The sequence below is a fragment of the Primulina eburnea genome, chromosome 12 (assembly GCF_022965805.1).
Source record: "Primulina eburnea isolate SZY01 chromosome 12, ASM2296580v1, whole genome shotgun sequence".
NCBI lineage: Eukaryota > Viridiplantae > Streptophyta > Magnoliopsida > Lamiales > Gesneriaceae > Primulina > Primulina eburnea.
Genome location: NC_133112.1, coordinates 2,189,083 through 2,407,791, shown reverse-complemented (window position 1 = coordinate 2,407,791; position 218,709 = coordinate 2,189,083). Strand labels below are relative to the sequence as shown.

Genomic DNA, 218,709 nt, shown 5'->3' with positions numbered 1-218,709 from the left:
AATTAAAATCTTTGTAGATATTTTTTAAATAATAAAAAAATATACATTGGAAGAATCGATTCTCGTCACGAAATTTTTACTGCTAGGGAAAGTTATATATGGATTATGACGTCACTAGGAGTGAAGTCAGCACTACTGCGTCATTTCATACTGGCCTAGCGTGACATCACGGGAGCTGCTACGCGGAGCATCTTATTGGTGCCACCTATCATTTGGTTTTATTAACTAATTTTTTCAACATTTAAGATGTTTTTCTAAATTTTATTTCACATTATTATAAGTGACTTTAAAAATTATTTTTAAAAAGTAAATAACCTAATCATTAGAGTAACATCTTTATTCAAGTAAATCTTTTGTGAGATGATCCTACATATTTATTTCTGTGAGACGGATCAATATGATTCATGTATCACAAAATTGATCTATGAGATCTTATTATATGAGTTTTGTGTCTTCATTTTTAGTGACATAATTAGTTATGCATGCATGGTGCTTAGGGATGTCAATGAAAACCCAGACCCACAATGGACACGTCTCATCTAGACGGGTTTGGACATATTAAATAGGTCATGGAGTGGGTCTCGGGTTTAGTTTTTCAGACTCGTATGGGTATGGGGCGGGTCATGGGTCCTATAATACCCGCCACATCCCGCCACATACCCGCCCCATATATGTGGATATAAATATTCTAAGATTTAGTTTTATTAATTTTTATTTTTTTAGTATCTCACCTCAAAGTCAACCATAGACATGTCTGATTCTGTTTCGGGTTGAGCTTTAGTTTATTATCCAAATAGGTAGACCAATTATAAATAAAGCCCTACTGTCTCTGCACCACCATAACTATACGCTAATGCTAGTGGTTCAAGCCTCAAGGTATCTCTCAAAGAAGATTAATGTTTTCATTTAAAAAAAATTCCGGTCTCACGGGTCTCATGGGTCTAACCCGCCCCATTTCGTATTCGGGGTGGGACGGGTCCAAAGAATATTTAACCGGAGTAGGGTAGGTAATGGGTCGAAATCTTAATATATGTTGACATCCCTAATGGTGCTCACTAATTTGTGGATCCTATTTAATATATGTTGACAACTACTTATTCATATATTTACAATTTTATGTAGAGATCCACATCAATAATTCAAAAATAAAAACACAAATAAGCTATAGAAGACAGGCAGGCAGTTAAAAAAATGTCACTCAATAAACATGTATTCCCAATTCAAGCTGGTCTTTTGCTGTCTCCCACTATTTGTAACTTACATGAAATTGTCATTTTCTAAAATAAAAGTTCATCTTTTTGGAGCCCTTTACTAACATTGGTGAAAAAGGCAATAAAATCAGCACTTTTACTAATTTATCTTGTTGTTTAGATTAATGAGTAGGTCTCTTGTGAGACGGTCTCACGAATCTTTATCTGTGAGACGGGTCAACCCTACCGATATTCACAATAAAAAGTAATATTCTTAGCATAAAAAGTAATAATTTTTCATGCATAACCCAAATAAGAGATCCGTCTCACAAAATACGATCCGTGAAACCGTCTCACACAAGTTTTTGTCTTGATTTAAATAGCGTTTGATAGAACTTAAAAATATATATAAAAAAAACATCTTATAAGTTTTTTCATAATTTGTTTTATAAAAAAAAGTTGCAAGGTAACTTATAAGTTGTCAAACTGCTTTTAAAAAAGTTGGGATACCTGTTTTTTTTTCCTAAAAATATCTTAATTTAATATATCAATTTTGCAAAATATCCTTATCTATCTTTTGAATCTCCACTTTATCATCATTTATTAAATCTTAAGTACTTTATAACTTTACTTTTATTGAATTTAAAATAAGATTAAGTTTTATCTTTTTATTATGATATAAAAAAACTAAAGTGTCAACATTTTATTGAGTAAATTATTAACTAATTTTTTTTAATCAACATTTTACTCATGCATATTAAAAATAAAATTAAATATTTTTTCCAAAAAAATCAATTTTTTTAAATATAAATAAAAAATATATTTATTTTTTAATGTAAAATTATAAAACTATTTTCATATATATATATATATATATATATATATATATATATATATATAATTACTTTCACTAACTCATAATATTATAATTTTTTGAGTAATTTTGACAATAAAATATTTTATAATATCAAACATAATAACACATTTAAATCGTTTAAAATAATTTAATTCAATCTTATTTTTAAAATAAGAACACATCACTTATAAGTTGTTTTCAAGAGCTCATAAGCTCTTACTATAAGATATAAGAACTTAGAAGTTGTTTTAAATAAATTTAGTCAAATGTCATAACCATCTATATTTTAGTCTAATGTCCTATATCGTAATTGTGGAAATGATTGGATTGGATAAAAATCAAACTTTTTTACCCAAAAAAATCAAAACTTTAACAAGAAATAAGAAAGAAAAAACACATTTATTTTTAAATCGCGGTTTATCCATGCTCCGCTTTTCTATCCTAACCAATTATCTCTAGATATATATGTAAACGAACCAAACCGTTCGTGAGCTATTCGAAGCTCGATTCGATAAAAGCTCGTTTGAGCTCGTTTAATGAGGTTCGTTAAGATAAACAAACCAAACTCAAGCTTTACAGTATTCGGCTCGTTAGCTCGTGAACATGTTCGTGGGTAAGTTCATGAGTAATCTTTTAGATGAAAAAATAATAGTTTTGATATTTGATTTATTGATTTTTGCATATTATTTATGAAATATATAGAAAAATCTATTAAATTTATTTATTATAATAAATTTACAAATTTTAATCAGAATAATATATTTTTCTGTAAATATATAATTTACTTTTTAATTAATTTAATGAAAATTTAAATGTATAATTCATATTTATTAAGCTTGTTTAGGCTCGATAAAGATTTGAATAAGCTCGTGACCCATGCATATATTCGTTAAATAAAACTCGAGCTCGACTCGATTATAAACGAACCAAGCTTAAACATTCAAGAGTTCGGCTCGGTTCGACTCGATTACATCCTTATCTCTAGATAAGCTAAATTCTATTTCCTATACTACTTGTCGACCATTTGGCCACTCCGAATTTTTGGTGGGACCATGGAGCATCTCTCTTTTAGATTATGTGACAGGTTCTATTTATTTTTTTAAAAAAAATTATGTATGATTATATTTTTTGTTTTATCAATGAAATTTTTCTAATATTGATCTTATTAAGTATTTTTAATTTTGTAATTTAATTTTTTTTATTTTTTGTCTTGTTACAGTGATTTTTCAATTTTAGTCTCGTAATCCATGTGTTTTTTTGCAAGTTTAATCTTGTAACTTATAGTTTTCAGTTTTTGTCTTTTTTTTTACGGACACAAAATATGGATTCGGTATATAAGAACAAAAAATGAAATAAAAAACTTACAAGGTACAAAACTATAAATGAACATTCATCATATAATGAGCAAAAATGAAAAAGAAATGAAAATTATATCACTAAAAATACAAATTCGTTGTTAACAAAACAAAAAATGGGAGATATTAGTACAAGAAGCCGATGATAGGTGTATATTATTTTTGTCGGCTTCTCACTCTACTTTACAAGAAGAGTCTAATTCATGAAGTTGATAATAAAATCCATGGTCACTCCAAAAGTTGTTGATAAAAATTAAAATCTATGGTTCTGACAAAAAAGGCCTTACTCCTGACCAAAGGAATATGATCCCCATACTTTTTTTTATTCATTTTTATAATATTACGTGACAAAATAAGTAATTTGACAATTTTTAAAATATGTGTAAATATATATGATACATGGTACTTAAGTGTGATGATCCTTTCTTAAACAATTTTTAATTTTTAATTGAAAAGATCCGAGCTAGCAAATAAGAACTCATTCCACGTCGAGTAACAAATCAAATACTGATATTTATGAAATATAAGGAAAAGAAATTATATAACAGTAAACAATTATCATCGTGAACAAAAACAATGACAATAAGATACTTGAGTAATGGCATTTAAATACGAGTTAAATCGAAAGTTTAAAAAAAAAATCCAAATTCATAACCATAACTTGAATTATTTATATATAAGATGCAATGAAATTTTCAAGAATTTGGAAACACAGCAGTACTCTTCTCCTTGCTGCCAGCTCCATTATTTTTCTCCAAATCATGCAAGGTTCTGTTCTTCTTCTGCTGTTGCTGTTGCTGCTGCTGTCTGCTCTGTTTTGAAAAACGAAAATATAGACTCAAGCATCATCTTCTTCACCGAAGTCCTCTTCACCGGAAAGACGCTCCCTTTCTTGGGTCTAAATCTGGGTACGCCAGCTCCGGCGATTTGCTCCTCCTCCGCCACCATTCTGCCGGTCTTTTGTTTTTATGGTAAAGGATAGTTAAACTGGTTGTACTATGTGCGCTATGGGTTCACTGAAATAAATAAAGCAGGGAAACTTGGGAGTTGGGGATCGAGAGGATTACACTTGTCGTTCGATTACGAGTCAACTCCTTCTTTATTTGTAATTATAAACTTTGTCTGTATTGGGTCATGAATAAAGAATAATGCTTGAGAAATAAGACGGTAAATGTCATGATTTAGGGATAATAATATAGTTGTGTGCACATGTTTTCCACTAATCGGAATATATTAAGATTTCATTGTACTGTATTTTTAATTAAAATTACTAATGATTTTCTCTCTGGTGTAGACTGCCGTGTTGCCATACAGATATGTATGAGCTGTTGCAAGCTGCGAAAAGGGTCACTGTGTGTGTATCTTTGTCGCCCGCCCGGGTGTGAACGAGGAATGACTAGTGTGAACTGAATCATGTTTTCGTGGCCAGGCAAATTAAGTAATACTTTTTTTAGTGGATTTTTTTATATTTTACAAAAACTTGTGTAAGATGGTCTTATATGTCGTATTTTGTGAGACAAATATCTTATTTGGGTTATCCATGAAAAAATATTTATGCTAAGATTATTACTTTTTATTGTGAATATCGGTAGGATTGACCCATCTCACAGATAAAAATTCTTGAGACCGTCTCAAAAGAGACATACTCTTTATATTTTATCGCATTTTAAATGACTGTGAACGTTAACGTACATTGAATTCATTAATTTATCAAGAGTTTTTATTTTGTTGCTACTAAAATTAATTTCTAAAATGAGTGGATTTTTTTTATGGTTGCTATTAACTATTTAATATTTCTATTTTATCAAATCTTTTCTTTTCTTTTCATATAAATACATCGCTTTATTTTTTATGTTTCTATTTAAATTAACAAGTTGTTTATAAGAGTCTCTCAACCAGGTGATTGCTTTTAATGTTTCATTTTCTTTTTATTTTCTAAATTTTATGCACAAATATTTATTTAATTACAAGTTATATTTACCAATTCATTGTGTATTGCTATGATTAGAACTTAATGGAGCATATATGATGGTATAGGGTTGCAACCCCAACAATAAATTTAAATAATTATTATTAATTAAAATTGTTTTGTGTTTGATGTAATTATTTAGTTAATGGGAATACATTTGATTTATAGAAACGATTTATGGAATGTGAAATAACATTCATATCGGATTCGCTAATTGTAAGAATTGCCTACGCTACGTAAAACTATAGAAACGTGGTGTTTGAATTGTTTTACTGTTTAAAAGATTTAATTAACGTTGCACCTTTGTCACTGGTTATAAATTTTGGTATAACGACAAATATATGGTCCTACAATTGGTATATATTGGAGCCAAATACATGAGTTCGATTCTCATATATTACAAGAAGTGCAACTATTAGGAGTTAGATTGTTAGAGAACAATAATTGTCCATGCGAAATTGTTAGAGTGCAATAATTGTCCATGATGGATACGTCGATTGAACCATGATGATTGGGTTATTATACCGCTTAAAATATTTGAGTTCCACTGTTACCATCTGTTATAACTTTTGGTATGATAAATGTTTAGTCATGCAATTAGTATAAGAGTCAAGGCTTGGGGTTCGATTATCATTGATTGCAAAGAATGCAATTGTTGAGAGGAAGATTGTTGGGTGTAATAATTGTCACTGCTGGATAGAGCAATCAAGACATGACACTTGAGCTACGGTACAATTTTAAAAGAATTTAGTTAATGTTTAAGCACTATAACCACAATCAATAACTTTTGGTAAATCGACACAAGTTATGTCCTACGAAATTCCCAACAAATTCATTTCTCATTGAATTTTAATCAACATTTTAGATATTAATTCTCATTCGTTAGCATTGAATTGTTTTATTTGCACGTTTATTTGAGCATAGTAGTGTTAAAACAATCAAATGCATTTGCGTCGCTAAATGTTCAATAACTGAAAATAATAATTGTTAAATACAGTCTTCAGTGAAACGATACTCGTACTCACGTACACTATATTATAACTTGACATCGTGCACTTGCGATTATTTTGAGCATTTAAAACATATTTTTATTGAGGATTCCACATTGCAAGTTTTGCTCGATCAAGTTTTTACATCTCTCATATCCAATCGAATCCTAACAGTTCTTTGAACACATAGTTTGACAAATCTTGAAGTAAACATATAACAAGGAATTATGCTCGAACGCACTTTCGAAAAAAAACTGAAGAGATTCGCAAACAAATTATAATATAGCAAAAACTCAATTACGAAAGAATATATGCATAATAAAAGCGCACTTACAAATGACAAGTGCAAATTATAGCATAGAAAAAACTCATTTACCTTAGAACTGGAAGAAAATGTGAAAAATCCAGAAACTATAGAAGAACCATACAACCGACATTTCGAGAACGCAACAACACATCTACTGAAAAATCAGCTGCCTTGTAAAATTCCTTGCGTCTTATTGAACCGTTGGTTCGGGCTTAAAATTTTACAGTACGTTCAAAAATACATCAAATAAATTATGAACTGTGGAGATTGGGTTTGGAAGTTGTTTTAACCTGTTAATGGACGAAAAATCGCACGTATGCTGTTCCCATTTAGAAATCTGAGCAGTTTTCTTGCGAAAGCTATAAACGAATAACTAACCGTCGAATTTCGCCGAAATTTGGATATGTTATTAGATACTTATGGAAGAATATTTTGAACAGTAGAGATCGGATTCCGAGTACCAGAGCGAGAGAAACGAATTTCTGATTTTGAACAGAATTTTGATGACTGTAGCAGATCGTGTATATCTCTTTGTTTAAAATTTTGAATTAAATCTTGAATTTAGGATATATTATTATCTCTTATTTATCTCATTGTCCTTATCCAAATTATATATATACATACATACATACATATATATATAATATTTAATTATCTCACACTACCTATATAATATTGATGATAAAAAAAAAACTTGATAACTTTACAAGAATTTCGAGTACAAAAATAATATACCGAGTTTGAAATTCATGAGTTTTACAGTATCCTTTTATGTTTTATGGGTATGACTTTATGACAATTAGGGTTTTTAGAAAACTCCTTATAAAAATTTAGGTTTCCTCATTGAATTCAGTTCAGTTAGGCTCTGTAACTATCAGTTGAATCAGCACTCTTATTCAATCACCAAAACTTAAAATGTTTCAATAATTTTCTCATTTTTTATGTTTGACAAAATTATGCCAAAAATGGGAAAATTGTTAGAAAATTTTAAGTTTTGGTGATTAAATAAGGTTGTTGATTCAACTGATAATTACATAGCCTAACCGAATTCGTTTATTCTCAACAATATATACAACTAAACTATCAAACTGACTATAAATGCATTGTTCTTTATGTATTAGCTTCTAAAGTCTAAACTGACCAGAATATTTGTCGGTAGACTTCTTCTGAACATCGGTAAATCTAGGTTGGCTGGAACCAATTGACATCTTCTCCTCATTACCAATCAATTCATACACTTAATTCCTAGTGCAACAAAAATAATATATAAATCTCTATCATTACATCAAAATAATTCCTAATACACTTAATTCCTGATGCAACATAAATAAATAATTTAAGCAATAGATATAAAATTGCTTTAATTAATTAAGCAAGCTTCCTACAAATGACTCCCTCCACCTAATTCACACAATATCACCTATTTGTGTTAAGCAAAGTGAGTAGTCATTTGTATCGACAGTGAAATTGGATTTGTTTATGTTGTCTTACCGGTAATATCTCAACTCTTGACCAAAAGATCATATTTTTTCTTTTCACGTGATGCAATAAGTGGACCAATTAATCCTATTGGTTTTGAAAATTTTCTTACCAAATCAAACCACAGGGTTCGGTTTAGTCTGGTTCAACTTCGTTTGGATAATAATTTTTTTTTAATTTTTTCGAATAATATTTTTGGCTATTTTAACATAAATTAAAATTTTAAACTAACAATTATAAATAGATAAATATTAATAAAATACATATATTAAATTGTTTAAATTACAATTATAAATTCTTAAAATGAAGTAGACCAACTTTAAAAAAAAGAAATTTGTCATCATCCGCTATCACACTTCAAAAAGGAGAGAGTAACTTCATAAGACTCCGGGTTATGGATTATCCGAGAAACTAAATGGATAGTCTAAATCAGAGTCAATATGTTGGGCACTCTCCTCATCAGCCGGGCGTTTATTCTCTTCCCGAGCAGTTAAGAGCCCGGGCTATTATGCAAGCTCCCGAGTACTTTCTACTCGGGTTACTTTGAGAAGCGCACCACACTAAAGTGTATCGGTATGAGCTATCTAATATGTCAGAATAGTATGTTGGCGTGTTGTAGAAGTCATCAGAATGTATGAGCAGCCGCCTTACCATACTTAACAAGGTGACACCGAAAACAAGGTAGATGAGATTTACTACTATAAATAGCAGGTATACTTCTCATTTACTGATTCTGAGATTTTGAGCTATCAAGCACTCACATATATTCTCACATATATCGCTTGTGTTCATCGTCTTCAACCTGATAACTTAAGCATCGGAGTGGTCACGCCGGACACCCATCCGACGCTCATTCACGAGTTCTTTTTCTTGTTTGCACGTCTTATCTTAAGCCATTATCCTTACTCATATTTCCTAAACACAAAATTATCTTCATCATGCTACTTATATTATACCAGATTTACCTGGATATCATCATAGAGAGATTTATCTTGTAACCTCGATCTACATTTTGTACAACAATAGTTACCAAAACTTGAATACTATATTACCAGCCAATTTCCATGAAGGAGCCAACGAGAATTTCTCCACGTAAGAACTTCGTATGATTTTCCGATGGCTAAATACTAAAATGGAAAAAAAAGTGATAATCCAAAATTTCTCGATTAAATAAAATAGTCGAATGGAATTTTCTATCTACCCACTACTTCATGTACAAATTAATGAAAATGAACGCCAAAATTAAAATTTGGTTTGAGCTACAATTAATAAATTAATGTTATAAATTAGAATCTAGTCCAACTAATTAGTTAAAAAAAGGTATTATTATACATTGCTATCCAATTACTAAATTTCATCAAAAAAATTAAACAACACAAATTTGATTTGTTCATTTTTTATTTACCTTTGGTAATTCTCAATTAATAAGGCAATTGAAATATAGTGGTACTACAGACTTGAAGAATAAAGAAGCCAAATAAACATAAAAACGTCAAATGTTGGTCCTCCTAAAATTTAGGATTTATGTTTCCAGCCAATTTCCACGAAAGGCTACCTAGGGAATTTTTTCCCACGCGAACTTTAATTTCCTACGATTTTCTGATGTCTAAATCAAGCTAACCCATCCTTGATAAAGCCATTGGCTGCGACACATACGCGTTTTTTGAAGGGTCCCAGGATTTGAAGGCGAAGCAGACAAGTGCAGGATGCGTATCCATGTGTGATAGCATGAATAGTGTAGTGGATGGGACATGCTCAGGCATTGGCCGCTGCCAGACTTCAATTCTTCAAGGTGTGAAGGATTTTTCGGTGGATGTTCGAAGTTTTAGAAATCATTCGAAGGCCAGGAATTTCAATCCATGTGGCTATGCATTTGTTGCCGAAGCCGAGGATTTTGAGTTCTCGTCATTAGACCTAAAGAATACGAGGAACAGAACCATTTATGCAGTCCACTTTACTTGACTTGTACTTTATGGCATGCCTAGAAGAGTTTAGAACTTAAGATGAAGTGATGGTGCAAAAAAGATAGGAAAAATATATGATCATAACTCTGTATGATTTACCAAGAGTGCCTAAAATTTTCAAACAGGTTTGCTGATACCTGGAGTCAGAAGTTTTTGGATATTTCGGAGACGCAAGATAAAGAAACTCGCCAAACTAAGACGCAATGTATTTGAAAGCAACGGTGGCTTGATGCTAGAGTCTCTGCTTAGCAGACAGAGGACAGTTACGCTTAGAGTTTTTACAGCAGATGAGCTAGAAAATGTTATAGATAATTATACTGAGAGTAGAATCCTCAGCAGAAGTGTTTTTGGAACCGTATATATGGGGGGATTGGAGAAAACAAGCTTGTAACAAAAACGAATTATCATGTACGGGAAGAAGAGACGAAGGTTTTCTTTCATCGGGAAACTAGTCTCTTTTTTCCCAGATAAACCACAAGAATGTGGCGAAGCTGATCGATCGGCTGTTGTCTAGAGACACAAGTGACACTTTTTGTCCATGAATTCATATCTGTTAACACCTTTTCAGATTACATTATAGATGATGATCTCGCATCCTCTCTTTCATGGGATTTTCGTCTGAGAATAGCTGCTGAAACTGCTGGAGTCCTTGCATATTTGCATTCAGAAGCCGGATAGCCAATTATTCATGGAAATCTCAGCAGCCTCACCATATCATTCGAGAATGGATCAACTGTATTTTCTTCACCAATTTCTGTGATAGTTCTGCGGTTCTATATTGGATGGGTGCAAGTGGCCATTTGGACCCGGAGTATTTATATTCTGGTCAGTGGATAGTAAAGAGCGATGTTTACCGTTTTAGATTTGTCCAGGCAGAGCTTATTGACGGGAAAGAGGTCAATAAATATTTTTAGAGTGAATGAATATGTTGTCTCTTCATTCGAAGGAGATGGCCTTGGCATCTATTGTAAGCGGGAGGAGCTCCAAAACTCTACAATTGTCAGCCAAAAATCAACTCAAATGATCATTGCTCGTAGGCTATTGAGTCGAAATAAGAGCTTATAATCATTTGTCTTACTAATTAATGTTCATAGTCAGAGGATTTTATTGATTTAAAAATATTGAATCCCTTCCCTTCTAACAAACAATTAGTAGGTAGCCAACGTTTTCCATATATGTATGTGTATGCATTTCTTAGAATGATCCAAATGTTGCATCTTCTCTGTATCGTCACAACCAACAATTTCAGGTACTTGATGGTTGGTGGATGCGGATACCTTTTTTTGACAGAAAAATGTGAGTCTATTTCGTTAGTCAAGTTTGGTTGGTGAAAGGAAATTTATTCATTTTTATTCACATGGAGGATTGCATTTATAAATTGATCTCACTGCTCAATTGTCATTCATCTCATTAGAAATTTTCTATATTTGGGTCATTTATGAAAAAATATTATTTTTTACGCTAAAAGTATTACTTTTTATTGTGAATATCGGTAGAGTTAAACCGTCTCACATATAAAGATTCGTGAGACCGTCTAACAAGAGATCTACTCTTTTCCTATGTTAAGATATAATTATTCGTACGTGATCCACGATTTTAAATATATATTCATTGTTTAGATAACTAACACAAAGTATACTCAAAATCATCTTCCTAATTATTTACATTAAAATTATTCTAACACAATAAATTTCAAATCCTTGAAATATTGATATCATTTGAAATATATCGTGATTTAACAACGAAAATAAATTCGAAATCTTGTATTTGAAATGAATCAATCCAAATACAACGTTATGGTAGGTTGAACTAAACCATAAAATAGGGTTTTTGGATTGATAATTTTATCACCCGCCAAAACGACAATCAGTCCACCCCTCTCCGTCTAATTATGGATGAGTATATCTTTCATAAGACGGTCTCACAAACTTTTATTCGTGAGGCAGATCAATCATGTCATATTTACAATAAAAATTAATATATTTGATATAAAAAGTAATATTTTTTCGTATGTGACCCATATACAATATACGTTTCACAAAATTGACCCGTGAAATCATCTCACAAAAGTTTTTATGATTATGGATTATGGATCAGTCCTTCCCGCTGTTCCTTTTTGATAGTGCAAGTGACCAGATTAATTGATGGATCCAACAACAGTTCAGCAAGTTGACCCAAATTTCATTAGGGCCGTAAATTACGTTCACAAGAGGCACAATTCCGATTACTATTTCACACAATTCCATTTTTTAATTTTATAGGAACCCAAACGGTTCATGAGCCAGAAGTTTCGGTTCTGTTCCTCGATTTTGATTTTAGCTTTGAAATCTAATTGAAACTGAAAATAGATATTCAATTTTGATTTTAGACAAGAAAACAGTTTTAATCTCAGTTCGTGGTTGAGGAACAATTAATGTAACGTTGCCGAGATGATTACAGGCTGCACTTTTCTTTGTTTGAAAATAAAATGTATTAAATAAACAATAGGATTCCAGGATATGAATAGGACAAATATCCTTTATTAATGTCAACAACACAAGATAATATAAACTCGACTTTTATCAACAAAAAATCTAAAACGAGACCACCATTTTATTACCCGAAAATATATAATTTTTTTTTTATTTTAGTAACAAAAAATTTATAAATTTTATTGTTCAATAAATAAATATATTTTAATGTTACAAATTAAATCCTACACGGTAATTAATGCTTTATTTAGGTTGAAACAGCAGGAGTACGAATCTTACAAAGTCCACAATGTTTATTAATCTCAACCGGCTTCGGCATAAATACATTTAATCTGATAATAAATAATAATTAGTATGAAAATTAACAAAATAATAACAGGACTTGATTATATATATAACGGCCTTAACCATCTCTGACTAACCTATGGTAATTTTAAAATTTAATTTTGTCAAATGTCATAACAATGCATCCCCCGAATCATACATTAAACAAAGTTTCATACTTTATTATTAAAATTTAAAACTCTATCTTATACCATAATATCACATCAGCAACATATCAAGATTATTTTATTACTCTACGGAGTAATTCTCTTTATATTTCAACGTCATTATTACATAAAGCTCTTCAAATTTCATATTATAGAAAGAAAAACTTTATTAGAAAGATATTAAAACTTTATTTATTAATTTTAAGGAATATAATGTCACAATTAAGTTTCTGAAATTTTTGGTACATAATCGTAAAGGTGTGCGAGAATTTAGGGCTAGAAATCTGAAGAAGTTTCGGAGGCAGCATGAATCGTAACATTACAATTCCAATCATATGCCCACGTTATATTCCTTACATTAAACATATCAAATTACAAATATTAATATTATCATTAATAAATGCATCTGATCTACATTGCGATGAATAGAGTAAGCTAGTAGAATATGGAAACCTTTGTACTAATTTATGCTCGATAACTGTGCACCTCTTGTTATATTATAATAATAATAATAATAATAATAATTCAAATTTTCTATTTTTTGTCATCGATCACAACTTTATAATATACTCGGAGATAAATAGTTTGTCTATAAAGAATATTGATGATCTTCGAGTTGATCTGTTTTGCTCGAACAACTTGGTTCAAGTCGTCCTGATGAAGAAACTCTATCAGATCGAAATAGTTGGAGAACTCGATTTGTTTGTTCAATAAATCTAGAAACAATTTAGGTTGATCATCACGTTTGTAGTCTTGTTTAGTTCAATTTAATGATATGCATTAATATAAGATAAGTTTAGTTTATGATCATCAAACCTTAGATATAAATTTTATATTAATACTTAAACAGGTATTTTTTGAATCTAAATCCATATTTTAATATATCTTAATTCATAAAATTCATTTGATTACAATTTACGAACGTATATAACTTATACAAGACGTGTTTAAAATATAAAATATAAATAAATTGTAAAAGTGATATGTGGTAGATCCCTTAGTATTTCCGAGCAAATCAGACAGACCATTCAAGCTTGCATTTCTAAAATATTTCCGAGCACTTATGAGATTTTGATACTTACTAATTGCTCATTAACCCTCGCTCCAGAGAATACTAATTCATATCATTAAGAATCTTCAAAGATTTCTATCAAACTACTTTACAGTTTCTTCTCAAGATCGTTTGAGAAGTTATCCGACCGTTTGAATCGAATGATTCATCATCTTATTTCTATATTTGTTGTTAGACTATATGTCTCAACCGTTGTAAGAAGTTACTAGGAGGTTCAATTTAGGCAATTGATAAGTCTTAAGGTTGAAACGGGTTGTTACAAGTTTTGCCCTACAAGTGGAAGAAGAGATGATTTAGGGGCTTGAGTATCCGAACATCCATAAACATCACTTGTGTTATTTCTTTACTGCATATATTTATCTTATTTAAATTTGTCTTATTTGACTATAAATCAGTCATAAGATTTATCAGACTGTTTCCGCACAATTTGTGATCCGACCATTTTTAAGAAGTTGAAAAAATCAAATCTTAATATTTAACACCATCAAGATCAATCACACTATTTGATAGAGTTTAGAATTTTTTTTAAAAGAATTTATTCAACCTTCTAAACTCTAATCCGATCTCAATAATATGTTATTAGTTGTAATTAAACTATCGACCTTTATAAAAGCATTGTTTAATGTAGGAATGAGAATTTATCCCATATTTACCACAAAATCCTTATGAATTTAGTTAAATATCGACACAGAAAGACAACGCTACAATTACTACAACAATAATTCTTTTTTCAAATGTTGAGGTAGAATTTCACTTTATATTCGGGATAGTGCATCCAATTATTTACTCGCTATTTAAGTTTGACTTATATTACAAATAGAAAATAGAAAATAACATTTCATTTTGAAATTATTTTGGGAATATATAGTTTAACATATCGTTTTGTTTAAGATTTAGCTACATTTTGATCTAGCAAGTTGATAGATTCTGATAAAAAAAATCAAAATAAAAAAATAATTATTTACATGACTAAAAATAAAAATAAAAAAAACATAATAAAAAAATATAAATTACAATATTAAAAATACAAATTCATCATATACAAGATTAAAAGTTGGAAAAATGTAAAAAAAAAAAAGCATATACGAGAAATAAAACAACTATATAATCAAGATATGCTTAGGGGTCACAATCTACGGTGTCAAAAACTTCAAGCATCGGCAATATTAAATTAGATAATACTATTGAATTGAATTAATATAAATTAAATTTATTTAAAAAAAATCCGCACAAGAGTGAAGCATCTTCTGAGCTCAGACGTGATTGAAGTTTATTACCACCTCCCATTTCAAAAACAGAGTAAAAAATTCTGGTCTTACATTAAAAAAAAACATCGATTTCATTACATTTTTCTCCCGTAAAGATTCTTCAACCAAAAGTACGCATATATATGCATGTACAGTACAATCGGTGGGGCGGCTAGATTCTTGGAAGAGACAGAAATGAAGCGGAGGAGAGAAGCGGAGATGGCGTCATCGGAGATAAGGTCCGCCATTGAGGAATTGTCCCTCATGTCGGTCAACCTAAAAAATGACGGCGGCATCGCCTCCTCCTCCGGCAGCGATCAACTTCCACCTGCGGTTCATCGAATTCCCATAAAGCCCTTTCTTTCTCTCTGCAACTTGCTCATTCAAGTTCTTGGTTACACTCTTTTTCGATTATTCCCCTCTCACACCAAAACACACACACACGTGCCTTGGCACATATGCTTCGTTTTTTCAGAACAATTTCACATTTCGCGAGTCCTTAATTTTATTGTGGGTGAAGATTTTTTATGACTGGTGACTTTTACTTGAAAAGGGACACTTTTTAAATTTTGGTGATTCTCACTGAAAAAATTTGCTTCTTTTTGTGGTGTGATATCAATCATGATCGTATTCTTGCAGATAAGATAGGGCCAACAATGGCGGTATTGAGACAAGACATACACCAAAATATAGAGGTAAACAATTTTATTTAAGACAGAAAATGAGCATATGGATAAATCTGTCATTTTCACAATGTGTGAAGAACACACGCATGCATCCCCATCAACTGTCTACATCGGATGCTCCTCTACGGCTAATTAACCATTCATTTTGACTTTACCACAGGATGAGTATTGGCGCCTGGTGTATGGTCATTTTTGCCCCTATACATGATGTCATTCTGTATGTTCTGATTTTTACTTCATTGTTTTGACTTTTCCATACATATTTGTATAGAGATTAGAGAAGTTTCATGTCTCTGATCCTTCAAAGTATTGGGATGTGGTTGAGATTTTAAAGAAAGAGGTCAATGAAGGCAAGGCAAAACAAGGCCCTACATGCAGTAAAGCCTTCGTTTGGCTCACTAGGTTAATTGTTTTCCCTCGTCACAGCCAACTAAAAAAAAGCCCATATTATCTTCTTTTTTTCTTTGAAGTTATTCGATATTCAATTTCACTTTTTTCTCTTTTATATTTGCACCATGCAGGTCTCTTGATTTCACTTTATGTTTGCTAGAATTACTTGTGAAAGATTTTGAGAGAAATATGGAGCAAGCCGTGGAAGAGTCTTATAACACAACTTTAAAGCCATGGCATGGTTGGATTTCTTCCGCTGCTTGTAAGGTAACTTCCCATTATCACATCCAGGGAATGTTACAGAAGATAACTTCTCTGTCACGACCAGACCAACTTTTCGTTTGCCTTAATATCAAGATTCTATGGTTCATGTGATCGGATCGAAACATAATACATGTCGGATAAATTTGAAAATATAAGTACTTGAGATTTGCAATTCATTGCTTATCAATAATCCAAATGCAACCTGTAGATTAATTTCGCAAAATTTATTGGCAGGTAGCTCTTAAACTGGTGCCCGATGGCCCAAACTTAGTTAACATTCTTAAAAGTACCAAAGATGAAGATTTGGATACGCTTAAAGAGCAACTGCAGAGGATGATTGAATTGCTTGCCCCTGTATTGAACCAAAACCATGATATTCTGGTGAGTTTGGTGAGTATAATTAAGATAGGGAGAATCGTTAACTCATATCGAATATTTATTTTGCAGAAAACATATGGACTGGATAAGTTGAAATCTACATGAAGGAGATATCCAGGAAAAAAATTAAAATGTAGAATCTGCACAGAAAATATACGTGTAATGCATGACCTTCGATATTTGATTACTGACTACAATTGCTTTTTTTGTTTCTAAAAAAGAACAGATTGTACAGTGAAAATATGTAATAAAATTATGTTGTTTCGTGTCATCTCAAAACCACACCTAGTTTTAGGTCAATAACTCCCATTACTGTCGACACGGATTAACTTCTAGTTTCCTTTTCTTTTAATATTAGTCAGTCATGTTTATTTTATTTTATTTTATGATCAAATATAGTTTTATATCAATGAATTGGCTCCACCAGGAGTTAAAGACATGTCTGGCTTTTTCCTGCAAAATCTTTGAAAATTTAAGCAAAATCTTTGAAAATTTAAGGGAACTGTTCAAAGATTAAAGATGCTCTATTAATTAATTTAACCCAAAAGCTAGCCCAGATATAGTTAAAATCCGAGACCGGGATATGAATCCAGCCCAGATTTTAAAACATCGGGCCTTTTTTGCAATCCGGTTTTATGTATAGTATTTCAGTCGTGGCAGATGCATGAATCATGATCCGTAAAAAATAATAAAAAAAAACGAAATAATTTTTTAATTTTATAATAAATGATCCGTAATAAAAAAATTGAAATAACTATTTAATTTTATAATAAAAGGTGTAAATTTTTGAAATTGAAATAAACCGCAGATGGAAATGAAGAAATTGTTATTATATTATAGTAAATCATGTAGTTAGGTTGATAAGTTGAACGTGTTTTTAGATAAATCGAAAATTATAGCATATAGTTAGTATATGACTGTATTTGTATTTCATATAATGGTAAATATTAGATAAAATATTAAATTATGTTTTAATTTTTATAATCCATGAATATGAAAAATAAATGGATAATAATGAATTATTATTATAAATAATTTCAAAAATAATAATTAATCGTTACTCCCTTTAAAATAGGAGTGGAAGCATTATCAATTTATTTATTTCATTATGTTGGATAATTTTGAAAAATACTATTCTACTTTAATTCAAATTCTTTATCTAAATTAAAATTTATATGAGTAATTAGTAATAATTAATTAAATTAATATTTATTTACTGGAGTGCGATTCTGATTTGTCTACCAGAGCCTGTTTCCTCTGGTCTTTAGTCCTACCCGAAGCGATTTGTTCGATACCGTTGACAATTTTCTCTTGATTTCTAATATTTCCGATTATGACATTCAACCCGAATTGAAGTTTAGAGGTAATCTAAGTTCCTCGTAATTTTTTTGGACATTCTTCAAATTTCCATGCTTTCGTGTTCTTTTGCTGAATTTTTTATCTGGGCTCGCTTCTGATTGACTGTTTTCGGTTGAGAATGATATTTTTAGTTTTGATTACCTTTTCTCGATTATCCCTCCAGCTTGTTCGTGATTGATGTCATTTTTTGAGTGGGGATGATTTAAATTTCCGCATGATGTTGAGATTCAATGGTCTGTTTCTCGGATATCTATGCCTTTTTCTGTTATTATTGTGTTAGATTTCTGTAATCTATGAAGACACATTTTTCATTTTCGTCTAGTAATAGTCCCAAGTCGTTCAAGACCTATCCAAGGGGTGATTTTGACTTAGAGTCTGGGATTGGTAAAAAATCAAGAAGGCACAAAAACAATCCTTTGAGAATGCTAAAAGCAGTTGGGAATAAGATTCGACACTATTTCAAGCTTCACCCCACTATGCTCTTCTTGATTTTCTTGTCGATTGGGATGACAACCCTTATTATATTATCTATGCATGAGGGCCGGTTTAGAATGATGTTTAGTTACGGCAAATTCAATGAGAATGTGGAGAGTTATCCCTTTCATAACTTTAGAAATCTTGTAATGGTAGCTGGCCATTCGGTTTATACGAGTAGTAGTTGTGAGAACGTTGATAAGGAGGATGCTTGGTATTTGGAATCATATCAGAGGCATCCAGGTCAAGCTGCTACCTTTATAAAACATATACAAAATGGAGTGGAAATCACGGGCAATGATGATGCAGCATTGCTCTTGTTCAGCGGGGGTGAGACTCGGAAGAATGCTGGACCAAGGAGTGAAGCTCAGAGTTACTGGGTTGCCGCGGAGTCCAAAGGATGGTTTGGTGAGATTTTGCAGTTGTGCTTCCCTTATTTTATTGATGATTTAACATGTTTTGAAGCTTTTGAAATGATAAAACCTTTGAAATATGATGCATTCTGTGCTAAAAGGCTTAAAGCAAAAGAGTCAAAAGGTTGAGCATAATGTATGACATTAAAATTTTAGATAATGTGAACCATGAAATCTGTCATGTACATAAATGGAAAGTGAGAGAAGTTAATTTTATTTTAGACCTAGTCATACTCTAATATGTTTCCAATTTGTTGTTGGCATACTGTATGTATTTTTCTATGTTATATAAACAATGGTGTCGTTAATTTTAGACTTCTATGAAGCCATTCACTTCGAAATCTTTTGCCTTGTTGTGATATGTTGCTTGAAGTACACAGAGCATCAGTTACCTCATTGTTGAACAGGAGTTTGTTTCTTTTATCATGAGTTATTTTGGGATGCCTTGTGAATTTGAGTGGTCATAGGCGTGTTTGGATGGGTATATGAAGCAGAAGAGTCCAAGTAACATACTTTGTTTCGATAAATTATACATGCATCTTGTATTCAAGTTATTTTCTCTAAAAGAACGTGCAGCTGCGTACATGCAATGTGTCAGATTTTCACTTAGAAGTTTCCTTTTAAAAGTGGCAGAGACTAGGCTGACCCAATTGAATTTTTGAACTCAAGGAAGTAAAACTTTTTCTTTTTAATGAAATTTGAAATTGTTTTGAGATTATTTTTCATCACTTAAGTTTAGCTCCAAAGATTTGGCTGTTGCACTGATCAGGTGCTTTCACAGATGTATCCCAAAGTTTTATTTTGTTAATCATCCGCGTAGCCAAGCATGCTATTCTCAATACTCAACCATTTGTTTTACATTTTTCCCCGAGATAGAAATTGGTAAAAAAAAATTGAAATGGAGTAAGGACTACTTATAATTTACTCGTTGGTCAAAGACATCTAATTTGTGAACTTGGCAAATTCTTTATACCATAGGTGTTATATTAAGTTGACATTTCTTTTGTGAATAAATATGGTTTGATGTCAATTATATGCAGATCATGCGTGAAATTGACTATTCTATGTGGTAAATTCTGCAGGCAAGCAACATGAAGTGAAAGGGAGAGCACTTACTGAAGAACATGCAAGGGACAGCTTTGAAAATCTTTTATTTAGTGTTTGTCGGTTTCGGGAGCTTACTGGCACGTATCCTCATAATATAACCGTAAGAACACAATATTATTTGCATTTTCGGTTCTCTACGAAGCCTGAAGATTGAATTTTGTTAAGCAATGATGATTACTCATAAAAGCTTGATGTTTGGAGTGATACATAGCAATGGCTTATATATTATAGCAATGGCTTATATATTCGTATTTTTGGTTTTTGAATCGATGCGTAGGTTGTAGGCTATGATTTTAAGGAGGAAAGGTTTGTTCATCTTCACCGTTCAGCAATTGGGTTTCCCGAATCGAGGTTCCTGTATTCGGGCACACCATCTACTCAAAATTCGAGGGAAGCAGCATTAGAAGGTGAAGCATTGGTAAGATCTCAATTTCAAGAAGATCCTTATGGTTGTTCAGGAATTTTGCGTCGGAAAAAACTTGGCCGTGACCCCTTTCATCGGTCTATCCCATATCCTAATGGGTGTCCAGAAATTGCTGGGCTGTTCAGATATTGTGGGACTGCTCCATATCCGGGCTCTCTCCCTTGGAGTCTATAAAATTTTTCACTGCTTGTTTATCTTCCTTTTTATCTATAAGCAATTTGATACCCAGGCTTATGTTTCTTGCTTGCCTGCGATTATCATAGACAATTACGCCGTTTGAACACGAAAGTGGTCGGTGGGCTTGTCTCTAAAGGGCTAATTTCTTATTTTTTGACAAATTTTACAAGTCCTTGTTGTATTCTTGAAATTTTCATTAATTTTGGCCATAGTCTGCAAGCGTTTCCCTCAGTTTTCTTAAAAGCACGCGTGTAACAGTATGTTTTTTTTCCCCACAAAAGTCGACAGTAGAAAAATATGCGTAAGGATAAAAAATTAAGGTTGGTAATATATTATCCAATCTATAGAACTTATTCGTCCCAAAGCCTTGACACAAATACACTGGTGCACTAGAGATCACCAAAATACTTTTTCTTGATTAATTAAGCCATGAAAGGGCAGCCTGAAGCAGAGGGAGTTTTGTTTGCTGATTCATCATATGTTTTGCCCTTCATTAAACCTGACAGTAATTCTCCACGGTCACAGAAGATCTCAATCTTCACAATCTTGGAGTTTTCATCCAACTGTTACTCCAACAAAATATCTCAAACGTTAGGGAAGAAAATCATAATCACGTACTATTGTGCTATCGATTGAAAATGGTAAATTTACAAATGCACTTTTCCATATTGTGTAGTCTATTTTTCAAGAAATGTGATTACCTCAAAAACCCCAGTTCCAAATAACTCAACTAATTCTCCAGTAGGTTCGTGCCCTTTGAAAGGACCCTCCATGTAACCCCAGTGCCTGAACTTGTAGCATATCACCGGAGGTCCCGAATAAACTTGAAGTATCTCAAGAGCGAATCCACGAGGAAATGTGGTCTTGAATGCCGTCTGGGATGAATCATATGTTTCTTGATCGGGGTCGTAAAACCTCAACGATGGTGGCAATGAAGTTTGTAGGAACACATTGTAGCCTCCACCAATCTTTTTAGCTTCTTCAACAGTAAAAAATCTTTTGCCTGTCACAGTAATATTTATTCGTTACGATGACTTAATATGTGTGTATATCATAGAGTAGATGTTTATGTGATAATGGGTTATTCCAAGAACCGGCCTACCATTGATACCGATTAAGAACTTCTGAGGGTCGAGTGTTTTGTAATCACGGGGATCGGCCTTGTTCACCCGTTCCATTTCCCATGTTTTCACAAGATTTTGAACCTGTTCCTCAAGTGATCCCACGGCCCATATCTTTCATGCAAAAATCACTTCAAAGTTTTTCTTTCTTAAAACGAACAAAAGACACTTGATTGTTTGAAAACACACCTTAGTCCTGCCTTCTTCGAAGAGCTTGTTGACGACTTCGTAGTCAGGAGGACCCGCTTTCCAATTTGTTGTCCTTAAATCCTCTTCAGTCAAGTAGGATCTGTATTTGTCTCCTCCGTTAACACTAACTTCCGCCATTTCTAATTTTCAACTAGAGTTTAGGAATCTTAGAGGAGAAAGACTCCCGCTGTGTGGTTTTTATCATACGATAATAATATTAAAAAATAAAAATTCAAATCTAAATGGCCCACGTTGAATAATTTTCAATCCCAGCTGCCTGCAGGAGCAAATTATAAAAATAAAAATCTAAATGGCCCAGCGTTGAATAATTTTCCATTCCAGCCGCCCAGAGTTGAATAATTTTCCATTCCAGATGCCTGCAAAAACCAATCTGCATCGTTCAATGATTTTCTTTTCAAATAATTATTTTGGTTTTCGGAGCATATTTTTATCCCGAATTACCCCCTCGACAAAACTTTAGTGCCTCTTAACGCAAATCTGTACATTTGGTTTTTTTGGAGTTTAGTTACATTTTATATAAAATCATAAACACTGATATTGAAAATTTGTGGGAATATTTTGTTATAGTTTGTTATTATTATTTAGATGATGTGTGCTTTTTCAAAAAGTAATAATGCAATTATATTCACTATAATAATAAATTGGAGAAATAATATGTATTTGTTAAATTTTAAAAATTTGACAATATATTATAATTATGTTTATATTATAAATTTAGCAAAATATATTTTTATTAAATGAAAAAAAATATTTTTTTTTCTATGTTGAGTAAAATATTTTTATAAAAATCAATTAATTTCACAAAATAGGACACACAAGAATCTTAAACTTCATGAATACTATATATATAAATATATATGCCCGTGTATCAAGTTCTAAAAACATTTCTTTTGGTACATTGTACATAGTATCATTTACTTGCCGCCTGTCTCTCCAACGGTAGGATACTCGATAATAATGTTCCAAATAATTTAGGACACAAAATTAAGGTTTCTATGTCACTGGCCTTTGACGTAAGCAGTGTTCTAAGAAGTGGCAAGCAGTATTCGGGTGATCACCTATTGTGTGACAACTAGGGTTGAAGAGGGTTGCGGGTGATCATCGATGCGATGAGGTTGCACAGATAATAAACAGCTTTTAATTTGACAGACTTGTAGGAGACTAGAGCATGAATAAACTAATATTATCTCAGGATGAGTTGAATTTCAAAACTGTTCAGGTATGAGACTGTGTAATTGAGAATGACTTAAAAGATTTGTTATGAACTATTCACATCAAGAATGTGTCTATTTTTTTTGGAAACTAATCATATAAGAACTCCAAAGTTAAGTGTACTTAACTTGAGACAACTATGAGATGTCTTGGTACAATGAAGATAATCGTCGAATCTGAGACATTAAACATTTTCTAGCGCCTAGGCGGTTTTTATTTTGTTTGCCTAAATATTTAATTTTCTTGTTCATCCCCATATTTCTCCAATAATTCATTATCAAATTCTAACTCAAAATTAACGATTACAAATTGATTGTAAAATGTGCCAACAATCTTTTCTAAAAAAATTGCATATTACATTAAGCAACCACCTAAACAGATTGAAAAATTGGAGCGGTGATCGACCGGTCAGCTAGATGCCGCCTAGGCGAGGCTTCTTAAAACATTGGAAAAGTGGTACCAAGTGTGTCAAATAGTAATCCACCTTAATTTGTTATAAAATAATAATGTTATTGATATTGCGAGACTGTATTATCCAATCCATTGAATTTATTATATTCATATAATTATGCAAATAATCAAACACAAATTAACATGCGAATGCACGAAATTAAACCAAAATGCTTCTTCTTGATCAAGCCATAAAGGGGCAGCCGGAGGCAGAGGGAGCTTGGCTTGCTGATCCATCAGATGTCTTGCCCTTCATTAGAGCTGACAGTAATTCTCCACGGTCACAGAAGAACTCAACCTTCACAACCTTGGAGTTTTCATCCAACTGTTTCAAAAATTGCAACCAAATATTACGTAAATAATTATAGTAAAAAAATATCATATAATATATAAATATTGAGCTTCGTAAAACAATTTATATATTGTGTCGCACATTCTCTTATAATCGATTTATCAAGAAATGTAATTACCTCAAAAACCGCAGTTCCAAAGAACTCAACCAATTCGCCAGTAGGTTCATACCCTTTGAAAGGACCCTCCATGTAACCCCAGTGCCTGAACTTGTAGCATACCACCGGAGGTCCCGAATAAACTTGAAGTATCTCAAGAGCGAATCCACGAGGAAACACGGCCTTGAATGTCGTCTGGGACGAATCATACGTCTCTTTATCCGGGTCGTAAAACCTCAACGATGGTGGCAAAGAGGTGTGTAAGAACATATTGTAACTTCCTCCAACCTTGACAATATCTTGGAGCGTAAAATACTTTTTGCCTGTCACGTAAATTTCACTTCAGATGATCATTACCTAAAACACCTGTTACATTGATCAACGTACCGTTGATGCCGACAACGAATTTCTGAGGGTCGAGCGTTTTGTATTCATTGGGATCGGCCTTGTGCACCAGTTCCATTTCCCATGTCTTCACCAAATTTTGAATCTTCTCCTCGAGTGATCCCACGGGCCATATCTTTCCATTCAATTAATAATTAAAAAAACAATTCATTCATTGAGTCAATCTTGACCAATATCATGTATTATTATTATTATTATTATATAGAAGTAAAAATAACCATCATATATAAATTTTAAAAACAGTTTTTCCAAAAACCAAAAATTACACAACACACGAACTATCTATCATACACATATATTAATCAGCATAACTTACATTAGTTCTGCCCTCTTCGAAGAGCTTGTTAACGACATCGTAGTTAGGAGGACCTGCTTGCCATTTTGTCGTTTTCAGTTCCTCTGGAGTCAAGTAGGATCTGTATTTGTCTCCTCCAACGTTTGCCATATTATGCTCAATATATTATGCCAACTGCCACAAGTTAGGAACTAATTGTTGAGGATGGCTTTCCTGTGCGGTCTTTATATAATTGTTGGAGTCAAGTAGGATCTGTATATTTCCCTGTGCGGTCTTTATATAAGGATGATGGCTTTCCTGATAATTAAAAATTTTAAAAAACGACCTTTGAATTATTATGAATGACAGGTCCCAAGTGGGCATTATTCAATGACTGCGCAGCCACCAAACGTTGAATCTCGTTCGTTTCTCAAAAAGCATCGAACCTGGGTCATAAAAAGACACGAGTAGTACCACACGCTCTTTTTATAACCTTACTTTTCTTTTTTCTATATATTATTTCTCGAGATCAGTTTTGAAAATAGAACGATGGAAATGATTCTTTACGAGTAATATGTACTATTGGCGGGCGGCCCGGAGCGCCAATAGTACATAACCTGGTGATAAAGCCACCAGGAGTACAGATTCTGTTTTAGCAGCTTGAGCTTATTTTATTCATGTTAAAATTCACAATTATTACGAGGGTCCATGATTTTTTACCTTTGTTTTTCTATATAATATGAATAAAATTATTATTATTTTTATTTATAATTCTCGAAATTTTGAAAATAAAATGATGGAAATTATTCTTGAACAAGGTCTAATACTATTGGCCGAAGTGCTAGTCTAGTTAGGATTTTTAATAGGAATAGTTTCGTCTCGGACAAGGAGCCGCAAATAGAGAAAAATAATCAATAGCTCAAATGGTAAAACCTATTGGATAAGGGAAAACCTATGACTAGGATAAAAGGATTTTTTTAAAAAATAAAAAAATATTTCAAAAATAATTCAAAGCACGGATGCTCCCTTATATTATTATTATTATTAATTTATTATTATTATTATTATTATTTACTATTATAATTTTTAATAATTAATTTAATTCGAATAAAATAAAAAATATAAGTATTTATAATATATGTTAATTATTAAATATTTTGTATTATTTGGTTGGGTGATTGAAAAATTAGAGATATGAGAGGATTGCATGGAGAAAATTAAAGAGGTATGAGAGGATTTAATGAAGAAAATTAAGGAGAATAAAAATAGTAGTTTTTCACCAATACATCAATAAAATGTTTAACTTTAGCATATAATATCGATAAAACTTACGCTGTATTATAATATTTTCATTCTTTTATTAAATTTACATTATTTATTTTTTATTTAAACTAATACTAATAACTGAATTTCAATCACAACATAAAACTAGAACAATATGAAAGTATATTTATAAATATATTATTATTATTATTATTATTATTATTAATTCGAATGAAAAATATAAAAATATAAATATTTATAATATATGATAATTATTAAATATTTTGTATTATTTGGTTTGGTGATTGAAAAATTAGAGATATGATAGGAGTGAAGGGAGAAAATTAAAGAGAATAAAAATAGTATTATTTCATCAATACACCAATAAGAGGTTTAATTTTAGCATATAGTATCGATAAAACTTACGTTGAATTATAATATTTTCATTATATTCCTAATTTTACATTGGTTATTTTATATTTAAGCTATTATTATTAATTAAATTTCAATCACAACATAAAAATACAATACTAATCACAACATAAATATACAATATTAATATATTATATAAGTGATTATTAATGCTTGCTTCCTTGCTTCCTTCACTGTTGGCTTCTTCATTTTTATAGATTGATTTATTTAATAAATCTATTAATAATAATAAATCTAGGTTTTTTTTATAAATTAATTTATTTTTTGATTGTATTTAGATTAGTATTTTTTAAATGGAACAATAATTTAAAAATAAAATATCCGAAAATCCAATGAAGGGAATAAAAATCTAAAATTAAAATAACATGAAATTCATGAATTTGAAATGATATGCGCCATGTAATCACTTGAAATTGCTTCGAAATGTATATAAAACTGCAAGGAAGGAGATAGTGAAATTTAAAACATATAATTAAAATATAAGTTATTTTATGCTAAATCGAGAGTGTTTTGTTTTGCCTCATATTTCAATATCATTAAATAATGTGAGTCTTTTATATTTTTATGAAAGTTACATATATGTTAATGATATAAAGACTTAATTTTCTCTCTTCAATCCTCTCATATCTCTAATTTTTCAATCATCTAACCAAATAATACAAAATATTTTAATAATTAATATATATTATAAATTTTTATATTTTATATTTATTTAAATTAAAGTAAATAATAATAATAATAATAATAATAATAATAATAATGAGCATTTGCGCTTTGTAAGCATGGATTAAAGTAATTTTACACAAAAAAAATTATTTTGAATTATTTTTGAAATATTTTTTTATTTTTTAAATTAATTATAAAAAAACCCATAAAAGGGGCAAAGTATTGGTAAGGATATAAAGAATAAAACTATATTTAGCTGGTTTAAATAAGAAAAAAATTGTAAATTTGATCTTATGACTTGCTAGTTTTTTCATTTTCATTTTTGTTGTCGTTCAAATTTTAAAATTTTCAAACTTCGAATTGCTCAAGCTCGAATATATTTTTTTCGAGCCGAATTCAAGCCTTAATTTTTTAGCATTTGCATCTCGATTTTGTCCACTAATTTTTTTTTTTTCAATTTTAATCATTTTTCATTTGAGTATTGACATGAAGCCGAGTTTTGATGACGTATCACAAAAAATACCGACGTGTCCGATGCCACACGTCAACATTCAAGTAAAAAAAGATGTAGATTAGTGGATTAAGACTACGAATTGACCGATAACATGTCAAAAATGAAAATCACGCAAAAAAATAAAAATAGGGAAATTCTTACTTTTGTTTTTAATTAGGCTATTTGTTTCTCCAAAAATCAGGTACTTCTAGAACAAAAATTCTACCATTTTTTTTTTGGTAAACGAAAAAATAAAAAATGATATACTATTTCCATTTTCCCACATGTCAAAAGATAATAATTTTAACGATTGTCTTAGGTAGTGTTTGTAAAAGTTTATTTTAAGTATTTCCTAGTTTCTACGTACAATTTCCAAATATTTCATTTGTTGGAAACTTGAAAACACTTAAAATAAATTCTCACAAACACTATCTTGATCATTCATCAAACACAAGTGGAATGTTATATCTACAACAGCAAAGCCAAAATCTAGCTAGCTTGTTAGGCACATGATTATGATCGGTAGCAACCTCTTCCAACCCACCCAAGTTCATTCGAGGTTCCAAGTCCGCTCCTACAGCCAGATGCATATATCACACCACAGAAACAAGAGATATAACGAAAACCTATTAAAAATACTTCACCGTACCACACACCTCAGTACATATGATGTAGTCTCGTATGCTTGTTTTCATGTCATGTGGCAATGATCCCTTGAAGGCTCCAAATGATAAAAGATTAACTTGAATGTCAAAAACTTAGCCAAAGGTGTCTTAGCCATAGGTTTGATTGGTGCCAACTTATTCTTTTTCACTGAATAGAACTGCACAAGGCAGTGAAGGGCCCAACTGTGGCTGAAATTCAGAACCACCAGATAAGGATACCCGCGAATCGATCGCGTAGAATTTCCTATTACAAGGAAGGAATGATAGTTTTTTCTCTATGAAAGTAAAACAGAATGTTTTAAATCAAATACTCAACGTGTTAGATTGACAATAGCTCACGCTGGAGTAATCAAGTTGCTTAGATAAACCTGAAATAGAACAGAAAATGAATAGAATATATTGTCGAGTGTGCTCGAAAGAAGGATAACTTAGGCATATGCCTACTCAAATTAACTTCCCTTCGGCCCATAAACCCCAAGAGCTTCACAAATCATTGTAAAGCATGTAAATAGCTTCCCCAAACAGACACTCGATCTAGCCAATTAATGACAAAAAGAAACAACCAAACACCGGAATGCTCTGAAAACATAGTATATACATATTGAGCAATGCCAATACTTCGCAGCCTGACAGAAGTCGGGGCGAAGCTGCCATTCACTTTAGAAACAATTCAATGGAAAGGATGCTGGCATCATAGTCTGGACTTAATTTTCTCGAACAGAAATGCCACATGCAGGGGTATAAATTTTTTTGATGCAAACGAAGTACTAGCTGGAATAAACTTGAAAAACTAACAAAGATAAGTGAAATGGTCGAGTCAAGTGAAGTGGTAATTAGATGATCTGCAAGCATATTTGCTTAGCAAGTCTAATGTGTATGTCAATTGGTAAACAATTCTAAGCGGATAACTAAATATCATTTTCTTTTAATATAAAAGTGCGTAAATCAAGTAGACATAAAATTTATTAATATTAGAGTTTTCCAAGCATGACAATACATATTTCTTGTTACAGATGGATATATATAGTGTTAGATGTGTTTAATTTATTGAGATCATTCACAAGCAAGAGATCTGAGTCTAGTTTTTGTTTGTAATCCACGAATATTAGTTTGATTTAGAAATTTCTGTTTTATATTTATATATGTTCCATTTTGGTTTCTGCATGCTTATTTCCATATCTGATTGAAGCATAAGTGTTATTAAAGATATTTTGAGAAATTAGAATTATGAAACCTTGACTTATATTAATATATCGTTTCCTCGTGCAAAATAATTTTAAGTAACATAAAAGCTGACTAGCTAGTGACATCATTTTATATTTGTTACTATCTCACAGTATGTTAATTTATTTTATTTCGTTTTATTATCCTTATATCTGTGGGACTCACGTGCGATAATTTGAGACAATAATATAAAGATAAAAATATAAAACTTGACATCGAAATTTACGTGAAAAAACCTCTAAAAATTATTATGGTAAAAACTACGGGAAGTATGAAAAGAATTCGGTTATAATATTTTTATGGTGTACAAGCACTCACCGTGTTTCCAAAAAGAACGCATATTCTTTTAGTACATGAGAACAAACAACTCAAAAATATTATAGAACTAAGTACTCAAATACTATAAGATGAGAGAAAGAACTCGATAAAGAGATGATTTTAAATGAAGAGAAATATCTCTATCTCGTCTTCCATTCTAAATGCTTCCATTGTCATTTGACATACAAAGTTACCGAATCTCAATAATGATGACATCCAAACACCACCATAAATACATTTAATACATTTATTATGTTACCGTCTATTTCTTTGTCAACAATAGCATCTTCGGCGAAAATTCTTCATCACACGGCCTGATCATAAATGTGCGTGTGTATGATTAACTTCCTATATACGCTAACTTCAAACTAATTAACAGATCAAGACCATATAGGGCGACGACTCAGAAACCAACCATTTTTACGAATAAATCGCCAAGTTATTTCTCCATCATTTCGTGCACTATATTTTATTCATGACGGAGACAATTAATAATACAATTAAGTCGCAGCATTAATTATACTCTCTCAAATTATTTCTCACCACATAATTAATTAACATGTCCAATTTTGTTTATTTACTATTTGCACTCCTATATATGTTATAGTATTATATGATTTTTGGAAATGGTATATATTCGGTATTTTTTCTTTTATTTTCAGCATGATCTAGATTGAGAAAATAAATATTTCGCTAATTTATTGAGAATTAAATGGAGTGCATGCTTGGTTTTAATTCTTATTATTATAAAATAGAATTTATTACATAACAATAAATTATTCCGATGATTGTGGGGGCAAACAAAAATAAAAATAAAAATAAAAATAAAAATAGATAGTAGTATATATATTTCCCTTATTATAAAGTAGATTTTAGAAATAGAAACAATCATATATACTTACCCCTAGGTAGCTTCTAGATATTTAAGGATCCAAACACCTGATTTCCATCATGAAATTAAAATACATTTAAAAAAAAATTAGAAACATATGGATCACAATACTTCCTTAAATTTTTTTAATTTCACTTTAATTTTTTACAGTGCTCAATATATACTTTACATGATACCAGCACTCTAGTTGTCTGAATTTCTTAGGATCCATCAAGCAAGAAAGATGAGTCACATCTCGCAAGGTGATAGATTATCCCAATTGATCAGAGATTATTTTGAATCCGGTGGATCAACAGTAACAGATCCTGTCTTTTATCTTCCTTCCCAAAGTTCTCAATTTGATGATGATCTGCCAACTTATTATTATTCCAGTTTGCAAGTCAGTATCTATCTATAATCTATCTATCTACATACACACACATACATGAATTTTCATTGTTCTTTTTGTTCATATACACATGTAATATAAGCATGTTTGTGTGTTCTTAGGAAATATTGGAAGATCACACAGAAGCAGAAATTGAGATTTATACAAAAGTTTTGATGTACCTGAGAGATGTGGATGAATTAGGTTTGAAGAACATCAACAATCTCAGAAAATGGATTGTTTACAGATTGGAAATGGATAATTATGAAGCCCATCTTTGTCAGACTTCTTGGTCTACTCCTTTTGATTGTCCTTCAGGTTCAATATTTTCTCTCTACTTGTATATCTACACATAATTCCTCTTCAAAAGGGCTGGTTAATTAAAAATTATTTTTTTAGAAGGGAGAATGGCTTTGTTACAATTATTGGTCAACCCGAAACTTTTTCACAAACTCAAGACTTTGATGTAGGTAAACAAACATGGGAAAATCAAATTTCCAGTAAAGGGTTTTAGCTGGGTTTTGCTGACTTTGGGTATCGGTATCTAATGATATTGATCAAATTTCAAGATCATTAACTTTCACTCACCGCATTATTATATATCATTCACGGAAAGATTCACATAAAAATATTCTTTTAAAAAAACCTGAAAAATAAATTTTCAGAAGCACCTCTGAATTGAAATATATATATAGAAAACCAAGTCTCGATCTCTATCTATATTTTTTTAAAAAATTCGTTCCAGCAAAATTTTAGAATTAAATCAGACGCTATATATATCGTCTGACTAATTTGCTGTATATTTGCAGTCTCTTATTACTTTCCTGGTAACTACGAATATGTTGAAGTGGTGATGATAGACAAAGATGGTGGCAGTGAGCGAGAAGTCAGATTAATAGTGGACTTAGATTTCAGGACGGAGTTCACATTGGCGAGGCCAACACCAAATTATGAACAACTCAGAGATGCCCTTCCTTTGATATTTGTGGGAATTGAAGAAAAAATAGACAAGTTGGTTTCTTTGGTTTGCTCAGCCGCCAAACAGTCTCTCACGGAGAGAGGATTACACATCCCCCCATGGAGAAAAGAAAGCCACATGAAGTCCAAGTGGCTTTCCACAAATCGCAAAAGGGTTTCTTCTGCAGAATTCACGAGTTGCCTCTCTACATACAATATGACTCAAAATGGCAATGCATGTGTTCTTGATTTTGTTCAAGTTGATCTGCAACTTGAAACCCAAAGCTCTTAAGGATTTTACTTTTACATATGACGATCGGAAATACAAGAACGTCGCCACGGTTACAAGAACTGAGAGTTTTATATTAATGTTTTTTTATGATATATACAAAAAAATTGACTTACCCAGATTCGGTCTGGTGAGCAAAAATTATTCTGTATTGCTTGGTTGACGCAAAGCGATATGTATATATATGTTCTTGGCTCTTAATTTATTGGTTGATAACAGTGATTTGGCTAAATTTTCCAAATCTTCAGGTATTCTCTCATGTATTGTTTTACTTACAATTATGACCGGTTCAAGTTTTTTATATTAATTTATGATAAAAACTTGTGTGAGACGGTCTCACGAGTGGAATTGTGAGACGGATATCTTATTTGGGTCATACATGAAAAAATATTATTTTTTATGCTGAGAGTATTACTTTTTAGGGTGAATATGAGTATGGTTGATACATCTCACATATTAATATGCGTGAGACGGTCTCACACGAGACCCACTCTTTATTTATTGGCGGTGTCTCTTCGCGTCTACGAAGCTTCAAGTTTCAATTGGATATTTTAGGCAGGAAAGATTGTGATCTCAGATCTGTACATGTGTATTAACAGCATGAGAGGGTTAACATCAACCAATTACCCTACCATTGGTGTGATTTTTATTTTTTATTTTGGTCAAAATGTATAATGTTAATTTTATATGATTTGCTTTAAAAATAATTTTAATAACTCAAAATGTTAAATTGCGATTCATTAACACATACATATATGGTTGTGTGACACGAGCCTCGATCAATTGGAATATTTTCAATTAAAGAAATATAATTAAAGAGGTTACTACGAAATATTGTTGAAAAATTATTCTAAAACGCGGAAAAATGTACGATATAATTATCAAGAATTGTCCACTTGCAAGCTGGGGCTGAAGGGGCGGGGTGTTGCTTGAGATAGCTCATAGAAAGTTTTTGAGTGTGAACACATATCATCGCTATTTCTTAATATTATTTAACAAAACTGCACTCTAGTATATTTCGCCCTATGTGATTGTGACATGTTATCAAATTTCAGTCTCGATTCTATCTCTCCGTTATTTTTGCAATTTTAATCATTTTTCCGACGTGACACATATGTGGTGTCTGTGTGGCTCCAACATGACGTTCATATGTGCAGTGTCACATCACTCACACTTCTGATGAAAAATAATTAAATTATCGAAAATTAGAATATAAGACTAAGATTAGAAAACATATATGACCAAAATTTCAAGCTGGGGAAATATACAAGATTAATATTGCAGCTTTATCTTAACCAAGGTAGAATCCTAAATAAAATAGAATTATATAAAAATCTACTATTAGTTGTAAATAACTACTAGATCCCTAAAAGATAAAATAAAGAAATGTCTCTCGATGAATCAATAGCCATTTTTCTACTCAAGTCTAAAAGTTTGATCTAAATTACGAGTTTTCAAACATTTTTCTCATGAAAATACAAGAAAAAAATCTTGGTCTTGTAAAATAAATTCTTATTGAAAAATCTTAATAATTTTTTTTATTCATGGTATGTAACTTGAATTCTTGGCCTAAGTTGAAAAAAAAAAAATCAATTTACAGTAAACCAAATGGTCAAACAGGAACGAGTGACCTGAATTCGTTCGTAAATTAAACACTCACTGAGCTTCGATTTCTAGTCATGCAAAATATTTTCAAAGTCGAATTTTCCCGAATTGATTTGAGTTGGTAAGAGAGAAAGACAAGACTCACGAGACTTTCCCCATCTGAGCCCAAAATCGAACATAATCAATCAATTTTCTTATTTAATGTTTCGATTTGGCCTTATCCTTGGGACACCTACGAACTAACTACCAATATTATTATACCTTATCCACCATCTTTTTTGTCTTATTACATTATAATAATAATAATAATAATAATAATAACTATTATTATTATTATATAATTAATTATACCGTGTTTAGACTATGGAAGTTCATTAAATTATAAATTAATTATGAGATAGGATGTTACGCAACGCAAGCCACACACACACACACACACACACACACACACACACACTTATATATATATATATATATATATATATATATATATATATATATATATATATATATATATATATATATATATATATATATATATATAAGTGTCTGTTCAATTCGTTTGGTAGGGAATTTGGGGGCCATCATAATGGTACCTTTTCTATTTCCAAATTTTTTATTAATCTGAATCTTGAACTGAGATGTGCAGCAAATTTTATTTGAAAAGAACATTTATGGATTAATATTTCTCAAACAGCTACCAGGATACTATGGGGATGTATACTTGCATCTCTTTTGTTAATGATAAATGTGATAATATTTCATACATACACATACATATACATAACAACTACCGGGTGTGAAAGTATTATCAAACTACATTAATTAATTGATCGAAATAGTTAAATTCCTAATTTGTTTTGACACATTCAATAAATAAACTCAGTAGAACAAAGCCAACTAAACTGTAAAGATTGTGTATGTATATTTTATTTAAGAGATTTAGTATTTTCAATGTTTATATTAGAGCTAAAAATGAATTTGAACAATGAAAGGGTAAGAAAATCACAATAACGCAGCCATTGAAGTATTTTGTGTTATACAAAATGAATGCTGAAACAGAAACATATACAAAAACCAACGAGCTAGTACAGCGAACTAAACAGTAGCACAATGCATAAAATAAAGCAAACCGATGCCTGTATGTAATATGGTGTCCTTAAAACAGATTCGTCCCCTCCGGTGTGCTTCGAGGATGAACTTAGACGTCTGTTTCCCAGGATACAACGGAACAACCAGCAGTACCTCTAGTCCAACATTTTGCGAATTGTAAAATACAGCCGGCAAGGTTGGTACAGTGATTTTTAAGCCCATCTAGGGACGCTTGACATTAGAATGGCATCGTCCAACAAATAGTTGGACACGAAACAAGCTCCTATCACAGGAAAACCTTCTTGTACAAATAAAAACCAGATACCGTGCAAATTACAAGCACCTTGATATGGTTTCACCGAAGAATATCGACCTCGAACCGGGTAATTTTGTCTAATAAACTTGATTTTAGCTGGACCTCTGCCGAGCTAAGCGATATCTCGATCAACCAAAAACAAAATAGTAGATGTCATCATCAATTTATGTAACAGGCGTGTGGGGTTTCGATACAATTAAGAATTTCACTGTCAGTAGCTGGAGTATGTGTGATCTTGAGTATGTTAATTGTACGCGTCTTACAAAAGTTGAGGGGCGAAGGTAAATAAATTTCAAGCTACACCAGTGCTGCTTCGAGCAATTCTTTGAGCTTCTTCAAGATCCTTCAGAAACCTATATTTTTTACCACAGAAAAATTTAAGGACAACTTCCGTGTTTTTATAAACGAACTTTTCGTGCAAGTATGGTGTGCAGGCTATATAAAATAAAATTTCGAGCATAATTTGTAAGAGGTGGATACAAGCTGAATTTAATTGAGAGGGTCATCAAGGTTATTTATTTAGTTATTATATTAATGATACCTTTTCGAATTGAGAACTGCAGTACCACCAAGAATGAAACGAATCCCAGAATTTGTGGAATTCAATAACGCAACAGAGCGTGCCTCCTCGTAAGTAGTCCCACCAACAATGAAAATTACCACCTCTTGTGGCCTGAAAAAAGATAATGCTGTAGAGATTCAGGATACAGTAACTAACCATATACATGTCAATGGGCTTCAGGAACGCAGCTTCATACAAATAACATTATTAAAATCCCACCTGGCTTGCTGGAAATGATTTCCAACATAGGGGTAATCTACATCTCTCAAACGCCCTTTGACAAAGTTCTCCATTGTCTGGAATAGCAGAGGCTGATGCTGAGTATACACGTTCTCCACCCCCTGAACAAGCATGCAAATTTATATTCAGTATGTTCAAACACCTTTTTAATTGAAGTGAGATAGAGAGATTTCTAGACCAACTTTGATGCCACGGGCCATGTTGAGGGCATAATTTAGAAGATCTCGGTTTCCAAAAAGATCCCCAGTTCTCTTATCAACTCCAGCTTGCTTGAGCAGGAATTGCACAAGCTGTCAACCAAACAGAGAAGGGTGAGCAATTTTTTAGAACAATTGACCGGAAAGAAACATATATTTTCCTGCCTAACCGAGCCCCTGGGAGATTCAGGCTCCACGTGCTATGTCATACCAAGATAACACGAGCATTCAAATGTAAAACAAGAAATAACCCAAGAACTAGTATCCAAAATATCTTTAATTCGTAAAAGTTAAAACCATATAAAAAAAAGCAACAATTTTGCATAGAAAAATATCGGAAGGTTTAACTGACAAAAAACCCAGTAGGTTCATAACATGAAGGATGATACAAAACACCTGCTGAAGATCAAACCCATGCAACTGTGAAAAGCCCATGTTGGTGAAGTTTATGTAATGAAACCACTCCAATCCCACCAAAAAAGAGAAAAACATGATATACGAGTAGGCAATTGTAAAGGATATGGAGGCAAGACATTATGGCATTTCCACTCACTCACTGCAGCAAACGAAAGTTGAGAGTAAATATTGTATGAGACGTACCCCAGGCTTATACTTTGAAGACCGTGATGCCAATTTATTGAATAACTGCATTAGTTGGACGGGACTATCCCTCTCATATCTTAAAGCATACAGCATGACAAGGCGTAAACGGTCAATGTCAGAGACACTTCCATTATTTAAAAGATTGGTGATAGCCTGCACAGAGAAACACACAGAAGAAGACAAGAGTCCAGTAATTGAGAAGACTCAACTCGGTATTTGAGTGCTTAGCGATTGACCCATCAATAAAGCCCAATTTGTTTTTGACAGAAAGTTCGATCTTTCGAAGAACTATGTGTCGACCTTTCAAGATTCCGATCGACGTACGTCTCCGTGCAAAAGTTCATCTGATACCATATTACGGAAGAAGTCAAGAAGTCGAGTGCGGAACATTTCATTCATTGAACATTGAATAGAAGAATGAAAAACCAAATCAAAATTGTTAACTGTACATTGAGATCTATTTATATGTACTTATCTTGTTAACCATAACCCAACTTCCTAACAACTTTTCGTTGACTGCTAACTAGCTTATTATAACTTAATGAGAGTATATCTAATACTATCTGAATTGTATTCTGCTCTTTCCTTTCTGTGGGGTTTTAATTGATTCTACGTGTTTATGTTGTTAAACTTTTTGAGAGCTTGTAGGCAGGAGATGGAGCTGGAGGAAGTGTGATATCATTAGGTGGGACTGGCTGGGATAAAAAAGCTTTAGAAATTGCTGAAGAAGTTGCCATGTCATTTGATGGAGAACGGGATCGGAACGGCCGGAACTGGAACGCTGCCTACCTTGACGGAGTTCCGGTGTTTGGAGGTATATGATGTGGGTCGGCGTTCCATGCATGAAGAACGGGGATTTAACGGGAAAACGGGACGGGCTAGGGTTGGAACGGAACCGGAACGCAATTCGCGACGGTTTTGTTACGAACGGTCGCTAATAACGACGGTTTTATGTATGTAGCGACGGTTTTGTATCGGCGACGGATTTAATATAACCGTCGCTATGTTGCGCGACGGGTAAAATTAAACCGTCGCTAATTTAAATCGGCGACGGTTTTATGAAACACCGGCGCTAAATTTAGCGACAGTGTTTCATAAAACCGTCGCAAATTCGAATGCCGATTTAATAATCACGTATCTTTGCTTTCTAGTACAAATAATGCAACTATAGGTCCTATTGCATGTCGTATCTTTGCTTTGTAGTGCAAATAATACAATTTTGAGCACATGCATTGTTTGGATAAAACCGTCGCCAAATTAAATTTCTTATTTACATCAAATAATCTATTTAAATGATATTTATTTTAATTTTTATATTTCTAAATATTTTCGAAAATTTTTAATTTTTATATATTTATAATAATTTTTTTAAATACCCGTTCCGCGACCGTTCGGCGAAATTTCATTGTAACTGGAACGGTAGCATCCGTTCCGATCTCCGCAACCGCGACTGCGAACCATGGGTATCTATGCATTTAGGTCTCTGTTAAATGCGAGTATCCAAGTTCGAATCAAGAGCTCACAAATATGGAATAGAATATGTCTCTTCTGATTATTTAGGATTCATTTTATTTAGTCTTGGCGGATGAAATAAATTAGATAGTGCATGGTTAATTAATCAAGAACAAATTCTCTCCTTTGGTGCCAGCCTTGGTTGAGGATCCATGACGAATTTTTGCCTTACCTGTTCATCATATTCTTGTTTTGGTAGCCGTTTCGAGGTTATTGTGATATTGTTTCATCACCAGGTTTTTCAGTAGGTGAGGAGCATGTTTGTGACTGGACTGTCTAGCCGCTGCACGAATGGAAATTTGACTTTTGGTTTCAATGAAGTTACTAATACCATCTCTGCCTTGGGAAATCATACGTAAATTATATGTAAAATAAAATACTATCAGGTTAGTCATCATGAACTATGCTTTGAAATCAACATCCGGAAGTCATCCTCTTACCTATTTATGTCTGATCCCCGGGCTAATCTTGTCTTATTTCAATCTGCACTGTCCTTTGTATCTTAATCCTAGTCTTCTTGTGGTAATTGCATATCCACCAATCTCCGGTTTGTAGCACGGTTCTCAAGTATCTTGCGAGTGGGAAATTTGAAATGATCACTCAGGTATAAGTTGTTACTCGAGGAATGTTCTGTGTAATTATACAACAGCTGAAAGTTCTCTCTCTTCAGCCATACGTGACAGCTCAAGAGGATATATATATATATATATATATATATATATATATATATATATATATATAGATATATATATATTGTGTAGTTTCTGTTTGAAAGCAAAGCACGATAATTTAAAACTATATGTTCGAATTGACCATGTGGCTTTCAATTATAATGCACACTAATGTACTTTTTAAGGCTACTACTTAATAATAAGCAGACCACAACCTTTTGGCCACCAGTTTCTTGTCCCATCTCCTGCCTTTTTTTTTTCTTGTCATTCCCTTTTAGGCGCCTGATCTTTTAAATTGTTTATAGTTTGTCACGAGATTCTTCATCCTATTTGAATATTAAATTTCATTATTTTTTTTTAAAAAAATTATGTATATTATATTTACAATTACAAAGTAAAGTAATGTCTTATTTAATTGATGATATAACTACCGGGCACATGTTGAATTTTGTATAGAGGGAAACACTTTGTTTTTTCTTAAATTGGAAAAGATTATCTGCCCATCTTGAAAAAGTGAAAAAAGAGGTTGTAATTTGAAATTGTTCGTACCAAAGAGATCATTCAGTTACGACTGACCTATTGCTAATAATAAAAAAAAGACAGGTGTTGCATAATCAAAGATGGAACCCATGAAGAATGACAGACTATCGTTTCCAATATACATTGGACAGCCTAAAATTAAGACTTGCATTCTTTTGAAGTTTGTGAGAACTCTAATTTAGAGTAAAAGTTAATGAAAACTAGATATATCCAAACCAAACAAGAGGAGAATATGACCAAATATCACATCAAAATTAGTAAACGAAGGGACCCCAAATTTTGGAAGTATAAGGTAAGGGTATCGGGTGATGCTTCTCGTTTCTTGTCAGAAAGGGACCACATTACAGCCAATAATTTCAAATACAGATAAAAAAATTTGATACATATATATGAGACTGATTAGTCTCGTTAAATCATGATTCAACATAAATTATACATCTTGAAATCAAGCTAGATCTTTTTATTCTTCCTTAGCTTTTAGTAAGACTGCTTTAATGGACGCAGAGCTTCTCATAAAAATACAAAACCGTAGACCCTTACTTTAGAAGAGGCTTAAAACTTAAGTGTAGGCCAAGTCCATGTATTTATGTTAACTAATTAGTGTAATTGGTTATTAGTTGGTATTATCGAATTAATTATGATGAATTATTCTATGAATTGATTATACTTTGTTGAACAATGATGAATACTACCGTATATCTTTTCATCCCTGCATATCTTCTTGTCACTTTTTCACTTTGTCATGCAAATCCCTCATCATTACACACCACTGTCTTACAGCCTACTTTAATGCTCTGAAATTTAGCTTCATACCAAGCAAAATTTTGGAAATTTCTTGTATACAAATGAAATCCTCCTACTACTAATGCCTTCTTGATTACTTAGATTTCTTGTCAAATATATCAAGATTTATCTTGGTAGATCCCAAGCGGGCTTGAGTTTGTTACATGATGATTTAGATAGATCGAATGGAATTCTAGAACTTCATTAATGTCACGAAAGTGGGAGTTAAGAATTTCGTACATCGTTGTTAAAGCTTTCATGAGAGTGGACCCCATCGATGGTAGCTTGATCGACACCCACTGCCACTTCTGATGCGGCTTTCCAACGTCTCTCAGATAATTCACAATCTCTTTCTATAACAAACTCGGGATACAAAAAGATAAGAATAAAAAAGCAGATAAAGCTAAATATCCTTCGCACAAGAAGTAGAAGCTGCGGGGTTTCAAATTCTTCCTTATTTCACTCGTTGGTTGTGTGGCCATATATAGAAAATCCATTCATTTGAAGATATTAAGGCCAAAGTTTGAGCTTTTTTGAAAAGCAATCCCAGAACTCACGTGCTCTTTCATAATAGAAGTCATTTTTTTATACCTGTACAATATATTTTATGCACGAAGGCCTTTCCAAGAAGATACAGACATATATGTGGGTGGATTAGTTTTTCTTCCTGAACAAGGGCGGCCTTCAAAGTCGGAACCTTTAGCGAAAAGGGTTGTTCTTGTTGAGTTTTTTGGAGATGGGATTGCCGTTGAAGTACATTCCGGCGGAGTTGGCGGTGGCGGTGGTAGTTGTGGGATTGGTGTTTGGTGGTTGTATTGGCTTTCCGGAGGAGGATCTGGTTGGGAAATTGCCCGGTCAACCGGTGGTGAAGTTTAGGCAGTATGCAGGGTATGTAGATGTGGATATGAAGAAAGGAAGGAGTTTGTTTTACTACTTCGTGGAAGCTGAAGAGGATCCTGATCACAAACCTCTCACCCTTTGGCTTAATGGAGGTAAATCTTTTCCTTTTTTTTTTCCTGTTCTTGGTTTAGTAAATATAGTTTTCTTGATTTGAGGAAAATGTGTACAAAGTGAAATTGCCATTTTGGTATCTGCAAATCAAATTAAAAAAATTAAAATTTTACAAATAATTTTGCTAAAAAAAGGGTTGACTCGCCTCGTTTTCTGAATTTAGATTTAGATTCAAATTAAAAAAATTAGCAAGACACGAGCAAGATTCTTATTGTGATATTCAAAATTCGAATATTTTTTTCTCCAAACAAGAAATGGATTTGTAAATACCATTTTTAAATTTTAAACCAAACACCAAATGGAATTTCAAATACTTGAATTTCCAAATCCAATTCCAAATCCAATTCCAAATCCCACAAATCCTCTCAAATCCTGGTTGCCAAACATACTGTTAGGTGGTGTAAAATAGGTTATTTCACTGTTTTGGATTTATGACATGGAGTACATGCTAAGTAAAAATATGTCTTCTCTTAATTAGGACTGCCCGTTAAGGATTCCATTTGAGAAAATTTTGAAGAGTTCCCTCTTTCATTCAAGAACTGGTTTTATTATTTTCATTTAAACTTGAAGCCTTGAAAAGTGTCTTCTTTTTGTGTTGAAGTATGTGCGAAGTAGTTCTTGTGACAGTGTAGAACTTTGTGTTATTATCCGATATCTTGCATGTCTGTTATGTTCAGGCCCGGGTTGCTCATCCATGGGCGGCGGTGCTTTCACAGAACTGGGGCCTTTCTTTCCTAGAGGCGATGGTCGAAGTCTCCGAATAAACTCGAAGTCATGAACAAAGGTATAATTGAAGTTTTTTTTCCTTTTTGGTCTCAAATGTTGAAATCAATCAATCCATTTGCTTAAAAAATTTACTTATTCTGTTTGTAGCGTCGAATCTCCTTTTTGTCGAGTCTCCCTGCCGGTGTTGGATGGTCATACTCGAATACAAGCTCAGACTACACTACTGGTGATGCGTCCACAGGTAAAGCAGCAATTGATGCTAAACTTTTCCATTCTTTCTGATAACATATCTGGTGTGGTTTATACGACAGTTGGTAAGTTATAAGCATCGGACATCTGCCTACGTGTTCTACCTGCACGGTCATATTCAGTGGGCAGTTCAAAGAATTCAGGAGGAGGAGTAAGGGAGCAAGAAGATGGGTGATTGAATAGATGATAATTTGTGAAATTTCAATTTCTTTAAAAAATGTATGCATGGAAATTTAAAGCCTCGGTGGGGTGATCCATTGCTGGATCATCCCCGAGCATTGAGTTCCTTAAGCATGTGTACGTTTACTAGGTACTAAGTGAGCAGAATTTTGAGTTTACTGAGACAACTGAAGTCCCGTTTCTTGTTCTATGGCAGCATATGATATGCACATGTTCATGATGGGATGGTACAAGAAGTTTCCAACATTCAAAACCCGAGATTTATTCCTGACCGGAGAAAGTTATGCAGGTAAGAAAATTACAATTCATGAATCAGTAGTGCGGTCATAAATGTTAATCATTTCAAGATAATTTAGAACCATGGGTACATAGTGAACTTCTGCTTAAATATTATATATGTTCTGAAGTTGTCCCTCTACTCTTTTATTTTAGAATATATCTTATTTGTCTATACAGGGCATTACATTCCTCAATTAGCGGTCTTGCTTCTGGACCATAACAAACATTCTACAGAGCAAAAGTTCAACATTAAAGGGATAGCAGTAATATTTTAAACTTATTCTATCATCTTGTTCTCTGTTCTTTTCGCAAGTGTTTGGCTTTACAGATGAAATCTGTGATTTGATCAGATTGGCAATCCACTGCTTAAACTTGATCGTGATGTCCCAGCCACGTATGAGTTCTTTTGGTCGCACGGGATGATTTCTGATGAAATAGGCCTTGCCATCATGAACGACTGTGAGTTTGAGGATTACACTTTTGCTACTCCACACAATGTCTCCAAATCCTGCGACAATGCCATAACCGAAGCAAATAAAATCGTTGGTGATTATATAAATAATTACGATGTTATTCTTGATGTATGCTATCCATCCATAGTCCAGCAAGAGCTAAGACTCCGAAAGATGGTACATTTCTTCCATACTCTAGCTGAATTTCCATTCATGGAAAGAAATAAAATATGTGATGAATAAGACATCATGTGTCATGGCAGGCTACAAAGATTAGCCTTGGAGTAGATGTGTGCATGACCTACGAAAGGCGATTTTACTTTAACCTTCCAGAGGTTCAGAAGGCTCTACATGCTAATCGGACCAATCTACCGTATGCATGGTCTATGTGCAGCAGGTAAATCTGCTGATGCCTGACACTTATATTCTTTACAGTAACTATAAATGATTCTTTTTTTAATCGAACTTTATTGGCAGTGTTCTTAACTATACTGAGACAGATGGAAACATTGACATTCTGCCTTTGCTAAAGAGGATCATTCAGAACCATATTCCCGTTTGGATTTTCAGGTAAACGCTTCAGTCATGAAACATGAAGTAAATGTTTTTCCTCGTGTTTCATATATAAAAAGACTAAAAACTTGTTATTGCAAAATGCCAGTGGAGATCAAGATTCAGTAGTCCCATTACTTGGTTCCCGGACACTTGTACGCGAGCTTGCCCACGATCTACGGTTCAAGGTTACAGTCCCGTATGGAGCTTGGTTCCATAACAAACAGGTACTTGTTGGATGTACACATTACCTCGTGTTTTATGCTATTAATAAAAGATCTGTATACAGCTTGAAAGTAAAGTAAGAAGCTTTTTTTCTGGTTCACCACAGAAGATTTCATATAGTCAAAAAAGAAAGAGATGTTCAGTGCCTAATTTATTCTCTAGCACACTCAGCCATTAACACCTTATCCTTTTGTGATTTATTATTAGGTGGGAGGTTGGGCTACTGAGTATGGAAACTTGCTAACTTTTGCTACAGTTAGAGGTGCAGCACACATGGTACCCTATGCACAGCCTTCAAGAGCTCTGCATCTGTTTAGTTCGTTTGTTCGGGGACGTAGATTGCCTAACACTACGCGTCCTTCCATTGATGGCTGAGGAACCGGTTGACTTGTGTTTGAGTTGATTTACAGTTTACTGTTGTAACATTTTGAAAACTGATTGGAAATCTCACAGGGATTGAGTTGATATTGGAGGAATGAAACATAAATTTACTGGTATCATAACTTTATGTCATGGGGTCTTTTGAGTGAGTGGAGCTCCAGTATAAAGGTAAAAATATTACATAAATGTACTAGGATTAAATAATTTCCAAAAAAAAATACAAGGAATTTCGTTAAGAGCGAGGAAATGTAACTAAAATTGACTGGGTCAAAATGGGGACGTACCTTGATCTAACAAAGACATACAATATCAATCAATCTATGAACAACACATGAAAAAGATTGCATTGACAATTCCCCTGCGCTTTCGATCCGATTAATTAATTTGTCGGCACATAATTTTTAGATGATTTTCAACTATCGTGATTTTTATTTCCCTTCTCTCTATTATCAAATTTTAATATGTTAAATCAATTAAGTTTTGGTCAGTTTAGAAAAAAAAAACTAAATGACTATTCTTAAAATAGACACACTGAAAACTACACAAAAGAACTGATTCTCGAGGTTTACTGAATTGGAGTTTGCCTATGTCAAAGACCTACTGAAATTGCGAGGGAAACTGATTTATGAAGTCATCTGGTCATCACGTTGAAATCATCTAGCCTCCTCGTACAAACATTTTTTGAAAATTATCAATCTACTATGTGTTTTATCGGATAAAATTTTCCGTACTGGTACAATTTTCGATTACCTGTAGAATGTAAGAAATCCGCGAGCACTACCTACAATGTACTATTGTCAGAAAAGATAGTGAAGTAGAAAACGACATGACCAACAACTACCTTCATTTGGAATGGTAATCAGATTACATTTTGTCGACTGTTGGATCGAAGCTTGTATATAGAGAAAGTAAACAGTCTGTCTAGCTCACTCACTCACTCACTCACTCCATCTTAAAAACCAATTAGTTATTCTCAAGCCATAAACTTTCAAAAGCACACACTTAAAATTTTATACAAGATCTTCAAGAATCATTTCTGGGTAGTGATTTCAATTCTGAAATACTTGTATTTTGACAGTAAGAATCTTACTGATAATTTGTGTTAAGTTTGTGATAAACTAAGAGTTTCAGTAAGTTTTCTTGAAATTGACAATTGCAAATTGTTGTTATTGTCAAAGTATTTTAGTGAAATTCATATATGATAAAGAAGAGATGATGTTAGAGTTATTCAAGTTTCCAAACATCCAGAAATAATCAGTTGCATTTACATTTTAATTACTCTACTTTTAGTCTTCCATTTCGTAACCAAACTGATTCTTACTTGAGCCATTTTTACGTTCAAATCATGTCAGTGAGTTTATTTTCGAGTAATATCCAACTTATAGCTTTTCGATACGAGACTAACATAACCATAAGTAATATCCAACTGATAGTTTAACAAGAATTCTATTTCAGTGTTGTTAACCCAACCAAAATATTTTTAAGAAATAGTTGAGATTGATTTATTTATCTCCTTTTTAAATCAATCTCCAACTCTAGCGTAACCATATCACATCTCAATTGAATGCCTCCCCATAAATTCATTAACTCGATCAATGTGCAGTGCAAAGGTCGGTTTAATATTTGTCTATTGCCGATTTTGATGTTGGTATTGTATGCTGTTAAATTTCAATCTAATTATTATGTTATCTTTGAACTTTGTTTACAAAAAAATTGGCCTTTTTTGAGGTGGTTTTAAATGCTAATGTGATGCTAACGTGATGCTCAAATGTACAATGCATATTGGTAACCAATTGATCGAATTATATATAATTAAAAATAGAATGAAATGATTCGGTTGTTATATTTTTTCGATTATTGCAAATATGCATATATCTTTAGGACCAAAAGATCATAAACAAATTCGCATCAAAATTAGGGGTGATTTATAAAAATCCTAATGCATCCGAATTTGACGATTGTCGGAAGGTGGGAAGCTAAAGGATATAATATTTAGACTCCTTTTATCTTAGCTGGATAAGTTGCTAAAAGAATTCCCGACGGTGCTCCATTACAACTCTTCACGCAAAAATCATTTCCTATAACTTGCGAAAACCTAAACAGCGACTTTACGCGTTTTCTGACGTACTAATGCATGGTATAATTTCACGGCTCTTTCTTGACTCAATGAGATTACGGAGATATGTTTCGATTTGGGCATGATCTGGTACATTCAATGCGAATTAAATTAACGCAAAAAAAATTATGCGAGACGGTCTCACGAGTTGTATTTTGTGAGACAGATCTTTTATTTGGATCATCAATTAAAAAATATTATTTTTTACACCAAGAATTTTTTATGAGATCGTCTACCTACTCTTAAGTTAAAAGTTAGGGGTACTTTTTATTTTTTGTTCTATTTAAGTGCACTTTTAATCCTTACCCTTTGTAAATCTTATTATCGATCACCACTGTCACCAGCTTGTTCAAGAAATCAGCTTATCTTTTCTTGAAAATATTAACAATAGGATGAGTAAAGATAAGGCCCTGCATTTGGTGTTTGGAGTTTTTGGTTTGTTTTCCAAATTTCTGATCGTTTATATTATTTCTAAGCTATCCTTTCTTTAATTTAACCAATTATGTTTTACCACAGGGAATGCTACTGGATTGTTTCTCTTCCTGTCACCCGTGTAAGAAAGTTAATTACTTGGATTTGGAGAGTAAATAATGTTTTAATCCTAATATTCCTCAGTTGCTACATTAATTTTTTAATGTTTTTGAGGTAAACAAAAGGTTTTGATAAAAATATGCATGATAGAGTGACATTTAAGAGGATCGTCACGAAAAGATCAACCGAGCAATTCTCCGGCATTCCTTATGTCATGACTTTACTCAACTGCTTACTCTCAACTTGGTAAAATAAATATGTTTCTTTATTCGATTTTTAGTTTCTGTTTATCTATATATACATAAATCAAAATTCTGGCTACACTAATCATGCACGTATATATGCATGCAGGTATGGGCTTCCTTTCATATCAAAAAACAACTTCTTAGTGTCTGCGATCAACGGCACTGGAGCCGCGATAGAGTCGATATATGTGTTGATATTCCTTGTATTTGCGCCCAAGAAGGAGAAGGCCAAGATTTTAGGGCTGTTGTGCTGTGTTCTCTCTGTGTTCTCAGTTGTCGCTTTGGTTTCGGTCTTCGCCATTCACGACGCCAAAAAAAGGAAGAATCTATGTGGTTTTGCTGCCACCATTTTCTCCATAATAATGTATGCTTCACCTTTATCCGTCATCAGGGGCGGAGCCAAGAATCCGATTATATCCGGGCTAGAATATTAACCTCTAAAATTTTTTAATATTTTAAATTGATCTACCCGGGCTAATATTAAATTTATCCAAAATTATTAAAAAAATTACATATAAATTTTTAAAGCCCGGGTGAACAAATGAGTGCCTCCGCCCCTGTCCGTCATGGTAAGAATTAATAAGATATATCAATCTTTAATCAACTAGCAAATTGTGGCTAAATTAAATAATCATTTTACTTTATATATGTAAATTCTTTTATTCTTAATATTTTATTTCTAAAGAATCGAATTCTTAATAAGATTAGGGACTAATTAAGATTAAGATACTGATTTTGTTTTATTTAATTTGTGCAGAGGATGGTGTTAAAAACCAAGAGCGTGGAGTATATGCCCTTCCTCTTGTCGCTCTTCGTTTTCCTTTGCGGCACTTCTTGGTTTATCTACGGACTTATTGGAAAGGACGTTTTTTCTATTTGTGAGTTGTTTGTTTCCTTTTTATTAGCCCTAACCCATGCCTTTCTTGTATCCAAATTTTGTTAGATAATCTAAGCATGTCAAAATATAAATAACAAACATAGATTCAATTTGGCCAATATTATCCGAGGATTTTGCTTTGAAAATACTTTATTAAACCCAATTTTTAAGTATTTTGTTTTTAAAAAAATTGGAATTTTTTTCAACAAAAAAAATGTTTTTTTTAGCTTCAGAGAACTTTTTACTTTACATGGTGGACCGAGATATCCATACAGCCAATTTAAGATGGAAGGCCCAGTTCAATAAATCAAAAGCTAGCTGAATATAAATAATTGGAGATTAATTAGTTAACGATATTTATTTATCAATGACAAATTAATTGCAGGTGCCAAATGGATTTGGGTGCTTATTAGGAACGATGCAGCTGATTTTGTATGCAATTTACCGCAATACCGAATTAGGTGAAAAAAGCGAGATAATTACCATCCAAGCATAAGCAATCAAATAATTATTCTTAATTTTAATTTAAATTTAAATTCCGCGCGTGTAAGCGTAATTAAATCAAACAACAGTGTTTAAAATATATTGGTTATTTTTTCCCCATTTTCTTGTTTCTTTTTGAATGTTTCTACCAGGATAATTTTGTGAAACAGATCTCCGACTCGGCTCAACTCATGAAAAAAATATTATTTTTATGTCAAAAAGGTCGACCACTCTCACATGAGACCGTCTCACAAAAATCTACGTACATGGAAAGAATTACCAATAATAAGTAGTCTTTTTAATTTTCATATGTTTTACTTTATAGATTAGACATTAATGTTTATAGATATATATAAAAATTATTAATTATTAACCAAAAATTCATAAATTATCTTTGTTATTTTAAAAAAAGGGTCATAAAAAATGAAATAAGAATCGACAGAAACAAATAATCACAATCAAAGGCCCCATAACCTTAAATGAAACACAACATGCAAATCCGAATCGCCGATGCAATTAATAACCCTGCGTATTAAGTTACCTTAGCCCAACGCAATTTCTTTCTTCTCCCACATCTGTCATTTAGTTTACAGAACTCTTTCAAAAAATATGCAAACTTCAACAATATTATTATTTGTATTTTACATAAATCATGCACAAAACAATAATTTTTCATTCTATTTATTAATAAAAAAATATTTCGAATCTTGAAATTAATAACTAGAATCAGTGCTATATAAGTACGTAGCTAATGAATTATGACAACGTCAAAAACGCCAATTTTTAGGAGTGAATTTGAAACCAGTCGAGTAGCCCTTGTCTTGAGGGCAATGTAACATTCAAAACCCTAGCTAATTGATTGCTATGCATATTCCCAGTTTCTTTGTTTGATTAAATATTTTGATCGCGATTGTACAAAAGTAATTATTTTATGCGCATCCGTTGTACGTACGACATGTTCGGATGCGTTGATAACAAAATATTTAAACAAATCTGATACTCACGGGAAATTTAGGGTCCAATTCCAGCAAGTGTCACTAGTCCAGACGCAGATTCTGAAATTACCCTGAGCCTGAAATCACAAATAGGATCGTGAGGAGGAGGCCAGGAGGGTGTCCTGGCGTAGCCCCTCTGACGCTCAAGTCAGTGACTGAGGATATATGGGGAGAACAGCTAAGGGTGCTGCTGAAAACAATATATTGAATGCATAATCATACGCTCAAACCTGATATTTATAGGAGAATATCTGGACTTGTCATGGGCCATTCACCTGTGGGCCTTAAAGATGGGCCGAGAGTTTGGACCAGATGTTGATGGGTTCATCCCTGGGATATCAAAATCACACAGCGAGATCAAACATTACGATCACCTTAGATCTAACGATTATCAAAATATATATAAAAGAATTAAGACACCGGGATTTACATTGTAAGCAACGTCTTCGAGTAAGTTGAACTCAACCAAATGACTACTTTTGTCGATATATTACGTACGTGCATGCACTTAAGATATATGCATCAAACGAACATGATTTCATTAGAATGGAAGGTCGGCAGAACTTGAGAAATATAGTGAAATTTAATGGTATATTATGTTAAGATTGAAATTTGGACCTAACTCAACCCCAAAAGCTATATCAAAAGGGGAGGATTGTCCAATCCCATATATACCACTCAAATGTTATTTATCCAACCGATGTGGAACAATTAATATATTATTTGAGGTGAATGATGAGTATTAATGAATATCTTACCGAGAGATGGTGCATGAATATTATAGATGTCCCGAGACGAGTTGTGGATGTGATTGAAGGGTATATATACGAGAGAGAAAAAAAAAAAAGTAGAGATATTATTCTTTGTGTGAAATCAGTGAGAAGCTTACGTGCCGCTATGTCTTCATGCAACGTCGTTGACTTATCATACCCTCTTTGTCTTTTCTATTCATTAATATCCATGCACAGTTCATCGCTATATTTAACTCTAGATGCCTTAGAATCGTGTATATCATGGGGAGGTTTTACATGATTCTCGAACTCTGTTAAATTTAGAATTTTAGTGGAAAATAAGAATTTTGAGTCCTATCATGACTCGGTTTTGCTTCCAACTCGTCTGAAAACAGAATAGTTGTCTCTTTTCAAAGGAATAAGAGTGATAGATAATGCGTGTCATCGTCTTTTTGAGGAGACTGTCATCTATTTCGACCAGTTTCCCGAGGCGTTGGAAATCCAGACCGGCTCAGAGAATACTTGCGCTTTTGGCGCTCTTCGTTTCGCCAACAACGAAGTCATCCTTGATAATTTCCCATTCCTTTCCGGCCAAGCCACCTCTTGCTAATTTATTACCGGCATGATTAAATCTTAGATTCAAATAATATGGTAAAATAAATTGTATTAGGAAGGCGATTTTGAGTCTATTTTCCTGGGTAAAAATGAATATGAATGATTTTCACTGATTGCGTATAATGATGGACCCCGACCGATCTAACAATCTTTAATTTGGACTTAAGTCAAATTTTTTTAAAAAAATTCATTTCTATTGTAATTAAATAATAAGATCAAACATATCGAAAATGATCGGTAAAAAAAATTATCTTACATTTTTGAAGCTAAAAATATGAATTCAGTCTGCACAATCATGTTCTTCGGTAATTTGTTTTTCAATTGATCACAATGTCAATCAATTCAATCTTTCTTGTGACATGATTGATTGAAATTTTTTTTATTAAACTTTAACTTTGAGAAACTTCGTTCTGCACTTGCTATATAAACGACATCTATTTTCTTATGGTAATTCACTACATCAATTATAAATTTGGTTTCTCTTGTTAATGAGTACTACTCCAAGAGTACTAACTTCAAAAATAAATCATACTCATTAATATAGAAAAAAATTATGAATCAGAGAATATGTTTTATATTGTGTTAATCTACAGTAATATATATTAAATTTAAGGAATAAATAATTTTTTTTATATGTAATAAAAAATATACAAATAATAAATTTATATTGAGTCAATTTTCACTACTATATAATAAGAATTTTTTTTCAAATTACAAATAAAAAAACGTGTTTATCATACTGCCATATTGAAACAATATATATATATATATATATATATATATATATATATATATATATATATATATATATATATATATATATATATATATATATATATATATATATATATTCTTTAGTGATTAGGAATAATTTGATGTTTGTATCTTGAACCTTATCAAGTTGGTTTATTTTATTTTGGTAAAGTAATTTATAAGATGCTAGTAGAATATTGAAATTTTATATTTTTTCTTTAAAAACTGTGTACGACCTATTTTGATCGAATTTGAAAGTTCATATAGTCGAGTATTGGATGCCGCTACACTTATTTGTTTACTTTTTTTTAGAATGTTTCCTTTTAATATTATAACAATATCAGCTGTTTAATTTTTCAAAAAAGAAAAAAAACAGTTTTAAATAAATAAATATATATAAAAATATATATGTATATATATTAACAAATTTATAGATAACTTTCATGACTTGGTGTAGCAAAAAATGTGTATGGCTGCTACAAAAAAACGAAAAAATGAGAATTTTATATTATATATTTAAAATTCATTTTTTCAAAAAATTTCATTTAAAATGTAGGAAAAGCTAGATATAGTTGCTCACATTCACGAACTTTTAATTTTACCGGCCTGCAAACTGAATTTTTTCAGCTGCACGAATATCGTCACGAGTTCTTACGTACCTAGCCACCAGAGAGTTTAAATATATGACAGATTCTTTGATTCCGTTCCAGGAAACCAAAAATAAAAAATAAAAATAAATACAAAAATATATTAAATGATGATATAAATTGATCTTCCAATATATTAAATTTAAAATTAAAAAAGGCTTGCTGTAATTTTTTTTGTTTTTTCAAAAAATCATTATGCATGAAATTCAAGTTCTTTCACGCTATGTTGCTTTCTTACCCGTTTTGGTGTATATATATGTGTGTGCCTCTTCACTAGTTATCTCAATATATGAAGCTCAAACACGCACACGCATCATCCTTGAAACTGAAAGATATCTTTTTTTTCATTCTCCCGTGGTATTTGGGGCGTTTCTTGATCAGGGATTTTCGGTAGACAGCTCTTTGTTGAGTTTTGTGTTTCAAGAACACGAGGAAGATATGGAGAATACTCTGCATTTCGTCGTTGGAATATTCGGTGGGTTTTTTCGCCGTGCTCCGAAGAATCTTTTCTTGGGTTGTATTTTTTTTATTATATCTCTGTCTTCTAATTTTATTGTTTTCCTGTCATATTACAGGGAATGCTTTCGCTCTGTTTCTTTTCTTGGCACCATTGTGAGCATCCCCCCCAGAATTAATTATCTGTTTTTGTGTGTGCCTTACGAGCTAACGTATTTCACGCTTAATATCACGCATCAAAATTTAAATATTTTGTTCTTATGGCTCGCCTTGGCTGGCTGGATTTTTTCACTCTGTAGTTAAGAGTATTTCTACCTCAAGATTCAGAAAATATCACTTCTATATCATCTTACTACGGTATTTTTTAATGGTTATTATTATATGATGATATCTGATAGGATTACCTTCAAAAGGATAGTAAAGAAAAGGTCTACTGAGCAGTTTTCTGGAGTTCCCTATGTCATGACCTTACTCAACTGCTTGCTTTCTGCTTGGTGAGCTTCTTGAAATTTGTTCAATTAACAAGAAGTTTGCGGGTGTTTTTTCATATAATGATATTTTCCACCAAACGTATTTTTCTGAATATTCGAGGCCAAGTTAGAAATTTAGTGGAATGGGTGATTTATTGTGTTTTCAGCAATAAAATTAGAAAATATTTAATATAATTTGACAGGGCAGCGCCCACTTTAGATGATTTGGCTCTTTTTCATGAATGAACTTATCTAGGTATGGTCTCCCCTTTGTGTCACCTAACAACATGCTAGTTTCAACGATAAATGGCACCGGTGCTGCCATTGAATTGGTTTACGTGCTGATCTTTCTCATATTTGCACCAAAGAAAGAAAAGGGCAAGATCCTGGGATTGCTCACTCTTGTCCTCGCCATCTTTGCAATTGTCGCGTTTGTTTCTCTATTCGCTCTCCATGGCAAAGGCAGAAAGTTTTTCTGTGGAGTCGCGGCTACGGTCTTTTCGATCATAATGTATGGTTCACCTTTGACAATCATAGTAAGTTTCCATTGCCTTGTTTTTGTAAAATCGTTGTATTTTGTTGATGGTGTCTGAAATTATTTGGTTTCTAATAATTTTTGCCTTTTGTTTTGTGTATGTAGAGGTTGGTGATCAAGACTAAAAGTGTGGAATTCATGCCCTTCTTCTTATCATTATTTGTGTTCTTGTGTGGTACATCCTGGTTTGTCTTTGGCCTCCTTGGAAAGGATCCCTTTGTTGCTGTAAGTATATGATATTGAAGTGCTAAAATTATGAGTGGCTGTACACAACTGATCATGTGAAAACAATATTTCCAGATTCCAAATGGATTTGGCTGTGGATTAGGTGCAGTGCAACTGATACTATATGCCATATACCGCAAAAACAAAGGCCAGACCCAGAAAGGTGAGGCTTATGAATCCCAGGAGATGGAGAAAAGCATCTCCAAGCTCCATCAGGAGAAGCCATCAAACACACATTTATCACAGGATGAACAAGTCTAATTCTCGGTCCCTGGATCGAAACGAGTCGTCCGATTCTGAGCTTGTTCCTTCTGTAGAAATGTTTCTTTTTCCAACTAATATTGCAACCGGAATGGCTTTTGTTGTAATTTCCAAATAACGTAGGCCGAGTGTATTGGTTTTATGTTCGATTATTGAAATCTCGTTTCTCAACCTCCGTTTCCAATCATCCATGACATTTATAATTTGGTTCTTTAGTTTCCAGTTTTTCTTTCCAGTCACCTAGTTTGAAATACACATAACTTCCCACATGGAGGTCACCAATTAGATACCTGAATGAAGGGATTTCATTTCACCACATTAGGTACGTTACCGCGACAGGTCGACAGCTATCCTACAAATACTGCTACGTTGCGATAGAGGCCTCCGAAGGTCGGAATAAGCGGAAGGACGGGCGATATGGACTATTGCCACCCCTTGAACAAAAAACAGATTAAATTTTCATCTACAATTTCTCATAAAAATCAAGTTTCACCGCTCTTGGTTTGTTTTGTCACTAGTTATTATCACGCCGGAAATGGAGAGAAATTTGTTTTGTCACTCTGATTACACATGTAGCCATATTTGGGATATGCTAAAGTCTGGCATCCAAATCTGATAACGACACTACAACCGGTTCCAAAGGCGAGCCACATGCATATCCTAATACTGATCAAGCTAGACAATTCCACTCTGACTTGCTTTCTAACACAGTAGCTTTAACTCGACAATTACATATACCCATTGCTGTCCCGGGAATCTGGTGGATGGCCACATGATTGATACATTTTAAAGAAGGGAGACTCACATTTTTGCAGAAAAGAACACATGAAATCTGTTGTTTCTTTTATTTGCTTTTTTTTTTTTTTTTTTTTTTTTTTTTTTATATCGTTTTATGTCGTTTCTTTTCATCCCCAACTTTGTGACAACCCAAAATTTTGGGAATGCAATTTTTAGATATAGACATGTATAGAATTTATTTTCGAGTTATGTTATTATTATAAAAATAATAAATTCGAAAATATTAAATAATATATGGTATTGGAAATTTCAAGCAAATAAATACATGAAATTCAAAATTAATTACAAATTAGGTACTAGTTTCGGAATAAGACTGGATGTATATCAATCAAATTTGGAAGGAAATACTGCATACAATGCAGTTTTCTCAACAAGAAAGCTAGCAAATTTTCAGTATTGTCCAAATACATTATGAATCTGTACAAGAAAGCAGTATATATTCAACCATATATTCAACCATCCAGCCCAATATCAAATTTCAGAATTTGGTAATATAATATGTATGGAAGGAGCATCTCGGTAATTATGGAATAATTATCTCGAAATTATGTAAGAAATATTAACTCGATTATGATAAGATTTTCACATCGCCCCTATAAATACAACCCTATTCTATTCAACATTTCACATCAGTCATACCATCAAAATTTTCGAAATTCTCTCTAAACTCTCCTTAGAATTTTCGAAGTTTAGCTCTCCAAAATTTTGTCCAAGCACTGCACCGATGGAAATAAATTTTCGAACGTGGACATATTTTTGATGACTGCAGCAGCACTTGAGATAAGATTTTCGAAAATATTCAGAGCAAAACTCAAAAGTTTGAGTGTAATATGATGTGTAAACTTCGAATAGAAGTTTCTCTTATTTATAGATGAGTAACTGTTGTACAGATCATGTATTATCTTCTCGTTAAAACTTTTTAAATTAAATTTTGAATATAGAAAAAATTATATATCTTATTTATCTCATTATCCTTATCCAAATATACATACATATATTCATTATCATTATCCTATATCTTTATTTTGTATTTTATTTCCTAAATTTTGAAATTATATACCCAAAATTTTTAAATACACATATATGTAATTGTATAAATCCAATATTTCTTTATTTAAATACTTGGGTCTTGACCTGTTTATATATCCCAAAAATCAAAATATATGCATATTATCTTCTTAAACTTGAACACTTGGATATTTGTACACAAAGATTTAATTATCAAATACCACTTTAGATAATCTAGATAAATTTTAAATACAATTTTTGATATTCTAATACAAAATTTCGAGTACATAAATAATGCATCGAGTTCAAAATTTGCGGATTTTACACTTGGTGCCAAAAAATTTGATAATCTAAACGTTTCATGTCACGCCCCGAGATCGGAGTTAGTCGATATCAGCGTTGTTTAGCAATCACACAATCGAAAACAACAAGTCTCGTAGTACAATATAAACCAAAACCAGTTTATATCATAAATTCTAAAAAAAAACATTGTCTTTACAACCAAACAACTCAGAACAATAGAAATAATGCGGAAGCGTTACAACTTAAATAAAATTTAAACTTAAACTGATATTCTCGAAAATACCAGCCTCAAAACTGGTCCGAATCTTCTTCTTCAATTTGTTTTTTAGGCTTATCTGGGAAGAAATAGTAAGAGGTGAGTGATATGGTTCTCACTCAGCAAGTGAGAGCCATTCGAGTGGGAGTCATTCGAGCACATACATAACAATATACATAAATTTTAAAAACACATACCATGCATAACGTGATTCATATCGACACATTTTTTACCTAGGCACTGAGATTCCTCTTCTGTCTATGGTTTACCGATATCAGTCCCTAATTTTTAATCCTCTAAGGAGGTGAGACCATATAACAGTAGAGGTGTTCATCGGTTGGTTCGGTTCGACTTTCATTTTTTATTTCGATTTTCAATTTTACAAATATATAATCCGATATCCGAACCATTTTTCCTCAATTCGGTTCGTTTTTCTACCAAAATAGTTCGGTTATTTCTATTTTGATACAATTATTTAAATTAATAAGATAAATATATTGTAAAATATAATATGTTATCTTTTTACATTATTTCTTAGTAAAACATTTAAATATAAAGTCTAAATGAATTATATAAACAACTATCAACTAAATTTTATTCAAAATAATTGATCCACTGATATGATCATTTCAAAAAATATATAATAAAAATAAAATTATTAATTTAATGAAATTTTGGTTTTTTTGCCGGTTTGGTTTTGATATATATAATTTGAAATCGAACTAAATAAATTTCGGTTTTAACATTTATATCTGAATTATAAAATTTGGTTTTCAGTTTGATTCAGTGTTCGGTTTTTTCAGTTTGGGTTTTCGATTTTTTCGGTTTTATCCGAAGTTTGAACACCTCTATATAACAGTTACAATCCCACCGTATAAAAGCCATAAATATATCATATTGGGATTCTCACTCGTATCCACTCGAATCCTCACAGTGCCTACACAAAACCATATGATTATTGTATCAAGAAAGGTGTAGAAGAAGAATTACACTCGACCGAATTTTCAAAAAAAAAATAATAACAGAAATACATAAAAGAATTCACAATCTTAAAATAAAATCCACTTAGTATTTTTGAAGAAAACGAGAAGGTTCGAACCACACTCAACTTGGATTGCTTCTTGTTCCTTGCTCGGGCGGCACTTCGACTCACGTTCTAGCCAAGAGTTCCAGAATCACCTACTAATCAAAAACTAAGCATGCAATTAACCTAATTAACAATAATCAGAGATAACAGCGGAAATAGTCAACAAAAATACCGATTATACAACTCAATCGAAGTCTAGAATAACTTCAAAATAAAATACCCAATACAACCATATCGAAACAAAACAATACCGATAAACTAAACCAACCAGCTACTCAACGTCCTCCTCCTGCTCCTCCTGAGCTGTCCAACCTGAAGCCTGCCCCGTGGGAATGGGGTGTCCAAGAATAAACAAAACCGAGGACGTGAGCGATAAGAACGCCCAGTACAAAAGTATGAGTATACAGACCTATATGAAATGCACATGCTATGATCATGATACCGGGGTAGTCAAGAAACAGGAGTCACAAAAGGATCTCAACAATGCTCAGTCTAGAGGCGCCAAGTGGATAGTGCCGCGCGGTACACCTCTGGGTCACTGCATCCACTACAAGACAGACGTGGACCTAAAAATGTCCCGGACCACCGAAGCCCTCCCGACCCGTCGGCCACTGTGTACTCTCGGTGTCCATGCGTCCACAAGACAGGGCTGAGCGGCCCCAAGATATAGCTTATCTCGAAAGAGATACAGCTCAACAGTAAAGGCTATCTCGAAGGAGGTACGGCTCAACATGAAATGCAACGTGCAGTAATAAACGTGACATAATAGCATGCATCATATGACATATATCAATGCACCATATAATCATGCAACACATATAAGAATGTATACTCAACCAGGATATCTCGGATAGTACTTTCGTACCTCTATCACAGCAAGCCTAGCCTTACGCAACACCGCTAATCAGGTCTAGCACAAGCCTACGCATCAAAAGCATACTCAATCAATACTACCATGCTCGACTAGCAAAACCAGTACTCCCTAGTACTACCAAAGGTTTAGGGTTTACCTTCGTCCGTCGACAGCCCTTTGATGTCGATTGCCTTGAAACTCAGGCGCCGCTACGCTACTACTCCTGGCAGCTCTTGGCTATCGCTCGACCAACAACTAACCCTAGAAACCTTCCAAATCTCTCACTAAAGACTCAATCTCAAGAAATGGCAATACCAAAATGAGGAATTCGAGCACTATTTATAGGCCATGTTCGGATCCTCCGAACAACACTTCGGAACGTCCGAACGCTACGTGTCCATTGGCTCTTGACAGCTCATGATCGGATCCTCCGATCATACACTTCGGACCGTCCGAACATGCACGTGTCCAGCTGCTCTTAACACCTCATGATCGGATCCACCGAACCTACACTTCGGAACGTCCGAACTCCCACGTGTCGATCAACTCTTGACACCTAATGATCGGATCCACCGAACTCACTTCGGACCTTCCGACCTCTTCGGTGCTTCCGAACCATCTTCGGTCCGTCCGATCATGACTCGGTCAAAATTACACATTAAACCTTCTTAATCACCATTACTCCGTTAATTACCCAATTTGGAATTCGGGCTACTACATTCTCCCCCCCTTAAAAAGATTTCGTCCTCGAAATCAAGGCAAGAGAATGAACAAAACGAAAATAACAACATCATTACCCTCAAAATCTAAGGGACAACCCATCACTAGACGCTTGGCTAAACCGAATGACCCATCGGAGTAGAAATGGAAAGAATGACGTCTATGATCGTCCTGGTCACCCCAACGACCTACACTTCCCTGACTACTCTCATCACCAAAGTGGTCAGCCATTGCTACAACATAGAATGGGGAAACTAGTAAATTGGTCAACGGAAATCCCAAAACAGAATCTATATCCCAAAATCGTACGCATGCTCTGATACCATAAATGTAGTGACCCGTTCCAGAATCACCTACTAATCAAAAACTAAGCATGCAATTAACCTAATTAACAATAATCAGAGATAACCTCAGTCTTTCAAGAAATCTGGTTCTTCTTCTTCTGGATCTGGATCAAGGTCTAGCGGTGTTGTTCGCTTTGGTGAGAAGAAGGAGTCTTGTGCGCATTGTGGGAAGAACCATCCATCGGAGCAATGCCGATTAGCAGCAGGAGCTTGTTTTCAGTGCGGAGAGATGGGTCATATCAAGAAGAATTGTCCTCAGTTGCGAGGTGGAGCAGGATCTGGTTCTGGATCCCAGACGACTGTTCAGCAGAGGAGACAGGGTCAGGCAGTGGGTAGTTCGAATCTTCGACCTGGTGCCCAAGGTCAGGTTTTTGCGCTGAACCAGGATCAGCCTGGGATGTAATTGTTATACAGTTGTAATGACGAATATTTGCAGTGTATTACAATGGTGTTTTATTCTCTTGCCTAGATTTCGAGGACGAAATCGTTTTAAGGGGGGGAGAATGTAGTAGCCCGAATTCCAAATTGGGTAATTAACGGAGTATTGGTGATTAAGAAGGTTTAATGTGTAATTTTGACCGAGTCATGATTGGACGGACCGAAGATGGTTCGGAAGCACCGAAGAGTTCGGAAGGTCCGAAGTGGGTTCGATGGATCCGATCATGAGGTGTCAAGAGCAGCTGGACACGTGCATGTTCGGACGGTCCGAAGTGTATGATCGGAGGATCCGATCATGAGCTGTCAAGAGCTGATGGACACGTAAGAGTTCGGACGTTCCGAAGAGGGTTCGGACGATCCGAACATGGCCTATAAATAGTGGTCGGATTTCCTCATTTTGACTCGCCAATTCAGAGAATTCCATAGCATTTCAGTCGTTTCTGACAGGTTCTAGTCTTGTTCCGAGATTTGGGCACTAGCGGGGAGCTGCTGGTCTTGTAGCAGAGCTGTGCTCTAGTTGGGAGCTAGCGGCATCAGCGGGCTAGCGACGGACGAAGGTTTGGAATTTTATCAGTATTTATCTCAGGATTATCTAGTTAGGTCTGGTAGATAAGTTTAGTGATGGTTTTCACTTGATGAATAGGCTTGGATTAGACCTGTTGTATGGTTGTTCCAGTGGATTAGGATTGCTGTGATAGAGGTACGAAAGTACTATCCGAGATATCCTGGTTGAGTATACATTCTTATATGTGTTGCATGATTATGTGGTGCATTGATATATGTCATATGATGCATGCTATTATGTCACGTTTATTACTGCACGTTGCATTTCATGTTGAGCCGTATTCTCCTTCGAGATAGCCTTTACTGTTGAGCTGTATCTCTTTCGAGATAAGCTATATCTTGGGACCGCTCAGCCCTGTCTTGTGGACGCATGGACACCGAGAGTACACAGTGGCCGACGGGTCGGGAGGGCTTCGGTGGTCCGGGACATTTTAGGTCCACGTCTGTCTTGTAGTGGATGCAGTGACCCAGAGGTGTACCGCGCGGCACTATCCACTTGGCGCCTCTAGACTGAGCATTTTGAGATCCTTTGTGATTCCTGTTTCTTGACTACCCTGGTATCATATCATAGCATGTGCATTTCATATAGGTTTGTATACTCATACTTTTGTACTGGGCGTTCTTATCGCTCACGTCCTCGGTTTTGTTTATTCTTGGACACCCCATTTCCACGGGGCAGGCCTCAGGTTGGACAGCTCAGGAGGAGCAGGAGGAGGACGTGAGTATCTGGTTGGTTTAGTTTATCGGTTTTTTGTTGACTATTTCCGCTGTTATCTCTGATTATTGTTAATTAAGTTAGTTGCATGCTTAGTTTTTTTGATTAGTAGGTGATTCTGGAACGGGTCACTACATTCACGTTCTAGCCTAACTCTTGGATGATTTAAGATGATTTTGGCGTATAAATCTAGTAGAAATTCGAATTATACAAACCTACTCATATATGTGATCTCACCACCATCTTTTTCCTTAATTCTTGATCCCAAATATGCATGATTATTTACTATTTGAATTTAGCAATATCCATGCATTAATTTCTCTAAACCTTGTATGATATTTTCCAATCTTGCAATATTTCAAACCCAAATTTTCGAAAATATACATGCCTGAGTGCATATACTAATACCACTTCAATTCAATTTTGTGTTTCCAAAAGTATTGCAACATATTCTCATTTAAAATATTTATACTTTATGAAAAATATTTACTAAATTTCGAGTTAGATAAATATGCCAAATAAACACTAGTCTAAGTTCTGAAGAACATATATATCATGCCGCTTTGCGAACAGAAAAATCGTAAGGTTTGGAGATTGCGGAGTCTTCCCATTGCAAGTTGCGAGTTGCATTGGACTATCAAAACATGGGAAAATAAGAACTAAAAAGAAATTAAGGGTTTGTTTTTTTATGATTTGAAAGTAAGATTATATTTCATCTAAGTTCATGTAGGCAGGCACGAGAATTGTCGTCCAATGAAGAATTTTATTTTTTTTTATGTATAATTAAAAAAATTAGTCCTAAAACAACTTATAAGATGTAAGAGCTTATAAGTTGTTTTAAATAAGTTTAGTCAAATACTCTCTTAATATTCAAGCTAATTAGATTGTCACAAAACTCATGTGAGACGATCTTACAGATCAATTTTGTTAGACAAATATTCTATTTAAGTCATCCATGAAACAAATATTACTTTTTATTGTAAATATGGACATAGTTGACTCGTCTTACGAATAAAGATCCGAAAAACCATTTTACAATAGACATGTTCCTAGATTATAATCGCAAAACTTATTATATGAGCACATGCTCTATCTATACTATATGATAACGGATCTACTTAATCTTTTGGTATATATGATAATTTACGTATCAGTACTCCAATTAAATTATAGGAAACTCTATAATAGTAAATCCCATTCACCAAGTTTTTTTTTCAAATGTATATTTCCCTCGTAAGATTCCATGAAGATGAGAATTCGGAACTCTCGTCAACCTCTTATTCTCAAGCATTGGGAATTTACCAACTTTGGTTTTTTTATATGTGTATTATATTTTCGATAAATATAATACACAACAATGTTTTCTTCCTTAAATATGATAAGAAGGTTTCTTGGTAGCTTCGTATAAGTACCACCAATGGGAATATATATATTATATTTGTGAAGCCCGGAACTAAAGAGGCCGAAGAGTGATTAATGTTGGAAAAATGGTTTATGTGTCCATTTAGAGTTGATAAATAATTCGAACAAGTTGTGAATAAATATTGTACTAAAATTATTTTCTCGATTATCAATTAGGATTCATTAGAAATTAATTGTCCTAATGGATGTGTGAGCGCCAGCCACCTCACTTCAGTCATGAAATTGTACAAATGGTGCTTTCTTTAAAGATTGCACCATTTCATGATTGCAAAGAAGTGTCTTTTCATCACGACTTTTCAACAACTATAATTAGACTTCAGTCGTTTGCATTAAAAAGATACCGATTTTCTTCTTTAATTTTTTTTTTCTCGCTAATTTAATTTTATGTACGAACTTTTAAACTTTAGCGTTTAAAATCTAAATTTACAATATTAAACTCGTGAGTTTGGATTTTCTAAACTTATATGCTTAAATTCGAATTTTAGAATTTAAAAAATTGAGAGTTTCCTTCTAGTTTCGAATTTATAAAACAATTGCGCTTAAATCTAAATTTGCAAGATTTAAACTCTTGAATTTGGATTTTTAAGTTAAATGCTTAGAATTTGAACTTGAAAAGTTTATATACCATAGTGATTGGGTTCGTAGCATTTCAAGGTTCTTATAATTTTAAAATTTGTAGTGCTACTATTTTAAATTTTATAGTCGTTGTATATTGGGAAACGACTTGCTAACAACCGTGAGCAACGGGGCGAGAGAATGTCAGTTTCAAGAAAAATAATCAAACTTTTTACTCGACAAATTTTTTATACCCATTTTGTTTACCCGTTTATAGCTCATGTTTTCCCAAGACAATTAAACACTAAAATTTACTCAACAATCGTCGTGCCAAGAGGTTGTGTAGGTGAAGGAGCACATGAATGAACAATTCTCACAACAGAATGAAAGATATTCCAAGATTGTGTAGCTATGAAATTGTGCAGTTGAGGATCGAGCGATTGGAAAGATGTGATAGATACTACTAATTATCAACATGTATATTTTTTGGAGCCAATATATAACTTAAAAAACCCCAAAGTTAAGTGTATTTGACTTGTGCCAATTCAGGATGGGTGACATGGGAAGTTTCTCATGGTATGTGTGTGAATGATGACATAAATACGTTGGAAAGACCTGTATTATTACAATGGAGACAATCTTCGAATCTAGGCGTTACTATATTTCTCAGGTGTTGTCGGATATTTCTTCTTTTGCGATCAATATATTAACGAAGTAAAAGATTAGCATATATGATATCTCACAAGGAATGAAACGGTTAGGGCAGCAAAAGATTTTATCAATTTTTCATGATAATTTTCTAATCAATAATGTTTTCGAAAGTTATACTAAACAAACACATCCACTTGTCTATAGTCATATCTTCACAAGAAACAGATAAACTGTCACGATCCTTAATCTCGTATACTTTACCTTATTTGAGAATTAGAGGTTTTGAATATATTGCTAAGTTGAGAAAGAAAGGCAAATATTTCTCAGATATTATGCCAACAAATTACTGTACTTTATCATTTGAATTTAAACAGATTAATTATCAAATATAGTTGCAAGGATTAATAAATTGGGGTTGGTATTAACTAAATTTCAGCAAGAAATTTCTGATCCTCGCATATAATTCGGACGGTACACTTCATTTCGGATATTTATATATATTTTTTTATTTATATGGTGGGCCATCATTTGTAAAGGAATATTGGCTGCTGAAGAATCGTTTCTATGCAAATCCCGAGTTTAAATCCCTACAAACACGCTCTTTTAACATAGTGCACACACATGCATGCATGAGCAGCCACTCTCAAAGAATTTACTTGAAAAAAGATACATAAGAGAATGTGTTTTTTTTTTCTTTTGAACTTTTTCCCCCCAATATTAATGGGTGAAACGTAACAATATCAAACGAAATTTGAAAATAATTGCATTTAAATGGGCCAAAATAAAATCCACGTTCGCCTTCCTCAAGATCATGTGCTATTATACGTACTACATACAGGGGAGTAGCCAGAATTTCAAAATAAAGAGGCTAGAAAATAAAAAAAAAATTAATCTAGAAATCAATACAACATTTTTCACATGACATAAAGATTAAGTGCAATATACGATTTTCACAATATAATCATCAAATCAGAATAAATATTTTTCAAACGTTATATGATAGAGTACGCTTATTTTTTTAAAAAAACTTACGCGAAAGAGGGTAACTTAAATAAACACTACTTTTGTCGCAACATTCGATTTTTCAAAATATCAAATTTATCAATTATGTAATCTATATCAATGTCATGAGCAATCTCTCTTTGAATATACAAAACCATTGCATTGTTTAAATATTTTTGCTTCATTTTGTTGTGAAGTTGTTTCTTGAGAAGTTTCATCCCTGAAAATAATCGCTCAATTGTAGCAGTGGAAACTGGAAGAGTCAAGACCAAACGAATCAGTCTATCAATAATGAAATAAATCATCGACTTCTTTGTTTCAACTAGCTAGTAGTCGGCATAATTTAGAAAGAGAATCAACATCTTTAAGCATTGGATCCTCAAATACATCAAGCTCGTAATGATCCAATTGAGTCTTCAAATGTTTCATGTCATCTTTGAAAAAATCATTGGAATAAAATTTATCAATCAAAGAATAAATAGCACTTTTCAGAGAATGATTTAAAGCCATCACTGAGATTCAAGGCTTCACAGAGAGTGAGAAGCTCTATTGAGATGGAAATTCCAATTTCCAGGCACTCCTGAAGCTGTGAGAGATGAGATTTTTTTTTATATCGTTTTTTTTTTTTACTTTTCTCTTTTTTTCTTTTCATTTTATTTTTGTAGTGCATGAGTTTAAGGAAATAATTGGACTACACTATATATCTATATATAAAAAAAATTGATATCAATTTTGTGAATCAAATATTCTATTTATGTCACCCCTAAAAAAATTTAATTTTTATGTCAAAAAATATTACTTTTTATTATAAATATAGACATAGTTAATCCATCTAACGAATAAAGATCCGTGAGATCGTTTCACATTAACATACCTACTCATTATATAAGGACATGTCACCAAACATTAATTAAGATTTGACACTGATATTGCAACCACCATGGAGCAATGTTATATGCTTGACAATTGGTGACGTTAATAGATAAACTGCATCTTATACATTATCTTATCAATTTGAACCAAATCAAGGACTATCGATCAAGAGCTAGGCAATCAATTTCGTGGGTTATGGAATAATCATTCAGTTAAGAAATCAATTTTTAAATATCTCTCAACGTGTGTACTTCACTTTCCCATATACTTCGCCGGTCGCCCATTCTACACACAAGAAGAAATTACTAAAATACTGTAATAATTTGGTTCTATATATCGGTTTGCTGACAGTTTTTACAGTTCAGAAATCACTCTAAGGTAAGAAAATCGTTACCACCACGAAAAGATATTAAACATGCTAAAATAATGTGAAAAATGTTAACTAATTATTGCAGTAAATAATTTTTAGCACTAACCCTCTTTTAAAAAATAAAATTAAAAAATCTTTTATTAAATATTACCAAAAAAAATTACAAGCTTTTAACTAATTTCTCATCATTATATCGATGTTGAGTTCTTAAGCTTTAAAAGCCTTACAATTATATATCAAGGCAAATTCGCTTATATATCTATGAAATCTCAATTTTGCTGCTGTCCACTCTAATGTTCATGATATTTTTCCTCCCATTTTCCTTCTTAGATCTTTCACTTGCCTACTTTTTCGAATTCGAGGTAAATACTTAATTTTTCTCATTTGATTTTCGATTTTTTTGGGTTATTTTTTCTTCTTCTGCTCTTTCTCATGTATTGTGTAAAATGGAATCCATACTTTTCTGACTTCTCATAATCTTATTATGAAATGAATCAGCTATATTAGTTGAGTGTATGCGTTTCGCATAATTCTTTCTTTTTTTTTTTCGTTCACGCGTTTCAGTTAGATATATTTATTTATCAATTATCGCTTTGGTTCTTGAATTTCCAAAGGTTCATTTTAATTAATTTAAATATTATCATAGTTATAAAAAAATGGAAAAAATTTAAAATTGGACATATAAGTTACCTTTGTTTTCTAATTTTTCAAATTTTAGTTTTCCTGCAATAAATTAGTATTTTTTTCCCATTTACAGAAAAATGTTTCATTTCTCAGCATTTTTAATTAAATGCTATATACTTTGAAAAGCACAAATTCAAAAGGCCACATATACCAAGATGAATACATCAAAATGTTAAGATTTGGACTTTCACCTAACTCAACCTCAAAAGTTAGCTCAAGAGGGGAGGATTCTTCTGTCCATATATGTATTTCCCAGATATTTTATCCAACTGATATGAAAGGAGTTGCATATATGGACTTGGACAATCCTCTTCTCTTTAGCTAGCTTTTAGGGTTGAGATAGGTCAAAGTCTCAATCTTAATATGGTAGCGGAGCCATGTTCCTTCATTATGTGTTGTTCTGCCTATAGGTAGGCCACCCGTTCTGCCTATAGTTGGCTCATTTGTCAACCCCACGCTCCAAATGTTCATTCTTGGTCGTGAGAGGAGTGTGTTAGTTGTTCCACATCAGTTGGATAATATATATACCTAGGAGTTGCATATATGGATTTGGACAATCCTCCTCTCTTGAGCTAACTTTTGGGGCTAAATTAGGTTCAAGTTCTAATTTTATCACAAAACCTCTCGTCTAAGGTAACATATAATCTAGATTTTCTTTTAACCCAAACTAACAATTTTTAACCAAAGATGTGGACATCAATGAAAGAAAGAGTCTCTCAACATGGAGAAAAGTCCATTTTGTGGTGCAAAAATAATTAAGCAAACAAGTTACTGCAAGCATATATCCACACCTCTAAATGAAACACCAATCCATTTTGTGTTTTCAATACTGCGCTTGTGTAGTCGTGATCTCTCAATATATAAATTTTTTACTCCTGTTTTTTTCAGTAAATCTTTGAGAAATTCATGTGGTAGATTGACATCTAAGGATATATATGGATGAAGCTTGCCGTGGTTCGAGCAATGATACAAGGAGTACTTTTCCTCGGGGGCACTGGAGACCTGCAGAAGACGATAAACTCCGGCAACTTGTTCTTCAATACGGTCCCCAACACTGGAATTCCATTGCTGAAAAGCTTCAAGGAAGATCAGGTACATATATATATATATATAAACCAATTAAGGGTTAATTTCATGTGTTTAGGGTATAATCCCTTCTTTAGAGATAATGTGTTAGGTCATTATTGAGCCACTAATAAAAACGACGATTAATTCTAGACAACGATTCTTGAATTATATGTGGAGGTGAGGAGTGAGGAGTGAGGATTAGGGTGGCTAGCTTTCTTCATGAGAACTTAATTTCAAATACAATTTTTTGCATCCCATTTGTTTTTTCATTTTTTGTTTACTAATCTTCTCCGGTATTTAAAATTTCGTGGCCCTTAACAAGTATCTTTATCTGCCTTTGATGGAAAAACAAAGAATCTATGAAGATATTACGAGAGGCGATTCGACATCAAGAATTATAACACCGGATTGAGCTCACCAATCATGCACCATATGTTCTATATACGACATACACGTACATATATGTATATGTATATGTATATGATAATTATTAACAAACTAGAAACCAATTTGTTATATATTATTTTCGTGATCCAATTTTCTTAACTAGTAATCACTTTTCTTTTCATGACCCCGAAAATTTTGTATATTTATCAATTATTCATATATATTCACACACACACACACACACACACAAAAGAAGCTGCGTCTTATTATCATGTCTTTTGTTTCGAGAATTTAATTATGATCCATTATATATATGATATGCAGGGAAGAGTTGCAGATTAAGATGGTTTAATCAGCTGGATCCAAGAATAAACAGTAGGCCGTTTTCAGAAGACGAAGAAGAAAGATTGCTAGCAGCTCACAGATTACATGGCAATAAATGGGCACTTATTTCCAGGCTTTTCCCAGGTAGAACTGATAATGCAGTGAAGAATCATTGGCATGTGATCATGGCTAGAAAGCAAAGAGAAAATTCCAGGATTTCAAGCAAGAAAAATAGATTTCAAGATCCTAATCCTCCAACAAATTACACCAAACCCTCCTATAATTATGTTTTTCGACCAAAGAATTCAGGAATCCAAGAGGGTTCTGGCAAGAGAATCAGCTTCGAGAATGGTGGGATTTCCCAACTACGCGGCCAATCATCCTCGAGTTTGCCTCTTTCGTGGCCTATTAATTATAATTTATTTTCTTATTATAACTCTCTGGATTCATTGGCAAGAAAAGGCCAATTACTCAGTTCTACATCACAAAGCTCAAATCATGGGAACAATTTCTCGAGATTTGGTGCTTATGGGAATTTAGCAGCATTTGGTGCCTTAAACAGTTATAGGGTTCTCTCAGTACATACCAGAGAAAATTCAGATCATTTACATAAAATGAGATCGAACACGAAGCAGCAGATTGAAGATCAGATATCCGTCAAAAAGAAGAATGTTCCCTTCATAGATTTTCTTGGTGTGGGCGGATCTCTTCTTGACTAGCAGCATTATCCAAGTTTTTTCTCCAGGTTAAGTTACATATAACATGATATGTTGATTGAGGAAGATCATGGACGCGATATCCCAATTAGAGTTCGTTATGTAGCTATGCATTTTATATTTTGTGCATTACATGTTAATATATTTTGTAGCATCTAAGGTTTAATTTAGATTATATGTGAGTGATAAATTTCAATTTTCTATATAAATATAGCTAGGTTACAATAATCCAAGATAAAGATTACATGGGGAAGTATTTTTTTGTAAGTTAGTCTATTTTGGGTTTCGGTATTTAAATTTGGTCTTAGTACAATAATTTTGTCTTTTTTTATTTTTATATATTTCGTTGGAGTTCTGACGCGACGTTGTAAATTGTTGATGTGACGCCAAATATTGTTAATGTGTAAATACCCTATTTTAGCACTTCAACGAAATAGGACTTGAAACAAAAAGCTTAAAGCTTGTTGGGTATAATAATTATCCATGTTTGGTAGAGTGATCGAACCGTGGTGATTGAGCTGCTGTGTGGTTTAAAAGATTTGAGTTGCACCATTACTACTAGCTGTAGCTTTTGGTAAAGCGGCAAGCGCTCAGGTCCTACAATTGGTATCAGAGCCAATGTCACGGATTCGATTCTCATTGATTGCAAGGATTTCAATTATTGAGAAAGAGATTGTTGGGTGCAATAATTGTCCCTATTTGGTAGAGAGATCGAACCGTTGTGTGGTTTAAAAGATTTGAGTTGCACCATTACCACTAGCTATAGTTTTTGGTAAAGCGGTTCCTACAAAGCTGATGCAATAAGACCCAATTTTGACGAAGAAGGGAAGGAAATCCAAAACAAGAAAAGTTAAATATTATTATTTGGGTACAAATGTTGAGTGTGAAAGATGTTATGTAACACAAGGTTTGATCATATTTCGATATAATTTTGATGGATTTGACAAGCTTTCCTTTTTGCATCAAGTTCTGCAACGCTTGTTTCGTTGGAATTAGCTAGAGAAATGTGAACACATTGATATAATATTGCTGGATTGCATGTAGACAATCGGTTAACTTAAGAAGAAAATAGGTTTAAATATGATATTATATAAGTTATTTTTTTTACATAAAAAGAAAGGGATAAGGAGATTAAGATGACCCTTCTAAAAAATTGACCTAAATTGGGTTTAAAAAAAATTTGCTTAATACAATAATTGACTTTTTCCGAACATTTAATTCGATGTTTTCTTAAGTAACGATACATAGTCACACTAGAAATTAGCTTAGTTAAGTCTTTTTTTTTTCCGCGAGCTTTCATTTAATTTTTAATAAAAGTTTAATTTTTACACATTCCTCACTTTAAAATATTTGATGTTTACCATGAATTTTTACAAGTTGCTTCAAGAGTAAAAAAAAAAAAAATGGTCAGGGAAGATAATATTACAATTGAGTTTCGAACTTGATACATCGTCTTAAACTTGAGACATCGATGTCAGATGAACTATAAATCATCAGTTGATCAAATTTTTGTTGACGCCTTTTGTTTATGATCATTTTCTTAAACAAATATCCTCAGTTATTATTGTAGAAAAATTAAATAACAACGGAGGGTTTCTTAGATTTCTAATGAAAGACCCATCCTATATAGGAATCAAGCAAGTCTATGTATGCTACTCCTATTTTTATTCCGTGAAAATAAAACTCGTCTTAGCTAGGAATTTCTTTCTGACTGGGCCATTTATATTTATTTGGGCTTGAATGACATTTGTACGTGGGCCTATTAGGAGTGAGAGGTCATATATGTTGGACCAAAATTCAGATCAAATTTGTGTATCACCTATTTTCTTGGGTTTAAACAAAAAGTTTGTTTTTTTTTTTTTTGGGAAACGTACGTCGAAGTTAAATTTATTTATTTATTTATTTTTATTTTTGAATAAATCACCCAATTTTTTGGCATGGGAAAGGGAACTACCCAATTTGCAGTTGAGGTCGAATTTTAAATTTTCCAAATAATAATTGAACATATATTTTGTCATTTTTTTCGAGCTATCTCTTATTCTAATTGTACATGTAAATATACGTTGGTAAATAAATACACGTTTCAATTATTGCTAACAGAGAGCCACGACAATATATAGAAGCCGGCCTTTTGGAAATATATTCGAGGGCCCCGTATTTCAGCTAATAATTTTTTATTTTTAAAAAAACTCGAAAAAATAAAAATATTTAAAAATGATGAATTTGTGTCAACTGCATGCCTCTTTTTTTTTTTTTTTAAAGAATGCTTTATACAAATGTTCTTATCACAATTCACAGATATTGCCCGCGGTTAACAATGTAATAAATTATTCACAAAAACTTCTATACGAAATACTAATGAACTAGATTAGTTTGACGAATCTTCGACCCGATCATACTCATGAAAATGTATATTTTTCATTGTAAATATGTATCAGATTAACCAAACTCACATATTTGCGTGGGCTGAATGTTCAAAGAAATTGCAAGAAAAATGATAATTCCTATGGGCTTTCTACGTGTCTTCGAGGAAATTACCGAGAAAATTCATTTGCGACCAAATGATACTTGGATGTAACCTCGAAACAACATCATTAATATTTTCAAATAATTTGCAATTTCAGCATGACTTTAACTTAAACATTACTTTAACTTGAACATTTTAATTTTCAATTCCATTCCAAATAATTAATTTTACAAAGTATCTATTTTATTAAATTATATTCCATTTCATTGCGTCAGCATAAATATTTAAGACCTAAGCTATTTCGCTGAACGATTATCGTATTCGTATCTAACATTAAAATCTAAAATAGATCTGATTTTCCACATTTATATATTGTCACGCCCGAGCCCAGGCCCGCGCCTGCGTGACTGCACAATGGGCCCCTATAGCAACTACTTCGTATTCGTCCTCGCTTTACGAAAATGATTAACCCAAGTTGCTATAGAAGCCCATTGTAAGCCATTATAAACTCATTTTAAATCTTGATTTTTTTCGATGTGGGACAAGGGTATCACAATCACCCCTCCTTCAGAACGCGACGTCCTCGTCGCGGCCTGACCCCTCGATCCACCAGCACCGAGAATCTAGAGATGGCTCCTACAGGTTCAAGAGGTGGCTCCCGTCATGTAGCACTTTGCCCCGCAGGTTCAAGAGGTGGCTCTCATGCACGTAGCACTTTGCCCCGCATAGCACTTATTTCCCGGTGTTCCATGCCGGTGACCGGCTCTGATACCATTCTGTCACGCCCCGAGCCCAGGCCCGCGCTTGCGTGACTGCACAATGGGCCCCTATAGCAACTACTTCGTATTCGTTCTCGCTTTACGAAAATGATTAACCTAAGTTGCTATAGAAGTCCATTGTAAGCCATTATAAACTCATTTTAAATCTTGATTTTTTTCGATGTGGGACAAGGATATCACATATATCATTAGTTGAAGAACACAATATCATCAATATTAAAAGTAGAAAAGGAAAGGTTATTTTAATGTCATTCTTACATAGAAAGATATGCAATTTCTTGGTAAGCGCTTATATTAAATTACACAAAAAACAACACCACATACAACAAATATATAACGAAAAACAAATTTAGATGACATTATCAAGAAAAAGTCATTCAAGAATAATTAAAGTCCAACAACTCTCGTTTATCCCCATTCTATCGCCTCTTCCACACAAAGTTTCTGTCAAAAAATTACAGAAAAAAAAAACCAAAAATTTGTCATATGATGGATTTAGAACAAGAAGAGATGCAATTTCTTGGAGTGTTTGGAATATATCTTGAAGCCTACAAACTGATTTTTAGATGGAGGAAGATTTTCAGCCAAATAACTCTCACTTTAATCCTCCCACTTGCCTTAATCTTCTTAGCTAACGAAGAAGTATCCACGACACTCTATTGGAAGATCCGATTCAATGAATTCCGACTGCACCATACTGAAGCCGGCACGCCAAAGTATGACAAGATTTCCGACCTAGTATCATCCGAATGGGTTACATATATCCTCTTGAAGTGTCTTTACCTCGTTTTTTGGCTTGTTTTCTCCCTTCTTTCAACTTCTGCTGTGGTTTATACCGTCGCTTGTGCGTATACATCGCGTGAAATAACGTACAGGAAAGTCATGAGTGTTGTCCCAAAGGTCTGGAAGAGAGTAATGGTCACTTCTCTGTGTGCTTTCCTCGTTGCCTTATGTTACACCGTTGCTTATGTACAGGGACTCGGCCAGGCGATTTTGTTGCTCATATTGATGCTTTATGCAATAGGTTTTGTTTACATGACTATAATCTGGCATCTGGCAACCGTCGTTTCCGTGTTGGAGGCTTCGTACGGATTTAAGGCCATGATCAGGAGTAATGATTTGATCAAAGGGAAGATGTTTGTAGCCATCGTGATTTTCTTCATGCTGAATCTGTCTTTGCTTATAATTTACTGGGTTTTCAGAGCCTTTGTCGTGTTTGGATTTTGGAGAGCTTCCGGGACCATGCGGATCATTGGGTATGGGGCTCTATGTTTGTTGTTGTTATTTAATTTGATTTTGTTTGGTCTAGTTCTGCAAACCATCGTTTATTTTGTATGCAAATCGTATCACCATGAGAATATCGATAAGTCGGCTCTTTCTGATCATTTGGAGGCTTATTTGGGAGAATATGAGCCATTGAAGGCACAAGACGTTCAACTTGAGGAGTATCATGTGTGAATTGCCATGTTTCCTTCATTTTTCCCAAGAGGAATTCGTGGGTCAAAATTTGATAGGGAGATGCATATGAATATGATGATGTAATATATATATATATATATATATATATATATATATATATATATATATATATAAATAATCTTGTTTGTATAATATTTATTATGTCCTCTGATTTGAATTTGGCACCTCATGTTTGGGAATTCAAATATTTCTTCGCTATGTATCTTTGATTGTTTGTTTTGCAACTTTGGACTTAATAGATTTTATAAATATAATGATATTGAATAAAACCAAATCTATGTTTCGAATGACAATATCCATGGAATAAATAATTTGTAAATCAATTTTATTGGAACCATTGAACAATTAAATTTTTTAACACATCCCACCTGACTTGTCCCAAAAGTTCGAGTCAACCGACATATCCATATACTTATCATTTAATTTCCAATAACAAATTTGACCGAAATGGAGTATGTAAAAACAAACAAAAATTACAATTTTGATCACGTAACTTGTATATTTTTTTAATTTTTGATTATGTTATCAATCATTTCATAATTTTAGTTATGTAACTTATACATTAATTTTAAAATTTTAGTAATTTTTCACCGAAAACGATTGCATAGCTCCGAGATATGTTATGTGGAATCAGAAAATATTGACATTGCACCTGCCATTATTGACACTACTCTTGTGAAAAATGACTAACAATAAAAGAAAAAAAATGTCAGTTTAAAGACTAAAAATATGAATTGATCGATATATAATATAAACAAAAATGTAAATTATGAAAGTTGCTTAACCAAAAATATAGCTTTTTCGTCCATAAAAATTGACCCAATTAATGTAGCAAATTCGCGGGGGGTTCCAATTTAGCACCATTGTGAACAAGTCAAGTAATCAAAATGATGTGGATTTTTCTAGAACGTGGAAAACATTTACTTAATTTATTTCATCCTTCAAGTTGGAAGGTCAATTTTTATATATAAGAATATTCAAAGTCAATAATATATTGTAGTTGCGTGTCGGCTAACGAATTCCTTATATATATGTATATATGTATATATATGCATATGAAATATACAACTTATATCTGAAGAAAATCTAGTTATTAAACTATATTAACGCCTCCGGAGATTAATCTTGTTCGAAAAAATTCCATACTTGGATAAAATCAAGAAGTATAATATTCGAAACGTCATTCTTGAAGATAAAATGTTGATGACGACAAGTTCATTAATTTCTCAGAGTGTCATAATCCCTGTCGAATCCTCGTACAAACCGAAGATCGGATTGCTGCAGTATTCATCTTCAAATTTCTCTATCCGGAGAGATCGGACCCTTTTTCTGGGTGAAAAGACCTTGATCAGTACCAGACGAGTTCGGAAGAATGACAAGGTTTTCAGAAATGTTGCTGTATATGGTGCTATTCAGCCAGGACTTCCGCCTCCTTCCGAGCCTTCATTCCAACTACTGTAAGTTAATTTACATTAATTTGATTCTTGGGTCGATCGTTTAAAATTTATGCTAAATATGGATGTTTCTTTAACCAGGAACTGGGTTGTGGGAGTATTAACAATGCTTCTACCAATTTTCACACACAAATTGAGCTCACTTCTCAGAATCAAAAGTAAATTATATGTTCCCTGATTTCATTTTCAGTTTCTGGTTTAATTTTCTTTATAATAATATATATTTAACGGACCTGTTTGATTTTGCCTGATGCTCTCAGAAGAAGTTGAAACGGCGGTGGAGACAATAGAAGAAATAGTAGAGGTGGTGGAAAAGGTGGCGGAGGGAGTGGAGACAGTGGCGGAGGATATCGCCGATCATATGCCCGAAGGCGGGTCGCTCAGAAAAGCCGTGGATTTTGTTGAAAATGTGGCTGAAACAGTTGGTAAGGACGCACATTTGGTCGAAGAGTTAATTCACAAGGTACGTACAAATTACAACATCGATCTTTTACATAGTTTTTATTTTATAATGCTTTATGTTCTCAATTCTATTTCCACCGTATAATTTTTCTAAATAACCTTGGTGATGTAGGTAGAGGAAGCGGAGGAAAAAGTAGAGGAATGCGTTGAATCCTTGGTTGAAGAAGCCCGAGAGCATCGTAAGCAAGAACATAGAGCCCATGAGAATCTTCAACAAACAAGAGATCAAGATGTATTGCAGAAGATTTAAAGCTACACACACACACACACAAATTTCAATGTATAAAATTAATTGGATTGGATTGGGTTGGATATGACAAATATTGTAAAACACAATAATTAATTCTTTGATTTATATATACATATATCGTCTTTTACAATTTATCTGTTCAGTTTTCTGTTTAGATAGATGTAGAAGTTCGTAACAGTACTTCATTCATTTTGAATTTGTTCGATTTGGTCACGTCAATATAGTTAGTTAATCAAGAAAATAAACGCAAAGAACATTTCTCAAAAGGGAAATAAATATTGACATGTTTTTAAGATGTTACTTTATCGTTCACGCTGGCCGCCAGTAATCCAAAGATTTTCTTAATCCTCGTACGTTAAAAAAGAGGAGGAAGACGTTAGTTAATATGTAGGCTTACTCCAATTTTTAATTAAAATTAACGAGTGGTGGCCTGACTTTTCTACGGCGGCTAAATAACCATTTCCCCATATTCTCCAACCAGGATTGGATGAGTTAGGCAAGTTGCAATCAAGGGGGAAAAATAATAATAATAATAATAATAATAATAATAATAATAATAATAATAATAATAATAATAATAATAATAATAATAATAATAATAATAATAATAATAATAATACTAATAATAATAATAATAAAGAGCTCCAAATTATTAATTATGTTTTTTTGTCCCAATTATTAATTATGTTTCAATCTTATACTTTTTGCATCTTTCTAACCAAATGATATATACATATATACATATCTGTTTGTGTGTGTGTGTTGAATAAAGTTTCGAAGGTAGATATTTCCATGTTTATATATATTCACTCTCAAAAATATTTTCATTTATTATTAGTAAAATAATAAAACCAAATAGCTTTTTTTTTAAGATAATTTCTAATTTAGTGCGATTTTGGTTATATGTTGTCAAATTTTAATTTTAGTTCGTTATTTTTGTTTTCTTAATCTTTTTTTCATAATGTTGATGACGTGTGTACTGTCATATTACCATTTCCGATAAAAATGAACTAAAATTACCAAAAATCAAAAAATATATGTGTAAAATTGAAATTTGATAGACAGGGAAAAATGCACTCATATCTAATAATTTTCTTGACCTTTAACTCAATTTATATGGCTTTTAATTTTTTTGATTAACAGATAGTAATAAATTTCATTTGTAATACACTACAAATTGAAATACTAGAGGAGGCTAAAACTTAAATTTGAATGCGAGGGCCTGAGGCAATGCTAGACTCCTGATATTCAAGGCATTAGGCATTAAACAAATAATTAGGTAAATAATTCTTTCCTAGTAATCAGATAATATTAGATTTCCACCTCAAGCCATAACTTAATTCGACAAGGAATAAAATAGCAAATTGCGTGATTTTTCCACGCATTTGGCCTCATCTAATTACGTACATTGTTTATCACGTATCTTATCTATTATATCAAAAAAAAAAAAAAATCAAAAAACATTAACACAAAGTCAATATAATTTGCTCGGAAAGTAAGAGGAATCTTTCGAAAAATGATTTCTTGTTTTACTTTTCTTTCCTACCTGCAGTTCTTGTTCAAAATGATGATGCGTGTCTATATATATATATATATATATATATATATATATATATATATATATAGCAATCAACACGTTTATTAAAAAAAAAACTCATTTTTTTGGCTCTCCAAGAAAGTTCCGACCAAAAACCTAGTCCCTTACCTATATATACCCACCAATTTACCCTTCTGTTATTGACCCTTCCTTGCTCATCCTTTAGAGAGAATTTTGTTCAATTTTAATTATTTATTTATTGGTTCAATTTTCTTTTTATTGATTAGACCCTTAATTGCCCAAAGCATTGTTGCATCGAGTTATGCCTACAACAAGATTTGTCATGTCGATTTCAAGATTTTGTTCGACATTCCATACTTCTAAACTTCTTTGTTCCCTTTGTAATTTATATGAACGTCAAACAATTTCTGGAACACCAAGTTTGGGATATCGGTATCTAAGCAACTACACGAGGTCGCAAAAGTATGATAGAAGGTACATTGTTTTAAGTAGTTAAAACAACATTGTTTTTTTTTTACATATCGGAATGTTAATGTTTGTGCGCATAATGTCTGCAATATAAGATGTCACTTTAATATTCTTACGACGAATAACAGACTTGTCAAATTGGGTCAGACCCGTCAGACCGGCCCGCCCCTATATAAAAAATTGAGTTGGTTGGGTTGATAAAAATTAGCATCTCGTTTGAGGGCCAAATTAGGGTAGAATTTTATATTTAGTAAGGAATGAGATTCTCCGTTCATTTGATGTCCTCTTCCTATTCCTAATTGCCTTTAGTTAATTGTATTAATACTAAACTTAACAATATACAGAACTTTAATAGAAGAAATTGACCAACAGCCACTTGCTAATGTAAGGAATCATACTTGAATCAAAACTTATATCCATCCTATTACACGTTTTTTTAAAACTAAAAAAATAATATATTAGCATCATCAACTAAAGTAGCAGAATTTTATATTAATATCATTTTATAATATTATCTATAAATAAATTTATACCCGGACCTGAAAAAAACTCAAACAACCCGACGGGAAAAAAATAATATTATTTTATAATATCATTTTACTGTGATATTGTTTAATATTAATATCATTTTATATTATTGTTTATTGTGATATAATATTAATATCATTTTACTGTGATGATGTTTTGCATTTTTTTTCTTAAAAAAAATAAGCAGGTCGGCTCGCTTAACCCGCGGCTCAAAGTGGGTTAGGCTAGGTTGACCATTAGAGGCTCGCCAAAATGGCGGGTGCCTCGCCCCGCCCCGCCCCGCCTCATTCCACCTAATGGCGGGTTGCGGCGGGTGACATGTCTAACGAAGAAGGACTAAAAGTGCGAAAAATTCTTATCCATTACGTTAAGACTAAATTTTGACAGTTCAAGAACCAAAACTCGAAATATGTTAGTTTATAGGACCATTCTGATAATGTTCACATTCTTTTAATTATCGTAACTAATATTGCACAAATTTTTGGTCTTTTCACGATCACTTTCCTTATTTTCATGATTTTCTTGCTTTCTTTCTCTTTTTACCAGGAATTTTTCTATGACGACTGGTGTTCCTGCGGATGCACCATCTCCACCACCTCCATCTTCATCAAATTTTTCGTGAGTACCACATGATCTACGTGTCATGTGTATCCAATAATTCAGTGGCAGAATAAAAACCTAATTCTTAAAACGAAATTCAATAATGCAGGAGTAATTGGATTCTTGGAATAGCGCTGTCAGTCGTTTTACCTTTGGGTGCCAATAAATGGGGACCCTTTCTAAAATTCAAAAGTAAGTTCCAATTCCAAGTATATTCCTTGATTTCTTTCTTGGAAAAATGATGTAAATTACTTCTTTAAAATAGAAACGGAACTTATACAAGAGATTATAACAAGTATTTCTCTTCTTCCAAATGTTCAGAGGAAGTCGATGACACTGTGGAAATTGTAGAAGAGATAGCAGAAGTAGTAGAAAAGGTGGCGGATGTCGTCGATAAATTGGCGGAGGACATCTCCGGTGACCTCTCGAACGGCGGAAAACTCAAGGAAGTGGTGGATATTGTGGAGGACGTGGCTGAAAAGACAGCCAAAGATGCTCATATAGTGGAAGACGCTATTAAAAAGGTAATCAAATCTTCTAATGCCAAGTGCGTGTCGTAAATTGGCTCGATATGATAAAATTTGAATCTTATTGATACGGACCGCATTTCTAGGTTTTATTTATTATTATTATTTTCAAATTAATATTTGTGGGGCATAAATAAATAATAAATTAGAAAAAGCAGAAAACGTGATGAAGTGATTAATGTGTATGTTAGGTAATTAAATATTGTTAATTACGACAATCAATTATAAAATAGCTTAGCCAACAAGATTAGTTAAGTAGTTAGATTAGATAGTAGCCTGATTCTTTTTTTAAATTTAAATTATGATTTTTTCCCTTTAATTATAATGCTTATAGTCGTATTTCTTCGCGTGTTCGTTTTTACGAAATTGCTAATGGTAGCATATATATATGAACGCAATTTCCAGTTTCAGGAAGGTGAAGGAGAGGTGGAATCCATTGTTCAAACTTTGGTTGGTTATCAGAAAGGGCATAAAAAAGAGGCGAAAAATGATGGATCGTGATATTAATTTGTGTAAATAAAAGCATAGAATATGTTTGTAACTATTTATTATTTGATGTATTCATGTATATCAAGTGTACGTATATATATTTGGTCTATGCAAACGATCATATTATGTCTGTCTCATAAAAAAATTTACAAAAATTTATAATTGATAGAATTATTTATTAAAAAATTTTATATTATCCACATTAATTACAAATATGTTTTGTATACCTGAACTATTATTTTTTAAAAAAATTAAATACACATATTATTCAAAAAATAACTACTTACAAATTCTCACAAAAATATTAAAAATATTTACAATATAATTGCTAAATTTTTTATATAAAAAATGACTTAATTACTCCAAAAATTATTTTGAAAAAATCAATTGCACAAACATATATATCACGTGACAAGGATTCTAATAAATAACAAATTTTAAATTTTTATTTCTCATTCAAATTTAAATTCATCAAAAAATATTTGTTATTTATTTTAATTATTTGATTTATTTCTCCAACTAATTAGTACTATATATATAATTTTGATGTTCAGCATTTTCAATTTTTAGTGTGTTACACAGAATTAAATATTTACACTAGGACTTTGCCCATAATTATCCAATTTCACAGGACACGCTAGTTAATTTAGAGCACAATATTATATCCTAAAGATATTTGTACACCGACCAACGTGCATTTCATTTTAAATTTCTTTTTAAAAAAAAACATTTTTATTCTCATCGAAAAAGAATATACATTATTATTTTTGAATTTCATCTAATAATTCGAATTTTTCGCAGGGACCACCAAAATAATTTCAAAAGCTGATTCAAAAATAATGCAATAATAATTTCAAAAGCAACCAAATGATCAAAATTCAAACGTCTAAATGCTACGTACCTAGATGATTTTAATATTACAGATAAAAAGAAAAAGGTAAACCCTGTCTAAAATTGAATAGTATCTTTGAAAAGTCTATGGTTCATTTTCCACCATTTGTTTATTATTTTCCACCACGCAACCTTAATTTTGGTCCTAGGCTTGAGGATATATAGTTGGAGTATTTGATTAAACTTTTCTTCAAAAAAAAAATCTGGGCATGCTCAAAAAATTTTATTTAAGATTTAGTCATTATGTTTACGAGAATCGAATACGCCTTGCCTGAATCGACGAAACCTAGAATCCAACCATATGTTAAACTCTATCTCAGGTCTCAAGTAATTGCAAGTTCTTCCAATCCTTTGTTACCAAACTTCACATTCAATCCCAAGCATGGATTCCAAAGTCTGGTTTTCAGAAACAATACCAAAAGGTATATTCTTTTCAATACTTTGTGCAGAAAATTTCTAGTCTTCTGATTATTGGGAATGAACCTTTTGAATTCAGGGAGTTGATAGTGCGTAGCAGCGTAGATTCGGGACCTCCGGCACCGTCTGGTTTTCCTCTCAATGCCTTGTGAGTACACTTCAATCCATCCATTGGTTCCAATTTCATAAAAGATGAAAATACATATACAGCATGTTTATATTGTTATCTATGTATCTAATTAATTGCCTACCAAGTGGTGCTTCTATATTTTTGATGCAGGAGCTGGGTTTTGGCTATAGCGATAGCCGCAGTTGTACCTTTTATCAATTACAAATGGGGACCATTGCTGAAAAGTAAGTAGAAAGAAAAACCAAATCAAGAGAGATTATAAATTTGTTCTTGAAATTTTTTCGTAATCGATGGACTTTTTATTGATCATATATAATCCATGCATGCCTGTTATTTTGCAAAAAAAAAAAAAAAATTGTTGTCATGTCTCGTTAATAATGAATTTGTTTTTTAGTCATTTCATTTGCATACTTTTCATTCATTTTGATAATGTTAAGGGTAAATTTGAATTTTTAGTATTGTAAGTTGCAGGTTTTTTTTTCATTTTTTGTTATTTTAACGGTGAATTTGGTCATATTAACGATGAAATTGCATATTTAGTCATGTTTTTCTTTATTTTTATGACTAAAAATACAAATATGTTAATATAACAAAAAAAAAAAACATGAAAGCTAAAAGACTTAAAATGCAAATGAACCATTAATATGAACAAAAATTAAAAAATACATGCAAGTTACATAACTAAATTTTTTTAAAAAAAAAAATTACTATTAACACGATAAAAATAAAAAAAAATTTCAAATTACATGATCCCTTAAAATACAATAAAAATGTTTATATATATACTTTGCAGATAAAATTGAAACGACGTTGAAGGTGACAGAGGATTTGGCGGAGGCAGTGAAAGAGGTGGCGGAGGTGGTGGAGAAGGTGGCTGAGGATGTGGCGGAGGATCTTCCCCAAGGTGGCAAATTAAGAGAGGCTGTGGATTTTGTAGAGAATTTGGCTGAAAGAGCTGCTAAGGATGCTGAAACAATTGACGATTTCATCGAAAAGGTATTACATAACTTTTTATCTTATATTTTTCACATTCAAATTACTGTTAGGTATTTCATAAACAAATCAATGTCTTGCTATATATGCAACCTTTAACAAACAGTCCTTAACCACACGTTTTTATCTATACTATATTTACTATATGATAAGACGTACATTCTCCCCTTAAAATAACTATTTTGGTCATTTAATGAAGGGGAACTAAAGAATTTTTTTTCATTCCATAAAAATTCTTGCAAGAATATAATTCAGTAAGTTATAATTATAAAAATAAATAAATAATTTTTTAATCGTAATCAAATTAACATTTTAAAAATAATTTATTAGGTTAAGAGTTTATGCACCTTGATTGTAATCGGCATGTAATTGCAGGTTGAAGAAGAGGAGAAAAAGACAGAATCGTTCATCGAATCTCTCAAATCTGTTGAATTCGAAAATTCGACAAAAGAATCTGATGAGAAGAAATTAATCATGGTTGAGCCCATTACATCAGATGAAGTACTCAAAAATCCTTCGAATGCAAGAATTGAATGACAAATAATTAAAATATTAATAATTTAATTATAATATTAGCATGTAATCCACTATATTTAAAGGCACATACTTCAATAGGACCATCCTCTCGGTAAGAATGTGCACCTGCGAAGACAAAAATCGTAAAAAATACTATTCTTAGTTTGCTTAATTGCTTTGAAGAAAGAATTCATGCCTTCAACAGTGTACTTGTAGGAAAATTCATGTGTTTAGGACTAGAAAAACAAGTATAAGCGAACATCTTATGATCGTTTGTCACAAAAATCAAGTGGATATATATTGTAGAGTTTAATATATCTTGTTAGGATTATTTTGTCCGACAGATATCGAAAATAATGAAAATATCAGAATAGATTGTAAAACTGTAAATTTGTGTTTTACCAGAATTAGATGTTACAACATCTCGGACAACATCTACATGCAGCGGAAAATTAATAACACAAATTCACTTTAAATAATTAGATGGACAAGATTAAATTTGCTCAAGTATTTATGACAAAAATTAATCACTAGAAAACCACAGTGTTTACACAAAAACCTAACACTGGTGATTATGACAAAAAATCAATTTCCTCAACAAGTTGAGAAAACAAATGCTTTCTAAGAACAAACAACCAGAATAAAACTAAAACAAGAAAGCAAAAACGTGTTGTCAAACAGTAGATCCAAGCGAAACAATCTTCAGCCAACGTCTGCACAGAAGTTGTCTTCGGATGCTTCCAACATTCAAGGCAACACTTGAAATCGGCCAGTCTTCAAAGCAGCAATGATGATAGTGATTTTCTCTGAACTTCTGATCGTGCAACGTATGCGTATTGCTTTTAGTAGAAGACGGCCACCTCCAACGTCCTAGGTTTTCATTTTTATAGATGAGAGTTTTATCTCATAAGGAAACCTATTAAGCAAGGTAAGTAAGAGTTTTATTAGGAATAAACTCTTTTTTAAACATTAAAATCATATCTTACCAATTTACTAAATCTTTTAATATCTCATTATCTAGGAAGGCAAAATCAAATCAAACATTTAATCAATCAAAACACTAAGGAAAATATATTAGAAAAATAATTAACTAGATTAATCGAAAACTTGGAAAACATTATTTCTCTTCATATCTTGATATTTATTTATATATATACAATAGAAGCGTAAGCACCCCAATTCCATTAATCAAATCTGAGTTTCATACTTCCCACAACCAACACACTCCTGTTCTCGTATTTCTTCCCGTTTCTATAATCACCAGAGTGCATCACATCGCTGGGAAAAGTTTCAAAACCCGGAAACTGAGGCACAAAACCCCACCATTCTCACCCGAGGCGACAACAAGAAACGCCGCAACATATTCCTCAGTCCTGTTCAAAAGCCTGTTTTCAGCCACAACGGTCCACTTCCCGGCGAAAGAAGCATACTCTACTTGACGATGTTACAGCGGAGCCACATTGTAATGACTGATATAGTCATCCAGGTACTGGATGAAACCGTGTTTGGGCAAGAACGTGGTTGCACCGGGAAGGAAGGGCGTACTTGGGAGTTAACAGAACTCCTTGGCTGAGTGAAGCTTCAGCCTGTCGTAAGCCCTTTTCTTCCACAGAGAATCGCAGCAGTCTTCTTTTTCTAAGACCATGTTAGGTATGTTTTTGAGGTTTAGTCATGCAGAGGTTACCAATCCTGCAGGACCTGCGCCTACGATCAATACTTTCAATCTTCATTGTTTACGTTTCAAACTGTATCCATTTTTTTTGGAGTATCTGTATTCTTGTTTAAACTTGTTTATTTTTTCTCCTCAACAAATAAAATAAAATTGCTTCTATTCATTAAAAAAAAAAGTGTTCTAAATAATTCATCTTTTAAATCAGATGATTGTCCAAAATTCTAACACTAGTAGTTTTTGCTCTATAAATTATTTAAAAAGTTATACAACTCACAAAAATATGGAGAAATTGTTTAAAAATACCTTCTTAAAAATAGTTACTATTTTGAACAAAAATGCTTTTTGTAAATGGAAAAAAAATGCAAAAATCCGAAAGTAAAAGATTAAATTACCAAAATATTGTCATGATTTTATTAATCATTTGAAATAAAACATATGATCAATTATTACTTTCCATGCACAAAATATTTCGATTAAATCATTACTTTCCATATACAATATTATTACTAGATTAATCCGATCAACAATATCAAGGCAAAAGAAAATATAATTGTACTGTGAATTTACTCTTATCTAATAATGTTTATTTACCATCAATAAGAATTAACTAACTAATTATATATTTGTCATCGGAAGCGTAAAATTAATTGTTGTTAATTATCATTGGAGAGGTTGCAATCAAACGAAAATTTTATATTACAAAAATATATTTTGAAATGATAATTTATCCTCAAAACACTCTAAATTTTCTTGGTTATACACATCGCTGCTCTTTCTTTCAGCCAAGAGAAATCCAGTGTTCTCACGCAACTTAATGAGCTAGGTGTGCAGCACGGTGCGTCTGAACAACACACGCACAATGCACTGACGTTAAGTTAAGACAGCCGCTTATAATCAGGGAATGGCGACCAGGGCATGTATGAAGAGCCGGAATGAGTCGCATAAGGCCTGTACAGCTGGAGGTGTAAGGGCGGTGCACTGGCTGATGTTCAGGTTTGTGAGGCCTTCTTCCTCGTCCCTGTTCTTTTTAACAGATGTCCAAGTCTCGTGCTTGTTTTTCACTCGCCTCTGTGCTAGAGAATACATCGCTTTATCGGTGATGTTCTGGCAGTAATACAAGCCCAGGGATCTTAGGTGAAGGCAGTTGTTTGCCAGTGCTATCACACTCTCGTCTGTATTCCATTACAAGATTAGCGTCACATACTCGCGACTTCAATTGAGTGACTGGGGGACATTTGTTACACTTTGGGGTAAAAACTAGATATGCAGATCGAGTTGTCGGGTTTTATACAATAAAACTCAAAATTAACTTCCAAAACTAATTGACCTTGATAGTCATGCTTGCACCAAATTAATAAACTCAAATTTGAACTTTAATTCGGGCCAACTCCAATCTCAAAATGATTCATTTTTTCAACTTCTAGATGAGACTGAAGTAGGCTTATATTATTGTACTTGAGCTATAGTGCAAATTCAAAACGATAATAATTCAATTCCATTCCACATGAAGCCTATACAAAATTGGTATTCTCAAAACGATTACTCGTTAAATCTCAAGTTCTTTTTGTTTAAGACGACGACTATGTCTACTCATCCCTCATTAGGTTTGTCTTAGTGTAAAAAAAAAAAAGCCAATGAAGTTATTTTCACACTCCAAACTAGTACCATCAGCTATGTTTAAGCAGTACCATAAATTTGCAGCACGTTACTTAACTTTAAACCCACAAAATATATTTCGACCTCGAATATTAACCTGACAACAACCTAAAGATCGAATAAGAGGAAAGTGTACCCGTTATTAGAACACATCCACACAAGTCAAGAGCTCTGAGGCCAGGGCAACCATAGGCTAAACTCTTTACCCCTTCATCACCAACACGATCACACCATCCAAGATTCAATGATTGCAAATTATTACAGTTGCATCCAATCGCCTGCACAAAATAGACACAAAGAATCCACGAGCATTTTACTCATCATAAGATGAGTGAGTACATGATTCTAAATTTATTGTACCTTCAAAGCCCTATCAGATGCTGCCTTCACACATCCACAAAGATTCAAGGCTTTCAACTTTTGGCAAAACCCAGATAAGTATCCCACAGCGGAATCACTAAAGGACGAACAACCACTTAAGTTTAGCTTTAAAAGATTTGGGCAACCATGAGCCAAGGCATACAATGATCTATCTGTAAGTCTAAAACTTTTACTGAGATCCAACTCTTGCAGGTCACTACAATATCGTGCGATAGTTTCAACAGCAGCATCTAGGAGCTGAGGCGAATCTTGCCAAAGGATTAGAACTTGGAGTTTGGTGAATTTGGGAACTAGTGATAACACAAGATTATTCATGTCTTTCTTGCACCTAAATAGGAACAAATCCAATTAGCAACTGGATATATTAGTTGTTCATAATCAAAACTACGACACTGTTCATGTTGTTCCTCTCTATAAAACGGAAATGAAATCCTCTGACTCTTAAAAGTTGATGAAAAATAGACCTTCATCTTTTCTATATATATGTGCACTAAAGTTCGAAATTAAATGCACAATTGGCAATCGCTCAAATTGACTATTCTAAAGGATAACGAGTCTTTATGTGAACTTCCCCGTTTTCTGCAGTGAAAAAAGAGAGGTGGTCGATTCTTTACCACTTCTCAATGCAATTATATATTTGGATGAACTTAAATCCATCCCCACAACTTCAAATAGCACTTGTTAACTGACAAAAACAAAAGAAAATGATATGTACCAATCTCCTAGCTCCACATAAATGCTCGGTGTAGAAGGGGTTATAAATTCTCCAGTTAAAAGATAACAGTAACAAACAAGTGTGATCTGATAATAGACTGTTGGCAAGTAATAGATTAAACAAAAATTTACAGTCAACAAACATGAACTAACAGAGAGGAACTCCATCTCTAATCTCACAATGGTCTGATAAATAATACGTAATTTATACAACTGTTAATTGGAATCAATCTCATAATATTAATGGGATTTTGAAACACGTCTCCGGTATAGAAATGCACAAAAATGTCACTAACATATTTATTTTCTACAGGCACAAATTATTCAAACCTCACAGACTCGGTAACAATTTTCCTACGCTCTTTTCTTGTTCCCCCATAATGAGACTCATTCAGCTCATATATGATGATATAACCAACTAAAGATGGTCAGATCGTTCCAACAAAGATATTAACTGTGATACTTCAGAAGAAACAACTCTAGATAAAAGATGATAAAAAAAACCCAGAAACACACACCATCCAATTCATGCACAGTCAAGAAAGCCTACAAAGTAAAAAATGTGATAACAAATCATAGCATAGAACAGAAAGTATCAGCTCGAAAACATATATACCAAGACAAGGAGAGATGAGTAAGGCCCCAAGAAATGGCATCCCTCCAGCCATGACAAACCCCAGATGCGACAATGACCATCTGATCGTCCACCATAGAAAGAATCCTCAGCAAAAGCTCCACTGGAATATCTTTCCACTCACTCATCTTTAAACCTTCACATGGACCACCCATTTCCCCATGAATGTCATCCTTTATACTCATACTTTCAAAAGCACCAAAAACCATCGGTATCCTCTGCCTTATTGCTCCTATTGACCGAAAGAAACGGAGGAGATAAATTTCGAATCAATATATGGAATGCATGAAAATCAATTACCAAGCAAAATACTAAAATAATTCAGCAGTTGTCAACAACATCCAGGGATTTCAAAAAAGGTTCCTCCTCCAAGAAATTCAACTCTTTCCGACTTTCCCACTTCTTTCTTGAAAATTATTTTGAAAGAATTAATCTTCTTTCTTTTGGAAGAAAAGAATCAATCTTTTTAATTTAACAAGAAAGGGGTGATCACAGATAACATGATCGTGATGAAAAAGATACTATTGTACGAAATAATTGAAACATTCCTAGTTCATAGTATTCGTGCGTGTGTTTTCACAGAGAATCATGATCGTACCTTAGAAATCGGCACCAGGCAGAGGAAATGGACCTTTTACCACACTGGGAATCGTGATACTTTGCGACGCGAGAGTGCCGCAAGGGAGAATTTCGGAGACAAATAATAATAAATAAATAAATAATACACGATTGTCAAAAGATTAAGAATAATGTAGCCCACGGTTTCCATACAAATATAGAGTCAGGGTCGGTGATGAAAAATTTGATTTTATTTATTTTATATTTTGACAAAAATTTGTATGAGACAGTCTCACATGTTGTATTTGGTGAGACAGATCTCTTATTTGGGTTATCAATGAAAAAATATTATTTTTTATGTTAAAAGTATTATTTTTTATTGTGAATATCGGTAAGATTGACCCGTCTCACAGATAAAGATTCTCGAGACCATCTTACAAGAGACATATTCTTATATTTTTTGTACGAACTTGTTATATGTAACTTGCTTATGATTTAACTGACTAAAGTTACATATAATTAATTTAATGCGATGTTTATTCGTTGTATACTGAAAAATAACATCTACGAATATGTCATAAAAAAAATAAGAGTGATGTGTATTATTAGTTAAAATCTCCCATTTAATAGAAAATTATACAAGCATGGAAATATAAATACATAATATCTTCCGTCCGAGTCTCTTCTTTGTTTTTTCTATAAAAAAAATTAAAATCTAATCATCCATTGATTCGATCATTTTTCTGACGTATAGTTTATTGGCGGAGTCTACAAATATAATTTTTGATGTTTTGTTATTTGTTCGAGTTTGATGATTAAATGCTCTTGAACCTTTTTTTTTAATTTTTTAAATATGAATAAAGTTTGCTTTTAATTTGATTGGGCCCCACAACATCATCTTTAATCCTTGATTTAAGACAATTTTTGACCTTTGACGTGATGAATTTTGCATTCTAGCGGAAGCGTGTTGCAAGACAAATGTGAGGAAAAAAGAAGACGCGATAGCTTTTACGTGTACGTTTAAATGTATATTATACATGTATTCTTTCTACGAGCAATTGAAATTAGTAAATATTATAACTAGGTCAAATCTTTCCGATGATAACTTATTGATTTACATTCAACTCATCGAAAAAAAGAAAAAAAATGTATATTTTGTCTGATATATTTGTCATTTTATGATTTTAGTCGTGTTTATTATCAAATTTCAAAATTAGTTGTGTATCTCTCGATTTTTTACAATTTCAATCATTTTTCATTTATTTGACATCCGAAACGTCAATGAGATACGTTAGATGTGTAGTTTGCGATGATGTCGTATTAGTTTCACTTAGGAAAATGGACTAAAATTTCAAAAAATAAAATAAAATAAACAAACAAACAAAGAAAGATAGTGAACAATTAACATATATATGATTTTTTTTAAAAAAAAAACAATAATTTTCCTAGGAAAAAAATAAACTGTTTGCAATTGATGGAATCTCCAATAATTCAATCATATTCCGAATTATAATAATTTTAGGCACGACTTTATGAGATGTACCATCAAAAGAAACACAAAACGAATGGACCAAAACGAAACCCCCGCAGTATAGCAACTTTTTTTTGTGAATAAACGAAGCCGTGCTGTGCCTTAAAGTAATGGCGTTTGTTAATGCATGCCTTTCTTTATATATAATAATATATAGTGGGTTAATTATATATCTTATTCTTATATCTTTCTTGTTGGAAAAAAAATTATAATATATATTTTAATCTCTCGATTATTCGTTGCATGGCGTTGTGGACTACCGCAGTTTGTTGATTATCTATTGTTGAGGATCGAAGTTGAGTTTAGAGAGGGGTGAATAAATTCTACTCGTTTTTCTTTCTGATGAGGTACTAAAATCCTGTTAAGGATAGTAGTTGATCTTGTACGAATACTTTCACCTGATTACAATAAAATGTGCGGAAGCAATCTGATGAAGTAGTTGAAAAACAATAAAACAGTAGGCAGCAGTTGTTTATGGAAGTTCGAAGATAAACTCTTCTACGTCTCCCCTTCTTCTGTTTCCAGAAGGTATAACTAAAAGACTTTGGATATTACAGTACAACACTTGTACACACCCACTTCAGAAGGACTTACACTTCAGCCTACTGAAACTTTTAGTTTCTCAACTCACAAAAATGCGAAACACAAAGTTCTGAAAAGACTCTTTTCATATTACAGACTCTTCTGATAAAGTATAAGTGCAGTAAAGATTGTGAAGAGTGTAAGAATTAGTAGCACAAGATGATCTACAAAAGATCAGATATAAGCTATGAAGCGTGTGCTACTTTTCTTTGTGTTGAACTTTTAATTGTTCAAGGAATTCTGATATTCGTCTGATAAGAGAGTAGCTTTGTTCCTTGAAAATGATATTATGCGAAGTGTCGTGTCGAACAAAGATTTGATCCAAGTATATATAATCGACTGAGTTCAACGTTCATAATCAGAGAAGTCTTCAGATAACTGATACAATCAGCTTTATTACCGAAACAAGTTCCTGCAGAAAAGCTATAAAACAATCAGTCTTGTTTTATACTTAATTGGGTAATATGCATTAAATGACTCCGTATAGTATTTAATGCTACAATTAATACTAGTACTAGGAACTCTTTAACGGTAACAATTAAGATAGCAACGTTAGAAAACGTTCTCTACTGTTTTTGAATTGTTATCCTTTTTCTACTGGTTTAGTTTTACTAGAACAGCAGCTACTGATAAGTTATTCTGTTGTACTGGTCTGCTGGTCTACTGGATTTAGTTATCATCGCCAAAATAAAATTCATGTCTAACAATTTCCCCCTTTGTGGTGATGTCAAAACCTAAACAGTAGAAAGTCGTTACGTAAAACAGATAATCATTTAAACAAACGGATAATGTTAATAACGCATTAAAGTAAACAAATCAATCGGTTCCAATGTCCCTGTAAATGATTTCTTCATTTTTAGGTTCTTGATCTCTTCTGTTAGAAGGTTCAGCCTCATCTTCTGTTTGCCTAACTCCTGCTTGATCTCCTCTATCTCCTCTATCTTCCCCCTTTTTGGCATCAGCGGCCACCACATGAGTAAAGAGATCATTCAGTCTACCGGAAATATTTTGAATGCCATCAGTCAGCATCTCCAGATACGGGGTCTGAAAAGAGATGCGATTATCTAATGTAGTGATAGATTGATTTTGAGAGTCAATCTTGGCATCCAATTGTTCCACAGAAGTAGAGAGTGATCGAAAAAGATCATCATGCTCAGTGATTCGAGTTAGTATATCATTTTGAGCAAGCATGATGGTGCCGTGAGTCCTTGATATAGCTTGTCTAAAAACGGAGGTTTCAGCATACATCTTGTCCGTGGTCTCCTTAGTGAGATAGATGTATTTCCCCATTCGCTCTCGGAAAGATTTAGCACCACTGAATTCCTCGAGGTTTTCACAAGATATACGTTTCACTAAATCAGAGACGTTATTGAGTTCGGTTTGTAGAAACCGAATCTGATGTTCCAGGTCAAAGGTATCTGATTCCGGGGAGGGAGTTCATGCAAGAATGCGTTGTTTGATCTCAGAAAGACGAGAATTCGTCGTAGTCATAACAGGGAGGGAGACAGTCAACGCAGTAGAAACAGGAGGAGCATCCATCAATGCAGTAGAAGGAGCAAGGTCTGCTGTGCTCTCTGCTGGAATTGCAGAAATAGTAGGTTCAACAGCAACCAGAGGAAGAGTAATATCTTCAGTAGGAATGGCCAAGTCAGAGGCCAAAGCTTCTTCCACCTGTGAAACTGAAGATGCTTCAATAGAAAGTGCTGAAGGCTGTTCCAGAAGAATGTTCATTTCTGCTTGATGTGCAGCAGAAAACAACTCTAAATTCGGCAGTAAGGAAGTAGCATCTGGTTCTGCTAATTGTTGCCCTGGGGTAGGAGAATCAGAAGGGGGCAAGGAAATAGCCGGTGCTGCTTCCAAAGTGGTAGAGACAGTAGGGACAATCGATTCAATGACTTCCTCAACTGAAGCCAGTTCATGTACGGACAAAAGTGATGAGGACTGAATGGGCCTAGTCGGAGATGCAGGAGTACTAAGAACATCAGCCTTTGGGGAGGCTGTAGTCCTTTCCTCAACTATCTGATTCTGTTGAAAGATCGGGACAAGGCCAACGTGATAAACAGTAGGCTCTCCAAAGCCTTGTTCTTGAGCAAGAAGTTGCTCACTCATCTGCTTTAATCTGTCAGATAGAATCAAAATAACATTTTGATCCTGAACAGCAGTAGGAACGGCAGGATCAAAATTCGATTGAAGAACTTTCAGAACTGATTCTAATTTCTGACATTTCAGCTGATCGAGGATGAAGTTCCTTCTGCGCAAGGCCTCGATGACATTTTCTGTTTTTGCCAGCTGAAAAATTCTCTTTTCCGCATTCATCATTTTGCCATAAGCCCCTTTTGTTTTGAAGTAAGCAAAGGAATGAAACAAACGGACAGTATGACATTCATCAAAGAAATTCATGTTATCGTTTGCAGAGGTCTCAATCTCGGCTAGATGAAGATCAACGCCGGTGGTGACAGTGGTTTTGTGACCAAAAATAGGTGGTTATTCAACCATTTTCCCTTTGCCTTTGTCAGAAGATGAGATATGTGCAATAGGTCGGAAAGCAGAAGACCCGCTTGCTGGTTCCCGAATAACGATTCCAGATGTTGGCTTAAAAGCAGTAGCAGTAGAAGGTGCTGAAACAGACGCAGTAGCATGTGCAGTCGAAGAAGCAGTTGATCGAGCAGAAGGAACCGCTTCTGGAAAGACCTGACGAATAGGTACTTTCTCAATTTCAGACAGTGCTGCTGTCTTTTTGATCTTGAGAATGGTGCGCGGTTTCTTCTTGGCTGGGGTTGGCACTGCTGGTTGAACAGCAGCAGCAGACTCTTCTGATGCTGTTTTATCGGAATCCGTCGAAATAATCAATCGTTTCTTTGAAATTTTCTTTTGAGGTTTGGGAGCCTCAGAAGCAGTTTCCCCAATTTCCTTCTTCATCGCAACAAACTCCGCCACGGTTGGCTTAGGCCTTAGAGCCAAAACATTTGCTGCATCAATCATGGTAACGGAAGTAGCATCGAGATCACTGGTAGATGCGAAACCAGCATCCTTAAGCAAAACAATGATCTGAACCGCGAAACCAGAACTTCTCCTGACAACCATATCCTTCATAATTCTGAAAATAAAATGACTCCAGTCCACCTTAATCCCCTTAGAGATTGCAGTCATTACTTGAACTTTCTCCTTCGTCAACTTGTCGAAGGTGCCAGCCTTGATCAAGATAGCTTTAGCCACAATATCGGCTAGAATCTGATACTCTATTTTGAGCAGTTTCTTTTGACAGGAAGGAGACAATTCTTCTCCAGATGTGGAGAAAGAGCTGAGTGCAACAGACATATCTGTCTTGGAAATATCGGAGAGTTCAGACGTACCCGAAAGTGGAAGGAGGAAGGTTGCTCCTAGGTGTGCGGCGTCAATGGAGATAGAAGCATCTCCTTGAGTATGAACAATCCTTTCTTCATGCACTGTTTCTTTAGCGTAAAATTCCAGGAGAGCATTTTTGTAGATAACTGCTGGTGCTTCCAGGAATTTCCGGAGTCCCGATTTCTCAATATCCTGAAACATTTTCAAGAGATTCTCATCCTTGATGTTGAGAACGGAAGCAAAGTTAACTTGATAAGCATTAAGAATGTATGCTCCAGCCATTTCTGTATGCAGATGAGATCAGAAAGATTTTGCAGTAGTTAATTGAAGATATAGAGAAAGCAGTAGCTGAGTAGCGATAGTTATGAAACAGTAAAGGTGAAAATGTGAAATATGAAATAGATATACAGCCGTCAAATAAACATAAAGACACGTGTCAGTATGTTCTTGGTTGAGTGTTTGAAAAGTTTTGCAGAAACTGTCAGAAAGACGAATGATTTTCAAAATTTTGAAAAAGAGCGGGCTGTCCAGACGGTTACTAAAGGAATTCAGAAAAAGATTTGTCATTTTATGATAATGTCTGCTGGAAGTTTCAGGGTGCTGAAATATGCGAGCACTTTGTCAAAACCAGCAGACTTATAGTTTTATCGAAAAGACAAACATCCTATCTGTTTTCTGAAAAGGTGTCAAACTCTTAGTCTGACTAAGATACTGTTCCCCCTCGGTAAATGCAATTAATAAATGGTCATAATTGCGACAAGTGACTCTTGGCCATCTCTCAATCTGAGCCGTTGAAAATGAACAGTCGCAATCTTACGATTCACAAGAGTCTTTGTTCTCTCTATAAATACCTGCAAAGCTTGAACGAAATTAAACAAAAACAATGAAAACTCAAGTAAAAAGAGAGTTAGAGTTTGATTCAGGAGATGAAGCAAAATTGTCCAGAGAGAAGTTTGAGGGTATCATAAATTTCGTAATGATCCTTGAAATACACTCCTGGAGTTGTAGTTTCCACAGTCAAGCAGATCTTTTGCTTCGATTGAGTTTGAAATGTAGCATCGATTTCTTCCAGAAGCATGCTAATGCAATAAGAGAGTGCTGGTGGATTGATGATGCTGAAATCCTCTCTGATGCCCTATAAGGCATCTAAAAATTACATTAGTGCTGGCAAGACCTAAGCTTGCTAGATTCTTTCTAGGCCTTTCTTTTCGAAGAAGACCATCTTTTTCCTGTTGAAGTACTTTGCAAGCAAATATCAGAGAGCTCCTAGAAGACAAACGCTACAAGTAACGCTACTGGTTAAATAGCAAAGAAGATCTACTGTTTTTACTTTTGTATCGTGTAATGTACTGAAATGGTTTCTAATAAAATTCCAGTTTACGTATCTGACTTATCTCTTCTGCTTTTCTGCAAATATCTTACTGTTAGTTCAATACGATAAATAAGCGAGTAAGAATAAAAGTTAACTAAGTTAACAGAAAATAATCAAGTTAAATCTATCAAACCAAGAGAATTACGAAAGTAAGAAAACTTATTTTCTGGTAAGGGTTTCGTGAAGATATCTGATGTTTGTTGATCAGTAGAAACATATTCCAGACGAATGTTCTTCTTCTGCACATGATCTCTAATAAAGTGATGTCTGATGTCTATGTGCTTCGTTCTGGAATGAAGTACTGGATTTTGTGTGATTGCAATTGCACTGGTATTGTCACAGAATATAGGTGATTCGGAGGCTTGAATCCCATAGTCTCTTAACTGTTGTTGAATCCACAGTATCTGAGAGCAGCAGTTTCCAGCAGCCAGATATTTTGCTTCTGCAGTAGATGTGGCTATGGAAGTCGGTTTCTTGCTAAACCAAGATATCAGCCTATCACCAAGAAATTGACAAAACCCACTTGTGCTTTTCCGGTCTAGTTTGCAACCTGCATAATCAGCATCTGAATATCCAATAAGATTTAACGATGAATCATTGGGATACCATAAGCCGATGTTTTGAGTTCCTTTCAAGTACTTCAAAATACGTTTAGCAGCAATATAATGAGATTGTTTGGGGTTGGATTGAAATCTAGCACAAATGCAAACAGCAAACATGATATCTGGTCTACTGGCAGTTAAATGTAATAAAGAACCAATAAGACCTCGATAATGAGTTACCTCTACTGGAATACCACTTTCATCTTTATCAAGCTTAATAGATGAGCTCATTGGAGTAGAAGCAGCAGAGCATGCTTCCATTCCGAACTTTTTCAGAAGCTCCTTGGTGTACTTGGCTTGATTTATAAAGATTTCAGTCTCTGATTGCTTAATCTGTAATCCTAGGAAGAATGTTAATTCTCCCATCATACTCATTTCAAATTTATCCTGCATCAATTTTCCAAACTCTGCACATAATTTGGGGTTAGTTGACCCAAAAATAATATCATCAACATAGATTTGTACTAAAAGAATGTGCTTATCTTTGACTAAAGTAAATAGAGTTTTATCTACTGCTCCGATGGTAAAATCATGATCAATAAGAAATTGTGATATAGTGTCATACCAGGCTCTAGGTGCCTGTTTTAGACCATATAATGCTTTGTGTAATTTAAACACATGATGCGGAGAAAAATGATCGATAAAACCTGGAGGTTGTTCGACGTATACTTCTTCTTGTAAAAGACCATTTAGAAAAGCACTTTTCACATCCATTTGATATACTTTGAAATTCTTGAAAGCAGCAAAGGCTAAGAATATTCTGATTGCTTCGAGCCTTGCTACTGGTGCATAAGTCTCATCAAAGTCTATGTCTTCTTCTTGTCTAAAGCCTTGAGCTACCAATCTAGCTTTATTTCTCACCACTGTGCCTTCTTCATTGAGTTTGTTTCTGAATACCCACCGAGTTCCAATGATAGCTTGATGAGATGGTCTAGGTACTAGAAACCAAACTTCATTACGTTTGAATTGATTCAGCTCTTCTTGCATGGCTTCAATCCAACTAGGATCCAGAAGAGCTTCTTCAATCTTATTTGGTTCATCCTGAGATATAAAAGCAGCATGCATGTATTCATTAAGCATTTGCCTTCTGGTTCTTAACGGCGCTGCTGGATTACTAATAACCAATGATGGAGGATGAGATTTTCTCCAGATAAACGGATTTGAATGGGCATCTTCCTGATTTGATATGTTAAGATTGTCTTCTACAGAACCAGTAATAGGTTCTTGAACATCTTCTGCTGGTATTGGTAGATCCAAGTTCTGTACTTCTGGTTCCACTATTGGTGTGTATGGTTCTGGATTTTGAAGATCCTTGATGTTTGCTTCTTCATCATCTTCACTGTCGATTTCCAAGTGAATCCTGTCTAACCTGTTACTTAAATCAGATATGTTAGAAATTTCAGCACTGCTGTCTTCATCGAAGACAACATGAATCGATTCTTCAACATTAAGAGTTCTATTGTTGAAGATTCTAAAAGCTCTGGTTACAGCAGAGTAACCAAGAAATATTCCAGCATATGATTTTGAGTCAAATGCCGTCAAATGATTTTTGTCATTATTTAGTACAAAACATTTGCAACCAAACACATGAAAATAAGATACATTGGGCTTCTTCCCTTTCCATATTTCATACGGAGTCTGGTTTTGTCTCTTGTTGACCATAGATCTATTTTGCGTGTAACAAGCAGTATTGATAGCTTCAGCCCAGAAGTGCTGAGAAATGTCTGCATCTGCTAGCATTGTTCTAGCTGCTTCTTTTAGAGTTCTATTTCTCCTCTCAGCTACTCCATTTTGTTGAGGAGTTCTGGCAGCTGAAAATTCATGATGAATCCCCTGCTCATTCTGATATAACTCAAGATATTTGTTAGTGAATTCAGTGCCCTGATCACTTCTGATTTTAATGATGGAAGTAGATTTTTCATTTTGAATCCTTTTCAGAAGCTTGATCAAGAGACTACTGGTTTGATCTTTTCCTGCGAGAAAGATTACCCAAGTGAATCTAGAAAAATCATCAATAACAACAAGAGTATATTTCATTCCCCCTAAGCTCATGATGGGGATAGGACCAAATAGATCCATATGCAGTAGTTCCAGACATCTTGAAGTTGATTTGCTATCTTTGGCCTTGAAACTGGATCTTATCTGTTTCCCAAGCTGACAAGCAGAACAAACATGATTTTTAACGAAATTAAAGTCAGGTAATCCATCAACTATATTCTGCTTCTTGAGATAATTGATTGACTTGAAATTCAGATGATTCAATTTCTTGTGCCATAGCCAGTGTTTATTGCTAAGAGAAGCAACTAAGCATGTAGGAGTATTGACATGATTTGAGTTCCAAGAGACTCTGTAAATATTGCCTTATCTTTTTCCGGTTAACACAGTAGTTTCAGTAGAATCTCTGACTATACATGAATGCTTTTGAAAAGTCACAGAATACCCATTGTCACATAGTTGACTTATGCTGATTAGATTGTAACAAAGATTGTCAACTAATAACACATCGTTAATAGTTATATTACCATGGATAATCTTACCCTTACCCATGGTTTTACCTTTTGAGTTGTCTCCAAAAGTTATCTTTGGTCCAGTACAGCTCACTATTTCGGAAAGTAGGTTTCTTTGTCCAATCATGTGTCTGGAACATCCACTGTCCAGATACCATGTAGAGTTACTGATTTCTGCTTCCTTCTGATGTTCCTGCAAACACAAATTTTAGTATCTGGTACCCAAATCTATTTGGGTCCAAGCCTTATCAGTCCTTTGGGAACCCACATTTGCACAATTCTTGGTGACTTTGTACTTCGGGTATCCAAAGATGTGTGTGCAACAGAAGGTCTGTTATTTCTAACAGTATGCATGCCAAATTGTTGTTCTTCCCTTCTGTTTCTGTTTTCCAGTCTGTATCTCTTCTGGACAGGTTTAGAGTTGTAGTACTGGTAGTTTTTAACCTTCATAGGATGTTGTCTTCCAGAGTTGAATTCTTTTCTGAATCTAGAACTCTGGTCAACTTTTTCCTTAGGTTTAACGTAACCCAGACCATAGTGCATTCTTCTGTTCGTCAGATTTACATTCCTTTCAACTGAAGCAGTAGGTACTTCTGGTTCCTGTACCATACTGGATTTCACAAAGTAAATGTATTTCCCTTTGTACATATCCAGTGTTGGCTTAGTATTTGTTTCAGAAGTGCCTTCATTATTACAAAAACCAAGACCACTCCTATCTCCTGACTGTTTTTGTAATTCTTGCATCTTTTCCAATGAAACAGAAGACTTGTTCCAAGCAATTACCAGTAGCGACAACTTCTGGTTTTCAGAAAGTACCTTCTAGTAATCTGCTTTGGCTCTTTCATTCTCAGTTATTAATTTACTCATCTTAACTTGTAAATCATTGCAGCTTTCTACTTGCAAGCAAGTTAACTTACTGTTCTGATTCTTTAAGTTCTGATTGTCAATCTTAACTTCTTCAAACGATTGAGAAAGTCTAGAATACTCTTTTACTATTTCATGCAGTGCATCAATCAAGTCATTTCGTGTAAATTCATTAGAGTCAAAATCAAATACCTCTCCAGATGTCGAGGTTGAGTCATTGTCTGCCATTAGACATTTGACTTCTTCTGCATCACTGTCACTGGAATGACTTTCTGAGTCAGATGACTCAGAACTAGAGTCCGCCCACTTAGATTTGCTTTCTTCGGCAATCATCGCTTTTCGATCTCTTCTGGACTTTTTGTCATTCCTCTTGTGATCCTTTCTCTTTTGGTCATCCTTCTTTGGTTTAGGACAATCAGGAATGAAGTGACCTATCTTTCCACAGTTAAAGCATCCCATATCACCAGATGGTGAATCTTTCTTGAAATTGCGATTGGGACCCTGATAGGTTCGATGGTTCTTCTTTATGAACCTGGAGAATTTCTTTACAAATAAGGACATAGCATCACTACTGATTTGTTCAGCAGTCTTCTCCATTGTATTGTCAATGATCACAGCAGGTAATGCCTGAGGTACAACTGCAGCAGCAGTAGAAAAGGTAGAGGCAGTAGCAGTAAAAGCAGTAGCAGTAGCAGCAAGAGCCTTGGTGGGTAGGCTTGAAGGCTCTTCTCCACTCTCACTTCCAATTCGAACTCGTAGGCCTTTAGATCTGCAAATAAGTCGTGCAGTTCCAATTTGTTCAAGTCTTTGGACACTCTCATAGCCATTGTTTTAACATCTCATTCTCTGGGTAAGGCTCTCATCACCTTGATGGCTATTTCTCTGTTGTTATGCTCTTTACCCAGAGCAGCTAGCTCATTGACCAAGCTACTGAATCTTTCATCAAACTCATTTAGAGTTTCACCAGCTCTCATTTTCAGATTTTCAAACTTCTGCATTGCTACAGACAGTTTATTTTCTTTCGTTTGCTCATTTCCTTCACATATCTGGATGAGCTTTTCCCAAATATCCTTTGCAGTAGAACACATTTTAATCTTGCTGAAAGTGTTCTTGTCGAGAGTTTTATACAATATATCCTTTGCCACATTATCAAGATTGGCCTTTTTCTTATCTTCACTGGTCCATTCACTTCTTGATTTTTCGACCATCTGTGGTGCACCGTCAGTAACAGCAACAGCTGTGTTAGGCTTTAAGATTTTCAGTGGACCATCTGTGATGACATACCACATGTCATCATCTTGTGCTGCAAGATGAGCTTGCATTCTTATCTTCCAGTCGTCAAAATCTTCCTTGGAGAACATAGGGATCTTGCTAAAGTGTGCCATTTGTTGTAGTTTTTCACAAACAAGAATAACCTGCTCTGATACCAATTGTTGAAGATCGAAGTTGAGTTTAGAGGGGGGTGAATAAACTCTACTCGTTTTTCGTTCTGATGAGGTACTAAAATCATATTAAGGATAGTAGTTGATCTTGTACGAATACTTTCACCTGATTACAATAAAATGTGCGGAAGCAATCTGATGAAGTAGTTGAAAAACAATAAAACAGTAGGCAGCAGTTGTTTATGGAAGTTCGAAGATAAACTCTTCTACGTCTCCCCTTCTTCTGTTTCCAGAAGGTATAACTAAAAGACTTTGGATATTACAGTACAACACTTGTACACACCCACTTCAAAAGGACTTACACTTCAGCCGACTGAAACTTTTAGTTTCTCAACTCACAAAAATGCGAAACACAAAGTTCTGAAAAGACTCTTTTCAGATTACAGACTTTTCTGATAAAGTATAAGTGCAGTAAAGATCTTGAAGAGTGTAAGAATTAGTAGCACAAGATTATCTACAAAAGATCAGATATAAACTATGAAGCATGTGCTACTTTTCTTTGTGTTGAACTTTTAAATGTTCAAGGAATTCTGATATTCGTCTGATAAGAGAGTAGCTTTGTTCCTTGAAAATGATATTATGCGAAGTGTCGTGTCGAACAAGGATTTGATCCAAGTATATATAATCGACTGAGTTCAACGTTCATAATCAGAGAAGTCTTCAGATAACTGATACAATCAGCTTTATTACCGAAACAAGTTCCTGCAGAAAAGCTATAAAACAATCAGTCTTGTTTTATACTTAATTGGGTAATATGCATTAAATGACTCCGTATAGTATTTAATGCTGCAATTAATACTAGTACTAGGAACTCTTTAACTGTAACAATTAAGATAGCAACGTTAGAAAACGTTCTCTACTGTTTTTGAATTGTTATCCCTTTTCTACTGGTTTAGTTTTACTAGAACAGCAGCTACTGATAAGTTATTCTGTTGTACTGGTCTGCTGGTCTGCTAGTTTTAATTATCATCGCCACAATAAAATTCATGTCTTACATCTATGGTTGTATGCGAGGAACAACAGCCAAAATGGTCGATTGTGGGTCCAAAACAGGCTAAGCATTGTCGATTATTTCATATGGTACTGGTGCAGTGGTGCTGTCTTTTACTATTATTATTACAGTGTCCTATATGGAACCAACCCATTAAATCTTTATAACATGTTTCAAGCTCTGTTGTATCTTTGCCTGCTTCTAGTCCAGATGCATTGGAAATCTATAATTACACTGATAAAGCAACAGATTCTCAATATAAATTATGTTTATTTGCCCTCTCGACTCTTCCTTTTTTTTATTCTTATTCTTGCATCATACACAGTTCCTCAATAGTTTGAAGTTTTGGTTTATTTTGTAAAAATGAAATAAGAATTTTTCTTGGGACAGAACGAGCCAATATTGACTTGGTTCTAACCATTTGCATGTTTCTTTGGAAAATTCATTCCACGTATGAAATGATGAACTAGACAAATCAGGGTGATGATTACGTGATAAATTCTTGATTTCGATTTTCCACGCAACATCTTTGTTTTTATTCCATATTTTGATTCAACAATTTATGAGAACAAAATTATCAGATTTGGGTGGACACACAATATGAGTAGATAGATGATCCTTCGGTACTTCTAACTAGTGAATTTTTGGGGTAGTCACCTGGATCACAAACAAATTAGAAACATCGAATTATTATGTGAAACCTTCCGACGCTCAAGTCGGCAATCACCTCAACAAATTTGATAAAAATAAAAAACTATAGATTGAGAGTGTAATTTAAACATGAAGATGATTATGCATTTCAAAAGAAAATGAAGATTATTATTTATTTATTGATTTTCAAAATGGATCATGGGCTTGAAGGTGTTGACTCATTTTTGGGATTAATGACATTCACTAATTATATGGTCTTTCATTCGTTAATTGTATTAATTATAAATTTCACAATTAACTTTAACTTAATTGAATTAATTATTATAAAATGAGTTATTACCTATCAAGACGAATTCTGATGGCTCACCTTTTCCTTCTCCTTTTCCTTCACTGGAAATTGTGTAGATTGAGATGTGAATCATATCTTGAATATGTCTATCCTAATCGTCAAATTAAATTGAAAATTAATAATTCCGGTACAACGAAAAATTAAGTTATAAAAAAAAATAACTTGAAAGAAAATAATTACTTTGGCAAAAACTTGTGTGAGACAGATTCATGGGTCGTATTTTGTGAGATGGATCTCTTATTTGGGTCATCCATTAAAAAATATTACTTTTTATGCTAGAGATTACTTTTTATTATGAATATCAGTACGGTTGATCCGTCTCACAGATAAAGATTTGTGAAACCGTCTCATAAGAGACCTATTCAATTAATTTTATGAGGATATGATAGAAATCTTTATTACAAGTTTCTTTGATGTCTTCTTAATCGCTATTTACTGTTTAATCTTCTTCTTCTTCTTAAGAAAATCGTAGTGTTCAAGAAGAAGAAGAAATGGGCAAAATTAGAAATTGTGTAATGGAATATTTAAAATGGAATGGAAAAAAAAAAAACCATTGGCAAGTAAGCCAGTAGGGTTATGAAAGATGAATATTAGTCTAATAAAAATATATATAAAAAAGAGATAACTAAGCTAGGGTAAAATTGTTTGCCAAGACAATAAGCATACAAAAGGAGTTCAAAAATCAATTTTTGGAGCATGAATAACACTCTACTTAATTGTATGTTAATAATTCTTATAACTCCAATTTTGTTTTATTTATATAATCTTTCCCGAAACTGCGGTTGATGCCCGAATGGAGCCAATTGCCTCATCCAAATAAAAAATAAAAATCATTAGGAATTTTGTTCCTCAAATACGTTTGATTTATCCTCATAGTCATAGATCCCCGAGAGGGATAAAATGTTACGCCAAGTGTTGCCATCTATTATATTTATATACATTCTTTTTTAATAATTTTTTAATCAGACAGCCTCGTATGTTACAAGCCAAAGAAGTGTCTAAAGGGGGACATCAACAGGGAAATCCTGGGGATGTCTCTTGATGGTTTCTCTGAGTGATTTCTCTTGTTCATTGAGAATCGACGGCGTTTCATGGTACACGTCGCTAAATAATTCTGTAAGGGACGGTTTCTCCATTTTTTCTGCCACTTGAATCGCGCTCAATACCTGTCATTTACATTGATAACAAGTTAAGGAGGCCAAGTATAGATGCAGAAACAAGAACAAGGAAAGGTGCAATTCCGTTGGTGACAAGACCTGTTTCCTAACGCGTCCACGGAGCTCGTCTTCTTCTCGGTCAGTCCACCATCCGTTTCTCTGAACCCATTTTCTGAACCTTCCCAGAGGGCTTCGAGCTGTTCTCCAGTGATCGATTTCCTGGGGTGGTCGATATTTGGTGGAGTCATCAGAAGTCGAGTGGTGGCCTACTCGATATGTAAGGGCCTAAACATCAAAACAATAGAACCATTAGTCAGTTTTATTTTATATCGGAATTTATCTGAATAAATAGTAAAAACATGATTCATTTGCAATGTTTTAAGCTAGGGTCATCCAAATAGAAGGGATAGGGAGGCCAGGAAAGCCAGATCAATAAATTTGTATGAAGAAACTACTTGTTTTAGAAAACTCTACTGTATAGCATTGTTCTCTTATTCACAGGAAACAATAGACTTAAAGGCGGTCGCCTCAAAATACTTTTCATTGAATGGATTGCCCATTCCCCTTTTTCCATTGTAAATGGGGCTGATAACTCCCAGTCTCCTACCGAAACAGCATCTAGAAACACAATAGAGCTCAAGTTGCACCTCAACAAGTATTGGCCTTTGCTCCCGTATCACCATTTCACGAGCTGCACGAATCGCACTATAAACAGCTAGAGCATCATTTCCATCTACACGAATACTACGTATTCCATATGCTTGGCCCTTAATCACTACGCCATCGCCTACCATTATAACATAATAAAAAAAATTAATTATTGTCCAAGAAAATGTTTATGAGTTCTGTTTTATGTGTGTGTATGCACATAGAGAGAGAGAGAGAGAGAGAATTTACTTCGAAATTGTTCGGTTACAGGAGTGCTGATGGCCCATCCATTGTTACGGCATATGAACATAACCGGAGCTTCCATAACCGCAGCAAAATTTAAACCAGCATGGAAATCTCCCTGCCAAACATTTGAAAGTCTCCTGATATTTTCACATCCCATATTTGCGTTTGGAAATTGTCATAAAGTTTTTGAACTTCAATGATTTTTACCTCGCTAGTGGCACCATCTCCAGTAAACGCAACAACACATGCTTTTTTTTTATCCATCTTTAGTGAGTAAGCTACACCAGCAGCCTGAGGAAGTTGCGTTCTATCACCAAAAGAAACCATAGAGATTTTTTAGATGAATGAGTTTTTGGTTATATTTTAATCTTTTATTCACAATCTTCAAAATCTAAAGGCGGGACAACTCACGCGATAGGAGATGAAACTGTGATGTAATTAAGTTTCTTAGAACCATAATGAATCGGCATTTGCCTTCCTTTCCCATAATCATCTTTGGTTCCAAAGCATTGGTTGGCAAATTCTTGCACAGTAAAACCTCTCCACAAGAGGATTCCAGGCTCCCGATACTTCATTAAGTTACAGATAAATGTAGTAGATGAAAATATCAAGATTAAATTTTCTCAAAAGTATAACTTGAAGGGATCCCTGATTTGTTTTTAAAAAAAAATCTCACATAGTTATGGTGTGCTATACTGCTTTGTCTCTGATTTAGGCTTAAATAATTTACCTGAGGTAATACAACATCGTCTGGCATAAGTGCAGCAGCCGTTGCAATGTTAATAGCTTCTTCACCCGTTGAGGTCAAGTAGAATGATAACCTCCCCTGCCTTTGTGCTTCATAGAAAATAGTATCCAATACTTGAAGGGTTACCATGTTTTCATACATCTTCACTGCAGTTTCTTTGTTAACCTAATGCATTGTTATAATGTGCATAAGTTTACTAGCAAAATTTCACAAAAACCCAAGTAAAAACAGACAATGAACTTTATCTAGCAGGCAACCATTCGTAAAGTACTGAATGCTAAAATTGCCCTCCTTTACATGATACCTTTTTGTGGAATTTTCTTCTTTTCACTTGAGAGTTCCATATGATGTATAAAGGTGATCGAAACGAACTATATATGAACACGACGCTTAGATACATGAAACAACATGAGATCGAGCTCCCAACTAAATGGCATAAAACTTGCGGCGAAATGACTATATACCTGCTCATACATGCTGTTTGCAACTGGATAGCCATCGTCATCTAGAACTCGATAACAAGGTATTCTCTTTTCCGGGTACTCTGAAATGAACTTCATTTGGGTTGTAAATGCCACCCTTCCACCAGGGAAATCTAGGCCCTGCTAATACAATTGACAACAATCAAGAAATTGCAGACAAAAAAATAATTCTTCCATTTGACGCAAAATAATCATTCAATCCCGCTACTGCCGGAATTTTTGGACTGACCAAGTTGAAAGAGTGTAGAAATATAAAATTTGAGGTGGAAGAACACCTCCAGCCACCCTCATTTCTACCACCACCTATTCAATCCACAAAAAATTAAATTTTAAAGTTCTAACTTTGGGCACTTAATTTTCCTTCTTGTCCATTAAATTATATCATACATTCCATTTTCCATCCAATGGGTACTCATGTGCATGAAATGAGCAAGAAAGCAATCAATACCACTGAATTCTTTTCTTAATCTACGACAAAATTACTGATCACGAACACCCAAAAAACATCGGGCCGGTAAAACTCACCAGAAAATTGTTAAGATCATAATCTTCTTCTTCATGATTACACAAACGTGCGTGTTGTTTAGCTTTGGTTGATTCAAACCGAGAAACGCACGAATGGGATGCATGGGTTTTGGCCAATAATGGTGAGTTGTTATGATTTGAAATTAAGGCGTGATAAAACCCAGATTTTATGGGGGGTTTCAGTATATTTCTGAGCAAATTCATCTTTTCAGGGGGTCGAATTTGCCACTTTCATATAATATTATCAGTGCTGTAAGAAAATAAAAAAAATTTGGAATGAAGGATGAATTCGGCTTGCGACGCTTGCATTGGAGTTTATGAGGTGGCAACAATCATTGAAATAAATTTCTGACAAAAATCTATCCAAAATCGTAACACAATTATAATTGAGATCTTACAAATTTTTAATATTTGTAAAGCATTTTTTCCGAGTTACTATATTAAAAAACAATTTTTATATTTATAGTTTATTTATATTTCATATTTATATTGATTACAAAAGTTGATCTGATCCGAAGAAATTACACCTGGGAAATTTTATTTATTTCATGTTTATTTCGTTTTTGAGATTTTAGTTTTCAATGTTTCTCATTTTGACAGTTTTATTCATTTTATATCTGATGTGTTGACTTCGTATTAATTTCTTATTAGTATCATAGCAACGTCACGTCATAAAATGACTAAAGTTGCCAAAAAAACAAAAATTACCAACTAAAACCGAAGTTTTACGACATACAAATATATAACACAAAAAATGTAGTTTTTATAATTTATACCCATCAAAAAATATATAATGTGATTTTCCCTGTTGGAACTATATGCATTTTTAATCTTTAATAAAATAATAATAATAATAATAATAATAATAATAATAATAATAATAATAGAGAAGGAGTGTTTTGCGAAATTAAAGTAAAGGCGTGCAAAGAGAGAAACAAACAAATAAATTTGCACAGCAAATATACTAGAAATTTGACGTTTATTGAAATGTTTCTTTCTTTATACCTTCAAATTAGCGTATTGCCGTATAATGTACTATCCGAACATCCTAACCTTGACTATGTTCCAAATGTTATTTTTCCTCATGATAATAAAACCCGTAGTCGCTGTTTTTCGATGTGATAAACCCCGATCTAACACATGTTCCATGACAAATCCACTTTTTCAAAAAAGAAAAGGTAAAAGAAAAAGTAAAACTGAGTGGAATTAAAAAAAAATTAATATAATCCCTACATGCTAAACGGCACAAAAATAATGAGTGTAGGGTTCACCAAAAAGTTAAAAACAATAATTAGAGAATGAACAGTTCAAAAAAAACTAAAAAAATATATCCCTTAATTAATAACTTGATTAATGAAAAAATCTTTTTTCCACAAAATTTGCCTTAATTAGTGTCTACAAACTTAAAGAGAAGGGATTGAATAGGCTTTCTAATTAAGTTAGGTGCATGCATTTTGTTTGAACAAGTGTTGCCTGAATTTAATTCTAAAATCTCCCACCAAACTACATTTAATTTCCTACTGCAATTCGGTTGGTTGCGTACATGTTCATTGACTCGCATTACATTGCTCTGTGATTATATAGTAGCCCACCTCTTAATTCAAATTCATAAACGTTAATAATCATTTTCTTAATATAAAAACAACTCTTATTTTTAATCAATTTAAAATTAATTTTATGTTTATCTTAACCCACATAAACGGAAAAAAAAAAAAAAAACTATTTCGAGAAAATCATCCACCCGATTGGTGGAGAAAATATTTTTAACTAATTAATTATATATTTTTATCAAACGCAACGTGTGTGTCCAACCATTATTAGTATTTATTATGAATATTGGAGTTTGGTGTGTCGTGATAGCTCTATTACACAGTTATCATGTGCAAAAATATGTGAGCGATGACTTTTTCAAAAAGTACAAGCATTCTCGTGTACTGTTCATTCAAACTACTCTATGGGGCAGACACATGAAACACCACCGCAGGGTCCTCAAATTTCACTAAATATAATGATTAAGTAAATTATTACTAGAGAAAATGAGACTTGTAGTAATTGAGACTACATTAAAAAAAAAAAAGCAGAGGCGAGAAATTTTTATGATAATTATAAGGGCAACTCTGGATCCATCCGTAGCTATAATTGCATAATCACGAGTGTTCGTGGCAGGTAACATACGGACAATTCGCACCATCGGAAAAAGATTTGTAATAAATTAAAATCGTGTACGTAAATTTCCAAAATATGATTTATTTTTCCCTGAACTATGCTTCCCAGTTAAATTTCACGTACGAAAATATAATAAAATAAAATAGTAGAGAAAAGTTAAGGAGACATAACCTGATTTTCTTCATCTTCATTATCCGTGTCGGGCACAGCCTCCACTTGTCCTCCGGCTCTGAGTGACTCATACCGACGGAAAGCAATATTTCCGGGATATTTATCACAGAATACCGGCGATTTTCTCCGATGTTCGCCAGCCATGGAGTGGTAACAAGAATCGGCATGGAAACAAGAAGGTGAAAACCTGCTTTCCAGTTTCTCTAAAGAGCAGATTTTCGCCTTCAACAAATGTGTAATGTTTCTTGATCTTGAAAACAAAGCAGCCATGGAAATTATCTAGCCCGAATTTTTTTTTTTTTTTCAATATAGAGAAATCAAAGATTATGCAAAAATGTTAAGCCACCTAACTAGTGTGTGTTTTTGTGTAGTGTCTCATCTCTATGTTGTTAACTCCACGCTGAGTGATCCATCATAAATAAGGAAGATACCAGCTTGACAATAAATACGAGTTTGACAAAATCAAGGCATGCGTTTTTATAAAATAAAGCTTCATTTTTAGTTGGTCTACATATATATTATTAAAATGACTACTATTTTTTGTCAAAATACAATATTAATATATCTCAATTTGGAATTTCTAATGGGAATTTCGAAGCTTAAAAAAATTAGAAAGGAAAAAAAGGAATTATTTGGCAAAAATATATATTTTACTAGCAATTTCCTATTCACATAAAACAAAATAATATATCGTGGAAGGGAGAAGAGGCCAAGCCTCGTACGTATCGTCTAGGGGTGCAAACGAACCGAATCGAGCCGAATAATAGTAAAAAAGTCAGGCTCGAATTCGGCTCGAAATATTCGAATTATATATATATATATATATTATATTAATAAAATATTAAGGCTCGCGAACTATTCGCGAGCTATCGAACAAAATAATTTGGGCTCGAGTTCGGCTCGAAAAAAAGTTCGAACGTGTTCGAGTTCGGCTCAAATTCGATAAGTTCGAATACGAATCGAATATTTATCGAGCCGGCTCGAAAAACTCGCGAACATGTTCGGTTCGTTTGCAGCCCTAGTATCGTCCATGCTCCATGGTGTTGAATGAACGAAGATAAAAGCTTGTGTGAGATGATCTCACGGGTCGTATTTTGTGAGACGGATTTCTTATTTGAGTCATACATGAAAGTATTACCTTTTATACTAAGAGTACTATTTTTTATTGTAAATATCGGTAGAATTGATCTGTCTCACAAAAAAAAAACTCATGAGATTGTCTCTGGTCGAATGAATATAGGTTTTGGCATCGCATCAAGCTGGGAGAGGTACAACATGTTAATGCATTATAATAACTTATTAATCAAAATATAAAATTTTTTTAACAAAATTTTTATAATAATAAATTATTCACTTTTTCGTGCTTTTGTGATAAAGATGAAAGATTGCTTGGCAAAAAGTTGGGATAGAGATCTGATTAATTTCAAGCCTGAACATTCATCGTGTATAAATAATAAATTACGTGTCACTCTCATCCGAATCATGACATTAACTAATGAATGGGATTATCTTCAGCCATACACGCGCCCCTTTTTCCTTTCCGGTCCTAAAATTTTCTTGCTCGTCCAACTATAATCTCTTTTACACGTGATTTATGTAGACCAATTAATTATTATTATTATTTTGAGTTTTGGGTTAAAAAAAAAAATTAGAGTTGACAAATCGAATATGTATACACGACTTTACCCGTCCGGTGTATTCCTATGCACATAGCACTTTGTGTATAAGACTTATCGCCCAACTTATACCTGTTGGTGATTGTCTTTGATACTCGGAGCCCAGACTCAAGTAAAGCCGACTGTACGTACAGTGATTTTACAGCAACTACTTAATATTTGTATTGGATATACGAAAAATGATTAACATGATAAAGATGTGTTATAATTCATTGTAAATCACTTTGGACTTTAATTTTCATGTAATATAAGAAAGAGTATCACAAGTATAACACCAAACAATCTTTAAAACACATAAAAACGAAAAAATTATGGGCTATATTGATTAAAATTAATAACAGTACATGTATAACTAGAGGCAGGTCCCAATTAATTCCCTTCACTAGAATTACGCCTGTCTAGTTCTTGTATAGATTGGTTGGTTCAGTCACAATTCAAAGCAATTTATAAAAGCCGCCCTATTAAAATATGTAAGACTTGGCCACCATAGTTCATAAGATTTATATTCATACTATTTAGGCGGTACAATGTACAAACCCATTTCATATTCATAATTGATAATAAGTTTTGTGTGGCATATGGTACATCTTAGCTCATCCTTAAATGATGATTCTTTATCACAAGGAAACGATCTTACAAATTTAAAACATACCGAACAACATATATTTATTTATACATATAATTACTCATTTGTATGTTGACAAAAACTTGTATGACACTACAAAAAAACGGTATGATTAGCGACGGTTTCATGAAAAATCGTCTTTCAAATAGCGACGGTTTTTATTTTCCGTTGCTATATAGCGACGGTTCTTATATACACCGTCGCTTTTTAAATTATAGCAACGGTTTTATAAAACCGGTCGTTAAAATAGCCACGGTTTTAAAAAATCGTCGCTGTAATAGCCACGGTTTTAAAAGACCGTCGCTATAATAGCCACGGTTTTATAAAACCGGTCGCTATTATTGCGACTGTTCCACACACCCGTCGCTATTTTGTGCAACAGGTTAAACAAAAGCGACGGTCTTGTGTCCTACCGTCGCTACTATAGCGACAAATTTTCATAAACTGTCGCTAAACTAAACAGACGACGGTTTTATTAAACACCGTCGCTTGTGTGAAGCGACGGTTTAATATTAAATAGTCGCTATATTAGCGACGAAAAAAAAAACCGTAGCTATATTTAACGTCGGTTTAATTAAACCGTCGTTATCTTCCAAAATAGCAACGTTTTTAAAAAAACCGTCGTCACTTTTGGCGACGTTCAAAGTTAACCGTCGCCGATTTAGATCGGCGACGGTTTCTAAAATCAGTCGCTATTAGCGACTGATTTTGAAAATCCGTCGCTATTAGCAATGTGTCTATAAATTGTCGCGTCTTCAACTGATTTTCTTCACACCTCTCCTCTCCCTTCGCTCACATTTGCGAGCGATAAACAAATCTTCTCTCGTGTACGATTTTTGCTTCTACTCAAGTAAGTTTTTTTGCAATTCAACTGTTAGTATGTATATAATAATTTTTTGGAAAACTTGTTATAAATCTTGGGAGGATGTTAAGACGACATCCCACACTCCCGGTAAGGGATACGACAAGTATAAAAGTCTATAAAGTTTTTAAACAAAATAAATTATGACACGTCATTATAATAATGTGATATGATATACATATTTGTTTGAAAATGACTAATATTACATACAAGATTTAATTTGAAAAGTAAAATACATCGTACTTTTTATTTTGTAGGATAAAATGGATAACGATAGAAATTGGATGTATCGTCGGTTGGAGAATGGATTTGTAACGGCTGAATATTGTGTTGGTGTAGAGTCGTTTGTAGCATTTGCACTTAGTCATCCTGAGTGTTTATTAGATGGAAATATCCGTTGTCCTTGCAATCGAAAAAAATGTCAGAACCAAACATATTTAGATGAAGATACTGTGAAGGTACATCTCGGTCGTTATGGATTTGTACCGGATTATTACAACTGGTATTTTCATGGAGAGGATTATATTCCCCCGGTCTTTCCTAATTTTAATATGGAAGTTCCTTCGTCATCTAGGTCTCGTGTAGCACCACCAACTGCTCAAACTACAGCTCCGGAATTTTTGAATTTTCTTCAACAAAATGTTAACTTTGAAGAGAACCCAGAAAATGAGAATGTGAATTTTGGTGAAGAAAATCCAACAATAAATAAATTTTTGTTTAAATAAATTTTTGTTTAAATAACTTTGAAGAGAACCCAGAAAATGAGAATGCGACGACTACGACGACGACGAGACTCAGTCACCGTCACCGTAGTGGCGTTTGTTTAAATTTTTTTGATGAATATTTGTATCAAACACTAGTTTGGAAATGTTATTTACTAATATGATTATATTTTTCAAATTTGTTGTCAATTTTTTTAGTAATTATACAGTACAATTGTTTTAATATATTTTTATTTTTAAAAAAAAACGGAATGGTGATTAGCGACGGAACAATTATAACCGTCGCTGAAATTAGCGACGGTTTTTGAAAATACTGTCGCTATAAATGGCGACGGTTGTGAAAATACCGTCTCAAATTAAAGCGACTGTTTTTAATTAACAGTCGCTATTTGAAGCGACGGTAAATTCAACAACGTCGCTATATTTAGCGACAGTTATAAGCATAATCGTCGCTAAATATAGCGACGTTGTTGAAATTACCGTCGCTACAATTAGCGTCGGTGTTATTTTGACCGTCGCTATACTGGAGACGGACTTCATCCTACAGACGGTCGCCAAATTGTCACGGTTATTGTGTCGCGTCGCTTGGGTGAGGCGACGACCCAAAAGGTCACGGGTCAACGGCACGTCGCTAGAACCGTCGCTTTGACCAAGTCGCGACGGTTTTAGCGACGGATAAACCCGTCGCAAATCGCTTTGGTTTTTTGTAGTGTGAGAATGTCTCACGGATTGTATTTTGTGAGACAGATCACTTATTTGGATCATCCATGAAAAATTATTACTTTTTATGACACGTCTCACATATAAAGATTCGTGAGACCATCTCACAAAAGACCTACTCTTTTATATTTCAATTCGGATACAATATCGATTGAACATCCCTTTGTTATCCTATCATATCAATGAAATCATAACTTCCACGTAATTAAACGTTGGGTCTAAAAGAAAAGTTGCACTAAATATTATTACAAATTTAAGCCGACAAAAATTCTGGTACTTATGTGTGTGAAATTATGTCCAGTCTTTTATTGGGATGGATTTGGAGTTTTGGATTCTTGAATTGACTTGTTTTTTTTCTCTTTTCTTTACACAAAATTTCATTTGAGATTATTTCTGGGCCCAAATAATTGGATTCGGGCTCATTAATTTGTACCCACTTGATTAAACTCGACCATTGCATGATATACGGCACCAAAAATTGAGCAAATCGTTGATGGCAATCATACGCTATGCTATGATCGAAAGTGACATGTTATTTGATGACATTGTAATATAAATAGATATTGCTTTATAACCATGGTTCATGAATAAAATTTGACATGCAAAACTAATACTATTTAAAAAAATACCACCTAAAAAAAAATCAATTGATCGTTCCTTTGAGTCTATCGTTATACAAGAGTGTAAATGATCAAATTACAATATTATAATGAATATTTCGATTTTTTTTTGCAATTTTAGCTCATTTCTTTTAGAAGTTTTGATGTGACACTACACATGTCACCTCTATATCAATACCATGGTCACGTCGGATAAATGACTAAAATTACAAAAAATAAAATAAACAAAGAAAAAATGCAATTTCGAATAGGTATTAATGCATGTAAAGAAACAACTGTTATTATTTGTGGTTGAAAAACATTATGTTCGGACAAGTTGCGGAGAGTAGTGGCCCATCAAGCTAGGTTCCATGAAGGTACTGACGACCAAGATCTTGTCACCTGCGATTCCTTTTTATCATCTCGACTTTTTCCGTATGCATGTATATGCATATATAGAAATGAAAGCAAGCATTATGTTCTCAGGTCCACTTGAGACTCAAATTATTAACTCATGCGACAATTTTCAAAGGTTTGGTGTTGAATGTTTCCTCGACATTTTTCTTTTTGTCTTCAATTTTTTCTGACTAATACTGTTTACTGCAGGGAGGGAAGGGAAAATATAAGATAGGGAATTTCCAGTTCTTAATTGTTCGAATTCATGCAGTAAAATAGACGTACGTAGTTGGAATTATTTTTTGTTCAAGTTCTTTGTTGTTCGAATTTATGGATTAATTTTTTTCTGACTAAACTTCGTATAAACGGGTCCCAATCGTTTCTTGAAAAGAATTAAGTGAATAATTTACAACAAGATGAACTAGCTACAGGGAATGAAGAGGTGATCTAATTAGAGGTTTAGATGACCTGAAACTAGAACAATAAACTGCTGATCTTGTATTCAACATCATTTCCTGTCTGAAAGAATTTGTGGGTTTCTCGAACTCTTCGTTTTCATGTTTGATCCCTTCGAGCATGGCTGTTACGTCCCTCATCGTTGGCCTTTCATCAGGACAAGGATTCACACAAAGTAGAGCTATCCCAATCACTTGAACCATCTCTTCTGTTTGTGTACTTGATTGAAGCAGTAACTGTTGATCCAAAATCGATGTGAAATCTCGGGGTTTCTTCCTGAGTTCTTCGTAAACCCAGGAAACAATGTGTTTTCCATCTGGGATTCGGGGATCATTTGGTTCCATTCCTGTCAGGACCTCGAATAGCACAACGCCGTAGCTGTATACGTCACTCTTTTCTGTTATTTTCAAGCTGTATCCGTATTCTGCAATAAGAAGGATATTAATTAGTTTACAATCTCAAATTTTGTTATGTCTTCTCGAGTAAAGTAGTTACCAGGAGCGATGTAGCCATATGATCCTGCTACCATGTTTGAATATCTTGACGTTTCTGAAGAATTTACGAGCTTTGCTAGACCAAAATCTGCTAGAAAAGCTTCGAATAAAGGACCGACTAAAATGTTGTTGGTCTTTATATCTCGATGGACTATTGGAGGGATACAGTCATGATGAAGATAAGCTAAACCTTGTGCTACTCCCATCATTATATTGTACCTCGAATTCCAATCGAGGCTAATTTTTTTCTCGTGGAGTAATCCGGCCAAACTCCCATTACTTATGTAATCGAACAGGAGCAACCTGGTTTTCCCATTATCACAACAACCTAGTAATCTTAATATGTTTTTATGTCTTACTGATCCCAGGGCAGCAACTTCTGCAGAAAATAAGTCTCTTTGTGGAATCTCCCCTCTCTTCTTTGGCCAGAGTTTCTTGACTGCAATGACCTGTCTCATTGGTGTCTCGACTCGGTAAACGATCCCTGATCCACCTCGCCCCACGATATTCGAATCGAAGAGCTTCGTTACCACGTCTTCTATGGAGAAATTTAGCCTTTGGAATGGGGTGAGGCGCCATACCAAGGTGTTTTCTTCTTCATGAGTCTTGAAAACACTCTTTCGAGCTCTCTCGAAAAGCATTGTTCCTATGGTTAAGATGATTAAAATCGTAATGACAATGAGGACTATGAGAATTGTCATATTTTTTATGAGTTTCTTGCTCTGGTGATTTTCGATAGCATGGCACTTGTTCCCCGGAAAACAGAGTTCTTGGTTTCCGAAAAACGTGCTATTTGGAATTTCTTGGAAGAATTTGGTATTGGGAAGCGAACCCGAGAAATTGTTGTATGAAACATTCAAAGAAACAAGATTATCTAGATTGCTGATAACCTGTAAACTTCCTGCCAACATGTTGTGAGATAAGTCCATGTTGGAAAGCTTAGAAAAATTCGAAAAGCTTTCCGGTATTGGCCCTGTTAAAGAATTCGAGCTCAAATTTAAGAGTATGTCCAGTTCTTGAAGGTACCCAATCTCATCTGGGATGGTACCACTGAGTCTGTTGCTACTTAAATCAAGCAACTGTAAATCCTTACACAGCCCAACTGATTCAGGGATTGATCCTGATATGTTATTTCCACTCAGAATAAGCTTATTTAGCGACAAAAGGTCACCTGTATTTTCCGGGATGGTGCCTGATATATAATTCATTGAAATATCCAGAACATTTAGCTTAAAGAGACGGACAAAAGAAAGAGGAATCATGCCTTGAAGGTTGTTTCCATGAAGATCAACCATTTCCAGCTCTTTACAGTTACCGATTTCTTGTGGGATTTTTCCAGAAAATTGGTTTTCAGACAGCTCGAGGAAACACAAATTCTCAAGCATCCCAATTTCTGACGGGATTTCACCATGTAACAGGTTTGACCCTAAGCGTAACCGAGTTAAGCTGCTGCAGTTGCCGATATCCTGCGGGATTTGACCCAAAAGCTGATTCGAAAGCAACAGAAGTTTGGTTAGGTTCTTGAGATTCAATATAGCTTTCGGAACTTCCCCGGTAAGAGAATTGTGAGACAGGTCCAAAGCTTGAAGTTTCTGGCAATTGGCCAACTCTTTCGGTATCTCTCCATGGAGCTTATTCTGCCAAGCGAAGAACAGAGTGAGCTCTTTTAATTTCCCGATTTGAGATGGGATTTCTCCAGAAATATTGTTGTTATCCAATTCGACCTGCTTCAAGTTCGAAAAATTGCCAATAAAATTCGGTATCACACCAGTAATATTATTATCAGACAAGAGAAGCTCCTCCAGGGATTCAATATATTGAAGAGGTGATGGGATTTCTCCTGTCAAAAAGTTGAGCGACAAATCGAGCACCTTCAAACTCGAACAGTTTCCAAGAGATCCTGGAATTGTTCCTCGCAGATTATTTTGCCATAACAGCAGCCTTCTCAGGTTTTTAAGGTATCCGATTTCCACTGGAACTTCGCCCGATATTTGATTCTCGTATACAAACAGATTCTCCAATGATGAACAGTTACTCAGTTCCAGAGGGATCCCGCCGGTTAAGTTTGCTGTGTAAATTGAAATGGTCTTCAGATCCTTCAGTGCTCCTAAAGTACGAGGAATCTGGCCTGTGATTCCGGTATCTGCAAGGCCTAAAAAGCTCAGCCTTGCACAATCTGATAACTGAGCTGGTATTTCTCCATTTATACCGATGTTCCCACCTGCACGAAGGATTTCAAGAAACACTAACCGGCCTATGTCTGCAGGAATCTTCCCAGTGAGCATGTTGTCAAACAGTTCAAGTTGCTGCAATTGCGTGCAGTTTCCAATATTGGTCGGGATTTCTCCCTGCAAGAAGTTGGAATTCAACGACAGTTGGCGCAGATTCAACAGGCTTCCAATTTCACTAGGTATCCCCCCAGTTAAATTGTTAGAGCTGAGGTCCAAAGTGATCAGAGAAGATAAGTTTCCGACCGAAACCGGGATTTCACCGCTGAGATTTCCATTCGAGATCACAAGAACTTGAAGAAAGTTGAAGGCAAAAACCTGAGCCGGAAATTTAGCAGGTAGACTAATAGAAGTAATGGTAATCTCATTCACAAATCTTTCACTGTTACATTTGATGTAATCCCATTTGCATGGATTTTGATCGTTAGGATTCCAAGAAGAGAAGTAACTCGAAGAAGGCGAAGAATTATTGAAAGTCGAAAGCCATGACAGAAGAGCGAGGCCTTCTTGGTTCAATGCAGATATGGTGGGAAACAAACATATTTTAAGAAACAAGAGAAATAAGGTAACCATTTTGCTTGACATGATAAGTTTTTTGTGATCTCCTACTGTTGTGTTTCCTTCCTTTTTCTAGGAAACTAAAGTGACTGATCTTTTTTGAATTGATATCTTTATCATATTCATTAAATATTGTTAAAAGGGTCCCTACTGGTGTCGGAGATATCTTAGATATATCATATATACAAGCATATATATATGCACACATAGTTTTGGACACAAAAAATTTATTAATATATTAGAGGTGATTTTTACTAGACAAGACACGAATTTTCAGGGAAAAAAATCATACAAAGAATTAACAACTTTTTCCCCTGAATCCCCTCTCTTTCCCTTACTCAGTCAACATCTTTTTAAATTTTTGTATAAATGGAAAGAACAAGTATGGCCATGTTGATGAGAATCATGGAGATAAAATGGTTACCGGTGCCAGGATTCGCAGGGTACGGAGTATATCTTCGTGCCCGTTTTGTCATGTTCATTGCAAGGTTACATGTTTTCTAGCTACTATGCACCGATGGCACTGATTTCTTGTCCGCATGAATCTTGTCACTTGCAATTATTAACAAGTTGGTTTTTTTTCACTGATTTTATATTTTTTTCTGAGGCCATCATTGTCGTTGAGAAGTGAGAACCAATGATTGTTCTAACAAGTCGAGATCGAAACATAACATTTCATCAGTTGTTCACCAAAATTTAAGTTATAATTGTGGATGAAAGGGGTAATGGACTTACGAGATGACCCAAAACAATAGAAAAAATAATTAACTTGGACAGGTTTAAGCCTACTTCAAAAAAATTTACAATGAATAGCAGTGTGATTAAAAACGATGTAAAACAGTGAAATGGGAAGAAAAATGAGAAAAAAAAATTAAAATTTATAAGAAATTAATCATTAGTCTAGATTTTTTGTGAACATAATATGTCCAAGTATCACAAAATAATGTGGACATATAGCCAACAAAAAGATGTAAAGACACCACAAAACTTTAAGCATAAAAAATATATCTCAGATGTGTAACCAATATATACACGCCATACCTCATCCAGTGAAGCCCCATAGTTCTTTTTCCCATGCATGCATCTGCCCCAAATTTAAGACTTTGGCTCTTTATATATAATAATAATAATAAATTGACAAAGAAATTAGGTTTCTTTTATCTTAGATGACGAACCAACCATATGTGGTATATATACCAGGCCACAAAGTTCCGAGCTCGACTGAGTCAGACGAGAGTATTTGCAAAATATCATGTAAATTTTGTTAAGTTTTTTTTATTTAAAAAGAAAATTTATCTTTAAAAAGGTGATGTGATGAGTAACTGATAAAAAAAGGGTGGGGAAAAGGCAATCCCTTCACCATGTGTGTTGACAGCTAAACTATTTTTAGAAGTATTCCATTGGATTGTTGTTCTGATATCAACTTTTCATTTGTCTACAGCACTTTAAAAGCGACCCTGAAGGCTACTTATCTCTTTCAGTGTTGTGTCTATTAGTGATAGCTTTGGAGTAGTCCCATATCTTATAAATATATAATAGCTAATTTTCAATAAATTATAGACATGTCGGTCGAGCTCGAGCTCGACCTCGACTTTCTTGATCAATTGGTCTCGATAAAAATATCTAAATTGTTTATAGCTAGTTTAGGTATTGTTTTTAATTCGTCCAGCTATAAATGTTTAAAATAAATAAATTTTTACTACAAGTTTTGAATTTCGAATTTGTCTTTAAGATTCCTATGTTTTAGGGGATAAAAAAATGAAGAATAACATTAGTGGGACACCGCTAATTATTTGTAAAATAGTCCATGGATCGAAAATATAGCCCATCTGTAAGACATGTAAAGTCCAGTTAAGTGAAGTTGGGCTATTTGATTCTGATTTGGATTCTGAAATTTTATCTGGAGTTGAGGGGTTTTTTATAAAACTAATTTAAATTTTAAATTTTAAATTTTATTTGCGACAGTTTATTAAAAACTGTCGCTATTAGCGACAGATTTTACAACCGTCGCTAATAAGCTAACGGTGTTAATAACGGTTATATTAACACCGTCGCACATCAGATCGGCGACGGTATTATAATAACCGTCGCATGTTGTCTATAATTATATATTCCCGTTTTCGGAGAATCGAAAGAGGTTTTGTAGATATTCCCGTTTGCGTGTGAGCCTCTGTAGGTTCTGTTAGGGACGATCTCATCTGTGAAATCTGAGGCAGAAAGAGGTTTTGTAGAGAAAAGGAGGAAGTGTGGAGACTCGATTTTATCTCTTACAGTCGTTGCAAGGTAATTACTGTTGTCTCTTGGAATATTTCATTTCGAGTTATTGAGCTGATTTGTTATTCGTCTTCGGAAGTTGGTTGTCATCGTTGAAGCAATTGGATTTCGCGCGAGGATGTGTTTATGAGATGGGTGCCTTGAATGAGTTTATCGAAATCACCTATAGGAAATGTGAATGCTATGTGAAGAAAGTACTTGATAAAATGCATGTTGGATAAGAATTTCTATCATTTTGTCGTGTATATCCAAGAAAAGCCAATAGTTAACTATGACAATACTTGCTTACTCGAATAATTGACTGCCATTCTTACTTTAGTTCTTGGCATATGCTTTTGTTGGTTCGAAAATATTTTTCTTCAAATTCCTAGTTTTTTTTTATATCAAGACTCTCTTTTTAATCTGACTGTAATCGTAAATATTCAACAAATCTTGGTGTACTTATGCAGTAGTTCTAGTGATAACTATTGCGGGTTGTACTTTTTTTTTATTCGTACCATGTGTTTTTGTAATAATTATTATCATTAGAATTCCCCTTCCTCTGTGAAGGAAGATTCTTTTTTAGAACTTCCCCCAATATTATTGTATGGATGAGTTTCTAAGGTTTGTAACTGTTTGCATTTCAGAGTAAAGGAAATGGACATAATATCCCAATTACAAGAACAAGTGAATACTATAGCTTCTCTTGCTTTCAATACATTTGGTTCTCTTCAAAGAGATGCCCTTCCAGTTCAATTATCACCTAATTATCCAGAGCCTCCTGCCGTTTCTAATGTTGTGGATGATGCTGCTAATCTCGCTGAGCAGCCCAAACTTCTGAGTTCTGCTCTAGTGAAAGCCGCCAAACAGGTCAGCTAATATAATTCATGAGAAATTGATAGAATACGCATATCATATTCAATGTTGTGAGTTTTTTTAATCTTTCACGTGATTATCTTTGGCTTTCAGAAAAATCGTTTGTCTTTTCTAGTTATTTTCTTTGGCACTTTTCTTGAAGTAATTCCTCTTTGCCCTTTGGTACTAGTTAATCCTCTTCTTTAAGTTTGTCCTGATTCTAGCTTGCCTTGGAAAGAAAGATCTTGTTTCATTTATTTTTATTAACAGGATCTCTTGTAACTCAAATTCCCAGATATTTGGCATCACCATCCAAAATATTTATAGTATAACCCAATGCAAGGCTGAAAATGGTAAAACGTGATTTTGCTGGTCATTGGTGATCACGTGGAAGCCATCCAAGATTCCAAATGTTATGTGTCCATTATGTTTCGTTGGATCGTTTTTAAATCTGTGCTGTGCAAAAATAACATTTTCCTTGGAAGTAGCTTTTAAGCACGCCATAAACATTTTTCACCAGTGGACTTTGTAGGACAATTTTTTTGACAGTTTGCTGCGGAACAACTTCTGTTGATAATTTCGTGATTCTGAAATTTGCTTGGTCCTGTCCATCAAAGGTCCTCTGTAAATTTAGATTGTCTTCTTTTTTACAGTTTGATGCATTGGTTTCTGCTCTTCCATTATCAGAGGGAGGTGAAGAAGCTCAATTGAAAAGAATTTCTGAACTCCAGGTGATCCCTAATAAAATGATTTAACGCACACGAGTATCTGCTAGATTACTTTCGCTGTCATTTAGCTCCTGCATTGTTTTAGAAACCATGGAGTACTACTTGATGCCAGATGCATGTTGTTAATTGAGTGATTTTTAATTATCTTGAGTTATGAAGGATGAGGCGTCGTCTAATTTCTAAGATGCATAAATGTGTCTATTATATTCCTAATTCGTGTTGTCCCACCAGTCTGTGTTGAGTTGCTCTTTGTTAATGGTTGAGAATATACTCTTCAACATGTATAATTATGTGGGTTTAAGTACCCATTGGTAACATGGAATCTGTTCAGTTTGTGTCCACCATAAAGCTTATCTGATTAAAAGAATTGCCGACAGGCTGAGAATGATGCAATTGGCCAGGAACTTCAAAAGCAACTGGAAGCTGCAGGCAAGCTTTTCTATTCCTAATTATTGCACTATAGTTAGCATCATTATTGTCTTTTTATGGGGTTTCCAGTTTCCCTGCTTTTAATAGGAAGAAGCCAACTTCAGCTTCGAGAACATCTCTATAGTATTTTGCCATATAACAATAGCATTATGCATCCCATATTAACGGATATCATTTCACTTCAAATTTGTTTCATTACTTGTGACAAATTTTTATTTTTTTTTGCCTTTCTTCAACCTCAGTGGCTCACCAATAGTTCTCAGTCTGCTTTAGAATTTTGACTGAAGAACAAACTCATCGGTCTCAGTAGGGATAAGATTCGATTACTTAGTTTACTTTGGAAATTCTGCTCATGTGTTTGTTCCTTCCAACATGTGATGATGTCGGTGGTGTCCAGAAAAGGAACTAAAGCAGGTTCGGGAATTGTTCAGCCAAGCTACCGATAACTGCTTGAACTTAAAAAAACCAGATTGATGCAATGATAACGGATGAGCAGACGGCACGTTGCATTTGGTTACGTATACCAGTGGATCATTATAATCGAAGAACATGTAAAAATAGTTTTCCAGGAGTCTCTTCCTTAGAAATGACATTCATGATCCGTGACTTGGTACTCCACAAGGACTCCAAACTTTTCAAACCCAAAAACACTACCGTTTTTCTGACCTCTTCTTTTTTCAGCACACACTGTTCTGGAGTGATTCAAGTCCAATAGGATTCGGTCGATTTGAATGGGTCCGGGTTTTGGTCAGATTACCAAAAGCTCAATAACTCGTGAATGCACAACTTTTCCTCCGTACAAATTTTCCGGTTGATTTTTGCTTTTTGACGGCTACATAACATATAATTTGGCAGCTCACTTTCGTCGCTTTATATATATATATATATATATATATATATATATATATATATATATATATATATATATATATATATATATATATATATAATCTTCTGAAAAAGATGGCAATTTAATTTTATATTTTTAGAATTATTATTCCATTTTTAAATTAAAAATTACAAAAATATGGCACAAGAGCTAATAAATAGTAAAGTAATATTTTTTAAAAAAATTAGTACATAAATAACATTCCTTTATTTTAAAAAATATATTTCTGAAATAAATATTGAATATATTATAATTTAATAATTACATATCATATGAACATAAAAAACTAGCATGTTGAAGAAAATATTTTTGGCTATAGTAAAAAATTAAATGACGTAAATAAAAATCATGTTATGATATTATGAATATAAAATTCATGTTGTGCAATTAACAAAATTTGAGGGTATCAAGATTATATATATCTGAAACATGGCAAAAACTTGTGTGAGGCGGTCTCACGGATCGTATTTTGTGAGACGGATCTTTATTTGGATAATCCATGAAAAAATATTACTTTTTATGCTAAGAGTATTACTTTTTATTGTGAATATGGGCAGGGTTGACCCGTCTCACAGATTGTGATCCGTGAGACGGTCTCACATGAGACCTACTCCTGAAACATTGTTGAGTTGTTGCAAAAATCTTGAAAATTCTCTGATTAGTGATTATAAATATTGTTTTGATATTAGACATTCTTGAATTTATAAACGATTGGACTAGTTATTGTTTGCATTGTTATAGCCATACGGCGATAAAGGTGGAAGATGGGAATTAATGTGTGGAAAAGTAATGAAAGAATGTGCTCCTCCAAGTAATGAAAGGGGCAAAAAATTTATTAAAGTGTTGAAATTAAAGACGCTAATGGAACATTTTTTTAAAAATATTTAATAAAATAATATTATGAGCAGCAGCCGAATGACTAGAAAACTAGAAGATCTAAGAATAACTCAAGCAGTGCCTGAGCCACAACTGCCACCGTTGCTGAGCAAACTAAGACGACTCCGAGCCTCACAAGTCTTCATCTTCAGATCCGTATCGTTTGGAAGATCATCATGCGCTGAAAGGTCGTCCCCCTGCTCCACTGTATGTGAATTGGGGTCTAATGGATGAGGGGTTGCTTCACCCTAAATACGCCCCATAGATAATACTTCTTGTTAAATCCTGAAAACAAAAATTATTTGAGTTTTACGTCTTGTACAGGGTGACTATGAGAAAATATGTTGCAAAATCAACAGATCTTGATAAGGATTGGAATCAAACTTACTCCAATACATCAGTGGCAAAACCATGGAAGTAAAAATCAAGATCTCCGCATTCTGCACACCGCCTTTTAAAGCGAGGTCTTTATCCATCATTTCATCAATCAATTGATCATAAGCCGGTTCACTGTCATAGGAAAATAGTAAAACTAAATTGGTCAAAAAGTACGGAAATTTCAGAGGAAAGAGTGAGAGCATAGACTGCGGCCCACCTTATCTCAGACGGAAAGAAAAAGAGAGCGATATCATCTTCATTGGGATCTGATAACTCGAAACGTTTTGGCCTGACATCAGAGTATGGAAGCAATTTCAGGTGAAGATCCGGTTGAAACATACTTATTTCCTCGTACACTTTCTGGCATGCTTTGCTAGAAACGTGACCTTTGAGTCCATCAAGGATGTCGTGTCTTTTCCCAGACATGTTAAAACTTCCACTGTCGATTAGGAAATAAAAAATGGTAATCAAACAGAGAGTAAACACATAATATACAGGTGTTCTAAAACAACCACATAATACATAGGTTGACAGAATTGGTATGGGTAATTATTAATTTTCTCACCTCCAAATTGGCATGATTATTGGTTCAGCACATGTAGAGCATTCAAGCATATTCGTATCTTTAGGAAACTCTTTCCCAACTTCTAATCCTCCATTCTCCTTGTGGTCATTGCTTGTACAGATGCCAACTAAATTATTTATTAATTCGACTCCGTTATTTTCCTGATTTTGCCCCTCCGAATTAGCTTCCGAAGACAGAAGGGTTTTCGTCTTTGAACTTTTGGAAGATATGTTGCACGATAACATAGGATTCTCCATAATCCCAAGCTCAGAAATTTTATTTTCCTTCACTTCACAAAGTATAGGATCATCACTTGCCGATTTAATAGGCATGCCAACGTCTACCTTTTCGTGTTCCATACAAGGTTTCTTGGAGGAGTTACTGTTGATTTTCTTCATAGTAGATTTCTTAATCTTGCTTCTCTTTTTCTTCATGTTCGCTTTCAGGGGAATAAAATATAATAACTTCTCTTGCTGCCTCTTATTATACCGATTCTCTCCCTGCTCAAGCTGTTGGGAGTTCTGCTCGATTTTTTCATTTTCCTTATTGTTCAACCCTATGACTTTCTCGAGAAAGTTATCGGCTGCTTTGGGACACTCAACAAAGTCGAGCTTTGTATAAGCATAATATAAATGCTGAGGTAGATCCTCATAGAAATGTTCCTTGGTCTCAATTGATAATATATCATCTTTCTCGATTTTTTCCCGAGGAGGAACCATCCGGGACTGTTGTTCTGCTTCGCAGTCATCACAAACCCAATGAACAAATTCATCAAAATCTTCTGGTATTGCATCCAAACAATATCTGAAAAAAATGCACATACACACACTAAGCATACTACAGCATGAAAAAAGTGAGGGTCCCAGAAACGAAATAGACCTCAACAAAAGAACAAGAACAGAAAGTGCACGAGTTATATTGGGCTATAAATCACTAATAAATCCTCAATAGAATTTAAAGCCACACTCTCGTGCATCCACAGAGTTTCTTTATTGTAAAAGTGCTAGTTGATGATAAATAGATTCAATAAAATTAGGACAGAGAATAAAGAAATGTAACAAGTTCCAATTCCAAGAGGCAAAAGCAGGATATTGCAGGGACTCAAAAGAACGCATAAGATCAATAATCATAGCTTACCGATGGACAGCATAAGACACACATTTGACACAAAATACAAAAGCATTGTCATATCCTTTATTGCCACACTGCAAACATATTGTCTCCTGCATGATTGATAGGTGCAGCAGTTACTATGAAGCACCATCACATAATCCCAGCAACAGAGAAAAGCAAGATATCCAGTCGATGCTTAGAGAAATCAGAATTCAAAAGTTCATGTATCCAGCACCCTATCCAACTGTCAAAAAATTCACGTGCTTTTAAAAAAAGTCCTGCGATGTTTCACTATCATACATCTCCTTTCCATTTAACATTTCGTTCATACAAGCAGTGAAGCCAAATGACATCGCTAATAATAAATTAAAACGTTCATTTTTAAAGGATTCAAGACCCTGAAATCTTAAACTTCTCGTAATATTTTTCTCATTATTCGAATATTTTCGCTGCAGTTCACATCCAGTGCAACCTTATTAGACATTAGCTAAAACAAATTAATCCCAGAAAAATATTAAGCCCTGGTCATGCAATGTCGATTTCTTTACTGGACACTTTATTCTGTTGATCATGTTGCAGACATATCACCACTGGTTACAGAGTACAAAATACAAAGTTACTCATAGCAATCAAATAAGAAAGTGCATCATTTGAAACGAGGTCGATTTCAAGCTTGAAAAGTTTCACAAAATTACACTCCTTTGCATATCTAAGGAACTTATCCTGCTACATTAAATTATTTACACCGAGTGACTTTTCACCTACAGAAAATTCAACCATAAGATACACAGGTTGGGTTCCCCTGAATTGCAAAATCCAGACGCAAGACTAGAGGAGAATAGGGGCCAATGAAAAAAAACAAAAAACAATCCTAAACACCAAATCCCAACGCAAACACAGAATGCATCACGAGAGAAACTAAGGGTGCAAAAGATCAAATCTTCAATCTACATTTTATTTGAATATGAAATACTATATAATGTCTCTCAAAAAAAAAAAAAAGAAATACTATATAACGGATTTGAAGTTTGGGGTTTTATTTCTTTAAACAACAAAAAAATATTTAAAAAATTCATTCTTCCAAACGCAACCTCAAGATTCAGAGAGAGAGAATAAGGAACATGGATTACCATGGCTCATGAATTGTTTCGCAACCACAGGAGAATTATATATTTCTGAGGAAAATTAAAGTAAAACTCGAGTCTTGAAATCTAGATGCAAGATTCTCAAGGTTTCTGTGTGATACAAAAGCTCTTTAGGTATTCTCTTCGATCTCTCGTCAGGAAGAAAAGGGATTTATTACTATTCTAGAACCCTAAACAAGGACACCAAAGTGAAGACTTCTTTGGATCAAACTCCAATCCCTATATATGTTTATGGTAAAAGCCCGAGAATAAAAATATTCTTTTTTTCTTTCGTAACAACATACAATTTAAAAGAATTTAATTTTTCTAAAAATATCTATATTGAACTAACTTATTTAAGACAAAATTTTGTATGAGACGGTCTCACGGGTCGTATTTGTGGGACATATATCTTATTTGTGTGTATATATATATACACACACATACATGAGACTGCTCACGGATAATTAAAAGGCCTAAACTAATGATCCACCATATTAACATTGTTCCTAAAACTCAAAAGACTCCTACTTTATTAAGGGGATCAAATCCAAATATCAAATTCCGTAATCCATTATTCATTGATCATGCTCTAATTTATTTACCAATTTATAAAAAAAAATTATTTTAAAATTTTTCAATATTATTAGATAGAATAATTTTTTAAAAAAAATAATATAATATCTCAGTAGTTTAAATTGTATCAAAAGATATTTTAAAATGCCTAAAATAAATTATCCACCACAATAATATTGTTCCTAAAACCCAAAACCCTAATTTATCAAGGGATCCAATATAAATATCAAATTATTCATAAAATGCTGAAAATGAGTTCAAGACCACCAGCCTAGAAGATTTAAGTTTCACGGAGTTTTCAGTTGAAAAGATTTAAGTACGTACGTGCATTGCGGCTAGTATTTTTGTGCAGCGATAGCTTCTAGTATCTCTAGAAAAAGAAGCCACGTTTGGTGGAAAAAGCAAAACTACAATATATGTTGTTCAAACTACATAGTAAAACTTCTGTTAATAAAAAAAAGACATGAAATCTAGTCAAGAACATTAGAGATAAAGTTCATTAACACATATTACCTGATAATCTGAAAGTATTTTATCTAATTAGATGGTGTAAGGACTCTTGAATTATCCATTAATTAAGGAATCAATGATAGAACAAATTATACCAGAAACAATGGATTTCGGTAATGATTTCATGAGACAGATTGCAGTTCAATAATATTCATCATTATTTTAAGCAAAAGAAATAGAACAAAATCAAAATAAATAGGATGGAAGTGCTTCTTCATTTTGACTTCATCAATATTTTTCAAGCTCGTTCAGTGTAAGTATCATTTATTGCATCCATTTTCCTTAGATATTAGTAAAAATTTTATGATTCAAATTTGGTATGAACCACATTCGATCCGAAATGAAATGGATTGTTCGAGCAATTAAACGAAGCATGCATGCAGATATATCGTGGGGATTATTTTGATCGTTGGCCAAATTCTTACCATCACTCAATGTTGCATATCCTACCATTCTTCCATTTGGAGCTCTTTACGCCGTCGTATGGTTATCGTGTTAATGTGAATTTCATTACAATTGTGTTTTCGATTACGCTTTCCGTGAAAAATTGCCTCCCTGGTCTCTAAAGTCGGGGGGTGTATTGCTCTGAAAAACGATAATATATAATTATTTTATATTAAAGGTATAAAAACTATTTAATAATTATATATCTTTAAAATTGAGGTTGAGTTCAAGCACATATTAGTCTACTACTTTTTCATACAGGACTTTGTGATAATTAGGATTTTAAAGGGGTTCGGATGCATTTAGCCAGTTGTTTTTTATAAAATTGCAGATAAAATACTTATCTACTTCTTTCTCAATTTAATATCATTCGAACGTATTTAATTTCATTTCATTGTTATCTCATGCATTATTATTTTAAAGTGATTATAAGACCCATTATTCGCCTCATACTCGTTTACTGTGCTCAAATATGTCCCACACGAGACGGGTCTGTTGTGGATCCATACCATTGATATCTCTAAACTCATTGGTAACCGGCCAATTGTATGGTTTAGAAACTTGGGCTCCATTATCTTCAATCTCGTGCTCCCACCTTCGATATTTTATGTTCATAATTCCACATTTCTTATCATCATCATCATCAACATATATATAAAGTTAAGCTAATAATGCTTCATTAATTTTATATATAAGATTTGACCCTTCAGGGGGCCCTCTACCCTCAACTACACGAACCCCATTTATGGAATACAAATTTATGCAGAAAATATTATCAACACATGAAATTAATTAAAATTATGTTTCATAACTGATAATTAATCAATAGGGAAAAATCCAGGAGTTAGTTTATCTCCAATCCTCGTAATTCTCACAATATCCAAACATAATTAGATCATATATACGTCCTATTACATGTTAATGATTAACATTCAAATGCTAAAATGGACGAAAACACTCCATGAATAAGTGAAGCAAGTACGCTAGGTTTGATTAATGACAAAAACTTATGTGAGACAGTCTCACGGGTCGTATTTGTGAGACGGATCTCTTATTTGGGTCACCCATGAAAAAATATTACTTTTTATACTAAGAGTATTACTTTTTATTATAAATATGGGTAGGGTTGACCCGTCTCACATATTATTATCCGTGAGACGGTCTCACACGAGACTTACTCTTGATTAATTAGATCCCACTTTTAAAGTGGTAAATCCTGTGGTTAATTATCAGAGATAGCAGTCATCAACACCGCTTTGATTTTCTTTTATCAAAATTGACCAATCAACTCCAAGACACGCAGAAAAGCTCGAATCTGAGGTCACGATGACAACCTTAGTTATCAAATTTAGGACACAAAGTTCGATCATTCGTCAACACATGTCAAATCTTCGTTTCCCATCATACTCAAACTTTATTTTTCAGGGTTACAAATTTTTGTCTTCTTGAGCATGGGAGTGGCCAAATTACAAGATATATTATTTTTATTATTATAATAAATAAGCATGTATATTGAGTGAGTTGAAAATGCCTAGCAGTGCTCACTTCTCAGTATCTGTCAAGCAACATGGAGTCATCTTCCTCTTCCGAGACGACGATCGAATCTTCAGTTTGAGACTTGTTTGTGGTGTTGAAAGATGCTTCTTATCTGATGGGTTTATGTATGTGTTCGGATGGTAAATGTCGTTTCCTTTTTATTTATTTTTTTTGAAAAATTTCTTCCCTCTGATTAATTTCCCATAATTGTAAACCGCAAAATCTTTCGTGATGATTTGAGGATTATGTATAGATTGTTTAGTCTGTCTAGTCAGGGCAGGATATATGTATTAATTCCTAGAGATCTGACAGTCGGTAAATGTCCAATATTGGCAAAGACGGAATAATTCATCATCATCGACGAATCATATATCTGAAAAGGTTGGGAAAGAAAATTCTCAGATTTGTGAAAAGGAAATATGAGAAGTCTTACGGAGGCAACTTTTTCATAGCCAGTCATATTTTCATTTTCTTTTTATAAATTATTTTGAAAGTTTCCTCCCAAACACGTACATTTGAGGTTGAGAGAAATGGGAAATTCGGTTAATCGACGCCGTTCTCAAATATCCAAATATTTGACTAATTTCACACATTTGTGAAACACAGAGTTGAAGCCAGAACCTACTGTGTATTCACGCTGCCATGTTTTTTTTTTTTCTAACATCCAAACACGAAGTTGCTACCAAATTAAGGTTATTGAAAGTGCAACATGTCATTTAAACTAATGAAACCAAAAATTTCTTCTTCTTCTTCTTTTTTTTTTTTTTGCCTCGTTTCAATAAGAAGTATCACCAAAAGAATCTTGGCAATAGATTTTGTCATGGCGGTTTAAAATTATATTATTTTTGAATTATCATCTACAGACATCGACAATGCAATGGAACCATACCACAAACCTAACATCCAAATGCATGTGTGGTCCTTATGGTGTAGCGATCACCACAATTAGCCAACTCTATTTGGATAGTATTTGTTCTCCACTCAATCCAGTACGAGGCAAAATGTGATGACTGACCAAACCGTGGTTGCTTGAGGGGCATAAAATCTCCAACCAGACAGTACTACAATAATTAGAGCAACGGGATATCCATGAATTCAGAAAAGAAGGGGGGCAAAACGAGAAAAGAGGGATAAGGTGGTCGACTGGCTTGGACTTGAGGAAGCAGCAAAACTCGTGGTTTCAAAAAATACACATAAATTATCAAATTATTTTCCAATAACTCGGACAGCTAGCTCTCATGCTCGAATTTGCCGCTAAATGGGAAGCCAGCTTATATCATGCATGCACCCCACAAGTGATCCACATAAATTATGAATTAATACATTTTCAGTACAAGTAAATACATCATCATAATCTTACACAAGGTACATAAAAAAATTTAACAATTCAAAACAGAAGATCCATATGTAAACATAATCGCTACAGTGTTTGTGCATTCAAGAAAGATGAGATTCTGCTACTTTTATTCACATGCCAGTTTGGTGTCGAAGCTGCTTAAACAGATGGCAAAGGCCTGAAACGCAGATAAAGGGTACCGATAATCCATGGTGAACATATCTTTGCCAACCTTACCGAATTGCAAAATGACCTTATCATGATCAGATTGGGTCGGTTGAGATGGTGTAGGTGCCCCAGCAGCAGGCTGAGAGGCAGCGGTAAGCTGGAAATTCTTGACAGAAGCAACAGTCACCCGCCCTCTGAAATTGAGGCACCAACACTGCAACTGTTCATGCCACCTCGGCGGTTTGTTCTTCAGAACCAATGGTCTTTCTTTTGTGGCATCCCTGTCCTCGTGTGAACTGATGACCATGTCTGAAAACCTGGCACTACCAAATTCTGTTGAGCTACCAATAGATTCTGAAAAGGATATACCCCTGAATGAATCATCGAGAGATCGGGTAAAGAGTTTGGGTTGACCAGGGACAGTAGCACCAAGCTCGAGTGCGGAAACAGGGATGGAGTGCATGACACATTGCATTTTACGTGGGCCACGAGTGCCTAGAACATTAAGTTCGTATGTGATTTGAGCAATATTGTGACTTCCACTGGGGACTTTTGGAGAAACTTTTTCAGAGTAGAACCTACGGCTGGTATTACCAGAAGCGGGAATACTGACGCTGTTGTATGGCAGCCGCATATCACATATTATGAATTTGGTACCAAGAAAATTTGACCTGATTTCAGAAGGAACAACAGACAAATCAGTTCAACGACTAATAATAGGATCCCAACCACCTAACAAAGAAAGAAATTGCAGCAGTACACTTTGGGATATTGAAATACATTAAGGTCTATGATTAAGTACAAGCCAATCAGAATGACGATTTGTCTTCATACATTTCCATGCTTCAGAGCACGAGATAATTTGATTTCAATCACAAATAAAAATGCAAAAGATACGCATAACTCAAAGAGCAATTATCCTAACTGAATCCCTTTCTCCACAGCCTAAATTTTTCGACCAATTGAATACTTGAGAAAGTCTAAAATCTGACATGCGGAAGTAGAAATAGGAAACAGGCTCACCTAAGTTTTCCAATGTAACTGCGACTTGACCTTGATGTTTTATCAGCATCCATTGAGATTACATATTCTGTACAAGTTGTTTTGCGATTCCGTTTTGCAGAAAGAAGAAATTTACCATTCTCTACAAGTAAAGCTGAAAAAGAAATAGCATACTAATTTATTATTAAGTTCGGAAAAAAAAATTTCAAAGGAGGTGAAGCATTAATCAAGAGCATTTCAGCTTAATCCATTTTAACCGCCCGCCTGAGCTACTGCATGTCGCTTCATTTTATACCATTCTGTTCCATCATATATTATCTTTGGTTGCATTTTAAAGAAAATTGATTTTAATCTTTAATTCAAATCCACTCTAACTGTTAGAGAAAGTTTCAACCTATCATTGAGGTAGCAATGCAATTCGAATATTTTAAATTGTGTAACCATTCAAACATGTGGCTTACCAAATTAAATATTTCAAATTAAAATAAGTTGTTTCTTCAACCAAAAAAAGGTACTTCAAAGTAAAGAAATAATTTCCATTATTATCAATTTACTCCTCAAAATGAAAAAAGGTTCAATATAAACACAACCTGCAAAAAAAACCATTCAAAAAATAACAAAATAACTTTTTCATCTTGGCAGACGACACGGCCAACAACAAACTTAGTTCAAGAACTTAACAGACCGAACAACAGAATACTAAATAATCAATTAGAAAAACTTGCCAGGGCTTAGGCAAAGGAACAGATGATAATTCAAATTCAGCTTGTCTCTCTTAATAAAACACTGGACAATTCCATCTCGCGGGCCGGGCTGCCAAAGGGAAACAAATAATGATGGCTTCAGAATATAAAAGTCTAGCCTATCAGCCTCTCAAAAAAAAAATTTTTTTACTTGTTTGAGAGCCACGGGAAAGGTCAGTTTTCCACAAAGCTCCGGACTCTGAACAATTTCCAGGCACATCTGCCTCCATGATCTGCAGACAGCTGCACAGGCAACGACATGTTTCCGACCAGGCCAGGTACTTTCGTTCTCCTCCAACCTCTTAATCACGTCACGAAGTAACTCTGGAGGAAGACCAGCCCAGCAACTGCTCTGTATGACTATAGGCTGATCATGTAGCTCATGAACTGCACCATGAGACTTACCACGGTGATGACCAGCAAGCCGCACCTCAAAACCCCGTCTCGATAAGCTTCCAATACTATCCCTTAAGTCCCGAGCTAGGCTACGAAATGACATTTATAGAAAGTAGTGACATTCACTAATTCCTCTTTGTAATTCTCTCTGTATTCGAAGCGCAAAATTATGTGTTATCTTAAAATTGAGATTAAAATTTAAAACAGAGAAATCAGCAATTTATATACTCGGAACTGGGAAACTAGAAGTAAACTTAGTGCCAAAAACCTTTCATCATATCTAACAGGAAAGAATAAAGAAGAATATGAAAAAGCATATAGGAAGATTCCCACAAAAGAAGTTCCTCCACATGGGGCACACATAAGTGGATCAAAGCACTTCTAAATCAATATTGAAGTTAGCCGTACTAAACCACGAATTCTTCATCAATTACTGAAATCTTCAGTAAAAAAAATGTTTTTTTTAAACACTTCCATGTTACATTTTAGCCCGAACAAAAACTGATCCTGATCTTTCACCCAAACCAAAAAAGGAAAAGAAAAACACCCAGAGCTTTGCCTGACTGGATTGGAGAAAAAGAATGGTAATAGCTTCAAATCTTTACACTAAACTAAAAAAAATAAAGAAAAACTCGACCTTTAATCCATCATCTTCGTTCTTCGAGGTAAAATTTACAGAAGCAACACGTGAATGGTAAAATCAACAAACATCACCACCCACCACGTAACATTTCAGACACCTGCTTAGAAGTGTAAAGAATGAACATAAGGACCACAAATCGGAGACCAAATGCGGAAAGGGTAGAATTTAGTCTCAGTTTGGGGGCCTAACCTGGCGCCGAATGCAGATAGCCTCTGATGATTATGACCAACGGTACTCTCTCTCTCTCTCTCTCGTATATCGATCGATGGTGCCCCGACTCCACGCCCCATTTAAGTCTGGCTTCACGAGATAATCTATCTATGCAAATAGTCACGAATGTAAATATTAAATTATAATATAAAATTCTTGTTTTACATATTTAATAAGTTTTATTTTATTTATTATGTTACATGTTAATTAATATAATTTCTAAAACGTATTATATCTTTGTATGCAAAATTATACTTCGATTAGAAAATAAAATGTAATAAAATAAATATAAATAAAATTTGATGGAGAAAACACAAAATGAAATTATATTTTTTATGGAAAGAAAGTTGTGTGTGTGTGTGTATATACACTTTAGAGATAGACTGTATCACCTTTTTTTGTGTTTTTTTGTGTGGTTGAAAACAAACTTAATTACTTGTGGGACGATAAAAAAAAAGGTATATAATATAATATAAACCATAAAGTGCTTTAGTTTCATATACTTTTTTAATAAGGTGTAGAAAAATATTGAATATTTGGATGTATCGTACTTATTCTATCGTAAAATATCGTATATATCGATTTTAACGGTATATTACAAATTTCAATATAGTATGTACCGAATTTTTCAGTATCGTTATCAGTATCAATATGACATTAAAAAAATTTCGGTATTTCGATGTAATTACCACCAAATTTTTAATTTCAATATATACGATAATATATCGATATCGTACGAAAATTTCTGTATACCAATTTTTTTTATAAAAACAAAAAGAAATTTAGGTCTACGGGAATTTTTTAGTATAATATATGATATTTTTTGAAATTATGAGCATTATATTTTTAGTACAATATACGATAGTTTTTTAGTACAATATACGATATTTTTGGAAATTATGAGCATTATTTTAAAAGAAAAAATTCCGTAGATTTATTTTGTGTCAATAGAGTTTTAAAAAATATACACTATAAAATAATGGCTTACCTAAATTGCATCTACAATTTGAATATCTCACAATCCAAGACACCTAACATGCGTGGAGCCGTGGGGAGTAATTGAGATTAGCAAGATAATCATATACAAATTTTTTTAAAAAAAAAAAAAATTCAATTGTAGACTTCTTAGAACTTAGAAGTTCACTCGTTTAAATTCAAGCCTTCTCATTTATTGACAAAAATAAAATAAAATAATATAAATATCAAGATCTCAAAATAAACAATTTCAAAATCAGTTCTCGGGTTTGAGACTCAGTTATAAAAATATTTATGTCCCGACTAAGATACGTCAATCATTCATAAAATTCATAAAATAATAATATATCTCATCTGATGCGAATAATGGGTTTCATTTTAAAATTGTTTCGAAAGTACGTGAAACGTAATTTGTATATTGTATAGTTTCGAAAGTGTGACAGCAAATGTGCTAGATTTATAGGTTTAAACTAATAGGCAAACGTAACACATGGTTTAATCGCACAAATTTTAAGGTAATAATTTATAGATTTCAGAGAAATTCATATGATTATTGTCATAAAAGCACATTTAATAAAATATAATTAAAAGTCAAATGTTTAGATTTGAGTACTCAAAAGGCCATCTAGTGCGTTAAGCATCTCACCTTTCACGTGCCCAAAAGCCTAAATCGAATACGTTATTAAATAAATTTTATCCTCTGTAGTTTAATTTATGCGTCGAATAAAATTCAGTGGCACAACCGTGGTTCAGCTATTTAATTTAACACAAAAAATCTCTCTCTCTCTCTCTCTCTCTCTCTCTCTCTCTCTCTCTCTCTCTCTCTCTCTCTATATATATATATATATATATATATATATATATATATATATATATATATATATATATTAATGTTCCTTTTTCAACCATTATTTTATCTTGTTTAAATTTAAATTAGGCAATAAAAATGGATAAAAGAAGCTGCGCTGCAGCCTGCAGACGGCTTATTATCAACCTTACAAATTTTTGGAGATAGCGACACTCATATTTATTAACGAGTGTTCCTCAATTTTTCCCATCGTCCCCTCGTGAATAGAGGAAACCACGCAAAATATATACAAGTGTTTTCAAAATTACATCGACAGGTTCAACCGATAAACGGCACGGATATAGTCCAAAAAGTGTTTAAAAACCTTTTAGCCACTCAAGAATCTGTCCGACCGATCAATATGTATTAATTTATTTTAACAAAATATTGATTTTTCCTTTAAAAAATTATTTTAATATTTTATTTTTTTGGTTATTATATATGAATATTTTGATTTTGAAATTTATTAAAAATAATATTTTAGTAATAGTAGACTTTATATTGATTTATTTATTTTTAGAAATTATGTGTATATAATTATATTTGATTATATATATTTTTTCCTTTTGATTCTAAATTTGGATAAATATATATTTTTATTATTCATATATACAATTTGGATATATATTTAAGATATTTAGAATTTTAAATATTATTATTTTATATAATATAAAGGATTTCTAGTCCGATCGTCGGTTCAATCAGTCCAAACGGTGGAATCATTTTTTTAAGATAAATCGATTTGATCATTGATCTGATTATAAAAACATTGTTATATATAATTGCCTCTTTGTGTATTATAGTTTGTTCGATCACTGATCCAGTGATAAAAACATTATCATATAATTGCCATTTATACATTACATGAATTGGTTGATGATAGATACCCTTTCTTCTCAAATGTCGAATAAAATTAAACAATTATTAAACCAATTAGTATTTTTTGCTGGAAAATTTGAATTTACGGTCTAATGGGTTGAAAAAGTGGGCTTTCTCTACTTGAAAGTTCAGAAGTTTGTGGATCTTTTTGTCTGGGCTTCTGTGCTATTCCGCACAAGCAACCCTAAAAATGGTGAATTTGTAATTTTTTAGGTGCAAAGATTTATAACTTGAATGAAAAATCTCACATGTCTCATCGTTCCTTAGCATAAAAGATAGAGCTATTCGAAATCAATACGTACGCAGGGGAGCCCAACTCGCTGCATGGATTTTTCAGGCAGCGTCCGAACCAACTCCTGGCTTTTGTTTTGAATAATTATTTCTCTTAGTTTATTATTTCATCATTTGCCGCCGCCTCTCTTTCAGTTATTAAAATGAAAAGATGTGTTCGATCATGTGGTTCCATTATCTGACGAAAACACATTGATTCATGAAAAGACACAATTCTATATAAATATATATATATTCTGCAACTCAATATGATTGGAACATTATTCTGCTGACGGGTTTGTGCATCTTGAGGGTTAGTTTGTGATATCAAACTTCGAGAAACGAGATAAAATAAAACCTCAAACGAAAGTATTTTATAAGCCTAAACCTGAATGTTTCCATACAATTTTTTTCTTAATCTCAGTTTCAGATAGGCAATAGTGGAAAGAGTTGCTCGAAAAGCCCACCTTCCTTCAAATCCAGATCGGAAAATTGTGTACATTGAGATGCAACTCTTTGATCTCCACACGTGAAATTTGTGGAAGAAGATGAATTGATCAACACAAGTGAAATATGTATAATATACATGGCATTCATTTACGATGTAATGACTAATTGGCCTCACAAAATTATTGGTATACATGTTTGAAATTTATTTCTCTCTATAGTTTCTTGTTTTTTTTTTTTTTGTATGCATTACATTGTGAAAATGAGTTTTGCCTTGAACAAAACAAAAAAGAATATGATATTTGACTATTATTCTGATCATTGATGTGCATTACAGTGTATGTATGTGTATATATATATATATACATATAGCTAGAAACTGACAATAAATGATAATGAATTTTATAATAATCTCAAATGTCAAAATATGGTCCTGATCATAAATAATCTTCAGATTTTATTACCTTCCAATCAATCATTAGCTTTCACATAAACATCTGTACCTCAATCATATATAAATGATTTAGCAGCTCTTATTTTCTCATAAAGTATGTGGAAAATTTTGTTACTCAAACAAGTCATAAAAGACTGCGACTTTCGACTCGAGGTAGTAAACGATTTCAGGTAACTCGTGCCACTTGTCAATTTCAAGAATTAAACAAACATATTCGTGAAAATGTTTTAAATAATTATATTTATTAAATTTTAAAATATCTAGACCCCCAAAAAAATAAGCCCTTTATTTAATGAACGTCATCTCCAACGAAATGAAAAGAATAATTGGGCATTTCCAAAAGTCAAATTATATGGACTAAGGTTTTCATTTACAACTTGTTTGAGAAAGATAGAAATTGAATTTAACGAAGAAAAAAATCAATAAATCCCGTATAATAATAAATTTAGTTTTTAAAAAAAATATAAATAAATAGATTTAATTTAATTAAACTTCGGGCAAACATTTGTAATTGGATGGGAATGAAAAGACAGTTTGGAAACAGAGAAATAATTGATATAGGTGGATATTATTATTATAATTTGTTTCAGAAAGAGACGTTAGTGAGTGAGTGCAAATAAATTGTTGATAATATGAATGACACATTTGGATGGCGACAGCGCATTTCAGTAGGGGCTGACAATTCGGAAATTTTCAATTTTTAAATTAAATAACAAAACTTCAATATCTATTTGGGAGCTACATTGATATTTTACTTTTTTTTCGTAATATTGTTCAATAAGTTGGTCTGTTATGAGACGATCTCACGAATCTTTATCTGTGAGACAGTTAACTCTACTAATATTCACAAATAATACCCTTAGCATAAAAAATAATATTTTTTCATAGATGACTCAAATAGGAGATATGTCTCACAAACTACGATTCGTGAGACTGTCTCACATAAGTTTTTGCCTTGTTCAGTGTATGCTTATAGAGTAAAACTGATTTTTTTTTAAAAAAAATAAACATTTGTTTAGATTTAAGAAAAATATTTTTGGTCATAAGCAAAAGATAAATTTTCCTTATGAGGAAAAAAAGCTGAAATATAACTTTTACAGCTGAAATATCTACATTTTTACTATTAATTAAACACGAGTCATATATATTAACCGATTTGGCTTGTCAATGTGATATTAAATTAAATTTATACCTTCAGTCCTCCTACTTTATCTAAATTAATTCAAATATTAATAATAAAAAAAATAAAAGACAGACCTACTTCTTCCATTAATCTAATTGTATCGTATAACTTACAAAAATCGTTTTTTCAAAATCCAAAAGTTACATACACAAACATCGCGTGTGTCCGAGCATTAGTCACTTATAATCGTTAAGGACGGGGAACCAAAATGTGCATGGTATAATAGTATATTGTAAGTAGTAATATTTTAATCTGTGAGACCGTCTCACAGATTTTAATTTGTGAGACGGGTCAATCCTACCGATATTCACAATAAAAAGTAATTCTCTTAGCATAAAAAGTAATATTTTTATTGGATGACCCAAATAAGATATTCGTCTCACAAATACGACCCGTGAGAACGCCTCACACAAGTTTTTGTCATGCCAAAAATATTCCAAATTTTAGGGAAACAAGTATAAATATGATTTTCTCTATTCCTTTTAAAGGTACAATGAGATTTTCCTCATAGAATTAGGTTTTCCTATGATCTTAGAGGATATTCCTATTTTCGTAAGCTGGAAATCAATCTAATTGTTAATCTTCGAATTAAATTGGCTGTGTTTTGCCCAAAAAAAGATTGAATTTGGCTAATCATGAAATGTTTTAATTGGATTGACAACGATAATGAATACGTGGGTACAAAGTATTTATATAGCCAGTGTTGTATATATCTGTAATAATACTTATATAGTTCCTTTAATTGAGAAGTTGTACTTGAAAATTATATGTACAAAAAATATATTTGTCCAAAGTTTATTTAAAACAGCTTAAATTTATACTTGATAAAAAAAATTCTAATTTCGGTACTTTTATGTATAATCTCCCCTTAAATTATCTACTCAATATATATAAAAAAAAATAATCACACAAAATACATATCCCATTAATTTCTACATCTCCACTACCCAAATTGACCAGTCATCTAACAACTAACTGAAATTAAATGTTAACACCTCTTCAATTAACCTAGAGGTTATGTCAAAATATATATATATATATATATATATATATATATATATATATATATATATATATATATATATATCAATTAACCTGCGGAAATTGCTCATGATATTTTTCATCCGGACAGTGTGAGCCAATTCGAAGTCAATGACAATTTACGATATCATTTAATTTCAATAAATATTTATTTATTATTTATTATTGAACTGATTTTATAATAGTTAATAAATATCTGTCAGGGTGCAAACTCTAATAATACAAAGCAGTAAATTAGAAAACAAGGAACTCAGAGATTTCACATGGGAAATGTCTCGTATTGTACCACTCATATTTATTGTATTCCTAAGGTATCTCTGCAGAATTCCGTTGAATTGAGCTTTATTCAAAATTTATTTCGTCCCTTGGCTTGTATGTGAAGCTTGCCCCCTGATGAAGATTAATTCAAAAATCTGAATAAAACTACCGAATGATATATCAATTTTTTTTATTATTATAATAAAGATATTCCCTTCTAATACAATTAATTATCTGTTATATAATATGATCAAACTTTTTAATTTTGTAATTTTATTTGGTGATTATCTACACAAAGAGCTTTTTATAATATTGTTTTTTTAATGACGATAAACCCACATCCGCTATCTTTCGGTATTTACTATGTAAACCATCATGCTAGCACGATAGTCTACAAACTACAGTAGTCGGTTAAATCACACTGGGTAAACCCTGTGCAACATGTTTGATCACCGGAGAAAGTGTTGGTAAGGAAAATCGAACTTCTGACTATTAATCAAGCTCTCGCCTACTTCAACAACTCGAACACCAATTATAGATATTTTTATAAGCTTGTTATAAGATTTATAACTAATCTTGTCAATTTGATCAATTCTTTGATAGTAGCAACAATGGAGAGTATTTTATGAAATGTAATTATTTAACCTAAATAATCTGTTGTTTTTTTTTAACAATTTTCAAACATAAGTTTACTAGAATTTACGTGTAGATGATGTATTTTAGGATACCATTTCCTTTTCGTACAAAAAATTAATTAAAACCGAGAGCAAAATTAAGAGCCAGCCTATAAAGATATTCCATTCTCTATTTTGGCATTTTTTTAGGGCTTACTTACTACACGAAAGCTTTGTTCTGCGAGATTAGGGTTTCGTACCATCTACTTAATCAATTTGTTAATTCAACAAGTTTAGCATGACCTGAGACACACAATCTACGTCTCAAGTTTTCATTCCCACAATTTCTACTTTATTTCATTTTCGATATGAATAAATATATATACACGTGTATATGAGTGTGTGTATTTAATTATTTATAGAGAGTACGTCTTTTGTGAGACGGTCTCACGAATATTTATCTGTGAGATGAATCACCCCACTGATATTCACAATAAAAAGTAATGATCTTTGCATAAAAAGTAATATTTGTTCATGGATGAACCAAATAAGAGATATGTCTCATAAAATACGATCCGTGACCATCTCACAGAAATTTTTGCCTTAAATTTATTTCAAGAATAAAAATATATGTAAAGTGATAATGGGAGATTTTTGAATTGCCCCATTAAAAAAATGAAACTGAGTATGTTGTTGAGAAGAAAAATTCTAGATGTACACTTTATAGTATAAACATTGACTTCCAATAACTTAATTTTTTTCTTTTCCTTAAAATGATATGAAAAGTGAAATGAATAATCTAATAAAATATTTTAGAGTAGGTCTCTTGTGAGACGGTCTCACGAATCTTTATCTGTGAGACGAGTCAATCCTACTGATATTCACAATAAAAAGTAATACTTTTAGCATGAAAAGTAATAATTTTTCAAGAGATATGTCTGACAAAATACGACTCGTGAGACCATCTTACACAAATTTTTGCGAAGATTTTAACCTTATTGAGACAATGATTTTGGAAATCACTAAGCCACTCTCTACAAATTTAATCTCATCAATGAAAATAACAAAATACATCATGTTTGACATTTACACTCATAAAAAAATAAAAAAGAAAATGATGAAAAAAATACAATATCCCCATCCCTTTATTTGTTCTTTGGATTGAAAGCTCTCATTTTTTCTTCCACCCATTTCCCTCATTTTATTTATCTCCAAAATAATAAATAAATTATAAACATAATTTATCTCAAAAAAATCAACTCCTATGGTAATAACCTTACAAAAACAGCCCCCCAATATGTTTTGCCCGTAATTTTACATTTTCACCGCCGCCCCGACCCCATCGGACTGCCAGCCGGTTTTCTGCCCCGTCACCTCTGACACCTCCTGCAATTCTACCCCACTGAATTTCTATTTTCTCCAGATACTTGCCTCATTTTTTGACACCAAAAGCTAAGCCCCTCCTCCATCCTTAAAATCTTCACTTCATTCTGCCGTGTTTGTCATTGAAGATTGCTGCTTGTTTGTGACTATTTCATATCCTCCTGCATCTTCTTCATCTTCGTCATCTCCATCATCGTCTTCTTCGTTGTTATCGCTTTCATTATCTTGATCCTGATCATGCATGGTGGGGTCTTGATGCTGTTGGTTTGGATTCGGCCATTGCCGTTCAGGCCGGGCCATTATTGGCACCATTGGGTTGTCTTGCTTCGCAGTGTACTCGAGATGGAATGAGGGGTCATCGTTCTTGTTTTTCTCTCTGTATAAAGCTTCGAGCTGCTGGAAATATGGGCATGTCTTGGAGTCTTCGGGTCTCTTCTTGCTGCTCTCCTTTACTTTCTTGTAATACTTGTTAATATTTTCCCATTTCTCTTTGCATCGCTTAGAGCTTCGGCTGTATCCCATTTTGCCCATGCCAGTGGATATTTCTTCCCAAAGGGGTCCCTTTGGCCCGTTTTCCTGGTACTTGAGATCAAGATTGGTTCGGAGTTTGATCAGTGCTTCAATTTCCGTTTTCGGCCACCGTGAGGAGCTCGTGGGCGTGAAACTTTCGGTCCCGCCATTGTCCTTTTTTGATGGGTTCAAGATTTTTCCGGGGCTGACTGTAACTATCGGTAGTGTTGGTTGTGCTGGTGGTGGCGGGTGAGTGGATTGTTGCGGCGGAGGTTGTGGTGGTGGTGCAGGCTGACGAGGTGGGGGTTGAGGATTTTCCGGCGGTTGCACAGCTGCTGTAATAATATTACTAATATTTGGGATTTGTAAATTGTGCTGCTCGCTTACTTTTTGCAAGAATGCGATCACAGCCGCGTCTTTGGCGGCGGCGATGGATCTCTCCTGAACCAGAAGATCGTGTTCTCGATTCATTCTTGTCGTTTCTTGAATCCTCCATGCCTCCTCTCTCGCCATACGATCCCTCTCCCGTTTCTCCAATGTTTCCAAAAATTTCTTCTGCAACTCCTCCTGCTTCTGCACCACTTCTTTCATCAACCTCTCAAAGAAATCCTTCCATTTCCTCTTCTTCCCCCGCCGCCGCTGTATATCCTCGTCGGAAGAAGTTGACGAGGAGGAAGAATCTGAGAGTAGACTCGACAAAATATGAGGATCGTGAGAGGATTGAAAAGGGTGAGTTTGAGGAAGATTCGAAGTATTTATTGATGGTTGAAATGAAGGAATATTATTTATTGGATTGAGGGAAGTTTGTATCGTTGTGTTTGGTGGCAGCATACTTAAAGGGTTTGGACTAATGGATGGAACAGTACCAACATGTGATGGCATTGGAAAATTGGCAGCATTAGGTGGCGGTGCCGTCATTGTCGTGGTGGCTGGAGTCTGAGTCCGTGGCGGAGGAGGGGTGAAGGGAAGCGGCGGACTGGTTTCCAACGCCTGCAATTGATCGAAAAAACGATAAGTTTTCCCGTCTGGCTTGGATGCTCGGCCATCTTTTGTTCTTTTATGATACTTGTACACGTTCTCGAATTTTTCTTTACATTTCTTGGCACTTCGATGAAATCCAAGCTCCGCCATTTTCCTGATAACAACGCATGTAGAAATTTAATAAATAATTATACCATTCCTCCATTTGTGTTCTCGAGATCGTGTTTTTGAATTATCTTTAATTAATAAAATGAAGGTGGCATGTGATTTATTACATAAAATAAACACAAGAAAAATATCTTCACTGATGATTCAAAAAAATATAATACATAATAGATCAAGAGAGAAATCAAGAATTCCAAGCGGTGGAGAAAGTGTGAAACCCAACTGAATTTTCTGAACACAGATTCCAGTGCTTCCAAACTTATATTTCATCAGATCATCTGAATTCTTCTTTAATTAAGGAAGAAGAAGAGATCAATTCAAGTTGAAGAACACAATTCATATATTCGTCTTCACTTTTACTCTTTATTTTTTTAAAAAATGTTTCACCTAAAGGAAGAGCAAAAACCTGGAAAATTAATGAACTCCTCCAAGAGCTGCTATATATTCGTAATCGAAAAGTAATAATTCGATGAAAACTTTGATCCAGAGTCGTCACTATTACTGAAAATTTTAGGAAATCCAGATTGGGTTACACTGCAGCCGTACCCGTGGTTGTAAATGAATCAAGTTTCGATAAATTTACCTGGAAACTTCATCCCATAATGGACCTTTGAGACTCGAGTCTCGAAAAGCAACATCCATATCAGAACGAATTTTCAGCAAAGCCAAAGTTTCTTGCCTAGGCCACCGGTTTCCACCGCCTCCGCCGCCACTTCTCTCACCATCCTCCAAACTCCCACCAGGAATCGAGCTGGATGCACCAACCTCACTGCTGCCACCACTAGCTCCACCACCCTCGAGCGCATCTGCCGCCGCAGCGCCGTCACCGGAGCTACCCATGAGGCCAGAAACGCCTAGCATCATGTAGAGGAGTCTCTTTCCAGCTAGCTAGCAATTACCAGCCGAAAAATAAAAAAATATATCACCAAAATGGGTGAATTCTGTGCGTTTTATGAAGATGAGGTGTGGTTAATTTATTTAATTTATTTCGGTGGGATCTGCCTGTCGATCTCACACCCCTTAAATATATCTTTTTTTTTTCAAAAAAAGAAAAGAAACTGAGGAATCTTTATCATTTTCTTGCTTGCCCTCTCTCTTTTGTAAAGAAAAACTTTTACTTCATACACTTACCCTCAGTAACAAGAGATTAAAAAAAATTTCTGCATGCATACAATTACAACTGTTTTCCTTCATCCTAATATATATTTTATAATAATACGTACAATACAATCATTTTATACGTATAGGTGTATGTATACTGTATACAGTAAATCGCGGGGTGGTGGGGAGGGGGGGGGGGGGGGGGGTTTGTAACAGCTGCAGATAGCGACGATGGTGATAATAAGTTGGTTTTTGTCTGTCCAGCTAAATATAGTTAAAAGCCGGCCCATGTAGGTCACCTTTGCTTTTCTTAAGTTTTGGATTTCAGTGACGGTTTTACCTTACACTTGTGGCCATTTATCAAAATTACCATACTGCCCCCCTCGTCTTTGGTAATTCACATTTTTGTAATAAAATAAATACTCGGAGAAATTTAGTTCACACCATACGTATTTTATTTTATAGTTCAAATTTTTAACTTTTCGGATTTTGGATAAATCGCATGTAATATTACGGATGAAAGCTACTTCTTGCTCTCTCTTTTTTATTATTTTTTTCTCGTTTTTTTAAAGTTTATGAACAGATATATGATATTGATCGAATTTATAGAATAAATATCGATGTCGTGGAATTAAATAATCAGACGTTTCTACTCATCTTTTTAATCACGCTTGAATGTACTAAATTAATTGATTCAATTTTTTTCAATTCTAGTAATGAAATTGCAGCAAGTAATTAGTGTGGACATTTCTTCCCTTCTCAACATCATGCATACGAAAAGGGATTTACTTGAACAAACCGGATCGATTCCTTTGTCTTGTTTTTTTACCATAATGCCCTTAGTTGGAATTGTAGCTAATAATTATAAGAGGGGCGGGGCATGCTAATTTGAAAACGTTAATTATTATTCCAAGGGGGAGCGTGGAGCGTACGGTGGTTGTGCCGCCACGTGGGGCGAAAGAATTGAGGGCGACTTTTGCAATTTGACAAACTTTATTGTAAATCTGAATTTTTGGGTTAAAAAGATATTAAAAAATTAGAGGAAGGAGAGGAGAGGAGAGGATGCTTGGGTTGAATTAGTTATAGATGTAGGCCATATTATTAGCCAAAGTCATTTATGAATAGAAGTAAATATAGCGTCCAATTCCGTTAGGTTTTGCAACCTACCATCAATAAATAGAAATGCCATTTCAACTTCTTCAAAATAAAATAAAATAAAATATACTTCTTTCAACTTACCCTCCAAACTTTTTGGCTAATGTGACTGTAATAAACAGAACCCCACACGTCTCGTATATTTAGACTTATATATATATATGTGTGTGTGTGTGTGGGTGTGTGTGTGTGGGTGTTTTCTTTTTTAATAAATTAAAATTATTAATTTTTTTTACTACAAAAAAATTCTCATTTTATTCTTATTCAATGTGTGTTTTAATATGATATAAAAAGTAATTGGAAATAATTAAGGTATTTAATAAATAGCAGTAGATTGATACTTGAATAGAAAAAAAAAAATTAGTATTATATATATATATATATATATATATATATGTATATATATATATATGAGATGAATAAAAAAGAAACGTGATCATTATATTTGAGACTCTTGAGATTAAATATTGAACTTATTGGATAAACAATTTTGTCTCAACCAATAAAGTCAAATATATGTGAACATTTTACTTTATGATTCATGAAAGTTTAAATTAATAAATTGATGTAAATAGATTAAAATCCGCATGATATATATAAATTATGGGGAGTAGGTCTCTTGTGAGACGGATTCACGAATCTTTATCTGTGAGACGGGTCAATCCTAACGATATTCACAATAAAAAGTAATACTCTTAGCATAAAAAGTAATATTTTTTCATGGATGACCCAAATAAAATATATGTATTACAAAATATGACATATGATGATCAGACCGTCTCACACAAGTTTTTGCCAATTATGTGTTAGTTCATATTATATGGAGATTTTTTTTCTCTATTCTTATATTATTAGATCATGTTGATCTTTCATATCTTTATAAAAATCGACATATATATTAATAATTTAATAAATAATATTTGATCATATCATTATATATAGGAGGGTCAAGAGTTAAAATAAATCTGCAATATGTGTCGCAGTAAAGTCGTAGGATAAATGGGAAATGTCAACTAATATTAGATAGGAGGGTTTTTCCTTTTTTCACTTTGAAAATGTAGATGAGGGTTTAATTAATTCCCATTGCATGCAACTTGACTAAATAGGTGGATGTGAAAGTATTGATTTAATTTTATTTACACGTGGTATTTAAATTGACAAATTCGTTTTGTAGAAAATAATATTAAATGGTGGGTTAGTGGTTACCCTATTTATCACGTTAAAGTGACTAAAAATTTACTACATTTTTCAGAAGAATTTATTTAAAGGATTATATAATAAAATTGTAATGAAGAATAAAATTATGATGGTTTTAACTTTTAATTATTAAAATTGTATATATATTGATTTATAGAAAATTGAAAATTTTGACTTTGTGTGAATTTGTGAAACATTACTCAAATACCGAATTGGAAGGAGTTTTTTTTTTCTTCGGAAAAAAAAAAAATCATCATATTTGCTTCTGTGCTAGAGAAGTAGCTTGTGGAATATTATTATATTATGTACCCAAACAATAAATTTTGTACAATATTCTCCTACCAATATCCATTCCAGAAAAATTCCAAATTAATGAAAAAATTCTTGTATACCACTTAAGAGTGGGTCTCATGTGAGACCGTCTCACAGTCCTATTCTGTTAGACGGATCAATCCTACCCATATGCACAATAAAAAGTAGTACTCTCAGCATAAAAAATAATAATTTTTCATGGATAACTCAAACAAGATATCAATCTCACAAATACGACCTGTGAGATCGTCTCACACAAATATTTGCCATCACGGTAAAATATTTATTCAAGTTTTGTTCGACCTTCGTGGGAAAGAGGGTGTGTGTGTCTTTAGAACATATTATCCCAAACTCAATTATTAAATTATAGGGTTGAGTATGATTGATATTTCGAATATTGGATTACTCCAATGATCTACGGTGACAATTTTTAAAATTTTTTTTTTATAAAAAAATATAACTCGGCAATGGACCATCTCGATCATAAATAATGCAAAAACAGTGGACCCGGCAATGAATAAACCATTACATGCAGAAATCAAGATCAATTAGGGTATATTTGGTTATGAATTCAAAAATATTTATTTAAAACGTGTTTTCAAGAAATTTGGTTATACATTTAAAAGGTACATATTATTATCGTAGATTTCATGTCATAATGTACGGTATTTGTTTTTTTAATATTATAAAATTGTAATATATACTTATATTGTATAAGTTTTTTTTTTAAACGATGAAAACACGAATATAACATAACATGATAAATATATCGACTTTTCCACGCGAACATGAGTACGTGAAAGTCATATGGTTCAAGTAAAAACATCGAATTCGACACGCAATTTCTGAAAAAATTAAATTCAGAGGGTTAATTTTTCTTGAATTTGATTCAAAAATATTGGGATAATTAGAACACATCCTTACCAAGTTATGATTGCGTAGACAAGCAATACAAGAAAAGAAAGTTAAATCGAAAAAATCCAATAATTTATTGTGAGGGGGATATAATGGTCAAATCACATAACATAAGCTCGAGATATACGCAGTGGCAAAAGAGTAAAAGAGCGCGAGAATAATAAGAGGTAGAGAAGTAAGGTAGGTAAAATATCAGAGGCAAAAATGGGCACCCCTATAATTAATTTTGAGATTATTCATCATTTCAATTTGACTATTCTCATTATTTTGAGTAAGTGACTCACAAATATTTATCTGTGAGACGAGTCAACCCTATCAATATTCACAATAAAAATTAATATTCTAATCATAAAAAGTAATATTTTTTTCATTGATGATCCAAATAAGAGATATGACTTAAAAATACGACTCGTAAGACAATTTCACACAATTTTTTGCTCAGTATTTTATTCCTATACATACACATAAATGTATGCTTAGATTATAAAAATTGATCCATTTTGTTAAAAAAAACATTATTTTCAAAGATTTTAATGTATAAAATTCAAGTATTTGATCGATGATTATAAAAATATACGTATATATGTATGTATATTTGCAGAAAGAAAATTCATTTACACGATAATATAAAATCTGTGCTTCGCTGGCTGTGGGCTTCTTTAATTTTAAGAGATGCTTCCCACTTGCATCCGAATTTACGCCTTGTATAAGTCATGGTTTCTCTGTCACACAATAACACAAATCAATATACACACATTAATTTAAAAGTTATTATATTATAATAAATATAAATTATCCATTTATTATTATCTATCATTTAATATACAAAATCTGACGTACTATATTTTTTTTATCAAGTTATTCATATATTAATATTTTTTCTCAAAATTGTAATTTATTTTCAATATTATCTTCTCAAATCACACTATGAAATTTTACTTATTTTATAAATTATTATTAATTAAACATAAAAGTAAGTATTTAATAAAAATAAAAAATTATATAAATTATTATTATAATTTTAGATACATACAATGGAATCAATGGATAATAATTTAACATTAAACTTATTTTTTGAGTATTTGATATATTTTGAGACATAATAAATTACTGATTACAGGATGGAGTAAAATAAAAGGTAAAATTATTAACCCATAGGCATTAATTTCAATTTGGTAAAAAAAAATTACAAAAATAGGGTATATATAATTTTTGGAGTGGGTCTCACGTGAGACCGTATCACAGATCATAATATGTAATTCACAATCAAAAGTAATATTGTTAGTATATAAAGTAATACTTTTTCATGGGTGACCCAAAGAAGTTATCCGTCTCATAAATACGACCCGTAAAACTGTCTCACATAAGTTTTTGCTTAATTTGTGTAGGTCCTGAATTTTCAACTGTTACATGCTAATCACTAGTGGATCACATGGCACGACTAAATTAAGAATATGGCTGCTCTGTAAATAAATGTAAAATTGGGGCAGAAATAATAACAAAAAGAAAAGCTTAAAAGTCAAATTGCAGGAAAAAAAAAGGTAGGGAATAATAAAGAAATTAATCATTTATTTATATTTCTTTTTAAAAACAATAATAATAAAATTAAAAAATTAAAAACACTGCGCTCCACAGAAATCGTAGCCCTGTACATGATTGTGCCGTACGCTATTTTATTGTAGGGGAAGACAGCAAAGAAATTGATGATCCCAAAATATTAATATTTTATAATTTCACAAAGTATTATTTTATATGATTTGAATCATATAGATTCTTGCAATCACACAATATTCATTCTTAATTTAGCTTATTAGAGTGGGGAGCGGATTAAGAGACTTTCACTGGCTTCATTTTATTATAAAAACATCGTTTCGATCGTTAAATTATATGGTTTAGACGATATGATATACGAATGATAAATCAAAATATATATAGATAACATAATGATTTATATATTTTTATAAACTTGAGCAGAAGATTGGATTGGATTGGATTAAAGAAATCAATAGAATATAATAATTTTCCGGGGAAAAAATATTCATGAATTATATTTTAAGAATAGAAATTATATGCATTTAGAAATATAGGTTAAGTTGATCAATTAATGTTCTTTGATTATTAAGAAAGTTGGACATTATAAATGTAAAACTAAAAAATGATTGATGGAGGTTGGACATTTAAAAATGGGCAATACCTATGTTAATTAAGTAATAGTATTTTTACATTATTATATTATGTAAATTGAAGATATCAACAGAGTATAACTCGTTTGATTGCATCTCAATATATAAATATATATATATATATATATATATATATATATATATATATATGTGTGTGTGTGTGTGTGTGTGTGTGTGTGTGTGTGTGTGTGTGTGTCTACACACACATAAAGTTCATTTACTCCTTAAAAAATATATAAATTTTTAATATATATATTTTTGAAAAAATAAAGTATACAAATTAATGGTTTTATTTAATTAGGTAGCCTAAACCGGTTAAAATTAAAATAACATAATCCACATAGTGTAAAGGTGCTTTTTATTCATATTCCCACTAAGTTGGCACAAGTATATGGTAACATATCACATGCAAATTATCAAATAGTCTCATAATTATCAAGTACCATATACAAAGTCGATACATTTTTATTCATGTAAGGCAAAAACTTGTGTGAGACGGTTTCACGGATCGTATTTTGTGAAACAGATATCTCATTTGGGTCATCCATGAAAAATTATTACTTTTTATACTAAGGGTGTGTTTGGTTGAGTGGATTAAATAAGGATAGATTAATAGTCAAATATTTATCGTTAAAATTTTAAGATGTTTTAATAATCATTTTGACCCGATTTAAGATCTAATTTTATTAATCAAATAGTTATCCATAAAATTGGATCTTAAACGGGTCAAAATGAGTATTAAAACAACTGAAAATTTTAACGATAAAATTTGACTATTAATCTATCTTTATTTAATTCACTCAACCAAACACACCCTTAAGAGTATTATTTTTATTGTGGATATCGGTAGTGTTGACCCTCATATTCTTCGTATAATGGTCGAGTTATTTATTGTGGACCTACTAGGGTTCATGAAAACCATTCAAAAAATATCATGTCTAATTTTTTTTTAAATGCAAATTTTGTCAATTTCATTATTTATTTTGTTCAAATAATATATTACGATATTTGGAAAAAAAATTGAAATATTGAAATTTTTTATTTTTGGAAATGGGGATTCATTAATTAATTAATGAATAAATAATAGAGTTTGTGACATGTACCAATATGAGTTGTCTGGATCTAAAAATAATTGGTGGGCCTTGGTAGAAAAAGTTACATACACACAAAGGCTTAATTGAACATGGTAGGCATGTGAATATAGACATAAATCATGTGTCATCCATGTGGATTTACCCTTACATTTTATCTGGCATCAGCTAAGCAACAACCAATTGGACTCTTCCATTCTTCTCTTTATTTATTTCTTTATTTATTTCTTTCCCTTTTTCCTACTTCATTCCCCAATCATAATATCAACTCCATAACCTTTTTTTTTTTTAATTATTACATCACTTACAGACCAAATATTAAATCCCGTCACAATTTTTTTTTATTTTAGAATCAAAAAGAATATCAAATGTGACATGGTATTTGATTTCCGAGTAGATATAAAAACACGATATTTTCGAAAAATGTAATTTTTTCTATATATATAGACGAGTTTATTAATGTCTCCGGTGCGATTAGGAAACAAAGCATGTGTGTGTGTGGGAGAGGTGACTTGATTTTACACTTAAGTGGCAATATGGAGAGGAAGCTTTTACGTGACACACATACATAAATGACAAATTTGTAATTAGAGAGTTAATACAAAAACATGGGGGCATGTGAAGCCTGCATTAACATCATGTAAACCACATGGGTTATAACCCATTTAATCGATTTTGATTATCGCAGTACCATTAATCAATAATTTCTAGCAAATTTGATGAATCAAAAAATTCGTTTATATTGATTTATCGTCTCTATATAAACGTTATATATATAAAAGAAAATGTTTACATTTCAAAAAATTCAAAAGAATGAAAGGGAGCGGAGAGGTGTTAGAGACAAGAAAACCCCACAAGGAGTAAGGAACAAAGTTAAATTCAATTATAAAATAAAGAAAAACTGTGCGGTAACTCTTTTCAACTAATGAAAACGATGATTGCTCTCCAAACGGTCACTGTTTTGGGCCCCTCATGGGCCAATGTCGAGCACTCCAAAAGCCCAATTTCAGCACTATGTAGATCCCTCATGTGCAGACCACCAATGGATGACAGAAATTTAAGCATATATATATATATATATATATATATATATATATATATATATATATATATATATATATATATATAATAAATATTACATTTCTTACTCATGTCACATTAAATGATGTGAGCCACTTTTTTGAATAAGTTCGTTTTAAAATTCTTTCAAAAAGCATTTTTTATTTCGCAATTATTATTACTACTAGTATGATCGAAAATTCAAAATTTGAAAAATTGCAAATAAGGATAGAAAAGACGGATATGGGATAATCCCAATAGTAGAATAATTTATTTTTCATATAAATATCATATCACATAACAATTTAATATTCATTATTAAACTTATACCATCAAGTGTTGTAACTTTACATTGACAACATATTTCTACACTCAATCATGGCATTTACATGACTATATGGTAGATCTAGATATAACTCGAACAATAAATGCCCCATTAAATCACTATTTTTTTTTAAATTTGACACGACTTCGATGTGAACATCGATGAAGTGTCACATATCTATTAGATATACAGTTTCATCATATCCAATATATACACCTCATCAGAGCTCACATAGGTGAACATCATTGGTGTGCAGCATAACAAAATTATATATATATATATATAAATATATACATATATATATATATACATATGTATGTATGTGTGTGTGATGAAAAAAAACAATTCAATTTATTAATTGCATAGCCAGCTTGCAATCAGCATGTGGATTCAGTGAAAGTGGTATACTATTCATGCTAGTGACAAATAGTCAAACAGCAAATTTAAAGAAAATGGAATCATGGCCAAAATTAAGTGGGCACAGATTTTGTGAACGGAAAGGAGGGTTTAAAATTTGAACTTGGCCAAACCTATCAGTAGAATATCAACTCGGGCCAGTCTTTTTTTCCCCCTAGTGAATGAAACATGATATGTTACGAAGAAAATAATATAATAAATTATTGATACTTTTGGAAAGACCTAAAAGGTTTTTTTTTTTATAAATAAAAATGCTAAATGCTTCTTGTCTTTGACACTTGAAAGAATATAACTAAATGCGATTTTTATTTTGGATTTCGTGGTTTCTTTCGATATCAAAATAAAAATAAAAAAAAATCCAAATTACTATATAAGAATAAAACGTTAACAAATTATAAAACTTCTAAAATTGCAATTTTCACAGTGCAAAAGTAATAAAGGAATCGCGTTTTGTTAGTTTGGTCAAAAGTGTGAGAAACGATTTATGGGCTTTGAAAAACGTTAGGCAAACAGCAAAGAGCAAATCGGAGAAAAATGGGGAGCGAAGAGGAGATTACAGTGAAGGAGCCTTTGGACCTCATTCGTCTCAGTCTCGACGAGCGCATATACGTCAAACTTCGCCACGATCGCGAGCTTCGCGGCAAGCTTCATGTTTGTGCTCTTCGCTTTTCCTATATGTATGCTGCAATTTTACTTGGATTGGTGTGCTTATTATCCTTTTTTGGAGTTCATTGGTTCGAAATAAGAAATTTTTGTTCTAATTTATAGCTGGATATTTGATTCATCCTTTGGATATGAGGGGATTAGGGGAAATTTGCGAGACTAGATGTGCAGTTGATGGGTTTCTGTTGAACCTTTCTGTTAGGTTATGTATTATGTTGATTTTATTAATAGAATTTTGGCCCGAGTTTTCTTTTCGCGTCAATTTTTATGCTGTTAAGATACACTATCCTTTAATATTATTTTTGGGCTTAACTTGACGGGATTAACGATTTTCGTAAAATTTCAAGGATTAATTTGCAAGGGATTTAGGTCAAAATGAAGTTTTTAGCTGACTGCCGCAAACTTCAGCTTGTAAATTCGTAGTTTTTCTGTAATGGTTTATCTCTTGCGAACTCCGGGACAGACGAATATGTATGGGCCAAAAAGGGGAAAAAAAAAGATTTCTAGAAACAACCACATTTTGCAGCACATATATGCATCTTCCGAATGAGAGAAGGCGGTCCAGAGTGGTACCCGGACAGCAGAGCCTCTTTTATGTTGGAGCAATGGGGAGCTTTATTCTCGAGTCCTAGCCATGACCTCATGAGCACCAAAAGCATGAGGTTGAGAAAATCAGATGTTAAAACTAGGAGTAGCCAATGTCGTATGTTGTTTCTAGTCTGACTTTGCTAGTGATGCAGAACTTGGTTGTTGAACGGTTGGTTTCAGATTAACTTTTGTTTTGTTATGAAGAAGTAACTTAAATAGTTAAAAAAACCATGGCATATGCGGGTCTTGTGGCCCAAGTATGAGTACCTCTTCAATGATCCTGGCATGAGTACCTGGTATAGTTAAATATCTATGTGGCAATCTTTCTTAGTTTTGGTTTTATTCCTCCAGTTCTTTTAACAATTTAACATGGATTTCATGTTTTGTACTTTAAGCATACTTGAAAAAGTTCTTACTTGCTCAATTGTGATGAAAATTTGGCAGGCCTATGATCAGCATTTAAATATGATTCTGGGAGATGTTGAAGAGATTGTTACTACTGTGGAGATCGATGATGAAACATATGAGGAAATTGTGAGGGTAAGCAACGATGACTTGCTTTTTTGACTCTTCTTGTTTTCAATTTTTTTTATAGTCAGCGTATGAAGAAATCGGCCACTGCATACTAAGCATGCGTTGTCTTGGATAATAGTTCCAGTAGCCTGTGATTAATTTTCCTCCAGGACATTTTAATTTGTCCAGAAAACATAAATTTAGAAATTCTATTGTACCTCACTCTGGATCAATTAATATTAACTTTTTCGTATTTAGTAGTAAAATTTGTTGACTGTCCTTGAAGGAAAAGTATAGTCGAATCAAGTATCACATATGTTCACTTAATATATTTGGATGGATGAAATTAAGGTTTAAAAGTTAATGGAACCAATTAGGCCAAAAACATGGTAATTTAGTTTTGGATTTCGTTCTTGTCTCGTGGCTCCACATGTTATTCGGAAGGTTTAATGATGTGTATTCATCAAACGCGATGCAGTTTGCGTGTATCTAATTTCAACTTTGATTGCCCTTGCAGACAACCAGGCGTATGGTACCATTTCTATTTGTCAGAGGAGATGGTGTCATTTTGGTTTCACCTCCATTGCGAACAGCCTGATTCAGAGAAGATCAAGTGACTGCATTTTAACGCTTTGAAAGAACAGTTATTTTGTGCAACCTTGAATTTCGACAAATTTCTCATGTACACTATAAAAATGGGTGCAACTTCGTGGGTTGCATAGTGATTTCTGTGTGAGAAATTGCTTCAGATATAATCATCCATGAAATTGAGGTATAGATGCATGAACCTCAATGTCTAGAAGTCTTTTTTTTTTCCTACACGAAAAGTTCGAACGTGCGTTTCTGTTCAATAGGGAAGTGGACTGCTTGATGTCTCGAGTTTTAAATTCATTTTCATGATTATTCTGTTTCAATTTTATGAAAAATATTAAATAAAGTTTTACGTGATCTTGTATTATGCTCATTAAAAACTAAACCACCGAAAGATAATTTCAAGTATATCTTTCAAAACCTTGGACCCATATTTTTGAAGCTTGTAAAAAAATAAGGCCAAACATCTTGCTATTATTGTTATTATCCACATGACGGTTCTAAACCACCAAAATTCATTTTAAATTAAGTCATTTTAGATACCAAATACACTACTATTATCTTACCAAAGCTCAGAACTTAAACGCTCTATCGGATTCGATACGAGGACTTCGGATGAGATTAAGATCTACCGCAATGAAACGTATTATTTTCAAAATACAAAAGAATGAGATTCCCGTGTTAAAAACAAGCTAATCCAAATACTTAAAAAAAATTCGTCTCAAAACACGATGCTTATACACAATAATCACTATGCGGAAACAAACTAACTTAATTTTCCAAAAAGAAAATAATACTAAAATACAACAAATCACAAAAAATGGGGAGGATTAGTAAAAAAATTCATCTACGCCTTTGCCTGGAGAAACTGGGGGAATTAAAAGACTGCGTAAAGACTGCGTGCCTCTAAAATTTCTGCTGGGCGAATCCACTGACCCTCTAAAAGAGGCGTACGCTGCTTTTGCTGATTCTGGGACTGAGTCTAATGTAAGTGCCTCCACAAAGCATGCTGTGTTAATTCTTGTCCTTTCAAGTTCAGCTTGAAGTAGCTCTGAGCTGTACTGCTGGGCAAGAATCTGAGTGAACAAAAAATGTCAAAAAAATTCAAGTGAAAATTCTTCCATGCATTCTGAATATCCTATAAACATGATTATCACCATCGCTCCAGGGGTTTGGATGACCTCCAATAAGGGAAATATTTTGTACACTCAATATTGACTTAGTCCACGTCAAGTTGTCTATATGATTACCTAGTCTAGACTTTATTTTGGGGTGATCGAGGAATGAGTGGAGGAAAATAATTAATATATTTTTGGAGTTGAAGTTGCACAAGAATATTGGAAAATGGTTTTAAATGGGGCACGGACACTCCTGGTTGTTACTCCTGGATCATAATACAAATGCTTGAATGAACTTGGACATGTTATAGAAATAGATAAGAAAATCTTACAATCAAGTCATCTGGTGATATAGACGACCCCGACTGTCTATCATCTGAAAGCATGACATCATCGCTCCCACGTGTAGGCCGGCGCTGATGGCTCGGAGTATCTATAGACTCTTGTACGGTTTCTGTCGCCTTCTCCAATAAAACCCCTTGTAATGACTTGAGAGAGTCCCTTGCGTCATGTGTGAAGTAAGGGTTCAACACAGTTTCGAAGTATTCAAGCTGCAAAACAATCAGCCTAACTAGCTGTCTTAAAAACAGATAAATGAACAAAACATTGAACAGCCGTAACCATATCATGAGCATTCAATAATTAATTTCAGCACAAGCCACAGAGTTTTGCCAAATGGGAATGTTACAAAAACTAGTTTTGTTCTTACCCATAGTTTCAGAATATCATTTTTCACAAATCAACTCCAGCATGAGTTCATTGTAGTAAATGCATTTGAAAAAGCAGACCCAGTAGAACTCTAGAAAAATATAATGAACATTGGCTCTTTAAAAAAAAAGAAAGTTGAAAACAATAAGACTTGCCTCAAGCATGAGTTGACAAAATCCATTTGTGTCTAATGCCCTGAGATCTTTGGATTTGTTTTCATTAAAAAGACCAAGGAATATGTCAATCAGGCCTTCGACGAGAATACCAAGAGTTTTATCCAACAAAGGCTTACAGCCTGCAAAAACCTGGATGTAGAATAGACTTGTTTATTTAAAAGTTTAAAAAGTAAAATCTACATAAAGAGTTGGAACTTTATTCTTACAGAAGAAAATTAAATGGAGTTGATGCATATATGCATTTAATAAAATAAATTGGAAAAAAGAAATTTGATACAATGCCACAATGATAAGATTTGGAGAAGTCTTTTCTCGTCAGGAGATTCTATGCATGAGGTGGGATAAGTACCTCAGCATGCACGGATACTAAAGTATGGAGTAGCTCAACAGTTGCATCTCGAACTCCCTGCAACACAATTTTTTTAATCATTGAAAATATAGCCAACTACAGTACAAAGTTCTGCAGTAAATGAATAAAAAGAAAATTGATCCTCACTTTAACGGCAGGTGCTGCTGCCCATTGAACTCCAGCATCCAACAAGTAATTTACAGCAGCTGCTCTAATCAAAGTCGTCTGTGACAATGATCACGTAAGCAACAAAGAAATAAATTACACCAGAGTAAAGAGAAATTTCAACCCAACTCTAAAAGCACATGTTAAAATTGCATAAAGTGAAATGCAGAATTTCAAAACCTAAGTTTCAGGTTTACCAAGCTAAATCAAAGTCAGATTAGAAAACACTGTATCTTTGGTAAAAAAAGCAAATAATAACCACCACAGAAAATCCTAAATTCGCCGACATCAATATATGAAACAGTCACTAACTTTTGTGGGAAAATTTCTATATCAGAAAACCGATAAGATTTTTCATGAACATCAATGTGAATCAATGAAGAAAATATATCTAAGATCAATTAAAAAGAAGCTATTACCATACCTTTGCAAGAGTGTATTGTGCAAGAACCTTCTCCTCGAGGCCAGAGAAAGACATAACCAAATCTTGCATGTCCCTTTCATCTTCAACTTTGGCCCTGGATTGGCAAACAAAACAAGCAATTGCAACATCAACATCGAACACGCAATTTTTTTTTGCTCAAGATAGACTCATTCCAAAATCAATATCAGTTAACCCTGGTATTGTGTGGAATCATGGAATTATCTTCTTAAAATGGCAGAATTTGGATTCAGGAAAGATTATAAGACTATTACGGCTTCTCATTTGTGACATCCTATTTTTCACATCGAAGCTTCGTCAGTGGAAAAATGCCCATAGCATAAGTGGTAGAAGTGCACGGAATTTGAGTCACGTCTATTGGGAGAAGAACGTTTATTCAATGAGTAAATGGTAACTATGGATTTGTTTCTACAAAACATAGGAAAACTTCAAAACGAAGCAAAAGTAGCCCTTGATGGTTTCCAAAGAAGAAAAAAATGCTTCACTAAATACAAGGGATATCTGTACTTCAAAGCTAGACATAACGTAACATGTTCAACACACGTCAAACATGACTCTCTGCCTACCTTGGCTGCAGCCAAATATGCTTGTATTTTCCATACAACTCACGGGTAAGTTCATCTTTGCAGTATCCAATATTGCTCAGGACCATTAGCAGCTGTTGATGTGGATCAACAATACTTCCTGGTAGAGGTTCCGATGATTTTTCCACTGGTTCATAAGAATATCCATTTTGGAAGCGTGGACTTTCAATGTTTGACCTATTCTGTATAAGCCCAGACCCAATGCTCTCCAAGTGACCTGGTAATGAGTCACCAATAGATAATTGTTAGAACCACAATCTCTTACTCCTTTCGACTAAGGTGCAATATCAGAAAATAACTGAATAACATAAGAAACAGAAAACGCCCATCATTCAATACCAGCAAAATCCAGCAAACAATTCAAAAAGGCAAGTCTAACTGATTCTTGAATTTCTTGAAGCTGTGCAAAAATATCTTCTGATTTTGTCGCTTCACTTTGCAAAGAATGAAACATCCTGAGAAAAAAATGGGTCAGCTGACATAGATAACAAACTACAAACCTACATCCTTGAGAGAGTGTAACTGAAAGACAAATCAATATTTCTAAACTATTGTACATATTTAAGTGCACAACTCATGAAATTTCCATCAAAGAAACTATTATAGGCTGCTATGGAGGATGCCATAAGCTGTCACATAACAAGCTGCAAATTAACTATAGCTGTCGGCCCAAGTAGAAACTGTGGAAACTATGCTCACACAACCACCATAAACGTCATGCCCAAGCAGTCCCTATGCGAGGTGTATATTTTTATGCCCAGACACGTTTTCTAGTGCTTTTTAGTACAATCTATGAACCTAGCTAAAATTTAGGAACTCACACATTGATCTGATCCATTGCTGAGATCATGATTGTACGGAATGTGAGAGGTAAAGAGGAGATTGAATATGGTGACTTGTTTCTTTCTAAAATAGAAACTGGGACCCAAGATTCATCTTTTGATATCTCTTCCGTAGAAGTCCGCATCCATGAACAAATCCTCATCACAAAAACTTTAGAGATCTCAGACTCGAGTGTTCTCAATACTGTCACTGAAACCATGAAAAAATGCATTCAAAACATACATAAAGGAAAAAAAAATCAACTCCCAAAACATTTTTCTTCCATTCAGTCTCTAAAATGTACCAGCAACTGGAGGTGCTGAATCTTTTGCTTCGAAGACTTGGCTTGCTCTGGAAATCTCCTTCATGGCATCACTCATATAAGGACTGAGCATAGTGGATTCTTCAAGATCACGAAATGTTCCATGAACCTATGCAAGAAACTTTTATGAATCACCAATTTGGCTGTAGCTGAGTAGAACATCTTGAAGCATTAAACTATTTACAAAAGCCGATCATAATTGCAATTATTCTAAGCTACCCCAGACTTCCGACAAATTTGTCAATGCATATTTTCAGACCTACCCAGTTACATAAGAAAAAATCAGTTTCCATGTTATGCTAGAAATAGAGAGTCTAATCCGGTTGCATATGGATCAGTGTTCAGCAGGATAAAAATATAGGGTTTGGATTTGGAAATCCATCAATACCAGATCCTAGTTTCGTTATAGTGTTTGGAGGAAAATGAAATATAAACTAGAAAGAGGTATATTGGGAAAAGACCTAGCTCCTAGTCATCCCAAAATGTGCACTGCTCTCAAATGCCATTTCTGAATTTTTAATCCTCGGTCTAATTTCGAAGTATTCATGTACAAGAAATTCCACTTACCTTAGATTCATATGCTGATAGGGTATTACGTATCATCCCAGAAACTTCATCAAGGGAATCTCCCACTTTATCCTCAGCTTTAATCAAAGAATTATTCATAGCTGCATCAGCTGCTGCTTGGGAAGACTGCCGAAAGAAATACGTTAATATTCCAAAAAAGAACATTCAGAAAGACAATACCAGTGATATGAAATCTCAAAGATCACTACAAATTGAGAAATGAAAAGAATTCCAGAAGCCCGAGAAAAGAAATACAATCATAACATTTGGCACAACAAAATATCCAATTCCCCATAAAGGGGACAACAAGAACCTGTAAATAAAAGCTCGAAATAAGTATATAAAGTTGTAAGACAACCAAGTTTCTAAAGAGGGCCTACGAAAAGCAATAACTAAAGGTTATTAATTCAAATTTCAATCATCATCTTCAGCTTTCCAGAGTCCCGAGATCATTTTGGAGGGACATTAATAAAAAATTGTTGCTAAATAGAATGTTCACGTTCAGGCATACTAATGGACCAGTTCTAAGAAATTTTTTCCCTCCCTATCATCCAGGGTCTAACCGAGCGTGTTATTTTCTTTTATGGAGATCCAAGCAGCTGTTTTGGATTTAACCCTAAATATAAGAATGTTCCATTGTTGTACATACTTACTGTATCAGGTATTTTAAATACAACGAAAGTACAGCTGGATTAGCCAACAATACCACAATGAGAAGAGTAACATCCAGTACAAAGTTCATTAAAATGTCCACATTCAGAACCCAAACTCAGGTAGTCATATATCGTGCAAAATGACAGGCATACACTTTATTGTGAAAATCTATTGAGGTTTTTATAGACGTTTCATTTCTTTTGTCCCAAAACAAAAACAACATGAAATGGTAGATCTTAACTTCACCTTTATCATTACATCTTCACATAAGAATACAAATTTGAAATTAACACAAACCGATGTCTCTTTATTCTAACTATTTAAACTTCTGAATTTGATTCAAGGCAAGTAAGAAAAATAAAAGCTGAATCTCACTTCCAACATAAAATTGATGTCACAAGATCTTGAACGAAAACGATCATTTTTCTTCAAAAGTACACATTTATTTCGCTTCTTTATCTTTATCACATGTTGAACTTATAAATAGTACAGACCAAATAATCTGTCAAAAAGCCCATTATTTAGCTGCATCAATCCTTCTCATTAAGAGCCATTTGTAATTCAGTTTCTCAAACTTAAACGCGAATTAGCCAGATGAAGCTCCAAACAAGGAGCTAAGAACGTGATTATGACAGGGCTAAAGAATTTCCAAGTGTTCCTGCAGATCATTGCTGACTTGAAATGTAAAATGATCACTGATTCACCGCCCAAGTACCTAAGATTTTCTGAGTTTGCCAATGGCGAGGACTATAATTTTATTATGGAAATCAACCAGTCTAATATGACGAGCTTGGCAAATATACCTTGGCAAATTTTCCACTGGAAACAGAAAGTGCCACTTTCCAAAACGCGGGTACATGATGGACAAGTACAGCAGTTAACTGGCCAATATATCTTCCCCTAAGAGCATTGACTTCTTCACCAGTAGTTTCAACCGGATATAGATCTCCAGTTAGATGAGAGTTTACTGAAGCCAGTGTGTAATCCACAGATGACTGCAGTTATACAAGAAGATTTAGAATGATCATTGATATTACGTCAACCATCTCGTGAAAAAGCACTAACAGATTGACTTATATCTTGCTGAATTTGCCTCCATTTTGCATCAGATAATGCCTTTTCCCTTATCTCATTCTGAAAGTTTTCCATTCGTGTTTCATGATCCAAAGTACATTTCTCAAGTAAACCTCTAATTCTGCGGTTCTGTCAAAACCAACATCAAGAATTCAGTAATTAATATATCAGTTAATACAGAAGGCTGCTTCGGTTGAACAGAGTTTAGGAACACAGGAAAGCAAGAAGTTCTTGTGACATTGAAAAACTGTAATATGGTCACGAAATGTAAAAAATTTTCAAATGAATGGAATCAAGTATCCATCAATTAGATATCATGGGCAGGAAATATGAGATATGAAGTTATAAAACAGTTGAGATTACTGATCATGCTGCAAATTACTTCCCACCTGTATGTTCAAGTAATACTTAATTGGATCTGACTCAGGTTCAAGCTCCAACAGGAGCCTAACGGTATTTTCAAGCTGCATGAAAGGCCAAAAATACTAATTAGCAATTGGACAGGTTAAACAATAAAAATATGAAGGTTACATGCTTTATCCAAATATTTTCTAGTCTCATTTGTTGGTTTCTATGGGATTTAAAAAAGCTGCAGAATGTGGTGTTGAAAACTTAGTAGGTTGCATTCACCTATAATGACATCCAATCCACAACCACAAGAACTCATTTTGCAATATTCAATTTTGTGTACTGTGATTTAGCATGGCTTGATGAGTATGAGTGTCTCCATTTCATTGGGCCTACCTATTTCCTTTGATTTGAGCACAAGTTACACTTGTCATTCTTCTGACTATTTGATAAAAGCAGCTATGAAGAAAGGTATATCAGAATATTGTTTGATTAACAAAGTTTCCAGGAGCGAAGAAGCAAGATGACCAACCAATGTAAATTATTCTTGGACAAGAGCAACACCATATACACCATCTGTACCAGTATAACAGAATGATACAGTAAAGTGTAAAATTTGGCATCCAAAATATATCCTTTAGCGTAGACAACACTTCTTACATTTGTTAGGTCGATATTAGGATCTTCCATGGACTTGTAAAGCATGCCTTTGAACTCCAGCATGACTTTTTCAACCTCCTCAAGAACACGTTTCAGAATTCCCACCTGAGAGTTGGGAAGGGAAAAGTGCTTATTTAAATGAGATAATTAAAAGCAACACAAGGCCTTAAATATTTACGTGCAGCTGAACAAATAATTTGAAAAAACATAATAATAATTTCAATCATCAATACTACCACATCCTTCTATAGGAAACAATTGAAATGCCCCAATCACAGAAAATACCATAATCACTAAAACTAAGTTACATCCATGCAATGTCACAATATGATAAGAAACAGTTGAGAGAAGAAATAGAACATATAAAAGCCCCGACAGCAGCATAAATCAGTCAAGCAAAATATAGACGTCATATTTAACGTGAAATGAAAGTAAAATTAGCATTGAAGAGTACCAGGCTTTGACCTGGGAAAAAATTCAGTATATTATTCACATGAACTACTTTCCTTTTTGGAATTTAAAGTTAAAGTTTGCAACAAATGATATGCGTCGAGGAGGAAAATGCCTAGGTAGACAAATAAATCCAGCAATGGTAACAACAATAATCAACATATTTTGCTCGGTAAGCCAGATGACAGCTTTTTACAAGGAATTTCAACATACAAGACCTGAGATGAATCGAGTGCACCCCGTAAATACAGAAAATATCAGGCATATAGACAGAATTATCTTAGGTGGGGTTCAAGTGCTTGAATGCAGACAATTTAATGCCTCGTATCGTTGCTAAACATATGAAGAAGATATTGTACATACATTTCCGAGACCTTCAAGAGCATGGTGGGAGGTTTATGTGATTGTGAAATGCCTTCAAATCAACTTCAAAAAGGCTACATCAATTATTTGACTGGCTATAATATTTCACAATGAGTATCAAACTATGAACCCAATTATGAGCGTACCAAAGATGAAAATGTCAAAGAGGCTGGTTGGTTACATAATAATTGGTCATGGTCAAATTAAAATGAACATGCTGAGAAAAGGTCAAATGGCAGCAACTGAAAATAATATCAGGATTAGCCGTTTAAGATGAAATGGCAAAGTTTTGACACTGCTGACAGCTGTGAGGTCGAAAAAAATGACTGGGATGTCAAAATTAACTTACCACGAAGGTATCCAGCATGATTTGATTAACTGGAGACGTATAAACTTAAATCACTCAAAACAAAATAGAGATAAGAGATTCATTTTAACAAACACAATTTAGTTCAGACTGATACTTGTTGATGATACTGCTCCACGAGTACCAAGAAATAAAACAGACCAGCAATCAAAATATTGAGGCATTTACAGCTTGTCACTATTTTAAAAGAGATTGCTCACAGTCATCTTTTATCTCGGACACCGAATAATCAACAAGAGAAGTATATTCAGCAACAAATAAAAAACCATTGGTAAGTGAACATGGCTCACCATCTGTAGCACCTTAATCAGTATAACGGATTTTTTTTGAAGGTAGTATAACGGATATTAAGAAAAAGCGTAAGACAACAAGGGACCATACATGAGAAGGTAGCACAATGGACCTTGCTTTGCGGTACTCTCTTACAGCCAAATCATACTCTCCTTTACTAATGTTGCCTCGTATTGCACTCGGAAGGTTGAATAGTGTTCTAAACCTCTGTAACATTCCCTGGACAGACCTGATCTTCTCTGCTTGGGCCTAGAATAATGTTCGTTGGGTAAAGCATAGGTATTCAGAAATGCATAATGAAGTTGTTGAACTAAAAGGCCTTTATTAATCCATGATCCGGATCCTATCTACCTGTCTCTCGAATAGAGGCCCAAACGCACGATTAGAAAGCGAACTGACTCCTTGGATACAGTTAAACAAGCGAGTGGTTCCAGAACCTTCGGGATCTTCTTCAATTCGTTTCAATTTTGACTCAATGTCTGTTGCAAAATTATGTCCATTAAAAATTACATGATAAAAAGTTAAAGTGTTATAATATGACTTATGATGCCCAACTGACCATCAATAGTGGTTTTGCAAGAGACAAAGCAATCGAAGTTCTCTTTAACCAACTGCTTTTTCTGTTGAGTACGTCCTTTAAGATCATTCTTTAGTGAAAGACCTCCAGATTCCAAATCTGCCGCACTAGTATCTAGGTGCACTCTTGATAAAAAAAGTTTGGCATCAAACTTCTCCGAGTAATAGTTTAGTTTCTCTGCAAAAGAGATGTAAATATGTCGCTGCAGCAGTTTAAACTTAACCCGATTTGATTCAAAGGTTGCATATTTGGCATCACAGAACAAAAGTAAATAAAAAAATTTATTTCTACAAAATAAATAATAGTATCTGCGCAGTTCATAAAAGTCAAGGTTAAAAGCACCCATTACCTCTAATAATGAACAACATAATCAATACTAAAGCCACATCACCACCTTTTATTGCAGAATAAAATAAGTAATTTGATAAAAAAAAATCTGTGGCAATATAAAAAATAATTTATACAACTACCAACCTCATGTAGACCCCAGCTTGGTATTCCGGGACCAGCTGTGTCTGCGACCAGCTATTACTTTTGAAATATACAACAAAAAATAATTCATGAATCTAGATGTCTAAATATTATAATTCTTCTCCTGTAGTCTAATACAAAGTTCAACCAAAAAAAAAACTTAACTTTCAATTCAATGAAAACAAAAATGGACACGTGTCTATGCCCACATGCAAACCCTAACATTTTTCCACCTGCGAACTTTTGATGGCAAGACCACCAACTACATAAATCCTTTTTCAGAATTTATTTGTTGGCATCAGAAAATGTAAAAAGCTACTTCATGATAATGAAACAAGTTTATCGAAACTAATATCGAGTTACAAATTTGTTCACACCGGCAGACAAAAGTACGTCCTTGTCAGCATTAAAAGAAATTAACATAAACAGTTGCAAGGAACAAGAAGTAATACCACGAGCATTCGGATCAAGAGGTTCAACGTCGATTGAGGAAGGAACACTTGCTACATTATCACTGATTAACCTAAAGGTTTTATGGTTAATGAGCCTGTCAACATACAAGCTCGGGTTATAAGTTAATCGATAAGCAGAATGTTCAGATGAGAAAAATTACCAAATAAGAGTCTTTTACCCCAGTCCTAGAGGATCCACCCATTCCATGCCTCGAGGAAGCGACTGTAAACTGCTTAGTCCTTTTTCACCCGCTGCTGATGGCTTCTTCTCGAAATTTTGGGCCGCGGAAGCAGCTCTTGTGTCCCTCATTTCACGAACCCTTCGAGCCAGCTGTGAAAAAATTCCCCTAAATAAATTCCATGAATTTTCCAACAACAAATAGAAGGCATTTGTGTTATCACTCTTGTCACTCAGATCACCAAACAAAATCCCAGAAACGGAAAGCTAGATAAATGAGGAAGGGACTACTTATTTCTGTCCTAAGATATATATATATCTGCACCATGTAGAAATACTTGAATTCAGAAAAGGCAAGTGATTTTTTTAGGCATCAGGTTTGCGGCAGGTCTTACAAGGTAACAGATTTCTTTGGGATCAAATGGGCACCTGATTATATCAATCGATCCATCTTCATCTCAATTATGAAAAACCATGTTAAATAAAACAGATTAAGAAGGTGCGCGTCTATTGTGGAACACAAATTGTAGATATCAAAACCCCATACTTCTAGCCAAGTTCGTAGAGTAGTCTTATGGAACCCTGGCTTTCATTAACAGTGGAGGTCCCCAGGGTCGACACCCATTAAAAACACCTTCTCCGCTACTTGTAATCAAATACAAAAACCAAAAAAGGTAATCTAGATCCGTGCCATCAGTCATTTGCCCTATCAACTTAAATAACTGACACCCATGAATGGACGTCAAAGTTTTCTCCTATGCCCTTGGTTGCAGATAAATACTAATCATCCAGCTACTAATATGAGGGTACTCAAAGCAAAAGTTCAAATATCAATGCTTAAAAATGTGCCCTCGTCCGCTGATAAGCATAAAACATCCACTATACTGTGAAGTACATAAGTTAAGAAACCAGCAGCTTCCACTTCAACTTAAAATTCCAAACCCTAAAAATAAATAGCACAATCATGTCCGGCAATGGAAAGTATTTGTGCAACCTAAATAGGCAACATGACACAAAATTGGAATCTAATTCATTCAGAAATTAAAGCATTCAATCCAATGCAATAAATTAAAAAACACAAAACACAAGTACCTCAGCTTCATCAACGCGCTTCCAGCAATTCGGTTCCTCCCCGTCCCACGCTCTATCATCATCTCTCCCACTTCCGGCGCGATTCTTCGGCGCTACATATTCGCGATCATCCTCGTCTCCCGATGAAATGCTCAGCATCTCCACCTCGGAATCATCGTCCTCATCCATCGATGCCCTTCTCTGCTGATTGATCCCCTTCTTCTGCTGCGGCACCGAGTTGCCGGTAACGACTCCTCGCTTCGCTGGAGGTTGTACGTAGTTGCGTACAGGCTTCGATTGTGACGGTTTTGGGTAATTTTGGTCGCGTTGTGCCTGCTCCTTCAGCGCCCTCTGCAAAAGCGCATCCTCGTCCAAATCATCACTTCCGCTCGACATGTGAGCGGACTTCGAACAATATGTATAGATTTAAGGATTGTATGTATATCTGGTAGAAGTATGGGGTACTGAATATCTGGAATTGAATCTCATAGGAGTCGGGAAGATCGAACAAAGTGAAATAGGAGACAAGTCGGACTGTTGAAGATGGCGTGAACTGTGATCGTGTGTATTGCGGGCAAGGCTTACGTTTTTGTAACTTTTATGTATGCGTGCCAGGTGGATTCTTTCTAAACAAAATTAGTGATAAATTCTATTCTGTTTTTTTCGTTATTTCATAGAATACTATAAAATTTTTATTGATTCTCGAATCCATGTTTTTCATATGGCAAAAAAAAAATTTTTTGTGAGACGGTTTCACGGGTCGTATTTGTGAGACGAATTTTTATTTGTGTCACCTATGGAAAAATATTACTTTTTATGCTAAGAGTATTACTTTTATTGTGAATATGGGTAGGGTTCCGTCTTACAGATTATGATTCATGAGACGGTCTCACATGAAACCCGCTCTTTTCATATAGCGTGTTTTTTAAAAAATAAATTCTTTTTTCAATATTAAAAATTGATCGACAAACTTGTTTTTTATTACATTGAGATGATATACGTTTTTTAAATTGAACACGAAGGTTCAAATCCAAGTCGTTTTCTTATTTGAAAAGGTTTATTCACCGCACCAACTATAGATGAATTTCTTTTATGTTAGAAGGAATGAAGTTAAGATGTTGAAAAGTATTTGTTATTGAAGATTTGAAGAGAAATATAATTTTAGTATTAATTTTATTTTTTAAGATTAATTTTTTTGTTTATATGATTTTGAATATTTAATTAAGATTTTGTTTTTCTAGATACTGTGTTAATTATTATTAAGATTTTTGTGATATGATGTTTTGGTTTAAAAAGAGTTTTTTTCCTAATAAAAGTCTTACTTTCCATAAACTTTAGGGTTATAAATAAGGAGGTGATTCTCGCAGAAGCATATGTATACTCTTGCACATTTCCACGACATAAACTTTAGAAAAAATAATTTACAAGGTTGTTGCTGATCGAAGAGTGCTAAATGCACGTGTTGCCGTGATTGTTGGAGACATCTGCAGACAACAATTGTGAAGTAGTTGGTTGAATATTTTTTTTGTTGCTTCAGTTATGGCATCGTGTTTGCTTCCTTATATACTGTTTTAATGTGGGGTTTTTTTTTGTTTTAGGAAGTATTTGATTTTTTCAATTTGTGGAGAAAATTAGTTTGATTAAAATCACTAGTGTTAGTTTTTGTATAAACTCATTGGTTTTCTAATGATTAATTTTTGCCCTGAGATACCGCTTGTGCAAAATTTATTTCGTTCCATTTTATGTACTTGAAGTTAATTTGTGTTACAAACTTATATATTATGCAGCATGTTGTCTGAAATGTTGTAACATTTCACATAATACTTAATTATGATAAACACAAATTTATGATTACATACGATCACACTTGTTTTTCTGTTAAACAAAATATATCATATACATTATAATTTCATTTTTTTAAGATAAATGCATTCAGATGGGAATGAAAAAAAAAATCCCAAGTCGAGTTTTTAGATTAAAATAAAATAACCACTTGTATATATCAAATAATAAGACAGCATCTTAACATCGAAAATTTGATGACTAAAAGTAACGGTTAGTTGTAGCAGTATGCATTGATGTTGAGGATTGAACATGCACATGTCATCAGCACTTTCTAACCTTATACTTCACAATAATGAATATAGTGATATATATGTTACACAATTAAAACATTGGTCGGTCCTAAAATAATCAGCAAACGAACACTTTAGGATAGAAATGAAAATTTACAGGCATCTTCAACTTTGTCTTTCGGCTGCATACAATGCTATGATCTCCTCAACATCATCGTAGCTACCGAGGAATATTGGAGAACGCTCGTGTATCTTTTTAGGAACTAAGTCAAGTGCCTGAAATAAGACATTGGCATCATCACATTTTTATGTCAGAATGTTTGAAAGAATATAGCTCTCAAAATAAGTTTACCCTTTGTTTCCCTGTGAATGCCTGTCCTCCAGCTTGTTCCATCAAAAATGACATTGGGAAAACTTCGTAGAGAACCCTGTTATATAAAAATAAGAGTCAGATCGATCTGCAATGGATTGATAGATAGAAGAATGGACCACTATGTTACCGTAGTAGGTAAACTCGAAGGAGAAAGAGTCGAAACTTTTACACGGGACATCACAAGTTGGTTACCTCAGTTTTCCGTTCGGGCTTTTCTTGTCCGCTGGGTACAGAAAGATGCCTCCATAGAGCAATGTGCGATGTACATCCGCTACCATACTGAAAACAGGAACACATTCATGATCCTGTTTGTGGATGATTTAGAACCGAAACTTTTGTTTACCTTCCAATGTATCGTAGAGATTTTGCTGGCAAGCCATCTTTAGGGAACTTGCATTTATCCACATACCTTCAAATTACAAATATCATAAATCAGATGATCATCGAATCGAATGGACACTCTGAGTTCTTGGATTTGATGCAAACAATGGCGTAGCCAGAACCATTTTAATTCGTTTCTTTTCTAGAAAAAAAATTGAATCTAGAGGATCGCTATCGGAACTAAATGTATATTAGTCCACATACTTTGCAGTTGGGCCATCCCAGTTCTTGGCATTTCCTTCATTAACAGAATATATTATTCCTTTCTTTGGGATCTGTCACAAAAAGGTTATCGGCTCGTTAGTTAACGAGACAAGTATATTATGCATCAAGAAACTGAAAATGATGAAAAATCCTCACCTTGATATCAGGATGAGTCAATATAAACTCTCCAAGAGATGGATCGAGCGTGAAACCATTGACTCCAGTTCCAGTACTTATAACAAACTGATAAAATTAACCGCAGAAAACTAACTGAGAATATATTGTACCTATAATCATGCAAACTTTCGAAAAATGTAATAACATATACCGTGCAAGAGCTCCCATACATGCAGTAGCCAGCAGCCAACATGTTCTTTCCTGGTTGTAACACATTTTCTATCGTTGGTTCACCGTCATCTTTGATCATGTAAATCCCAAATATCTTCAAAAAAGGGTACATACCAAGTTGGTTACAAAACAAAAATACCCAGATGGATTCAGTTATCAATAAAGTCAAGAACTCATACGGTTCCGATGGAAACACCACAGTCGATATTGGACGACCCATCCAGAGGATCGAACACAACACAATACCTGCATTTTTCAGAATAGATAAGTGGAAAAACTTTGTAAACTCTTATGATATTTTGCTATATTAGTTTCAGCTCTTACTTTCCTCTGTGCGATGGTTCTACAAATAGTGCTTCTTCATCCTCTTCTGAGACAAGGATGCACTGCAAGTGGTTGCATATCACTTAATTAGAGCTCTTTGGATGGAGTAATTTGGACATACATTGCATTCAATAATATTTATCAACCATTTGACTAATTAATAAGGAGTTTTATGAGTGTTAAAATAAAAGATTTCCAGAAACTGGTGATTTTTTCATAAGAAGAGCACATGCCCACTGCCTATATTTAAAAAATGAGGATTAAAACGGAGCAAAATTCCTTCAGTCTAAACACAATTTGAAATGCAAAACCTTTGGGGGACTTACTGTTCTGCCGCTGCTGACCAATGCCTTGATGAAAACTTCATTCGAGAGCACATCTAATTTCTTCTGCTCTTCGCCCTTTATTGAACATACACAATAATATAAGATGATTTACAAAATATAAGAGCTATGTTTTATAATGGTGAGCATATCATCTCTGGCGGCCTACCTATCAAATTGAAATTTGGAAAATTTCGATTAAAACTGAATCAAACACAAATATTGCGCCCGTACATATCATAATTAACCACAAAGCTAAAGAAATTCTCTAAGAACTTGCCTGCACGTTGGTCTCACCTGCGAGCCCTATGAGTTTGGCCAAACCTGCCTACAAAATCACATATATTTGCGAATTAGAAACCTACTAGCAAAAGGCAACCGAAAGTACACAGAGACATATACAAGTAAACAAACGTTTGAATAATATGGACTAATGTTCATACATGCGCTGGTTGTACTCAAATGAAAAGAACACTCACGTAAAACAAACCATTCCAATTAATGGGATTCCGTTTTTTCTTAAATTAAGTTGCTGATACATGCACAAATTCATGTTTAGACTAAAATCGCTGGCTAGATCAAATTCACGCTTCCATATCCACGTTTCAGAAAATTATGTATGCTCTTTCAGCAGACGGAAACTATCCACCAACCTTCGAGAAAAATGCCATTATCGAACAACTTGAAGATTAAAAAACCAATCGGAAAAGACCAAAATAGAACCTTGCTAACAGAAGAGCAAACGAACTTGCAGCCAAGAACTATGTGACTGAGCAATATGGTGAAGTCCCCGCGAGACTCCGGATATTTGGATTGCTCGTTCAACACGAACCGAGTAATGGTCATCAAATCTGTCCGCATCGCATCCCCCTCGTGATCCATTTTTCCGCCTTCTGCTGCCACCCCCACCACCACCTTCCTTCATATATTGAACCAATGTTGCTTATATAATACTACTAGTTGTTCTACATAGTAGTCATTTTTTATTATTTGCATATTGGCCCAGGTGGGGTCGCTGACAAACCAGATTAATCGCCTCTCAAATTCGATATTGTCGCTTTCTAAGAATGTTAGAATTACGAATTTTACATTACTCTAAACACGACTGGTTTTATTTTCGCTTTCGTATTTTACTACTTAAACCTCATTGTTACAAAATAAAATGGATTGTAAATTTGATTTGATACGTTTATTATCCAATATCCAACCAGTATGTATGTGTAGGTCATGAATTTGAGGAGGGTTGTATTTTTTTCATAACATTAACGTGTACCGTAACTCATGGACTAATACAACAGTGGCAAAAACTTGTGTGAGACGGTTTCACGGGTCGTATTTGTGAGACGGATCTCTTATTTGGGTCATCAATGAAAAAATATCACTTTTTATGCTAAGAGTATTACTTTTTATTGTGAATATGGGTAGGATCGGCCCGTCTCACAGATTATGATCCGTGAGACGGTCTCACATGAGACTCACTCTACAATAGTAACACACTGATAGAACTCCAAGTTTGTCGGTCAAGTAAGATTTATTGAATTATATGACGTATTATCACTTAAAAATAAATTATTGTTTTTGAGAAAAACACGATATGAAATGTAACGAGACGACAAGTAACCATAGAGCAAGAAATAGCTAGACTTCTCCTTAGATAGTGAATGAGGAACAGATTAGGTTGGAGTGGTGTGGAGGTGAGCTTGAGAATGGCGAATCTTGTACACAAGTAGTCGATCGGGTGGATGGAGATGGGATGAGGAAGTAGTGGAGGCTAAAATTGCCGGATATATAATCCCATCTCCGCTTATAACAAGTAACGAACTCAAATTTGTTGGATTAACCATCCCTCTTGTCTTTATTCTTCTCCTATTTATTGTTTATACTCGATTCTTTGTTATTATTCGAGGAATAATAATGATGATAATGATAGAATTCTTATTCCCCCTTGGGTGGCCCCATTTTACTTTCTCTTTGTTTAAAACATGATATCATCGACTTTTTTCAAATTTTTTTATTATTCACAATGTATATTTCGCATCTGTTTGTGAAATCATCACAATTGGATAGAGATGTAACCCTATCCTTCCATATAAAATAGGTAGGTTGATTTAATGAAATATCAACTCATTTCCTTTCTTACCCTGTCTTTTGATTCGTATTTTGTTCGTACACAATCAACGGAGGCAGGTCAAACGGGTTGAGCCCGCTTGTGTTGCGGGTTGGGACGGGTGGCACGTCAAATTATGGTTTTATTTTTTTAGTTAAGCTCAACCCAAAAGCTTTTGCCCAAGAATTTGAACCCCAAAGGTTATAATAATTATCTAAATAAATGCAATTATTTTGACGGACTTCTCAAAAATAGAAAGTAAATTGAATTGGGCCTGTGGTATTGTTGCCCACTTATGGGCTTCCGAATGTGTGTGTTCAAAAGCCCAATAATGGTTTCGTATATTTTCCCTGCAAATTATCACGAATATATATGAATCAGTGTATTTAGAATGCAGACATTTATAGTAAAAAGTCTTTTATCCATATATACAAAATGAACTAATTATATGTAATATCAAGCTGAACATTGACATTTATATATTTCTGTAATTATTTTCTAAACTACATTAACTGTTTTTTTTTTAAAAAAAATAATTCTTGAACAAAAGATTAACGAGAACTTAAAAAAATTTCAGTTACTGTAAGATGTATATTTTAAAAATTGTACATATTTGTTGAATTTAAGTTTAGTTTGGATAGATACTTATAAAACGTTTTTATAATTTTTTTGTATTATAATTTTTTTTACAAAAAAATTATAAAAGGTTTAAAAAATTGTTTTAAGAATAAATATTTATTTTCGCAACTATTTTATAGAAAAAAATATACTGTTAAAATATTTTAAAAGTTATAAAAAATCAAAAAACACATCTCCACTATTCTTTAAAATATACTTGGAGAACATAAATTTTTATAAAACACATACTTCAAGTTTTTCACATTTACAACACAAAACGTTTTTAAAATATATATCCAAACAGAGCCTATGATTTTTACCCAAATAAAATTACAAGAAATTAATAGAACAAGTTTTGCTGTATCTATCATCATAAAAAAATAAAAAGTAGGTCTTTTGTAAGAAGGTCTCACGAATCTTTATCTGTAAGACGAGTCCACACTATCGATATTCACAATAAAAAGTAATAATTTTCATGGATGACTCAAATAAGAGAGCCGTCTCACAAAATACGATCCGTGAGACAGCCTCACACAAATTTTTGCCTAAAAAAATGCTTTACAAAATCTAGATTTTGCATAGAGTCGAAGTAGTTGATTTCATTATACACAAAATATAAATTTGATTTCTTACTTTTACTGCATTTCTTGTTTGAAGTATACAAATAATTAAGACTCAGATTATAGTAACATTAAAATATATTATATTGGTAGATAGTGATAATTATAAAATATAGTAACATTAATATTTTATAATTATCACTATCTACCAATATAATCTATTTTAAATTGTTTAACTAATTTTTTTTTCCAGAAAAATATAGTTTTGCCCTCCAAATGGGACAAGAATCTTTCAACTACCTTAACTTTAACGTCAGCATTAAAAACAGATACCTCCTTTCAAAATTCAACCAAACCTGAAATTCCTATGTTGCCCTCAGCCCGATGGCAATAACACTCTACAATCTTGGTCACTTCTGGAACTTAATTGCCAGCGGGATTGAAACCACGTCGTTTTTCGTTTTCCCTCGTCCCCCTGGAAAGTTTGCCGTTACTAATTCCTGTTTTTAAAACCCTATCACCTTTGGTGATTCTGCATATCAGATTATGTATATATGTACAGAATTATTTGATTTCTTGGTGTCTGGTAAATCTGCTGCATTTATTGTGGCTGGTCTAATTATTTGTTTTGTAGATATATAATATACAAATGTATACAGTTCCGAACTAAAGTTCGACCATTGAAAGTTTTTTTTTTGGTCAACTGGGAACTTGAATTTTCAGTTTGAGGATTGAATTTGTTTGATTTGCATATTTGTCAATGGCGGGTCAAGAAGGGGAGAATAAGAAGATGGCGTTGGACATGAGCATGCAACAGAGTGAGTCACCTGAGCCAAAGAGGAGCAAGCCGATGGACACTACTGATGCGGGTGGGGCGATGGTGGCGTCTGGGGAGGAATTCTTAGAGACAGATAATCGGCGGTTGCAGGGGGAATTAGGGGATTCTGCGGAGGAGGAGGAGAAGCCAACGTTGGTTGCCAATATTGATGCGAAGAATGTGGGAACTGGTGAATCAGAAGTTGATAGAAAAGGTAAAAGTGTCAAATTGGAGGAATCTCAGGTAAAAAGTGGAGGTCCAGGGATGATGCTATCAATGGCGGACGCTAACAAGATCTTCTTGATGACTTTTGGGAACAGAGTCGCTAAAGATGTTCTTTCACAGTGGACCAATCAGGGCATCAGGTATTTTTTTTTGTTTATATTCAAAAGTGCAAATTTTGTGCTATTAGGAATTGAATTTTGTGATTATAAATTGTTTAACGAGGTATTACAGGGAAAGTCGGACAAACTTCTATTTTCTCTCAGGTGGATTGGATTATTAGAATCATTGGTATGAAAGAGAAAACTTTCTTTTAGAAACTTTTATGGTATATCTTGTCATGTGGCTGTGGAGTAAGGTCGATGGTTACTCGCTTGACGGTGACAATTAACTTTTATTTTTCTGGTTTACTACTGATCAATTCTGTGGATATCTTACCATTCCCTGATAGAGCATGAGTTATTTGTCATTGATTTGAGAAGTTGTACAGTTTGGTGCTAAAAAAACTAAACCTTGAAGTTGTAAATGAGAAATGCACCCAAAGGTCATATAACTTTTAGATCGAGGATAATCATGATATTGCTGTGTCGACAGACTTCTTTTATCTTGTGTTACTACATTAGTGGTTTTACAATGGTTTGTGATAATAAGATGAAGGCCCTCGAGAAAAACGATTTGGAGGGGACTTTGTCTAGTAAAGCTATTTGTTATATTTGGAAGGCATGTAAGAAGTTAAAAAAGATTTGCCCCGGAAATACCCTTCAGAGATCTTTTCTTGCATTGACGTATGCAGGTAGTATAAATGAGAATCCTATTTACCGGCATTTTAAGATTGCTCCTTTAAAAAAGAAGAAGAGATTTTCCATTTAATTTTCATCTCTTTCTAGGATATTTCTTCGTACTGATTGCATATGATATAGAGTGGTGTTAATAGTTTGTTGGCTCTTCGGCAAACACTGAGCTTTTGTTCTTAAATACCTCTTAATAATGTGGTGTGATACTTCCTTTGCAGGTTTAGTGCTGAACCAAAAACTTCTGTGGGATTAGTGCAGTATGAGGGTGGTCCCTGTGGCGTCTTAGCAGCCATACAAGTAAAATTTTGCTATCTTCCTTTACACCTTTTATATTTGTTCTTATTTTTCCTCCCGAACAAAACTTGATTCTAAAGCACTTTTCCAATACAATTGTATATATTATATTTTCATTTGTTGTCATCCAGCCAGAGCTGCCCAGTTCTTCCTTGGTTTGTGAACATGTATATATATAATAAATGCTTCGCTGCCTATAAGATATTTAAATAAGCACCCCTGTATCATTGTATGACTTGGCTAGTTTCCCTACTAATTTTGGTGGATTGTCCTTGTCGAAAATGCCTATATTCTAGAAATGCACACAATAATTTTGCTCAATGACATTTTCTTAAGTGAGTATTTCATTAATAACATAAAGCAACAAACCTACTATAATATTAGTGATAAATCTCATAATTAAATTTCTCACTTAATATGGAAAGAGTTACTGCATGACTGTGATTAAGTGGATCAAACCACAGCATGGGTCATTTAAACTTGAAACCACGTGACAGCTCATTTAAACTTGAAACCACATCATGGCTCATTTAAACTTGATGCGGATGGCTTCTCTCGCGGGAATCCAGGAAAATTTTCAGTTGGTTGTGTCATTCGTGATCATAGAGGATTTCAAGGTTACATTGGTACCAGATCAGATGAAGATCTTAAGGCTGGATTATTGGTCCCACGTGCGGTAATTTGAGATAATAAATATGAAAATAAAGAATAAACTGGACACCAAAATTTACGTGGAAAACTCCTAAAAATTATTAGGGTAAAAACTACGGCCAAGATGAAAAGATTTTCACTATAATATTTTATGATGTACAACTCACTCACTGTATTTCCAAATATAACACACACTCTCTTAATAAAGGAGAACAAAATACCTCACAAATATTATAGAACTAAGAACCCAAATGCTATAAGATGAGAGAAAACTCGAAGAGGGATACTTGAATTATGAAGGAATGCATCTATTTATATATGCAATTCCTCGTCTGAACGCATCCTTCCATTTCAAAATTCTTTTCGGCCATTCTGACAATCATTTAAAATGTGCGCCGACTTATTTTGACTGAATGACTTTGCCGACATGGATTGATGGCTGTTATGATAGAATTGGAACTTTGCCAACAATACGATTGCTTGCCAATTTCCCTCGAATCAAACTCGCTTTGTTCGTTGTTTGTTGTTCTTCATCAAATCTGATCAGTCTGAATAGGAATTAAATCACATTGTAACTAAAATTCGGTCCATTCTCCTTGAATTCCAATTAATCTCTCTCATATTTACCAAGAAGAGAACTCCATTGCGGATGCCTTAGCAGATGAAGCCTTCGAAGAAAGATGATTTCATTTATTTTCAGAGAATATGTATTCCAACCACGTCAGAGGTCTGTGCAATATCGAGCATGTCAAGTAATGATATATGGTTGTATTCATGTAGTGCACTTTGTGGTCTTCTTTGATTTGTATCTTAGTTATTGGAAACTTTTGGTCTAGTTTTCTTCTCATATCCGTTATTCTTTCCTAATCAATAGACGTGGATTTGCTTTTTAAAAAAAGAAGATTATATTGAAGCACTTAAATGCGGACAAAGAACGAGACTTATGAATGGAAAATTCATTGAATTTCCCAATGTTACAAACATCTGCGATCAACATGGAAATCAATGAATCAAGAGAATGGAGACTTGCAACAAAAGGGTTGCTAGAAAAATGGATATATTGACGAAAAAAATTTGGAGATAATACTCGAACAAAACACACTTGTAAATAAAAAGATACACACGACCTCCTTTATTTCACACAAACTTAAGACAAACCAACAAACGAGAGATAGATCTAGTCTGAATACGGTGGTCCTTCGAACCAACCGCATGATGAAGAAGATATTGGTGATGCCTATGTCAATCACATGAACCAAGAACGATTAAGTGCAACATTTGGCCTGCCAATTAGGCTTCGTTTTGTTTTGTCATATTGGTTAAGAAGTCGGGATTGGGTGCGATATATATCACCGGCTCATTGTAGTAATGGCATTTGATCACAAGTTCTTCTTGGATTGTCAAGCAAAGTAACTCACAAGCCCAATGTGCCATAAATTGCGATTCTATACTCAATCTAGACTCCGTAGTTTTGGTTCTTGCTCATCCAACTTATAAGATTTTCACCTATTAAGGTAATTTATCAGGTGGTCGATCTTCTATTAATGTTTGAGCTTGCATAGGCCACATCTATGTCATCTCCGTGCAATATTCTATTTTTAATTTCAAAACCTTTCTATAGAATTCTTTGCAAGTGCAAGCAATTTGTTGACGGACATCCTTCGGATCACCATCAAATTGGCTTACTATGTTCATCATCATGCCCATGCTTGATGTTATGTGAGATAAATTGATAGATATACTTCTTTTTGGAGACCAGTATTTGCCAGAATGAAACGATAGTAAATTCAACCTGTGATGTATTTTATCTATCTAGTTAATCTTTGTTCATTTATCATCTTGTGGCACAATCATAGAGAAAGTTGAACATTTTGGATCCACCATGTGCAAGGTTATCTTCTACACCTTTTACTTGCTTTTGGTCTTTCTGATTTCGGATACAGCATACGCAAGGTGAGCGATTTATCAAAGTTTCAAGATAAACAATTCAATAATACTTCAATTTCAATATGAGGGATAGTGGTAGAAATGTGAGGCAATATTTTAGGAAAAAAAAAATTAAATTTTTAACATGATTTTGCCATGGTTTTAGGCTTTTAGCACGAATCACAGCAAACATTGGACCAAGCATTAAGCTTTACAGGCTTTAGAGCTTAAGCGTAAAAAAATATTTAATTTTTGAATGATTTTAATTGTTTCGAGCCAAATAATGGTTCAAATAATAAATTTAAGACTGAATGCATTAATTTTATAATGGAGGAAATAAATGAGTTTATGGTCGTTTCACATGAAATTTTCATATCGTCTAAAAAATATTTTAAAATTTTCAATATTTTATTTTATTAACGAAAGATTAAGATTTTATAATGTTCATACTGAAATTAAAAGGCTTGCGTTTTCTTGAAAATGTCATATACCACCATTGTGAAAATCTAAACAGGCGCAAAACCTCATGTATTAAATCAATAACGTTTTACACCCCTCTCGTTTTTTAAATTGACGCATAAAATACATTTTATGTTTAATTTTATGCACACACTTAGGCAAATATTTTTATCTATCGGTGTGTATTTAGAGGGGTTTTTATGTCTCAATTTTTAAAAATAGGGCGTAAAGTACCAGGACAAATTGCATCAGTACATCCTGCAAAAACTCAAAACAGCAAAAAACCTCATGTGTAAAATTAATTACATTTAAAAATCAGAAATAAAACCTCTTATAAATGTGGTAAATGTGCTTGAGTTTTTTTAACACAAGGGTTAAATGTGCTTAATCTTAAAGAATGAAAGAAATATTAGCCCATTAATTTGTTTCACATTTAATCATGGAAGTTTTCAAACTTATGATTGAAATATTTTTGAGACTTCAATGATGTATGTGTGATTTGATATTTGGTTTCCTTTTCCAGAAGCCCTATTAAACATCTAGGAATGAAAATGTGTTTTTTCCTTAATTTTTGTTTCTGCTGGATAAATACATTTCTATTCCACCTTCTCCTTTCTATATACAATTATTTTTTTAACTTCAATGATGTATGCATGGTTCATTATTTGGTTTTTGACAGTTAACCATGTCAAAAACCAATGCGAAACTCAAATTTGAATCTTTCAAGAAAGTGTTTTTCCATCAAATGATAGATTCTACCAATGGAATGAAAAGTAAGGTTAAAAGAAGTAGTTTCGCATGAAATCGTCTCAAACAAATTCTTGTTTTTTTTTCCTTTTCTCTAATTTTGTTGTAATCTAGTTCTTTCTCTCTTACAAATTGTCAAGGTACAAACAATGTGAGTCATTTGCTAATAATACTCCATAGGAGCAAGCATGCTAGCAAGCATTTATACTGCTAACATAAAGATTGTCCATTGCCGTGAAACTTTATTATCATGGTCATCTATGTGGAGCACAAGCTAGGGAAATGATGCTGTAATTTGTTCTTACTTTGGCTAAAATGTCTACATGCTTTTGATTTTTTTCCCTTCTCTGAATTCTCATTTGCATCCAGGGAGTAATGAAATTTTCTTTCAGTAAATCTGATGCATAAGCAAATGAAGCGAGTTATTTATGATAAAACATAGAACGATGCATGTAGTCTCAGACTCTCAGTGCAGAAATGGTTTTAGAGTTAGAGAGAAGGATGTGGAAATACGTGCTCAGATTTCTACATTTAAGGGTTTATTGATCTATCATCTCAGACTCTTGTCATCAGTAGGTTTCGAATCAGCAGTAATTATTTAGGGTTTCAGGACAGAGTTCTATGTGAAATCAAGTGTCAGCTTATTATTTCTTTCTTTTCTTTTTTGTTGCATATATTTTCACTCATCCCATGGTTTGTGTGAATTAAAAAGAAGTTTGTTTCCTCCTGATTAAGTGCATGTATTAATCTCAAGTTATTATGCTAACAACATAATCACTTGACTGTGCAGGCATTTGTACTTAAATATCTTTTATTTGATCCTGAGGAATCAGGTGATATGCCAAACATGTTTGAAGATTCGACTAAAAGAAGAGTTTCCAACAGTGAATCACTGGCAGCAGATATTTTCTATCATATCTCTGAGGAAGAAAAATCAAGGTCATTAATATTTCTTTATATATCTTAATGGTGTTTTCTTTTTGTGATGACTTAACCTCAGTTACAGAGTCGGAACTTAAAAATGAAATACAAAGTAAGAAAGAAGAAGCAACTAATTTTCTTGTACACAAACCTATAGGTGTTTAATTTTCAATTTTGAATTCCTCACGGTGTCTAATGTATTACTTAGAATGTTCTAAGTTATGTAACTGCTGTCTGTGGCTGATTCCTGTATAGGCTGGTCCTCTTCTTCAACATCAAAGGTATTTTTACATTATAGTTCGTTACAGGGACATTATATTTTATATGTATGTCACGTGTTTTCTTGTGGACAGCCATACTTTTAAGTTCATCTGATGCATTTCTATTGTTGCTACCGATAAATTGGTAAAATATATGGTATTTTGTTGTCCACTTTAATGTTAGTGAATTGGAATACTCATGAATAAAACTACCAAGAAACCACTGTTTCTTGTATGCCATAAACAGATCTAACATTATCCTGATTGTATTATAACACTTATCATATAATTCTTATTAGATACCAGCAATATAATGATGGGTGGAATTTTACAAAGAAGGTTAATAAGTGATTAGCTAGGCTATTATTTTTCTCCGTGTATTTCTTGGAATCATGCTTGATTGGCTTCTGTTTGCAGCAATGATCTCAACCATTTTATGTTTCAGTGTTTGATGCTTTAAAATCCTTGTGTTCCTGGTTGATTCTTAAAAATTTTCTAGCAATTTCTATGCGTGATTCATCATTGAATTTATGGTATTTGGAACTAGAATCTCATTTTGCTGATGTAAGACTGTTACTGGCAAATGCAACCTTTTCTGCGATCCTTTGTAGTGTTGCTAATTTTTAGTTGTTTTTTTATTTATTATTTTAGTTAAAATATAATTATGGCTTCTAATAAATAATTGTACTTCAAAGAAGATGTACATTACATTACAAAGTTCTGTACAATGTGCAATCATGTATGAGTTGAAGTTTAGAAGTAACAGATCTAGCAGAATTATCGAAACTATAACTTACCTGTTTGTTTGTGGTTGTGCAGAGAATGGAACCTGCCAATTTTGTTTTAGATCTTAAATGATTAGTTCCTCTTATACTTACTGAAAGTAAAGTTCCTGCTTTTAACCAGAGCCTTGGTGAGGAGCATGACTGAGATACTGTTTCTATGTGGAAGTAATGAACGAGCTGTAATAGCATCCCTGGGTATTCTTGATGGTGATTTTGTGGAGTCCATGGATGTACCACAGGATGAGGTGCCATTAATTATTTTGCCTCAATTTTTTAAACATTTTTTAAACATGGATACTTTCATTATTGCACCTTTACCAGAAGGCTTTGTTGACTGTTGAGAATCAAATCGCCAATTAAGTTTTATACTGGTGCACTTCTATTTACTGATCATGATAAAGGTGGCGCGCAGGAAGTTGTATTGATTTTGCAGTACTATTCCACTTTATGATTTTCTTTTCTGACACTTTATTACTATTAACTGGTTATGCAGGTGATTGCAAAAGTACTTGAAGTTCTTTCTGTTGACTCTGGTTTTGATTTGCACAAGGTACTCAGAGTCAACACAGCTACTTCACGGGAGAGTGCATTTCAATACATGGAAGCTATGCTTCCCATGTTTCGGAGTCGTATGGGAACACTGCTCTTTTTAATATCCGCTCTATTGTCCCGAGGATTGGTATGCTTTTCAATTAAATCAAATCATCTTTTTGTCTTGTTAATTCATGCTAATAAATCCTTGACGGAAGGAAAGTGGAGCCTCATTCACAAGAAAGGTGATTAATTTTATCTTTAAAGGATAAAGCACCAAGTCTAGATAAACAATTTTTGCACCTATATAGTCCTAGCATTCACATTTTTGTATAATTCTATTCATCCCTTTTAATCTTTCTTTTTCTCAAGTATAATACATTTTTTTATACCTATTTTTCCATCAGGACAATGTTTTAGAGGACAGGGATGACCCAAGTCAACCGTTAGTCACGTCCCCATTTGGGCATGCATCACAGGTGACCACAGATCAATAAAAAAATTGTTATGTGTGAGGAAACTGTGAGAGTGAGTTTGCTCGGTTACCACAAATTTGATGTCTAACTTTCTATTTCTCAAATAGGAAATCGTAAACCTTTTACTTTCTGGAAGGGCGGTTGCTAATGTGTTCGATGGGAATATTGATTTAGGAGGTGGCATGTTTGTTAAGGGTATCTCCACAGCAGTGGAAGTCGGTTTCCTCACCCTGTTAGAGTCCTTTGACTTTTGCAAGGTTGGTCAGTACCTGAAATGCCCTCGTTGGCCAATATGGGTCATTGGAAGCGAATCCCATTACACGGTCTTGTTCGCTCTGGACTCCAAAGTGCAGGAGGAGAATGAACTTGAAAACCGAGAAACACAGATCCGGAGAGCTTTTGACGCCCAAGATCAAAGCGGAGGTGGCGGATTCATAAATGTTGAAGGCTTTCATCGTGTCATCAAGGAAACCGGCATCAACTTTCCCCCTGAAAAAGTTAACTATCTTTGTAGTACAGGTTTCATAGTTTGGAGCGAGTTTAAGCAGGCTCTTCTTGATTTAGACAAGACTCTAGGAGGCATTAAATATTCAGGTGGTTCATTTGGTGAGAAGGTCTTTAATCTTTACCATTTTAATGGGATTGCAAAATCTTCTGGGAATGGTATCGAGGCATCGTTGGGAAGTGAAAGTCCTATACAAAGGCCTAGGCTTACGAAACTGCACGTTTCAGTTCCCCTGAGGTGGACGCAGGAGGGATTCGGGGCAGTTGTACCAGTGGCTTATGATTCAACCACAGCTGCATCCAGTGGGGTAGATGTCTCAGCTGAAGTATCTAAGGCTCAACATGCACCCTTGGTTGATTGCATCAGAACTCGGTGGCAGCGTGCTATTTGCTATTGGGATGGGGATGCCCCTAGCATCGTATGATTAACTCATTATTTTATTTTTTCTAAATATGCATAACATTGGGTTCGACTCTTGACTTTTCATGTGATACAAATTACATTGTGTTTATTTGGATTTTTGTGGAATGGATAATTTAGTATCTAAATCTACAAGCAAGCGGGACCGAGCAAGATGGCTATCGATTGGGTTCAGGCCTGAGGGTATAATCACTTTCCCTATCCCATACTGTAAACGCAGAATTTCATGTAGGAGATAGCACCTAGCGGTGTCCCCTTCCCCGTCCTGTGTTTTAACACACGCACGCACGCACACACACACACACACACACACACACACATATATATATATATATATATATATATATATATATATATATATATATATCACACACGCACACGCACACACACACATGTATATATATGTGTGTGTTGCGTGTGTGATGTGTGTGACACTCAAATAAATCGACTAAGAAGGTTTATATGGTATTTCGGAAACTTGAAATTTCAAAATATTATATATAATTTGAAAAGATATATTTCAATATTTCCCACAATGGATGCCATTTAGATTTTCTTACACAAACTTGGACAAAGCATAATGGCAGCAGTGGGTTTCTCGACACTACGTTGGACGTCACTAAACTCATGACAGAATGATCCACTGTGAAATTTTCTTTTTTTCTTTTTTATTTTTATTTTTCTTTCAATTGGTCACTCTCTGAATATTTCCAAAATTGATGCAAGGGGACGTTTCTTGAATATTTAAAATGCAAGTTGTTTCCATTTTGGAAAATGTGACTGGAGCATTTTTTTAATAATAATAATAAAAAAACTACTTTTATAGCTAGTAAATATTAACTTTTTTTAAAAAAAAGCCAAAAAAGGGAAAAAAAATCGACACGGCTGCTGCCACAAATCTCCCCTTCCAATATAAGATGGTTTCAAAGCTAGATAAGCAGTTCAATGCCAGCCAAATATTACAAGCAAAAAAAAAATAATAAATGAAAAGAAAAAATAAATAATATTACTACTGACATACCAACGCACACTAAAACCTTATAAATCACTTCCTCATTATTTTCAAACTGCAAGCCAACCCACGCTACGAATCAAACAAGAAACATAAAAGAAATGACTCACTCAACGAAATAAGGAACACTGCAACAACCAGACTCACCAGCTTAGAAACACTTCCTGTGAACAATTGCAGGACCTGATTCATCGTACTCCCCTTTCGAGATCCACATCTACAAGAGAAAGAAAATTTGAAAACTAAGTAAACATGATACTTATATCATGTACATATTCAATATATGCAAGGGAGGATCCAAGAATTTTAACATATGAGAATTAAGTTATGGTATAAAAAAAAAGGGGGAATTTTTTAAGAAAAACAGTCACCTGTTGGAAAGTACTGAGGGAAGCAAGGATAGATCCTCCTATCCAGACACTATACTTCCTCTCAGGAGGCGCGACAACCTTAATCTTCATGCTGCTAGGAGCAAGAGCTGTTATTTCCTTACTCATGCGATCTGCAATACCAGGGAACATAGTTGATCCACCACTGAGCACGATATTTCCATATAGATCCTTCCTGATATCCACATCACATTTCATTATGGAATTATATGTCGTTTCATGAATCCCTGCAGCTTCCATTCCTATCAATGATGGCTGGAACAAGACTTCAGGGCAGCGGAACCTCTCGGCAGCAATGGTGATCACTTGTCCATCTGGAAGCTCGTAATTCTTTTCTAAAGAAGAGGTATTCTTAGCAGTTTCCAATTCTTGTTCGAAATCAAGTGCCACATATGCAAGCTTCTCCTTGACGTCGCGCACAATTTCCCGTTCTGCCGTGGTGGTAAACATGTAACCTCTTTCAGTCAGAATTTTCATGAGATAATCAGTGAGGTCACGACCAGCAAGATCCAACCGCAGAATAGCATGAGGTAGCGCATACCCCTCATAAATGGGAACAGTGTGGCTCACCCCATCACCAGAATCAAGTACTATACCTGTTCAAAGAACATTTTAATAATTTTGTGTACTTCAAATAGTCACATCACTTTCAGATCAATGGCATACACCATACCGGTTGTACGGCCACTAGCATATAGTGAAAGGACAGCCTGGATAGCAACATACATGGCCGGTACATTGAAAGTCTCAAACATAATTTGAGTCATTTTCTCTCTATTTGCCTTGGGGTTGAGAGGTGCCTCCGTCAGCAGAACGGGGTGCTCTTCAGGAGAAACACGGAGCTCATTGTAGAATGTGTGGTGCCAAATCTTCTCCATGTCGTCCCAGTTACTAACTATACCATGCTCAATTGGGTACTTCAAGGTGAGAATACCTCTTTTAGACTGAGCTTCATCCCCAACATACGCATCCTTTTGCCCCATCCCAACCATGACTCCTGTATGCCGAGGACGGCCAACTATACTAGGGAAAACGGCTCTCGGAGCATCATCCCCAGCAAATCCAGCCTGTAGGACAGAAGGAACAAATTGAGAGACATTAATCAATAAATCAAATATTAAATACCCCGCCTATAAAACAGGAATGACACGCAATAGGCAAAAATCTTACAGCTCACCTTGACCATCCCAGTACCATTATCAACAACAAGGGGTTGAACATCCTCTGCTTCAGCCATAATGTATTATCCTATACAGAAATAAAAAGCATCAGATTTCTGGACAAAGAATGAATGCGAAAAGAGTTTCTCCCACTTAAGAAGCTAAAATAGCACAGTTTGCCGAGACATAATTCCAGTAGAGGACCATGTTACTCTTAAAGCTCATTGAAAAATTCAGGTAGGAATTTCAAATGAATATCATAACCAAAATGACAGTTCTATGCTGGGTATGATGCCTTAAAAATTCATTATACGCTAAAAGTTCTTCATAGGCGCTTTCTGTTATTTTATTTAAAAATTATTCTCATTTGCACTACCATTGACAACAGGTAAAATATTCTCTTATTACAAAAGTAAAATTTAGGCATAATCCCACCACGTCCTTTTGGTTTTCTAAATTTCCTAACCAGATTTCTCAATGAATTTCAATAGTAAGATGATCATCTACGGTAACTATTAGTTAGTTTTGATAATTGATCACCAAGTACAGAGCACATAACCATCACAAATAAACATAAAGAAATGATCCATTCGTTTTACGTCAAACTCTACATTATCAAAATATAATCTCACCCATTCCTGCTCGAAGCTCAACCTTTTTCACAGTATGTACGTAGCACATGAAGAAGAATTCTTATCCAACATCCTCCAAATCGAAAACAAAAAATCCATGCTTTAACCGATTAAAATCCAACAACGACATACAAGTAACTTATCAACAACATACAAATATCCACACAGATCGGATCTTTAGCAGAACCCTTTTCCCGTAATCATGAACTACACCTCACAATGACAGAAATTCAGAGAAACAAAAACGAAACTAAAGATCAGTAAATCTAAACAGTAGAAACAAATAATTGGAAGATTGAGATCTGAACTCACACCTCTGATTGATGAAAATGAACTGTTTCAGCTTTACAGTACAAAAGCGAACGGAAGTTGAGCTTTTTATTAGTAAATGGGTGCACTACATGTTGGAAATTATGAGAATGTTTTTTTGTGAGAGGGGATAGAGATGAAAGGTGATATATGCACACTCTCCGTCAAACGCGTTATGGAAATCAAAAGACATTCGAATTAAGTCAAAAATTAGCGTGAGTGATTTTGACGAGTCGTACTGAATATCGATAGATTCATCCGTATCATAGATAAAGATTCATGAAACTATCTTACCATATATCTACTGCAAATTCGCAAATGAAATTTGACAGAAGAGAAGAAATTTATTGATAATAACTAAAATTTAATATATTATTATTATTATTATTATTATTATTCAAATCCTAAAAGTATATTTTATTTACTTACAAGGTGTCCCGGTTCTTGAACATTCTTTTAATTATTTTTACCTCCATTTCCACACTATTCGAAAAATCTCTGGGTAAAAAATAATAATAATAATAATAATAATAAATTTATTGAATAATTATTTCTATTACTTTCAAAGGCATAAATAAATTTCCTTAATCCTATTAATTCTGGCCCATAAATTGGAAGTTGCCCATCCAATAGGCTGTCGGCTTGTGGCAGGCCTCATCTCATGTTATATTTGTTTATCCCTACATAATTTATTTATGAATGAGTGTCATGTGAAATCGTCTCACGGATCTTAATCTGTGAGACGGGTCAATTCTACCCATATTCACAATAAAAAGTAATACTCTTAGCATAAAAGTAATACTTTTTCATGGATGATCCAAATTAGAGATTCGTCTCACAAATATGACCCGTGAGATCGTCTCACATAAGTTTTTGCTTTTATTTATAAGAGAACAAAATATAATTATTAAATTAGTCGGACATTTATGGAGGAGTTGTCTCGAAATACAAGACAGGACAATTCTAATTATATTTATAATAAAAAATAATATTTTTAATGATGATTTAAATAAAATATTCATCTTATAAAATTAAATCACGGTACTGATTTTCTGTATGTTATCCGTGACAAAAAAAAAATGTCTCAAGGGCTGTCAAAATTCGTCAAGTCCGAGTAATCGAATACATTAGTGAAAGTATACTAAAAATAAATAGTTCTTCTCATCCTATATCGTTTTTAATAAATTTTTAGTGAATTAATTTTACATGTTTATCGTTTAAATATTGTATAAAAACTCATATAGAAACGATAATATCAAATAAAATAATACCTTTTATTTTTATAAAATGAAATAATTTCTCAAAACATTCCCCCCATTTTCTTTTCCGAAAGAATAAAACCACATTCCCAAAACATCTGGCGACATGAATGAAACATGAGAAGCTTGTCAATATTCGATTTTGCACTAAATTACACTCAAGATCCCTAAGGCAGGTGTAATTAAATTGAGATCCCTTTGTGTGGAACAAGTTTTAAGATATATAAAGTAGCAACGAGAACTTCAAATTTTTGTATTCCATCGATTTTTTTAAAAAAATTATTTTGATAAAAATACGCTTATTTATTACACTGTTCACAAATTTATTTTAATTATTATATTTGTCAGTTTATACTATATTATTGATGTGCCAATTTGTGATAAGATGATAAAATCATGTATTTTTTTTAAAAAAACTTTGGAATCATTTACTATTTGGTAAAGTATATGAGTTTATACTTTATGCCAATTAGAGTTAAGTGTTGATCTATCAATTTAATATTCTATGAATAGATTGCTATCTGTAGGGGATGCTGTGCACATATTTTTTTTAAAAAACTTATATATTTTTTTAAAATTTTTTTTTGGATTTTTTGTTTTAATTTTTTTTTACTCTCTTTCAATTTTTTATTTTTAAATATTTTTTTGCTCCTTTTAAAATATATTATTATTTTTTCCTTCTTTCTTATTGGTAGAACCAAGTGTTTACCACATTAATGAAAATTCGATGTTTTTTGGTAGAATTGTTTGATGATGAAAACAAATCACAAATTTTTAATCTTGTTCGAGTATCGATGAAAATGAACGAATCAAGCATGCGAAAAGAACTAAAATTTAAATGTCAAAAAAAGAATCAAAAATAGAAAAAAAGAATTATAATATATTTTAAAAGGAGCAAAAAAATATTTAAAAATAAAAAATTTGAATGAGAGTAAAAAAAAATTAAAACAAAAAATCCAAAAAATTTTTTTAAAAAAATATATAAGCTTTTTTAAAAAAAATGTGTGCACAGCATCCCCTACTTGCATATAGTTTATGAGCAAAATACATTAATTACGTTTGAGTAGAGCGGTCAAAATGAGTTGGGTCTATTAAGTTATCTACTTTGCCTAACCAAATAGGTGTGACATGCCCAAATGACAGGCCAGCTTGATCTGCTCCGTTTGAGTAGAGCTGTCAAAATGAGTTGGGTCTATTAAGTTATCTACTTTGCCTAACCAAATAGGTGTGACATGCCCAAATGACGGGCCAGCTTGATCTGTTCCGTCAAATATTATGTTAGTACGAGATTTTATCCAATATGTATGAAAGGTAATTAAGGATAGCGATTTCGAATTTAAAAAAACATTAATGGCTACTACTTTGTAATTGTTAATATATACACATCATTTTTAATATATTACTTTCTTTGAAATGATACTCCCTGGTCCGTCCGATCATGAGAAAATATGGATGAATAATCTACGTTACAATACCAACAAACATACACACACACAGAGCATATTAACATAATATTAATGCTAATTCCTAGCTAGAAAGTCCCCTGGAACCAATCAGCTTGGTCAAACCGAATGTTATGGCCATGGCAAACCACCCTCCAACCAAGACCCTAGCCGCCGAGCGCACTACAGGAGCCCGCCCCAGCACGGCCCCCAAGCACCCAAAAACCGCCAGGGCGACGCTGACAGCCGCCACCACTACCCCAACCCTCAGCCGATACCCCTTTATAAAAGAAGCAGCAAGTAACGGGACCATCGCCCCCACGGAAAACGCCAGAGCTGATGCTGCAGCAGCCTGCATTGGATTTGGCAGACTTTCATTGTTTTCTCGATCGACTTCTTGCGCAACACCAACCTCAGCCCTTTTCCTGTCTCGCCTCATTTGAGCCAGTTCTATATCAAGCTGTGAGTAAACGGATACAAATTCTCCAATCGCCATGGAACATGCACCAGATACCAGGCCTGCAAAACCTGTCAGAATCATGGCTTTGATGTCTTGTTTGACAGCTCCGACACCCATCATTAACGATGCCGTGGAGACGAGGCCATCATTGGCGCCTAAAACAGCAGCTCGCAGCCACTGGGACCGCTTCGAGTAGTCGAATTCTTGGTTTTCTTCGAGGTTTAGTGACATTTGCCGAGAATGTTCAACTGGAAGAGGGAATCTGGTATCAGGGTTTTGTGTTTGGTTTGCAGCCATTGAAGAATGTGAGATACTGGAAGGGATTAACCTATTAGATTGGAATTTCATCAATTTTAATTTGATGTTGAGAAGATGAGTGTGGTGGACACACGCCTTCTGCTATGGTACTTATAGAAGGGAAAAGTAAACCAGCAATAGTGGAGAAATAAGTGGAGCTAGGGTAAATTTTTGTCATAGTGTTATTTTCTATTTGATATATACACCCATACATTGGATCTTAACATGAGAATACTACATCTCATAAATCTAATAACTTTATAACTTTTTTAAAAAATATAATAGCTGTGGGGTCAATATTATTTCAGTTAATTTAGTGAAAGAAACATAAGACTGCAGAAAATATATTGTAATAAAGTTTCTGATTTAATTTACGTATACGTATAGCTAACTATATCCTCATGAGTCATGATGTTTAAACATACAATGAGAAGAGATATGTTGTCAAAATAAATTCAGTAAGAAAATATGACAATGGAGGAAATAATCGGATTAACAGATAGTGCTAACTCATTATTTTAAATGCTAAACATATCTACATGTAATTAATTCTCTTTTTTATTCACTCTTCTTTTCCCGACGTCCCATTTTAATTTGGATTATTGGTTTATGGATTGTTGGTAATTTGGGATATATATTACCTAATTATTTTTTTGAAAAGTAATGAAGAAAAAAGTGTCGTGATCCCCTATTTTGAGGGGGTTTCACGTTGTTTGTGCTTATCGATCTGTTTTATGATACAATCTTGCAAAGAAGCCATTGAGACAAATATGGAGACATATTGTAAATCAAAACACATCAGCTTTATATCTTTTAAGAAACTATTTCCGGCACGTATCGAATTTAATCCTTTGATAGTCCACTGATGAAACATTGCATGTGTATCTTACAATAATCTTTTACTATATATATGTAGTTTCGTTCTTGGAAATAAACAGAAGTAATTGCTAGTGGAGTCACTTTTCGATTGAAAATGAATATGATACGTTATTTTGTTTCAATTCATATATAATTAGACAGCAAACGCATGGCTAAAGATTTTCATTTTTAGTATATTTTAAAACCGCGATTTCAAGCGCAAAAAAGAATTATGATAAATTAAAAGCCAGTCTATAACTTTTTGCATCATGATATTCTCAACATTTACAAATTTGCTATTAAAAATAGATAAATTCGCTTCTTTTATTAAGATTTTTGAATGTATAACTGATGCGTAAGAAGGGTCATGCATGAGGAAGAAAATATTGAAGACAGACAAAAGATGGAAAAAAAGAAAAAGTATGAAATTAGGAAGGGAAATTAAAACATGATGTTTATATATTGTTTATTACAGCACAAGATTTCCAGTTAGCAGACAATATAGGAATCACATGCATTCTAACGTAAGAATTCAATTCGTAAGGGATATGTAAACCGTATACCAGACTCGACTGATTCATGAGAAAAGCACGTATAAAAGCGGGTGCCGAACATCTCTTTTAGGTTCCTTTTCAATTCTGTTACTTTTTCTTGTTATTAAAAATATATATTTATTTTTTCCGGGGAGAGATATATATATTGAACGAGCTTAATATTTATATTTATAAAAAAATTGATGAGGGGTCTTTTAACTTAGAAATAAATTTATTTTATTTATAATTTTGCCTGTGCACTTCGCTTCGTTTGAGACACTGAACTACACATATCCATTTATAGGTAAAAATAATAATAATTTGAATCAAGAAATATAATAATATCAGTCCACCCAGGGGGGCAGGGACCAGCCGACCGGGGTACCTTTTTTCCTCTTGGATATAAAACATATTATATGGGAAATAAGCTGTTATAATTACGTGGGGCATAATCTTTAATTATACGTATCGCTATGAATAACTTTTTAAATCACCTTTCATGCTCTCTTTACCTTTTTTCGTCCTTTTTTTAAAATTTATTTAGAAATTATAATTATAATTATAATACTTTAATACAGATTCAAATATCCAAACACTCTTATTAATAAATTCATGCGTTAAATTAGGCTTATTTATATTTGCAGGTGAAAAGTCGAATTCTGTTTCAAAAAATTGCAAAATATTTCAGAATCCACCCAATTTTAAGGGAAAAACTTGTGTGATACGGATCTCTTATTTGGGTCATCCATGAAAAAATATTACTTTTTATGATAAAGTATTACTTTTTATTGTGAATATTGATAGAGTTGACCCGTCTCACAAAAACCTAGTCCAATTTTAATTTTGGTTTGCATTGTAGCATAATCGAATTCAATGGACAGATAGAAAACTCTCCTCCATTCAACGTACGAAATATTTATATAACTAATGGTTTCATTGATTTTATGTGCATATGTAAAATCGTTTTTTCTTTGATATCGCGGTCCAATATTCGTTCTTGAAATATGTATATCATGCATATATAAGTATAGCTTGATGCATCTAATGTTTATTTTACGTTGGTATTGTTGGATACAATAATGGTGTTGGATAAATGAAAATGAAGAGTTGTTGGTTGAATAGAAAAGGGAGGGGGAGTTGTCCCATATTGAAGAAATAGACATGTGATGTCTCCCTTATAAACTCCAAGTTTGAATAGGGGTTTGACCCCCAAGGGGTACCAGAAGGTTTTAGAAGGCGGAAGACGCTAATAGGCAGTGTCTCGGTGAAACACGCGCGCGCTTGTCTCGGGTCGGTGCGGTGCGGTCTTTGACGAGCATTATTCTTTTTGGAACAAGTTTATTTAAAGAATAAAATTTTGTTAGGTGAATGATGCATTCGGAGCAGAGACAGACGTGCGGGTGCGCCAAATCCCACGCGGGTGCGCGTATGTTACTGTATTTGGGGGCTACTGGCCAGAACAAGGCGCGCGCGCTCTGCTGCATATTGTGCGAGAACACAGAGCAAGGCGCGCGGCCGCGCAGCTTCTCGCGCGGGCGCGAGCGCCTTGATGTGCGCGCAGCTCTGAAGGGCAGAATGCTGCGCGCGGCACTGTTCCTGAGAGCATGCGCGTCCCTTGGCTATGGTGGCTTCAGTTTTTCACCCAAACAATGTATCCCTTGACCAAAATGGTGTTTATTCGAAGCATCCGGTCTAGAGAAACATGTCTCCTCAACACAACCATTGATCATCTATAAATAGTCCCTCAAATCACATTCAAGGTTGCTGAATTTTTTGCATCTTCTCTTCTTCAAGTTGCTGCTTGTGCTCGTGTTTCAAGTCTTCAAACATATCCTGGTAATATCTACATCTAACAAATGGCTCTTATAACAAGAACAATCGAACTATGACATTTGAACTATTGTATGGTTTTAAATATTTGAGTTACACTATTATTATTGACAATGACTTTTAGTAAAACGAAAAACTGTTCGATAGTATATCATACATTAATAGGTTCATGACTATTTGATGCAAATAATAATATCATATGACATTGTTTTATCTGACATTTGACTCAAAACCTTCCACGATTGGGGTTGCGTACAAATTAGTACATTATTCGCATCTTTTAATTTAATAATAATCATATTATAAATTATCTGTCATCGTGGATGTTATTCATTAATTATGATAGAATCTTATTAGCTTCGTAACCTAATTTAATTGGTGGAATTTCACATTGAGTGGAATCAAAAAAGATATTGGATTGATGAAGAGGAATGCACTAAATTTATTAGGAGAAAAAGGATAGTGACACGCAAAAATTGGGAATGATCGTGAGATAATATTTGTAAATGGGAAGGAGTGTGCAATCCACACAATTGCCACCAACATTTATTAATATTATATATATATTCTCACATTAATTATATAAAGATATGCATAATTTCATTTCTCTATTCTCTTTTCACTTTTAGATATTTTAAATTTTTTGGATTTGAAAAATGGGAGAATATACCCAACAGGGATGAGAAAAATACCAAAAATTTCGATATACCGCACATACCTTATTGATATATAGTTAGATACTGAACCAATCGAAATTAACGATATACCGAAATTTTCGGTACAATATCATACCGTACGGTATGCGATATGAATTATAAATATTTTCGATATTTCGGAATATATATCGAAATATAAAAAAATTCACTTATAAATTAGGACATTTTAAGATTTCAATTTCTATTTTGTTGTGCGGGACTTCAAATATTTCGGTATATCGATATTTAGGTAATTTACATATATCGTGTCGAGTATCGTTATAAATTTATTCATTACCGAAATTTCGATATGGTATCGTCACCAAGTATTTCAATACTATATTTTTCGATTCGATATACAATATCATCTGAAAAACTCAATACACCGTACCGAAACACCCCTGCCCACTTATGCCTGTAATTATCATTGAATTGACCATATATCCCACTTTCAAGGATGGATGGATACTTATTCCTTGTTTCTTTTTTCTTTTGATTTATTTACGCTATTTTTTTAGCAACGTGGCGGGGAAGTCTCGAACCCAAGCCATGCTCGAATTTGTGATAACTGGTGATTGTATGTACGTAGTGCGTGCTTATGTAATTAAAAGAATAAAGACATATGTAAAGACCTAATATATAAAAGAATAAATAAATTTTAAGATTTCAGAATAATTAAAAAGGTTATGATTTCGAAAAAAAAAAAAAAAAGTAATAGTAGCTAGATTCATATGTTTCAAACACGTATTTAACTTGATAATTTTTAAAAATTATTAATTTATTTTATATAAATGGTACCACATAGTTGTACAATGAGAAGTGCAAAAAAAAAACCTACTACCTCATTAATTTATCTATTTGGCCAAAATTGGAATGTAGAAATTTTATTATTGATTACACCCAGTTAATTAATTTATTAAATATTTATTTAATTATGTAGTTTATCATATTTTGAAAACATAGAATAAACATATGATATATAATATAAGGATAAGTTAATGATAAATAAGATGTATGATATTATATTTCATGTTTAGTATTATTTTAATAAGAGTGATTAAATTTATATATTAGATTGTAATGACAAAATTAACCTTATTATAATAAATTTTATAAGTTCAAAGTTGTTGTTTGCGTTCATATTTCTTATCTGTTTATGTGCCGACATTGCTGATATGATTTATTTATTTTTAACTAGTTTCATATATTATATAAATATGATAACTGAGCCCTTGATTTTGTTAGTCAAGTCAAATATCATTTTTTAAGGTTAATCGAGTGATACTAATAATTTTAATGAGATTTATAAAAATTATTTATATAATTATCCCAGTTCATTTATATAATTATCATATTATATAATATATAAAAATAAATTAAATTGTTTATTTGACTTTAATTTTATATTAAGGTCGAAAGGCATGGGTTTTTACAAGAGGAAACTTTAAAATTTATGAAAATCATTAATGTAATTATCTCGAGTTCAAAACACCATTATTTTGATAATATATATAAAAAAATATTTGATAGGGTTTATGATTTTTATATATTGATGACAATTAAGTCATTTGTGGTGTATTTTTATTATTAAATTAACTATCACATCTCATAACAAGATATATTTTATATCCTTGTATAAAATTATTTATCACCGACCCATGATATTATAATTGTCTTTCTAAAAAGGTACGAAACGTGGGATAATGAAAATTATTTATCAATCCCTCTCTTATCCAGTATACCAAACTATACCTTATAATAATATAAATATAACTATAATACATGCAATATTTCTGTGATTTTAATTTTTTCGAAAAAATGTGTGTAAATTGGTTTGAGAAAAAATATTTAAAAAAATGATTCAAGGGCATTGCTAGAAATGCTTAATAATTTCATTTACTAATTATCAAACCTTGTCATAAATTTCATAAATTAACAAAATAATTGTCCAATTTCAAATCCTGAACGGTTTGTGGAACTATCCTATTTAATAAGTATTCGAGTTGGTTGATTTTCTGCTATCTCAATATAAGGCAAAAACTTGTGTGAGACGGTCTCACAGGTCGTATTTGTGAGACGCATATCTTATTTGGGCCACCCATAAAAAAATATTATTTTTTATGCTAAAAGTATTACTTTTTATTGTGAATACAGGTAGGGTTGACCCGTATATGATCCGTGAGACGGTCTTACATGAGACTCACTTCTCTATATAGACAAGCGCATGCTTGATAAATACAACTCTGATTTGTATCATAATCAGACAATAATTTGTTCTAAATTATAACAAAATAATTTAAAATATTTTCAATACAAAGTATTCATATATATAAAAAAACCAACTTACAACCACTCATAAAGTTACCATTAATCAATACTGCCGTACCTGAGATTTTAGGGTTTCGAACTTAAAATTTTGTGTAAAGTGTATTCACTTTTTATTATTAAAAAACTATAATTTTTCTAAACTAAACTTATGACGTATAAACTTAATTATAAAAATAAATAATACATAAAATAAATGTTATATAATATTTATTTATGTGTACATTATTTTAAGAAAATCATCATAAAGGACATAAAATTTTAAAATATACTTAAAATGATTTTTCATTCAAAAAGTACATTGTACATATGGTTAACATCGCTTCATTTACAACAAACTTAAAATTAATATAATGTAAATTTCATTAATTATAAATCGTGACTGCTAATATGTTGGACTATGTAAAATGAGGTATTAGAAATATCAATTAAATCAACATAATATGTACAAGATTGCAATACTATCACATATGAAAATAGGGATATTTGGAAAAATAGACGAAGTCAACATTTCTTTTTAAAAATTAACCTCTCCATTTGTTGAACAAATACACTAAATGAAGTTATTTTTTTTAAATGTTGACTTGGGTTAAAAATAAAATAACCCATGAAAAAGGGTATTTTATTTTTGAATGAGTCTCATGTGAGACCGTCTCACGTATCTTAATCTGTGAGACGGGCCAGCCCTACTCATATTCACAATAAAAAGTAATACTCTTATCATAAAAAATAATATTTTTTCATGGATGACCCAAATAAGAGATTCGTCTCCCAAATACGACCTGTGAGACCGTCTCACACAAGTTTTTGCCTTTATTTTTTAACTTTATTAGTCTCAAATCAACATACTTTCTTGAAATATATATATATATCTATCTATCTACTTACATATAAATATACCACTTCCAATTGTGAATTTTCATGTTTGTCCTTCTGTATTTATTTATTTAGCTTAGCAAGTAGTTTTTTTATATGGGTTAACTTGTAATTTATTTCTTTTATCTTAAATAACTAATTATTAAAATATGATGATTACTATTCATTGAATGCATTGAATTTATTCCTACTTCAATCATGAATTTCCATGTTTGTCCTTCTCTATTTATTTATTTAGCTTAACAAGTTGTTTTTTTATATGGATTAACTTGTAATTTCTTATATACGTGTGCGTGTGTGTCTTAATATTCATTGAATACATTGAATGTAATCTACTTACATATAAATATAATACTTTCAATTGTGAATTAGTAAAATATATTTGTCAATTTTCACAAAATTTTAAAATTACATCTGTGTCTCTAAAGATTTATTTTTATGGTTATTATAAATATATCACTCCCCTCATCTCAACTATATATTAGTATATATTTATTTTAGTTTTACTACATTAATTTATTTAATATATTATATTTTTTGGGATTTCATTTTATTTTAGTGATTATTTATTTATATTTTTTACTTAATTATTTAATTGTTATGTTGGTTTTTCTGATTTAATTAATTTGATTTATCGATGGTTCGTTTTTGTTTCCGTTTCTTTTTCTTAATTTTTTTTACGGTTTGGTTAATTTATATAATATATCTATTATTTTCACAAAATTATGAGATTATAGTAGTCTGGAAAAATTTATTTTGATAGTAATTTTGTGCTCTTCTCTTCCGAATTATATATATGAGCAGTATTATTCATTTAATACATTGAATTTATTCCTAACTTTTCCCTCCTTGTTATTCTACGTGGCTTCTTCTTTTTTTTTTCAGAGTTTGGTTAATTATTAATTAAATAGTAAAATATATTTGAAACTTGTCACAAAAATTTGAAGTTTACATCTCGATTTCTAAGGATTTATTGTTGGTTATTTTGAACTCCCCTAATCCAAACTATATATTAGTCTATATTTATTTGATTTTTATTACATTAATTTTTTTTAATGCATTGGATCTTTTAAGGGTTTATTTTATTTTAGTGATTATCTATTTTTCTCCTTCTATGAGTTTTTTTACTTAGTTATTTAACTTTACGTTGGTTTCCTTGATTTAATTAGTTTAATTAATCAATGGTAAGTGTTTTGAATCCATTTTTTTCTTAAACAAATTTTGCGGTTCTGATATAAATTATATTAGTTTCTAATGATTTATTTTGATAGCCATTTTGAGCTCTACTCAACTAAATAATGAAAGAAATTTATTCTCATTTTCAACTTCAATCTCATTATACTTTTATTGAATAATTTATAACAATATTTGACCTTAAATAAGACAAATATTACAAAAGTACTTTAATATGATACTATATTTTTATTTTTAATTTCTTACATTGTGATATTTAATAATTGTATCAGTATATATATCAAGCTTATGCTTTTCTACAAGTGTGATTAAAACATGTCAGTAAATATCTTTTTTCATGGTAATTTCTAAAAAAAAAAAAATAGACACTGAGAGTATGTAGATTCTATATGCACTTTTGAAAATTTTTCTAATGTTTTATTTGTAATTTAATTTGATTAGTTTGATTTATTTCAACTTTATTCATATAAAGATAAATTAATGAGAAATTAAAAATAATGAAAATTTCTTTATATTTATGAAATAATCCTTATAATTTTTTAACCAAGATAATCCTTATAATAAATATGAATTATAGTGATACTTTATTAGCATTTGTTAGATATAAAATTTTTATATATGATATTTTTAACTGAGTACTACGTATTTTTTATTAATTGGTCTCTTGTGAGACGGTCTCAAGAAAAATTATTCGTGAGACAGATTGACTTTGTCATATTTAAAATAATAATACTTTGGCATAAAAGTAATATTTTTTTTATTAATAACTCAATTAGGATTTTTGCCTCAAAAAATTGACTCGTGAGACCGTCTCATAAATTTTTTATGTTATTTTATTTATATATGTGTTTTACTATATATACATATATATTTGAATGATATTATTTTAAAATTTTCTTTCACATAAAATTATTAAAATCATTATTGATTTACAAATGATCTATTCTGATATAAAATTAACTATATATAATATGTATTCTAAAAACAAACTGAGGAAGTAAACAAAATTGAAAATTAGCAAAATCACAATTGATATTTAACTTAATAACAAGATTAGTGATTTTATTTTAATATTATTATGACAATTTAGTTAAATAAGAGAATTTCATTTGACAATCGTTTGGCTAAGTGTATTCAATTTGAGTATTGTGGTTTTGGTTTCGGTAAAATTAACTATTCTTTTATTTTTATTTTTATTATTTTTCCATTGTTAATTATATTTGAATGAAAAATATATTTGTTAATTTGAGAAAATTGTCATTATAATATTGAAAAATGTCATGTGAATAAATGAATATATACGATTTATAGTCATGATATATTTTATATATCTATTGTGTTTTGATTATTTAGATTCACAAAAGCTCACAAACAATATGTTATTTAAACGATTTTAAACATTATTTAATATCGTGATTATATTTTTAATATTAGTCATCCACGTGCATCGCACGTGAACATTCCTAGTATATATAAATTTATGAGTTAAAAAAAATCATCAATTTATCAAAGAATAACCCACCTTCATAAAAATTTCAATCATTGTCTGAAAAATTTTCAATTAAACAACAAATGTTTGTGTTTAAAGGAGTATTTGCACTGAGTGTGTCATAAAACTTCTCTTTTGATATCACACTTGATATATTTTTTTGTTGAAGAACAAGGTTGAAGACAGAAGAGAAACTTGAAAGTTAAGGAGGCAAAGCACATGACATGCAACAAACAAATTTCTTTTAAACCCTCTTCTGAAGCGATTCACTCGATTCATATGCAAGATAGGTGAGGCAATGGTCAAACAACTAAATTCATACAAATTCCTCCCTTCCTATATTCAACGTCCAAATTTGTTTTATTAAAAAACAAATCCTTGTGTTAAGGAGCAGACAACTGCCACATGGGTTTAGCGTAAGCAAAACAATGATTTCATTTTTCCTTATATATAATCTCATTATTTATTTATTTTTTTATTTATAGCATATATAAAAAAATATTCAGAGTAACTTATTCAGATGAAAGTTTGTTTATACTGAGAAATTATAGTACGAAAACAATTTCTTCTCATTTCTAATTATTACATAGTCTTTAAAATGTTGTATTAAAAGTCAAGCACATTTTTCAACCAAAATTATTGTTTCCATCTTCTTCCTCCCCAAAGAACGAAACTATCATCAATTAATCATTGTCAAACTTTACTTTTCTATTTTATTTTGGATAAGAAATGAAATAATGGAGCCGGAGTTTGCCACAAAGCCCATATCCCACTATACTCCGGGCCGGGTTGGCCTGGACCAGATGCCCGACACCCCTACCCGTGGTGCCTATCACCGCCGGGCCCACTCCGACACCTTCTTCCGATTCCCTGACCTCGATGACATCCTCCTCGACGACGTCGTCGCAGACCTCAACCTCGACCTGCCTCCCCATCCGCCTTCGCTCTTCCCCGATGGTACGCCGCCGCTGCCGTTTGCTCAGCTTAACAAAACTGATGAACCCAGGTCAACCTTACACTTGAGGAGCCTGTCGGTGGACGCGGATTTCTTCGATGGGCTTGGACTAGACGGCCCGCCGCCGGGCTCGGAAGCGGGTCCGTCCAGGCCGAAGCACAGGCATAGCAATTCCATGGATGGGTATTCCAGTGCCACGTCGTCTGACTTGGACTCCAATTCGAAGAAGGCGATGGCTGCTGATAGACTCTCGGAGATTGCCTTGATTGACCCCAAGAGAGCAAAAAGGTTTGATTTTTGCCGCTGCGTTGACCTGTTATTTACTGTATTTCTGAGATATATATTTTTTTATGAAAGTTCTTGAAATTTAAGCTATGGATGTTCCTTATTTTGTTGATTTTTAAAATAAATTTCCCCTTATTCTCTTTGAGTCGATTAAGTACGGATGATCCTCGTCATAATTCCAAGTTTTAGCTGAGAACTATTCTTTTATAGAATTCTGGCGAATAGGCAATCTGCTGCGCGATCGAAAGAGCGAAAAGTTAGGTACACAGGTGAGTTGGAGAGGAAAGTGCAGACTCTGCAGACTGAAGCAACCACACTATCTGCTCAGATCACCTTGTTGCAGGTTTTTTGTTATTTTTTCTAGAAATCTGTTAAAATAGCTCTGATTTTTTAGTGGAATGTTGTGCTTAAAAGAATAACCGGAACTAACTCAATCAAACGAATCCATATCCCACTGTCTTGTATGGTATATATGAATCCATATCCCACTGTCTTGTATGTATATAATCGATTATGCATTTGCTTGGGGTGATTGTTATACTCAACTGGCTGAGTTTTTATGGAGGTAGTCCATCAGCCATGAGGAGGTATTTAAATACTGAGCTTAGCTGTCGTAAATGGTTTAAGAGTTAAATTTGACCCGAAATTACTTGAATCACAATGTGCATAGATATCTTAGAGTCTAGGCCGAAAGTTCAAGGTGAACCATCCTTACTAAATTAAGGGGTCTTGTAAAACAAATATATACTTTTCTATTAGTGAAATTAATGGTTATCATCTTGCAAGTTCACCTTAGATTTGGTATCCCTAAATTTATGGTGCACTTAAAAGGTTGTGAGCTTTTAAAGCACTCCAAGCTTGGGCTTCACTGTTAAGGCATGTGTTTCATCACAAGCATTTTAACATTATATGGGCGCTGAATTTTTTCTTCATGATCGCGTCTCATTTCTGAATGGTCAATAACTTCTTGTTCGTAGAATGATAATTTACTGATTCAGACCTTCATTTTTATTCACTCACTGTTTAACATGTTTTAGCATTGTAAATTCTTTGGTAATAAAAGATGTGAGCTGCGAATGGTGGCTGTAATATACTCATGTCGTGTACCTACTTATAAGAAACGTAGCGTAAAGTGTGATGGAAAATTTAACTCATCAGGTAAGTTTCAATAGATGCCTATTTAGATCCTATGCTGTGATATGTTTCACGTTGCACATTTCTTCATGCCTCAAAAGCATTCGTGGCAAAAACATAAGTTTAAAAATTCATGAAAGTCAGGTACATATAACCATGTTTTTGACATAAGACTCTTGTGATGTAGATATTAGAATTTTACACGTGGAATCCTTTGATAAAGCATATCACCTGATAAATCACAATCAATTAATAACAGAATTATATGGCATGATATAAGCCAGGATTAATCAAATCGAAATATTATTTACCTTTTGTCAAATTATATATTGCAGATACAAAAGTCATCAAGCATGTAAGTTAGAACCTCTGGTTAATTTAAACTTGAACTGAATCATCTTAATTTATATTTGAAGAATCTGCTACAATTACCAGACAAATTTTAGCCTTAACCCACAAGAATCAAAGCAAAATAGCAATTTTAATATAGAGTATCTTAAGAACTTGCTTAACATATATCATCTTCACACAATGCAGAGAGATAATACTGGCTTGACTACTGAAAACAAGGAACTTAAACTAAAGTTGCAGGCTTTGGAGCAGCAAGCACACCTCAGAGATGGTATGTTCTACTTAATTTGTTCTCATCATTCAAATTCACCGAGTCTAAAATACCGACAATTTGATAAACCAAATTCACAAGCATGGCTACTTGAATTTCAGCCTTGAATGAAACATTAAAGGATGAACTTCAGCGACTTAAGATTGCAGCTGGACAAATTACGGCCGTCAATGGTAACACCCGAGGTTTTTCCTCCCAGTATTCCTCTCAACCACAAGCTTTCCATTACTTTGGCAACCACCGGCCACAACAGCAGTTTCAAATTCCTCAATCCGACCCTACTAATCCTGGGCTTGGCGGGTCGTCCCAGCCTAGTTTCCAAGATTTCAATAGGATGGTTTGATACATCTCGTATATCGTGTTATTAGAATCTTGTATATAGAAAAGCATGTATACATGTGTTTTCATGTATGTAAGGTTATTTATTAGATAAGGCATTTTATCATCTATTATAAGCACGGTATATGTTGTCTCTAAAGATAGAAATGATGCCATATAATGAAGTTGATACTAAAATCTCTATGAACGTGTAACTTTGAATCTCTATTTGGCCTTTCTATTTTTTCTTCCACAAATTGCTAATGGATTAGTTTCTTACCCTTTTCCCCTCTAGAAAAGGAGTTTGAGAGATTATCCTTTGACAATGTATACTCAAAATTTTCGAGTTCATACGGTGTGCAAATCAAGTCAGATTATCCTTAAAAATATAGGGGACTAAGAGAAGAAGGGTGAACGGAGTTCGACGCACGACCATTGGCTCATAGACCATGATGAGCATCGCCAACTACACAGTATAATCCATCTAAACTAAACTAATCGAGCCCAAAATAAGTGGCAACGATGTCACGCAGGACAAATACCGCTGAATACAAGGCCAAATCTGGCTTATCAACAAGAAAATAGTATTGACATGGAAAGGACAAAAAAGGGTCTGATTCCACCACAATTTTTAATATATTGAGTTCGGCAAACAACTTAATTGGAAACCCATAGTTCACGTGTCATTAGGTTTAATTCCACATTCGTCAACTATAATTTCAAGTAATATCGCATCATCCATATGTCGAACAATGAAACTAATTTCCAAAGATATGATGCCAAGAGAGTTGGAAAGCACGATGGCGTAATCTTCAACAACAAAAAACTAAACAATGACAACAGTTGTCTCCTCTGAAATGACATAAATTCCCTATGTAGTTTTTCCAAAATTTTATTGCCCATCTCCATCAAAGTAGCCTCTTGATCCGCCCTTATAAGGTGTAGGATCTTATGGCAGTCACTATAGGTGTGATCCGACCGAACCGGAGAAACATTTTTGTATGAACAACAATATAAGTTCTTTTTGAGCGTTTTAGGAAAGATAGCCATGTTGATGGCTATAGTGCTCATCTTGGTTTTCACAGCATCAGCATTTTTGCTGCAAAAATGGACTTCTCCAAAGGAAATGGACAGGATTCCAGGAAGTTTGGGCTGGCCAATAGTGGGGGAGACTTTCTCTTTTGTCTCAGAGTTCTCAAGTCCAGCCGGCATTTTCAACTTCATGCGCCAGAGACAGCAAAAGTAATGATTCTCAAGTTACAAAAATATTGATTGCATGGTAAATACCGTTTACAAGTTGGAGATTAATTTACTTTGATTTGCATCAGGTACGGGAAGGTGTTTAAGAGTTTCGTATTAGGGAGATTTACTGTATTCATGACAGGAAGAGCAGCAGCCAAGATTTTGTTAACAGGGAAAGATGGGCTGGTCAGTTTAAACCTGTTTTACACAGGAAAGCAAGTTCTAGGTCCCACAAGCTTGCTTACGCAGACTGGGGAATCGCATAAGAGACTCAGACGCCTGATTGGAGAGCCACTCTCGATGGATGGACTGAAAAAGTATTTCCCATTCATCAATAACTTGGCAATAGAGATATTGGATAGTTGGACAGGACGAAATGTTCTCGTTCTTGAAGAGGCTTCCATAGTTGAGTTTCTAAACTTGAAAGATCGAGTAAATTTGTACGAGTTTACGTTTTCCATTCATGTATTTCTGAACATAGAAATTTTTTTGCTGCAGTTCACATTGAAGGTGATAGGTCACATGATAATGAGCTTGGAGCCATCTGGCGAGGAGCAAGAAAAGTTCAGATCAAATTTCAAGATTATTTCTTCCTGTTTCGCTTCTTTGCCTCTAAAAGTCCCAGGAACGGCTTTCTATCGTGGAATTAAGGTACCGTAGTTAAAAATTATTTAAGAAATAAGATGTATAAAAGTGAACAAAAATAAAATATAGCGGAAGGATAAAAAGTATGAGGTGTTTTAATGATACCGGTGACCTTTGTCTTGATAGGCTCGCGATAGGATGTATGCCATGCTAGACTCTATCATCGCTCAACGGAGAACGGGAAATGCCTTCCAACAAGATTTCCTGGGAACCCTTTTAAGGAAACATCATAAAGATGGCTTGGAAATCGAAGATGACAATAAACTTACAGATAAACAATTGAAGGACAATATATTGACCTTGCTTGTTGCAGGTCATGATACCACCTCAGCTGGTTTAACATGGGTTATCAAGTTTCTTGAACAGAATCCTGCTGTATTAGACAGTCTACGAGTAAGCATAATCTTACACTTATGCCTTATATTGTTGTTTTATGGAGGGCAAGGGAGAAAAATGAAACATGAGACTTGCAGGAAGAGCATCAAAACATTAAAAATAATAGAGATGGAGATTCAAGCCTCACCTGGTCGGAAGTGAACAAAATGCCATACACTCTCAAAGTTAGCTTTCACCAAATCAGTCTAACATTTTCCATATTTCGGATTCATTCGCTTTAGATGGATGACCAAACTTCTTGACTCGTGTTTACAGGTGATAAATGAAACTCTTAGAAGAGCCACAATTCTACCATGGTTTTCTAGAAAGGCGGCTCAGGACTTCGATATTGATGGTATAAAGTACTGATACCAAGATTGGCATAAAAACTTGCTTAACTTGTTCTATGCTAATTTGGTACAAGTTTTTAGGATATAAAATTGAGAAGGGGTGGTCAGTGAACTTAGATGTTGTGTCCATTCACCACGACCCGGAGATATTCCCTGATCCAGAGAAGTTTGATCCTTCGCGATTTGATGTATGCTTCTTGAAATATAAATCGAACTATACTCGTTATTTACTTCTTCTGATCATTGAAACTGAAGTTTTGAATTTACTACTCCTTGTAGGATCCCATGAAACCTTATAGCTTTCTTGGATTTGGAAATGGACCAAGGATGTGTCCTGGAATCAACCTGGCCAAATTGGAAATCTGTGTTTTCATTCATCATTTGATGTGCAGATACAGGTAGCTGTTGAATTACAACACTCTTAAATAACAACTTTTTTTAAGTACAAATGTTTAGTAGTGGTTTCGACATGTTATAAAAGATTTTCCAACCCCGTAACTTTCGAATTTCAAGGATTTTGCCCATAAAATTTGTTTTTTCAGAAAAATAACATAAATCATTGAATATTTTATTATGCAAATTATTTATCACGATGACGGACCTTTGTTGCATGCAGGTGGAAGCCCCTAGAGGAAAGTGATTGGGTGCAGCCAACACTGGTGCGTATGCCCAAGAACAAGTACCCTATAATGGTTGAATCCGTGTAGACCAATATGCTAATTAATTTGAAGTTTTCTGTTTGCTTCGCTTTGCTTAAGCACCATTGGATGAAAGAATAAATCTGTAATAGCTGAATGAATGCACTTCAAAGTTCCTATTGTGTAACCTTTACTAAATTTATCAACTATATATAGTTGTCAAAATGGGTAAGGCCGTGGGTTTGGCATGTCCCGACCAGTTTAACGATGAGTTACGAGGACTTGCAATATCCAATTGCTCTAATCCGTCAAATATGTTTGTCAAATAGGCTAATTGAGTTGCCATATCCAAACCCGCCGCCGAAATGACGAGCCGGCCCGCACCGCCTCCACCAAATGACGGGTTGTGGTTGGTTTCACAAAATTGGGCCGGGTCGGGCCGGTAAGAAATTCATATGCCTATTCCTGGGCTGGGCTTATCAATGTCGGAGGCTTTATTGATATCGAACGGGTTTCACACACACACACACACAAATTAGGTGACAAAACTTGCCATATCGAGGCAATTCATGAAGGTATTAAGCTATTATATGACAAACATTTTCATGATGTCCAAGTTGCAACAGATTCCTTATTAGCAGTGCAAGCAGTCACGACCTCTCAGGATGACATTAGCTATGTAGGATTACGGGCTTCGGTTATCAAAGACCTGGTCCAGGAACCGGTAGTATCTTGCTTTTTTTATGAGAATAGATTGGCTAATCATGTGGCCCATAGTATTGTTCTTTTTTCTTCTTGCTCCCACTCATCTTTTGTCTGGAAGAATGGCGAGTTCCCTCTGTGGCTAGTAAATCTTGTAACTCTTGACCTTTCTTAATAAAATTACAAGGCTTGCTGTCAAAAAAAAGATGTAGGATATTATATTTAATGTTTTGTATGGTTTTTATATTAGTGATTAAATTTATATTTAAATTGTAATAACAAAATTAACATTATCATAATAAATTTTATAATTTCAAAGTTGTTGCTTGAGTTCATATTCATGCGTCGATAGTGTTTGATGATTTTTTTTAAACCTAATTTTATATATTATATAATATAATTATTGAGCCCTTAATTTTGTGAAACAAGTCAAATATAAATTTTTAAGGTTCATCGAGTGATACTAATAATTTTATTGAGTTTATACAAATCAGTTATATAATTATCTCGAGTTCATTTATATAATTATCATATTATATAATAAATAAAAATATTTGATTTTAATTTTTACCTACAAGTGAAATGAGAGAACGATAGAGTTTAGCATTTTTATTTTTAGGGAAATTAAGTCATTTGTGGTATTTTTATCATTAGCTTAAAATTATCACATCTCATAAAAAAAATATTTTATCCCTATATAAAATTATTTATCACGGACCCATGATATTATCATGGACTTTCTAAAAATGTATCAAACGTGAGATAAAGAGGATTATTTATCAACTCATTTCTTATCTCATGTATCAAACTATACCTTAATATACACCGTAAATGATACACATATGAAACATGTTGTTTGATAGTTGTTACAATTAAAGGATTGGGAAAAAGATGGAAACTTTTATGATTAGATCATTTTTTCTTTCTTCTTCTTCGTTTTTTTTCCCCAAAAATGTATTGAAGGAAGACTCGAATAAATTTTTGAAGGTTAAGAAATAGATTATCGATTGCATTTCAAATTTTCTAGGGTAGATTATAAAAATGTAAGAGGGAAAAAAAATTTAATATGTTGAAAAATAAAATTAGTATTCTCATTAAATTCAAAACTTCCATTTTTCTATTGTTCCTGCTTGCATCATGCAGACAGAAATTGGTGGGTTCCGCCTCGTTCATATCCAACGGCACCACGCTTTGTTGGTTAACTTTATAGAGTTTAATTTTATATCAATTAATGCCAATACATTTATATATATATATATATATATATATATATATATATATATATATTAAAATAGTGATCTCAACTCTTCGGTACCGTATATATACGTACAAAACTATTTCTTTTGTGAAATGGTCTTAAAAATTCTTATTTGTGAAACGGGTCAACACTACCGATATTCACAATAAAAAGTAATTCTCTTATCATAAAAATTAAAAGTTTTAAAAGATAATTCAAATAAAAGATCTGTCTCATAAAATACGACCCGTGATAACACAAATTTTTTCCTAGGTACAAATTACAAGATAGTCACACACAAACAGTATTCTGTGGGCTCATCAATTTCTCTATTGACAGCACAACCGATCATTAATTTACAAGAAAAGATAGGTCCACATTTCGAATCACGTGGAATAAGTAAACTCGTAGTGTAAAACATCAGAAAAAAAGTTGGTCCTTTTTTTTCACTTATGATGTGTGCAAATGAAGCACATTTAAAGAAACTCATATTTGATGCCCAAATAAGGACCAACTTTTTTTTTCTTTCTCGATTTATCAAGAAGTGCCCCAGTTTTTCTTTTAACTCATCCTTCCAACAGCCCCATTTTTTTTGTAATATATGGTGACATGCCAAAAATATGCATATATCCCTTTTCTACATCAAACCCGTGTATGAACAATCTTTCATAGGTCCCATAGCCATTTTCTTGCACAAAAACTGAGCAATCTCTCCTTTGTTGCAATTCAAGTGGACCCTTCCACATCAAATACACACTATATTGGATGCTTTTCCCATTATTGTTATTTTTCTATCAGTGATTACGTTGCAAAAATGTCTTTTAGAATATTGATGCTGACAGAGGAATCTAATCCCTTTTTTTTTATTTGATAAAAATTTACAAGTATTCTTTTCATATGTACTATAGGTGTTTCATAACTCACTATGAGTGATTATGTTGCAGAAATATCTTTTAGAGGGATTGATGCTGATAGAAGAATCTAATCCCTTCTCCATTTGATAAAAAATTACAAGTCTTTTTTCATCTTTCTAGTGTTTCATAATTCATACGATGATAAATCGAGAGTGTTACTCTCAAATGTCCGCACAAAGATCTTGTATAAAATATATCGTATTCTCGATATAGCTAGCATAGACAAAAATAGTTATTTTAGGTAGCGTGTTGGTTCGACTGTTGAAGTCATTTTATTACTTTTAAATTTAATAAATTATATTTAGCTTTAATACAACTACTCATTTTGATCCAGATACATTGAGTTTATTTTTCTCGTTTTTCATGTGAAATGTTTGTTAAGTACTCTCCATTGGCCATTGAACATGGAGGATTTGTTCCACACTCAAATATTTAAGCTAGTTTGTTTAGTTTAAATATCTGGTGGTGTTGAGATATATATGAAGAATTATTCTCGTAAATATTAGACCATCTCGTTTTATGATTGGCTAAAAATAAAGTATACAGACTTTTGCGTCTGGCAAAAAACATTTGTAAGTATTTGTATTGACATTTATCTAATTATATGAAGAAAAAAACTTCCCTAAAAAAAATTGTATAAATCTTCCAGATTTTTTATGCTCCTTGGATGGAGCCACCACTGTCAAAACACCACAATTTCAAGATTCATCATTGCTGATTGTTATGTGAAGTGGAAGGATTATTTTACTATCTTTTACATAAAATTACTTGGATGGAGCCACCACTGTCGAAAATTGGAATTATGGATCAAGTTCATCCTCGAAGCACATTTTTGTTTAGTTCGCTATACTAGCTTTATTTTATGCATTGACGTGCTACTGTTTAGTTCGTTATACTAGCTTGCTTGGTTTTTGCATGCCTTTCTGTTTCAGCATACATTTTGTATAACAAAATATATATTTCTTGTTATTGTCTCGTTATTCATCATGCATTTTTTATTATTATTATACTACAGTATGACATACAGGGTTTACTATCACCACTTTTACATGCTTAGGCTTATGTATTTTAAACGTTTACTATTTATTTTTCTTTACAACGTACTAGAATTTTTATTTTTTTATATGCTTTCAGACGAATATACATACATAGAAATATATATTTATATCATTTAAAATAAATCAATCAACCTTATTATTTAAAAATCCAAAACGCATTGAAAAACGTAGAATCGTCAACCAAAACCTAAAACTAACATTTTTCAAAATAAAGCTTAAACTTTTTAATCATCTCAAAATCACTCAAAAGCATAAAAGTCATAAACGTCATCAAAATCTTTACAGTAATCTTAAATCATATAAGTGCGGAAAAACTAGCAAAGGTACTCGGGTTATATGCACCATCGATCCAGCTAGTTCAACCATCAAGTCCTCCATCATCATCAAAATTATTTTCACATGCATCGATCACATCTAGTGAGTATATAGATTCATCAAACCTTAACCACGATATTACTATATATACTTTTCATTAACATGCATAAACTTTAAACATTTTTCCTTTAATCATATACATATACATTTCCCTTTTATTGAATTCAGATCATTAATTGTGACTTTCGTTTCAGCTTTTGGTCGATGGATCCATCTACGTATAACCATGATGCCAGACGACGAGGACATCAGCGACACTCTCATCCGTCAACTGAGTATTGGCATTATATATCATCATATCCTTTCATTTTAGTCACAATCAAGTCACATCCTTCAACCTTTAATTATACTTATCACTTATAAAAATTCATGCAAATATATCATTTGTCCTTAAAACCAAGCATGCAACACGTATTTTAGCATTATCGTTTTTCATCATAAAATCCATACTTTCAAAATAAACATTTTAACATTCATTACAGTATTCAGAATAGGGGTGGGCATAAAACCCGAAAAATCGAGAAAACCAACCGAACCGAATAATTCGGTTTAAATGGTTCGGTTTTCTTTGTTTTCCGGTCGGTTATGGTTTTAAAATTTATACAATTCGGTTTTTTGGTTAGGTTTTAATCCCAGAAAAAACCGAAAAACTTAATCGGCCATATTATTGTTAAGTATAAGATTTTATGTATAATGAGTCATATTATTGTTATGTATAAGAGATTTAACAACTTAGTATTATTAACTCTCAATTTTCAATCCGATCGTTTTTTTTTCTTTCTCACCACTCACCAGTCAATGTTTTCTTTTCTTTTCTGTATATATTTCTTTAATTTTTATATAAAAAATTAAGTCCCACAAATTAAATGTTTGAAAAATATTATGATTTAGATTTTAAAGGTATAAAGTGACGTATAATTTTATTTCGTAATAGATTTTAGCTAACAGTTTATAACCGGCTGTATAAACCGAACCGTACTACAAAAAAACCGAACCGAACCGTAATAAAATGGTTTGGTTTTTGACTAGATATATTCAAAACCAAAAATCGAACCATTGTAGAGTAAAACCGTACCAAATCGACCGTTGCTCACCCCTAATTCAGAGTACTCTCAGGACATCTAACATTTTTCAGGTGTAGAATGATTATTTTTTCCCCTGAAACCCTAACTTTCCCAATTTATTATTAGACCTTAAAACGATGACCTAAATCCATCCAAACTTGACATAACACCTTAAAATACACCCATAAACATTTATTAGACGTAAAATTACGCTCCTCGAGTAATTTTCCATTTGTTTTAAAACTCAAACCTACTTCCTGATTTTAACCCGAATCAACTCGAAACTTAATAAAACTTTACAAAACTTGAACCATAGCTTATTAAAACCTAACCATACCTTATGCAACCCAAATCAAACCATTTAATACCTTCGTAAAAGCCTAGACAACCTACTGAATTTTCCTTGCCCTTGTTCGAACCATAACCCTAGCCAACATCAAATCTATCGAGCCTAGCCCTTAACCATCAAGTACAGACCTTAACCAATCCTCTTAGGACCTAGAGTGGACCCTTAGGACTCTACTGGACCAGCCTCTACAGCCCATACAAGAACAACCCTCAAACTTGTGACTGCTTCATGATGTGCACGCCCAAGGAACTCGCTACAGCCCTAGCCTTTTCACCAGCCACCTCTCAAGCCACCTAAGACCATGACTCGACCCCCTTAGGACCCCTGAACACGTCCCTACAGCAGCTGGTGGCCGCACCTTTCTAGGAAGCTCAAACTGAAACCCTAGTTATCATATGATCCCAATCTTCGTTCTACCTTGTTAATTACCTTCTTGTCCAGCCCTTAGTCAAGCCTCTATGGACCTTTAATCATGCTGAAAACATGGCAGCCCTTTGTGCAACATAAACATGGATTTAAAAAAAGCACAAAAACTCAAATTTTATCATGTATATGCCTCAAAAACGAAAATAAAAGAAATTATATCATATTTTTCATGCAATCATGTTAAATACACATACTATGGTATGAACGATGAGTGAAAGAAGATTAATGCATGTATTTGCATATTTCACGCACGAAAACAATCATTGATGCGATATTGACGGAGAGACGGGGAGAAAGACCTCGCTGAAGTTTCCCTTCAATATTCGCGTGAATTGCCTTCAAAACCGTTTGGTGTTTGCGTGGGTATTGATGGAGGAAACCCTATTCTAGGTAGTGTGGAGTTTGAGTGTGTAGGGTTTAGGAAATTACAAGGCTTTGGTATATACAATACTTGGTGGAAGGCTTGGCCCAAAAACCTTAGTATAATAAGCCTATTATGACCATTAGATAGTAGATAAAATATTTTGTTTAGGATAGTTTTCAAAAATATTAACCGAGCTTCCAAAAAGTTCATATTTCATCAAAAATCGATTATCGACGACTCGACGCGTAAAAATATCTCAAAACTTACCATTTTCGAAAATAACATATAGAATATACCATATATTAAAAATGATCACTTAATAAAATATTTTTCTTTTTATGGTCATCGCGTTTCTAATAATCTTTAAAACACATTTTTATGCATTCTAATAGAAACACATATTTTAAACATGTAAACATGCATATCATATTCAAAAAATACAATTAAAACAATTTAATTAGACATTTTTCCATTTTCTATAGATTTAGATATAGTTGGATTATGTTATCACATTTTAAACATTTAGTATTCATCATGCAATTTTATATAGACCAAATTTTAGTCACATTTTCAGTGATGCGAAATCTCAAGTTAGGGTTTTTTATTATTATTTTTTTAAAAAAAAATAGTTTGTGTATGCCACCATTTGTGGCCGACCTGGAAATATAGCATGGTCCAGATGTAGGTTCAATAATTTCACCCGAAGATCGATCAATCTTTTACTACAAATAAAGTCATCATATGAAGAGTAAAATAATCAAACAAAAAAAATACAAGCACGAGTATTTGTCCATTTGAAAGTGAAATTTGAATTTTTTTATTGTGTACATATATTAAGTTTTTAAGTTTTATTTTTATATGTATTATTTCATTTCTTATTAGAATATTTTGTATTAATTTATTATTTCACAACTTATTTCAGAACGACAGAAAATCGAAATTCATAAGATCTCAGTAGAGTGTTTTCTACTTACAAGCAACATGAAATTATTTACACACGAAATTATTTACACATATTGCTCTTACTGAATGATTTCGACGCGAAATACACATTTCATTTTAGATGTAGTGAAGCGAATATCACATTACAAGATGTTTCAATAATTAGGGATTTAACAATTGATAGTGATCCAGTGACTGGAATATATGTTTCATATACAGTTGGTCGATGACAACATATAAGTCTTGACTTGTTGGGATTTGCGATATCATCATCGCATTTTAAAGGTGGTCATTTGTTTATGATTGTATTATACGATCATTATATTTCTACCCTTATTGATTATAATAGTTCGAAAGTAGATGTATTGAAATATACTCTTTGTGTAGTATTG

The 218,709-nt window shown here is 33.3% G+C and overlaps 28 protein-coding genes, 3 long non-coding RNA genes and 1 pseudogene across 48 annotated transcripts; 18 read left to right on the top strand and 14 right to left on the bottom strand.

The window, feature by feature from the left end:
* The first annotated feature begins 15,352 nt into the window (after window positions 1-15,352).
* Window positions 15,353-17,379, top strand: LOC140808252 (glycolipid transfer protein 3-like). 2 transcript variants are annotated; one of them, XR_012112847.1, is made up of 6 exons: window positions 15,353-15,784; window positions 16,030-16,085; window positions 16,348-16,478; window positions 16,598-16,733; window positions 16,969-17,111; window positions 17,178-17,379. XR_012112847.1 is itself a non-coding variant. In XM_073165325.1 (6 exons), exons 1-6 carry the CDS (start codon window positions 15,538-15,540, stop codon window positions 17,211-17,213), a joined length of 753 nt encoding a protein of 250 aa, XP_073021426.1. In that variant the 5' UTR covers window positions 15,355-15,537; the 3' UTR covers window positions 17,214-17,379. The 2 variants fall into 2 exon arrangements, 1 of the variants encoding a protein (XP_073021426.1); XM_073165325.1 differs by having other exon boundaries at window positions 15,355-15,784; window positions 16,965-17,111.
* A 975-nt stretch (window positions 17,380-18,354) lies between these two features.
* On the top strand, window positions 18,355-21,627 carry LOC140807445 (uncharacterized protein C57A10.07-like). Its single transcript, XM_073164288.1, has 3 exons — window positions 18,355-19,349; window positions 20,437-20,561; window positions 20,739-21,627. The coding sequence occupies exons 1-3, from the start codon at window positions 18,761-18,763 to the stop codon at window positions 21,057-21,059; spliced, it is 1,035 nt and encodes a 344-aa protein (XP_073020389.1). The 5' UTR covers window positions 18,355-18,760; the 3' UTR covers window positions 21,060-21,627.
* On the bottom strand, window positions 21,351-22,623 carry LOC140807447 (pathogen-related protein-like). Of its 2 annotated transcripts, none has more exons than XM_073164290.1 (4): window positions 22,373-22,623; window positions 22,165-22,267; window positions 21,764-22,065; window positions 21,351-21,625 (listed from the first exon to the last, which is right to left on the bottom strand). In XM_073164290.1, the coding sequence occupies exons 1-4, from the start codon at window positions 22,508-22,510 to the stop codon at window positions 21,485-21,487; spliced, it is 684 nt and encodes a 227-aa protein (XP_073020391.1). In that variant the 5' UTR covers window positions 22,511-22,623; the 3' UTR covers window positions 21,351-21,484. The 2 variants fall into 2 exon arrangements, with proteins under 2 accessions (XP_073020391.1, XP_073020390.1); XM_073164289.1 differs by having other exon boundaries at window positions 22,165-22,297; window positions 22,373-22,613.
* A 1,513-nt stretch (window positions 22,624-24,136) lies between these two features.
* Window positions 24,137-25,434, bottom strand: LOC140807254 (pathogen-related protein-like). Its single transcript, XM_073164032.1, has 4 exons — window positions 25,226-25,434; window positions 24,892-25,024; window positions 24,526-24,827; window positions 24,137-24,380 (listed from the first exon to the last, which is right to left on the bottom strand). The coding sequence occupies exons 1-4, from the start codon at window positions 25,352-25,354 to the stop codon at window positions 24,240-24,242; spliced, it is 705 nt and encodes a 234-aa protein (XP_073020133.1). The 5' UTR covers window positions 25,355-25,434; the 3' UTR covers window positions 24,137-24,239.
* A 5,925-nt stretch (window positions 25,435-31,359) lies between these two features.
* LOC140807508 (uncharacterized) lies at window positions 31,360-33,007 on the top strand. Its single transcript, XM_073164374.1, has 3 exons — window positions 31,360-31,515; window positions 31,626-31,821; window positions 32,313-33,007. Exons 1-3 carry the CDS (start codon window positions 31,360-31,362, stop codon window positions 32,750-32,752), a joined length of 792 nt encoding a protein of 263 aa, XP_073020475.1. The 3' UTR covers window positions 32,753-33,007.
* A 2,723-nt stretch (window positions 33,008-35,730) lies between these two features.
* Window positions 35,731-37,718, bottom strand: LOC140807858 (vacuolar protein sorting-associated protein 45 homolog). The gene is made up of 6 exons (XM_073164818.1): window positions 37,689-37,718; window positions 37,362-37,517; window positions 36,747-36,854; window positions 36,544-36,665; window positions 36,304-36,435; window positions 35,731-36,115 (listed from the first exon to the last, which is right to left on the bottom strand). The coding sequence occupies exons 1-6, from the start codon at window positions 37,716-37,718 to the stop codon at window positions 36,055-36,057; spliced, it is 609 nt and encodes a 202-aa protein (XP_073020919.1). The 3' UTR covers window positions 35,731-36,054.
* A 3,114-nt stretch (window positions 37,719-40,832) lies between these two features.
* Window positions 40,833-45,070, top strand: LOC140807618 (serine carboxypeptidase-like 42). Its single transcript, XM_073164559.1, is given in 11 exon segments — window positions 40,833-41,862; window positions 42,559-42,658; window positions 42,747-42,780; window positions 42,782-42,848; window positions 43,233-43,325; window positions 43,493-43,578; window positions 43,666-43,944; window positions 44,031-44,164; window positions 44,245-44,337; window positions 44,429-44,546; window positions 44,752-45,070. Coding segments are annotated over 11 exon segments (1,428 nt in total). The 5' UTR covers window positions 40,833-41,606; the 3' UTR covers window positions 44,920-45,070.
* A 2,283-nt stretch (window positions 45,071-47,353) lies between these two features.
* LOC140807967 (bidirectional sugar transporter SWEET1-like) lies at window positions 47,354-48,715 on the top strand. The gene is made up of 5 exons (XM_073164944.1): window positions 47,354-47,476; window positions 47,558-47,594; window positions 47,723-47,818; window positions 47,924-48,181; window positions 48,575-48,715. The coding sequence occupies exons 1-5, from the start codon at window positions 47,434-47,436 to the stop codon at window positions 48,585-48,587; spliced, it is 447 nt and encodes a 148-aa protein (XP_073021045.1). The 5' UTR covers window positions 47,354-47,433; the 3' UTR covers window positions 48,588-48,715.
* Window positions 48,716-53,188: 4,473 nt separating this feature from the next.
* LOC140807218 (bidirectional sugar transporter SWEET1-like) lies at window positions 53,189-55,036 on the top strand. 2 transcript variants are annotated; one of them, XM_073163970.1, is made up of 6 exons: window positions 53,191-53,393; window positions 53,494-53,530; window positions 53,773-53,868; window positions 54,101-54,380; window positions 54,485-54,604; window positions 54,680-55,036. In XM_073163970.1, exons 1-6 carry the CDS (start codon window positions 53,357-53,359, stop codon window positions 54,863-54,865), a joined length of 756 nt encoding a protein of 251 aa, XP_073020071.1. In that variant the 5' UTR covers window positions 53,191-53,356; the 3' UTR covers window positions 54,866-55,036. The 2 variants fall into 2 exon arrangements, with proteins under 2 accessions (XP_073020072.1, XP_073020071.1); XM_073163971.1 differs by lacking the exon at window positions 53,773-53,868 and having other exon boundaries at window positions 53,189-53,393.
* A 12,021-nt stretch (window positions 55,037-67,057) lies between these two features.
* Window positions 67,058-70,327, top strand: LOC140807484 (uncharacterized). Of its 2 annotated transcripts, none has more exons than XM_073164339.1 (3): window positions 67,058-67,186; window positions 68,397-68,600; window positions 69,288-70,326. In XM_073164339.1, exons 2-3 carry the CDS (start codon window positions 68,444-68,446, stop codon window positions 70,004-70,006), a joined length of 876 nt encoding a protein of 291 aa, XP_073020440.1. In that variant the 5' UTR covers window positions 67,058-67,186; window positions 68,397-68,443; the 3' UTR covers window positions 70,007-70,326. The 2 variants fall into 2 exon arrangements, with proteins under 2 accessions (XP_073020440.1, XP_073020441.1); XM_073164340.1 differs by having other exon boundaries at window positions 67,072-67,186; window positions 68,424-68,600; window positions 69,288-70,327.
* Window positions 70,328-73,738: 3,411 nt separating this feature from the next.
* LOC140807857 (uncharacterized) lies at window positions 73,739-74,707 on the top strand. Its single transcript, XM_073164817.1, has one exon. The coding sequence runs from the start codon at window positions 73,739-73,741 to the stop codon at window positions 74,705-74,707; it is 969 nt and encodes a 322-aa protein (XP_073020918.1).
* Window positions 74,708-75,789: 1,082 nt separating this feature from the next.
* On the top strand, window positions 75,790-77,024 carry LOC140807588 (uncharacterized). 2 transcript variants are annotated; one of them, XM_073164512.1, is made up of 4 exons: window positions 75,790-76,185; window positions 76,264-76,340; window positions 76,443-76,645; window positions 76,757-77,024. In XM_073164512.1, the coding sequence occupies exons 1-4, from the start codon at window positions 75,926-75,928 to the stop codon at window positions 76,892-76,894; spliced, it is 678 nt and encodes a 225-aa protein (XP_073020613.1). In that variant the 5' UTR covers window positions 75,790-75,925; the 3' UTR covers window positions 76,895-77,024. The 2 variants fall into 2 exon arrangements, with proteins under 2 accessions (XP_073020613.1, XP_073020614.1); XM_073164513.1 differs by having other exon boundaries at window positions 76,443-76,649; window positions 76,761-77,024.
* Window positions 77,025-78,618: 1,594 nt separating this feature from the next.
* LOC140807646 (uncharacterized) lies at window positions 78,619-81,160 on the top strand. Its single transcript, XM_073164589.1, has 5 exons — window positions 78,619-78,926; window positions 79,995-80,066; window positions 80,158-80,240; window positions 80,370-80,572; window positions 80,981-81,160. The coding sequence occupies exons 1-5, from the start codon at window positions 78,754-78,756 to the stop codon at window positions 81,074-81,076; spliced, it is 627 nt and encodes a 208-aa protein (XP_073020690.1). The 5' UTR covers window positions 78,619-78,753; the 3' UTR covers window positions 81,077-81,160.
* Window positions 81,161-82,103: 943 nt separating this feature from the next.
* LOC140808263 (uncharacterized) lies at window positions 82,104-84,074 on the top strand. The gene is made up of 5 exons (XM_073165335.1): window positions 82,104-82,377; window positions 82,452-82,520; window positions 82,653-82,726; window positions 83,296-83,498; window positions 83,871-84,074. Exons 1-5 carry the CDS (start codon window positions 82,199-82,201, stop codon window positions 84,030-84,032), a joined length of 687 nt encoding a protein of 228 aa, XP_073021436.1. The 5' UTR covers window positions 82,104-82,198; the 3' UTR covers window positions 84,033-84,074.
* Window positions 84,075-86,321: 2,247 nt separating this feature from the next.
* LOC140807619 (F-box protein SKP2A-like) lies at window positions 86,322-89,629 on the bottom strand (annotated as a pseudogene).
* A 15,054-nt stretch (window positions 89,630-104,683) lies between these two features.
* Window positions 104,684-110,459, bottom strand: LOC140807517 (2-oxoisovalerate dehydrogenase subunit alpha 2, mitochondrial-like). 3 transcript variants are annotated; one of them, XM_073164386.1, is made up of 9 exons: window positions 110,006-110,459; window positions 107,126-107,263; window positions 106,644-106,826; window positions 106,325-106,482; window positions 106,121-106,220; window positions 105,917-106,028; window positions 105,667-105,806; window positions 105,119-105,304; window positions 104,684-105,028 (listed from the first exon to the last, which is right to left on the bottom strand). In XM_073164386.1, the coding sequence occupies exons 1-9, from the start codon at window positions 110,273-110,275 to the stop codon at window positions 104,861-104,863; spliced, it is 1,455 nt and encodes a 484-aa protein (XP_073020487.1). In that variant the 5' UTR covers window positions 110,276-110,459; the 3' UTR covers window positions 104,684-104,860. The 3 variants fall into 3 exon arrangements, with proteins under 3 accessions (XP_073020487.1, XP_073020488.1, XP_073020489.1); XM_073164387.1 differs by lacking the exon at window positions 110,006-110,459 and adding an exon at window positions 107,669-107,983 and having other exon boundaries at window positions 107,126-107,266; XM_073164388.1 differs by lacking the exon at window positions 110,006-110,459 and adding an exon at window positions 107,669-107,979.
* Window positions 110,460-115,539: 5,080 nt separating this feature from the next.
* On the top strand, window positions 115,540-117,061 carry LOC140807430 (uncharacterized). Its single transcript, XR_012112700.1, has 3 exons — window positions 115,540-115,741; window positions 115,816-115,886; window positions 116,924-117,061. It is a non-coding gene; the product is annotated as an uncharacterized lncRNA (long non-coding RNA).
* Window positions 115,906-119,409, bottom strand: LOC140807429 (uncharacterized). Its single transcript, XM_073164265.1, has 2 exons — window positions 116,557-119,409; window positions 115,906-116,485 (listed from the first exon to the last, which is right to left on the bottom strand). The coding sequence occupies exons 1-2, from the start codon at window positions 119,366-119,368 to the stop codon at window positions 116,031-116,033; spliced, it is 3,267 nt and encodes a 1,088-aa protein (XP_073020366.1). The 5' UTR covers window positions 119,369-119,409; the 3' UTR covers window positions 115,906-116,030.
* A 2,025-nt stretch (window positions 119,410-121,434) lies between these two features.
* On the top strand, window positions 121,435-124,301 carry LOC140808401 (mediator of RNA polymerase II transcription subunit 21). Of its 2 annotated transcripts, none has more exons than XM_073165525.1 (5): window positions 121,435-121,624; window positions 122,242-122,464; window positions 123,103-123,180; window positions 123,555-123,606; window positions 124,004-124,301. In XM_073165525.1, the coding sequence occupies exons 2-5, from the start codon at window positions 122,252-122,254 to the stop codon at window positions 124,078-124,080; spliced, it is 420 nt and encodes a 139-aa protein (XP_073021626.1). In that variant the 5' UTR covers window positions 121,435-121,624; window positions 122,242-122,251; the 3' UTR covers window positions 124,081-124,301. The 2 variants fall into 2 exon arrangements, with proteins under 2 accessions (XP_073021626.1, XP_073021627.1); XM_073165526.1 differs by lacking the exon at window positions 124,004-124,301 and adding an exon at window positions 123,849-123,992.
* An 863-nt stretch (window positions 124,302-125,164) lies between these two features.
* On the bottom strand, window positions 125,165-127,781 carry LOC140808111 (uncharacterized). The gene is made up of 6 exons (XM_073165137.1): window positions 127,728-127,781; window positions 127,452-127,537; window positions 126,315-127,118; window positions 125,967-126,188; window positions 125,760-125,881; window positions 125,165-125,656 (listed from the first exon to the last, which is right to left on the bottom strand). Exons 3-6 carry the CDS (start codon window positions 127,031-127,033, stop codon window positions 125,595-125,597), a joined length of 1,125 nt encoding a protein of 374 aa, XP_073021238.1. The 5' UTR covers window positions 127,034-127,118; window positions 127,452-127,537; window positions 127,728-127,781; the 3' UTR covers window positions 125,165-125,594.
* A 5,137-nt stretch (window positions 127,782-132,918) lies between these two features.
* LOC140807222 (tubby-like F-box protein 14) lies at window positions 132,919-136,243 on the bottom strand. 7 transcript variants are annotated; one of them, XM_073163979.1, is made up of 7 exons: window positions 136,095-136,243; window positions 135,895-136,002; window positions 135,734-135,821; window positions 135,018-135,406; window positions 134,849-134,936; window positions 134,145-134,277; window positions 132,919-133,792 (listed from the first exon to the last, which is right to left on the bottom strand). In XM_073163979.1, the coding sequence occupies exons 4-7, from the start codon at window positions 135,363-135,365 to the stop codon at window positions 133,081-133,083; spliced, it is 1,281 nt and encodes a 426-aa protein (XP_073020080.1). In that variant the 5' UTR covers window positions 135,366-135,406; window positions 135,734-135,821; window positions 135,895-136,002; window positions 136,095-136,243; the 3' UTR covers window positions 132,919-133,080. The 7 variants fall into 7 exon arrangements, with proteins under 7 accessions (XP_073020080.1, XP_073020079.1, XP_073020083.1 ...); XM_073163978.1 differs by having other exon boundaries at window positions 135,734-135,825; window positions 135,900-136,002; XM_073163982.1 differs by lacking the exon at window positions 135,734-135,821 and having other exon boundaries at window positions 132,919-133,616; window positions 133,716-133,792; window positions 135,018-135,410; window positions 135,900-136,002.
* A 7,875-nt stretch (window positions 136,244-144,118) lies between these two features.
* On the bottom strand, window positions 144,119-147,117 carry LOC140807059 (trihelix transcription factor DF1-like). Its single transcript, XM_073163720.1, has 2 exons — window positions 146,706-147,117; window positions 144,119-146,111 (listed from the first exon to the last, which is right to left on the bottom strand). Exons 1-2 carry the CDS (start codon window positions 146,984-146,986, stop codon window positions 144,569-144,571), a joined length of 1,824 nt encoding a protein of 607 aa, XP_073019821.1. The 5' UTR covers window positions 146,987-147,117; the 3' UTR covers window positions 144,119-144,568.
* A 9,178-nt stretch (window positions 147,118-156,295) lies between these two features.
* Window positions 156,296-158,544, top strand: LOC140808114 (sm-like protein LSM3A). The gene is made up of 3 exons (XM_073165141.1): window positions 156,296-156,528; window positions 157,573-157,668; window positions 158,159-158,544. Exons 1-3 carry the CDS (start codon window positions 156,412-156,414, stop codon window positions 158,237-158,239), a joined length of 294 nt encoding a protein of 97 aa, XP_073021242.1. The 5' UTR covers window positions 156,296-156,411; the 3' UTR covers window positions 158,240-158,544.
* A 317-nt stretch (window positions 158,545-158,861) lies between these two features.
* On the bottom strand, window positions 158,862-171,021 carry LOC140806521 (exocyst complex component SEC5A-like). The gene is given in 22 exon segments (XM_073163072.1): window positions 158,862-159,126; window positions 159,129-159,308; window positions 159,683-159,901; window positions 160,214-160,363; window positions 160,584-160,640; window positions 160,731-160,808; window positions 161,173-161,266; window positions 161,757-161,991; window positions 162,114-162,229; window positions 162,596-162,806; window positions 162,901-163,027; window positions 163,486-163,611; window positions 164,943-165,134; window positions 165,205-165,342; window positions 165,603-165,677; window positions 166,222-166,326; window positions 167,783-167,941; window positions 168,044-168,171; window positions 168,252-168,446; window positions 169,193-169,287; window positions 169,372-169,523; window positions 170,463-171,021. Coding segments are annotated over 22 exon segments (3,258 nt in total). The 5' UTR covers window positions 170,838-171,021; the 3' UTR covers window positions 158,862-159,075.
* LOC140806522 (uncharacterized) lies at window positions 168,463-169,288 on the top strand. The gene is made up of 2 exons (XR_012112572.1): window positions 168,463-168,935; window positions 169,056-169,288. It is a non-coding gene; the product is annotated as an uncharacterized lncRNA (long non-coding RNA).
* Window positions 171,022-172,544: 1,523 nt separating the features above from the next.
* Window positions 172,545-175,407, bottom strand: LOC140807230 (fructose-1,6-bisphosphatase, cytosolic). The gene is made up of 12 exons (XM_073163999.1): window positions 175,193-175,407; window positions 174,750-174,797; window positions 174,473-174,547; window positions 174,147-174,208; window positions 174,002-174,068; window positions 173,803-173,916; window positions 173,631-173,717; window positions 173,475-173,545; window positions 173,233-173,298; window positions 173,082-173,168; window positions 172,869-172,944; window positions 172,545-172,792 (listed from the first exon to the last, which is right to left on the bottom strand). Exons 1-12 carry the CDS (start codon window positions 175,349-175,351, stop codon window positions 172,682-172,684), a joined length of 1,023 nt encoding a protein of 340 aa, XP_073020100.1. The 5' UTR covers window positions 175,352-175,407; the 3' UTR covers window positions 172,545-172,681.
* Window positions 175,408-178,154: 2,747 nt separating this feature from the next.
* On the top strand, window positions 178,155-187,678 carry LOC140808225 (uncharacterized). Of its 3 annotated transcripts, none has more exons than XM_073165297.1 (8): window positions 178,155-178,302; window positions 178,528-178,936; window positions 179,806-179,884; window positions 184,455-184,603; window positions 185,752-185,875; window positions 186,124-186,309; window positions 186,569-186,640; window positions 186,745-187,678. In XM_073165297.1, the coding sequence occupies exons 2-8, from the start codon at window positions 178,545-178,547 to the stop codon at window positions 187,564-187,566; spliced, it is 1,824 nt and encodes a 607-aa protein (XP_073021398.1). In that variant the 5' UTR covers window positions 178,155-178,302; window positions 178,528-178,544; the 3' UTR covers window positions 187,567-187,678. The 3 variants fall into 3 exon arrangements, with proteins under 3 accessions (XP_073021398.1, XP_073021396.1, XP_073021397.1); XM_073165295.1 differs by having other exon boundaries at window positions 178,155-178,340; XM_073165296.1 differs by having other exon boundaries at window positions 178,157-178,936.
* Window positions 187,679-188,451: 773 nt separating this feature from the next.
* Window positions 188,452-191,235, bottom strand: LOC140807330 (actin-7-like). Its single transcript, XM_073164138.1, has 5 exons — window positions 191,070-191,235; window positions 190,141-190,211; window positions 189,637-190,030; window positions 188,946-189,559; window positions 188,452-188,791 (listed from the first exon to the last, which is right to left on the bottom strand). Exons 2-5 carry the CDS (start codon window positions 190,198-190,200, stop codon window positions 188,726-188,728), a joined length of 1,134 nt encoding a protein of 377 aa, XP_073020239.1. The 5' UTR covers window positions 190,201-190,211; window positions 191,070-191,235; the 3' UTR covers window positions 188,452-188,725.
* A 2,462-nt stretch (window positions 191,236-193,697) lies between these two features.
* LOC140807322 (vacuolar iron transporter homolog 2-like) lies at window positions 193,698-194,625 on the bottom strand. Its single transcript, XM_073164128.1, has one exon. The coding sequence runs from the start codon at window positions 194,571-194,573 to the stop codon at window positions 193,851-193,853; it is 723 nt and encodes a 240-aa protein (XP_073020229.1). The 5' UTR covers window positions 194,574-194,625; the 3' UTR covers window positions 193,698-193,850.
* Window positions 194,626-204,946: 10,321 nt separating this feature from the next.
* Window positions 204,947-207,864, top strand: LOC140807325 (transcription factor VIP1-like). The gene is made up of 4 exons (XM_073164133.1): window positions 204,947-205,565; window positions 205,773-205,905; window positions 207,234-207,318; window positions 207,420-207,864. Exons 1-4 carry the CDS (start codon window positions 205,060-205,062, stop codon window positions 207,659-207,661), a joined length of 966 nt encoding a protein of 321 aa, XP_073020234.1. The 5' UTR covers window positions 204,947-205,059; the 3' UTR covers window positions 207,662-207,864.
* Window positions 207,865-208,010: 146 nt separating this feature from the next.
* LOC140807324 (abscisic acid 8'-hydroxylase 3-like) lies at window positions 208,011-211,046 on the top strand. 2 transcript variants are annotated; one of them, XM_073164132.1, is made up of 9 exons: window positions 208,011-208,878; window positions 208,965-209,283; window positions 209,377-209,529; window positions 209,650-209,916; window positions 209,997-210,083; window positions 210,175-210,253; window positions 210,330-210,436; window positions 210,528-210,646; window positions 210,865-211,046. In XM_073164132.1, exons 1-9 carry the CDS (start codon window positions 208,685-208,687, stop codon window positions 210,953-210,955), a joined length of 1,416 nt encoding a protein of 471 aa, XP_073020233.1. In that variant the 5' UTR covers window positions 208,011-208,684; the 3' UTR covers window positions 210,956-211,046. The 2 variants fall into 2 exon arrangements, with proteins under 2 accessions (XP_073020233.1, XP_073020232.1); XM_073164131.1 differs by having other exon boundaries at window positions 208,965-209,529.
* On the bottom strand, window positions 209,613-210,335 carry LOC140807326 (uncharacterized). The gene is made up of 3 exons (XR_012112655.1): window positions 210,047-210,335; window positions 209,823-209,896; window positions 209,613-209,727 (listed from the first exon to the last, which is right to left on the bottom strand). It is a non-coding gene; the product is annotated as an uncharacterized lncRNA (long non-coding RNA).
* Window positions 211,047-218,709: the final 7,663 nt, after the last annotated feature.

Bases quoted from the DNA above. Each gene is read 5' to 3' on its own strand.
- LOC140807330 (XM_073164138.1), bottom strand. From the start codon at position 190,200: ATGGCTGAAGCAGAGGATGTTCAACCCCTTGTTGTTGATAATGGTACT. The intron at 189,560-189,636 runs GTATGGTGTATG...TTCTTTGAACAG, and splicing joins TGCTAGTGGCCGTACAACCG to GTATAGTACTTGATTCTGGT. The intron at 188,792-188,945 runs GTGACTGTTTTT...TTTCTCTTGTAG, and splicing joins CCCTCAGTACTTTCCAACAG to ATGTGGATCTCGAAAGGGGA.
- LOC140807588 (XM_073164512.1), top strand. From the start codon at position 75,926: ATGTTGATGACGACAAGTTCATTAATTTCTCAGAGTGTCATAATCCCT. The intron at 76,186-76,263 runs GTAAGTTAATTT...TTCTTTAACCAG, and splicing joins GAGCCTTCATTCCAACTACT to GAACTGGGTTGTGGGAGTAT. The intron at 76,646-76,756 runs GTACGTACAAAT...TTGGTGATGTAG, and splicing joins TCGAAGAGTTAATTCACAAG to GTAGAGGAAGCGGAGGAAAA.
- LOC140807858 (XM_073164818.1), bottom strand. From the start codon at position 37,718: ATGGTATCAGATGAACTTTTGCACGGAGAC. The intron at 36,436-36,543 runs GTGGGATTTTAA...ATCTTTTTTCAG, and splicing joins AATCATTTCCAGCAAGCCAG to GCCACAAGAGGTGGTAATTT. The intron at 36,116-36,303 runs GTATCATTAATA...TAAAAAATATAG, and splicing joins GCAGTTCTCAATTCGAAAAG to GTTTCTGAAGGATCTTGAAG.
- LOC140808114 (XM_073165141.1), top strand. From the start codon at position 156,412: ATGGGGAGCGAAGAGGAGATTACAGTGAAGGAGCCTTTGGACCTCATT. The intron at 156,529-157,572 runs GTTTGTGCTCTT...AAAATTTGGCAG, and splicing joins AGCTTCGCGGCAAGCTTCAT to GCCTATGATCAGCATTTAAA. The intron at 157,669-158,158 runs GTAAGCAACGAT...TTGCCCTTGCAG, and splicing joins CATATGAGGAAATTGTGAGG to ACAACCAGGCGTATGGTACC.
- LOC140807324 (XM_073164131.1), top strand. From the start codon at position 208,685: ATGTTGATGGCTATAGTGCTCATCTTGGTTTTCACAGCATCAGCATTT. The intron at 209,917-209,996 runs GTAAGCATAATC...TGAGACTTGCAG, and splicing joins CTGTATTAGACAGTCTACGA to GAAGAGCATCAAAACATTAA. The intron at 210,647-210,864 runs GTAGCTGTTGAA...TGTTGCATGCAG, and splicing joins CATTTGATGTGCAGATACAG to GTGGAAGCCCCTAGAGGAAA.
- LOC140808401 (XM_073165525.1), top strand. From the start codon at position 122,252: ATGGACATAATATCCCAATTACAAGAACAAGTGAATACTATAGCTTCT. The intron at 122,465-123,102 runs GTCAGCTAATAT...TCTTTTTTACAG, and splicing joins TAGTGAAAGCCGCCAAACAG to TTTGATGCATTGGTTTCTGC. The intron at 123,181-123,554 runs GTGATCCCTAAT...AATTGCCGACAG, and splicing joins AAAGAATTTCTGAACTCCAG to GCTGAGAATGATGCAATTGG.
- LOC140807445 (XM_073164288.1), top strand. From the start codon at position 18,761: ATGAAGACACATTTTTCATTTTCGTCTAGTAATAGTCCCAAGTCGTTC. The intron at 19,350-20,436 runs GTGAGATTTTGC...TAAATTCTGCAG, and splicing joins GGAGTCCAAAGGATGGTTTG to GCAAGCAACATGAAGTGAAA. The intron at 20,562-20,738 runs GTAAGAACACAA...ATCGATGCGTAG, and splicing joins CGTATCCTCATAATATAACC to GTTGTAGGCTATGATTTTAA.
- LOC140807254 (XM_073164032.1), bottom strand. From the start codon at position 25,354: ATGGCAAACGTTGGAGGAGACAAATACAGATCCTACTTGACTCCAGAG. The intron at 25,025-25,225 runs GTAAGTTATGCT...TTGAATGGAAAG, and splicing joins TCGAAGAGGGCAGAACTAAT to ATATGGCCCGTGGGATCACT. The intron at 24,828-24,891 runs GTACGTTGATCA...TTTACGTGACAG, and splicing joins ATTCGTTGTCGGCATCAACG to GCAAAAAGTATTTTACGCTC.
- LOC140808225 (XM_073165295.1), top strand. From the start codon at position 178,301: ATGTATATATGTACAGAATTATTTGATTTCTTGGTGTCTG. The intron at 184,604-185,751 runs GTCATTAATATT...GCTTTTAACCAG, and splicing joins TCTGAGGAAGAAAAATCAAG to AGCCTTGGTGAGGAGCATGA. The intron at 185,876-186,123 runs GTGCCATTAATT...CTGGTTATGCAG, and splicing joins TGGATGTACCACAGGATGAG to GTGATTGCAAAAGTACTTGA.
- LOC140807517 (XM_073164386.1), bottom strand. From the start codon at position 110,275: ATGGCTGCTTTGTTTTCAAGATCAAGAAACATTACACATTTGTTGAAG. The intron at 106,221-106,324 runs GTGAGTTGTCCC...TTTTGGTGATAG, and splicing joins ACAGTTTCATCTCCTATCGC to AACGCAACTTCCTCAGGCTG. The intron at 105,305-105,666 runs GTGCAACTTGAG...TTTGATGTTTAG, and splicing joins AAAGGCCAATACTTGTTGAG to GCCCTTACATATCGAGTAGG.
- LOC140807447 (XM_073164289.1), bottom strand. From the start codon at position 22,510: ATGGCGGAAGTTAGTGTTAACGGAGGAGACAAATACAGATCCTACTTG. The intron at 22,298-22,372 runs GTGTGTTTTCAA...TTTGCATGAAAG, and splicing joins TCGAAGAAGGCAGGACTAAG to ATATGGGCCGTGGGATCACT. The intron at 21,626-21,763 runs GTAATCACATTT...TTGGAGTAACAG, and splicing joins TTGGAACTGGGGTTTTTGAG to TTGGATGAAAACTCCAAGAT.
- LOC140807218 (XM_073163970.1), top strand. From the start codon at position 53,357: ATGGAGAATACTCTGCATTTCGTCGTTGGAATATTCG. The intron at 53,531-53,772 runs GTGAGCATCCCC...GATATCTGATAG, and splicing joins TTTCTTTTCTTGGCACCATT to GATTACCTTCAAAAGGATAG. The intron at 53,869-54,100 runs GTGAGCTTCTTG...GAACTTATCTAG, and splicing joins AACTGCTTGCTTTCTGCTTG to GTATGGTCTCCCCTTTGTGT.
- LOC140807967 (XM_073164944.1), top strand. From the start codon at position 47,434: ATGAGTAAAGATAAGGCCCTGCATTTGGTGTTTGGAGTTTTTG. The intron at 47,477-47,557 runs GTTTGTTTTCCA...GTTTTACCACAG, and splicing joins TTTGGTGTTTGGAGTTTTTG to GGAATGCTACTGGATTGTTT. The intron at 47,819-47,923 runs GTAAAATAAATA...ATATGCATGCAG, and splicing joins AACTGCTTACTCTCAACTTG to GTATGGGCTTCCTTTCATAT.
- LOC140808111 (XM_073165137.1), bottom strand. From the start codon at position 127,033: ATGGTTCCTCCTCGGGAAAAAATCGAGAAAGATGATATATTATCAATT. The intron at 125,882-125,966 runs GTGGGCCGCAGT...TTCCTATGACAG, and splicing joins TTCTTTCCGTCTGAGATAAG to TGAACCGGCTTATGATCAAT. The intron at 125,657-125,759 runs GTAAGTTTGATT...TTTTGTTTTCAG, and splicing joins TTTGCCACTGATGTATTGGA to GATTTAACAAGAAGTATTAT.
- LOC140807230 (XM_073163999.1), bottom strand. From the start codon at position 175,351: ATGGATCACGAGGGGGATGCGATGCGGACAGATTTGATGACCATTACT. The intron at 174,798-175,192 runs GTTCTATTTTGG...GTGATTTTGTAG, and splicing joins TTTGCTCTTCTGTTAGCAAG to GCAGGTTTGGCCAAACTCAT. The intron at 173,299-173,474 runs GTATGTGGACTA...TGTAATTTGAAG, and splicing joins TGGGATGGCCCAACTGCAAA to GTATGTGGATAAATGCAAGT.
- LOC140807059 (XM_073163720.1), bottom strand. From the start codon at position 146,986: ATGATGCTAGGCGTTTCTGGCCTCATGGGTAGCTCCGGTGACGGCGCT. The intron at 146,112-146,705 runs GTAAATTTATCG...CGTTGTTATCAG, and splicing joins TTATGGGATGAAGTTTCCAG to GAAAATGGCGGAGCTTGGAT.
- LOC140807322 (XM_073164128.1), bottom strand. From the start codon at position 194,573: ATGAAATTCCAATCTAATAGGTTAATCCCTTCCAGTATCTCACATTCT.
- LOC140807484 (XM_073164340.1), top strand. From the start codon at position 68,444: ATGGATGAAGCTTGCCGTGGTTCGAGCAATGATACAAGGAGTACTTTT. The intron at 68,601-69,287 runs GTACATATATAT...TATGATATGCAG, and splicing joins AAAGCTTCAAGGAAGATCAG to GGAAGAGTTGCAGATTAAGA.
- LOC140808252 (XM_073165325.1), top strand. From the start codon at position 15,538: ATGTACAGTACAATCGGTGGGGCGGCTAGATTCTTGGAAGAGACAGAA. The intron at 15,785-16,029 runs GTTACACTCTTT...GTATTCTTGCAG, and splicing joins CTTGCTCATTCAAGTTCTTG to ATAAGATAGGGCCAACAATG. The intron at 16,479-16,597 runs GTTAATTGTTTT...TGCACCATGCAG, and splicing joins GCCTTCGTTTGGCTCACTAG to GTCTCTTGATTTCACTTTAT.
- LOC140807429 (XM_073164265.1), bottom strand. From the start codon at position 119,368: ATGTCAAGCAAAATGGTTACCTTATTTCTCTTGTTTCTTAAAATATGT. The intron at 116,486-116,556 runs GTAACTACTTTA...TTCTTATTGCAG, and splicing joins ATATGGCTACATCGCTCCTG to AATACGGATACAGCTTGAAA.
- LOC140808263 (XM_073165335.1), top strand. From the start codon at position 82,199: ATGTTTACGAGAATCGAATACGCCTTGCCTGAATCGACGAAACCTAGA. The intron at 82,378-82,451 runs GTATATTCTTTT...TTTTGAATTCAG, and splicing joins TTCAGAAACAATACCAAAAG to GGAGTTGATAGTGCGTAGCA. The intron at 82,521-82,652 runs GTGAGTACACTT...TTTTTGATGCAG, and splicing joins GGTTTTCCTCTCAATGCCTT to GAGCTGGGTTTTGGCTATAG.
- LOC140807857 (XM_073164817.1), top strand. From the start codon at position 73,739: ATGGATTTAGAACAAGAAGAGATGCAATTTCTTGGAGTGTTTGGAATA.
- LOC140807646 (XM_073164589.1), top strand. From the start codon at position 78,754: ATGCCTACAACAAGATTTGTCATGTCGATTTCAAGATTTTGTTCGACA. The intron at 80,067-80,157 runs GTGAGTACCACA...TCAATAATGCAG, and splicing joins CCATCTTCATCAAATTTTTC to GAGTAATTGGATTCTTGGAA. The intron at 80,241-80,369 runs GTAAGTTCCAAT...CCAAATGTTCAG, and splicing joins ACCCTTTCTAAAATTCAAAA to AGGAAGTCGATGACACTGTG.
- LOC140807508 (XM_073164374.1), top strand. From the start codon at position 31,360: ATGAGTCACATCTCGCAAGGTGATAGATTATCCCAATTGATCAGAGAT. The intron at 31,516-31,625 runs GTCAGTATCTAT...GTGTGTTCTTAG, and splicing joins ATTATTATTCCAGTTTGCAA to GAAATATTGGAAGATCACAC. The intron at 31,822-32,312 runs GTTCAATATTTT...GTATATTTGCAG, and splicing joins TCCTTTTGATTGTCCTTCAG to TCTCTTATTACTTTCCTGGT.
- LOC140807222 (XM_073163979.1), bottom strand. From the start codon at position 135,365: ATGTCATTTCGTAGCCTAGCTCGGGACTTAAGGGATAGTATTGGAAGC. The intron at 134,278-134,848 runs GCAAGTTTTTCT...TTTCTTTTTCAG, and splicing joins GTTCCTTTGCCTAAGCCCTG to CTTTACTTGTAGAGAATGGT. The intron at 133,793-134,144 runs GTGAGCCTGTTT...TTCTGAAATCAG, and splicing joins AGTTACATTGGAAAACTTAG to GTCAAATTTTCTTGGTACCA.
- LOC140807325 (XM_073164133.1), top strand. From the start codon at position 205,060: ATGGAGCCGGAGTTTGCCACAAAGCCCATATCCCACTATACTCCGGGC. The intron at 205,566-205,772 runs GTTTGATTTTTG...ATTCTTTTATAG, and splicing joins GACCCCAAGAGAGCAAAAAG to AATTCTGGCGAATAGGCAAT. The intron at 207,319-207,419 runs GTATGTTCTACT...CTTGAATTTCAG, and splicing joins GCAAGCACACCTCAGAGATG to CCTTGAATGAAACATTAAAG.